A 288,358-nucleotide genomic window follows, 5' to 3' on the forward strand; every position below is an offset into this window, starting at 1 on the left:
TTGTGGGTAATCAGTTGCCTTCTTTTTACTTCTAGAAAAATGAATAAAATACTATAAAGTCAATTTTTATCATTAGAATGCTCATTTATGTACTAAAATGTTGATTCCATTGCTTTTCAAAGTTTCACAGAAATATGAAAAGTAAAAATGAATGGTTGTTGACTTTGCTGTTGTCCTCTACTGTTCAATTCAATTAGCCTTAGAATTTTTTGATGGAATCTATCTTTGCTGGCAAGATACCATAATTCTGAAGTCAGTGTACTTTCATAAAATTGAATATTTATCTTATGTAGTAAGTCTCAGGGAGGTAACAAGAGCCAAATTGTTCAACCTAGAAAGAGCCTGAATCACCTCTAGTAGAAGCTAAAATTCATAATTTTATTTCATGTTGTCTTATGCTTATTTTATGAACTTTAGTTCCACCTTAAGAAGAGTCAGTTACCTGATTCTGACCAGGAAATGAAACAAGACTTAAGAAGCCCGCTTGCCTTAAACAAGGTAAAGTTTCAAACTTCCGATAGTGATAAAACCATTAATATAATTTGTTACTTTTAATATTTAGCAACCAGATAATTTCTAGAAAAGGTTGACTAATGACTAACATTAGTCAGAGGAACTCTTAATAGTCAGTGAAAATCCCCCAAAAGTAAATACCACAAGAGTTGTCGTTGGTTTAATGTATGAAATCAGGTAATGAGCTTGAAATCGAAATTAGCCTTCATGGCAAAGATGAGTGGTTTATTGTGAACTCTGAATATTAACAGTCAATCCACAGCAACATTAGACAAGGAACAGTTAACACATATTAGCTCTGAGTGATTTAATTTATTCCTACCACTAAAATGATTGTTTTATACCCATATCCCTTCTAATGTTTTAATCTGTTAGAAAAAAAAACCTAAATTGACTATCTCAACAAATGCAAAGTGTTTATGATTTTTTTCCCAAAAATTGAGATTAGAAGTTATCAGAAAATTTTTAACAGTAAAGACAATAGGTGTAACTGTAAATCATTGTGTGTGTGTGTGTGTTGCATTTTTTTTTTTACTAGAAATGAACACCATCTATGAAAAGCAGAATAGCCTAATATTTAAGAATACAGGGAATATCTCATTGGAGTGTTCTAATGGTTATATAAAATGCAAAACTACAGTTTCTTATCCAAAACCCTAAGGCCTAATGTGTTTCAAAATTTAGAAAGCACGTTTACAAAGGAAATATGGTGAACATACTGAATATTATGCAACACCCCCACCAGAGTCCAAAATTGAATACGTTGTATTAGTTAGCTACTGCCTCCATCATTCCTTGTAACAAAATACTCCAAAACTCAATAGCTTACAAAAGCCATCTTTTTAATTTATATTTTGTCTTTTTTATTTAGAGATCAGTGGGTCAGTTGGAATGACCACTCTGGGCTTTGGGGTCATCTGGGCTCAGCTAGGATTGGCTGGGTTCACCCCAGATTGAAGCTTGGGGAGGCTGTTCTGCATTTCTTCTTGGAACAGGGTTTCTCAGGGTGAATCAGTTCCTGGGACAGGGTTTCTCAGGGTGAATCACAGAAAGGCCAGAGACAAACCAAACCCAAACCTCACAAGCAGGTTTAAAGTCCCCACTCTCATCACCTCCACTCCATTCCATTGGCCAAAGCAAGCCATATGGCCAAGTCCAGAGTTAGGGAAATATATTTCAGGAGGAAGTAAGTGAATTATTTCTGTAGAATACTCAAATCTATCATACATATTAGCATTTCTTCAGTAAAACATATGAATATACTCACATAAGTGGGATAAACACAGATTATAAATAGCCTTATGGAAGTTTGGTTTTCAGAACTGTTTAGAGTTCACATTTATAGTTAAGACATTGAATCACCAATGTTGGCAAAGCACTTAGCACAGTGCCTGATAATAGATAGTCTTCTGTGCTCAGGGATAATGTATAATCCCTTATGGTACCTGGAGACTAACTATTGGAAGCTTTTCCCCATGTTGTGCCAAGCACATTAAAATGCGTCTGTATCCCCTCTTGAGTATATGAGTAAAATCGAGCTGTAATTGGTTAGATGACATAATCCTAGATTGTAATGATGCCTAAACATTTATTAAATTTAATTAATTCACTTTAGTTTTCTTTCTGACTGTGGAAGCTGGTACTATATCTTTAAATCTGAAATATCTAAATGTAAATATAACAGAGCTTACTATGAGCCATGCACTACTAAATTTCACATGTATAGCTAACTGAATCCTCATAACCGCTCTGTGAGTTAGGCACTGTTGTCATCCTCAGTTTGCTATCCCCAGACAAAGAAACGAACATAGACACTCTAGAACTTTAAACAAATTCACATACATAGGAAGATGCAGAATTAGGATTCAAATGCAGGAGGCCCCACTCTCTTCTCCTTTCTCTCAACCTTGGGCTAAGCATTTTTGTAAACATGAGCTGAGTTTTTTAACAATGGACTAAGAATCCATTGCTGATTTAAAAAAATCCTTCTTTGCACATGAACTAGGATTTCTCCAGCTATCTTTTAAGATTTGGGAAATCTAGTCATTAATTTACTTTTCGTCAAAACTGTTTCTCTGTGAGCTCCTGAAAGTCAGGAAGGCCATGTGATGTACCATTGTATTTCCAGTGTCTGGCATACTGCCTGGCATGCAACCGGCACCAAATAAATATTTATTGAACAAGGTGAATGACCAAGTGAGTAAGCTATAGGTAATTAATGCATTTTAAACATGGACCTTTAAGGTAATAGTTTGTGTAATTTCTGTCAAGTCACATGGTATTTCCTCTTTCGTCCTTTCACTCTGCACTTCCTACCCCTGAGACTAAGAGCTGCAGCAAGGATGGCCTCCCCTCTGGTTGAGGCAGGCAAAAGCTACTGCTGGTATCTGATTCCTCATGTTCTCCACGGAGCCTTGGCTGTTTCAGATTTCATCTACTTCTTTTGTTGCCCTGACAGAACCTAACAAAATCTCCAGACCCATAGGAGGCCCATAAAATAATGCTTGTTCAATTGAATTATAACGTCAGTGAAGGCTGTAGCTGATGCAAACCAATTGTGAGAGGGTGTAGAGGAGTAAGACCCAGGGATGTTCCTGCCCGTCAGTTAGTGCATCTCATTCACTCAGAGAACGAATCTCTCTGCTTAAAGAACATCTGCACAGTCTTCAGGTGAGTTAAGTAAACTTCATGTTCTCCCTTTATTAACTTGTTCGTACTACCATGTTTTTAACCAGAGTGGGATAGTTACTTAGGCTTCAATAATATTCTCCTAAAATAAAGGGAACAAATGTTGTCGATAGAGTTACACTGACATTTAAGGCCAACTGATAATTGGTGACTATACTATTTTTGTATTCCTTTAGTTATCTGAGAATCATATTTCTAAGGAGATCTGAAGTAGAGCTGTGGACTTGTGTCTAGAGTGGAACATTGCCCAGTAACAGTGCTATCTACCATATATTTATCCCTAACCCTCTGGCCTAGACTGTAATTAAAAGAGAGGGTTATTACAACAGTATGGTTATTATTTGATTAATGTCTTCTTGAAAAATAAAGAACTCAACTTTAAGCCAAGGGATTTTTCTAAATACTTTAATGCAGTTCTTGAGTGCATAACGTTACGATTTCTTAAATTTTGAAAAAAGATGAAATAAACGCAAAGATTTATGAAAGAAAAACAATAGAAAACAATACTAATAAATGAGTAGCAATTGAACGAGACAAAGAATCAAAATGAATTACATCTATTTTTAAACTAGATCATGAAGAAACAGCAAATTAAAAATAAGTAAAATAAGAGAAACTTTGTATGCTCTCAAAAGAGATTTCTTTGCATTTTTTGGGACTTTAAAAATTGACACACACATACAATTGATACAGGTTCTCCATTGCTAAAGATGAACTATTTTATTACAGCAGTAATAAAGTTTCAATATTTTAAGTATTAACAGAATAGAGAGATAGAAGGTAAAACAAAATTTCCTTGCCTTATATCCTCCCTACTCTATAATCCCAACTTCAGGAGAAAACTACTGGTAACATTTTCTACCTTTTATAAGCTATTGAAAAAATTTCACTTTTATAGTTTGTATTAGTTTTTTAGGGTTACCATAGCACAATACCACAGACTAGGAGGCTTAAACTGCAGAAGTTCATTTTCTCACAGTTCTGAAGGCCAGAATCCTGAGATTAAGGCATTCTAAGTGTTGATTTCTTCTAAGGCCTCTCTCCTTGCTTTGTACATGGCAGTTTTCTCTCTATCTTCATGTGGTCTTTGCTCTGTGCACCTCTGTGTCCTAATCTCCTCTTATGGGGACACCAGTCGGATTGGATCAGGGCCCACCCTAACAGCCTCATCTTAACTTAGTCACCTCTTTAAAAGTCTTGTCTCCAAATACAGTCACATTCAGGGGTACTGGAGGTTAGGACTTCTACATACAAATTTTGGGGAGACCCAACTCAGCCCATAACACTATTAAAAGCAATACTACAGAAAAAATTGTGAAATTCCTGTACATATATCTTTGAAAAATTTTGCAAGTACTTCAGTAGGATAAATTTTAAGATGGAAGTCAAAGGATATTGTCATTAGTAATTCGGAAACATGTTGATAAATTTCCTATAAAAGGTTTATAGTGATTTATACTATCAACAATACATAGAAATACCATTTCCCTGTGGCCTTGGGCTTACATAATCTTTTAATTTTTCAATTGGAAAGAAAAAAATGACAATTTATTCTTGTTTTAATTTGTACAATTTGAAATATGGTTAATTGTCTACTAAGATTTTTACCATGAACTCCCTTGCACATTTTTTCTACTGGGTTATCTTTTATTCACTTATTTGTGAGAAATTTTTGGTATATTAAAGAATGCTTTGTCATACGTATTACAAATATTTTTTCCAATCTGTTCTTATCTTTCATTTGGCCCTTTTGTTTTTTTTACTGCTTTGAGTTTTGTTTGTTCGTTTGTTTGTTTGTTTTTGACCTTAACTATGTTTTTAATTGACGTATAGTTGATTTACAATGTTGTATTAGCTTCTGGTGTACAGCAAAGTGATCCCATTTTATACATAGAGTTTTAAAATTGATAATAATTTAAAATATTAAGATATAAATTTGGATATTAACTTTTCTTGAATAGCTTACAGGTTTGAAAAATGCTTAGAAAGGATTTTTCCTAGGCCAAAATTGTTAATGAATTAATATTATCCCATGTTCTCTTCTAAGTATTTTATGGTTTCTTTTTTCACATTTAAGTTTCTTTCTTTACATCTTAGTATAAAAGGAGAAGAGGGAAAATTCAGCTTCATGTTCTTTAAATGTTCAGCTAGTCTTACCAATATTATTTATTCAACAATTCATATTTTCCTCATTTATTAAAGTTGACTTTTATCACTTATTAAATTCTGAAAATTATTCAGGATTATTCATGGATTCTCTTATCTGTCTCACTGATCTCTTTGTCTAATCAATGGTCAGGGAAATACAGTTCTAAATACTTTTTCGTCATGTCCCTCATGATTCTTCTCTTTTAGAATTTTTTCTTACATATGTATTTTTCATATGGATTTTAGCATCATTTAGTTCAAGTATCAAAAAAGTCCCAAAAACTTGATTCATATTTTTCATTGATTCAAGGATAACTGATGCCTTTTAAATATTGGCCCTTTTACCCAAATTAAGGATATCTTTTCATTTATTTAACTCTTCTTTTATGTACCGCAGAAGAATTTTTAATTTTTGTGCTTTTTTGTTACATTAACTCCTAGAATTTCAGCATTTCATATTAATTGTGAATGAGACATTTCCTTTCGTTCTTTTTGACAGATAATCATTAAAGTAATTATCTTTTATGCTAAGTTTGTGATTAGCCAGATTAATGAATTTTTATTCCTCTACGTAGTTTTTTATTTGAATTATTTATATTTTTTAGGTTTATAATTACATCAATTACAAATGATTGTAAGTTTGTTTCCTTCTTTCATCTTCTTTATTCTCCTGTCCAGTTGCACTGGCTAGCATTTCCAAAATAAATATCATAGAGGTGTCTTTTCAGTTTTACATTGTACTGAAGGAATTGGCCATTACAACAAGGCAAGACAACAAAATAAAAGTAGTAATGTTTGGAAAGAAAGAAGTAAAATTGTCATTATTTATATATGATGTGACTGTTAATGTAAAAATTCAAAAGAATTTACAAATAAATTATAAAAATAAATTAATTTTTGCAAGGTCACTGGATAGAAGGCCCATATAGAAAACCAATTTTATATATATATCAGTACCAAACCAGAAAATAAAAGAATTTTAATTACCATTTATAATAACATGAAAATCCAACTATTTAGGAATAAACTAACAAATACAGTGAATGACCTCTTCCCTTAAAATATAAAATACAACTAAAAGAATCTAAAGAAGACCCAAATCAGTAGAAGAAATCCGACGTTTATTGACTGGGAAACTTAATATAATGTCAATTCATGCCAAATTGGTTCAACATGCAAACCTAGTCAAAAGCCAGGAAGTTCTTTTGTAGAAATTGACAAGATGATTCTAAAATTTATTTGAAATTCAGAAAACTTAGAAGAGCCAAGGCAATTTTGAAGAACAAATCTGTTAGTCTTAACATAAAGCTTCAATAATTAAAACAGTCTGGTGTTACCACAGTTGAGATAAACAGACAAATGGAACAGAATACATATCCCAGAAAAAGACGGGCACAAATAGCATCATCTGATTTGCTGCATAGCCACTACTGCAATTCTGGGGGAAGGAAATGGTGCTGGGTCAATTGGATAGATGTATAAAAAATTAATTTGAGATGAATCGTAATCTTTTATGTGAAAATAAAACAATCAAGCTTCTAGGTGAAAACACAGGAGAACATCTTCACCATCTTGGAGAAAGCCAAGGTTTCTAAAAATGAAGCATCAAGACAAACTGTAAAAGGAAAGATTGAAACATTGAATTTAATTAACATTAAAAATGTCTATTCATGAAAAGACACCATTTAAAAAGAGAAAAGACAAGTCACAGACTAAGAGATGATATTTGCAATACAAATCCTGAAAAAGGGTCTGTATCCAGAATATACAAAGAACTTCTGCAAATAAGTAAGAAAAAAAGTCAATCAGTTTAAAAAAATGGAAAAAAGACTTGAATAGACATTTCACAGAAGAGGATATCAAATCACCAAAAGTCAACAGCATTAGTCATCAGGGAAATACAAATTAAAACTCCAATAATATATACTCATACATCACACCAGGATGGCTAAAGTTAAAGAGACTGATAATGATAAATGTTGATGAAGATGTGGAACAACTGAAACTTACATTGCCAGTGAGTATATGTTGGCATACCTACTTTGGAAAATTATTCTACAGTATCTATTAGCATTAAGTATACCCATATATCTGTAGGCTAGCCTATTCTACTTTTGCTATATACCTAACAAAAAGGAATGATTATGTCCACCAAAAAGACATATACAAGAATGCTTACAGCAACTTTATCACCACAGCCAAAAACTGGAAGCAACTAAAATATTATGTAATTATAAAATAATAACACAATAAAATGAAATAAAATACTTTTACATGCAATAACGTGGATGAATCTCACAGACATTTTGTGGGGAGGAATAGTAGTCAAAAAGATAACAAATGCAGGTTATGCAGTTCAGAAAGAAGAAAAAACTTATCCATGGTGATAAAGATGAAAAAGGATTAGCACTGGAGGACTGACTGACTGGAAAAGAGCACAGAAAAGCCCTTTGACCTTATGGAAATGTCTGTATCTTGATCGAGGCAGTTCTGTATCTTATCTATGTATTTGCTATGGCTGAATTATGTCCACTTCCAAATTCATATGCTAAAGTTCCACCCCCCACCCCCCACCCCCGTACCTAAGAACGGAACTGTATTTGGAGATAAGGTGTTTAAAGAGGTGATAAGTTAAAAGAGTCCATTTGGGAAGAGCCCTATTCCAATATGACTGGTGGCCTGATAAGAAAAAGAGGAGACATTAAGGGTGCAAGCACATAGAGCAAAGGTTATGTGAAAGTCAGAAAGAGACTGGCCATCTACAAGCCAGGGGAGACGCCTCAGAGGACTCCAACATTGCCAGCACCTTGATGTTGTATTTACAGCCTCCAGAACTGTGAGAAAATTAATTTCTTAAGCCACCCAGTCTGTTGTGTTTTGTTATGGAATCTTTAGCAAACAAATATATTTATTTGTAGAAATTCATCAATATGTACACCTATGATTTATGTAGTTTACTATATGTAAGTCATATATACATCAATCTAAATTTTAACCCATGTTTCCTTCTGGCAAACAACCTAACTTATCTCCAATACATCAATCCCACTCATCGTCAGAAACCCATATTGTAGTTCATCCAACATTTTCTGCAGAGCCCATCACTATTTCTAATTGTCTTTAACTCCACCTTAGCCTTTTTAGTAACAACATTTTGCTCTGTTTTTCCTTGGCAAGGAGAGAAATGGAGGGAGAGTGTGGAATCAGTATGATCTGATTATTCTGGACCCTTCAGTGAGCTGTAAATGAGAGTCCCTTTGCTAGATCCACCGGTGACTTTTTGAGCAATCATGGGTTTATACCTTCCCTTTCTTGTACTTCTGCTTTCACGTATGGAAAATAGTGATAATTATAATTGGCCAGACCTCCAAGGTTGAGAAGATTACTAAGATATTATCTTAAAATTGTACACAATTGGTGCTATACAAACATGGGAGAAGGTGTTATTATTCCCAGTCCAATAATAAACATGGTTTCAAATGATAGCTTTCAAGATCTATAATCATAATGAGAACATCGCATCTCCACCCTTACTATGTTCCTATCTCCCATGGCTATGCTCTCCAAAGCAATATGGTGGAGACACAATGACAACTGTACCACCTCTTCAGTCAGATATAGGAGTTTTAGGAGTTACTGTTCCCCGATTTTAACCTTGCCAATCTATAGTTTTCCTTTTTGCCTACTTGGAGACCACCAACTCCTCTTTTAAAACTCATCTAGAGTAATTTTTTTCTCTAGAGATTTATGTGAACTCCTTTCCTTTCTCCAACATAAAATAAACACTCTTGTTTCCTGTTTCCCAATGCCAGTGTACCCTTGTACGGTGATACCATTACAAAGGCAACTACTGCTACTACTGCTGAGTACAGCTGCCCTTTACTTAGTGCTGCCGTTTCCAGGCAGTGATCAAAGTCTTACATATATTAAAACAAAGTCTTGACAGCAGTCATATGATGTAGGTACTATGAAAAAAAAAAAGAGGCATAAGTAGTTTACATGAATTTCTGAAGATCACACAGGAGGTAGGTGGCAAAGCCAGGCTTTGAACAAAGTCTATCCGGTTCTAGAGTCTGTTTTTGTAACCTCTCTATAATTCTGCTTGTCACACTTTATTGTACTTCTTGGCTTCAGTGTCCTTTTCATTTTCTAAATTTTTAATTTCTTGAGAGAAGAAACATTCTTTGAAGTATTTAGTGTTCTGCATACAGTAGGTGTTCAGTAAACATTTGCTGAATAGGTAGGTGGTTGAATGAATGAGACCCTCACTCTCAAAAACATCAAAGTTTGTGACTTCAGAAATTGAAAATTGCAAGGAATTCTGAAACAAGCTTTTAAAAGAGTAAAGGCATACTCTTTTGAACTGAGTAGTCACTTCCAGATTCTTCTGGCTTTCTAGTTTGAATTTTTTTTTGGCTTTCTTTAAGTTTATCTGTCTAGGTAATGAAGGAGGGGAATGACATCTACCTCACAGAGGGTCTTGTAAGGATTAGGTTTGTTTGTTTGTGTATTTATTTATTTAGTTAGTTAGTTACTTACTTAGTGGAGGTATTGGGGATTGAATCCAGGACCTTGTGCATGCTAGGCATGCACTCTACCACTTAGCTATACCCTCCTCCTTATAAAGAGTGAATGAAGTAATACATGTAATGTATTCAGAGCAGTGTCTAATCCATAGGAAGCCTTAAGGGATGCTATTGTTAGTGTTAATTGAATCAAAGGCAGAAGAGAGTAACTGTTAACTGCATGAACTTTGATGCAGCACTGACTGGGTTCACAGCCCAGATCCAGTGTTTATGAGCTGTGTGATCTTGGGCAAATGACTAATCCTCTCCAAACTAAAGTTTCCCCAGTGTCTAAAATAGAACAATAGTATGCATCTCAAATGGTTATGGTGAGGATAAAATGTTTTAAGTGATACATATGAGTATAGTTAGAACCCTTAATCCTCACACTATTTGAGGTATGTATTTCTATCATACTGTATTTGTTCTAAGTGTTATGTATTTATATGTTATATCTATCTCAATTCAAACGGTGTCTGTCACATAGTAAGTATGATATAAATGTTTGCTGTTATTATGATAATGCATAATGTATGATGTCTGGCAGGTAGTATTGTCAGTGTCTGTTGAGACATTTTTAAATGAAAAGTCTAGAGTAATTTCTAGGTTTCCATTTGGGTGTCTGAATAGCTAGCACTTTTAAACAGATAATACAACAGGAGAAATACCACGAGTTTGTAGCTTGGTGACACCACCTAGGGGTCAACTGGTCTATCCCAATGATTATGTTACAAGGAGAAAGACACAAGCTAGACTGAGAATTATTCATAGTGAGATACAAAGAAGTGCCTTGGTGAGTCTGGGACGAAAGGTGGTCCAAAGGAACTAGATCTTAGAGTTTTCAGTGAAATTTTACTAGACATGGGCTTAAAAAGTAGGCTTTATTTGTAGGCAATGGGAAGATACAGCAGAATTATATTCAGAAAGTAAGGAAAACAGAAGTGTGTTTTAAAATGATCACACTTGGAAACTGTGCAGACTGGATTATCTATAAAAAGAAACCAAAGATTAGAGAATTGGTAAGAAAAGTCTTCAATTGTCCCAAGTTGGACAGAAGATGAGGGTCTGGACTTGCAGAGGAGTAGGGAGGATAGAGAGGAGATGGTAGCTCATTATGAATAGGGGAGGCAGAATCTGGTCTGGATAACTGATTGGATGTGTGGGTAACGAATCAAGGATGACTTTGAGACATGTAACTTAGGTAACTGGTTGGGAAATTGGACCATTAAGTGAGATAGGAAGACAGCTGGTTGGTTTATGCATGTAAACTATATAGTGGTTCATGCGGTTTGTCTAGGCAGAGATGTCTAGAAAGCGATTAGTTCTGTGAGTCTATGGTTCAGTCAAGAGGTTAGGGTTGAAGATCCAGATTTGGTCACAGACCCTATGAGAAGAGATGAGCTAAAGGAAAGAATACTCAGGAATATTAACATTCAAGGAGTGGGTGGAGGAAATGGAGCTTGTGAAAGAGACAGAAGGGGGTGTTGGAGCAGTAGGATAACCGAGAAAGTAAAGTCACCCGGGGAGATAGGAGAGCTTGTTCCAAAAAGAAGAGTGTTAAATTTCAGTGACATCAATTAGGGAACACAAAGAGGTCACTGGTGATCTTTGTCAGAGTAGAGGCAGGGGAATATTGGGTCTGGAATCTAAATTGTCTGCAGTAGGTCAGGGAGGGAATGGGAAGTGAGGTTTTAAAGCCAGCAAATAAGAAGTATTCTTTCCAGAAGTTTGATTCATAACCAAAGGTAAGGAGCCAGTGAATATGATGGATTGAGGAGAATACAGGGTTCAGAAGGATGTTTTGTAGGATGCAGAGGATTTGAGAGTAAGATTGAGGAAAGGTATGAAAGAAGATCGTTAAAGGAGCAAGTTGTAGAAGGTGATGGAAGGTAATAGCTAACAATTACTAAGTTATACCATGTGCGCTATCTAGTAAGTGCTTTTCACATGCTAACTCATTTAATCTTTATTCTGACCCTGGAGGCCGGGACTAAACAGAACACATGCTCTTAACTCTTAGGCTATGCTGGCCAGCTCTCTAAAATAGGTCTAAGAGTGTTAAGTAAAGGTGAGTATGCGTAAGTAAAGCTGTACACTTTGCCCAAGACTAGTTCATTGCTTCTTTGGAGATCTGGCATCAGAAAAGATTGATGAGTTTGGAGGCTGAGACTGTTTATGTCTCATGACTCCTTCCCCCAACTTTGCCAGTGAAGTAGAACACCTGTTTTGAGAAGGAAGTGATGAGGCAAAGGTCAGGAAGTAGCTAAGATCTGAAATAATCACTAAAGAGCCTGGGATTCTACTAGAATTAAATAAAAGATCTTCTGAGTAAAACACAGTCCTTCTATCTTAAAAAAGAAAATTGTGACCTACTGGAGCAGATACAAGTGCCCAAATAATGGCAATATCAGGTAGCATGTGTGAAGGGATATAATAGATATAGCTGATATAATATAATATATATTATATATATATGTAATAATATAATATAATAGATATGAGGGTTCACACAAAGGAGACACTGTATCTGCTTATGTGGCAGGAGGATAAAAAGTATCTCAAAGAATGTGTGGTAGTGGAAAGATGGAGCTTCAACAAGCAGCCCTGGAAGCTTTGTAGCCCATTCTTTCCAACTGACAGCTCCTCAGCTCTGTAAGAGTAGGGTTGTTTGATGAAAGAGAGTTGTCAACAAAGATTACAGGAAACTGGCATTGAGGGGAACACAGCACAGGGGGAGGAAGAGTCCTTGAACAGGGAATGATGAGAAGGCAGGTTGAGGGCATTGAGCCTCGGTTCTCTAAATAATGGCAGCCACCTCTAAGATTATTCTCCTCCTCTTTCTCCCCCTCTTCCTCTAGTTTTACACTACTGAGTGCTTATCAAATGCCTGGCACTGCCTTTATACATCGCATGTGCTCAGTCCTCACCATAGCTTTTGCGAGGATGCCATCAACTCCAGGAGACTTAGCTGAGGCTCTGAGAGCTCCAGTTACTTGCCCAAGGAATTCCACCCAGATCCATGTGATCTTTATCCTTGCTTCTCATACTACTTCCAATAATTATGCAGATAGCACCAATAAATTAATAAGGATGAAAATGATACTACTACTAATAATAATTACTAACAGATATATATCCAACAACACATGGTGCTTTGGGGATTTATCAAAATGTTAACGTGAACAGAATCCAAGGTGCCCTTGTGGCAGTAGTAAAAGAGGAAAAAACTTGCTTTTTTTTTTTTTTTTAGCAAATACATTTTACTTGAAATGTTTCAGATAGTTTTAAATACTTACCCACATTATCCCATTTACTCTTCATAATGGTCATATTTGGGGAGGGTATTATAATTCCCATTTTACAGACGAGGGTACTGAGTGACTAAATGATTACCCTAACTGGCCCAGGCACACAACCGGTAAGTGGCAAAGCGAGGATTCGGACCCCAGGTAATCTAGCTCGAGAGCCCGTGCTCTTCAGTGCTGCACTGTGCTGGCTCTGAGGGTTAGGTGGAGCGAGAGTGTGGAGCACCTTGTACATCCAGCCAAGGAGCGTAGCCCCTGTCCTTTCCCTTTCTCAGATCTGAGGTGTCTTTCATGCCTCTTATACCGGTGGTTCTTTAGGACTTACTACCTTGGCAAATAGAGTCATTGCATCACCAAAATCCTTTTATATACCTGAGAGTATAAACTTTATGGAAAGCAAGAGCATATCTGTCCTTTGTGTATTTGTATCCTGGCACTTGCCAGATACTTGGCATATGATAAATGCATAATAAATCCTTATGAAACATGAAAAAATTATCATCAAATTCGCCTTCAGGTATCAGATTTCTTAGAAAAGTAAGACATATATCAGAGGTCAGGAATTTTTTCCCATAGAAATTATACAGTAAGATGAATAATATTGATAAAGAAGCTTAAAATTTTGGGTAAAGACAACAAAATATCAAAAAAAAATTTCAGACTCAGTTTGCAGCTTAGCTAAGCAAAAATTAATTTTGTGCATTGAATGTCTTTTGGTAATTTGTATTCTTCAAGAATGTCTTCAAAACACTCTGAAATTATGCTTAACAATTACTTTCATGAGTCATTTGACTTGAGAATGGATCTTCAACTTGGAAAAGTCTTAGTGGCAGATTTAAGCAAGGAAAGACTTGCAAAGATTTAAGGCTTTATTGGAGGGAGTTTGATAGGAGAGTAAGGTGCTGAGGAAAAAAAAAAAACCAGAGTTGAGCGCATGAACAAAGTAGTAGCTGAAAACAGTAAAACAGTGCCTGTCTGGGAACCGGTAGAAAAGGGGGTAACTGAATGAATGTCTCCTCAGGGAACATGGGAAAGCAGGAGTGAGGCCGCTTAGCCCAGTGATAACGTGATTTCTCCTCACTTCCACAGCCTTGTGGGGTTTTTTCTCTGGTGAGCTCAAAGGACATAAAGGAGGTAAGAATGGAGGCTTCAAAGTAGGCTTTCTGATGTAGGCTGCATGAGGGCAAGGCCTGCTCCGGGCCCACTGCTATCCCCCAGCGTCTAGAGCAGCTCCTGGCACGTGCAGGAGCTCAGTACGTATATGATGATTGAATGAATGGTGTGTTCCGTCTACTGTAGAATCTTAACTCCGCACTTTACTGGCTCTGTGGCCAAGGGAATATTCCTTAACTTCTCTGAACTGACTTTCCCCTTTTTAAAATGATAAAAAAATAGTGCCTTCCTGATAAGGCTGTTGTGTGTTTTAATGGTGATAACATATGTAAAACATTTAGCAGAGTGCTTGGTACATAGGAAGCAATCCATACAAGTTCATATTGTTGTTGCTGTTATAATTATTGGCATTATTATTAGGGGCTATTTGCTGCCATCGTAGCTGACATTTGTGAAATCACCTGAGCTCCCTCGCTCCCAGCCATCCTAGTTTCCTTTAATTAGTGGGAAAGAAATATGAAGATCCTTGACTTTCATGTGTTTTATCCTCATACAACCTCTACTTTCCCACATGACACATAGACACACCTGAAGCTGTTTTTATTGGAGATTGTCCTTCATGCTCGGCTACTTAGTGATGATTCTGAGCTAATTTACAATTAGCATCGTGTAAGGACTGGGCTTTGGTCCAAGTCAGGGCCTGTTCTCACCCGAGGTGGTCTGGGGCTGAGGTTAAGTCTGAGCCCCTCTTCCTGCCTTTGGCCACTTCCTGAACGCCTGGACTGCCAGGGACTGGAACGTGTTTGTGTGTCATTCATTTATTCAACAAAATGTGTGTGCCGACTGTGCTACGGTGGTGAGTGTGGTCTACGCATCACAGGATCACTGACCAGGCTCTCCTCCCACTGCCCCTCTGGGTGGGGAGCAGCAGATGGAGAGGAGCTTGTGAGCATGACAGAGTACAAGGTGAGATGCAGAGGAAGGGTGGTCATGAGGGCATGGCGGGCTGGGGAGAGCAGTCAGCTCAGACCCCACTAGGCTTGCACTGTGAAAACAGGTGAAGAGAAAAGGCCCTTTCCCCCACCTCTGCTCCAGGAACCCAGCACACGTGACTTCAGAGGTTTGAACACTGGGGTACATCTGCTCTCTGCCAAAGCCTCTTTCAAGCCTGAGCAACAGCAGGGGGTTGGCTGGCTACTGCAGGTTGTCGGCTGCTTTCCACCAGAGGCCTCTGGAAATCTATAAAGTTTCTTACCTGCCCTTCCAGGTTGCAATTTCAAAGAGGCAATTTCATAAGAGACAGTAATTAGGTATTTTATAGTTTTTTTTGTTTTTGTTTTTGTTTTTTTGCTATCTGGGAACAGAAACCTCTTCCTTGAAAACATACAAAATATTTTCTGTTGAATGCCCACTTTGTGTTGTCAGCTTTGCGCTAAGCACTTTGTAACATTATTTTTTTTAATGCTTACCACAACCTATGAGGTTGGTATTATCACTTTTTTTTTAAGAAATAAGAAAAATAAATCTCAAAAAGGTAAGTAATTTCCTCAAGTTTATCTATACAATTAGTAAGACTTAAAGATGACAATGAATAAACCTAATGTTGAAATGTACAAAGACGGTAAAAGAAAAGTTGAAATGGAGACCTGCCAGTCAGGTGCTGATGTGTAAAAAGGGAGGGAGTAGTGGGGTATTTATTAACTAAACAAATTCATCTAAAGATCAGGTAGAAGTATTGGTCTTCCAAGCCCTGGGCTCTAATTGGTTCCTACCCAAGGTGAGTGTGTGAAAGGAGGTGCTGGAAAAGGTGTTGTATGTACACACAATACAAGACAATGGGACTCAGAGAAAGAAGGGGAGGGTGGTTCTGTGTAGGAAAAAAAATAAGCTTTTTGAAAGAAACTGAAAAAATATATAAGTGTATATATATATAGAGAGAGAGAGAGAGAGAGAGGGAGAGAGAGAGAAGTGACACTGAATAATAGAGTGTGAACCCAAAATGCCTGCTCGCACTCGTAGGCACTAACTATAAGAAAATACCAACAACAGAGGAGCCACGGGGATGCCATTTACGGATAAAAGCTATTTATAAGAATGAGAAGCCTCAGAGTGGGATTATTACTTTTGTTAGGTCCCTCTGAGAAGTAAATTAGATGTTTGAGTAGGTAGATGCAATTCTTTCAGATTTCTGTGTTACAGTTACAACAATGACAATAATGATACGCTGCCCATGGCTTTCAAAGTGGGCTTTCTCACCTGGAGGAACTGAGCCTTCCTCTGTGCAAGCTGCTGTGCCAGGGCTGTGAGAGACACAGAAGCTCAGGTCATACTCTCCTTGTTTTTAAGGAGCTTGCAAGCCAAGGGTGACAACAAAGCACCTGTATAGATACGTGTGTAAACTTCAGTCCAGGAAAAATGTGCCAGGTAGGCATTTAGTCAGTACATGCTAGATAGGAATGAGCAGTTGAGGGAGAAGGAGGAGTTGCAGTGAATCCACCTTCAGCTAGATATTTATTTATTCATATGTTCATTCACTCATCCATTCAATAAGTATGCACTGAACATCTTTATGACCTTCCATATGCTAAACCCTTCAAGTAAGTCAATGGATACATCAGAATGCCCAACTTAAAGTCTAGTGACATGGAATTGGAATGATCAATTTTGGTTGGCAGAGATGGATCGCACCCTTGGATTATCCATCCTTTGGACACTCTATCTAGTGACCCTACCCCCCAGAAGTGTTTTATTAGTGGTTGGGAGCAGTTTTTAGAATAGAATGTTTCTGTGTTTAAAGTTCACTGAATGTTGTTGTTAAGTGCTCAATACTGGGAATAATATTATTATTATATTATTATACTATTATTATTATAACCAGTAACCAATACTAGTTGGCCTTATAACCAATGCTAGTTGGCCTTATTAGCACCTTTGTCAAATAGAGTTAATCACCCAGACTGCTCCTAAAATATGCTTCCAAAAATAATTATAATATGATAAAATTTTAGAGCTGAGGAAGAACCACTTAGTGATCAGTTTTACTATCTTTTAACACAAGGTTTTTGTTTTCCCTTAAGGGATCCTAAGTATAATCATCATGTCATCATTAACCTCACCAGAATGGTCATCCTCATCATATCTTGCAAGAATATCATGAGGTAGGTACTGTTATCATCTCCATTTTTCAGATGAGAAACCTGAGCCTCAGAGTGGGTGACTGTGTAACAGCCTGTGGTGATCACACACAGCACCATGGGGCAGAGCTGGGATCTAGACTCTCCCCCAGATCCAGCCCACTCAAACACTCCTTCATGCTCTTTTCTACTTGTCTGTGTTATTCCCTTGGGAAATATGGATCCAACAGTTACCTTTATTATTCAAACATTCAGACATTGTGAATTTTAAAGCAGTTCATGGTGATAAATACTGCAGGTGTCTGCCCTATACTTGTTTTGGCAATACTGGTAAAATAAGGCAAGTTAGAAGCACTGATTAGCAATTAAATATATCTCTTTCTAGAAGAATGGTTATATAAATGTCCTTTCAAAATAGGGGATCACCTTGGTAGAGAACCAGTATTTAATTCCAAGCCTCTAGTTTCCAGATGTGGACACTGGAACCTAAAGAGATAGGCCTGTTATTCTAAAGAGATGCATTTGGGATCTGAGGTGATGAGGAGTGCTCTAGCAGTTGAGGACTCACTAATCTTAAATGAATAAACCAATTCAACTAGCCAAGAATGTCTTATAGATTCAATACCCATTTGAAGTGCATAGGACACCACTTCTTTCTTCTTAAATAGTGAAATGTAGTATCAAATGGAGAGTAAATCTTGATATTGAGTCCTATTAGCCTTGCTTTAGAAATGTCCCTTGGTATTAAACAAGAAATTCTAACCCAGAGGCATAACTACTATTTAAATGTGTGGAAGTTGGCAGCTTGCTGAGATGAGAACGCAGAATGTGGAGTTAACTAACAGTAGAGGTGAGAAGGACATTCTTTTTATGATGCTTTGGAACCTACTCCTGTCAGGAAAAAAACAAAATGATGTCAGCTTCTGAAAATGTAAAGAAGGAGTGCAAATAACCCATGCTGGTCTATGTATATTTGGGTACCAGTCAAAATGATGACCGATACTACTAACAATAACTCTGTCTACTTCTTCCCATTTGATCTGATATTCTTTAAAGTCAAGGCTGTTAATCACTATTCAGTGAAAAACAACTGGACTGGGGCTCCTCCAGGACTGTGGCAAGCATCTTCATACCTTGGTGTCCTCAAGTGCTTAGAAAAGAAAGCTTAGGACAGGTTAAGGGTGGAATATGTACCTGTTGGTTAAAGGGTTGAAGGAAAAACAGTGAGTAAATAGCACCTATATCCCCAGAACTGTTAAAAACTGTTAGATGCCAAGGAGATGGAATTTTATGAAGTTTGGTACCTGTCCTTAAGGAGTGCCTAGTTGAGTTGGAGACTAGAAATGAACACCTCTATGAAGTGTAACCTGCATGGCATCTTCTATAAAGGCAATGGAAGTTCAGGAACAGAGTAGAGGAGGGAATAGGACTTGGATATTCTCCTGATGAGAAGAGGTGTAGAAGAGGGGGAGGGGAGGGACAGGAAACCAGGTGTGTAAGGAGTGGTGGGTGTCAGGAACCGTGTATGTGTGGGAGTGGGTTGTTAAAAAATCAAGGGTCTGTTGGGCAATGTGAGTTGTACTGGCCAAGTGGCCAGTTTATAAAACATGGAACAACCCAGTCCAGGAATTTAGGCTTGATAGAGCAGGAAATCTCTAGAGTCCCACCTGCCTTTCCCCCTGGAAGTTAAGTATAAATATAAATATACCCTCACAAAGAGACAACAAACATTGTAACTTAATATGTCTTCCGTCTAAATCAAATAAGTTCTGTTTTAGGCTTTTGAAATGCACACCATGGGCTTGCTTTCACATTCACTTATTTATTCATTCCACAAAAGTTTACGGAGGACCTACTAGAGCTAGAATTTTGTTAAGCACCCTAGGGGGTACGAAGATGAATAGAACTTGGTCCCTATCTCCTAGGAGTTTACAGCTCAATGGTGGAGACAAACGTGTACACACAAGTCCTTGCAATAGGAGGTAAGAAAGTAAATACAGGAATTGTAGGGGTTCAGTTCCCAGAGAAACTACATGGAGGTGGTTTGGAAAATAAGAGAGATTTTTTAGACTTGTTGGTTTTAAAATGAGGTTTGAACTCCGATGGAATAGAGTATATTTTCTTTCAAGGCAAGAGCCAGGGTCAAGGCTCTGGAAACCTATGGAGTGGGGGATAATGTGGTAATGAACAGTGGCCTGACTTGGCCGGACAACAGGTTTCCTCAAGGGGTGCAGTGAGGGGATTTAGGTGGTTATTTGCCCAATAACGAGGCTGGGATCAGACAGAAGGAAGCCGAGCTGAGACTTCATTCCGCATCTCCGTGCTGTGACTTAAGCATCTATTGGGTCCCTTTAAAAAATTCTCCTCCTCCTTCCTAAAGAGAGTTCTAGCAGTCGGGGGTGGGGACCATTTCCTAAAGTCAACGCGTAAGTTAAAGGTCTGCAAAGCTGCCCACGGGTGATTTAAATCTCGCACCAGAAGAGGAAACGTGTGGGAGGCGGAGTAGGGGGAACCCACTTAACAACATCCACCCCCAAGCGATACCAGCCCCGGGCAGGACAGGCTGCCTCCCAAACCCGGGAGCTGGACAACAGCACCCGCCAGAGCTCAGAGCCCCGCACAGGCGGGCAAGGGGGAGAGGAAGCGAGGGAGGTAGGGAGGGAGGGAGGAAGCGTGAGAGGGAGGGAGGAAGAAAGGGAGGGAGGCGGCGTCATGTGATCCGCTTCCCTGCTCCTTTAAGCGTCCACAGGCGGCGGAGCGGCCACAATCACAGCTCCGGGCATTGGGGGAGCCCGAACCGGCTGCGCCAGGGGAATCCGTGCGGGCGCCTTCCGTCCCGGTCCCATTCTCGCAGCGCTCCCGCACCCCTGAAGTTTTGCAGCGTCCAGATAGGAGGCAAGAGAGAAGGGAGCGTGAGGGGAGAGGGAGCAAAAAGCACACCCTAAAACATTTATTTCAAGGAGAAAAGAAAAAAGGGGGGCGCAAAAATGGCTGGGGCAATTATAGAAAACATGAGCACCAAGAAGCTGTGCATTGTTGGTGGGATTCTACTCGTGTTCCAAATCATCGCCTTTCTGGTAGGAGGCTTGATTGGTAAGTGAGAGAGCTGCAAACTTTTCCCCCTTTCTCTCTTTTCGGGCCCCTTCCCTCTTTGCCTCTCGGGCTACTTGTTACAGTATCACTGCCTTGCTTCTATGATCTAATTAGTCCGGCTATTGTGCTTAAGAAAGCAGAGCTCCATGGGGCTCCGTGGGGCACAATCCAGTCTAGTGGCTAAGAGAAAAGGAGGGGAAAAAGTTTTGGCCTAGTTTCAGTATCCACTTGAAAGGAAGGTGGGGGGTGGCGGGGGTGGGAATCTTTAAGCATGGCGACGGATCGCGCGAGGAAGCGCTGGGTTACAAAGTTGATTGCTGCTCTCCCCCGCTTTTTCCCGCGTTCCCCCGTTTTTCTCTCGGCTCCCTCTCAGTCAGCTCCCGGAGGGCAACGTAATGGACTTTATTAAGGACCAGCCGAAGAGTCGGAGAACTCCGCCGGGCGCAGACCCGGAGCCCTGTTACAGGGCTGTGATCGTTGCATATGTAAACGCATTTGGTTGTCTCAGCTGGAGGCAGAGAGTTTGCGTCCTGGGTCCCGACCTTCGCGCCTTCGGTTTCCTCGCCGCACCCCCGCCCCACCTCCCGCAGTGGCCGTCTGCAGGTCCGAGCCTTGGCGGGGAGCCTGGATGGGGTGAGGTGAGGTGGGAGAAAGTTCTCGGCTGGCGCTGCGGGAAGTTGGAGAGGTCAGAAGGGAAAAGCGTATCCGAAAGGTGTTGCTTTTGGCCTCCTGCCCTCTCGCGAATTCCCCTCCCCCACTTCTTAGAGCCCCGAGAGCCGGTGAGTCTGGAGTCCCTGGTCCTGCCCGGCGCCTAGGACAGCAGCCCCCGCCCCCGCCGTAGCCCCCCCGCAGGTGATAGCTCCCCGGCTTCCCGGCGACGGCGCCCGCCCTAGAAGACCTCCCTTGGCGTGCGTCGCCCGGACCTCTCCGAGCCAAACAGGCTTCCGGGTGAAGAAGATGGTTTCAGGGACCTTCCACTCGAAAAATTCCTTCCTCTCTCCGTGTCTCCATCTCCATCCATCCTTCCGCCTCTCCGCACACTCGCGTTCCCCTCCCCCTCGAGATTTAGGATGTCCCAGCACAAACTTCAGCGCCAACTTCACAACCGGCGTGAATGGGAGGCTTGGCTTCTTTATTTCGCGTTTTTATAAAACTTTTCCAGAGTGGAGAGTCCACAGAGGGGCTTTTGGCGCGCGTCCCTTTCCAGAACCCGCGCAGCGCGGGCGTCATCGTGGTTGTCGTGGTCGCGAGAGCTGCACAGGCTTGGGCATCTCGAGGCGTGTGCGTGGCATTTTGTCTCCAGACTTGAATTTGATGGGAACAAATGAAAGGGAGTTTGGTTCTGTAAATCACTGTAACATCCAAGCTGTTTAAACAAAGGAGAATGGATGAAGCTTCACCAAGGAGAGAATTTCTGGAAGAGATCGTGCCTTTCTCTGTGTCTGTATCCACAAAACAGAAAGAGGTTCAGAGTTTTCCAAGCTCATGCCCTCAATTTGGGTCAAATAGCTTAATCTTTTTATTCTTGGAATCCTCAAACTCTTCCCCCACCCCCAACACAAAACACACACACTCTCCCTCTGTTCCCCACCCTGGCTCTGCTGTTATAAGCTCCTGTTTAGCTACGTGCAATCTCCATGTTTCCCTGTATTGGATTTTTCGAGGCTCTTAATACATTCTCTGCTGGGAGCTGAAGGCAGCCTTCCCTGTGCCCTCACAGTGATTATGCAGCGGTTACAATTACACCTCTTGTCTCCCTTGATGAGCAGTTGCAGTTAGATGCCATTGGATCTTGTGTGATTTCAGTGGCAGACCATAATTAAAATTTCTTGCACCTTGTGCTTTCAGAATTAAATTGGCCTATTATCCCTGTCTGACCTTCATCCTCTTTGAGGTTTTTGCACAAGCAGCGAACCATTACACATAGTTCCCTGGTGTGTGTTGGTGTGTGCTTCTTTTTCTAAAGCTGATCTAGCCCATTATCTGCTGTTGTGGGATTCTTAGGGCACTTCTGGAACTAGTATAATTTCTGGAATCTTATACTATGGAGAAGGTCCAAGGGCATTAGTAAGTGGCTGCTGGACATTGGAGTTTCCATGGGATCAGAACAGTTGTATGTTCAAAGAGGGGCTCGTCGGGAATAAGTGGTGCCAAGAGTCCCCCCCCCCCTAGAAAACTTGGTTAGTGACCCCACTTGATAACTATCTCAAAAGGTTAGTGATACGTCTAGATCCCCTCAGTAAATGAACTGCTTTGGCTCCAGTTTTCTTTGAAAAAGAAAAAAAAAAGCAGCTCTGTATAACACTTCTTGGGAGAAACTGTAAGTTTACTTCTTAGTTAATACCCCCTTCCTCGGTTGCCAAGGCTGTGTCCCAGGTTCTGGTGGGAAAGCTGAAAAGATCAAATCCAGTTCACCTCAAGCACTTTGAATAGTGGCTTAGCCTTTATCTCAATCAGAAAGTTACTTTTTTTCTTTTGCTGTTAAACAAATCTAAGAACTTAGGTATGCTACAAGACCTAAACATGGATATAAATATAAACAAAAGTTCCGTGATAAATTTTCCTAACAAACTTCCCTAAACTGGAAAGCAGGTGAAACTGAGCAAAGGATGGACCTTCAACAAATTAGGCAAGTGGAATCAGCTTGGAAGTAGCAATGTGTGTAGGCTGGGAAGTCTAAGGAAAGTTCTGAAACCTCCTCCTCCACCCTCCCCAGTGAGAAGACAACTCTTCTCTGCTCAGCTCCTTCGATCTCTGTCAGAAGTCAGATGTCCCGGGTGTGCAGTGTCTTTCTAATTCACCTGCAGAGGCCAAGTGAGAAAGTGACATCTTCCCCTTGAATTGGCCTTGATATATAATGTTACTTGATCACTGTTGTCCTGGATGAAAGTAAACATGGCAACCTAGAAAGGGGAGGAGCTGAATGGCAAAGCTCCTGATAGTAAGAGTGTAAGTGCTCCAAACACGTACACGAAAAACAAAAACAAACAACCAGCAGCCCAAACAATCATGACAAACCATGCGCACAAAGTGTGCAGGGACTTTTTCATTTAACCAGAAAGCTTCAAACTCCTCACTGGTAGGTTGTTTAAGGTCCCTTTCAGTTATAAAATTGTATGAATTTTTGAGTGCTCAGACAATTTTATATGACATTTAGACTGGTGTTTGGTTGTAACTTTCTAGAATTGATGGGGAAAATTTAAATATTAGGTAAAAAAGCAAATAAGAGGGATTGGGTTTTTGATTAGTCAACTTAAATACCCCCCCACTCCAACAACTTTCTTAGAACCAAGTTTTTTTTCTTAGTTTGTTTTTGTGCTTGTTTTGTTTTGTACCAGTGTCTATATACTGCTAAACCTTTAATGGGATTTTGCAAGAAGGTTCTGGAAAGCAGTATCTTATGTAGTAGAATTTGAGGTCTTAAGAATTCAGTGAAGTATGCCATGCTTTTGTAAAAACTTTGAGCCATTATAAAATCATGCATCTGATTGTTTTCTTATGTATCGAGAAAGGTTTCTTAGATGGCTAACTTATTTTGCATTTGAAATTAATTTAAAAATTTAAGAACCCCTGAAGGAAAAGAAAATATTTTTAAAGATATGCTTAATCTTTATCCTCCTTAAAAATAAGCCTGCAGAAAATTTAAAAAATAATTTCCCTTTGATTTCACGTGTGGTGAATTTAGTTCATGGAGAAGCAGCTGCAGGGGTGGTGGAAGGGGGGAGGGGAAGGAGACCATGTGCCCTGAAACAAGAGTGCAGCCGACTCAAAATCATGAACTTGATTCCCTGGCCCATTATGTGCAATTTGCTCAGCTTCAAATTAGTCATGTCTGGGGATATAATGGTTGAAAAAGCAGGTCACTGTTCCCACCTGTTCTAAAACTGGTAAGCATATGAAGATCAGGACTGCATGAATAGAAAACTATTGCATTGTTTTAAGCACAGCCATAAATGAGAATATTCCAAACTTAAATCCAAGTGAGTATCAACAAATTGATCATTACTCTTTCTTTAGGGAAGATTGCTTTCTTTCAAAGGCTGACTATGTGAGCAGCCTTTGAAAAAATTTTTTTTAATGTTGAGAATATTATGTGTATATATATATATGTCATACATATACACATGTATATAATCAGTTTTCTCAATTTTTACATGGACTTGTCTACTTCTTTTCTGGATAGTTTTAATTGTGCATTTGTATGAGGTTTTGCTTCTGCTACTATCATTTATTTGAAAGTTGCAGGATTTTAAGAAATTAAATAAAATCACACTTATGCAGAGTATATAAGGGTTTGCTTTCCAATATATAATAAACCATGTCATTTTTTTCCTCTTTGTTAACTACCAGAGTATCTAACATGGTGTGTAGGTGTACTTTACAAAAGAACCTCAAAAATTCTTTTGTAAAGAGTGGGAAATTTTTTGTAATTGAAATTCTATTATTTGACTTCAAAAACACTAAACTATCTACTTGGTTATTGCAGCCAAATCATGCTAATGCTAGAAATCTCTAATCATGCTTTCATCTAATCATTCAGTACAGCCTGTCTAGCCTTCTGTTGGAACTTTCCCTTTTCCCTTTTACTTGTGATAATAATGTGGCTTTGTAAGGTTTTCAACTTCCCTGCCTGGAACCCAGATCTAGATTCAAAGCCTTTCCTGGCTAGTTGATATTTTGCAATAATGTGGCCTTTAAAATTTACTTTTAAATCCATATAGACTGAGTAAAGATTCTTACCTTATCTTCCTCATAAAGGTGTTTCTGTGGAGATTTACAATTTGATATTGTATGAAGGTCCTTAGCTTGGAGCTCATGTATATTACCTAACGTGCAAAGTATTGATTAGAGCTTACCATGTATCCAGGAGAGGGCTGCTGGAGCTTAGGAAGAGGAGATTTAAAGGCTGAGTAACCTAAGGGGAACCAGAGGTAGGAAAGAGTCCCTCTTAATCCAAGTTCACTAGCAAGATTTCCTACTATGTTTCTAACATCACGATAATTCTCACTCATTTGCAGGGAATTTGAGAACGTGTGAAATGGGAAGCCCTGTTAATTATATCGTCAAGTAATTATATGAATATTTCATCTTGAAGTAAATATATTAATAAAATCATGAATACTGTTTAACATGTGTTAAATGGACACTATGTGCAAGACTTTTTGGTACTGTTATGCTCATTATACATGTAAGTAAACTGAGGTGCAAGAAGGAAGGCCTTTTAAAATTGCTCAAGATTACCTAGCTCATCAGGGTCACAGTTGCGATTGCGTTCCAGTCAATCTGACATCAGAGCCAGAATTATCAGCCATTAGGTGCTCCTGCCTCCACCTCCCAAAGCCTTGACTTTTAGGGCTGAATAAAAATGATTTGAATGTAGAAAGACATGATGAGTAACACTACAAATGCAACTAATTTCTCATTTTTAACCGTTGGGTAACCTATTTAAGGAAAAAATATCAAATCTGATAAGTGAAATGGAGTGCAGCTGTGCTAAGGGAGGCCAGCTTTTGAGAAGTCTGCATAATGCCAGTGCAACCAGTTTCTTACAGGTTCTAACCAGTCCCCATAACTCTGTGAATCATCCAGTTGGCCAAGCAGCCAAGTTCATTAACCATAAAGTGTTTTGAGTTTTGCTACTTTAAGGAAGATTACTCGATTTTATTTTCTCTAGTTAGTGGTTTTAATATATTTATGCAGTTATATAAGTCTGGACTTTTCCAAAGGAAGAGGAGAGGAGAAATCGCCTGGGGTTGGAGAGGTTTCTAGAGGGTGTGGATTGGCAGTGATGACAGAACAGTTGAAAGAAGAGCCTCTTACTGAAAGTTGAAAACTGTTTCCCCAATGGATAATTTTTGCTTATATACACACCCATGCATGATAATGAGGGTATTTCAAACCAGAGGCTTCCATGCTGACACCGTGAATAGGTACATTTTGTTCTTTGGGAAAAATGCTGATGGTTTTTCTCTATTGAAAGATTTGCTGCCCTCAGTTTTGATGGAGGCTCTAAGAGATGACGGGTGACAGAGAGCATCAAGACGTGAAATGATCGTGTCTATTTCATTTAAGTCTTGTGTCTTCGCTAAGGTGTTGTAATGGTGGCCTAATAGAATAGACACATGTGCCAGGTGTGAATGGTTCCCAGAGAAAGTCCCCAGAGGAGGACAGTGATGGGAGTTGAGAGGACCAGCTGGAGGCATTGAAGTTCTCAAACTTAATGATAAAGTGGTTTGCATTTTCCTTTTTCATAATTGGGCTAATCTAAAAGGATTGATAAATAACAGAAAAGAGCAACTCATAGGTTTTAGGATACAAAAATCTTAAGGTTCTTTAGCCTTTTAGTGCAATTCGCCCCAACGCCCCATCAAACTGAGCTGACACCCCTCACTCCCACCCTTAGCTAAACTGTGTTTTTATCTACTATGCCTGTTTAAATCCCCAGCCTTTAAGTGCAGCTTTCTGTTCCCTCTTTTTTTCTTCCTACTCCCTTCTTTTAATATTCCCTGGTAAAGGGTATTCTTTCTTCACTGGCCCAAGGAATTATAGGGCCTTCTTAATCTTCTAGGTAATTCCTTGGGTTAACTTAGAGGCTTTATCCACAGATACATGTTTCTAAGAAAGCAGAGATAATTGAAAGAAGAGGCCAAGTTATTACATTTGTTTTGGCAAGGCATTATGAATTTTCTTTATGCAGGAGGTAATGGGCCTGTAAGTGATTGGCTCAGTTTTTTTTTTTCCCCCAAGCCCCAGATTAATAAGGTTAAGCTCATAAGAGCTGACTGGGGGCCAGTTAACTGCTGCTTTTAGTTTTGAGCTGAGCCCCTCCCAGAGAGAGTGCCTGGTCTCATCATGTAGTAGAGAGCTTGGCTCTAACTCTGCAGATGATCTGTGGTCTCCATGATCTCAAATAAGTCACAAAAGCTCCTTGGCTCCCGCCCTCAACTTTGATGTAAGACACAGGCCTCCAATTACATGGATGATTGTAGTGAGGAGTCCACTGTCAGGAGGAAAAGGCACCCTTTGGGTTTCTCATTGAACCAGACCAACCAGAGATGTGATTCCCAGATGACATTTTGCTGAAACCATCTGCCTAACCCTATATCAATCTCTCCTTCTTTTCTTTCCCTGTTCCTCTCTGTTCTTAGATCTGGAGATACTTAGCCATGACATTGCTTATTTTCTATTCTTTTTCTTCCTTGAGTCACCAGCACTTTGTCAGACACCTCCAGATTCATGGAGCTGCTTAGGCGGAGGGAAGTGGAATGACCCAAAGCATTACTCATTTTTGGTTTGAAAATGCAGAGAGAGGTCAGCCTGCTCTCTAACACGAATTCCTGTTATAACTGAATGTCTCAAAATGAGCCTTCCCCAAATGGTAGATATTTATATTGTTGCAGTCAATGATCATATAAGAATATGAGTCTAAATCATTGTCCTATGGCATGTACATTTTACTCCACGTCTGTTACTTCTGCTTTATATACAACTTTAGTAGAGCTTGGTTATGCCATTTTCTAAGTCTACAACAGTTGGGATGATTTACCACAGAAACTCAGGGGCAGCAGAGAGATGTAGGAGTGTGGTAGGACCCAGGGAGAGAGGGGGAGCATGCCCAGGGTTCTGGGGTCTCTGGATATAGGCAAGTCATTTCACACTTCGTAGCCCTCATTGAGTGATCTTATCACTTGTTATGAATGCAGCTTTTTGGGCCCACTCTCTGCTTTGGTGATGTTTGGCCTGAATGGAAGTGGTTGCTTGTTGTAACTAAATTGTAAAGATGAAAGAGCCTTGGAGACCATCCTGTCCTGCCTCTTCTGAGGAGGAGTCCGAGTCCCAAGAAAGGGAAGGGACTCAGTTTACACAATTAAAGGCAGAGCCTTTTTTTAGATTCAGGTTCTAATGCCAGTCAGTGCTCCAAACGTACGTCTCCTCATTTTCAGTAGGAAGATCATCTGATTTCTGTCTGAGGCCATAGAGCTAATGTGCAGAAAATTCCCAGCTTTGGTTCTTACAGTTCTATTGACTTTTCAGTTACTTGAAAATAGAATAGCAATGACTTTATTATCTTCTGCTTGCTTTTGGGTACTTAATATTTTTAGCCAATCTCTTATGGAGCAATAGGATTATATACAATGTTAAGCTGTTCTATGTGGATTTTAAAGAACACCACAGAATTTAAAACAAAAACAAAAACAAAACTAAATTTCTTCCTTGCTTGCTGAGGGTGTGGTACATTACCTTCCTCCTTCCTGCTTGAGGAAATGTAAATTTAAAACTTGAAAAAAAAAATTCATGCACTATGGTGCTTACTAATCCAACCAAAATGCCATCCTCATGATTGGTTTTAAGACTTCGTCATTCTGAAGCTTCCTTGTGTAAACTTCTGTGACTAACTTTTGCGCTTTCAGGAGATGTTTGTGGCAGGCATAATTCTGAAGTTGTAGTTTGGGGGAAGTGACATGCCCTATATTTTTAAAGTCTATTTTACATACAAAAGAAACAACAAAATTGCTCATCCTTTGTCTCTGCCCTTTCTTCACTCTGAAGGTAATTGCAAGTAGAAAATTCAAATTGTCAAAATAGGGCTTAAAATGTTGAGGGCCCCATGCTGTTGTGACTAACCAGCATATTTTTGTGATTTCAGACATGTAAGTATGACACCATAAATTCTTCCTCTTCTTTTCTTTTTGTTGAAACTAAGCAGAGTCACAAAGCACTGTGTTTTTCAGCATCCTCTGATTTGGCTATAATGAATGTTTTTTCTTTTTTTCTTTTCTTTTTTTTTTTTGGCTGTAATGAATCTTTTAAGTCTTTGTTTAACCTTGCTTGCCTTCAGGTGATGACAACCAAAAAGTTGGGATCCATATTTGTGAAATCCAGCCCTCTCTCAAGGCAGATCAGGTCTTTTTTTGTTCCTTTTACTCTGAGTTCTCGTATATTTCATCTGCCCTCATTTAGGTTGTATCTCGCCTGAGAACGGAATGCCTCAAATGTGGAAAAGACACGTACCCACATTCCTTTCTTTGCTCTGTGAGCTAGTTCTGGCTTGTGTGAAACGGGCTCTGACTTTAGCTCCTGCATGCCTGGGCTAAGGGAAGTTGTAGATAAGATTTTTACTGAGGCTTTGAAAAGACTGTACCAGGGGCCTTGCTGTCACTTAAAGAACACACCTGAATTTAGAAGGGATCAGCTTCTTCAGCATTGTGAGGTGGGGGATGGGTGAGGTGGGGAGGGACTTGTCTGTGATGGGCACTCCAGGACCTTAGACATCCTTTCAGTCACCCTTCCTCCTTGTTGTACAGCATCTACAGGTTCATGAGTTCATGAGCCAGCCGGTGTCAGATCCCGGGCCGGCACTATTCTTTGAACATGCCCGAACAGACCCCAGAGTTTTGCTCTATGAGAACATAGTATCTCTGGATAATAGTTAATGAAAGAGAAAGAAGCAGGATAATTTGTAGATGCCCAAGATTTTTAAACTAAAAGTATATTCAGGTCACCTTTCAATTAGCATTGTATACTTTTATAGATATCAGAAAAATTCTCCCATGCCCCTTGTCCACTACGCCACCCACCTGTTAAAAAAGACAAAGAGAGAAAATATAATTTGGGAGAGGCGTGAGCAATATGCTTGGGATTTGAACAAATTCAGCATTACTGTGTATTTGAGAGGATCCAATTTTGGGTCAGGATGTGGTTAGGCAGTGGTACCAGCTCTGTTCTGGGGAGTCATCAGCTCCCTCCGCATCCACTCTAGTTAGAGTCATTCTCCCAGCTAAGCAGCACTGCTATGGTGATTTTGAAAGTTGCCTTTAATGGCTTGGGCTTCTTATAAGATTCTTAGGAAGTTGTCACACTACAAAACAACATGGTGTTGGCTCAAGGTTTTCCGTATATATGATGCCTCTGTTCACTGATAAACTTACTGATCCTTCCATTCACAGTGATCAGATTCATAAGTAATGGCAAGGGTTTTAGAGTTGATCAGTGGGCGTGATCTGGTTTGTTATCAAATGTGGACAAACCATTTACATGCTGTGAGCCTCAGTTTCCTCATCTAAAAGTTCCTCCTTCACAGGAGGTTGTGGGGTTTGAATGAGAGGACATAAGTTACCTGAGCATATATGATACATCAGTTAGTTTATATTAGCCATTTCCCTGAATCAGAAGTCACCACTGATTAACTTTTTGAGGGTTTTTTTTTTTGTTTTTTTCTTTTGAGTCATCCCATGTTTAGTTAGGGCCATGGCAGCTTATTTCTGCCTCTTAGTGGATTACGTAAAGTTAGAAACCCAGCAACCCTGCTTGGTAGGCTTCTCATTAAGCATAATCCATGCAGGCCAGCAGTTCAAGACACATGTCATCCACACATTTGGGGAATTAGAGCAATTAACTTACTTTTTGATCTAGCTTGTGTAGTTTTCACCAAGGTTTAATTTGAATCTTAATTTTTTGCCTTTTAAAATGCTTGCCAGTACTCAGGGCTCTTTATAGCATAGATGAGCCCAGGTAGCATGACTTCTAAATGCATATCAGTCCATACGTGGAAGAGAGATTCCATCCATGCTTGCTGCATAGCAAATCCCAGTTGTTCTTCTGTTTTACATTATAAAATTGAAGTCATCATCCATTGGGAAATGTTTTTGCTTTTAGATTAACATAAATGACAAAGACTCTTGAAAGTCAAGCTTCAAGAAAAAAATGATCTTTTTCTTATAAAATATTAACTACTGAAACTTTACCTAGAATTATCATATTATAAGGAATTATAGAGAAATAATAAAGTTGAAATATAATCTATATAAGTCTATAAGCTACATGAGAGCAAGGATGGTCTAATTTGCTCTCCTTTCTCTCCAGTGTGTACCACGGGGTAGTGCAGTGTAGGTGCCCAGTAATACTATTTGAAGAAACAGATAAATGCCTTGCATTTTGGACCTGTTGCAGAGGTGGCTAAAATGCTTCAACTTTAAGGCCAGCCCTAAAATTTGTAACACTCTATTCTGGGCTATTCTTTTGTAATTTAAATGAGAGGAGACTTCTTGTAACTCACTTGAACTTAAAAGATTATGTCACCTTTGTGGTCTGTATGCTTAGATTTATAAAATTGTAAATTTGGAGAGTTTTGGGAAGGGACCTTTTCTTGTTATGTTGTGGAAACTAAGGCCCAGAGACGTCGCAGTGAAAGAGTAAGATTTGAACCAAGTTTCCTGACCACCAGTGAAGTGTTTCATGATCTGTGCCTACTGTTATACTGATTACTACTGTCTTATTTATGTATTTGGTCTTTATTTGGCCATATTTGATTGTGACTGGTTATCCATACTGACTGATAAAGTTTGCTGGGAAAAAGGAAACACACACTAGTACATGAATTTTGAATATTCACATGGGAATGTTGCGCCAAAGTGGAATTGTGACTATTATCTTTAAGATGTAAATGTGCTTCTTCTGCTCCGTGAGGGCTGCTTCTTAGGGGCCTCTTTAAGAAGACCACATAATTTGCTTAATTTTCTATAAACTTTTAAAGATAGAAGATTCATCTTTCTAAGTTTCCTTTCTAAGAATTTTGCAGATATATTTACGGTTCCTTCTTAGAGATCAGTAATGTATTTATGATGTCAGCTTTGTAACTGCCCTTGACAAGAAAGCATAAGGCATTCAAATAACCACCTCTGCATTCCGTTGTGTTCAGTTTGTAGAGCCGATGGGTGGGAATGAATTCATCCACACATTCTTCCAGGTTCCTGAACAGTACTGAGACATGCTGTGCTGAATGTGTGCCTGCAGGCAAAGAGGAACCTGGGCCTGTTGACTTTTGGAGCCAAGTGGAGATGTGGGAACAGAGACTTGAGAAGCAGATGTAAACTGAAAGGGGAGGAAGCAAAAACCAAGGAGAATGTCACACAAAAGCTAGACTTGGAGTTCTTAGCCAGACCTTCCAGCTAGAGGTGGGAGTACTGGGGAGGGGACACAGAGCTGGCATAGAATCAGGGGAGAGAGGGTGGTGGTGATGGAGAGAAAACAGGGGCTTGAAAGAGGCAACAGGAGTCCTTCCTCAGCTGGGTCATCACATCAGCATAATGAGACTTTTGTGTGTGTGTGCTATGAACCCATCTGTCGCTCTAAAGGCTAGGTAAAAGCACACTGGAAATGGGAGTTTGCTATTCTGAGTGTAAGCAAGAGTGTTGAGTTCAGAAGGACTGGATAGAGATCCTGGCTGTACCTCTTACTGGCTATGTGGCCTTGAACAACTTACTTAATCTCAGAGCTGGGTAAAATGGGAGTGGTGGTACTTGTCTGGTGACATTGCTCTGAGGATTAAATGAAATAATCTGTGAAATGATAACTATGTGTAATGTAACTTGCAAATAGTAAATACATAGAATATGCTAGGTATTATTTTATTATGAGTCTCATTCTTTTAACTCAGGAATGAGTTCCCAGAGTTAAATCACCCTGAGTCCTTTGAGAGGCTGACATAGAAGATTTTCTGCCTGCTTTGAACAGAGGCATGGTTCTAGAGTCAGATTTAGATTGCTTGTGTGAAATTAAAACCTAGTGGCTAGAAATATGCATTTTTGTTCCCTTACAATTTTTATTTGTTTTTGAACAAGAATATAATGGTGTTAAATGAATTAAACTTAAAGGGAAAACAACAGAAACAGACTTTCATACATAGAGAACAAACTTGTGGTTTACCAGGTGGGGAGAGGGGGTGGGAGGGGTTAAATTGGGAGTTAGAGATTTGCAGGTACTAACTGATATATAGAGAATAGAGAAACAACAAGTTCATGCTGTATAGTGCAGGACACTATATTTGGTATCTTGTAGTAACTTATGGTGAAAAAGAATATGAAAACGAATATATGTATGTTTATGCATGACTGAAGCATTATGCTGGACACCAGCAATTGACACAACATTGTAAACTGACTATACTTCAATAAAAATATATGTACATCAAGGAAAAAGAAAAAGGACCTGCCTAAAATCCACCATTTTAATATCATTCCAGGTTAATTTTTTATTCTTTCACCCTTCTGTGACTATTTCCAACTTTCTATAAAAGAAATGTGAAAGTCTAGTTAGCAGAGGCTCAGAAGTGTATTGTTTATGCCTCTACCAGTTGTATGTTTACTTTGGAAATTCAGCAGTCAGCTCCCCCTCTCCTCCTTCTAAAACTCTTCTCTAATACTTAACTGAAGATTGCTTGTTGAGCCACTGAACCATGGGAAATTCATTTTCAAAATCTGCTTAATTGCTGTGAGACTTTTAATTTGTTCTGGATGATGGTGCTAATGTCTGGGAACCGGGACTGCAGCCCTCCAAGGTTGTTAATTCAATCAGCCGCTGTGCCCTTGCCATGCCTGATGAGGGGGGCATCCAGACCCTCTGACAAAGGGGCTGGGTCCCTCCTTACCACCTCGTCAAAGATGAATACGAGGGGCCCCACAGTTAGGTCGAACACTAGGGGCAAATTATCAGGGTGTCAGTCCACATTATCCAAAGCCCTGGGTTGTGCTTCCCAAAAGAATTATTCGGTAGGTTTTATGCAGGACCCCAGAGTTTTAAGGCACGGTTTTGTGTGCATGTGTTCACACCTGCTAATCTGCAGAATTCTTTAATCACTGAGGTTCTGTTTGGCTCTGTCTATAATGTGTAAGATCATAAACATCACCCCCAGACTATTGATATTCCTGTTAACCACTGAAGTTTTCCATGGCGAGACTGGTGAAAGCTTGCTCTGTCCTCATGATAAATTAGCTTGTTTATTCCTCTTCTGCTTATTTCTATCCTGCTGTTGGTTAGTGTAATGAAGCAGAAGTCCATTGTGTGTGTTCATTGGGTAGCGATCCTCTGGCACCAAAGGGGGTAATTGAGTAGAAAGGCAGAATGCTGTTGGTGCATGGGAGAAGTTAACACCACATGAGGTCACCAGGCTTCAAGCTTTAATCAATGTGGACACAATGCAATTGAGATTTTGAAAAGAGTTTGTTTATAGTGTGAGAGTAAGGGTCAGTAGTTAATTTGAAATGCTGTAGGTGTGTTTTCCTTGAACCAAGAAGGTACGGAGCATGTGTCATAGAGGATTGTAAATATCCTCAAGGGAGGGATGTAATTGGGGGTGGAGGTTTAAAAAGAAGGGCATTGAAGAGAACTTCAGTGTACTTATTATTGACCCATCCATGTTTTATTTAAACTTTTCCCATTCTTCAAAATGGGAAAGAGACTGTAAGAAAAATGCTATATAAGTTCATAGTATAGAGGCATAGCCCTACCAAGAAACACTTTTTTTTTTAAAGCAGTACTTTATTTGGAGTGCTATAAAATATTACTAATAGCAGTACTGGGTGCTAATTCTCAAAGAATTCACACTCTCAAAAGTTTACATCTTTCAGGATTTTTAATTGCTGTGACTTGAATGAGATAATATGAAACCCTTAACCCCTCTGCTTGTTTATGCTGCTGTCTTTTTCCATTTCAGGCTCCAGTCCATACCAGGCATGTCTGTCTGTTGATTATCTTTGACATCTCTCCCCGTTATTTAAATAAATTACCTAAGTTTCAACAGGTAAAAACACCACCCTTTTATAATCAATTTTCCAGTGTGGAAGTAGAGAGGGCCGCGTCCTTGTGCTGCAGGGAAACTTTGCAGGCCAGCATCTGGTTCTCAGAAATGACTATGAGGCAAGCCCGTAAAGGTTACAGCCGAGCCAAAGACTAGACAGACTTGGAGATGCTTTGCTGAGTGTGTGTTAAACCTCGGTGATAGATGCGTACTCCTGAGAACTCATATTTCTGTAGTGCTTTTATCCTTCTTCACAGCGCTTTCATAGAAGTTATCTCAGTGGATCGTACCAACAGCACTCTAAGACGGCTCAGTTCACCAGGAATATTCACATTTTAAAGTCATAGAAACTGAAATGGAGAATAGCTGTGTTTATGGTTATTTTTATTTGAGAAGGGTTGGTTTCGTGAGATTTGTTTTTGGTGGAATTACTCTGAGGATTTGAAGATTAATTGCTACGTGATTATAGGAAGAAACAGGGGGGAAAAAACTTAGTTTTTTTAATATAGAGAATTATTTGTTATAGAAGTTGCTGTGTACTAACCAAACATTACTTTTTGAGCTATCTTGTAGGACAAGAACATGCCATCTTTGGTTCCCCATCGTTAATTTCCCCATGTAACACTCAGCTCCTCCCTCAGACAATTGTTAAGCAAACGTGTAAAAAATATCTCTTTGAAGGATCAACAAATTTTGGCCTGCTGAGGGTGTCCAGATGTTTTGATCTTTTCCTGGGCAGAATCTGAGTCTTTAGAATCCTATGGTAAATCTTAAAGAAGGAGCCTAGGAGCACCTGGGAGATGAGAGTGAAACTAATTTACTAGTTTCAGCTGGCAAAGGATGCTGTGGTGTGGTTACCCACCAGTAACTCTTTCATGGTGTGCCTTTCTCCCTGTAAATATGCACTGAAAGGCCATTTTGGGTGTTGATATCCATAGAATGAGTTACCATAATTAAGTTACTCAGTCTCCTGTTGCGAACACTGCTGTTATGTCCATTTTGGGGGCTGTATAATAGCAGTACTGGGAAAACCTTCCTTGTAGTCAAATTTTTATCCATATCCTTAATTATTTGCTTAGCGATTTCACTTCTGTGAATTTATCTTAGGTCAAAAGTCGTGCCCACTTTTAAATATTTTGATGATAATCGTCAGCGTGCCCTTCAAGATCGGTGATAACCACCGCACACCTCATAAGTCAAGCCTGGAAGTGCCCGTATTCCTGCATCTAGGCCAGTACTGAGTATTCCTTTTTTTTTTTTTGTAAAGATTTTTGCCAATGTGCCAACAATATATTTTTCTTTTAATTTACAATTCTCTGAGTGCTAGTGAGGGTGAACCTATTTTCATATGCTTCTTGGCTATTTAGCTTCTTTTGTGACTTGCCTGGTTGTTACCTTCCTTTAAAATGCTATTTTCAAAGTTGATCATCCTTGGAATCCAACTTCTTAAAAGTCAGGGGAAAAGGGAAGACTTACAGGGGAGGATAGTTCAGCCTAATTCTGTTGATAGTGGGACCCTGCGTTTCCTTTGTGGCATCTCTCCTTTCCAACTCTCAGCCCGTGAGGTTTAAGAGAAACTTCACTTCTGACTCTAGTGATGGGAATGTGACCAAGCCACAGGGGACACGTGGCTCAATTTAGTCTAATCAAAGTGAACTCTGAGACTTCTGTGGATACTACCAGGAAGAGATGTCCTCTTGTTTTATTGTTGAACCTGAACCCAGATAATATGAGCCTAGAACTGCAGGCATCCTTCCAATGAAACTTGAAAATGAAGCTAATAAAATATAAGAGAGAATTCAGTGAGTGTAAGGAAATGAGATCTGTTGATATAATTTGATTTCTCAAGCAACCACTATCTAAGGATCACACTGTCTCTGGACATTTTTCATCTTCACCTTACTAATTGATTAATTTAATTTTTGTTTAAGCAACTTTGAACAGGGTTTCCTTTCTCTTATAACCAAAAGACCCCAAACTGATGCACTTAGTATGCCTTTGGTTTAAAGATAGGTTAATGGAGACCACTACTGTATTGCAGAAGGTGTATTTGAGAGTTTGCTCATGTTTGGTGGAATAGGTCTTTGGGGTAACAATTAAAAAATAAAATCAGGTACGGAACCAACCTCTGTTAGGCACAGCCTTTCCAACTGAAGCAGTAGTTGAAATGGGGTGGGTGGGTGTGTGTGTGTTGTACCACTGTTGGAGCATCGATTGGGTGGTGAAGATCATTACTGACAATTTTTGGAACTTGGCCAGGATGTTGGCTTTGAAGCGAAGCTCATTGCAACATGTACTCCTGCTGAGCTGGATGTCTGTATGAAATGGATGGCAACAGGATGTCCCAGCAGCCAGAATGGGGTTCTTGAAGGCACAGGAGAAGCTTTAATGATTGCCCAAGCAGACTGATCTTGAGGGAGATGGTTAGGAAACTTGAATAGGTATTATGATGGCTCAAGGCTTCTTTGGGACATTCAGGAGTCTTTGAGACAGAACAAAGAATGAGCTGGCACATGTTACTATAATCCCTGAACTGGACTTGCCATGGGCTCCAGAAGGAATGCACACATGGATCTTGCCTTTGGGCAACTTAAATTTGATTGGAGAGACAAGACAGATAAAATCAGACAGTTTGTTGTTAAGGTCAAAGTTGGGTGAAATAAACTGAGTGTCCAAAGCATTTTTTAGATCAGATAAAAAGATTTTTTTGAAGACTTAGGGAGTTTGACCTGGGGCTTTGAGGTGTGGGTAAGTCATTGGAAGCACAATTTGACATACATAATTCAAGACAAGATGTGTGTCATTCAAGGCACTGAAATAAGAACAAGCTTAATAGAAAAAACTATGAGCAGAGTATTAAGAGATCTGGCTCTAGCCCCGTCTGCTCCGATCTGTCAGACAGACAGATCATTCAATCCCTCATGCTTCTTCTTTCCTTTGGTTATTTGCTAAGTGGACCTGGTAATGCTTTCCCTTGGCAAATAAAAAGAGACATGTCTTTTTCAAAGCCAAATGTGTTGGCCTTTTCCACCTATTTCTTTTCTTTTTATTAAAGGCACTAAAATAAATCCTCAGAGTCTTTAGGTTACTTGCAGATTGGAAATTTGTTTAGATGGTGATTAAGGTATAATTTAGCACTTTGCTAAGTTCTGGGGAACATAGAGGCACAAAGCATGATAATCTACTCATCTGTTGTGTTATGGAAAGAAAACACTGGATGTAAAGTTAATGAGTTGAGATCTTATGGGAACCTACCATTTGCCACCTATGAGACTAGGTTTGCTTTTAGTATTTTGTTTATATCCTAATTGATCTGTAAATCTGTAAATAAGAGGATGTATATGAAACCACTTATCTTTTGTAACGTACCAGTGACAAAAAGGTGACATTGTTTTAGCTGAGTAGACAGGCAGGACATGTATAAAAATATCTCTAATAAAACAGCAAAATGTGGTAAAATTATTACATAATACTAACTGAGCACTTACTATGTGCTAAGCAATGTGCTAAGTGCTTTATATGCATCTTGGCCCACTGATGTGTTTGAGCTGGAACTAGAATCTTTGTCTCACTTGCTGTTTTCATATTTAAAGTTCTAGAGAGACTAAAGGATCCTTAAAGCTCTGATTTGGACTTCTTTAGCTTGTTAATTGTATTTTCTTTAAAAACCGTATGTTCTAAAAGCAGTGGAGTTTGGGGAACGAAACCTGGAGCTGGCTGTAAATTGACCAAAGGTTGTCAAATACCCATAAGGAAGGGCATTGTGTTAGACATTGTGAGCAAATGCATTCAGCCTAGGGCCTTCCTTCTGTATTTCCCTTTGTGAACTCTTGCTGAATGTCCCATCATCCTTTGTGAGATGAGGTCCTGTTCATCCTGTCTGCTTTCATGACATAAATGTTTTAGGAACTCCTCACAGACTGGCTGGATTGTCTCTTTGGGCTACGAACAGATTGTGTGGGTGATGCGACAAGGAGGAGAAGGCTCAGCAATCAAAAAAAAGGGGGGGGGATGGGAAGCTCTTTCTCTGGCTCTCAGAATGGAGCCTGCACAAAGGGAACTTCGTTAATCATGCCTCCTTTGTAATCAGAATGGTGGAAGCATTTTTTTAAAACCACTATTATTTTGTCCTCTGTCTCGTCTGAGTGAAACCAATTGTTAATAGCTAATTGACAGGTTAAAAATTTCCTAGATGTGACCAGAGAGAATAAACTTCACTTGATAAAGTAGTCGGTCAATTCTTGTTGGCAAACCAAGTCAGATGTGGTGACAGGCTTCTTGCAGACATGGTGCTGGTCTGGTAGGACACCCTTGTCCAAGACCTACAGGGTGGTGGACTTGTGCTTAGTTAATGAAAACTTCATATGTATTTGAGAGATGGGGAAGAGATAAGCGAGACTTAGGGGGTTTGGTGAGTTGGGATTCAGTCACTTTGTAGTACTGAGTCCCTAAAACAAGCACTGAACGGGTGGCTCCAAGCATCTCCATTTCCTGAGCAACCATGGACAACTTACTTGTTTAATCTTTCTGTAGTTGCTTTCTTAGAAACCGAAGGAGAGTAATAATCTTTGGTACCCACTTAATGGTGTAAAATAATGAGAACCTAAATGTTTTGAGTGCCCCAGAGATGAAGAGATAGGGAAAATTGTCTTAAGGTATTACTCATATTTAATATGGTAAGATGAATCAGTGTAGTTTTTTTTTTTCCCCGAAAACCTGTTATTTTTTAGCACCTCCCTTTTACGAGGGACGTTTATGCCTTAGCAGAAGTTGACTTTGTTAACAACTTTATTTTCCAAGACGGGCCCAGCAAAGTTACAGTGTGGTTGGTTTTCCAAGAGGAAAGTCTGAGGTTAGCCCTGTCCCGTCCATTCCCTGAATCGAGTTGTTTTATAATGGAATTGTTGGTTGACGGCAAATCAAGAATAGTGAGATCAAAAAAAAGAACAGTGAGACCAAGACAATATTACTGTTTAGAAGAAAGCTAATCAACTATTATTCTAGCTCTCCCCTGCCTGGTTGTCTATTAAAAAAAAAATTGTATGGATTTTTGAAGCCAGATAGTGAGAGGTGGCTGCAAATCCCAAGAAAGTGGTGTCACAGTGGCTTAGAAGATGAAAGAGCTGCTTGGCTTGGGGGCTTTTTTTTTTTTTTAATCCCTATTGCCTTATCGCTTGGTCATCTATTCAGAACAGAAGGATGAAATCCCCATAGCCTGCAAAGTTTTCTCCTTTTTTTCTGCTTTCACCTAAGTGGTATTTTCTTCCCAGGCAGGATTAGCCTTTACCTCTCCTATTATGATGATAAACTACTGCTGGTGCTCTTTGTCCCGTGGAGACCCCACCTTCCCCACCCTCCATTTGTCTGTTTTCACCAGGAATCCACAATTCCCCAATTCTTTAGAGATTCTTGTGTTGTAAGGGTCCTAGGCATTTGTTTAGTCTAACCTTAGGCACACTGCGGGCTCCCCATCAGAGATGGCCTCCCTGCCAGCATTTTTTTTTTATTCCAGTGACGGTTGCTTGATAAACAATTAAAACTGTTTAATTTTTCAGTCTAGTTGAAACACTATGATGGTTGAATGTTCTTTCTTTATGATTCAGTGGAAAACTGGCTTCCATCACCACATTGTTATTTCCAGTCTTGAATCCTGGATTTTCCTTTTGGGGTAATCTAGAACATGCGCTGCCTTCCTTTCAGATGATTGAGGATGACTGTTACTTCTCTCCTCTGACTTTCTCTCCTCCAGGTGAGAACACCCGTGTGTGGCAGGATTCCTTACCACACTCGCTGTCCCTGTCTGGTGACTGTATTCTCAGTCAAGATGAAGTTTACCTTTGCTGCCATGGCAACCAGCTGCTGCTTGTTGTTTCCACTCAGAGGAAACTACCATTTTCCTGTTTCCAGAAAATCTATCATTCAAAAATCAACCTGTTAGTGTCCTTAGAACAGACATATCTCTATTACTGGTGATCAGCTTCATTCAGAGAACACTGAGTTCTACAGCAGGCTATGCACCGGCCTCCCCATTTTAAGTCCTGTAGCTCAGGCCAAATGTGGGTCCCATATGTGTTTGCACTGGTTTGTCTCATTAGAAATAGTGTGACCTAAGACAGAGAGGCTCCAGACTCAGATGGATTTAGGTGCAGACCCCAGCTCAACCACTTATTGGCTGTGACCCTGGCTGAGTTATTTACATTTTCAGAGCCTCATTTTACTCATCTCTACATGGAGATAAAGATATCTACCACTTAATGCTGTATAAGAGTGAGAATCAATCCAGTTAATCCCCTAGCCCACTGCCTGGCACATAAGAACTATCCAACAAGTGGTAGCTGTTTTAATTGTTTATAATTTGTAGATGACAACCCAGTGCAGGATGCAGCCAGGCCAGCACGTAGGCAACTATAATGGTTATGGATTGTTGAGAATTTGGAATCCCTGTAGTTGCAGACTCTCTGAAAAGGGAGTGTCATAGAACGGCTTAGTGCGATATGAATTTTCCTTCTAAGCTTGGGTGGTTGGGATAAATCAAGGGTTCTCAACTAGGAGTAATTTTGCCCCCCCAGGGGATATTTGGCAATGTCTAGAGACATTTTTATTTTCACAACTTTTGCGAGGAGGAGGGAAGATGCTACTGGCAACTAGTGGATGGAAGCCAGGGATGCTGCCAAACACCCTGTAGTGCACAGAACAGCCCCCACAACATTTTGCCAGCCCAAATCTCAGTGATGCCTTGAGAAACCCTGGGGCAGAGGGCTGGGGGCAGGGCAGCCAAGAATACTAATGGGAAGTGGCATCAGCAGCTCTCCGATTGTAAGCAGCCCAGACGCTGAACAGAATATTGAAATAAAATGATGATCTCCTGTAGCTGTAGCTCTAACTTTATATGTTCTATCCCATAATCCTAGTATGCCTTTCTAAAATGTTCATCCCTTTCATATTCCCAATGTCAGATGCTTATTAAATAAATCCTGCTAAAGGTTTATATGAAGGTTTTGCACCTGTTATCTTAATTTTTTCAGTATTGGTCCTATCAAAGACATGACTGACCTAATAGATCCATCTTGCATAAGTGATTCTGTCAAACAAATGGACAGTCCACCAAAAATGAATTTAAAATGACATGATAACTTCAGTTCTCTATTCATACGGTGAAACATGGTAAAGAAGACATATAATCTGTAGCAGTACTTCTAGAAATCTCCCTCGTCTTTCCCAACCACTTTGACGCTTCTAACCTCTCTTTTCCAAAATACCCCTCAAACCGCCACTGATAAAATTCCCTCCCCAACCCAAGCCCGTCTCTTCCGTTTGTCTCTTTTCTCTTAACTGTGTATCATGAAAACCCAAAGACTTCATTTAGCAATAGTCGAACCCCTTGTTGGAGGACAGGTGAGGGCACGCAGCAGAGCAAGCAAACCCAGCCATCTCTCTCTCTGCAGGGAGGAGGAGAGCAGGTGGGGAAGACACATCAGTACATTTGGCTAGAGTTATTTTCTAATAATGTGTGAAAACAATTGTGAAAAGAGATATTATGGTCCCATTTCACTGAGGAGAAAACTAAGGGTTAATTATGTGTTCGGACAACAGGCTGCTTAGGATATTGCTGGGGTATTTCTTGGGGAAAGACTTCTTAGATGTTCAGGTTAAAATTCTCATAGAATCATCTCTGCTTGTTGGGTCTCTTTACTGCAAGGGGAACCTTCACTTTTAAGACCCCAAATTCAGACCTTCTAGTTCCTTGAATGTTGATGAGCACATCCTGTAGGGGGTGGGGGAAGACAGGATAGAGAGGAAGGAGTAAGTTGCCATTTCCCACCAGATTCTTCTCTATCTGCTGACAGCACTGTTAGTGTCAATACTTAACGTTCACTAAGGCCTCACTCTGGGCAAGGTACTGTGATAGGCTCTCTTTATCAACCATTTTATCTTTACAACAAACTTAAGGTGGGTACTGTTAGTAAAATTTTACAAAGGAGAAACTGGCGTTTTGTAAGGTTATGTAAATTGCCCAACTAAATAGCTAGTAACTGAGCTGGGATGTGAACCCGAGTTTTTCTGACTCGCTTTTGAGTTTTCTTACTGTGCTTTTGTAGATGCCTATTTTTAAAAAAAAATTTTTTAGGGGAGAGATAATTAGGTTTATTTATGTATTTTTAAATTATTATTATTATTAGTAGTAGTAGTAGTTTTTTTTTTCAGTGGGGGTGCTGGGAGGACCTTGTGCATGCCACGCACGCACTCTATCACTAAGCTATATCCTCCCTCCCATTTTTGTAGGTGCCTGTAGCAACCTAAAGAACGCTTCTTGTGAAAGCGTTTCCCTTGCTGCACTGTAATTGTCACTTTCTGTTATGGAATGTTTTTTCCATAATCTGGGCAACTTTTGAAATATATTAAGAACCCAGCAGTTTAAATGAAAATACGAGTGAATGTTATGAATTGATACCTCATTAACAAATTTCATCAATGATCTTTTGGCTTACGGCAGTATTTGCCACGACTTCCATTTCTTCTGAATAATAGACTCAGCTCTGTTGAGCTTATTTCTAGCATCCTGAAAAATAGAGGTTGGAGATGCTCCAGATTATTTCATTGTATTGGAATGTCTTTGTGTTGAGTTATACTGTGAGTGTATGGGCCACTGGCTGGAAACTGGAATGCAGTTTTGATTTTTTTCCCTAAAAGGTTTCATTATGATTAGATTGGACCACCTTCATATAGTATATATTATATGGGTATATTTCATGGTGCTGAATATATCGGTATGAAATTTTACATATACAGTTGGCTGTAGCTTGCCCTTATTTTCTGAAACAGTTTGTTGATTACACCAGTTGTTGGAAGATAGAAAACACCCAGAGCCCATTCTGGCCTCTACAAAGAACAGAACAGGGTAGGAGATTAAGGTCTTTTCCTCTAACAGATGTGAAAACACACAGAAAATGAGAGGAGAAGGGGCCTAGATGGGCAAGTCTTGGCAGCCTGTACTATTGGCATATACAGTGATCCTAATTTAAGGTTTTTTTTTTTTAACCTTAAAAGAATGACTTTCACCATAACATAGAACATATAAATTTCCATTAGAGTGAAAGAATTTCTAGGTTAGGAATACCTAGCAGTTAAAATACTGCCTTTTACAGTTGAGCGAACTGGGGCCCAAGACTGGTCGAACAGTTTGCCTGGATAGTGACATATCCAGGACTAGAACTCCACAATCCTGATTCCTGGGATAATTCATTCCACTAAGATTCTTATCCTCACACTTGTGTAGTTCAGGACGAGCAGACCACCAGTGGCCCAGAACTGGCGCTGTGAGTGTATGAAGAGTGCCCACAGATTGTGGTGGTGGAGAAGGCCCCCAAGGCCGCCTTTCCACCCCATCCAGTGCTTGGGTGTCCTCTGCGCTCCTTGCACTTACTGGCGCCACCAGCAGGAGTACTTCTACTCACACAGGTGTGGGCAACTCATTGTCTTCAACCAGTCTGGTTAACTTTTTACTGTCTGATTTTATTGATCTCAGATTTTATGTCTTAGAACTTTCAACATTGGAACCACCAAGAATAAATCTAATTTCTCTTCCAAATCTTACTCATTCATGTTTTGACCTTTTATTTGTGACACCCCCCCAATACAAACTGAGCTCTTTGATTTAACAAGCTCTATACTTAGAGCTTCTGTATATTCTGCCTCTCATATGACGTATCATTCATTTTCCTTTGATTTCCTCTCCTAGCAAATCACATTGCCATCCATCTGCTGCCTGTGCGAGGAACTTGGGGACATCTTTGACTTCTCTCACACACATCCCACGTTAATCAACAAATTAACGTGCAAATTCCTCCTCCTAACTAGCTCTTCCCTCAGTCACAACTAAAACTGCTCGTCACCATTCAGAAGCTCCAGGTGTCATTTCAAGACTTCTGATACCCGTCCTGTGCTCCACAGGAAGACCAGAAGTCTTCCATTGTTTTTCTTTGCTACTTTTCCCCATAAGTTTCATATGTAATTCATTGGACCAGAGAGAAAAACTCAGAGTGCTGGGTAAACAGATCATACATGCAGTAGAAGAGTCTTTTGCTCGGGTTTCTGTCTTCTGAGCCTGTTCTGTAGATTTGATCTTCAAAGTAGGATTTGATGCCTTTAAAAGGGAGTGACTTATTTGGAGGATGGCCCAAAATGGCCCCAAATTTTCTTATGTAGGTTCTTAAGAATACAGATTTTGTTGTAAAAGCTTCAAATATACTGCCATTTATGATGTACATTTAAGGCTAAGATGTGAATATTTTATCTCACTTTGTCTCCTGTTTTTCTTTCTATTATGTAGGCCTGGATCCCTTCAGATATAGGGTAAATAACTTTAAGTCCTACCTTTGAGAACCTCAGTTTCCAGGAAACAGGCTAAAGAGTGGTGTCTAAGCATGCTCCCATAGTTTTAATATTGGTTACAAACCCTTTGAAAGAAATTTTTCAAAATTTCAAAAAGTTTTTGCTTGCCTGTTGTCTCTCACACACATTTTTTTGATGTGTAAATTTACCTTTTTCTTGGGGTGAGTGTTTCAGTTTAGGACAAGTTCATTTTGATCCTCAAAATTCAGTATTCATTTCATATATAGGTTAATAAAGATCTGCAAGAACTGTTATAAGTAGAAATGAGCCCGTGTGTATCATCAAGAGGTTGGCATCATGGAAGGCAGCCATGGCTTCTTCCCAAACTCTCTCTGAATGCTAGTCTTAATTGTACTTTGATATAGACAGGCCATGGATCTCATCCACTAGGGCATTTAAAAAATGATGTCTTAATAAGTTTTTGATAAAAGCTTATTTGGTAAATTGAGCATAACTTAATGTTAAGTTTATTATGACATAAAGACACTTTAATGTAAATAGTCCGTTTCAGGTTTGGAGTACTTATATGTTCAAACCTCTGTGCTTGGTTCCATAAGGAGGGATAAAACATGGTCCCTCCCCACTGGAGTTTATGATTTTGTAGATCCAGGAACTATGTTTGCAAATAAAGTAAAATGCTATAATAAAGACATAGAGCAGGTGATACTGGGATCAGAGGAAGTAAGGATCATTTGTTACTGCAGGAAAATTGGCGGAGACCTCAGATGCTGGCATTTAACAAACTGAATGAAGGAGGTGGCACCTGAGTTCCCACCTAGGACTGATGAAAATATTAAAATACTTTAACAAGTACATAGTGATTTTACTTTTGTTATTTCACTGCTTTAAAAAAATCCAGTTCCTGAGATGTGACTGTTAAAATTACAGTTTACCCTTAACATGTACCTCTACCTCCAGTTCTAGGGAATTCACAGAGTAAAAGGTCCCACTTTTCTTTGAATAATCCGGGAAGGGGATATGATTATTCTTGGCTTTTGTGAAATTCCAGATGAAGTCATTAACAGACCTTGCTTGACCTTAGTCTCGGCTTGTACTGTCCAACACTAAAATTTTGACTCTTCAGAATGTTCTGTACTTTCGTTCCTTTAATTGCTTTTATCTGTCTTTCAAAATGAGTCAGAATATGGAGAAACATAAAGAAACTACATGAAGTTCTTTACTGGGCCCTACAGGCTCCATTCTCTAGCATTCCACGTGTATGAATAGAAGACTTCACCATTTTGTTATCACTGAGAAAAACTTACTTAGTTCAGGCTCTTATCTATTCTGTTACTTCCTGAATGTTTCCATGGATGGGGAGCTCGCCCTTTCCTGAGTCAAATTGTGCCATTGTCTGCCTACGGGAATTGCCAGTGAATTCTTCCTTACGTTGCTCTAAAGTCAGCCTCATTTGTACCTTGGCCCTTGACCTGCCTGCACGGTCTGTCACAGACTCTTCCATGCAGCTCTGTCATATGCTCCTGGGTCGGGTCTTCTCTAGGCTGATACTCCAGACTGCTGGCCTGGAATTTGAAGTTACAACCAAAACTCCAGTAAGATATGGAAGAGTAGCCGTTATTTCAGGCGAGTTCAGTGCACTTTCAGAAGCCTGTTATTCCACTCTCCTTTTCTGGAACTCTGCCGAGGCCGTCTGTCGCTGACTGTCGTCTTCCCGAGAAGCTGTCCCACTGGTTCCCTTTGTGGGATGCCCTGCTCAGCCCAGTGCTGGGCGATGCCTTGTCTGTGGAGCTCCTTATGGCCCTATTCAGTCTTCCTTATCCATCTTTCTGCTCTGCATATTACCTCTCAGTCATTTGAGAGAGCTAATAAATAGTGAGGGCTAATAATAAACTGGCAATTGAGACAATGTGGCATATTGGAAGGAGCACCAGATATGAAGTCAGACTGGGTAGTTCTAGTCCCAGCTCTGCCACTGACTGGTGGGACAAAACCACCAATCTTATGCACATGCAACGATGGACCATTATAATAACAACTTGACCTGTTTACTGTGAAGATTAGATGATCCAAGTGTCTGACAGTGCTTTGTAAAATATAATGTGCAATCCACATATTAGTTAGTGTTTGTGTTCATTATTAACATTGGTAATATTGATAAAAGGATATCTAATTTATAAATCATACATGTCTATTAACACATTTTAGATAATACGTGTGTGAAATTATTATACAGTACAAAAGATACTTCGGAACAAAGCAGCCATTTCTCCTAGAAGACTGAATTTGGGGGTTTTCTAGCCCTAAAGTTTCTCTCCAAAGGTGTGCCGGTGGCAGACTGGCCCGCTTGTACAGCCAGCTGGCCACCTCTGTGTCACCTCCACCCCCAGAGCTCTGCCAGCAGCTCTAGGGGCCTCTATTGGGCCTCTGGGAGGTTTCCCACACAGAGCTGGTTCGCCCTCCATGCTGGGTTTATGAGATCATAGCCAAGGTAGTAAATTATAAGATGCTATAATTCACTTTCCATAGGTGGTCTTGGCTGTATTCCACAGCCTTTTGGCTGAATGGTGGGTGATTTTGACGCACTGGCATAAAGTCAAAAATTTAGCCCAGATGACTGGTTTGCCGAGCAATGAGCAATAGCATCAACAGATGAGCCATTTGGTTTTTCCGTGGAGGTCTTTTGTGTTCCCTTCATGTGTATTTAGTTTTTACTGTTTTGAGTATTTCTGGGGTGATGGAGAAACAGTCATTGTAGGTATTCAGAGCTAGAGGTTAGAATTAGTGATCTGGTGGACTTCTGCTGAGCTTCTTAATTTAGTCTCTCTTTGTTGCCAGACACCAAAGTTGAGGGTCAGTGTCTTAATCTGACTTTGGAATTCAGGATTGCTTCTCCAATTAGCACGTCTAATGGTTGGCAGATTTTATAAGCTAAGTCTCTGGAAGGGCCCTTTATGCATTTTATTATTTTTTTTCAAAAAGGGGAAAGAAACCTGGCACTACTCTTGAGCCTAAAGTAACTTCATGTTTACCATGGCATTTCAAATACTATGTAAGAATTTGGCTCAGTGTCCCAAAGCACTCTAATTTTTTTCCTCTCGGTTCCAACACTCCAATTCCACGGGATCCAAGCCAGGCAAGTAATGGAAGCCAAGTGGCGCTGCTTGTTTGCTGTGTAGATTCTGACAAATATAGAGCAATTCTTCTATTCTTCAAATCTGCTACATCTTTGGCTCCAGAACAATTGAGGTTGCAGGCTAAGCATTTAAAATCCTCATCAGCGGAAGATGTAAACATACACTATTATGCAGTATTTTTTAAGTCAGAGTGAGTTACACAAGTGTTTGCTACAATTTCTGAAAGTTTGCTGTCAAAATGTCTGTCATTTATTTATAAGTTTATATTGTATGGAACTGTTTTTAAATACGTGCTTGACTTGTGTGTGTACAGTACAAATTGCTTTGCATTCAGCTCTGCTATGTGATGTGTGTGTATTTGTGTGTTTTGGTGGTAGTAGGTTAGTGTAGAGGAATGTTCTGCTGTGTTTAAAAATTTAGCTTTCCTAGAACAGATGTTAGCATAATTAACTACTACTTACTGAAAATTGCTGGCAAGAATGAATTACAAGTCACTTAGTGTACCCCATTACACACACTAGGGCATGGTTAGGATAATTCCAAAAATTACTTCTCCAGAGCTTTGGCCCTGCACACCCATTTTTGGTTTTCCAGTAATTGAGATTGAATTGTGAATAATATTTCACTTAGTAATCTAGTAAGATTTAATTGGTATATTTGAAATATGGAAGAATTTCATCTTCAAAGTCAGTCACAGGCAGAGTGAGTGACCGACCATTTTAACTTCAGAGCAATTTCAGTGAAGGAATTAACAGACCGAGTCAGTTAATTCCGAAGCACTAAGTCAGTTTAACACAAGTATTTACACGTTCTTTAGCTGAAAAATCTGAAGTGGTCATTATTAGGAGACATTCTAAAACTTAGATACATGCTGTGGTAGACACTAAGGAATCTTTTTAGGAACTTACCTGAAGGGAACAGTAAGCAGAATTGTCTCAAGGAATCGCTAGCTGTCTAAAACCTCACAACTCCACCATATAGTACAATCTGGCTGCTTCAGTTGTCTAGTATATCCCACGTGTTTCCTTTTAACTAGAATTAAAGTGGGAGGTTTCTGAGTGTGAGAAAGACAGGCACAATCTCTGAGGGAACTCAGTTTTTACATTTAAAGGTAATTTCTACATTTAGCTGGAGATTCTTTTATGTTCAGTGAGTTCTGTGAGGGCCCTTTGAATGAAAATTGTAGCTACGTAAATACCTAACCTCCTTGGATTCTGCCACCTATGTTCCTCTTCCTTCTCCGCTTCTCCCTGCTCCCTTCTGTCGGAGGGAATCAAAAAATTCTTTGTGAACCCTAGAACTGTCCAAGGGCCTTAAATGCCCAATGCATTTCATATAAATTCTCATCTAGGTAAGGACAGATACTCAGATAGGCAAAGCTTAGAACCAACTTGAGTATATAATCTTTTATGAACTTCCTATAAATACCATTCACAGCCAGGCAATGGAAGTTTCCTTCATATTACAAAGTGAAATGACATTGAACCATTTAGCTGTAATTCAGGTGAGAGTTGTGAGGGCTAAAGTTACCCAGCTTTTGTCTTCTCCTTTTAGAGACATAGACATAGGCGGAGTAATTCTTAGTGCCCCAAACGTTAATTCTAACCTTTTAAATCAGCCTTGACTCTTTTTAAAAAATAGTCCTATATTCACTTCCTAGTAATCCAAAATGTTTAGGGAACAAGGTAGAAAATAAATAAATTTAAAAAAATAGATAAGTAAACCAATTATTCATGTTTTCACAGGTGCAGAGATTAAGACAGCAGATTTTGAATTAAGACTAGGTTTAAAGAGTTAAATAAACCTCCCTCTTGAGTCAGTAGAAAGTATCTGATAGCAATTGTTGAATTTCTTCCTCCAGTTTTATTGAAATACAGCTGACATACAGCACTGTATAAGTTGTAGGTGTATAGATAGAATAATTATTTGACTAATATACACTGTGAAATGATTACATGTTTTTAAAATGGTGTGTATAGTTTTTTTTTACTTTTGTTAGCTAAAATGCTATTGTAAAAATAAAATTATTTAAAATACTTCTGAAATGTTCGACCATTTTTACTTAAAATCGTATTTTTTTTTTCAAATTGAGGGATTCTGGTTTTATTAATGCTTATAAACAGGAATTACCCTTTTAACTGGTCTGTTCTCCACATCTCTTCCCCTTGGAGCCTAAAGCAGATTAATCTTGAAATACCATTTTTGTTGCAAGGCAGGCAGGCTTCCTCTAATTTAGGTGGAGGCTATTCCTGATTACAGACCGCAGAGGCTCTTTGGAGACCCCATTGCCACAACAGGAGAAGGAGCTTCTCCATTCCTTCCTGACCACCCTTTGTTCGTGTCTGGCCCTGTGGCTACCTACAAGATACCTACAGTGTCTTAGAAGGAAAGATTCTCCCAAATAAAATTGTGGGTCTCTCCTTTACATTGCTGTGTCAGTGAAGCAGAGACTGCTGGGAGCAGAAGCCAAGGTCCCCTAGAGAACTTGACCACTGGTCAGAGAAAGCAAAGGGCTGGAGCAAGGTTTGGATGGTGCAGCATTTTCACCTATTAATTGATCTCTTTTAAATTTAATACTCAAACGTGGACCATACAGTTGGCCTTCAGTATCTGCAGATGAACCAGCCACGACTGATCAGCTGATAAGTAGGGCTGAATGTGTGGCACCATTTTATAGAAGGGACTTGAGCATTCTCAGACTTCGGTCTCTGTGGGGGTCATGGAAGCAGTCCTCTGTGGATACAGAGGGACGACTGACTTGTGGTTTTCTGGATATCCACTGACCCTGCACATGGTCTTCTTCAGCGCCTTCCCCACTCCGGTCCCCTTTCCCGCCTGGCTAGTGAAACCTGCCTCTTTGAAGTCTAAGTCCCGGCCTCTGGCAAGCAGCCCTCCCAGCCCTCATCACAGATGATGCGTCCTGTGCAGGCATCTGTAGGGGCACGTTTCAATCAGGATGTACTTTTCAGCCAACTTCTCAGCCTCCCACACTGTACTGTGAGCAACTCGGGTTCTGGGACTACTGTCATTTGTCACTATCTTTAGGTAACACAGTGCCCACATAATAGTAATACTCCTGGATAATTGCTAAAGGAATCTTTACTTGTAATAAAGCAGAGAAATAAATAGTCTGTGTTGGCTTGAACGGAGACCATGTGTCCTGTCAGCGTGTTGTTTTAGTTTTATTTTAACTTTTCTAGGAGGCAACCAAGTCTTGTATCTCTATCCAGCTCTTTAATTGTAGGTTCTGGCAGGAGTAGGGGCTAATGATTTGATGTTGACTCAGCTTTGAGCATGATAGCGGTAGTGGTTGGCTGGATAGTAATTTGTAAACTGGACAGCCCTTGAGATGCCGTAACAGGAAGCTGACTGGGGTCAATGAATATTCTTCCAAAAGAAGTACAGGTTTAGTCATTGTTCAGTTACACTTTTATTCAAGGTCAATTGTAATGATGACTGGAATCGTTGCCTCATTTTAGTGCATTTGTTTCTCCTACCTTCTAAATATCTGACTATTGCTCTTTCTCAGGTAATGTCAGGGTAATAAATATAGTATCACTACAACTGTAATTACTTTTTCCTGTGATTATTTAGGTACTGTCTGTTTTCCCCATTATTTATGTATTCCAAGTGACTGATGTCTGTTAGGCTCACTTAAGCACCTAACAGGGCTTAGTGCATAGTAGGTACTCAAGACGTATTTGGTGAATGCAGTATGAGCCTTAGTAATGTATGTAATTGAAGGTCACAGTTTTCAAAGAGACTTCAGACTGTGTGCAGTTTTCCATAACCTTGAATTAGAAGTCTTATTGATTTCATATCAACTTTATTTTAAAATTAAATGTTGTGTGGTGTCAGATTTCACAGTTCTCTGCTGCAGTGGAGAGGTGGAGGCCAAAAATTCTGTCTTGAAATACAGATTTAAAAAAAAGAAAAACAAATGGCCTATGTTTGACATGGCAAATAGAACTGGCCTCAAACTGGGGTGGTGTTTTCAAAGAGTAACTTGTGGCTTTCTAACTTCTGTTCCTACTCTACATGCTGTTTTAACCTGCCATAAAGTAACCAATCCACAGTGCCAGGGTATATTCATTTTGGGCCGCGTTGCTCTGCCTACTAAATTGTACTGATGTAGAAGTAGCTTTGGGCCCCTTTGTTTTCAGCTAAATGCTATGGATATGGAGAGGAGACATTTGTAATGTGTGCCTAGGCAGCTGGGTGATATTACATTACTATCCTTGGAACACTGAGGAGTGATTATTTTTAGCTTTCACCTGAGCAAACATGACTCAGTTTGTTGACCTGAATCCATCCAGCCCCTTCTTAAGTACACAAACTATTAATCCCTAGAACCACGCTGGTGACTAACGAAGGCTTCCCTTGCATATAACTGTTGGTTAGTTGATTGTGGCTTGTTCAAAGTTTACAAATAATTTCAGCTTCTTCCATGTCATTCTTTTTTCTTATAATAAAATCCCTCACATTTTTTTTTTTAAGTTTAAAGAAAGAAATCAAACTTCTTTTTGGTTTTAGACCCTGTTTTGTGATCCATATAGTCACAGTTTTTGGCTACAGCTGATGAAAACACCTACAGTAGGCAACCAGCTAGAAGCTTTGTTTTTAGTTCACTTTGATATACTTACTACATAAGAGATACCTAGGAATTCACTTTTAGCTGGAGTAGGAATTGTCTAGAACTGTGAACATATTATTGGGAGAACATTAACTGTCCATATTTAAATATCAGAACGTCTGTTTACTTTCTCAAACAATGCAAATGTTTTGCCTTTTGAGCACAACTAGAAAAATTGAAAATGTTGAATTATCTTCTGGGTTTTTTTTTTTTTACATTAACTGCTTATATTTTTTTTTTTACATTTTTTATTGATTCATAATCATTTTACAGTGTTGTGTCAAATTCCAGTGTTCAGCACAATTTTTCAGTCATTCATGGACATATACACACTCATTGTCACATTTTTTTCTCTGTGAGTTATCATAACATTATCTTCTGGTTTTTAAAGTTATGCAAAACGTTTTTGAGACTAAAAGACTGATTTATTCAAGCAAAGAAAAATATTTGTGATTCTCAGAGATGCATTTGAGGTTTTTTCAAGTTCACTGCCATGATCTTTATGAAATACTAGTATTCCCGGGACTTTTTTCTTTATGCGAGAAACACTAGACTAATGAAAAAATGAAAATAATTCAGGCTGCTACAAAGGCAGGGGTTCACTATGTCCATTAAAAATGCAGCCTTTGTGCCCGTAAAGCGTTCAGCTTCTCTGTTATTAAGTTTGGAATGTGGTTTTGGAGCTTAACTGAGGAACTCGGCTAGTTATTTTTCATTTCAGTCAAAGGAGGGGAGAGACTTGTTTTTCAAAAGGAAAAAAAATGAAAAAAGGTTAGGTTCATTTTGGAAGAATAGAAGTTTTAAAATGCAGTAACTATTTTCTGCTGCAAATAGTCAGTTTGAGTGTGTTAGGCAAAAATAGAATTCATGACTTTTGTCTCCCTGTTTATATCTCCAACCACATTAAAAAGGGTTTAGTTAAATGTGCCATTTGGTCTTTCTAGTGTCAGTGGGCTATTTAGCTGAGTCAGGATAACCAAAGTTTGATTGATTCATATTTCTAATAATAAGCAAGATGTCTGATTTTAGATGCATTATGTGTAAAATGTCTTCATGATACAGTTTTAACTTTTAAATGGAAACTTCCCTGGTGTAGGTTAGTGGTGGCTCTGTGTTGCAGTGTGCAGGATATGAATGGAGAAACTTTCACCTAGACTTTAGCAGTGCTATGTTTTCTGGTAAGTTTTAGCAGGCATTTTCACAAGTTTCTGAGAACATAACATTTTACTATTCAAAATTTACTGTTAGGATTGATATTTACCAACAGATCAATAGAAAAGTGTCTATTTGAGCAGTAGAAGTAAGGCAGAATATTAATAATACACACTCTTGTGTCTTAAGTGACTTCTCGCTTTACATATTCCTCCAGGTACTCTTTGATCTCTGTTAAATAAGAGATGATTTCTGTTCATAAAAGGTCTGAAAGCACAGTGTGCCAAGTGTCATATGCATGAAATTTAACATACCTAAACCATGCGCATAAACTGTAATTTGTAATGTTTTCCTTTTACTACTAACTTTCAGAGGAAAGTTTTATAAATAGTTTTTTTTAAATATATTGTAGTAAAAGGATCTACATGAAAAAAAACTATGAAAATTTTCAAAGAGATATCAACATGGACTCTAGTTAATAGAGAAGTAATCACTGTTCTTGGATAGTAAAACTAAATGCTGAGAAAGGATGCTGACTCTGTCCATATTAATTTATAGATTTAATGTAATTTCCGTCAAATCCCAGCAAAGAGATATAAATATGAAATGGAGTGGGGAGAGGTTTTACTCTATCAGATATTGATACACATCATCAAATTACATGATTTAAAACCATGTTGTATTGGGCCATGAGTTTCCAGTCCAATGCATGGAATAGAGGAGATTGTCCAGAAACATCTATTGGGGTACATGAGATAAGGTGATGTCATAAATCAACAAGAAAGGAGAGTTTTTTCAGTAAAGAATAATTTAAATATTTAGGAAAATAAAAATAGATCCTCATCTCATCTCTTATATCAAAACAAATTCCAGGTGCATCAACTATTTATATATTTTAAAAAGTGAAATTGTTAAAAATCACTAGAAAGCAGTAAAGGTGGCTATTGAATTTGGGGATAAGAAGGTCTCAATACACGGAAGCATGGGGAAAACATAATGGAAAAGATTCTGTGTGAAATCCTTATATGAAATATATGTGAAATCTGGAAATCTGTGTTAAAATATGCCATAAGCAAATCGAGACAGCAGATGGAAAAGTTGAGATAAATTAATAACAAAACATATTAGGCAAAGAATTATTATTTATACAAAACCTTTACAAACCAAAGGGGGTGTAGGAAAATTGGTATATCATGTGATTATTTTGCAACCACTAGTTGAAAATGTTTCTACATGAAAATATTTATGATAGCTAAAATTAATTTTGTTTTTTATGTGCTTTCAAGCACTGTTCTGAATACTTTCAGTGTTAATTTGTTCAGTGTATACAATGACTCAGAGAGGTAGGTACTATTATTGTTGCCATTTAAGAGATATTAATTTTCATACACAGACAGGTTTAGTAATTCACCCAGAACTTCCTAGCTTGGATCAGTGGTGACACAACCAGAGATTAGAGAGTCAGGATCTGACACCAGACAGGTTGGCTCCACACCTGCTGTTTTTCACCACTGTGCTACTCTGCTTTGCTAAGTGAATTAAAAAAAAAAAAAAGCTACAATACTATGTATGGTATGGTCCTATTTTGTAAAACTATGTGTTAATATTAGTATGTATTTTAAAGTTATACACATTAATTCCTCTTCATATAATTTTTTATCTAATCACATACTCAGAGGAAAGACAGATAATGTTTTGATACTTTTCCAACAGTGGTTACTTCCCTCTAGTGGGATTTTGGGTAAATGGTGTTTTGAACTTTAACGTTTTTGTATTGTGCAAACTTTCTGTTCTAATTACATAACCATTTTATAATCACAAAATTGTGAATGTTATATATTTCAAGTTCGATGATCCGTTTTGAAATGCATTGATCACATTTTAGTGTACATTTGAAGGGTCAGTCAGTGTTTCGGTTCCCACTCTCTGTTGGGTAGAGTAAGGGGGGGCCCAGAGTCAAAATAATTCTTTTTCTCAATCAAAAGTATGTTGTAAAATTTCAGAGTTAAGAAGAATCTTAAAAACCAACAACCTTGGTGGAATTTTAGAAGCCAACCATCTTTTTTCTCAGATGAGGATCCTGAAGCTACTATAGATTTAACCAATTTACGCAAAATTACCTGAGAGTAAGTTGTTTGACCAGCCTTCAGACCCAGGGCTTCTGACTTCAGACAGTGTGTTTTGTGAAGCGTAGAGCCCTCCAAATCCTTAGGCAGGCAGAAATTGAAACACAGTTGATTTTTGTGACATTGGTTTGGAGCAAAGAGGTAACTGAGCAAAACTAGCTGTAAATGTATTCTTTCAGTAAATAACAATGCTTGAAAACAATGGGAAGGCTCTTGGGGATGCTCTCTGACACCTCTGGAGGTCACTGAAGGATCCTCGCCTGAATTTGGGAGAGCTTTCGAAATTACTGAATCCAAGTTATAGAAGGCAGTGTGAAAAATGGAGAGAAGACAATAGAGGAAAGAATGTTTGCCAAAAATAGGTGCTTCAGTGGATGGTTCTTCTAAAACAGAAAAACATTCTCTTTTCAGCTCCAGGGCCCACAACGGCAGTGTCTTACATGTCAGTGAAATGCGTGGATGCCCGTAAAAACCATCACAAGGCAAAATGGTTAATGCCTTGGGGACTCAACCAGTGCGACAAGATCCGAGACATCGAGGAAGCAATTCCAAGGGAAATCGAAGCCAATGACATTGTGTTTTCTGTGCACATTCCCCTCCCCTCCATGGAGATGAGTCCTTGGTTCCAGTTCATGCTGTTCATCCTGCAGCTGGACATTGCATTCAAGCTCAACAATCAAATCAGTAAGTTCGCCCTCCCCACCCCTCTCCTATCTTGGGGAATTTCTCTCTTCAGGCTTTTGAGAGCCAGTTATGATAACAGTAAAATCATAGTATTACTAGTGACAATTATTGACTGCTTACTACTTACTAGGTACTCTTCTGTGTACTCTACCTTAATTAACCCATTTTATCTTCCCACCAGCTCCCACCAAGAGGTAGGTCTTATTTCATTTTGCAGGTGGAAAACTTTGGCGTCAGTGAGGTTGCCCAAGATCAGCAGGCTAGAAAGTACAAGAGCTGGGATTCAAAGGCAGGCAGCCTGGCTCCAGAGCCCTGTCCTAACCACGCGTCACCACCTCTCTAGTGCCTGGAGGAGCTCATCCCACTGGAGGGACTGGAGGGTTTCTGAAAGGTCCCATATTTCCAAACGTCTTTTCCCGCTGGACTTTGACTGAAGTCATCGCCTTAGAAAAATCTACCTGCCAAGATGGGAATACCAACCCACGAGCATCCATTTTCTCAGAAAACCAGGTTATTTTTTTAGCTTACCCAATTGTGATTCAAGACTCTTTGAGGGCATGAGGTGGTTAAACATTTCATGAGGAAGAGATTATTGGGTGATTGGTGGAGGTGATTGTGGCATCTGGGGACAGTATGGGGAATCTGATGTTGAGAAGATGAGAACATTTTTCTAACTGAAGCAGGATCAGGGGTGAGAGTGAAAGAGAAATGTGTTAAAGACAGCTCTGCCTGGGGCCTGTCTATGAATTAAAGCGCTATTTCTAATTCTAATGTTTTTGTATCAGCAATTCCCCTGATATATAATCACGTTCATTTTACTGTTTAGGAGTTGGAGTAGTGTATGTGCCTGACTGGCAGTTCATCTGGAACTGGTGATGCTGAAATAATTTTTCAGAATGCAGAGTTTCTACCCCTCCCCTCAATTCATTCAGTTTCTTACCCATTATCTCAAACTGTTATTGAGTGCCCAGCACTGCCATGTACTGAACTGATGGCTGGACATGTGGATACATAGGAAGACACAATCGTTCAAGGGGCTTACAGTCAAGTGGAAATGACAAGCAGGTAGCCAGTCATTACAGTATAGTATGTACTGTAGCACTTGGTGTCGTACTAGGTGCTGTGACCGAGGTATACCCAGGACCTTTGGGAGCATAAAGAAGAGGCTTTAGAGCAGAGAAAGGAAAGGCTGCCTTGTGTGTGTGTGTGTGTGTGTATGTTTTTGTGTGTGTGTGTGTGTATGTGTATGTTTGTGTGTAGAGGTAAGCAAACAGATCTTTGAGGTGAGTGTTAAAGAGCGAGGACCCTGAGAAGGAGTTGAGTATGCGGGTGGGAGCAAGTGGGAGAGCGTCCTAGACACGAGGAGTGGCTGGTGGGAAGGTCCAGGTTTGCACAGCAGCCGGATGCAGTCCGGTGGCACTTCCCGTGTCCCGTGTTCCTAGCTCTAAGAGTGTATTCAAGAAAAGGAGAATGAGGACAGTCATGAGAGGAGCCATGAGAGGCTGACAGGGGTAGATTAACTGACTTATTTATGTTTTGGTGTGAGGGTCAAGGACACAGCGCTCTTGTTATCTGGGCTGATTGCCTATTATGTATTTGACGTATAATGTTCCTAGAAAGACTTCTATCTCCCAGCTCCAAGTATAAAGGAAGAGATTTACTCTTTAACAGAAATTAAATATCAGTGCTATATTAGTGTTGACTAACAAATTATCCTAAAATTTAGCTGCTTAACCAACAAACATGTTTCATCTCCCCATTTCTCTGGGCCGGGAATCCGGGCACAGCTTAACTTGGGAATCTGGCTGAGCCTCTTATGAGGTTGCAGTCAAGCTGTTGGTCTGGTCTGCAGTCTCAACAGAAGGCTTGAAGGCTCTACTGGGCGAGAGGGATCTGCTTCATGTGGTCACTCATGTGGCTTTTGGCAGGCCTTGGTCTCTCACCACGTGGGCCTCGCCGTGGGGCTGTCTTACAATATGGCCGCTTGTTCCCCCCTCCCTCCTCCAGGCCCCCGGCTAGTGATGAGAAGGGCAGAGGAAAAGCACAAGTGCCAAAGATAGAGCCACTCAGTCTTAGAAGTGGTATCCCGTCTCTCCCACTGTGTTGTTAATCAGAAGTGAACCAGTAAGTCCAGCCCATACTCGAGGGAGAATATTACACAGGGCATGAATATCGGGCAACGGGCTCACGGAGAACCATCATAGACGTTGCCTGTCTAATGGCATACTTTTCAAAGCAGCTGGGGTCATTTGAAATATGTTCATTGCTTTATTGGTTTCCAGACCAGGAGGCAGGGTAGCCGAATGCTTAAGATCATGGGCTTGGGAGTCTGGCAGAGATGGGGTTAAATCCCTGCACCACCTCTTATAAACTGTGCAAATTTGAGCAAGTTATAGAATCTCTGAGCCACAGCTTTCTCATCCGTAAAATGTGGATGACAATTCCTGATTAACCAAATACACTAAGGAATAAATTAGTTAATGTAAAGTTCTTAGAACATAGTAAGTACTACTAAAAAGTTTAAAAATAAAAAGTAACTATCATAATTATCCTTTCAGCCTTATTTCTGAAATTCAGCTCTTCTTTTCAATTCTTCTGTACCTTGGTTAGTGGGATGGATCGGTCTTTATTTTAAAAAGCACAGCTTTAATCTTATCCTTGTCCTACTCAAAGTACCTTCAATAACTAACAAATAAGGCCTGACGTTCAGAGTCCTCTCCGTTCTTACCTTTCACTGCTAGCCTGCACGTATTCTCTGCATCCTCAAACGGGAATAATCCTCCCTTTGCACCTTTGCTCATTTTAGTCCTACTACCTCTTTCTTTCCTCATGACCCCCTTCTCAGCTATTTTCCATATTATTTCCCACCCCTGTTCCCTACCAATTATGACTGATCCTTCTTTGAACAACTTCTGTCTATTCTTGCCTGGCGATGGCCAGCCCTGCAGTCTGCACAGGTGAACTGTTAGTGTGGCTTCATACTAAATTGTGAGCTACCGGTGGGCAGGCTGTGCATTGTGCTTACATGTATGTGATCTGCAGCCTTGCATACAGGAAGCTGTGGATGAAAATATTTTTTGGATTGTGTCATTCTCCTACCGAAAAAGGAACAGAAAACAACAGATTGAGGTGCTTCCCCTCAACTCCAAAGTAAGATTTTTGTTATTAAAACAACATTTCAGTAATCAATAAAACTGACATTCAAACTCATTCTGATCCCAGCTGCTGGTATACTGCTTACATTGATTCAGTGGCAGTCAGATATTCAGAATTGGTGAAGAGTAATAAGTCTGCACCTTCAGGCAGCCTCTTGCTGTGATGGACTGTTGTCTAGAGTGTAGTCTAATACTTGGACAATTATTTGAAGTGAGGTTCTGTTTTCAGGTCGTAAGGAAAGCGTTGAGTTGTCCCGCTGTTCTGCCTTTTGCATTGCTGAAAGTAGTTGGCCGTGTATTTTGGTTTTGGAACTTGGCGTCAAAATCATTTAGTAAAATAACTCAGAGCTTCAGCTGAGTTCACATGAAATTTTAGAGGCCAATGATAAATGTATAAAGTGAAGTTATACTACAAAATCTTAGAAAAAGATTCTTAAGTTTGTTTAGTGAATGTTGTATGGTTGAAAGTTTTAGAGAAACTTTCCTAGTAATGTGAAACAACTCAAATATATTTGCCACTTTGGTTTTTACCAGTTCCTAGTGAAGTTGTGTTTTTTAATCAGTGTATTGAATATTTTAGAAATCTCCAGACTCATCTGAAATATATTTGAAAGTTCAGTGTTCACTTTTTAGCTTCAGCACTGTAAATAAAATTGTCTTAAACTCAAATCGAGTATTTTTCCTAAACCAGAAATTAAGAAATAATTTTATTGGGTTTTTAAGAAATATATATTTGGTCATTCAAATGACCAGAATATATTTCTCGTACATATTTGGTTCTTGTCCACATTTCCTGGCTCACAGCTCCCCAAATCCTTGGACTCTCCCTAGAGCTAAGAGCAATGGGAGCGACTTTTGTTATAATATTTGATCTCTTGTTGTCAATTCCCAAAAACTTCAGAGCCATACTATGTTTAACAAGCCCTTTTCAGCCACAGCTGGGTTGATGTTAATAAGATGGCTTTTAGAAAGCACCTGAGGGTAGGGGTTGGTTGTCAGGGGAACAGCCATGATTGGAGGGGAGGGGAGGAGGGGCTGTAGGTTGAATCAATCACCAGTGGCCAAAGATTTGATCAATCAAGCCTCCATAAAAACCCAAAGGGAGAGCTTCCAGGCTGGGGAATCAGAACGCCTGCACAGGACACCATGCTGGACCCCATACTCCAGGAGGATAGAAACTCCCTTGTTAGGGACCTTGCTCGTGTATCTGGCTGTTGATTGTATCCTTTAATATCCTTTGTAATAAACCTATAATCTAGTGGTAAATGGGTTTCCAGAATTCTGTGAGCAGCTCTGGCAAGTTAATCAGACCCCAAGGAGGAAGTCGTGGGAATGTCTGATTTAATAGCTAGTAGGTTAGAAGTACAGGTAACAACTTGAACTTGGAAGCTGGCATCTGAAGCCAAGGGGAGGTCGTGGGGGGGCCTCCAGTCTGTGGCTGGCAGGTCAGAAGCACAGGGACCTGGGCTTGTGATTGGCATCTGAAGTGGAGGGCAGTTTTGTGGGACTGAGACTTTAACCCCTGGAATCAGTTGCTCTGGGTAGATCGTGTCAGAACTGAGTTGAATTATAGGACACCCTGCTGGCGTCCGAACTGTTGGGTTTGTGGGAAATTCCACACCCCCATCCTAGTTGGTGGTCAGAACCTATTACATATCTTAATAACCACAGGTGAATTACTACCCAGCAAATGTGAATTCCAAACATCGAAAATGCCTATATTGATGAGGCTTTCAACTAAAATATTTCTGTGTGTAAATGAAATGTGAATGTGTCTTATGTTTTTTTTTCCCCCCAAGTACACCTTCAGGTTCCAAAATATATTTTATCTCCATCAAAACTAAAGATTCTTATCTTAAAAAATATCCTTAAATTTCTTGTAACATGAGGGTCTGCACTTAGTGGAGGTACACTAAAAAATTATCAAGATAGACAACAGTTCCTTCGATAAATGTATGAAATAACTGAAACCCTAGAGGCATCAAGAAAACCAGATCAAAAAATACTTTTCTTGAGCAGTAGCACTGGGTGGGGGAGGTTGACTTTAATATGAAAAATGTTACAGAATGGATTTGTGAGAATATTTTTTCCCTTAAATTTATTCTCTTTACCTTTGTTTATGAACACTAAGGAAAGCATCAGTTAAAGAGGGATGGTGTGTCTCTGCTGATTGATATAGACATGCACATGTATACATATATTTTAATCATAATCATATTTATAAGACCCAGTAGGTCTAGGTTTTCCTCTGAACCTTGTGTTAAGAACATATGTGACTGCCTGTCCACTTTTTTATACTTTATCGTTGTTTGGATGCCTTTCTCACAGCAATAAACGGGGCAGAAGAAGAAGATTGGGAGTTTGGTGAACAAGATCCTATTATATGTGGATGACTTTCTGTTTATCCAAGATTCAGCTCTGGCTGTATTACCTCGAATGGAAGGAAAAATCAGGACCAATCCTGTTTTTTCTTTAAACTTTCCTAGGCAGTCTATGAAATGAGTTTCAGATTTCAAATAATAAGAGATTTCATATTTGGATTATGAAATTAAAGTTAGGATTTTCAATATATGTATGGTCAGAGTTTTCACCAATCTTTCAAGGGTCTTTGACCAGGTAAAATGATCAAAGGACTGTATGTTTTAAATGAAACAACTATTTGACACTAAATGTTTATTCCTCTTAAACTTTCAGTTTAAGATGACACAGCTTTTAGCTAGGGTTTGACATCTTGACAGTCCCTCAGAAACTAAATAAGCACTGACGTTCACTTTAAAAGCTGGTCACTGTTTCAAGTCCAAGATTTAATCAGAGTGATGTCTTTGGGGAGGAAAATGACAGTAGTGTACGGTAATTTATAGTAATAGAAGTGTTTAGAGAATGTGTATATTTGATTGTTGAGAAAGAAGATATTCCATGTATATTACGGAATGAAAAAGCAATTTTAAACAGAATCCCTACTTCTCATCTTTCAAGCAAAAACATTTTTAAAACCTGCAATTGTCATTCAGAGCTAAGTATGAAAAGTAGTAGCCAGTTCACCTTGTAAATGGTGATAGTTTTAAAACAATAGTCTGCGAGATCCAGAGAGGAAAAGCCAATCGAAGTGAGTCTAGAGACTTCTAGATGGACCTTTCAGTAAATGCTGATTATAAGTGCCCCTTCTTATGGCATCTGCGGATACCGAGAGCCCACTGTACTATGGCGTTTTGTATAAGCGCCTTGAGCATCCACAGATGTTGGTATCTGCTGGGGTTTTGGGTGGAGGGTGATCCTGGAACCAATCCCCTGTGGATCCTGGAACCAATCCCCTGTGGATAACAAGGGATGACTGTTAAATTCTTACCAGACCTGTCTGTTGAAATCTATGATTGGGTTAGTGCTTACTTTTATCTAAATATTTCAGAAGAATGGAATTAATGTGTTTGCCGGGGTACAAACATCATGCTTCTATAGAGTTGAAAGGGACAGAGGACTTCAGTTTTTGCTCTGAAGATTTAGGAAATGGAGGGAGTGTGAGTAGACTAAAAAGTATCAGAAAAAAGTGAGCCTAAACATCTGGTGTCTGAATGGTTAATCCTTGAGAAAAATGAATGCTTACCTATGTGATGGGCTTAGATTTTTGTGTAATAACAAATTTTGTTATTTGAAAATATCCTCTAGAGCCGGGTATACATCATTCTTTTTAAAGTGTTTTATTGGTCACTCAATTTATATATGTATTTGTAAAATACAGGTTTGGGTTGGCTAAAATGGTACCCACTTATACCAGGATGTCCTTCTATTGATTACAACTGCAAGTCACATACTTAGCATAACCTCAGACTCTCCATGGGCCTTCTTTTGAGAAACTTGGGTGTAGAGATCAAAGAAGGAGGATTTTTTTGTTTTTGACATGTCTCTACCCAGCTTTCAAATCTACAGGCTGTTGAAATAGAAACACTGAGATTCATTGGCAGAAAGCCTCAAGATGGGTTGATCTGTCTTGAGTAGCAAATCTAGGATTTTCAGGGGTCTAAAAATCTCTTAAGTTAAGAAATACTGAAAAATGGTGTAGGGTGGGGTAAGCCAGTTTTTTTTTTTTTCTGTTCTAAGGTAATAAAGTTGTTATGTCTTGCCTTCAGCCCTGTGCTGTACACTGCGATTGAGTATTAAGTCTTAACTTGCTTGTTTCATTTTTGCAAATGACTCCATGAAACAATGGAATTGTTTCTATAACTGATGAGTGATTTTTCTTCTTTCAAACTGAAAACATTTCTTGTAAAAAAGGATTAATGATATTATTACCTGGTTGGTTTTCCAGTTAGATGGCTGAGTGTCCTGGGAGAAAATTGCTTGACTTTTTATGAAATGATTGTGCTCTTCCATTTGTGTGCCTATTATGGAGTGTTAGGTAGACACCATATGAAGACGATTAGAATAAAGGAACAGTCTGTTAACTGTAAAAAATAAACTGTCACATTATCTAAAATGATTAGGGATGACTTTCTGAAAGGAAGAAAAAAAGAATTTGTGATCTTAGTGTTGACCATCAGCAAGAGGCGTGGTTCTTCATTCTATATTTGTTGATGGCTCCTGGGAAGAGTCCACAAAGAGAGCTTAATGGGACAGAGGAGTCTATACACCAAAAGACTAAAACCGCTGTGATGGAAATGTTCATTGGTAATAGGGTGTTCCCACAACTGAAATTCCATGCTTCATCAGATAATCCTCTTGAACAAAATATGTTGAAGCAAGTAATTGAGAAGAACTCTAATTTCTACCCTCCCACTCCTACTCCCCCACTTCCCCTAAAAGAGACCTTGTTTGATTCATGACCATGTGACAATCTCTATTTATAAGAAATGTTTCTTATTGGACAGTTTTTATGGCAGGTTGATGTCACCAAGACTTTTTTAATTACTTGCAAATTTCCTTACCTGCCTCAATGAGAATCAATGTGAGCAGAAATAAAACTTCAAAATTTCCCTCCATTCTCCCTCTCAAAAAAAAAAAAAAAAACAAAACTGAAAAAAATCTCAAAACATGCCAGAAAGATCCAGGAGACTTAACTGGAGTGGGGTTTGAGGTGGTGGGTAAAGGTAGGGAGGTTGTCAGTGTTTGAGTTAAATTAACGTGGCCATTCCTCTTAAGAGGTTGTACGTCCCCTTCAAACCAGGGGTCCAACTTAGAATTTACTAGTATAACTCAGTTTTACCTATTGACCGGAAATAGAAAGAAACTAAAATCTTGGGAGAAGACTCTGTTTTGTTGATTAATCCAGGAGGGTGAAGATTAGGGACATCGTGCTTGTTTACTCTCATTCATGGATTATCCTTCTCTTCGAGAGAATCTTCAGACACCACTTTGGAATGAATCATTGTGAATATGTTGCATTGGCAGGAGCACAGGAACCTCTGGCTCGGTTTTGTTTGAGTGTGATTGGCGTAAGCCCACGACTTGGACAGCATCAACATTCAGCTGTCTGGATCCTGTGAACGGCTCAGTGGTTTTGCATTACGTACTTGCAAACGATAAAGTCCAATCAGGAAACAGAGCTGGGTCCTTTCAGAACCTTCCCAAGATTTTTTATTAACGTTTACAGTTTGCTATATCCAGTCCCTTCCAGTCATCCATTGGCACACTGGTTCGTTTAGCATGGGGAAGTAGATCATGTTGGTTGGTCTCTAGTCTTAGCAAAACACTGATAAATGGTGTCAAATAATCTGCAGTTATTGTTTCTGAACATCAGCTGTGTGATTGCAGACTTTGAGCCCTGGAAGAAAGGTTAGAGCGCTGAGGGTTTAATAGTCTTCAACCCGGAGTCTGGGAGTAGACTTTAAGGGCCAAGTGAGCCTTGATAGTCTGTGTGAAATTTTAGTCATAGTTACTTATGTGCATTTTGACAGTAAGAGTTTGTGGCTTTTGTCAGGTTTTCAAATCGGTAATTAGCCCCAAAACGTTAAAGGACCAGTCCTTTAATTTACCAGATGAAAAAACCTTACAGTACATGCCCACTATAGCACAGCTGGCCGGAGACAGAGCAGGACCTCCTGGTTGTGTATCAACCATGTGGGGAGGTGGACGGAACACGGCAGCAAGTAGCTCCCACAGACAGGCCCGTGAGCCTGCTGCCAAACAGTGGCCGCTAAGGTTTTTGGACAAAAGTTGTGCTGGTCCTTTTAAAATGGTGTGTTTTCTATTTTTTTTTTTTTAATCTCCCAAGTTCAGGGAATGTAGTGCAGTCTAGAATCTAGACTAGGAGGTAGGCTGGTCCTGTTTATAGTGCCACAGCTGCAGATCACCCACGTGTCTCATTTCCTGCTCTGAGTTTAGAATATAAATGAGGAGATTCTCTTTGCATCCGTAACAAGTATATCCTGGTTACTAAAATAAAAGCCTGGTGACATCAATGAAAAATGTGGGCAGCAAAGCTACCAGCAGCAGCAGATTCCTCGATGGCACCCCCCTATATATAAAATGCTTTTACCTCCTCTTCTCACTTTGGGTATTCTTGTCAGTATCTGAATACCAGGCAGTCATGGCACATAGCTAATGTGAGGTTCTGTTCTTTTCTTTTCTTTTTTTAACATTTTTTATTGATTTATAATTATTTTACAATGTTGTGTCAAATTCCAGTGTAGAGCACAATTTTTCAGTTATACATGAACATATATATATATATTCATTGTGTGAGGTTATTTTATAGGAAATCATACCTTTATTCTTTTGGGTGACCTAAGAAAACATGAAGTGAGATGATTTTCTGAATGATGCTTTTCAGAGCAAAAGAAAGTTAGGTGGGGGAAGGAAAACCCTTTGTTCAGCAAAGCAGAATTCTACTTGCAAAAGTACCAGGGATCCTGCAGTGGAAAAAAAATTTTTTTTCATCAATATCTACCTGCTGTCTACACACTGACGCTAAGGATGGTTCCAGTTCCTTTTTTGCTTTAATAAGTTAGTAGGTGTTAGTAGGAGATGTAGCAGTAATTCTTCAAAGGAAGAGAGGTTCTGGTTTTTTAATTGTTCTCATCTAGGTTGTTTCGTAAAGTAATCGTCTAATGAATCTATCTTTTCCGCCTTACTGGTTATTCATATTATTACCACAAAGGAAAGCCCAGGCCTGACCTAACAAGCAAGATGATGCACATTCTTTAAAGGTGAGGGTTGGGGGAAGACTGAAAATATCTAAATTTAGTATCTGAAAGTTGCCATCACATAGAAAAAGAGTTCTAGTAGTTGGAGTTGTTCAACAGTGAAGAGGCTCTCTTTAAGTAGTGAGCAGCCTGTCACTGGTAGTAATCAAGTGGCAGCTGGTTAGGGGGACAGTCATAATGATGACCACAGTGATAGCTTGCATAAGTTGGGTTTCTTCACAAAATGCCCATGTACTAGAGATGCTGGTGGTTGTCTATGTTGCCAGCCGTTTGCTTTAGCTTCATATCATTTTCTTAAAGAACTTGCCTAGCTCTCCACCCTCAGAGTATGAGTTTCCACCACACCTGTTGGGTGGGCAGCTGGCCATGCAATTAGTCCCCCAGCTACAGCTGATGCCTCAAGGGGGAACAGTCCGATTTCCTTTTGTACGAAATTGGGATTCATTATTTCCAGGCCCACCTTCCTTGGCATTTCAACTGAAGATTCCTGAGGGCCACCTGGGCAGCCATCATTTGTCACATGCATGGAGAGGCAGAGAAGACTGGTTGACAGAGTGGGAAAACCAGATGCAAAGAGGAAAGTAGAGATGAAAGACCGTGGGTTGTAATTATGATCAACTGCAAGTGATGACTCTCTTCCTGGTTCCACTCCCTCAAGCTTGTCAGCACTTTGTGCCCTTGAGTTTCTTGAGAAACCCTAGTATCCTTTCAGCTGATTCTGGCTTAAGCTAGTGTGGGTAAATCCTGTTACTTGCAACCAAATCATCTCTGAGTAAGACAACTTTATTTTCACTTCATCTGATCATCTCAACAATTCTTGACAGAATGAGGAAACTGAGGACGAGAGGTTAAATGATTTTTCCAACTTCTCTCAGCGAGAAATAGAGGGCTTATAACGTGAAAGGGATCTTGGGATTCCAGTGTCTTGATCCCATTGAATCTATGGCATGAGTCCATAGTGCTCTGGAGTGGCTTCCTGGTCTGAGTGAGAAATTATGTAAGATGACCCCTAAGGTCCCATCCACTCTATGTCTCCTTTGCTGAGAGTCCATGACTCACTTAAGGTTCTTAGGCTCTATAAAAATCTCATGAGTTTTCCTTGGGCTTTGTGAATCAGTTACCTCAAAGACCCTCAAGTCTGAACCATTTTAGAAGGTGCTGTTCAGTGGGGTTGGATGCCCCTTTGTTAGTGGGTGAGCTTAGTGTTGAAATGAGTGAGTTTTCTTGTCTTTTATTTTGTTACGTGTTACCTTGTGTTCATTTCTAGTCCTTGGGTAGGCAGACAGGGTTGGTGTACTGGAAGTGTATTTTTAGTCTGACATTAAAAAATGTATCATAGACACCAACACAGGAAGCTGTTTTTAGGTGAGTCAGTATATAAATAACCTCAACGTTTTCATAAAGGAATGGTAGATCTTTTAATTTAACAGTCCAGCTTCTGAGGCCACCTTCCTAACATCCTACGTTCATTTAGTGGTCATTTATTGGGCTTCTACTATGTGCTGGCAGTTTTTTCTTAGGATTTAAGGTACAAAGACAAGTCCTTATCCTTCATAATACAATTTCAGAAAACCTCATGGCCCTTCTTTGTTTACTTCTCTCCCTCCTGTAAGATTGAATCTTGAGGGCAGGGACTGTAGCTTGGGTATCTTGTTCATCTTTGTGTCCTCATACTTAGCACAGCCCCAGGCACAGTGAATACTTGAGATGTACTCAAAAGAATTGGTTAAGAGCTCACAGTCTAATTTGGAGAGAAACAAAAATTTATACTGATGTGTTCAGTGCTAAGTGCTCAGCAGTCCATGAACACAGAAGGAGAAATGATTAGCTCACTGCGAAGATAGTTTTTCAATTGAGTCTTGAAGGGTGGAGTCTTAAAGGAGATGTTGGAATTTGTGACTGTCGACCATCTGACAGCAAAGAAACAATCCAAGGGCAGCCTTATTTGGTTCTGGGAAGCCAGAGTGTTTGGGCTGAGTCCCTGACTCGTTTTAAATTGACACCTTTGGTAAGTTTTTGAACTTCCTTACATTTTATTTTCTTCACTTATAAAATAGAAATAATAGTAGTATCACCCTGGTACTGGCACAAAAGCAGACACATAGATCAATGGAACAGGATAGAAAGTCCAGAAATAAACCCATGCGCTTATGGTCAGTTAATCTATGACAAAGGAAGCAAGAATATACAATGGAGAAAAGACAGTCTCTTCAACAAGTGGTGCTGGGAAAACTGGACAAAGTCTGTAAAAGACTGAAATCAGAACATTCTCTAACACCATATACAAAAATAAACTCAAAATGGATTAAAAACTTAAATGCAAGACCAGATACTATAAAACTCCTAGAGGAAAACATAGGCAGAACACTCTTTGACATAAATCACAGCAGTATTTTTTTTCAAACCAGCTCCTAGAGTAATGGAAATAAAGGCAAAAAAATAAGCAAATGGGGTCTAATTAAACTTGGAAGCTTTTGCGCAGCTAAGGATACCATCAACAAAATGAAAAGACAATCTAGAGAATGAGAGAAAATATTTGCAAATGATGTGACCGACAGGGGATTAATTTCTGAAATATACAAACAGCTTATATAGTTTAATATAAAAAAAACAAGCAACCCAGTCGAGAAATGGGCAGAAGACCTGGATAGATGTTTCTCCAGGGAAGACATCCAGATGGCCAGCAGGCACATGAAAAGATGCTCAACATTGCTAATTGTTGGAGAAATGCAAATCAAAACTACAATGAGATACCACCTCACACCAGAGTGGCCATCATTAAAGGATCCACAAATGATGAAAGCTGAAGAGGGTGTGGAGAAAAGGGAACCCTCCTACACTGTTGGTGGGAATGTAAATTGGTGCAGCCGCTGTGGGGGACAGTTTGAAGATTCCTTAAAAAACTAAAAATAGACTTGCTGTATGATCCAGCGATCCTACTCCTGGGCATACATCTGGAGGAAAATATTATTCGAAAAGACACATACACCTCAGTGTTCACAGCAGTGCTATTTACAATAGCCAAGGCACACACACATACACACACACATGCACACACACAATGGAATGCTACTCAGCCATAAAAAAGAATAAAATAATGCTATTTGCAGCAACATGGATAGACCTAGAGATTGTCCTTCTAGGTGAGCTAGAGAGAGGGAAAAATATCATGTGATGTCGCTTTTATGTGGAATCTTAAAAAAAAAAAAGGACACAGATGAACTTATCTACAAAACAGACAGACTCACAAACATAGAGAATAAACTTACGGTTACCAGAGGGTAAAGCAGGGGCTGGGAAGAGATAAATTGGAAATACAAAATTTGCACCTTTTGGGGAGTGATGGATATGTTAGCTGTCTTGATAGTGGTGATGGTTTCATTGGAGTTTATATCTATCAAAATTCATCAAATTGTACATCTGAATATGTGTAGTTTACAGGAATTATACCCTAATAAAGGTATGAATAAATAACTGAAAAGAAATTGTAGTACTACCCTTATAGGGTTGTTTTAAGGATGAAACTAGAATAACACACATGAGGCTTTTTACACAGTGCACATAGTGAATGCTCAGTAAAAGTGCATTATTAATTATTCTTGTACTTGAGCAGAGAGAAGAAAATGTTAAGTCCTGGAGACAATATAGAAACCTAGGAAGGGAGGCAGCAGGGCCAAATGTGCAAAACAAAGACCTGGGTGGATGCTGGCCATAGGCTTTTCTTTACCTCAGAGCAGTACTTAACTTTGGATCAAGCACCTTGACCTTGGGAGAAAAATGTGCAAAGGCCCCATTCAGATATTTTGTATTCATATTTCAACTGAAGCCCTGAAGGTCACCTGTGGGATTCAGAGGTCTTTGAATCTCAAGGTAAGAGCGCCAGCTTCATGGTATAGGTGGACCCCAAAAGTGCCAAATTGCACGTTGATCGCCTCTTAAGCAATTGGAGCACACCTTAAAGCAGAAAATGTGGGAAATTCTCAGTTCCCTTAACGAGAATATGCCCACAGGGCATGATTTAATCCTATTTGACTGTAAATATATTAACATGTAAATTAAAATGTTTGGAAACAGAGTAATAATATAAGATGGGGAGCAGAGGGATATATGAGAGACAACTTCTTTGAGGTCCAAGAACTTCTGGTTTGCAGCTGAGAAAGGCAGAACTAAGACCCATGTTTTCCACCGTGAGATGCTGTGAAGTAATACGTTGTATGCAAAGAATAGTGAACTCATTTCTTAGAAGAATTCCATATTGGAGAGAAAAGATAAGCCCTCGAAAGATAGAAGGACTGGTTGGTGAGTTGCCTTAATAACCTGGTTAAGAAATTTAGAGTTTGATCCTGAAGAAAAAGAACTGAAAATCACGTATCTAGTGCTGAAATGAAATGTGGAATTCAGGATTTGAGACTCATAGCTTGTCCTTTGAATTATACAGCAGCTGGAAATCGAATTTCTTTCTTTCTTTCTTTCTTTTTTTTTTTTTACCATGTGGACTGCTCGCGTGGTGGTCTTCCCGACGGGAGGGCATCTGTGAACTTTTTAATGGGAGAAGTCGTAAAGCTGGGTTAGGGCCGTGTTTGCACAAGGCTGGCTTCCGAGGCAGGTAAAATCCAACTCCCCATTTGCTTTTCAGCTACAGACACAGCCATTGCTGCCACCACCAGCTGAGTGACTCGGAATCGAGGGGTTGCCAGTAATTGTGGGTTTTAAGTCACAGAGGAAAAAGATAAGAGGCGAGCAAGGCTGGTTTTTTCACAATTAAATGTTGCCTCTCGGGCTTCTCTGTCTGCAGGAATCCGAGAGGTCAGGACCCACCAGCCATATTATTTTTCTCCCTGGCTGCCTGCTGTCATTCTCATCCCCTCCTCATTCACGGAACGAAGAGAAGGGGGTTGGAAATAAAAAGCTTGTTCTAGCCTACTTTTTCCTTTACGAAACTTGTCGGAAACAAAGCTTTCCCGTGAAACAGAGGGGATCCCTTCTGCTCGCTGGCTTTTCCTGCCGCAGCATGAAGATATTTTTTGGAGGAGAGAGAAACCATTGTTGCGTGCACTTTTGTCCTTTTATGGTTCTGGCATTGTTTTTCCACCGGGACTGCCCTGTACTCTGGTACTTTTGTATTTGTTTCTGTTTAACTCATATTAGTCAAGCTTGAGTTTTTATCCTTTGTTGCATCAACTCCATTATAAGTGCCCTGAGGGCAGGAATTTGTTGCACTGTCCTTTGTTTTTAACCACAGTGCCTCAAATACAGAAGGCAGTTAAGCAACTGGTGGTGTTTTAGTTTTCTACATTCATGAGATGTTAGGACGGGAAGGACCTTAGTCATCACATGTTTAACTTCGGTATTTAATGAAAGCATACAATGTGTAAAGTGACTTTCTCCAGTTGCACAGCTAATTATGGCTTTCCTAGAGCGAGAAACAGGTCTCCTCTCCTAACCAGTGACATAATGGGAAAGGACTGGAGTGGTGGATTCAGGCAAACCCAGTTCACAACCTGCCTCCCTCCCACACTGACCCTGAGACCACGTGCCTCCGTTTCCTCATTTTGAGATCGCAGATGATCGTTTCTGTCTGGCTGGCATTTCCATATGGCTGAAATGCTCGTCACAGGCCCTCAAAAACGTGTGCTTTTAGGAATCATTATTTTATTTCTTTTTGAAATGCAAGATCTCCTTTATAAGAAAACACATTTCTGTGATCTCTTTAATACCAGAAAATGTCTCCCAATTGCTGTAGGTGAGAAGGACTTAGGAGAGAGAGCAGGCTAGTAGGGTTCTTGGGTGGGTGCAGCCTAGGATGGGACTAGAATTGGAACTCGGTCCTTCCCAGAGAGTAAAGGTCACAAATGCAGTGCCTTTGTCCGCCTCCCGTCAGCCCTCAACGCAAGGGAGTTGGGTTGGTTTGTTCAGCAGTTAGGCACAGAGTACCTGCTATGCTGAGCAAGAGGCTAGAGACCTGGGAGGGGATGAGCAAGTCCAAGGGCCCGCCCTGCTTCCTGAGTGATGGGAACATCGATGATGGTGAGCAATGCAGCGAGAGAGGGGAGAGGGCCAGGGGCTGAGGGAGGAGCCCGCAGGAGGACGCCGTCCAGACTTAGTGATGGTCAGAGGCAAGTTTGTGGCGAGATGCACGGAGAGACTGACAGAGGCAAAGGAGGTGCCAGCATTACCTGGAAGGAACGATACGTTATTTCAGAGGAAAGACTGAGGATGATGGCTGGAGAGGAAGAGCAGTAAAAGAGAGGAAGAGCAGAAAAAGGAGCCTCTGGTTAGTGTGGAGTGGCTTTTATTGACAGAAAGATAGTGGAAGTCTGCTGGGGCCCAGCCAGGGGTCCTGGTGTTCGATCACGCTTCCTTCTCTCTCTCTCACAGACACACAGGCCTTCTCCACCCACTTTGTAGTGTTAGGAGTCCGTCCACCTCCTGGAAGCCTGAGCGGCAGCCCAACATTGTCCCGTTGCTACCTGAAGCTCAAGTTTAGGGAATGCCCTGGCTGAATGATCTAGGGAAGAACCTGATCTGCAAATAGAACCCCAGATCCTGGGTGCAGTCATTCCCCATGTAAGCTGTCCGAAACAAATACTCTGTGTGAATAACACTGGCCTGACTCCAGCAATAACACAGCTGTTGAAACAGCTTAGTCACCAGGGCGATGGAGGTGGCGTGGCGCGGGAATGCTGGGGACCGGTGATCTGACATTTAGCTGGCTGGCAGCCGCCCTGACATCCAGCACAGGTCTGTGGGGGAGCTGCAGAGAGAATCTGCTTTCCGTCCACAGGCACTCCCTTGTTTCTTTTGAAGCCCAACCTAATCCCCTCCCTGGGCAGGGCGGACAGCGGAGGACGGCTAAAACATTTTAGGACCAAGGAGAGAAAGAAATGGTTCATTCCTTCTAGACACCTGGTTTCTCCCCCTTAATGATCCATGTTTATTTCCTGGATAACTTTTTTTTTTCCTGCCCCAGGCTAGGCAGAGTATAATTTAGATACCATGAACAGGAGAAACACGCTCATTTATCTTATCTAGAAAATGGAGTGACTTTCTTAGCTTTTAGGTTTCCGGGTGATGTGGAAGAATTTAGGAGGGCACGTCCTGGCCCTTCTGCCTGCCTGCCTTGCTTAGATTTCTTCAGGAGCTTCATCTGCCAGAGCTCTTGTCTGAAGGACTCTGGGCAGATCTGGGCAGAATACTACACCAGTTTCATCAGGATTTGAGGAGGACTGATAAACTGCCAGACAGTGACCCCATTCCTCTTCCAGCCCTTTGAAGACGTGACCTTTGTGTTTTCTCTTTATCCTGGACTTCTTCTGCACTGTTTGTTTTGGACGTTGTTAAGTTAAATTAGCCATCCCTTTCCTCTCTTGGTTACTGTATGGGAATGCAGCTGTCAGTCTATGAACTCTGCCATCATCTATTTTTAGATTCAGTGTGAATGAAGCCCTCTTCTCTAATTGCATTCAGAGAGAGAGAGAGAGAGAGAGAGAAGGGGGCAGGTAGATTTCATAACCGTTGCATCAGCTATTCTAAATGCCCTGTGCACTGATGGTGTCCTAGGGAGAAAGAAAGAAGCCCACTGTGTGTTTCCCTCCCTTGGCTGTCACGTTTGTTTTCACTCCACATTTATATTGATTATGATCATATAGAAAAAAGCTGTTGCCACATTTGCTTTCCAGTGTTTTAACACTTGCCGGCTTGATTGGTTCTGATTTCTTAAGCTTTGTTAGAAAAAGATTGGTTCATTGTTGAGTTCAAATTTCTTGGAAAACAGGGAAGATCCTTCTTGTGATACTTACCATGGGAGTAAATAATCTTCAGCATGCTGAGAACTGTGTAAGGGCAGTGGACCTCAGTTTCTTCTAGATCTCTCTACCCACACCCTCCTGCCCCATCCCAGTCTGCCTTTCACACAGCGGCCAGATCTCTTGCTTAAACATCCTTCTGAACAGAATGCTGCAGCGTTTAGAGCACATTTCTTCTCTTTGTCATCTGACCCTCTTCTCCAGCCTTGCCTGTTTTCTCCACTCTTTCTCTCATTCCCCGCTGTATTGAAGTAGCTTGTTTCTCTGACTACCCTGTTCTTTTGTGCTGCCATGACTTTTTATGCATGCAGCTCCCTCTGCCTATAATTCCTTCTCCTCCTTCCTTACCCAGTGAACTCATACTCATCCTGCGATTCACAGTTACACGTCCTCTCTTCCAGATAAGATAATCGAGAAGGACACGTATTCTATGCTGCATCCCTTGTCCCCTCCCTGGCACTCTTGACATCTTTGTGCTGACTACAGTTGTCCCTTGATACCCCCGGGGGATTGGTTCCAGGACCTCCGGGAATATGAACATTCACAGATGCCCAAGTCCTTCACATAAAATGGTACAGTACAGTCAGGCCTCTGTGTCTGTAGATTCCGCAGCCGTGGTGGGCACAGAGGGCTGAGTGTATACATATACTTCTAATATAGTACCTCCCACATGGGATTATTCTTATTTATGTATATACCTTCCTCCTCCACCTTACTGTGAACAATTGAGGGCAATGACTTTGCCTTGTATATCTTTTTTATCCCCACTATTGTGCATAGAAACTAGTAGATGGTTAAAAACATCTGGTAGAGGAAAGAGTGAATTGGATCGGGCGGCCCATCTAGCATTAGAAGTTTCAGACGTGTATTATTCTGTCATGGTGGCAGCACCAGTTGTTATGATGTATCAGTTCTTGATGGGCTTCTTTTCTGTCCTGGAAAACTAGGCTTGAGTAGATCCCTAGGGACCTGATGTGTCACACCCAAATGAGTGCTGCACCATTTACTTCTCTGGAATCTCTTGCCTGTCATTCATCTCTTCTCTTACCCCTGTAGACTTGGACAGGCGTGATACACACGTCAAAGGCCCACCTTTTTATTGCTTTACTTAATCCTTAAACTCTAGAACAGGTCATAGAACTATCTGGTTTCTAGCGCCTGTGGTTACAGCCTGTCTCCTCCTTTAACCCCACAAGCCCTCTCAAACAGAACACGAGAACAACCCCATATTACAATTCAGATGGAGAGGGAGGAAGGAGACAGTGCCTCCCACAGGCTCACTCCCTTTCCACACAGTCCTGGGGACAGGCATATTGTTCCTTGATGGGACCCTTGGGCCAAATTTGAGGAACATCCCTTTTCCTGAGAGAGAGAGAGAGAGAGAGAGAGAGAGAGAGAGAGAGAGAGAGAGAGAGAGAGAGAGAGAGAGAGAGTGTGTGTGTGTGTGTGTGTGTGTGTGTGTGTATACATATACATATGTGTGGGGTTGGGAGAAGGGAATCAGGCAGGAGGGAAAAGAAAGTGAATGCCACCACAACAGAGCAAACTGTAGACTACACATATGCGGTATACAGGTAATGGAGTGGCAGAGGGAATTTTGGTTTGGAGGAGTAGTTGGAGAAAGAATGATGATGATATTCATTCATTCATTTGGCAAAAATTTAATGAATATCTATTCCATAAAGACATGGGTGATAGAGCTGTGAAGAAGACAGACAGTCCCTGGCTTTCAGGAACCTCTCAGTCTCAGTGGGAGGAGGGCAGGGAAAGAGATCTAGGTAAGTAGCCAGGTGGTTGGACTGCAGGATACATGTTACAGAGCTGGGCACGCAGGGGCCTGTGGGAGCCAGAGGAGGGGCAGGCACTTCAGCAGTCTCAGTGGGTGAGGGAAGGTGGGAGTGAATCTGTGGAACTCTAGAAGATGAGCAGGAGGTATTCTGGTATGAGTCGGGATGCCCAGGTATTATGAGCAGAATACTGTCTGCAGCCTGGAGGAAAAGAACCTCTTTTGTAATTTACCCTCTTGAAGGGGGCAGCTGGTAAAAACTAGGTGTGCTTACAGGGACCCCGAGTACAGTTAAGTGAAGGTAACCTTGAGTAACAACCTTTAAAAAGCAGCCAGCATTTACTGAGTGCTTGTTGTATGCCAGGGCTGTGCTGAGTAATCCACATGGTACCTCATTTAATCCTCGTAACCACAGGAGACAGGCATGCTGTTCTCCCCCTTTAAAGACAGAGAAGTTCAGCAGCTTACCTGCCACTGCACAGGCACCAGGTGGCCAAGGCAGACCATGATCACAGGCTGCTTCTCTCCGGAGCCTGAACTCTGTCTAACCCATCTCCAAGGCTGGGGAGGGATGGCGGGCTACATTCAAGGTAACCAGTCTCCAGGGCAGGAGTAGGGAAGGGTTCGTGAGATAAGACCCTAGGATGCTAACCAAGAGCCACATCTTGGTCTTCTATGCCATTTAAGGAGTTTTAGCATTAGACTGAGGACAATGTAAAGACATTTAAATTGTTTTAGAAATCATCTGTCTTGTTACAGTGTGAAAAACAGACTTGGGGCATGTGTTTGAGTCATCTAGACCTGAGATGACGGTGGCTTTTAACAAGAGGAGTGGTGCTGAGGAGAGAGAACATAAATCTGCAAGACTTGATGAGTTGAGAGAACTGACCAGATTTGGCGGTTTGACTTTCTTTTCTGCACCATGGAAATAGAGCCATCCAGTGGAAAGTGGGCTTGCAGATTTGAAACTCAGGAGGGAAATCTGAATTTAAGAAGGTGGCTGGTGTCCTAGGAGAGGAGGAGACCCCTCAGGGCAAGTGTACTGAGTTAGAAGGGGAGAGAGCTACTCTGCAATCCAGTGAACACCAGGATGTATTTTTTTTTCTGTATTTTGTGGTCCTGCAGATCCATTTGTTTACAAAACATTTGATGCCCCAGCTACTTTTCCAAATGTATAACCTTTAAGCAGTCCAACAGGGCGTAGCTGGGATAAGTGGGTGTTTTCTAACTGAAAAGGTGTCACTTTGCAAAAAGCCTAATCTGAGGGCTGTTCTCCCATATCTAATCATGTTTCATAGACAGCTTACTTCAATTAGGGGATATTGCTTCAGAATATAGCAATGACAATGCTTAGAAAAATGTCTTCTTACACGTGGAAACTCTTTCTCCACAATGCAAATGCTTGATGTGACGGGGAAAAATGAGAGAGGTGATGCAAACTGAACTGTTGGGCTGGTTTGTGAAATAATTATACTCATTCATTTTATAACTACTCACACCCCGGCCTGTGGGGCATCTTAAGAAAAAAGCCAGGACCAAATTTATAATTAGCCGAGTCCATTTTTGCCAGACCTAACCATGGATACTGGACAGGGTTGGTTTTGTTATTTCCTTAATTGAAAGCGTCAAGAAAATACAAGCCGGGTCAGGGAGTTTTTGATCGGGGAAGGAACGCTGGCATAAATAACCTCAGATTATATGTCTGCCGGAGGCTGGGAGGAGGCTGGTCTGCACGGCCTCTTTCTGAGGTTACCCAAACAAACCTGGTGACTGGCAGCTCCCCTGTGTAACGTGGGAATGCACAGAAGCATTTTGAAATCTCTTTAATTTTTTTTCCCCAGGGCCCGAGCCCAGGGAAATCAAGGTTTCTTAGGAAACCTAAAGGCTTTTGACAACCATAAAATAATTCTTTATTTCCCCTTAATGCAACTTGCCCTTCCCCTCTTCCCCTTTATTTCCAGTTAATTGAGCAACAGTATAACCTAACCATCCTGGGACTGGATGGAAAAGACTGAGTATTTTTAAGTGCCTGTGTGCCAAGTCGTCCTGTCGACAGCCTTGGGAAGTAGGTCCCACTGTTCCTATCTTGCAGAGGTGGAAATTGAAATTGGGACTTACTCAGAGTCACTTAGCTGGGAAGACATAAAGATAAAATTGAAAAGCAGATCTGTTTGGCCCCCACCCTCTTTATACTATCCTGGCTGGCAAATACCTGTTTCCAAAAGTGTAAGTGAGAAGCGTTCTGATGACTTCCTGAATGAAGCTTCATCTTCCATCACTTCACCCTCTTCGCCAGGGGCCATTCTTACATTCTGGGTAACCTCAGAAGCCCCTAGGTTTCTTGGGGTGCTCAGACTGTTTGCTAGCTATTTGTCTCCCCACCATTTTTGGCTTATGCAAAGGACCTGCTCACCTCTCTAGCTTTCCATGTGTCTTCAGAAAACTGATCAGCTAACACTTTTCTCATGAAGGGCAGAGTGCTTTAACTCATACAGAGATAAATGCTTCTTGAGGGTATGGTTGGTCGATGCTTCCCCATATGGAAGGGCACAGATCTTTCCGCCTGTAATGATGCTCTGCAGTCTGGGTGTGTCCTATAGAACCCTGGAGTGCAGTTCCTCAGGTCAGAGCACCGCCCCCATAACAGGATGGAAATGGTAAGTGTAATGAACCACAGTACCTATCCACATCTCCCTTCTCAGTATTCCAAATGAATTTTCCATGCAACCAAAATGTGTCTCCAAAGCCATTTGAGAAATGTGAAGCTCAGAAGCCCACAGGCTAGCAAAGCTGCTGGTCTGGTTTAGGTGTAGAAAACCATGCATTTCAAATCTATAAATTCCCTATGCTGATACCTTACAACTTTACCCGACAGAACTGGTATAACCAGCGTCTTTGTTTTTATAGGGAAGGTTCTCCAGGTGCCAGAGGTAGCTTTGGCCTTCCTGCCATTCTCCCAGGGAGCTCAGATTGGATGCTTCACTTTCATTATCCCCATGAATGGTGGCGAGGGGAGGGGAATATTGCCCACGCGGTATCCCAGGAGTCATGAGACCGGTGTTTTATTACCCACAACATAGTCATTAAAGCTGAACTTCGTTTCCGAGTCTATTGGAGGCAGAAGAGAAAGCGCTTCCGCCGCCTGACTTCACAGCTTTGCTGGGCTCCTCTGCCCAGTGCTTTCCTGTTTCTGAGTTCTGTGCTCCAGGTTTGAATAGGGGTTCATAGTGGGAAGTTCCATGTCTCTGAAACCTCGTGATTATTCTGAATTAAAAGTAGGCGTAAGACTTAACTTTTACTTCCCAAAAGCTAACTATGCATGCTTTCTTCGCTGTTCTAAATTGTTTTCATGTAGTAACTAATCTAATGATCACAGAATCCTGAGAGGCAAGTCCTACTTAGCAGGCTAAGGGGCCCGAGGGTACAGCCAGGGGTGGTGGGGGGTGAGCTCAGAGTCCAGTGAGGGACGGCCGGGGGGCCACTCGAACCGGCCGTTCTCCCTGTGGTTTCCGTCAGCCCACAGGCCGTGAAGCTCCAGAAGCTCGAGGCTGATGTTTCTAGGGAAGAAGCCTCCTGAGTCTTGACCTCTCCCCTCACGAGCGGGAATAACACGTGCCCCAGACAACACCAGAAGTCAGGAGGTGCTGTGTGGGCATCGGGCAGAGCATGTGATAAAGTTCATGAACGTAATAGGAGTTTTAGAAAGTACTTCACCTGATGGTGGGATGGAAGGAAAAGAATGCTGGTGTGAGGGCCTGTGAAAGGTGTCCCCCGAAGAGTGACTCAGCTTGCCTGACGTCTTACCAGCTGACCTGCACAGGGATGCTTTATTTTGGTTTGGGTGACTTGGTGATTGACATTTACAAATTGAGAGTTGTTTTATAATCACCTGAATTTCTGGCTTCTCTTGGAAAAGGCAGCAGGTCTGGTAAGACGACCTACTGCTCTCATGACGGCTGCGGGCTGGAGCGAAGGCGGCTGCCCAGACCCACAGGGCTTGCTCCCCGTCCCTGATCGCACACCTCGTTTGGGCCAGAACCACAGCTGAACCCAGGGGTCCCCGGGCTTCCAGCTTTGTATTTTGAGATCAGTAACATTTCTCTAGTCGGTTTTCTGAAATGGTTCTGTGTGGGTTTGGGGCGTTCTTCCCTGAAGGCTCGTGTTAGACCACTGCAGACATACCATGAGCCGTGCCTGTGGCCTCCCAGGGACACTGCGTGTGTGTCTCCTGTAGAAGGTTGTGTCTGGTCAGAGTTGAGTGGTGCCCCTGCACGCAGTGTGCGTGCTCCAAGTGTTAAGTTTGAATTCTGTTTCTACCAGCAAAGGTCGTAGAAGGTGGCAGTGGAGGGGGGTGTCGGGGGTGATCCAGACTGAAGTCGAAGTCCCAGCTCTACCATTTACTAGCCGAATATTTCTGGGTGATATATGTAAGTGACCTCTTCTTCGTGGGATGGGTGTGAGGACCAGAGGGGAGAATGTTCACAGGGAGCCTTTGGTTTTACTCAAGACGTACCTATTCCTACTTTGCGACTAGTTTGAGGGGCCCCTTTCCTCACGAGTTAACCAGTTTTCTTCGAGCAGTACAGACAAGATGGTTGTCTTTTAAGACGGTTTCAGAATAGTTGTCTTTCTCATGTTACCAGCAGCCATAAGACTTCAGGCGAGTCACGTCGTATCTGAGGACCTCGGTTTACTCACTGATCAGAAGGAAATATCTGTGCCCACTTAATGGAGCTGTTTAATGAGGTCATTTAAATGAAAGCACGGAAGTCATGAGCACCTGATACAGAGTGATTGTATGTGAAAACAGTGTTTAAAAATTTTGTTTGTTTTTAACAGCGTATTTTAAAACAGCCTGGGGATTCCCAATAGGTGGCTATAACTCTTAAAGCGGGAAGTAGGCCAGGAGGTGAGTCTCTCCGGCCCTGTCTCTCCCTGAGGCACCTGCTCTGAACCACACTGGTAGGGCCTAGGGCAAGAGTCCCAGTGAAGGCACGGCTGCTGTGTGTCTAAATATTTTAAAGTAATAAATCAGGACACCTCATTGTTAAGCCAAATAAGTTCTATCATCCAGTTATAACAAATTCACCTTCATAATGAACTGGAAATTTGAGTTTGAACTTAGGATTCTTGGACTGCTTGGAATTCTGTGCCAAAAAAATGTGACTGACCAGGGAGTGTGGGCTTCCAGATGCCTCTTCTCCCCGCTCCTTGGTTCCCTGCCATGCAAGGAGTGTGTTTATGTGTGGAAACCCCAACCCCCAAGTTCAGTCTCCATATCCTCCTGCAAGCAGCGGCCCTTTGACCACTCCTGAGCCCAGGGGTGCCCAGGTGGTTATGTAGTTCCCTTTGGAAGACAGAATCGGGGGGAAGCGGCACGCCAGGCTGTGGAAATAGGCTCAGAGCTGTCTGGGCACATATCCTGGGGTGCTGAGTTCCTGGACCAAATTCTAGAAACTCTTGGAAGGAATTAGGCTCTTGGTGGGCACGTCCCCTTCCCTTGAGGTTCTTCTTGTGCAAAGAGAAAAAGGACAGCTGGAAAAGGGCCAGACAGAGCAGGGCTCTGAACATAGGGGGCCAGATTCAGGGCCCCTCCTGCTGTGTCTAAGGCTAGTGCTGCCCTGAACCTGGCCCTCCAAGGAGCACAATATGTGAACTGGTAACTTTCAGGTTTGTCCTCTTGAGTTCTGTGGTTCTGGAGGTACCCTCCCAACAGAGTTGAAAGTCCCAATTCCTAATCCTAGTGTTACAGATGAAAGGAGGTACCTTGGTGCCTAATACTCAACTCACAGGTGGGAGCTTTTGCCAGTTCTTTCTTTTGACCACTGAGGCTGCCAAGCGAGGAGCAGTTATAGCCATCCTGGCTCCTAACCAAGAAGATATACAAACTCTGAGCGTCGCCTCTGCCAAGCCAGGTCCCACAGTTGCTTGTGCAGACTCTTAGTATCCCCGTTCTCAGCCCTCGGTCTCTGCGCAGCCTGGTGCCCGCAAGTCCAGAGTCTCCCCTTGGACTGAGTGGAGATGTGAAGATGGATGAGGACTGGGGATCCAGTGATTCTGTGTACAGACCTTGACCCTGTTACCCTGCTGTCAGCATCTTGTGTCTCCTGTCATATGGTGCTTTCCAATTCTGGTGCTTTCCAGTTCTGAGTGGCTCGGGGCCTTTTGGACATGTTGGCTCACTTTTTCAGAATATCCCTTCTGTGGGAGTTTTAGCTGTGCCCGTCTCTGTGGCTGTCAGGAAATCCTACTTCATCTATTTTTCATCTTCAAAAAAATTGTTTCAATCTGGTCTGCTTGTGCCACTACCATTTTTTCCCCATTGTGATTTAATTTCCTTTGTTTTCCTTTCCTGGTTTTTGCCTTTTTGTCTGTTTTTGTTTTGTGGAGTTGCAGGAGTGAGAGGAGGAAAGCACAAGTGGCCAATTCACCATGTTTGACTGAAGATTTATTATTTTTATTTATTTTTTTTTGAAGTATAGTTGATTTACGATATTATGTTAGTTTCAGATATACAGCATAAGGATTCAGGTTTTTTTTTTTTTAACAGATTATAGTCCATGAACAGTTACTATAAGATAATAGCTATAATTCCCTGAGCTATATAATATATCCTTGTTGTTTATTTTATACATAGTATTTGCCTCTCTTAATCTCATACCCCTCATGTGCCCCTCCCTGCTTCCCTCTCCCCATGGATAACCACGTTTGCTTTCTATATCTGTGAGGCTGTTTCTGTTGCTGTATACATTTGTTTGTGTTATTTTTTAATATTTCACATATAAGTGATATCATACAGTATTTGTCTTTCTCTGACATTTCACTAAGCATAATACTCTGTAGGTCTGTCCATGTTGTTGCAAGTGACAGCATTTCATTCTTTTTTATGGCTGAGTAGTATTCTGTTGTCTGTGTTAGGGTGTGTGTTTATACATATGTGAATATTTTTACATCTCTTTTATCCATTCATTTGTTGTGGACACTTGGGTTCCTTCCATGTCTTGGCTATTGAAAATAGTGCTGCTATGAACATTGGGGTGCATGTATCTTTTTGAATTACCATTTTTATTTTTCCTGGATATATACTTAGGAGTGGATCATATGGTAGTTCTATTTTTAGTTTTTTGAGGAATCTTCATACTGTTATCTGTAGTAGCTACACCAGTTTACATTCCTGCCAACAGTGACATCTGCATCCTTGCCAACATTTGTTATTTGTAGACTTTTTGATGATAGCCATTCTGACAGGTGTGAGGTAATTTCTCACTGTGATTTGATGTGCATTTTTCTAATAATTAGAGATGTTGAGCATCTTTTCATGTGCCCATTGGCCATCTGTATGTCTTCTTTGGGAAGATGTCTGTTCAGGTCATCTTCCCATTTTTTTGATTGTGTTGTTTGTTCTTTTGATGTTGACTTATATGAGCTGTTTGTATATTTTAGATATTAACCCCTTGTCAGTTGCATCATTTGCAAATATTTTCTCCCATTCCACAGGTTGTCTTTTTGTTTTGTTGATGGTCTCCTTTGTGCTGCGAAAGCTTTAAGTTTAATTGGATCTTATTTGTTTATTTTTGCTTTTATTTCTTTTACCTGAGGAGACAGATCCAAAAAAAATATTGCTAGGATTTATGTCAGAGTGTTCTTCCTATGTTCTCTTCTTTATGGTATCATGCCCTACATTTAGGTCTTTAATCCATTTTGAGTTTATTTTTGTATATGGTGTGAAGAAATGTAATCTCATTCTTTTACATGTAGCTGTCCAATTTTCCCAGCACGACTTACTGAGGAGACTGTCTTTTCCCCATCGTATACTTTTGCTGCCTTTGTCATAGGTTAATTGACCAAGATGTGTGGGTTTATTTCTGAGCTCACTATTTTGTTCCATCGATCTATGTGTCTGTTGTTGTGCCAATACTATGCTATTTTGATTCCTGTAGCTTTGTAGAATAATCTGAAGTCTGGGAGGTGATACCTCCAGCTTTATTCTTTTTTTCTTAAGATAGCTTTGGCAATTCAGAGTCTTTTGTGGTTCTATATAAATTTTAGGATTATTTGTTCCAGTTCTATGAAAAATGTCATGGATATTTTGACAGGGATTACATGAAATCTGTAGATAGCTTTGGGTAGCGTGGTTATTTGAACAATTTAATTCTTCCAGTCTAAGAGCATGGGATATCTTTCCATTGCTTTGTATTATCTTCAGTTTCCTTCATCAGCATTTTATAGTTTGCAGAGTATAAATCTTTCATTTCCTTGGTTAAGTTTATTCCTAGGTATTTATTCTTTCTGATGTGATTATAAGTGGGATTGTCTTTTTACTTCTCTTTCTGATCATTATTACTGAGGATTTAAATAGTACTAACAAAGGAGTGGGCACAGATGTTCATTGAGGGTTTCATCTATATCAGGATGGCCTCAAATCCCTTCTTTCCTGCATTTTTTCTTTCTCTTCCTAGATTTCCTTAGAGAGTCAGGGATCTACCACACAGTCAAACTGTCTTCAGGCCACACTGGGCCAGTGGGTAGAAAAGCCTTAATTTTCCAGACAGCAGTTATTCTTACCTGTTTCCCTTGTTATCTGGTATTCAGGTTCCAGAGTGTAGAACTGAGCCCAGTCTCATAACCCCAGCGGGGACTGGCTCACCACAGTCATGTTAGATACATAGCGGTGCTTTTTTTCCCCTTTAAGATTCCTCAGTTCTTGAACTTGCTCAACAGAGTATAAAACGCACAAAATAGATAGATGGAATTTTGATTAATCTAATCTCCTTAGTGAGTTCTGTGGTGAGTTAAACTCATTCATGGTCCTTACTTATAAGAACATATATGTGAACATTCATTTGCACAATTATGTACTTATTATTATATTCCTGTATTTGTATAAGTCTTTAATTTGGAAGAAACACTTTACCTCTTATATCAACTTTGTCCACACCATCAAGAAGGGGTTTTGAGTTCTAGAGAAGCAGCAGACCCTATATTTGAGAGCTTCTTGGTGGGCAATTTTAAGAAGGATGCTTTCAGACTGGAGTGTGTCCTAAAGAAATACCCAAGATACTTAACACATGTCTCTGAGTGGTGATCAAAAAACTTGGTCATTTTTATCAGAGAGGAGAGGAAACACCGGGAGATGAGGTGCAGGTTCCAAGTACCTAAGGCGCTTTAATGGAAGAAGGACCTCGTCTGCCGTGTGACTCCTATGGGCAGACCTGGGACCAGTGGGGCAAGTTACAGCAGGCTGAGTGCTGACCATGAGTCAGAATCTGACCATTGGAGCTGCCTCAGAGAGAGTGAGGAATCTTCTGAATCTGGAAGAGTTTCCTTGGGAGCTCTGTGACTTTTTGGCAGAGCCGTTGGTTATGTGAGGGGACCCAGTGTCCAGCTCCAATATTCATCCTATGACTTTTAAGTCTTCAGGTTTGGAGCGTTAGGTTTGGAATTTGATAGGAGCTGATACAGCTCTTTTGTTTGGTTGGTTTCCATGGTAGAGCCTATAAGAATTTTTGAACTATTTCCAAAGTATCTCCCCAAAGCCCATTTCTGAATTGTGCATCCTTTCTCTTGCAGGAGAAAATGCAGAAGTTTCCATGGACGTTTCCCTGGCTTACCGCGATGATATGTTCGCTGAGTGGACTGAAATGGCCCGTGAGAGAGTGCCCCGGAAACTCAAATGTACCTTCACCTCCCCCAAGGTAGGGTCCCTTGGTGTCTCAGTTGATGGGGTGATTATTGTGTTTCTAGGTACGTGGGAAGATTTGCTTGACAATTTGCAGGCACGTTCTTTGTTTCTTAGCATGCACAACGCATGGAGGTTAGTAGTCTTTGTCCTTTGTCTTAGAAGAAGGCAATGTAGGTATTTCATGCCCCTGCACAGGAGGAAAAAGCAGAGGAAGGAATGTGCATTTGAAGTGATTTAGTTGTTTCTATGAAATGCCTCCATAGAAATGAACTCTTGGTTCTTTGGTTATTAGCTAAAAGTGTTTGAAGAATGTTGCTAACTTAATTTTAGGTGTGTAGATCTGCTCATATTGGATCAATGCTTGTGTGTGCTTCTCTGTTTCTTAGGCGTCTCTGTTGCCAAAGTCAGCGTGCAGGTGCGAAGACTAACAATGCCAGGGAACAAAGAGCAGAGATAAGAGGAGGACCTGAGGGAGAAATCTCACTTCCTCTGAGACCTCCCAGTCCTCTTACACACGTTTAGGTCTCTCCCGTCCCTGGTTCTTCCAGGAGGACCTGTTCAACCACTGATGGAGGAAGGTCACTATCCTGCATGAAAGTTTTTCTGGGACAAAGGCCTTAGATTCTTGAGAGATTAAAATATAGGGATGGACTCAGTGACCCTCAGAGGACAATGGGATTTGCTGGTATAAGAACTAAATCAGAATCAGTGGAGGGACCTTTTCGGATGCCAAGTGCTGCCCTCACACAAGCCCGCCCCCCCCCAGGATTCTGTCCCCCTTCCCAGCTCCCTGCCCCCTCCCTGAAAGTCTCTGTGAAGGTGCAGCGGAGCCGCAGTCACCACTCCTCTTGCTTGTTCACATTTCTCAAGGAGCACCACCAGCCAGGTGATCGCTGATGTCCCTGCAGGGGCAGAAATAGTCTTGTTTTCTTTGTGTGAAGTGCGTGGGAGGCCAGACTGCAGGGAAGCACGTCCTTGATTATGTCACTTGTCACTCGGTGTCTTCACGTCAGTTGCTCTTGAAGGACTTGGTCTACTTTGTAGCACCCGTTCTGCTGATTGATTAGGTTGCTCTCTTCTCCTGACATCGGCCTTTCCTAACTTCACTTTTGCCTGTAACTGCCAAGTTAGGGTGCCCTGTGGTATGGTCTGAATGGCAGGTTGAAGCCTCTGAGTACCATGCCCCCACCCTGTCCATCCTGCCCTGAAGAGGAGTGAGATGTGCGGGGCAGGTTCATTACCAGTAGTTAAAGGCCTGGATGTGGAGCAAAACACACTCGGCTTCAGTTCCAGGGTGTATCGCTGACTGACTGCACGACCTCAGGCAAACTTGCTTAATCTGCCCGGTTCAGCTTCTCCATTGCAAAAGTGGGATCGTAGTTCCTTTATACATATGGGAATCTCTCTGAGGACTAGATGAGATAATGAACAGAAGCTGGGTGACCTTATCCCTTAAAATCTAGTCCTGGGACACGTTTGACCAGATGGGCCACCAGGACGAAAGGTATAAACCGAAACGCTCCTGGCAAACCGTACACCCTACACACGAGCACTTTTTGGGGCACCTGGTGGTTTTTAAGTCTCCCTCCCCAGGTTCCCTAGACCAGAGCCACAGAAAGTGTGGTCTAAGGACAGACAGCATCAGCATCTCCTGGTAGCTTGTAGGAGATAGAGATTCCCCGGTCACACCCCAAACCTCTAAATCAAAATCTCAGTGAAGGACGAAGGAGTCTGTGTTTTAACAGGATTTCAGTTCCTTCTCTTAAGCTTGATAAAGCTTGAGTGACTTCAGTAGACCTTCTGCTGAATGATCAGATATCCCCCCACACCTCCCCCCAAAAGCCATTTGAAACTGTTTTGGGTAGGCCCTTGGGGGAAATCTATATGTAAAAATGAATGGTAACGAGAAACTAAAGGTGGCAGGAGAGAGGAATAGCTAATATTTTCAGATCTTTGTATGCAATGGAGGGAGTTAATTATAATCTCTCTAGCTGTCGCTGCAAGTTGATTGCATCTTTCAGAGGTAAGACTTGGATACCTAAACTAAAGGATATAAAGCTTTGGATATGGTATTTCATCCTCAGAAGAGGGAAACGTCATTTCTCACCTAACTTCTACACTTAGAGGGCACTGAGAAGCAGAGTGGGGGGGAGGTCATTAAGAAGTCTGCAACTGCTTAATGACAGTTGCTTAATTAGCTTTAGGATGTGTTGATCTCTTTCAAGAAAGATATTAAACCTTGAAGAGTGTGAAGGAAATGAATCATCAAATCTATGCTTTTTGATTGCAGTGAAATTTAGACTTGAGGTCTGAAGATAAAATGAGAAATTGCTTTAAAGCTTTTTAGTCCCTGGTGGATTGTGAAGTTAAAAAAAAAAAAAAGTCAAGTTGCCACCTGCTGTAATTTGTCCTAATTAGCCAGTCTCATGTTGGAGTTGGAGGGCTGAGGAGGACGGGGGAAAGGAAAGGGAGGGAGGAAGAGAGAGAAGGAAATCTTTCTTCCTAAATGCCCTAAATACCGGCAGAGGCAGAACCTCAGTGCAGAAGGAAAAGGACCCAGCAGGATACAGTGAATCTGTCTCTGAGACAGGTAGGCCAGGCCAGAGTCCCAGGATCCTGCGTGTCTCTGTAGTTTGTTGGACTTAGGTAAATTTGTCTCTTGTGGTGGTGTTACCCTCTTGTAGGGACAGGGAAGTGGAGGACATGCAGAGGCCCTTGATGGGGCATTAGAAGGAAGCCTGGAGATCATCTTATTAAATCATCTTGTTTTCTGTCTTAGGAAGAAAGTGATGCCAAATGAAGTGGGTGACCTTCCAAGGTACCCAGCAAGGGGTGAGGTCAGGACTAGAATTGATGGCTCCTGGCTTGAAGTCCAGTGCCCTCCTTATCACAGCACGGTGCCTACCTTCAGATGTGTCAGAGGCAAGAGCTTTCCTGTCTTCATGCTGTACCCAGTCAGTGGCATTAGACTAAATAAGTTTTGTTTCCTCCAAACTTTCAATTTCTATAAGACCCTGACTGGAGACATATCAGAAAACCCTCCTCTTGTTACCACAGAGGGTAACCAGCCTCCTCAGTGCAGCCTCATCTGAGGCTGAATTAGAGCCCATAATGTGTTTTCAGTAGTTCTGCAGAGTCCTAATAATAGCATTGATTTGTAAGTATAAAAGAGAGGAGCAGAGGGGAGAGACAGATCTATACAAGAAGACTTACCTAGCCTGCAGCTGAGGTTTGGAAAAGAAGGATTCTTTCTATAGAAGGATTTTTAAAATCTCACATGCCATGTCTAGGCAACTCATAGTTCTGATAAGCACTCCTCAGACCTTAGAGGATGAAAAGTGATCATGATTAATTAGTGATGTCTGCCGTGAGTGGGAAAGGAAAGAGTAGAAGCGCGTAAGCCAGGTGATTGCCTGCTCTGCCTCTGCTTTTGTCGTGTGTGTCTCCTGCTCTGTACAAAGATCTGTTTGTTGCACTCTAGGCTCTGACTGTCCAGTAAAGAGGCCCCCAAGATCACAGAAGGGGCAGACTCCTTGTTATTGTCCTTCCAATTTCTCCACTGGACTTCTTACTCTGAAGATTTACAGAAAATGACGGAGGTTCCGAGGAGTCAGGCTTAGAAACACCAAATTCAGTCTCCCTTAGCACTTCCTCAGGAGGTACCAGCAAACATTGAAGCTGACATATGAATATGACAGTGAAGACAGACATTCCGCTGCTTTATCAGAGAAGGGTCCCTGGCTGATAAAGCTCATGCCTCTGCATGGCCACACTTACCCACCTACCCCTACCCCTTGACCAGGGCACGTGGCCATGTGTCCTGGGGTAGAAGAGCAGAAGTTAGTTTTCAAAAGCAAGCTGTGCCCCTACTCGCCAATCTCCCACTGCCGTGTGCTGGCTAGGACCTGTTAAATTTCTTGGCAGGAAGTCCAAGAGGCTTTCCTAGAAACTGAGCTATATTTATACTTTTTAATTAAAATTTCTGCTCCCTTCTGCCATCTTGTCTCTTGGGCAGTTGGAAAGCTTTTGAGGCAGAAAATGGCAAGAGGTCATCTTTAGCAAACTAATCTCATTATTCTCTTTCATCCTTTTGTGTCTTTCCAGATTCCAATGGCTCCTTGGGTTGCTTTTTTTTTGGGTGGTCAAATCAGTAAAAAGATATTTTCAGCTTCTTACACCCTTTCCTGCAGGCCGAAACTATGTAAATAATTAGCCATCATCCAAGAATGTGATGAACATTAGCAAGGGCTTCTTCCTGAATATTTAAGGAGTTGACCGTTTCACAGTGCCTTTTGGGTCTCTGATGATACCCTGCAAATAGCCCTGGTAGACAAGGGTAGTCTGATGCAAGGCTCTAACAAGGACTGAAGAGCTGAGAAAGGTGTTGAAGAAAGAAATTTCTGCTCATTACCTAAAATTTCTGGTTTTACTGTGGCTTTTTTTTTTTCTGGAGATGGGTAGTTGACAGACATACCATGCCTCTGGTGTACCCTGTTACCTGTACCTCAAAGGTATATGTTTAAGCATTAACTTTTTAGAATTGGTGCTATTGAGGCAAAAGCCAGATAATTCAGACATAGTCTATTGGAAATAGTGACCCTGCCTCAAACCCACCACTCTTCTTCCAGACCCCGGAACATGAGGGCCGATACTATGAATGTGATGTCCTTCCTTTCATGGAAATCGGGTCTGTGGCTCATAAGTATTACCTTCTAAACATCCGGCTGCCTGTGAATGAGAAGAAGAAAATCAACGTTGGGATAGGAGAGATAAAGGATATTCGACTGGTGGTAAGTGAATCTGATTGATCCAGGCAGCCTGTGACATCAGAGCACTGGCTAGGAACACTGGTTTGTGAGCATGTATTGGAAGGAACCTCCGTCTCACTCTCGGCATCTCCATGTCTCAATTATTTCACCGAGAAGTAAGAATAATAACAAACCCATGATGGCTGAAATCATAAATTTGTGTGAGAGACTATAGAAATGGACAGTAATGCAATTATTGTGTCCTTTCAAGGTTTTAATACAATGATCATGATTGCATAATGAATAACACCAAGATAAAAGTAAGTTTTCTTTTTAAGTGTTTCACCTTGCAGGCACTGATGTTAAAGGGAGCAGTAGTGGTTTACCTAAACCTTTCCATTTTATCTCTTCAGCAGAGAAAAAAGTAAAATGTGGAGCAAGACTTTAAAAATCTAATTTAGATTTTTTTTAATTTAAGAAACAAATACATATTTATTGTAGAAAGCTAGAAAGTGCAAGTAAACACACAGTAGAACATAAAAATCACCTATCTTAGCCTACCATCTAGAGAAATAACACCTTGATGTTTAGCTAGATCTCCTTATGGATTTTTTCCATATATATTTTATATATATATAAAATATATATATTATATATATAAAATCCTTTCCTTACAAAAAAGGGATCATACTCAATTGTTCCTTGCTTTTTAAAATTTTATGGTATATTATGAATACAATATAAATACACTTTGCAATATGTCCACAGTATGGATTTACCTTAACACATTTTACTAATGCAAACATTTTGGGCATCAAGATAGCTCCAATTTTTCAATGAAAATGTTACAGAAAAATCTTTGATCATGTTTTTAATCATTCCCCGGGGACAGAGTGAGTCTATTTTTATGCCTTCTGATTTACATGTCTGCAGTGCCTGAGGAGGGGTCAGGGGAGGCAGGTGGGGAGTATGAAGACACTACATGCTGTGGATGTTAAAGCTCTTGATCTTGAAAGTTCGGCAGAAAAGGTCTCTATTGACCTCTCCCCAAAACGCATCTGCCGGTAGAAGTAACACTAAGATATACTGGCTTTCAAAATCATGGTTGGTCTCTGTGCAGGGCATTCACCAAAACGGAGGCTTCACCAAGGTGTGGTTTGCCATGAAGACCTTCCTCACCCCCAGCATCTTCATCATTATGGTGTGGTACTGGAGGAGGATCACCATGATGTCTCGACCCCCAGTGCTGCTGGAAAAGTAAGAGCTGACCTGGGAGCACTCTTAAGGAACACTGGCATTCTGTGATTTGTCTGCCATGGTCCTGGTTTCGCTGGAGTCTAGTTCAAGTGGTCCGTGTGTTACTTGTGCTGGTGATGTGACCAGGAATCAATCTGGACTCCCTTGTCTCCTTCAGCTTTCACTTGCAAACTGTGATTAAGTCCTAGGGGTTCTACTGCTCTCAGTTCCCACTCTCTGTTCTGTCTTTGCTCTTTATTCCTGTGTTCTGAATCAGATATTTCTCTCTCTTACTGGGGATGAACTGCCTTGCTTCTGATCCCAACCCCTCTCACCTCCAGAAGGATGACGTTCCTGTAGATACATCCCCTTTTCTCTCCCACATTATTGACTCTTTCCTTTCTGCTCCCATTAATATACAAACACACTCTACCATCGCCCATTCTTAGTCAGAACTCTTTGTACTGCCTTCTGAAGCCACCGCCCCATTTTTCTGCTCCTCTTTACAACAGAACTCCTCAAAAATCTTGTCTATTCATTGTTTCCTCCTGTTCTTTGAGCCCATTCCACACCTTATTAAAATTGCTCTTGACAGGATCACCAGGGACCGCCTCATGCCAAATCCAATGCTCATTTCTCAGTCCTCCCTTTCGTTGATTCTTCATCAGCATTTGACATAATCGATCACTCCCTTTTCTTCATAGAGCCTCCTCGACCTGTCTCATGGTTCTTCTCCTCCTTTGCTGACCATCACTAAGTTACTGTGGCTGTTTCCAGGCATCTTTCCGAGCCCTGAAACTGTGGAGCCAGGTCTCAGTCTTTGGACCTCTTCTCTTCATTAGCTAAGCTTCTTTCCCAAGTGGTCTCATCTGGTCTTGTGGTCTTAAAAATCATATACACCCCTATGACTCTTCGTTACATGGTCAACCTCAGCTTCTCCAACTCTAGACCAAAGTATTTCACCTGTTTATTGAACATCTTAACTTACACAAAAATAGAACACATACAAAGAACCACACTTGTTTTCCCCCCACTTCACTTTCCTTCCCTTTCCTCTTTCCAGGCATCCTCATCTTAGGAAATGGCAGCTCCATCCTTCAGCTGCTCAGGCTAACACGTAGGAGGCATCCTTCACTTCTCCTTTTCTCACACCCCTCTTCCAGCACACCAGGGATCTTACCATTTCCGCTGTGACCTCCCTAAACTAACTCACCGAGATTTCTCATTTCTCACCTGGACTATTGGAAGCAGCCTTTTCACTGCTCTCCTTGCTTCCATCATTTTTCTTCCTGCATTCTATTCACACAGCAGCCAGACTGTTCCCTTTTAAGTAGAAATCAGATCACTCTTCTGCTCAAAGCTCTCTGTTGGCTTTTTATTTCCTTTGCACTGGCCTGTAAACCCTGATGATCCGGACCCTCACCACCTCTGATTTCATCTCCTGTTCTGTCCACCACCCACCATCCACCTTGGCGGTGCTCAGACATGCCGGTGTGCACTCACCTTGCAGCCTCTGCACTTGCCATTTTTGTCATCTGAAGTGCTCCTTCGCAGGTATCTCATTTCCTTCAGGCCCTGATATTATGTCTGTCTTAGAGGCTTCCTCCTGTCTACCTTATTTAAATTGCACCACATCATTCTCCATTCACTTACCTTGCTCTATGATACTTCTTCATAATACTCATTCTCTATTATCATTCCTCACCCCATCTGAATACAAGCATCCCTGGAGCAGGATCCTCACCCTACTTTGTTTACTACTGTATACTTGAATCATGGCTGGCACATAGTAGGAGCTCAATAAAAAAGACTTTGTTGAATGAATGCATGCATGAATGAATGAATGAATCATGTCACTCCATGGTTTAACCTTCTTATTGGATCCTCAGTCCTTATAAGATAAATTTCAAATTCTGTAATGAAGTATGCAAGTTTCTTCATGAGCTCAGCCTTTTCTTCTTCTTTCTTTTTTTTTTTTTTTTAGATTTCTCTGGTATCATGTCCTGGCATTTCCTGAAGTGTGCCACATGCAGTTCCCCAAATGATTCAGGCTGTTCCAGGTCTCTGTGCTTCCATCCAGGCTCTTCCCTCTGTTTGGGATGCCCTTCCACCTCCCTAACCTTGGCTCACAATGCAGCTCACTTTCTGTCTCGATCAAAGTTAGAAGACCTGGTCACAGCCTGTGCACACTTCAGTTGCTTATTACACGTTACCTGGCTCAGCTACTAAACATACCTCCTCAAATGAAAGAACTGGTCCTGCTCATTTAGGTGTCTGTGGCCCTAACAAAATGCCTGGTACATGATCTGTGCTTAATAAACACAGCATGAAAGTATGAATAAATCAGTAACAAAATAAATGATATTTTGGTAGAAAAGTGGCAATTAACAGGGGAAAAGCAAAATAAAAATGAAACAAGCAGCTAAAATAATTTATACTTCATATTGTTTGGAGTCATGTATTATTGAAACAAATATGCTTATATAGTTCATAGTTGCTGAGGATAGCATAATAATGAGTGTTCTTAATGATCAGGTTAATGATACCCTGAATAGATAAGAGAGGATAATTATATTCAGTGAAGTCTGTTAAGAAGGCAAGGAGGGTAAAAACATTGCAGGAAGCTCCCAATCTGAGGTGGCACCAAAATAAAGCTCAGAACATTCAAGAGGTTAGGTTCAGTTACTATATAGAAAGATTAACATAACCGTCCTTTATTCTGCAGTGGTGCCAGTGAAGGAAGACATTTTGTGTCTCTGTGTAAAATCTTACTATGAGAGTGAAGAAACTGGTCATATGGTTTCAGTCCCAATGTGTAACATCATCTCAGTTCCGAAAACTGGGTTTTGATTTTTGAATCAAAAAGGTTTTGCCTCCCAGAGGAATAAAGTAATTTCCCTAATATTTTCTCACCATCAGAGTCATCTTTGCCCTGGGGATTTCCATGACTTTTATCAACATCCCAGTGGAATGGTTTTCCATCGGGTTTGACTGGACCTGGATGCTGCTGTTTGGCGATATCCGTCAGGGCATCTTCTATGCAGTGCTCCTCTCCTTCTGGATCATCTTCTGTGGCGAGCACATGATGGTAAGCGCCCCGGGGGACAGGAGGAGACAGTGGGTGAGGCTGAATAAACTAGTGGATACAGGAGCCTGCTCAAGAGCCCTGGAGTCAGACTCTTGGTTCAAATCCCTGTGTCACCCCTTATAAACTAGCTGCTAAGTGACTTAATCTCTCTGAATCTCAGGTTCCTCATCTGTAAAATGGGGTGTAAAGGATAATGTATAGGGTTTTTGTGGGGTTTAGATGAGATAATGTGAATAAGTATTTAGCAGAACTTAAACACACAAACTTTAATGATTATCACTACTTCTTGTCCTTTGGCTTTAGCCCTGCTTGTCCCCAGGACCAAGGTAACCACTAGAGATTGTGGTTACCAGATCTGTCCAGCTGGCAGTATGTCCAGGTGGCCTAGTAACCCCTATTACCCTGAAATGCTGACCTCCCTGGTCTCAGCTTGTCCAGACACCAAATCGTATTTCAAGAGGGACTGAAGGTACCATGGATAAAAATAAAAATGGTGCAGTCATCACGCTGTGGCTGAGATAAGAAGCCAGCTGGAGCTTGGTCCTTGTGTCAGGCACATGGGCCTCATAGTAGATGGACTCTTAAATTCCTCTGTGGTTTGATCATTGCTTCTGAAGCCTTGCAGCCTTCCCAGGAGAGCCATGAGAGGAGAGGGAGGCTTCTCCTCACTGCTGGGGTGGGCCTAAGGGGTCCTCCAGCAGGTGCACTGACAGCCCCGGCAGCGGGGACTGGGTGTGGAGGGGCTCAGGGACAGCGGCAGGACAGCCAGCCAGGGTGATTGCCCGGCTTGGATGCTACGGCATGTCTTTTACCCTTCCTGGTTTCCCCACTTTACATCCTCCATTTTCTGTCTCTTACCACCTTTGTGTATCTATCAAGAGGAACCATTCTTGTTTTTAATGAAGATAGAGCATATCTATTTTCCTGATCATAAGAGACCTCTCACACTAGATAAATTTTTATTGCTTTTGAGTCTTTTGTCCTCTGGAACCACCCCACCTTAACAACCACAAGTGGTAAATCACATAGGAATTTAACTGTGAATGAGTTATTTTTGGACCACAGAACTTCCACTGCCTAAGGTATGCTGGGGACAAAACTTGCCACCCCAAACCAGAATATCTCTGTGGCATGTGAGTTATTTCGAGCTGAAAACAATCAAGACCCAAAAGACTCAGGAAGAAACTTTGACCTTCCCCCTGACTGCCTTAAAGAATTAAAGCTAGAGGGCCCAAGAATTAAAGATAGAGTTATCACGGGAGATATCTGCAAAGAAAGGGGGCTGGGGGTGGTGGGGGAGAGCTCTAGGCAGGGCCTAAAAGATGGGAGTTTCCTCCATCTCTGCAGGACCCAGCAAACATTTATTTACCAGACATTTGCTTTCCATTTCCACGTGAATTGCTTTCTTATCCTTTGAAGTCCCAAACCACTACCCACAACATCCTCTTTTGTCTTTAGCTGAGGGTGGTATTTAAGGTGAGAGTTTTGGCCATTTGGACAGGTTATTCAGTTTTCCTGGGACTCTCCCTTGGGGACATGTTATTAAACTTTTGTTTGATTTTTGCCTGTTAATCTGTCTCACGTCAGTCCAAGTCTTAGACCAGGTAGACAAACCTGGAGAGGTAGAGGAAAATATCTTCCTCCTAGACAGGGACAAGGCCTTTCTTTGTGTTCCTGTAGCATCCTGCTCCCTTGTGGAAGGGCGAACAACAATGAGCTCCTCAGGGACAGAGATTTTGGTCTCATTCATCCTGGTATGCTAGAGTCTAGCAGATGCTTGGTGCACAGCAGGTGGTCAGCAAGGATTGTTTGAATGACCAATGACCGGCTCACCTGCGGAGTCACTTAGCCCTCCCCCATCTTTGTCTCACTTCTCAACTGGTTTTTCTCAGGATCAGCACGAGCGGAACCACATAGCAGGGTATTGGAAGCAAGTCGGACCCATTGCTGTTGGTGCCTTCTGCCTCTTCATATTCGATATGTGTGAGAGGTGAGCAGGGGACTGTAGGACTCTGGGCTGAAAGGAGTGTCACCATGTCCACTCCCAGCTCTTTAGAAAAAGTATTTGAAAAGGAGAGGGGTGGTCGGGAACCTGTGGGATGAAAGCATTGGCCATGGTCACATCCTCAGATTAAAGACTGGGATGAGATCAAAGACAGAGCTCTTTACAGATGCAAAATATTTGAGCTGATCATACTCTTCAAAATCCATCTCTCTTTAAGTCCTCTGTGACTTAGTCTAAATACAGCCCCCACCCCTCCAGGCTGAAAAGCTGGGAGTATGTAAAAAGGAAAGTTCCCCTTTTCCTCTGTATTAATAATGTCTTGCTTTTCCATCTTGTTTCTCTTTGTAGAGGGGTGCAACTCACAAATCCCTTCTACAGTATCTGGACGACAGATGTTGGAACAGAGCTGGCTGTATCCTTCCTTGATGGGCTCAGGGTTTTATTTCTTCCTGTAGCTGCCTGGTCCCCATGATCATTTTCTAAGTCACGCTGATGATCTCCATATGTGCTCGGCCAGGGCTTTGATCTTCAGACCAATGATAACGGCACAATTAAGGCAGATAATGAGAAGAATTAATGCTTGCTTTCAACCCCAGGTAAGAGCAGGCAAAACAGAGGTTGCAGCTCATCCCCATGGCAGAGGGATCAGAGTTGCTGGTCTTACTGCTGCCTGTCTGAATTATCTATTATATACTTGTTTACCGCAGACTGAAGCATGACTAGCTTTTCCCTGGAGCCACGGAGATTCGTCTCTGGGCCCCTGTGGGAGAGCTTGTTTCTGAAGTCATCTGTGTGCAAGACTTCTTACACTGACCTTGGTGTGCTGGCATCCCATGCCGCTGCTGTTCACTTCCAAGACCCAGTGGGGATAAGGCTAAGGTGATTAGTTCCGGAGGAGTGTTGGAGGCTCCTGGTTGGTTGGCATAAAACCCCATCTGAGTCATCTTCATGAAGCAGAAGCGACAGTCTTAGCTTATCCCTTTTAGGATGCTGGATTTAAATAATTTATCTCCCACAATAATATGTTAAGTGCTTCAAGATTAAAAGACTGTCCTCTTGGAGAGGCGAAAAAGGCTTGAGTTGTATTCTTTCGTGATGGGTAATATCTTGTCATATGCTGGTAAATATGCTTTGTCTGGCCATGATGTTTATATTGGCTTCTCAGTATCACGAAAATTTTGTAAGCCAACCGATCAATAGTATCAGTGCTTTAAAGATGAGGGAGTTGAGCTCCTCCTTTCCCCCATCCCCCCACCAAAAAATGTTAGCTGCACAACACCAGGAACATTTATCATGTTAAAGTCACCTCAACCCTTGCATTCTGTAGATACGATGGAGGTCCAGGGAGGCAAACAGTTGTGAAGGCCTGCCGCATAACTCTATTCTCTCATCCAAGGGCACCATTGATTTTAGGGAAGAAGAAACTGCATTCAATGTATTATTTAATGAAATACAAATGCCGAGTTCAAGCTTGTTAACATTTTAAAAATATGCAACTTGGGGTGTGGTTGTAGCAGAAGGGAGTTGGAGTCTGGTCACCTGCCTCCCAAAGCCAGCTTACTCCACCCTGAGCCTTGATGGTTCTCAGATTAAGTTTTAAAGATCAGCCTCAGACTGTATGGCCCCCCACCCTCAATTCCCACCTTGGCCACGTGTCCTGCTTCTGGTTCCACTTGACAAGATTTTTCTTGTGGTGGCAGAAGATGGCAGATAGAACTCCATCCCTGCTTTTACTTCAAGAACTTCAATCCCATGTCAGCATCCCTTGCAGCTGCTGCTGCTGCACCCAACCCTCACGCCATCCTCTCCAGACGCCGGGGCATCTCAGTCGCCTCATACAAATCCAGGGATGAGCCCAGTGGTTCCCAGACTTGGTTATACTTGGGTTTCCTAGCCCCTGGACAGTCTCATTCTGCATATCAGTGGGACCTAGGCACCTGTGTTTTTAACTCTTGTGGTGACTTTAAGGCCGCTTTCTGCCTGGCCAGTATTGTACAACCAATATCCAATATTTTAGTGCTTTTCAAATTTTCTGTGCATATGGCTGTGCTGGGGACCTCGTTAAAGGCAGGTTCTGATTCGGCAGCAGGTCCAGGGTGAGCCCTAGAGCCTACATTTCTAACGAGCAAGGCTTTGTTCCTCTTCTTACAGAGCTTGGATAGCAACTTGGGACATTCCTCACTGGTACTTTTGTGTCAGAAAACCTCTCTGTTGTGGCTATTAGAGTGCCAGGCTTTAGTATTTTATCCCCCTGAAAATCACCTAAATATCTAGAGACAAAGAGTATTGACACAGATCTGGGGAGAAGTGCTGGGGTCCTTGGCCAGCCTGCCATTTCCTTGACTGGACACCTCCAGATGGCCTTCATCATTGTGGCTGGGATCTGCCTCTGCCTCTACTTCCTGTTTCTGTGCTTCATGGTCTTTCAGGTGTTTCGGAACATCAGCGGGAAGCAGTCCACCCTGCCAGCCATGAGCAAAGTCCGGCGGCTGCACTATGAGGTGAGCATGTCTCTTGACCCATTCAGGAACTCACTGCCGCCTGCTTGATGTGAAAACACACGCACACACGCACACGCACGCGCACGCACACGCACACACACCCCTACACCTGGAGACTGGAAGCTTTTATTTCAAATACACATTGAGAGATTCTCATGTAATGTCGGGTCTCTGGGCAAAATAAGAGGCTAAGTCCCATGCTGAGAAACATCTACTCTTCTGGCCCGTCTCGATCTTGGAGTTTTCTGTACTATAAATGCCTTTCTATCCCCAGTGAGGAGTGAACTTGTTCAGCAGGTTCCTCAGCTTCGGAGTGGAATGTAGGCGCATGCTAGATGGGAGATCTGATGACGGTAGAATTGGGTTTTGGCTTGGGGTGAGCCTTTATTTAAGGTTCCCTTGCTGAGAATCAGCTTTAAGATTGGGGTTCAGCCCAGGTGATCTGATTTCCAGACTTCGAGAGACCACATTCCCCCTAAAACATCCAACAGGGGCTCACAATAGGGTTCAGTAATCTCTATTTATAGATCGTGGCCCTATTCAGATGAAGCATTCGATATCCTCAAATCTCAAATGCAGGTGACACATTCTTAATATTTCAAGGATCGCTTGGGTTCTTGCCTAAGTGGCTGCCCTTGGAGGCATGGGCCTAATTCCTCTGTGTGAAGAGAAACAGGAACTGCAGAACCACAGGGTTTTTATATGCAGTGGAAATAAGAGCCCCTGAACAGGAGGCATCCTCTGAAACACAGGTACCCTCAAATCCTGCTTGCAGGAAACCATGGGCCCTTTGGAGAGCTTTGCCTGTCTCTAGGGCTGGAGGGACACATGAGAAAATTCAACCAAATCCACTTCATGTTGATTAATATGCACATTTCTTTTTGTTCACTGGAGCAGAATTTTATTACAACCGCAGAAAACTTGGATTTGGTAACTTTGAACCCTTGCAGAGAAGCATAACCAGCTTAGCAGGGAAATTAGCAGCCTCGTGATGTGCTGTGCATATAATTTCCCAGACTCTGGTATCACTGTTTCATGAGAGATAAGAACCTAGGAAATATTTGGCCGAATAAATTCTTCAGCCACATTCACATCTGCAGGAGAAATGTTAACTTTGTGAAATTATTTTACCATCACTCTTAGGGATTTGGTTTTACAGATTTCTTTAAAATTAGCTTTTTATAGATTTACATATTAAGAAAAGGATGGATGGTAGCTGGTAGAATGTTAAACTGCTCTTTCTGTCCTAACAGGGGCTAATTTTCAGGTTCAAGTTCCTCATGCTGATCACCTTGGCTTGTGCTGCCATGACTGTCATCTTCTTCATTGTTAGTCAGGTAAGTGGAGCCTGAGAGGTCAGGATGAGACTATCCCTGGGAAAGTGCCTCTACTTTGCACAGAAAATTCTATAGAACTTCTAAGAAAGGAACAGAGGCTATGATTCTGGGTGGCTGACCAAGCTATTTTTTTTTTAATTGAAGTATAGTGATTTACAATATTGGGTTAGTTTCTGGTGTACAGCATAGTGATTCAGTTATATTCTTTTCACTATAGGTTATTATAAGGTATGGACTGTAGTTTCCTGGGCTATACAGTAGGACTTGGCTGTTTATCTATTTTATGTATGGTAGCTTGTATCTGCTAATCCCAAACTCCTAATTTATCCCCTCCCTTTCCCCTTTGGTAACCATTAGTTTGTTTTCTACATCTGTGAGTCTGTTTCTGTTTTGAAAGTAAGTTCATTTGTGTCATTTTTTAAGATTCCACATGTAAATGATACCATATGATATTTATCTTTCTCTGTGTGACTGACTTTGCTTAGTATGATAATCTCTAAGTCCACTCATGTTGCTGCAAATGGCATTATTTCATCCTTCTTTATGGCTGAGTAGTATTCCACCATATATTGTTGATGGACATTTAGGTTAGACTGAATTTTCCTTTCAGTGCAGCCTTGTAGGAGGAAAAAAGTTGCTAAATAAAGTAGAAGCCTACAGCTAGATTGAAGGGCACTTGTTTCCTTTACTTAAGAGAATAAACTTTTCAAGCCCTGTAGCAGAACAAGGAAGTATTAATGTGATTTGATCTTTATCTAACATTAACATAGATCCTTTTACAATCCATCAGCCATTCTTCATAACAATTATATTGCCACTTAAACAGGAAATGTAATTCAAAAGTCCCCTTGGTAGAGCTTTATCTTTCTGCCAGTTATTTCCCAAACTCATAATTTTACCATACTTGAAAAATTCTCAGTAATGATTTTCAATATGGGTAGCTCATTTTAGAAAGTGGGAAGTATCGTTTAAGTCATACATATTATGTATCTATCATCCATTTGAGCTTCACAAAAATCTTATGTCTAAATAGTATAAGAATTGTTATTCCATTTGCTAGAATATGAAATCTAATGGCTTTAGAGACATTTCCCATTTATGCTGTTTTCCTGCTGGGTGGGACTATGGATGGATTACTTAACAGTTCTAAGGTTTAATTTTCTTATCTGTAAAGTGGTAAAACAGTAGCACCACCTGAAGAAGGTGTCGGTAGGGACCATGCGCAGCAATGCTTGCACAGTGACCTGCACAGGGCCCGGCACACCGTGAGCGAGAAGAGCTGTGCTCTTGTGAGTGGCAGAAAGGGTGAAAGTCGTGCTGAAGGCTATCTGGTAACTTAGGGACCAGAATCCGGTCCTTTTGATTTTCTTTGCCAATTGCTCTGTCATCTCTATATTTGATGAAAATTGAGAATGTTAGTAGTGCAGACAAAGCCTTAGGATAAGACTTGCCCTGTTCTGCTAGCAGGCTTCCTTTTGGGAGATGGACTCCTAAACTTTTTTGCGTCCTGGACCCCCTAGGCCGCCTTAGGTGAAGGACATGGGACTCTTCTTTGAATGTTTTTAAGTGAGCAAAATAAAATACTTTGGATTTCAAAGAGAATTAGGTAGGTAGGTAGATAGATAGATAGACAGACAGATGGATGGATGGATGATATATATTTGCAGTTATACCTATTACAGAGACTTCAGGTTTATAACTAATTGGTATGAAAATGTGATTTCTATTGGTGACAAAATTACAGGTGGTGTTAATACTACAGGGATTTGATTTCTACATTCATACTTGACAGAAATGGTAACTTCCAGCTAGAGACTAGTGAAAATAAAGGTAGAATTTTTTCCTGCTCCAGTTCACCAACCCCTTGAATTCTATCCAAGGATACTTGGGGGTGCCTCTAATCCTGGAACCCTGTTGGCTACACCTTCTGGGCAGTGCTCATGTTGCTGCTGAAGGCTGAAGTGAGTAGAGAAAAATAAAACAAATACACATACATATCTTCAGAAGTTCTGTTCACCACCTCTGCTTTGACCTGTAACAGTGCTGTGTTTGTAGCAGACTGTTTATAAAACCTTGGAAACTTCACCCTCCCCTCCAAATGCAGTAAAAATATTTCAAATTCTGAATGGTTTTTTTATTCAACCAGTAGAGGCTCAACCAAGGGTGTCTGAGGCCAGACTTATCCCCTGACTGATTCCCGCATGTGACCAAATGCTTTCCAGTCCTCCGATCCCTCAGTAATGCAGTGTGACACCTTATACCGTCCGTTCTGCGAGGCTGAGAGAGCAGGACGCACTCCTTGGAGAAGCGGAATCTTAAGGAAGATGAGCTGAATAATAAAAGGAAGGAAGGGTACCTTTGCCCCTAACATGTTTCTGCAACTTTAGAAAGCTGAAGGCGTTCTCCCCCAGCCCTTCCCGCTGACCCTCCTGTTTCTGCAGGATCCCTCCCACCTGGAGTCAAGAGGGACATTTGGCTGATTTAAGGCAGCTACATGTTGCCTGAACTTAATCTTAGACATGTTTAATTAGTGCACCTTTTTGAAGCAAAGGAGGCCAGCCTTCCAAATCGCAGAGTTTGGGGCTTTTCTTTGGAGAAGAAGCTTAACATTCTACTGCCCCAGTATTTTCTAACAGGGCTCCAGTTGGTGACTGGCTTTTTATATCTGCTGCGACAGTCGGCCCAGAGTGGATTTCAACTCTAAGGGGGTAGCAATGAGGGCTTTTGGATTCCATTAGCTCCTTACATTCCCCCTGCTGGGTTATTTTTTTAAAGGTTTATTTATAGATATCTAAGACGTTTTCAGGCATAACTCTCAGTGTCCCAGGTACTGTATTAATACAGTCATCAGAGGATTTATTTTTTAATGTCATTTTGGAATGTCTCAGCAATGAGCTCACCTGAAAGAAAACCTATAGGGTAACTTTTTGAAATGGATCCCAGCCTTAGGTAAAAGGAATGTATTAAAACTCCCATTATGCTCTCAGGCTTGCTGGGAGAGCCTGCATTTAAGCCCCATGAAATATAATGCGAGGGGATCTCGCCAGGATATTGAAGCTCTGAGGCCAGGAATGAAATGCCGCTGGAAGCTGTGGAATGCAGTGACCTTGAGGCTTTGTAGCTGGGGACTGAGGTGCTGTCTTTTAATGCCTGCCATTTTAACGGCCTCGGTCATAGCAACCGAGCTGGCACATCACAGTCGGGTGTTTTAGCCCCTTCCCTCTGGAAAAGAAAGAGGCGTTCCATTTAGAGGTGGCAGGCAGTTGGGAACAGAAGTGCAATGCAGGCGAGAAGGTCACCGGCCTTCACTGAGGGGACTCCAGGTGCCTGACATGCAGGTCAAGCCACATGCAGGAGGCTCCCAGAGAGCCTGTCCCCAGCTCTTTCTGTGTGTGTGATCACTTCATTCTGCTACTTACAGAGGAAATGTTTCCAGTAAGAGAGCCTGTGTCTGGGATTTGGAAATCTTGTTGTGAAGTGGAATGTTGGTTGTCAAGACTACTGGGTGTAAAGGGCTTTGACCTTCACTTGGCTACAGGGCTGTAATTGGGTGGTTTCACACAAAAGTAAATTGTTCAAATGTGGAATCAGGGAAAACAGGGACTCTGAGAAATAAGATTTTAGGCAGAGGAGAGACTTTTTTTTCCTGGTTGGGGCTACCTGATTTTTCTATCTGAAAGTGAAAAGGGCTGACTGTCACCTCTTTGCCTTGTCATTAATCAGATTTTGGATTTACAAGGCCTGCTCTGCTGAGGCTGCTGGTTGTGGTACGTATTGGTGGGAATGTACTGAGAGCTCCGGGCGTGAATAATTGAGAGAAGAGAGGGGAAGGCAGGTCTCCCAACAGTAGAGTGACAGTATGTAGACAGTCCATTTCTGCAAATTCAGCTCTTTGCCCTCAGCAGGAAATAATGCATTTAGAGACGACAAATTAAGTAGTATAGGTAATTCTGCCACTGCATTCGAAACGGGTGCACGTGTCCCAAAGCAAACATGAAATGGGGGCATGAATCTACTCTTTCCTCAGTCAGCCCTGGCTCCAATGTGTCCGTCATGGTACAAGAATCTCATTTCAGTGGTTCTGCTGTAAAATTGTGTCTTGCATATATATCCAGTTTATTATATACCACACATTACTATGTCTGGGATCCGTAGTGCATATATATATATTACTATACAGATTTGAATACAGAAACCTGTGTATGTGTGTGTGTGAATATATTATATCTATGTAATAATTTGCATTATGGTCAATTAAGTGAATTTCAAGGGAAGTTTGACCTGACATAAAAGTTGCCTTATATGCTAACTTAAGAGACTCACCCTTTTTATATACTGGGTCGGAATGCCCTTTTTGGAGTCAGAACCACAACTTCCTGGCTGAGTAGTCCTGGGCAAGATACTCTCTGTGTCATAGTTTACCCATGAGTTTTGAGTGCAAATATTACCCATCCACCTCACAGAGTTGTTATTCAGACTGAATAATACCTTCCATGAAAAATTCTTAGTAAAGTGCCTGACGTATCATTAGCGTTGAATAAATATTAACTATTATCCTTGTTATTATATTTAAAAATCTTCACTTTATTACCTGTGTTAACAACTTGTTTTGAGTGATGATGAAAGAACATAGTAGAGAGCACTGTGTAAATGAAATTGTACTCACTAGCCATTGACCGCTCGTCTTACTTTTAAGTGTAATTATTATGGTTTTACTACGGAATGCGGTGTCTTCTCTTTACTTCTCAGTCAGATATTTCCTAAAGGCGACTCTTCCCAGCCCCTCTTTCTACCTCCATGGACCCGTGCTGGCATTCCTGCGCATCCCTGCATCCCCGTCTATGTTGATTCACCAGGCGTCTGTCTGGAGAGCACCATTGTGTACCAGGCGTGCAGGTGTTTCCTTCCATGGGTCAGTTATGCTGATCCCAGCAAGATTCCATTTCAGCAGAGTTGTCACTGCTGAGTGTCCCCAGCTTGGATCACAGGAGGGAGGCTCTCCTACAGGCCCTTCCCTAGCTGACAGGGTCACTGCCATGACAGAGCAAAGTGGGAGCAGTCTTACCCCTCCTTCCCTTCAGTTCACCCAGCCTGGCCTCCCCTCCATGACCACACAGAAGAGTTCCCTTTGTTATGACGACAGGTACATGTATTTCCAAAAGCTGTCTTAAGGCTCCTTCTCCTTTTTCTGTTATATGCATTAAAAACCATCTTAAGTATGCTCTAAGTATTGTAAGTTTTACAGAGTTAGGATATTCTGTACTTAAACGTAAGAAGAGTGACATTTGCAGAGGTTGCTAAGCGGTCCTAAATAGCTTGAATGCTGGTACACTGTTCTAAAATCATTAATGGTTATGAAATCCTTCTTTGCCAGAAAACATTCCTAAGCATGTCATATAAAGTGAGTTATTTTCCAAAGTAAATAAGAGTTAATGGTGGTGGTTTGTCTATAAACCACAAAAATGGAAAATTATGTATCACCAAGGCCAAACTGAAACTGGTAAGTTTATAATCCATTAACCTGGTTAACTGACACTCCAGGTCCTTCCGAAGGAAATACCTGTACTTAGAGCTTTGTTCTGCCTGGGGCCCCCATGGGTCATGGGTTAGGCTAGGGGTCCCAAATGAATTGAGACCCTCTGCCTGGTAAACAGGAGGTGAAGTCAGCCGGCTTGTTAAAGCCATTAACATTTAGGTGCAGCCTGCCACCTCACACTTTAGATCCCAGAAGGAGGGGCTCCTGGAGATGGCTTATGTAACACAGTCTCGTTAAGCTATCACAGGAGCGTCTGTCCAGTCTAATCCTTTCTTTTACTCTCATTTATGGTTTCCTGTAGCAGGCAGAAGTGGTCAAAATCAATACACTGATCTTAGAGTTGGCATAAATGATTAGTCTCTTGGCTCAACAGTTCTCATGACAGTTCTTCGTGCAAACTGGATGTCATCAGACAGCCCTTAAAACCATTACCAAGTCATTAACATAGACAAAGGCAACCTCAAAACATTCTTGCCAAATTGTAAAACATATGAAAGCTTCCTAGTTCTCTTCGTGAGTAACTTAACGTAGGTGACATTGTAAAATAGGATTTATTGAGTGTCTGCTGTGTGCCAGGAAATTTCTAGAAATATTTTTACTTAATTCTCCTCAGTAATCCTTCAAGTTTTTGTTTTGCACTTAAGAAAAATGATGTTTAGAGTCTTAATCTTACTTCTCTTACATTAAAGGGAAAGTGAGTGGTGGAGCTTGGAACTGAACCCGGGGTCTGTGACTTGAAGCCTGTGTCTCTTGCCTTCTCCACATTGCCCCACCCAGGGAAACTAGTCACTCTGAGGATCCATCTGTTTGTTTAACCTGCCCTGTGGTGCATCAGGCACTTGAGCTAGGGCCGTCGCAGAGCTGGTCTCTGCCTGCAGGGAGCTTACATCTAGCTGGGAAGATGGGGGAGGAGGAGTTATTGTTGATGAGTGTTAGACTCAAGTGCAGTTTCATTAAGTCAGGGATCTCGACGTACTGCTGTTTCAGGAGGAGACACTCCCCAGGTGATGCTGACGTGCAGCCAGGATGAGAACCACTGACTTTCTGCCTCACATGTCGTAAGCCTTCGGTTAGCCTCAGTTCATGCTAGTATGATTCAGATTAAGAAATGGAGTCTCACATGGCCCTTCCCTTTCCCATACATAGAGGAGACGTGGTGTTTGTGTTAGTTCGTTCCTGTTGGAGTTGTGTTTCTTCTCAGTTCCAACTGAATGTCACTCCTTTTTCCATAGGTGACTGAAGGCCACTGGAAGTGGGGCGGCGTCACGGTCCAAGTGAACAGCGCCTTTTTCACCGGCATCTACGGGATGTGGAACCTGTATGTCTTCGCTTTGATGTTCTTGTACGCGCCGTCCCATAAGAACTATGGGGAAGATCAGTCCAATGGTGAGTTCCAGTCTCTTTGGCATAGCTTTATTCAGGATAAGCAGGCTTCTGTCTCTACAAGACTTAGAAAGCAAAGGCTCTGGGTTCCCCAGTTAAACTCTCCTCCAGGTGTGAACGTGCACCTCCAGGGAGACAAAAAGCCAGCATTGGGCAGAGATTTCTATAAGTCTGCATTTTTAAAAATCTTTAATACATGTTGGGAATATTGCATTCTAGTCTACAACATGTCCCAGTTTTAGTATGAAAAATTAAGTTTGTTTTCCTCAATTTTTGGAGCAAAATTGACTGTTGGAAAGCATGCCACATTTATTCTTCTAGTTTGAGAAGCACAGCCTGAGATAATGGGTGGAGGGGGACTGGCCCTGAGAGTTGAATGGAGCTGGCTTCCTCTTCCCCCTGGTCATTTTCCTGCAAGGCTGTTGCCACATCCAAACCAGTAGCTGTTCATCTGTCTCTGTAACCGTCCTCCCTGTAGGTGCTAGATGTGCTGTTTTTGATGTTGATGCTGCAGGAAGCCTTGGAGAACTTAGCCAGTTCAGTCATTTTATAGATGAGGAAACTGAGACCCAGGGAAGGATGGGGCTTGCCTGGGGTTTCTCCCCGAGCCACGGTGGAGGGAAGTGAATTCTGCTGCCTAGGCCAGTGCTGTTAACATGGAAGAGGCTCCTGTTTCTTTGCATCCTTAGCCCTGCACTGTTTGCCTCCACCCTTACTCTTTCTCACACCTGCTTTACCCAAGCCACATACCTGCTGTTCCCCAAACCGGAGATGCCCTTTATAAGATCAAAGCCAGTGCCCATCACTCTGTCTCAGAGCAGAGACCAGGACTTTAAGATCTGCATGTCTGCATGGCACTGAGGGTTGGCCTTACTCACAGGATGTGCTCAGCAAGTATGTGCAGAATGAATGGATTCATATCCTGCCTCCCTCCATCTGGGTCTGATAAAACCCTACCCGTCTCATAGGCCCATTTAAAATATTTCCTCCTACAAACCCATTTCTGATCACCCCAGTTGGAGTCCAGCAAATTATATTCAATGGAATATTGTTGCCGTGGGATGTTGGTAGGTTTTAATAGTCAAATAAGTTTGAGAATCATTGGGTCTTTAATCAGCATTAATGCGATTTTTACTGCAAAATACCTTAATGCCTTTAGCACATTAATTTGTATTGTGAGTCTTTTAAGACGGGTGGAGGTAATAGCACTTCCAAATGATGAAATCATTTGCCCCTAAAACCCTTTTGCCAGGCATCTTTGGGAACTAGTGTTCTAAGGAACTGTCCTGGAGGAACGTGGTCACATTTTTCAGGTGACACTCACTGTGTGGGTGTAGGAGATGAGTGCGCCTGTGTCTTCCCTCTCCTGCTGGAACCCTGGAACACTAACTTCTGGTGGGCAAGGACTGGTTCTTAAGGGTGCTTTGAAAATGTTGAGTGCGTTCATGCTTTAGAAATAGGAGTTCTAGATTAGCTTTCACATTTTACAGACAGGCCAGTGATCTTGAGATGGGGGTAAAAAGAGGGGCGTGATGACATGAGAGATGGGGCAGAGAGAGGAGGGCAAATGTGCGGAGGATCAGGGGTATGGGATGGTCTCAGCCACCATATGGCCCCAGTGCTGTACCTGCTTCTTTTGTGCAAAGGCATCCTGGACATCAGGCCTCTCTTTTCTTCCTGCTCCACAGCTTCTTGTCACATTCAGTACCAGGTCCATCTCTGGCCAGGTGTCTCTGGCAAGAATAAAGACCTTTGGCTTACCTACCTACCTGCCCAACTCTAAAGTTTGATTGACTTCCTTTCCAGAAAGTTGGGAGCTAGGCAGCCTTCAGCTTCCTTCCCACTGCTCGCACTCAGTGTTTTACTATATGCATGGAAATGGGAGCATGTGGTCTCTCACACAGTGGACCTCCATGATGGCAGCCAGAAGGGATCCTGAGCTTGCCAACAAGAACCTTGACTTCACCTCGTGGCCATCCTGTTGGACTTTGACAGAAACCGTATGGACCGGTCCTTGGCTTGACAGTATTAAGCTGGAACCTAATAGGTGAGGTTCCTGCCTTCCAGGGAAAAACCGCCTAAAGTGATCGCTGGACCTCCTGGGATGCTGGAAAGCTAATCCTGGTGGGCAAGTTACTGAATCCTGGCTGTGTGCTGTAGCACTTCACGTATGTAAAATCTTCTGGTTGATTTTGCTCTGTGACTATTGGCAAACTGCTTCACTTCTCCGGGCACCACTTCTCCCACCTGTGAGTGATCTCTTAAAGTCTTTTGAGAACATAGGGTTCTGTGGTTCTCTGTATTCCTGTTAGCAAGGAAGGGGCAGAAGAGCGCCCCCTGTCACAAAGCCCAGTGGGCGATTCTGTCCAGCGTAAGGGGTTTCCAGACACTGGTGAGAGTTCGCCCGATGCCAGCACTTTCAGGCACACGGGAAGCCAGAGCTGGGGCCAAGCCCACAGGGGCCGGGTGACTGCCTGCCGCTCTGTGGGGCCAGATGCTTGAGCTGCAAGCCATGTTAGGCGCTCCTGTTGAGGCTTCTCACCTGGTTCAACAGCCCCCCACTCCTAGGCTTCAGTCCTTGCAGTTGAGAAGAGCACTTGATCTCTTTCCTTTCAGATTTTTGTTGTTGTGGAAGGTAGTTTGATCTGTAATTTCACAGAAATCTCAGAAGCTGTTCTCAACAGGAGGTCACATCCCCTGAATCCCTTGCCAAGAGGTGTTCAGAAAAGTTCATGGCGGTTTTGCATCGTCATTTATGACGGGACGTGCCACTGGCCTTGAGTGCCAGATTCTAGGGATGCTAGATGGCCTGCTCTAGGCACAGCAATCCCTTGTAGTGCAGAATTGTCCTGCCCAGAATGCCAGTAGAGCCCCTGCTGAAAGCCATTCTGCAGGCAGTTGAGCAGGCGGACTCTCTGGGACCCTGTTCTGATCGTAAACACAAGAGTCACACGATTTAGCAGCCCTCCTCGGCGACATGACCCGCTGTGGGCCCCTGGCAGCTTGTGCACGCCCCTCTGTGGTGCTGTGTCGGTGCGTTTGCAAGGGGCTTTCCCGTGCTGGGTTCTCCCATCACTTTCCTTCTCTCCTGACTTCCTCCGTCATCCGCGCCAGACCACACAACGGATCCTAGGAACCTCGGAGCGTGTGCCAGGATTCTGAAGCTCCTTGGAAAGAGCTGGTTTGGACTATTACATGGAAACCTAGAAACCTACTATATTTTTAAATTGAGTCTCTGGATGACATTTCTCCTCCTCCCCCAGCCTTCCCAGGCTCCTTTTCCTTTCTTGTGGAAAGCTTTTATTTTTAAATGGCTTGGACTCCCTTCCTACTCTAGCTTTTAAGGTCCAGAGCCAAGAATTTGGATCTCTTGCTATGGAGAATGAATCCCAGGTGTGCAGCCCTTCTTGCCTTTGTGAGATGGGTCCTGGGTGGACCTCTGAGGAAAGCTCATTTCCGGGAACTTGAAGCAGTTTCCAAATGCATCTGAGGCCAAAGAGGCTAAGGAAAGAGACAGTTTTGTTTGGTGTGGAGAGAAATGCTGAGTAGTGTCGGGGACAGAGGGTAGGAAGGAAGTGAAAGCAGAGAGCCTGAAAGTTTGCTTCTCCGTTTTGGTCAAGGGATGGACAGAGAGAAGCACAGCGGGCAGGAGGTTCGAGAGAAGGTCTGTTTCTGGAGAGCGTTTTCTCTTACATGTTTCTGTTTCTCTTATTGTGTGGCTTGGAAGGTGACCCTCAGACATGAACTGGGGGATGTCTTAGGGTTGAGCCTGGTGCTGGGTTCCAGAGGATGGAGTGACAGAGACACAGCTAGTAGCCTGGTCTGCGAGATAAGGCTTCTTCCTCTGCCTCCTGAAATGCGGGACGTGGCGGGACGTGGCGGGACAGCGTCATAGTGTCCAAGCCAGAAGGTTTTCATGTTGTCAGCGGCTGATTGGTGACGCAGGGCTGTGGCGTTCTGGGTTCCTACCTGTATTTTACATATATCTTATATATATATATATATATATATATACACACATATAAAATATATATATTTATATATACATATAAAACTATGTGTATGTTACATGCAATTGTGTGTATATACGTGTGTGTGTACATATACACAAACACACATATACTTTTTTTTTTTTTAATTTAGCAAAGGTTCTTTAGACTCCCTTTTGGGGACCATTCACATTCCTGCTCCTGCTGCCTTTTCATGAAAGCTGCTCTTTTTGCCCATGTCTGTGACCAACCTGTGGATCATTCTGGACGTCTCCCAGGCAGAAGCGAGCTGCAGCCCCAAGCAAAGGTGTCATCTCCCAGGGGTACATGGTCAAACCCTGAACACATGACACCTGCCCAGACCCCCTCAGTCACCAGGTCATGTGGGGAAAAACCAGGCAGAGCGGCTTATGACGTCAGACAGTTCTTGGTCCTAGCTTTCACTTCTCTGTTCTTTCATCTATAAAATCTCTGTCAGAAGGTTTTAGGAAGAAAGTGAAAAATGGAATTCCTGACTGGATGCCTATGACAGAGGGAACAGGAGACGCTCTGACTGCCGGCAGGTCCCTCTCCCTTCCTGCCCGCGCTGGCTGTCTTCTGCCCTGCCCGCTCGTTCTGCAGGAAGCCCCGGCAGCAGCCCTGGGCCCTTGTCTGGGGAGCTGCCGCGCGGGCCACCTTTGCACCCCGAGGCTCCTGAGGTGCCCTGCTGCTTGCTCCACAGGAAAGGTAGCTTTGGCTTTTGTTGCCTCCGTAGACATTTGCTGTGAGTCATGAGGCTTTGACAGGGGCTGCCTTTTGTTGCGCTCTTTGCCCGGCTCGTGTGTTGGGTGACCCGCACGCACCCTCGGCCAGCCTGGCTTCCTCTTGCCGTGTGCGCAGTGATGGAGTTGGTCTTACCCCCAGGGCTCGACTCAGATTCTGAAGTGGGTCTCAACAGCCTTTGTCCTCACCCGGTCTTCCTTCGGTGTTTGCCTGCATCCTAATCTCTTTTTCTCAGAAGGACACTGGTCCTGTTGGATTAGGGCTCATCCCAATGACTTCATTTTAACCAGATCACCTCTTTAAAGACCCTGTGTCCACATACCATTCATTGCCTTCTGAGGCACTAGGAATTAGGACTTCAACAAATGGGCTATAATCGGGCCATAAACACTAAGGTTTCACACGAAATGGCTTTTTTGTGTTCTCCTCTTCAGAGGTACCTGACACTGAGCTGCTGGAGGCACTTTGGAGGTAAATGGGAAATGGCTCACTTCACGCCTGGTATAAACCACCTTGATGGTTGAAAGGGACTGAGAGATGGCTGGACCCAGGACTGCTGAACCCAGTCCCACCAAGACCACTCTGCCTTATTCCCCAGAGGGGACTCTCAAAGGCTGAGTCACCCCGAAGCACGCCTGTTTTCTCACTGAGGGTTTTTCCCTAAACCCCAGTGGGGAACCCCAGTGCTGGTGTGCTGGGCTAGACGGAGCCGTGCGGAGCAGAGCAGGGGGGAGCTGGACTGGTCCACATGAGGAAGTCTTGGTGGGTGTTTTAATGAGCACTTACTACATGCCAGATACTGTGCTGGTGATTTACATTATTTAGAAAGCTTTTTTAAAAAAGATTTTAAAAACCTACCATCCACTATTTTATTAACACCCCAAGTACAGAAAAGAACATAATCTTAGAGTGAACAACAGCCCTTAGCATGGAAATAATTTAGCTTTACAAATACCGCACTCTCCTTGATTTTCTCATTTTGCCATGAACCAGGGATGCCATTACAGAGAGTTACCATTTGAGCTTAGCTTTGAAGGTGAATAGGAGAAAGTTTGTTGTGGGACTAGGAAAAATTCCACAGAAAAGAAGTTGAGAGTATTATACAAAGAACATAAGCTTTGGAGGTAGACATAGATGGTGTGGAATCCTGGCTCCAGTATATACTCTGTGTGACCTCAAGAAATAAATATGAACTCGTGGTGTGAGAGCTTTCTGGCTTCCACATCTGGGTAATGAGGTGTTAATTGCCTTAGTGGTTGTGAGGACAGAATTAGGTAGCTCTTATTAATATTAAAAGACTGTGGGTCTCTCCCAAATTCTGTGAAGCAACGTTGGAATTAAATTAGCAGTTTCTCCTTTTTTTTTTTTAAACTAAACTAGCCACAGATTCACAAATGTTGTCATTAAAATTCCATGATCATGGGATTTTTGTCCTTCTCTTATTGATGTGGTGTGTCATGTTGATTGATTTATGTATGCTGAACCATCCTTGTGTCCCTGGGATGAACCCAACTCGATCATGGTGTATAATCTTTTTTATGTGTTGTTAGATTCTGTTTGCTAATATTTTGTTGAGGATTTTTGCATCTATGTTCATCAATGATATTGGCTTAAAGTTTTCTTTTTTGGTGGTATCTTTGTCTGGCTTTGGTATCAGGGTGATGGTAGCTTCATAGAATGAGTTTAGAATGGGAATATTCACTCCTCCTCAGTCTTTTGAAAGAGTTTGGGAAAGATCGGTATGATCTTTTAATTCAAAAAGATACACGCATCCCAATGTTCATAGCAGCACTATTTACAATAGCCAAGACATGGAAACAACCTAAATGTCCGTCGACAGATGACTGGATAAAGAAGTTGTGGTGTCGGCTGAGGCAGGCTCCCTCCCCCGATCGAGCTGCGCGGTTTTATTGGAAGGTTTTGCCATCATATCTTCATTCTGGTGATGCTGAGGCCAATCAGCTTTTTCCTTTTGTGGGCTTTTTTTCCCTTTTGCTGAGCTTAGCCCTGGCAAAGAAACTTTGGTGGGAAAGAGAATAGAGAAAGAAATGTTGGGCTATGTCCTTGGGATCAAGGTGCCAGCTGCAAGGAAAAATAGATAAATAAACAAACAAACAAACAAACAAAATCATTAGGGAAGATCAATTAGGCTGTCTACTTTCAAATCATTTCCTAGTAGAGTGGTTTCCAAAGCATGGTTCTTAGGCCAGCAGTCTGAGTATAGGCCTAGAACTCCTTAAAAGACCCCACTCCAAAATACTGAATTAGAATCTCTAAAGGTGGGGCTCAAGGATCTATGTTCTAAGAAGCTTTTCAGGTGATTTTTACGCACAATGGAGTTTGAGAAGCACTGCTCTAAATTTAAGACTCTTGTGAAAGTTACAATGGATGCCCTAACGCTTTCTGCCTATTACAGCAGAAAGTGTTTTCAAGATGAGAGTATAAGCTTTGGGTGGCCTTCAGCCTAATTAAATTGTTTAAAGAGATTTAATTACTAAATGTCAGGCCACACAAATGTAAAGATCTATCCTACAGAGACTCTGTGATAAATTGAATGCATTTTTTAATCAACTGCTTGGCAAGCAGTATGGCTTTTCTTGTTTGTAAACAGTTATACTAATGTTAAACATATTTATTCACAACTTGACAAGAAATATTGCCCTGTAATTAATCATGTCCCAGTCCTAATTCAGACAAAATAAAAATACATATACAGAAAAAAAAAAAAAGAAGTTGTGGTGTATTTATACAATGGAATACTACTCTGCCATGAAAAACATTTGCCGCAACATGGATGGACCTGGAGATTGTCATTTTAAGACAGAGAAAGAAAAATACCATTCGATATCACTTACATGTGGAATCTTAAAAAAAAGACAAATGAACTTATTTACAAAACAGAAACAGACTCACAGACATAGAAAACAAACTTATGGTTACCAGGGTGGGGAAAGGGGTGGGAAGGGACAAACTGGGAGTTCGAGATTTGCAGATACTTACTACTGTATATAAAATAGATAAGCAACAAGTTTCTACTGTATAGCACAGGGAACTATATTCAGTGTCTTATAGTAACCTATAATGAAAAAGAATATGAAAATGAATATATGTATGCATATGTATGACTGAACTATTATGCTGTCCCTCAGAAATTGGCACATTATAAAATGACTACACTTCAATTAAAGTAAGTAAATAAATAAATGTAACAAAAACTTAAAAAAAAAAACCCAAACAAATTTCAGTTTCTGTTTGAGAGTGGAACAAACGAATCAGTAAATGTCTCAGGAATGTCTTATTCAAACAGTAGAACAAAACGAAATGCAGAAATAAAGTCTCAATTGGATAAAATTTTTAATAATAAAATTTTATTTGGAACACCCCAAAAAAGGCCACCAGTCTTAAGAAGCTGTGCTTGTCATTATATCACTGTAGCACAGGTATGTAGCCTTCTGGGTCCCCAGTATGCCTTCCAGGCCATTAAAATCAGGCAGCAGCTACAGATCTGTGGATGTGACACCATAGATACGGATCCACTGATAGTCCTCTGAAATTAAATCCAGTGCCAGGGATTGGTCTCATTTCACACTGGTTAGAAACGAGCCTTCATCTTACTGTTAATTAGCTGAGATGAATTGACATCCTAACCAGGAAAAGAGACTTACTGCAAGCTAAAGAATTCTCTTCTTTTAAACGTTTCATAATTTATCCTTTTTCTTTTTATTCTTCCTCTCGCTACTGATAAGAAACATCACATTTTTGGAAGGGTTTTTTTTTTTGTTTTTTGGGTTTTTTCGATCTTAGGTGGAAAGAGACTTTGAGCATGTCTGTGCAGTGAGCAGCAGGAGCTGAGAGGGAGAGGAGCAGATGGAGTGAGACTTTGGCAGAAGTAGGAGTCGGTGGAGTTTGGACACGAATGGCGGGATCCCCGCTCCTGCTGTGTCACTGCTGTGTTCCCATCAGATCCCTAAGGGGAAGTGTTGGCCTTCGAGGTATAGTGAAAGCACACATGAATCATAGATTTTGCTAGCCAGAGTCCCATTGATCTGGGTCCTCATTCCAACTCTGCAGGGAGAAAGCTGGGTCACGTTTGAGAAATTCATTGCCTATTTGAGCCTCAGTGTCTTCACATCTTACTAGGAAATACAGGGCATGCTAAGCCCCTACTGGTGCATGCAGTAAATACTCATTAATAATAGTTCTCCTTATTATCAGTGCACTGATGCTGTGTGCTATAAATTCTCCTTTATCAGATACAAGAGCAAAATTAATATGCTGAACGATTCATCCAAATTATTGTATGTATATATTTGTGAGGGTAATACCTTCTATGTGGACTCATCCTTCACCGGCAGTCTCAACGGCTGTTGGAAACTTGAATATTTACGAAGAGTCAGCATAGCCTGGGGTTGAAAGCCTGGATTCTGGAGCCTCACTGCTCCAGTTTGAATCCCATATCACTTTTTATCAACTTGGGCCTTGGGAAAGTTATTTGACCTCTCTGTGCCTCAGTTCCTTCATCAAAAGAATGAGAATACTACCTCCATCAAAGGGGTGGAATTGAGGTTTAAATGCATTAATATTTGTAAAGTGTTTAGGATGGAGTCAGACATATGGCAAGCACTATAATATAGGTACGTATTAAAATAAAAAAGCCCAAGTAATTTTGGCTCTTTCTTCGGGTGATGGCACCTGTGGGGTCACACACATTTTCTAGGACCTGCAATTGGAATCACATGTTAAGCTTAAATACTTGGCACCTTTGGTTCAAAACCTGAGTAGAATTATAATCCAGTGTCTATTTCTAAGAAGTCTGCAGTGAAAGGGATTCCTTAGGTAAACGCTTGGAGGTGCTAATGGGTCTGCTGGGGTGGTCAGGGTGCTCTTTTGAAATTTTGATGATTCTCAGACATGTAGATTGTGAAACTGGCTTTGAAGTTTTGGTAGCTCACCCAGATACACAAATCCAGAGCTAGCTTTGACCAAGGCTTTTGAGGCTTAGGCCTGTTCTTAACTGAGAAACGAACTAGAAGTTGCAGCAGCGAGAATGCAAATTAGTAACCCAGGGAAAATTGCTGATTATGCAAGTAGGGGTTCAGCATGGCCCCCGGCAGGCAGCTCTGCCTGAAGCCTTTACGCAGCCTTCGCGCCGTGTTGCTGGGTGCTCTGGCCCAAGGGCTGGAAGGAAGTATGGGAGGCTGGGCTGATACCCCTTTGGCACCTGCTCTGCCCCTGTCCTGTGAATTGGACACTTGCCAGCACCCAAGTGCCGTTTGCAGTCTCTGCAACAGCTAATGACCCTGCTTCTGGGACTAGGGATGCTCCTGGGTAGACAGCCCACAATTCCAGCATTTCATAAGACTGATTCAGTTGTAGAGCCACTGGGAAATAGGTCTACAATAAAAATCTAATACAACATGGCACACATAAGGGCACCAGCCAAGCAGCCTGCAGGGCCAGTGGGCGGGCTCACCCCTGGGGTCCTAAGGTCATCAAATTCATTGATGCCCAGCAATTCCTAAACTGGCGACAAAATACTAGCCCTACGGGTAGGGCCAGAGCTTTCCTCTAAGGCATGGCATGGAATCCCGACTGAAAGCCGTGCTTGTGTATTTTCGTCCGTGCTTTGAACTAGGAACAATTTCAGTTTCTGAAATTATGAAGTCATGTGTACAGTGTAAGTATCAAAATCACAGACATAACCATAACCTTTTGTTCTCCAGCACCCCTCTCTGCAAATATGTGGGTACACGTGCTCCTGCACACGGTCCGACTGAGCACCGTTGCATCTGGGCGTTTTCTGTTTTCCTTTTGCCAGTTATATATTCACTCAACTATCTTATGGCAGGTAGCAGACATTATTAAAGGTTTAACACAGAAACTCATCTTTTTTCCTCCTGGTTGAGAAGAGGCCACATTATTCTATTTTAGCAGAGGAATCCCTTTGTCCACTGGTGATGACTCCAAAACACTGGTATTGGATAGAATCCTGGGGTAGCAGAAAATTCAGGGCACATTTCTGGTACTTCTTTCCTGATGGAGAAAGACCCTAATTGTTCCTAAAGGCATTAGATACAGCACCCTGGCCAATCTGGTAGATACAGGCAGGTCTTGTTTGCCTTCACATGCCAGAGCTGCTTTGTAAGTTGTCTGCAGCGAATGTGTGCGTGGCCTTGGAGTCGGCCCTTCCTTCCTTGGCCTGGTTCCAGGCTCTCCTGTGTCTGCTCCTCCTCCTGACCTGCCTGCCAGCTTCCTCACCTGAAAAGCGGGCGTGACCAGAGTGCCTGCCTCGGAGGGTGTTTGTGAGGATTAAATACAGCAAAAGCCACAGGTTCATCTCAATAGACCCAGAAGAAGCACTTGACAAATTTCAGCGATCACGTGTAAAGAGCCAAGAATAGCGTCAGGCGCAAAGCAAGCTCTCATTTAACTGTTAACCGTTACCACGAATAACAGCAGCAGCAAGCTGGCTCCTCTATCGCTAATATCTCCTCTCTGCGAGACAAAATGATTAAAAAAAATTACTGCCAAGCCCAAGTGCAAAGGGTGGGAGTCAGCCCTGGTTTTAGGGTGCCTGCGCCCCGGTTTTCTCCCTAAGCTCAGAATGTGAAAGAGGGCTGGCATCAGGCGATTGTTATGGGGACGAATCCCAGCTATCTCCTTCCTCCTTGACCACATCTAACACCAAAAACCCTGTTTCAGGCGATCTGGGTGTGCACAGTGGGGAGGAACTGCAGCTCACCACCACTATCACCCACGTGGACGGACCCACCGAGATCTACAAGTTGACTCGCAAGGAGGCCCAGGAGTAAAGGCTGCGACACCCGGCTGGGACTGCCCCCTGTGCCCCAGCCCCTCCGATAACTGGAGTGGGGAGCGTGCCAGAGAGCTCCACGTGCAAGCGGACGCTCTGTCTCTTAGCTGCGGTTTCTTGGACCAGCGCTTTGGACATTGTCAGCTAGACTTCCGACAGGAGCTCTCGGAGGAAGATTCCTACAGCCGCTGATGTGTTGTGTATGATAACAGAACCTCTGATATGACACATTTTTTTGTGATCATTGTTAATTAGTGACATAGTAACATCTGTAGCAGGTGGTTAGTAAACCTCATGTGTTTGGGGTGTACTCCTTGGGGGATGGCTTGGGCCAGAGGGGTTCTATATGGAGTGGAATATTTGACTTTTTTTTTTCCTGTTTTAGATTCTAGGATAGCGTTTAACACCCTCTGCAACCCAGGATGGACTGGTGTCATAGTCTTCTCACTCCTAGTCCATGACCACTTTTTTTTCCCTATTTATATCACCAAGTAGCCTATTGAGTTAATATTTAAGTTGTCAGTAGATACATGTCCCTATTTTTTATGGCATAATATAAAGCAACTGATTTTCATGAGAAGGTCTTTTACACCAGGGGCATTTCAGCTTTGAAACCAAATCTGTATATCCAATACTAACCAGTCTGTTGGATGTGGGTTTTAAAAAATGTTTGCTAAACTATCCAAGTAGGACTTACTGTATTAAATGGCCTTTGGGTCTGAAAAGCTTTTTAACCTCTTGCTTAAAATGTGTTTTCTTTTGATAAGATGCTTCAAACAGCCTCCGAAAGTGTAGATCCAATCATTTAAATAAACCTGTATGTATATGCACACATCGTCCTGCTCAGACAGCACCCGTGCCTGCAGAGTCTTTTCCACATTGCATCTGTGAGGTGGGGGGGGGGGGCGGGGAGGGGAATAGCTTTATGAAAAATTAAAATATTTTGCCGTCAACTCAGAGTGTTTGGGGGTGATACTGTTTCCGGAAATTAAGGTAACATTTTCTGCACTAGGTGGTTAACCTCCCTAGGCTGGCATATATGACGGGAAGGGTGGGGGAGAAATGTTATATGATTTAGAAGCATATTACCACCCCCCTGCCTATTCCCACTTCCCCCAATAGCCTGTTTCGCTGTATTTGAACTCTGCGATTGGAGAGGCAACATGGTATAACAGAGAGAGAGAATACTGGATCTGAGGTTGGAAGGCGCAGTTTCCTAGCAGAGGTCTGTGATTTATTCTGTAGTGTGACCTTGCTGAAACTACCTGACCTGGCTGTTCCCTTACCTACAAACTGGCATTCTATAAACTAACTGCTTCACTGGGCGGCCGTGCAAATTACATCAATTAATGTATATGGAAGTGCATTTTAAATTCTAAAGCCACATAAATGTGTTCTTTCTGGAGTTCAAAAACAACTTTGTGAGTGTCCTGGTTTTCAGATGTTGATGCCTGGAGGTTTGGGGCACAGTTCATTTAATCCACCTCCTCAGCACCTGTTCTCCATCCTTTCTTTTCCCTGATTTTGGCTAAAACCATGGTAAGCAGTGATGGGAGGAAATACTTTGGCTTGGCTGCTCTCTCAGACCTTTTCCTGTCCTGGTAAACGTGATGGTGTGTAATCCAGTGCACTCGGCATCCCCTGCTGATCGACCAGGAATTAAATGTAACCCATGCCTCGCAGTCTTAAAACCTGCTGAGTGATCTCCTGTCCCAGAGGACGGAGGGAGAGTTTCTCCTAAGGAGCTGGAGAAGAGGCCAGAGATAGGCCTTAAAGAAGAAGTAAGATTTTACCGAGGCCAAAGGACAAAGGGAACAGCAGTGCGGAAGTGACAGAGGAAGCAAGGAGTGGGGAATGCTGGGAGGGGCTGGGCAGCAGGCCCGGCCGGCACACGGAAGGAGCAGAAGGAGCGGAAGGTGAGCCCCAGGCATCTGTCAGCCAGAAGATGGGTGCTTGCTGCCACGGCAAGAGCTGTCAGACTTGGCCTGGGGTTTTAGGCAGAGAAGCGAGAGGAGCAGAATGACTACTGGAGCACAGAAAGGCTGGACAAGCCAGCGAAAGGGTCGCCAAGGCTGGGACCCGGGCAGTAGTCGAGGACATGGGGAAGAGGGGATGTATTTTGAAGATGCAACTGGACAGGTTTGAGCATTCTGAATGTGGCGCTCCTGAGAAGCAAGGGCAGAGTCAGATTTCAAGCCCTCCTGGGTGAGGGGAGGGAGGGCCTTGACACAATTAGGGGCTTCTGGAGGGGAAGTGAGTCTATTACCCAAAAAGTCTGTTAAGTACCAGAAGTCAAGTCTAGCAAGTTGAGTCAAAAGAGGGACTTCACTAGAACTTTCCTAGAGCACCCAGATTCAAGGGGAAACAAAGTTCAATACCCTGAGAGAATGAACAGCATTTAAAGATTTAATAAAGCCTGTTGGATTCGGTGGTTTGTACCTGTGGGATCTTACAGCCAAGGCAGAAATTAGAGGTAGAATGCAGTCGATAAGTGGTCTCATTAAGAAGGAAAGACATAGGATGGTGCTCCAGGAGGAGCCAGAGTAGAGGCAAGGCTGTTTTTCAGTCTGGAGAGAACTAGACTGAGTTTATAAATTTGAGGGGTGAGAGCCATGAAGTCAGGACGATGACTTGGTAGCATAAGCCCCAAGGAAGGTCAGAGACTTGGAATAAAGGACACAAGCTGATCAGTTAGTTTCGAAAGAGTAAAAGGTTTCATCCAGAGATAGGAGAGAAATAATAGATGGATGTCGGAGAAATTTGAGGTCAAAAGGAGAGAAGATGTAGCCTGTCCCTCTGTGTGTTCTGTCTTTTCCACGATCATGAAACAAGCATTAGAGCTCTGCTGAAGACGTTCTCAGTTTCAACAATGCAGGTTGAAGACAACTATTTTCAATCAATCAGTTGGAAATTTCAAGAAACCCTTCAAGAGGTGAGAAAAAGCCTTTAAGGGCCATCAACCAAGAGAAAAGAATTAATTATTGGCCATGTATACCAGTTTCATAAGTTGTCTTAAAATTTTTTCAAGTAGCTTTGAAGAATATTATAGAAAAGAAGTATAAAATTCCACATCTTTCTGCTTTTTTAAAAAAATAAAATTTAGCATTATATTCAACAAATAAGTAAAATACAATTACTATTTCTGACAGAAAATGATCCGTTTTCTATGGGTGAACCCATGTTATTCCTGCATTTTCCCCTTAGAGGAAGAAAATGTCTGTAACAAGGAAATAAGTGGTTTCTCTCATAGTGTCTGGTAGTTTTAATCATTTCTCAGAACTGGGACGATGCCTCAGCTCTGATGTCTGAGTCCGTTAACCGCCCTTCTCTCAGAGCTGGAGAAGCCTTTGGTAGCCGTACCTCAGGTCCCCAGCAGCTACTTTGAGAAGGTCTACAGAAATGTCAGAGAGGAGGTTGGTCTTGGGGTCTCATTCTCATCTTGGCAGTTCTAGAAACTTGATTTTGTCGGCTCTTTCAAACTGACCAAGCTGCAAGGGGCTGACCGGTGTACAGTGGGCAGTGTCAGTGAACTACAGCTCCCATGCAGCCTTTTACAGCAAAGCGTCTGGATGGCTTGTGTCTCCATCATCCCAGACACCTTCTTCCTTCCCATTATCTGGTAACCATGGAGGTCAAAAGAGGCAGGCAAGGCACAGAAGCACAGAGGGGTGGGTGCCCTTGAAAGAGATAACATCTCAACCATGATACAGCCTGAGGGATCATCCCTGTGCCTCCAAAGAAAATCTACAGAGCTCCCTAAAAAGTGCCGAGCGCTGTGTGGGAGTCCAGCTGGGGAGGGCTGGTGAGTGAGCCAGAGAACGCCCCTCAGCTCATCCCGATCTCTCTGACCGCTGTGGAAACCTACGTCCTTTGGGAGTCCTTCTTGCCTGGGTTCAATCAGACGCCGCTCCTCTCACTGCCCTTCAGCCTCGGGAGGTGTTAGTGCAGTTGCTGAGGCCTAATGTGCGGGGCAGCCTGACCTTCAGGAGCCTGTGCCTCCGTCCCTGTGTTTCAAGGCCCTCTCATCGTTTTGTGCCGCGGGAACCATCCTGCCTTTGGTGCACTTGCTCTCTTGCCATCACACTTTGCCGCCTGGCTGATTTCAGTGTGCAGGGATGACTTGGTTTCTGAGATTGCTCCGGCAAGTGCCTTTCTCTTGTCCTGATATCGGAGGGGTCTTCCGGGAACTCCTCGAATTGTCCAGCGTCCAGAGCTTCTTGTCTCCATGACCATGCACTTGGCCTCGATTATTGAGAAGACCCTTCAGTGTTGAGACCAGACCCCATTTGCGACTTCGACCCTTTTGTTCTGACTGAACTCCCCTCTCACAGGTTCTGCCCCACCCAGGACTGTTCTCCTCCAGGCCCCCCGTCTTGGCTCCTCGGCCCCTCCTCCAGACGTGGTTTCCACACCCTTCCCTCCTGGCCTGTTAGCTGCATTCTAGTTCCTCATTCTTCCAGACTATGGTACTCAGACTGCAGCGTCGCTCCAGCCGGCACAGATTAGTGAGAAAATAATACTCCTGGGCTCGACATCCTAAGAAAGTGAGACTAGATTTGAAAAATTACCCACCTGTTACTTTTATGCTTCTCATGACCATGTAACCACTAAAGCACTTAGAGTATTAAGTGTTAATACAGGCACACCTTGTTTTATTGCACTTGGCAGATGTTTCATTTTTTACAAATTGAAGGTCTGTGGCAACCTTCTGTTAGATGATGGTGAGCATTTTTTAGCAATAACGTATTTTAATTAAGGTATATACTTTTTTAAGACACAATGCTACTGCACATTAAATAGACTACAGTATAGTGTAAACATAGGTTTTACAGGCACTGGGAAGCCAAAAAACTCACATGACTCCCTTTATTGTGACACTCATTTCACCACTGTGGTCTGGAACCAAACCCACAGCATCTCCAAGGTATGCCTGTATCACCAACACCTTCCTTTGTATTCAGCAGTATTTTTCAACCAAAGTGTAGAACTTCACATGTATCCCTGTGAAATTTCACTTTTCCCTCACACAGATTCCATAGGTACAGCACATCTTTAACTTTTAAAATAAGCACAGTTTGGAATGTAAATAAAAGTGGTTAAGACCTTTCCCAGTGCAAAATGGATTGGTTTCAACTGCTGGAGAATTCCTCCCTCCGCATAGACCTCTCCTTTGTCCAGCTCTCTCTGCACAGACATATCCATACAAACACACTCATACACAAGCATGCACACGCACGCACAAAACACACATACAAAAACACACGCTTGTGGTTAAACTTCTTTCTTTGTGTGTATGTGTCTTGTAATATGGAACTTAATGATTTTCGTATTTTTCCTTTAATTATCACCTCTTCACATTCACATAGTGACTACACAGTAAAGACATGAGGTTCAGAGAGGTGAAATGACAAAGTTGGAACTAAGAAAAGCTCTTCAGTCTCCGAACCTCCTTGTCTTTTCAGTAGCATATTTGCAGCACAATTGTCAAGAGTTTTGTTTTGAGCTGCAACTCTCATTAGAGCAGAATGACCTTATTGGGAGATGTTATTCCAGCCTAAAAAATATCTGCCTGCTCTCCACTTCCATCGATGGCAAGTGTCTGCCCTCTTCTGGTCAAAGGGAGGATGACAGCTATCACTGAGCAAATTCTTAGGACAAAAGTCAGACCTTGGAACTGCTCCATGATAATCACTGATTTTTAATGGGTTCTTGTCATAGCTCTGCGTATAGCGTTGCCCTCAGGGCAACTGCCTACACCCCATCCCCCTTGAAATATGTGATCTCGGAAGTCCACACCAGCCCTGATTCTAAGAACTGTAAAGGAGGCTATGTGTTTATGACATCCTAGATCAACATAGGGCACTTGTCCTTGCTCCTCTGTGGGCACATGTGCTGGCATCACAGCCTGGGGGATGCTAGTGAAATACATTCTGTACATTTATTGATTCTGTGGCCCCTCTGGTCGTCACTGTTCTCCTGAGCTCCTCTGAGGCTCCGAGCTCCCTCAGGTGGCTGCTATGTCCAGCAACTCTTTCCGTCGGGAGGACTCGAGGTCAGGATGGTCTTCACTCCCATGATGAGCTCGCGCCAGTTCAGGGACACAGAGACTGAAAGCGAGCCACAGACAAGAGCGCCCAACACATGGATCTTTCCGCCGCACGTGCCTGTTTCTCAAACACCGTCCGGATGGAAACGGCACAGGCAGCACGAAAGGCCAGAAGCTGGTCAAGACTCACGTGAACTGAGTATTTGTTTTAAAGACTTTTCCTTTGCTCGTGAAATGCTTCACAAAGGGAGTTGTTCCCAAGAATGGGCAGGAATTTCAAATCGCATTTATGGATCTTAGCCAGGTCCGCCTAAAGGCATCTTGTGAGACAAGGATTCGTGTGCAGGTTTGGAAGGCGGTCTGAGGAGAAGGGGAGGGAGCCCCAGTGAGCACGGCGGTCATCCCGGGGCTGTTAGCTTCCCGGAACCAGGATCAGCTTGAGGAATGTGGGTGCTACGTTGTGTTCTTATCTGATCCCAATAGCAAAACTGGCTTATTGTAAAACCTTGGAAAGATACATAAAAGAGTAAAGAAAAAAAAATAAACTTTTCATTGATCACACCAAGTATTAGAGATAAACACTTAAAATGTCAGTGTGTTCTTATACAAGTTTTTACGTGCATGTATGCATGTGTGTGTATATATATATATATATGCATATATCATATTTCCTATGCATGCATGTGCATGCCTGTATCAGATATATGTGTGTATATGTCAAAGCTATATGTGTATATACAATATGTATTTTATATATATTAGGATGGTATTATATACAGAAGATTCCTGGACAAATTCTCTAGAAAACAGTGTTCTGTAACCTGCTTTTTTCACAATACACTCTATCCAGAAACTCTTTCCATGTCATTATATCATCTACAACATGATTTTAATGACTTTATTGTAGTCTCTAATAAGGATGTATCATCGTTTGTCTGTTAATCCCCTACTTTGGACTTTTAAATGGTTTGTGAAGTCTGACTATGATACGATATGCTGTAATTACCATTCTTGTATATAAATCTTGTCGTAGATCTCTGATGTTTGCCTTAGATCAGTTTCTAAGGGTCGGATTACTGGGGCAAAAGTTCTGACACTCGCTCAGTAAGTGTCTGTTGAGTACCCTGTTATGGGCCAGGTGTGTACTAAGTACTTGGGATGGACCAGTAAGCAATGTCCCTTTCACCAAGGTGTATGTTGACCTGGTAGGGGTGGTGGTGAGGGGGCAATAGATTACAAACACGGCACGGTGCTAAAGGCTATGGAAGAAAGCGTTTCTCTTGCACACATGTAAGCTTATGGTGGTCTCCAGAAACGTGCCCCCAGCAGAATGGGGACCTGTGGCTTCGCAGCATCACTGATACTCTGCAGGTTTGACCTTTGCCACTTTAAGATGCCAAAAAAAAAAGTTGCATTTTACATTTATTTTATGACCAGGGAGATTGAACATATTCTATATTCCTGTGAGTTTACATTTTAAGTTGTCAGTTCAGATGATTCATCCATTTTCCTCTGACATTCTGGTTTAGGATATTCATCATTTGTCTCTCATACTCGTAGCCACGCTTTCCCCAATTGATTGCTTGCGATTAATTTTGTTATTGATGTTTCTAGGGGGCATGGAGCTCTTTAATTTTTATTTAATCAGATCTAAATCTTTTCCTTTCTAGTTTGTACCTTTGCTATAAGGCTTAAGGAAATGTCCCTAATCTAATAGAATAGGTCCACCATTTTTTTTCCAATTTCTAAATTTTCTTTATAAGTTTCCTTTTTTAATTCATCAATTCATGTGAAATTTGTTTTTCAGTAGGAATCTCAAGTAAATGCTTTTTTCCAGATTAGCTTTTTTGGGATAATGGTTGGGAAAGACAGAATCTTAAGCAAACTGGGGAGGCTGTGGCAGTGGGCCACCCATGAGCTGAGACTGGGGCAGCCCTGAGCTGACTGTGGGATGTGGTCCAGTGCCAGCCACACCAGAAGTAAGACGCCGAGCCTCTGTGCTCCGCTCCCCAGGGGCTACCCAGGTCCTCTCCTTTGACTTTGCTGATGTGATCTGTCATCTGGGGAAGACAGACTCTCACTGGGTCATGGAGGAAATGTGAGAGCTGTCAGCAGGGGCCAAGTTTGCTGAGCAGCAAGTAGGTTTCTGACTATCCCCTGCACTTGGACGTCCCAGGGGGATGCTGTGGGGAGCAGTCATCTCTGTCCATAGCCCAGGGGAGCAGCAACTGGGGCCAGGAGCTGATGACCACATTGATTGGATCAACAAATGGGGACCACTTGACCTCTGTGGGTACAAGGGAAAGTGAGTGATGACCTGATGGAGTGGACAGAGCAGAATGCCCTGGCTAGTGCTCTTTCTAACTTTTCAACTAATTACTGTACGTCCTTGGCCAAGTTACAGTACCTCTCTGGGCCTAGTTTTATCAAATCGGATGTCCTTTTATACCACATTTAGCAGCATTTATTGGTCGGGAAGAATACTGTTTAAGGATATGCACTCTAGACTTCATGGTTTGGAGTACAAGGTGCAGCTGTACAGATACAGTTTGGGAACATGTACAGTATATTAGTTTGATGCAGAGGAGTGAGTGTGTGTGTGAGAGAGAGAGAATTAGAGAAGGGGGAGGAAGGAGAGAAAGAAGAGAGGGAGAGAGGAAAGGAGGAAGGAAATTGAAAGTAAGTTGAGAAAAAAAATCAGACCAAGGTTTATTGTGAGTTGGAATTTCTGCCAGTCATCCTATCCTGTGCAAAGGTAAGTGGAAGGGGTGAGAGCCACTCCTACAGGTGCAGTAGCAACCTCTCAACACACCAGCTGGCTCAGGAGGGGACAGCACGTTAGCTGTCAAAATTAACATTTAAAACCACCCTTGCCCAGAATTACTGTCAGTCATAGCTATCTGCTGCCCTCTGCTGGTCAAAATAAATAATGCCTGTATGACAAAAGACAAGTTTTAACTGATTGTAATATTAATATTCATTTACCCAGAGAATATTTATGGAGTACCTATTAAGTACCAGGAACTGTTCTTAAGCAGACCAGTAACCAAAACATACAAATGTTCCTATCTTCATGCGACTTAATTCAATAACAACAGCTTACTACTATTAATGGAGTCCCTACTATGTTTATGTGCCAGGTAGCATTTTTAATTGCTTAATATTTATCAATTCATCTTTATGATGTCACAAGTCAGTCCAAAGAGCTAGGTATAATTATTACCCTCATTTTAAAAAATGAAGAAACTGGTGCACAGAGAGGTTAAACGATTTCCTTGAGGTCACACAGCTGGGAAGTAACTGAGCATGGTTTAACTCAGTTTGGCTCCAGAGCCCACTCTTAACCACTCCGTACATGCCTTCACTGGCATTTCTAGCAGTTACACATCTCTTCCTGCCCCGAGTTTTCTAGACATTGGCATTATTTGTTGGAAAGGCAAACACCAACTCTGCTGGTTTGGCTCACCTCTCAGGGATCGCAGCCTCTGTGTCCTTTACCCCATGCAGTCATGGGAAGGCTAGTACATGGCAAGTGCGTGCTCACAGTAGGGCCTTGCCAAGTGTGGTCCCTGTCCTGCTGCCTCCCCGACACTGACCCGCAGATGGGAGGGTCAAGGAAGCCACCGGAGGGGTGGACTCTCTGACCCGCTGCTTCAGGCTTCTGTCCTGAGGCCCTTGTGAGTCCTGCTTTTCCAGTTCAGCACTAAGGGCAGGAGGCAACCTGGAAGTTAGTGATGAAACTGAAAGTTCTTCCCAGCTTGGCCTCCAGCTTTGGGTGTACAGGAACGGCGTACAGCGAGAGGGCTTCAGGTCAGCTCCCAGGGAGAGCTGGCATCCACTGACCTGGGAGGTGGGGAGCCTGCCAGTCTCCAGGGGGCACTGCACTAAAATGCCAGCGGCTGCTGCCAGGAGGGAAAGGGCAGAGGCCAGTGAGGCCCAGCATGAGTGAGGGAGTCCTGGGATTGAAAAGCCCTGGATTTCTGCTTGTTAATTTTTTCTATTGTGTGTGCCCAACCTCATGTAAAATGTCAGCTTTATAAAAACACATTTTTTAAATTTTACTTCTTAAAAATGCCTTCAGAAATCTGTTGTTTTCAAAAGGCAAATTTTCAAAGTATTCTGTGTTTGTATACCCCAGAATCCCCTCTTGTAACCAGTGTCTAAGTAACAATATTAATTATAGCCACCCTTTAGGAAGCGCTGATTGGTGCCAGCACCTCACAGCAGCCCCGTGGCAGAGGTCCTCTATCCACGCCACTTACAGATGAGCAACCTGAAGCTCAGAGAGGTTAAGTCATTTGTCCTGAGTTACACAGCCAGCTCCCAAGCTGTGCCCGGGTGACTCCATCACCACCACACAATGCCATGCCCCAAAGTGAGGAGAACGTCACAAACTGCGTGACCGACCTCTGGGCCCCGGGACTACTTCTAAGTGTTGTCCCAAGAAGCAAAGACAGTTTGTCCCTGGTTTTGTCTAAACACACAGCAGGGGTTTTATCCTCACCCCTGGGGGTCTGACATGTGATTTGGAAGCAGCAGATCTGCGTGTCCCTGAGAAAGGGGTGATTGGCCAGGTCTCTCATGATGCGAGCTGCCAGTCTGGAGCAGACAGAAGCCCAAGGGAGCCCCGGGAAGGACCTCGTGAGAAACGGTCAGTGAGTTGAAGCGGGAAGTGCCAGGGACTGCCACCCACACCAGGTGAGACGCTCAGCAGCTTTGTGTGGGGGCGGGAGGGGCATCGTGACTCTGAACACTAAGCAGAAGGGACGAGGGCCCGGGGAAGAGGTTTGCCAGAGGACACGCAGCAGCTGGGGGCTGGGGCGGGGGAGCTCAGGCCTTACCAAAGCAAGCTTCGTCCCAGCTGCCGCCCCGCCCGGGCCCCGCTTCCCGGACGGCCCCAGGAGCGCCGGCTCCGCCCGGGGCCTGGCAGAAATGCAGGGTCAGGAAAACCAGGCCCGCTCCCAGCGCCAGGCCACCACGACACCTGCCCACGGAGGGCTGCCTCACACCTGAAGTGGCACCCCTAAAGTGGGGACGGGAGAGACATTCTCCCCAAGGAGATTCAACTTTCTTGGTTTCCACTCTGCCAGTCGGAATGAGACCATAGCGTGATAACTGGAAGTTCAGCTGAGGCGCGAATTGGAATCGTGGCCACTGCCCGGCTGGGGCTCTGGACAAGGCTCTCAGCTCTTGGGGGCTGGCTGGAGGGGATGGTGGGGGCCCGGGGACCACGTCATCATCTGGCAGGTTTGGTCTCCACCAACCACCTGTCACCTAGATCTCAGAAGTTGCATTCAGCATAAAAGGGATTGAAGCGAGAAGCTAGTCTGTGCCTTGGTTTCCTCATGTGTCAAATGGTTCACACTACTTATCTCACTGCATTGTTTTAAGGGAACGTGGGTCGGGGTAGGCTCGGCGTGTCAGAAACTCCTGAACGTTAGCTGTTACCATCATCTTCGTAGATTCTTGACCCCTGTGGGGTACACTTAGCCCAAGACCTTCCCCAGTTCCCTAAGTGACAAATAGAGGATGCTCATGTGGCTTCTGGGTTTCCCCGAATGACCCGTTCCATCTAGAATGCAGTGTTACCTGTGTGCGTCCTCACGCTGCATGTTAACAGCAACTTAAATTATCTCAAAGCCTCATCTCTCATGCGGTGGCCAGTATTCACAGAGACTCAGTGTTTTTATTACCCCATGAGCTTTGTGGAGACCAGCCCAGCCACGTGACCAGCAGTCCCTGGGTCCCTGCACCCCGACCCAGCAGGTCCTCCGAGCTGAGACCTTTGCGCAGAGTCCCAGCCGAGCAGTGGGCATCATTCAAGTTTGTGCCTCAGCAAAGCTGCCAGTTATCATGCTCTGGGCTCTTTCCATCCAGGACTACTGAAACCAAGTGAGCTGAATCTGTGACTGCCAGGGGGCCAATATGGTTTTTCCCAAGATGTGTTTCAAAGGACACTAGTTCCAATGAATGTTTACAGGTGCTAAGTTGGGCTGTCAAGGAAGTTTGAGGAGCGCTGGCATTTTAAACAAGTTTCTTTTCTGAGGACACCTGTCTTTCATGTGCCGGCTCCTGAGTCTGCAAGAGAGAAACGGGCAGGCTCCTTCTTAAGCTTATTTGACCATCAGCTCTCTCTTGTTTGCGAGACAGCTTGTGGGATGTGGCATTTTAGAGCAGTGCTTTCCAAATCTTCACTGACACAGGGTTCTCTCCGGAGCTTAGTAAGGTGCAGTTTCTGGTTCAGAAGGTCTTGGGAGAAGCCTGAGATTCTGCATTTCTGTCATGCTCCCAGCTCGTGCTGATGCTGCTGGTCCATGGACCGCACTTGGAACAGAGGGGTTTGAAAGATACGTGCTGGCCCCCTACCCCAGGGGCTCCTGTGACCTCCCTGTCACAGTAGCCTGAACACCTGCTCAAGTGCTGAGGTTGTGTGAAAAGTGGACTGAAGCTCATGGGAGCAGGGAGGTCTGTCTGGTTTTTTCCCAGCTGTGTGTCCAGAGCCTAGGACTGTGCCCAGATCGGGGCCGAGGGGCCCAGTCAGACCTGTGGAATGATGGTGTTACTAGAGAAATTCAGCAAAAATGCCCTTTTCAAGGCATGCTCTGAAACATTGGCTCTGCTGAGTTGTGGTGGACTTGAGTTTATAAGTGGCCTGAGATTGATGCAAACTCACTAGAGATTCTGAAGACCATCTAAAGCATCTCTTTCTTAAACTCATAGAACTTAAACTCACAGATCTGATAGCATGTAGGTGAGGCTTCCTCCACCCCCGGAAGGCACAGCTGCTTCTCCTGCTACAGAAGCTCCAGCCCCTGTGGTCTCCCAGCTCTCACGGAGGGAGAGTGCTTCCTGCCCCAGCACTCAGGGCTCAGGTGGACCAGGATCTCCAGAATGAAGCACTTTCTGTGAGATGGGACCATCGTATCCCAGGCCAAGTTCATGGGCAACTGATTAAACCAGGTTCACAGATTTGGCCTCAATCTTGTCCTGATGTTTTCATTACCAACCCAGGCAGGGAGCTAGATTCCTTGTTCTTCAGTGGTTTGTTTGTTTGTTTTGATCCAAGAGAATAGGAAAAGCTATTTGTTACCATGGTAACTGCTCAGTGAGATTCTTATTTATTTATTTTTATTGAAGTATAGTCTGACTTACAATATTATATTAGTTTCAGGTGTACAACAGAGTGATTCAATATTTTTATGGATTATACTCCATTTTCCATTATTATAAAATATTGGCTATGTTCCCCGTGCTGTACAATACATCTTTGTATCTTATTTTATACATAATAGTTTGTGCCTCTTAATCCTCTACCCCTACGTTGCCCCTCCTTCCATCCCTCTTCCCGCTGGTAACCACTAGTTTTTTCTCTATATTTGTGAGTCTGTTGCTGTTTAATCATAATTTGTTCATGTGTTTTATTTTTTAGATTCCACATATAAGTGAAATCATACAGTATTTGTCTTTCTCGGTTTGACTTAGTTCACTAAGCAAGGTTCTTAAGCCGGAGAGTGTGGGGACCAGGTCCCTTCAATAGGTTCCTGCCTCCAAGAAACTTATGATCTTCTTGGGGATCTTCTAGGCTCTCAGTACATGAGCTGTGTAGACAGTGACCAGTGGGAAGTAGAGTGGGCACTTTTCAGTGATTTCTGAGCTGGAACAATCCAAGAGGACTTCCCAGAGAAGCGAAAATGAGCTGAGTCTTCAAGTAGTTGGATAACAGGGCAGGATAAAGGAAGAGTGTGAGAGTGTGAAGATGAAATTTCATAAGCATTATTTGGGAGGCAGTAACTAGGCTAGCCTGCCTATAAGAAAGTCTGATGTGTAGTGGATAGGAAAGCAAATTGGGGGGCGAGGGAGGGCATGGCTCAGTGGTAGAGTGTGCATACACAAAGTCCTGAGTTCAATCCCCAGTACCTAGTCCCTCCATTAAAAAAACAGATAAATAAACAAATAAACCTAGTTATCCACCCCCCCCCAAATTTAAGGAAATAAAAAGAAAAGCAAGTTGGAAGCAGAGTATAGAAAGCCTTGAATTTCAGGCCATGGGGCTGGACACCTGGACCCATCTATTTTGAACTAGAGTCCAGTTCAGGCAGCCACAAGGCAGTCACTGAAAGGCAAGTTCCTCCTGAGTGAAGCCAAAGGTGGGTTACCAGATTGATAGGGAACAAGAGGTTTGGGCTACTAGGTACAGTTGTACAGCTTGTGCACTGCACAAGAGCACCTGTCCAAGGGAGCAGGTGAGCAGTAAAACCTGGTTCTCACTCATCAAGCTGTGTGCACCCTGGTATGGGGCCACCTTCTCCTAGAGGGTCCCTCCATCCACTACTCACAGAGTCACCCACATGGGCTGGCGGTGGTCTGATCCTCTCAAGCCACAGCCACGGGGTGTTCACCTGGCGAGGCATTTTCTCAAAGCAGTCAGTCGTGTCCATTCCCGAGGTGTCCCAGGGAGGGCGCTGCTCAGCTTTGCACAGGCCAACAGAGCCCTGAATGCAGAGCTGTTCTGAGAATGCGGCTAGAACTGGAGCAAGTGGTCCACTTCAACCAAATTCACCCAGACCTCACTGTGAGGGTGACTCGGCCCCCAAGCAGGAAAGGAGTGAGGACAGAGCATCTGCAGCCCTCAAGATGCTGAAGTTAGGACAGCAGCACTCTTCTGTCCTGAAGGGACTGGGAGGAGACTTGCTTGCTTCACAAAGTCCCGCAGTCTCCAGGCCGGCAGGAGAGAACATCACACGTGCATACAATACGAAGAAACGCAGAGGGCTCCCAGGATGGGAGAGCCAGTGTCTCACCAGGGGCACCACTGGCATTTTGGTTCCCCAGTCACTGTGACAACCAGAAACTTTCTCCTGCAAGTTTCAAAGGCCCCAGTAGGAGGGTTGAAACACCCTGAGTGAGAACTGAGTCCCTCTCTTAATAGAAGAGAAAACCAGGTGCCATAACATGTCCAGGGTCACAGGCTAGGCAGAGGCACAGCAGGAACCAGCTCCCAGCTTCTCCACTCACATGAGTGGTCCTTTCCTTCCAGCCTTAATCACCCTTTAGCACTCCACATTGAGACCACAAAATGTCGTGGAGCCAAGAGATGGGAATTCATGCCTGGTCCCCCCATGCTCATGACCGCTGAACAAAAAGATAAAGAGAAGGACAGTGAGTTCCTGGCTTTGGTCTCTAACCCCTCTGTCTGGTCTCTCAGGGCTGGGGCACCTGCGCACAGCGGGAGTGGGCTGTCGGCCAGCACTGACTTCCAGGGTCCCCCAGGACCCCCTCCTGTGCCTGCCCCCTGCACTGGGCTGGACCCTCATCCCACACACGACCTGCTCAGGCTGAACTGTGACTCGCCTCTGGGTTCACCTCCCTGACAATTACTGGGTGAACCTTGGCCTCTCCTTGCCGGTGGCTGTGTCTCAGCGAGTAAAGTTAAATCACTCTTAGAGGAGGATTGAGGGGAGCTGGTGGGAGGCAGTGTCGTTGCCCCCTCAGCAGCCTTTGGCTGAAGCTGGAAGTCGTGACTTCAGCCCTTACCTTAGATTAAATGATTTCATGTTTGTCATTTGTGTTTCCTTGTCTATAAAATGCTTATTTGTATCCCATCCCCATTTTTTATTGAGTTGTCCTAATTGATTTGCAGAATTTAAAAAAATACAGTCTGGAGATCATGTCCTTGTCAGTGATATCTCTTACAATTGTCTTGGTATTTTCACTTTCTTTACAGGATCTTTTGATAATATGGTTGTTTTGTCAGTGTTTCCTTTTTTTGGTTGGTATTTTTGTGTGTCCCTTTTAAGAAATCCTTTTGATAAATCCCAGGGTTATCAAGATATTTGAAATTTCTTCTCAAAATTTTAAAGCTTTGCTTTCCATATTTAAAATTTTGATCCATAGGAAATTAATTTTTGTATCTGAGAATTAAGCTCATCTTTCAAGTTTTCCTGTACGCATGACCAGTGACCTCAGCCCCATTTTTTTGAATGACCCACCCGTGATCTACAGCGTTACTGTCTTCATCTATAATATATATAGACCTATTTCCCTAATCTGTTCCATTGACCAATTTGATTATCCTGACCTCAAAACCATACTGTTTTAATTACTTTAGGTTTTTAGTTAAGTCTTACAATCCAGAAAAGCAAGTTCTTTCATCTTTTTGCCTTCAGAATGTCTTGGCGCTTCTTAAATACTTGCTCTTCCATATAATCAGATAATCATATGCTGATAAAATCATCTGAGTCTTTGCAGAAAGATTTTGGTCTTCTCTTTCACTTTATTTAATAATCATAAAATCATAAGCCTATTTAGGTGGGAGGAATAGCTCAGTGGTAGACCATGTGCTTAGCATGCATGAGGTTGTGGGTTCAATCCCCAGTACCTCCACTAAAAAAAAAAAGGGATTGAGGCTGGTATAAGGCTATTTTGAGTTTCCATTTCTTCTTCAGTTACTTTCATAATTAATATATTTTTAGGAATTTTTTCATTTCTTCTAATGTAAAGGCATGAAGTAGTTTAGAGTATTCTATTACCACTTTTTAAAAAGTTTGCCCATCTATAGGTATGTCCCTTTGTTTATATACATTTATACCTTCTCTCTTTTCTTCTCAGTCTCACCAGAGATTAATCCATTTTTAATTGTCTTTTCAAAGCCCTTTGGGTTTGGCAGTTTCTCTCTTTTGGATCTTTGTTCCCTATTATACGAATGTATGCTCTTTGCTGTATTATCTCCTTCCTTCTGCTTTCCTTGTATTTGTTTTACCATTCCAACTGGGTTGATTTCAGTTTTTCTCATCACCAATTCAGGGTTTGACTTTCTAAATTCTTATGAGTCTGGTATCACTTGTTCATCTGCCTTTCCTTTTCCAAATTTGTTGTTATAGTTTTTTTCTCATATTCTTCCCATCCTTGTGGGCATGTATCATTTTTTTTTAAATAATGAGTTTTGGCTAATTATTAGAGAAATGCAAATCAAAACTACAATAAGGTATCACGTTGCACCAGTCAGAATGATCATGATTAAAAAGTCTACAAATAATAAATGCTCAGGAGGGTGTGGAGAAAAAGGAACCCTCCTACACTGTTGGTAGGAATATAAATTGGAGCAGCCACTATGGAGAACAGTATGGAGGTACTTAAAAAACTAAAAATAGACTTAACATATGATCCAGCAATTCCACTCCTGGGCATGTTTCCAGGGAAAGCTATAATTTGAAAAGACACATGCATCCCAATGTTCATTAGCATTATTTACAATAGTCAAGACATGGAAGCAACCTCAGTGTCCACTGATAGATGACTGGATAAAGAAGATGTGGCATACACACACACACACACACACACACACACACACACACACACACACACACAGAGGAATATTACTCAGCCATAAAAAATGAAATAATGCCATTTGCAGCAACATGGATGGAACTAGAGATTATCTTGTCATACTAAGTGGAGTAAGTCAGACAGAAAAACATATATGATATCATTTATATGTGGAATCTAAAAAAGAAGATACAAATCTTAAAATAATGGGTTTTGGGAAGGGAGTAAAAATTAGATGTATGTGCTCAATTTGCTATCTTTACCTGGAAGCTCTAATCATTATTTATTCATCTTTCTCATTTATCATCTTCTGATTCTCCCTAGGATGTATTCTGTTTAATTTCTCCAACTCTATCTTCCACTTCAGTAATTCTCTCATCCCCTGTTTATTTGATAATTGATAATATTTGATATTTCTCTCATCCCCCAGATTTTATTTGATAATAATATTTTTCATTTATGAAAATTATATTTAACTTTTTCAAACCTACCATTTCACTTTTGATGGTCTCGCCAGTGCATTCTATGTCTGTGACTTCATATTTCACTTCTTTAAGGATTTCATACATAGTTATTTCACATTTATATATGACTATCTAATATTTAAAGTCCTTGAAGATCTAAATCTGGTGTGCTTTGTTTCTTCTGCCTCTGGCTCAGAGTGATTTGCTTTCTTATGTTTTTGGTTAAACTTGATTAAGAGCTTATATTTTGTTCATCTTAATCTGTGAAAATCCTAGAAACCCAAATTGAGGAAGCTTCTTGCCAGAGCAGAATTGCATTTGTGTTTGCTGAGAGCCAGAAGGCGTTATCTACTTATGAAAACTTTAGCCCCTCTACTAGAATTTCAGATTTAATCTCTTCATCTTGTTACTTAGCTTTGATCGTGTTTTAATAGCAGCATTTGCCAGCAGGGCAGCTCTGCTTTTCTCTTGTACTTGTCACTGTGTGTTCAGATCTTTGGGAGAGGGTGAGTGTGGATGTGGGAGAGTCACACATCACTTCTTGCAAGCCTGGGAATAAAATAAAAGGTGTGTCTTATCAGGTTGTATTCCCTTTATAGCAGTGGGGCTCCGTGGTACCCAGTTCTCCTTGGTGCCGGAAGTGCTTGCTAACACCTCACTGTTGAATTCTACTAGCAGGGAATTTTGGTCTAGATGGTCAGAACTGAAATTATCTGGCCTTCACAGTCATCTCTACTTCCCAGCCAGTATTTGAATAACTGTAGGCAATATAATTTCTTTCCTTTATATTTCTTTAGCCTTTCTCTGAATCCACAGCATCTTTGGTGTGTGGATTTTTCCTACAATAAAAAAATCTTTTCAATTTTTGTCTAGCTCTTTGCTTTCTGGTTGACCTCTCCAGAGAATAAATCTATAAGCCTACACTGTTCAATATAGTAGCCACTAGCTCCATGTGGCTATTTAAATTTAATCAAATTAAATGAAATTAAAACTTCAGTTCTCAGTGAAAAATCTCAAAAGAGGAAGGTGTTCCAAGGGACTCAGTTCAGCATATTGTATTTCTTTGAGGCCAGCTAGCTACTCTTTGGTGTACTGCTCACCTCATTCTGATCAACTGCAGTAGAAGAGCGAGTTGAGGGTGGATTTTGTGTAGACTGTAGAACACCAAGGGCAGGGTGGGAGGGGTGGGGACACTGCCTTAGAGGGAGGAGGGAGACAGTGGTGGAGTAATACTCTAATATTCTCCATGACCTCATTTGGTCGTCAAGATAATCCTGGGACGTAGAAGCATTATTATCCCTGTTTAAGACCCCTTTAAAAGATGAAGAAACTGAGAATCTGAGAAGTGAAGTGAGTTAACCAGAGACGCACAGCTATGAAGTGGAAAAGCACACATACACACAATTACATAAGGATCCTTTTCCCTCTTCCCTGCTGCCTGTCTTTGGGCATTCCTCTGCCTTCCAGTGTCCAGTACTGATGGGGTTCCCATAGGTGCCGCCTTGGAGCCAAGGCCTGTCTTCCCATCGCTGCTTCCTAACTCAGACCTATTCCAGCTCCTTACCCTAAGGCTGAGGTTACCCACACCCTCCGCGTTCTAGTAAGTATGTCCTTTCTGTACTTCCCAGTTTTACATGGTAGGTAGTTTCCTAGTTATTCTAAAGCAGAATTCAGAGAGAAAACTAGGATCCTTTTTTTTTTTCTGTCTGGGATGTGGGCTTCCTGGAGAGCCCAGGGCCCCTTTGACAGTGATGTCTGCCATCCTTTCATAGTTTGAAATTTGCAAAGTTGTCACTCATGACCATGTATTTCTTCCTGGATTCTTTCTCTCCAATGAGGCAAACCTTTGGTATGGCTTTGTGGCACATAAAACTAGACTTTCCATAAGAGTGACTGAACTGAATGAGAATAGAATGAATGTGTCCATCTTTATAGACCTGGGAACCCTTTGTTAAAACAAGTAGGCAGCACAAAAACAAGCAATACTAAACAATGTGAAAGCGCCATGCAAAATATAAATGCTCAGGCTGGACGTCTCTTTCCAAAACCCTAAACCATTACCTCTCACACGGGTAAAAATGATCAGATAAACTAATTATGATGCTTAAATAGATCAAAGAAAGAGCAGGACTCTTCAGCTCTTGCCTTCCCTTCAACTTTTCTGTCAAGGAATTGGAAGAGAGAATAGATATTGATAAAAGGCAGATTAGACATTTAATTTCATTAAACATACTGGTCTGGATGAATTAGAGCTGAGGAGAATGGGACTGTGCAGATGAGATCAATTATCCATGGACAGTGACCTCCGGGGACCTTAAAGACCAGGAGAGGTGCCAAAGAGTCAGGAGACAGGAGGCTGCAATCCCTGGGATCCTGAATTTTAACATCCTGAAGGTGACCTCATAGACTTGACAACAAAAGCAGACAAGGAGCTAGAAGGAGCCCAGGACATCTACGGTCCCAGTGGAGCTGGGATGGGGGCCACGTGATGTTGCACCAACAAAGGAGAAGCAGCCTGGGGTTCTCACTGATTGCAGACTCCAGCATGAGTCACCAGGGGGCTGCAGCTGCCACGAGCTAATGTGACGTTCAGCCGCATTCACGGAACGATGTAGTTTCCAAAAGAGTGCACAATGACCCCACTGGACTGAGCGACATCTGAAGCACTGAGTCATCCTTTATCGATTCTGATATTGTAGAGGGAAGAATTTCATCTGACACATGCTGGGCAACAGGGTCTGTGCTTTGATTTTGGTTTTTTTTTTCTCACGAGGTAAACATCGCCCGGCCCTGAGAGACAGAGGCTGTTCTCTTTGTTCTTAATCGAGCGCTGCAGCCAGGAACATTCTGTTTGTTCCCCACTGCTGCTCCCCTCCATCTGAAGGCAGGAGTCCCCAGCCGTATGGACAGTCCTGGGCCCCAGAGCCAGGTCGGCTTGTTGGTATGAGCATCCATGACCAAGGGAGGATGCGTCTCAGTTTACAAACAAGCCTCTGGGAACTTAGCCAGTCGACTGCATCAAGCAGGGAAAGGCCACCCACACTGCACCCCATTTTTTGACTCAATGTAAGGCAGATTTCCTAACCATCAGGACTCTTTAAAAACAAAATTGGCTGCCATGGGATGGAGTGAGCGCCTTGTCATTGGAAATGTGCAAGACCAGAGTGTGGGTGACCCTCTGAATACAGATGCAGATCAAGAACGGGCTTGGCAGAGACAATCCCGGGCCCGCTTCCAAATCGAACACTACGATCCTACATTTAAACCACCCTGTTTTTTTCTGATGATAAAACTTTTCAACTAGCTTGATTCTGCTCATTTTTAGTTAGCAGCCCCCTACAAACGACAATGCTGGGATTCTGACTCCATTTTAGAATAAAAAGTCTTTACAGGAGTTCTTTCATCTCTCTCCATCACTGCTGGTGCTGCCCCCGCCTCCTCTGCTGCGACCACTTGAATTAGTGAGAAGAGAGGGCCTGCCCTCTTTGGCTTTCCAGCTCTCTGGGTCACTAGAAGGACACCATAATGTTCCCTCAGGCCTTCTCTCTAATCCCTGTAGCTTTTTTGACAAAGCGGTGGTAAAAAACACTTTACAAGGAGTGCGAACAGATCACCATGGGAGCCAACCTGTCATCATTGTCTCCTCCTCACCTGCTTCCCAGCCAGCTCAGTCCAAATGCGCTTGAAGCAAGAGCGTGAATTACTCTAATTTAGGGCAATTACGGGATTTACAAATTAAACATATTCCCAGTGGTTTCCCTAGCAACCATCTCTGAATCACACGATGAGCTAAAACTATTGTTCTTTAATAGAGTCTGCTATTAAGACAAGTCCAGCTATATAATTCACAGCCAGTACCCACCCTGGTGTGGCAGAGAGAGCACTGGTCAAGGGGGCAGGAGTCCCAGATGCAGGTTCCAGTGCATGGGGTCAGAACCAGGGCGGGAACACATCTGAGCCCCTGGTGATCGTGCCCCAGTGAAGCAATGAGGTCTGAGCAGGGCCAGGAGAAGGAAGACTCAGGTGCTTCCTGAAAATAACAGGCACAGAAAAATTTGAGGCAAGGGGTCTACTTGGATGATGCCAAGACACAATGAGGTTTAAATTCTTGCCAAAACCTTTACCCTCTACCACTCCATCCCACCTCCTACCCAAAGTTAGAGATTTATTTAAAGGAAATCCACCTTGAATTTGCATATTCCTTGAGTGTCTGAGTTTATGGACCACTCACACCTGACTTGTTTCATTCTTTGCTCTCTGTACTTAGGGAGAAACAGGAGTTTGGAGAGTAAGAGTCAGAGGGGACTTTGGAACCTGCAGGCACACTAGGTGCAGAGATCGTGGGCCCATTCCCAGGCCAGCTCCAGCCACGGAGTCCCAGAAAGAGCAGCAGACAGGAGCCAGGAACCTGGGTCCTCCACAAACTTAGCTGTGTGAGTCTGGCCACTAGATTCCCCGTCTGGCTGCAGTTCCCAGCACGGTAGCACGAGCAGGTTGGAACTGACGAATGTGGAGTTTCCCCTGAGCATCCAAGCTGGGCAGTTCAATCCCTTGTCATTCAGTAAGAGGAACTGCTAGAAAAAGCTGTGTTTTCTCTGAGCGAGAGTTTTTGCTTGTTTGTTTGGCAAATGCTCACATAACATGAACACCTAGCTACCGTGTGCTGCTTTAAGCGCGTGATGAACATCAGCTTGTCAAATCCCCCCAGCAGACCGCGTGCTAGGTGTTCTAGGTATTGTTACGATTATTATCTTGCTTATAGGCAAGGGGACCAAAGTGCATGGCACTTTACTCAAGGGCCCAAAGCTACAAACGGTGGAGCCACGTTAAAGCTAAGCAGAGTCTATGTTCTCCAGAGTCTTATGTTCTTACCTTGTTTTTACTTCCTAGGCAATGGAATTGTGTAGTCGATCGAGGGTCCCTCTTTAAATGGACAAGCCAGGTTACCGCTCACATTTAGCAGATGCACAAGCCCTGGGACTGTGAGTTTTAGGCGCTAGGTTCACCCCAGCTTCATTCTGCCTGCCTGTTTTCCTCTCACACTTCACCCCACAGATCCCTCCCCCCGCCTTGTTTATAAGGATATCTGTTTTCCACTTACCAAAACATCCTCTGGGGAAGATAGTAAGAAATTTAAAAAATAATAAAAGATAAATATGAAGACGATAGAGTGATGCAGGTTCAGGATCCCTCTAAGGGGCTTGCTGTATCCTCCAGTGTCTGCAGGGTGCTTTCACAGACTGGGGGAGAGAGCCAGGAAGACGACGAGCCAGGCACAGATTCTCAGCAAGGATGGCAGTGCTTCCTGGCGGGGGGAATGGTAAGGGGGGTTGCGGAAAATCTGTTGGGTGTAGGGTGATTGATTATTGCCGTGTTTAGGGGTGTGACTGGGATTTACTCTGCAAGAAACAAATCCACTAAAGCGCTACACTGAGGGAGACAGCCCCACACAAACTGCAAACACCCCGTTGGAAGTATATGTGGGTAAAAATCTCTATGGTTACCAGAGCCTAGCACCTAACTCCATTTTACATACATTTAAGAGGATATTTTACATGATTTTGACATATACTGAATTTTCCAGGAATGCAACTCCTGCGTAAATCGAGAGAAGACTACATTTGGTTTGTTTCAGAACTTTACCAAGAATTGTTCACCACTTCGAAATGTTCCATCGTCAACATCAGCGCTTCTGGCATTTGAGTCAACAATACAACACACCTGTATCCGTCTGCGTTTGTAGCTGTCAGTCAAACCGACTCTACCTATATATACACACACACAAATGTGCTCATTTAGCCTTTATCTCAAAAAGTTCAATATAAAGAAGACGTGTTGACAATAAACATCATCTGAGTGTTGTCTTACTTCTCTTACATCCACCCGGACTCGTTACAGCGAGGAGCAGGCACCTGCCAGCTTCATCATGTCTCTGGTCTAGTCATGCCAGAACATCTCCAGGTTGAAATACACAGTCTTTTATCATAAATTACTTTTCATTTATTGATTTTCTATTCGACAGAATATTCTATTATTTTCTAAAAATTTAGACTATCTGTGAATTTCTTTTCAAGATAGCAAAGCGGGAATTACACATATGTATTTTAAATGATGGTGCGGTGTCTGACGGGTTTGAGAACCATTGGCCAAGGCCTCAAAGATACAGGCTTCCAGCACGGACAAGGGTCCTCTTCAACTGTGTGCCTCCCAGCTTAACATGATGGTAAGTAGCATTTGGTTAATGTGCCTTCATGTGTTTCTGCTTCACTCAAATTTATTTATGCATTCATTTCTCAAGTAATTTATTGAATGCTACCAGCTGATAGACTCTGTGCTAGGTGCTGGAAGGGCAGTTTGCTTAAACTCAACAGATGCTACAAAATTAACAAGAGGATAACAAACATTTTTGCCAGTCAACCTGAAATTTTACATGCCATGTATAAATTCCTTAAAAATCATTACTTACTGATACAAGAAGATATAAAAGATAAGAATTAGTCCTATAAATTTTTTTTTAGATTTAGTTCCAAATCTCTTCCCCACAAAGTTGGGTTTCACCGGTGAATTATACCAAACATTTAAGAAAGAATAATTCTAATTCCACAAAGACTATTCCAGAGAATAAAGAGGACAACTTCCCAATTTGTTTTATGAGGTCCTATAAACTTGATACCAAAAGTCATAGGCCAATATTACTCATGAACATAGGTGTCGATATTCTAAAGAAAATATTAGCAAACTCAGTCCAGCAATATATAAAAAGTGCACTTCACCAAAATCAAGTTGGATATTTTCTAGGAATGCAAGACTAGTTTAACATTGGAAAAAACAAAGCAGTGTAATTTGCCATATTAACACTAAGAAAGTTATACATGTTCTGGACATCTCAATAAGTGAAGAAATATTTAAATAAATTCAATGTCTATTCATGAGGAGGAAAAAACTGCTTAAAAACTAGAAATAGAAAAGAATTTCCTTAGTTTCATAAGGGCTAGTGAAAAAAAACCAAACATTGTACTAAACAGCGAGATGCTGAAAGCTTTCTGAGACTAGGGATAAGGCAAACACGCCCAGTATCACCACTTCTGTGTAACATTTTACAGGAAGTCCTAGCAGGTACAACAAGAACAGAAAGTCAACAAAAGATATAATGAACATAAGAAATAAAATTATTATTGCTTACAAATAATGCAGGAAAAATTAATAATTTACAATTATCAGAAATAGTGAGTTTAGCGAGGCTTCTGGATACAAAGTCAAGATACAAAATCAATTATAGCAATAAAAGATAGAAAATAAAAATTTTAAGCAGACACCATTTACAGTAGCAACAAAAACACCAGATACCTATGAATAAATCTTACAAAGTATGTACAAGAACTCTGCACAGAAAATAATGTAATACTGAGAGAAATTAACTAAGACCTATAGAAGTGGAGAAATACACCATGTTTATGGATTGAAAAACTTTGTAAGACGTAGACTCCATCATTTACAATCCCAATAAAAATCACAGTAGTATTTTTTAATAAAAACTTACCAGCTGCTTCTAAAATAAGTACGGAAATAAAAAGGGCTACCATGAAAGTGTAACACAAACTTTCACACTAGGTAGCAAAACTTATTATAATGCTACAGTAATTAAAACAGTGTGATGTTGGTGTAAACATAGACAAACAGACTAAGAAAAGAGTCCTCAAGCAAGTCCACAGCTATTTGGACATTTGATCTTTTTTTGTTTTGTTTTGTTTTTATTATTTTTTAATTGATGAATAGTCAGTTTACAGTGTTGTGTCAATTTCTGGTGTACAGCATAATGTTTCAGTCATACATGTACATACATTTATTCATTTTCATATTCTTTTTCATTACAAGTTACTACAAGATATTGAATGCAGTTCCCTGTGTGCTACAGTAAGACCTTGTTTTGTTTTTTTTAATTGAATTTCCATCAGTTACAATGTGTCAGTTTCTGGGGTACAGCACAATGTCCCATGGACATTTGATCTTATAACTTGACATAAAACCAGTGAGGAATGGATAATCCAATGAATGGTGTTGCCTACTGGATAACTATGGGGAAAGGAAAAGAAAGTTGATTATCATGTCACAAGATACATAAAAATCAATTCTCAACTGACGGTAGCTCTAAATGTAAAGTTTCTATAAGCTAAAATAAGAAAATATCTTCATAATGTGAGGATAGAGAGAAATGTTTATTAAATGACACAATGATCATCAACAATAAAGGAAAATACTGATAAATTGGCTTATATTGAAATAAGAACTTCTGTTTATCTGGTGATGTCATTAAAAGAGCAAAAAAGTAAGCCACAGAATAGAAGAAACTTTTAAAGTGCGTAATTGACAAAGGACTTGTGTCTTAAATACATGAAAAACTTTTTTACAAATCAGTAAGTAATACAAACAATTCAATATACCTTCTTTACAAAAGAGGATATCCAAATAGCTGATATACTTAGAAAAGTTGCTCAATCTATTAATAATCAAGGACATACAAACTGAAATTGACACCTACCCTGTGACCAGCAACCCCACTCCTAGGTGTGTACCCAACAGAAGTACAAGCATGTGTGTACAGAGATATTTACAAGAATGTTCCTTGCAGCATTATTTGTAATAGCCCCAAACTGGAAGCAACCCAAAGGTCCATTCATAATAAAAATCGTGGTATCCTCATTCAGTGAAATACTCTTCAGCAATTATGATTTTAAAAAAAACATGGAAACATACAACATGAACAAATCTCACAAACGTTATTTTGAACACAAAAACCCAAGGCAAGAGAATATACACTGTATGATTCCACTTATATAAGGGAAAAAACCAAGAAAACTTCACTATAGCTTTGAAAGTCTGTGTAGTAATTAAACAGGAAGAAAGTATTTTTGGGAAGGGGACCTGAACTTGGCTTTTGGGGTGCCAAAAGTGTCCTATTGGTTATGGTGATGGATTATATTGAGTTGTATGCTTATGATTTTTACACTTTTTTTTAATGTGAGGTGCATTTCAATAATTTAAAAAAAATCAGGAATGCCCTGTTCAGACTGATCTTACAGAGTTGCTTGTTTACACTATCAATTATAATGGCTTAATAGTTGATGTGACAATTTATGTGACATCGATGAAATAAAAGTGAAAAATGATCTATGGTTAATAACTGCTAATAAAAGAACAAAGTTGAACACACGGAAGAAGAGCTGCACACAGAATGTAACCTGAAGATTTTGAAGAAGGACATTCAACAAAGATCAAGCACCTTGGGAGAAGGTCCCTTGCCTGACTCAAGACTTTGGGCCCTGCTGGCATTCAAGTGCGCTCTGTCCTCGCCTGTGAGGCTCTTGCTGGTTCATACCCAACCTACACCTCCTCTGGCCCTGGTGAGTCTTTTATCTTAATCTTGGATCAGATGAGGGCAGAACTCTTTGAGCACTGACTGACTAATAGCAGAACTGAAATGTCTCCAACAACACAAAGCTGCAAATTGCTGTGACTCATCCTGAGTGCACGCAGCCCTCGGAGAGCTTTGTTGTAAGAGGAACCACACACTTGCCAGGACCCTTCTGTGTGACCACAGCCTCCATCATCTGCAAGTGGTATGCTGAGATTTGGGTTTTAAATTTTAATCTGAGAGCACAGATTAGTACCTTGGCTGCTCTCCTCTGTGAGGTTTTTGTCGTTGCTGTTGCCATTGTTAGGATTGTTGTAAGAAAAAGGGAAGGAGGGAGGGAGAAACCTCTTATTACCTTGCCTGGATTCCAAGACCCTTATAATCCTTCCCCAAGCTACCTTTTCAAACATGCCTCCCACTGATCCCCTGGTGGTGCCCATATTCCTAAACAAAAGTCACCACCATAAAATACTATTTGCTTCTTGCTTTTAAGCATCTGTCCATACTTGCTCACTCATTTCTACTTGGATGAGTCAATTCCACTTTGAGGCTGAATTCATAGCTGCTTGCTCTGGAAGGTTTACTGACCACTCCCGGCCCCTGTGAGTGCTCTGTCCTGCACGCTCCGATGGCTATTTATCGCTATCTTCCATACCCTAAATCAGAATGCGTAGCCTGGAGAGGTGTTGCCACCATTTATAGGTATGACTGGTCATCTTCAAGGTGTTTGAAGCTGGAAATACTGAGATTTCACATATCAATACTTTCCCCTGCTGTTAAAAAGGGCATATTATGTGTGGGGCACTGTTTAAACACTTCTACAATGTTGCATTAAACCCTCATGATAACCCTAGTAGGTAGATATTATTATATTCTTGCCCAAGGGTATTCTAGCGACAATAAATTGCAGAGCCAGAATTCAAACCCAGCTCTGACTCTTAAGGACCTGCTCCCTACTCTGCCACAGAGCTGCTCACAGATGCGGAAAGGGCAGGGGTGGCAGGGTTGAGGTGTGCTGAGGCACCCAGTATGGAGAGAAGTTGGGAGAGGGAAAGCTGGGCCTGCCTGATCACGGAGTTTTGTCTACATCAAACCAGTGCAGACTGCTCTGGAGCTCTGCCCAGCAGGCAGCGGGAAGCCTGCACACGTGAGGAAGGAGGTTCAGCGCCGCCTGCCTGGATGCTCGCTAGTTTCCGAGCTGGCGTAGCACGGTGGCTGCGAGCAAGGGCTCTGGAGCGAGACTGCAGGGATCTGAATCCTGGCTCTGCCACTTATTAGATGTGTGACTCTAGGGTAGTTACCCCCTCTGAAGTCACTTGTCCACTCTGTGCCTGTTTCTTCCATCTGCAAAATGTAGGTGATACTTACCTCGTAGAGCTGCTGTGAGGACGAAATGGATTACTACATGGAAAGCTTTCTTTTTTCTTTTTTTGGGGGGGTAATTAGGTTGATTGATTGATTGATTTTTAGAGGAGGTACTGGGGATGGAACCCAGGACCTTGTGCATGCTAAGCATGTGCTCCACCACTTGAGGTATACCCTCCCCCCAATACATGGAAAGCTTTCTGAAGGCTGCAGGCGCATGGTAAGTTCTGTGGAAGAGTGGGCGCTTCCTCTTCTTCTCTGTTTGGGCCTCAAAGTTTCCATGTGTAAATGAGAGTGGGGGCAGCCTGTCCATAGAGTAGAGTCCACAGTGCCTGTTTCAGTTCTCTTCTTAGATTTAATGAGTTCTAGTTAAGTCTAGACTTTATTTATGATCTGCTACACCATGCTGGCAAACCATTTAAGGTGAAGAAGTAGCTACGTGACCTTGAATAAGTTACTTTGTGTCTCCAGGCCTCAGCGTCCCCACCCATCCCTCCAGCTTACCTCTCCCAGGACCCCAAACAGAACAGTGCACACCTCTAAGATGAAAAGCATTTCTGAGTCCCCCAAACCTATGGAGTGTTAGAAGCAGGACCCTTTCCCTCCTCCAGCACCTGGGCCCTGGGCCCCAGACCCAGACCTGCCACCTCCCAACTCAAAGGCAAGTTGCCCTTGAAGGTCAGGTTCTCCGTGGCGTTTTTGAGATTAGCTCTGTCTGGGGAGAACTGAGAAGGCTACCTCTACAAGCTTGTGGGCCACAGTGAGGGCTTTCTCAGGGGAACGTTAGGCCCTGTCTGATGGGGAAGGGAGGAGAGAAAAAGAGAGAGTGAGATGGGCCTGGAAGGGTCACACATGACTTTCACCTTCACGTTCTATTTGTCTGGAACTCGGTCACATGGTGACAGCTAGCACAAGGGAGGCCGGGGGACGGAGTCCAGCTGTGTGCCCGGGAAGAAGAGGAGATGGGGTTGGTGTGCGTCCTGCCGGTCTCTGCTATTGTTAGCTACGGCACAGGTCCAAATCCTGTCTATTCTGCCCCACCCCCACCACCCAAATTTCTCTACTCTTCTCTATTTCCAGTATCACCTCCTCTAATTACTGTTCTTCCATATGTCTTATAACTCCTTCCCCCGCCAAACTCTTGTCCTTCCAGTTTTCTTTATAGACAGTAGCCTATTATTTTTCTAAAACTCAGACCTGATCATATTTCTCCTTACCCCAAAATGTCAGTGTTCTCCACACCTATGCTCACAGGATAAAGTGCAAAACCTTTAGCCTCACACAGAAGTTCTACCCACCCTGTGCTCACAAGCAAGAACTCTCCCTTCCCTATGCTCTGTCCTTTCCTTTTCATGGTAGTGCCTGCGATGTTCCTTCAGCCTCCTCTGTCTCTTACAACCATACTCCCTGAAACTGTCTTCAAGTTGCCTGGTTGAAATTGTTTCCTCCAATATTATCATTGTCTTTTGTTGTTGTTTTTTTATTGAAGTATTTTTATTCAGTTACAATGCCTCAGTTTCTGGTGTACAGCATAATGTCTCAGTCATACATATACATACATATATTTGTTTTCATATTCTTTTTCATTAAAGGTTATTACAAGATAATTGAATATAGTTCCATATGCTATACAGAAAAAAATTTTTTTAATTTATTTTTATATAGTGGCTAACATTTGCAAACCTCAAGCTCCCAAATTTATCCCTTCCCACCCCTTTTCCCCTCATAACCATAAGATTATTTACTACATCTGCAAGTCTGTTTCTACTTTGTTAGTGTCCTCTTTTTTTTCTCTTTTTTAGATTCCACATATGAGTGATACTATGTGGTATTTTTCTTTCTCTTTCTGGCTTACTTCACTTAGAATGACATTTTTCAGGTCCATCCATGTTGCTGCAAATGGCATTATTTTATTCCTTTTTATGGCTGAATAGTATTCCATTGTATAAATATACCACAACTTCTTTATCAAGTCATCTGTCAATGGACAGTTAGGTTGCTTCCATGTCTTGGCTATTGCATTTAGTGTTGCTATGAACATTGGGGTGCATGTATCTTTTCAAATTAGAGTTCCTTCTGGATATATGCCCAGGAGTGGAATTGCTGCATCATACAGTAAGTCTATTTTTAGTTTTTTCAGGAATCTCCATACTGGTTCCATAATGACTGCACCAAACTACATTCCCACCAACTGTGTAGGAGGGTTCCCTTTTCTCCACACCCTCTCCAGCATTTATTGTTTGTGGACTTTTTAATGATGGCCATTCTGCTCATTGTCTTTTCTTAATCTCTGCATTTGATTTGTATGTTATTACTATGATATGTTACAGTATTCTCACATTATGTATCCAGGAAAAACTCTGTATTAGCAAAGAGCAGAACCAGTTGGAAAAATCACAAATATTCACGTCTCCGTATTATACAGAAAAACAAAATTGACTCTCTTGTGTTTTGTCAGTTTAAAACTTTATCAACTCAGATTCTTTGTGCAATCTTCACGAGTCAGGAGGAAACATCTCTCCCACTGTTGGTGCAGGGGAAGGGAAAGCTCACTCTTTTCTAGGAATCCTTTTGTTAATTGTAGAGGCTTCATTTTTTAAGGCCAGTCTCTGAAATGTTGTTAATTAGCCTTACAATTTAAAAGCAGGCTTGTAAGTATAGGATGGAAAGGGAGAAAAAGAAGAATAACTGTACAGTGAAGAAACCTGACAAATGCCTCCTCAACCAGGTGATCAAGGTCAACTTCAGCAGCGATGAGTCATGTTGCTGGCATGTCCCTTGTGTGGTGTGATGGAAATGACACCGTGCCTCTGTGGTCTTCCCCCCAAAAACAGTACCCCAGTCTAATTATGCGGGAAACATCAGACAAGCCTCACTTGAGAGACATTCTACAAAATATTATACTGGTAAATCCTCAAAACTGTCAGGGTCATCAAAAATAGGGAGAGTCTGAGAAACTGTCACAACCAAGGGGAAATTAAGGAGACATGATGACTAAATATAATGTGGTAAACTGGATGGGATCTTGAGACACAGAAAGGACAGTAGGAAAGAAAATGGGGACGTCTGAATGAAAAAATGAACTTGCGTTAATAATCGTGTATCAATTTCATTCACTTATTGTGATAAATGTCCCATAGTAATGTACAGTGTTGCTAATAGGGGAAACTGGCTATGGGACATATGGGAACTCTCTGTACTGTCTGTGATGATTAATTTTTATAGGTCAGCTTAGCCAGGCCATGGTACCCAGCTGTTTGGTCAAACACAAGTCTAGATGCTTCTATGAAGATAATTTTTAGATGTAATTAACATTAAATCAGTAGACTTTGAGTAAAGAAGATTACTCTCCATAATGTGAGTGGGCCTTTCCAATCAGATGAAGGCCTTAAGAAAAAGTACTGAGGTCCTCTTAGCAGAAATCTGAATAAAGTACGAACTTGAGTTCATAATCACGTTTCAACATTGGGTCATTAATTGTGACAAATGTACCATACTAACGTAGGGTGTTAATAATAGGAGAAACTGACTGTGGGGTATATGGGAACTCTCTTTACTATCTTTGCAATAATTCTGTGGATCTGAAGCTGTTATAAAATGTTTACATCATTTTAAAAAAATCAGACTTACCAAATTCAATACGATTTTGTTTTAAAACAGTGAAATGAAGAACATATACTATTATGTTCCACAATGGCATTCAGAGTCCTGCTGAAGTAACACAAAGGGGTGAAAACTTATTTCTCTTTACTGACTTGTACAGAGAAATGCTTTGTTTAACCAATGAGTATTTTACAGTGGAAACACTGTGCACATGGCAAAAATCAAAAGGGAATATGCGGCAAAACTAAACTCTTTTACTTAAAAGGGGTGTAAAATGTGCTTTTAAAAAAATGAGGATAATTATTTTCATTCTTTAATAATTATTCCTCTCTTTCTAGGCAGCTCTTTCCTGCCACTTTAACAGAACACAGTGGCAAAGAGAGAACTGGGAGCAGGAGCAAGGGAGCTGCGGGAAGAAAGGGCTTTGCTCTGCCTGGCAGGTAATGCTCAGGACACTGGGCAAGTTGAATATGAAGCCATTCATTCAAAAATATTTATTGTTTGCCTACGATATACCAGGAAGGGTGAGGCCTTCTAAAATGAATCATTTACAGACGCTGCCCTCAAGCATCTTAACAGTGTTCAGGGTTGTTACATACACACACACACATGATCTATATAAGGATATACAATATATTAAATTATATATTTCCTTATATAGATCATGTGTGTATGATAAAGGTAAATACGTAAATTATGTTATATATTTAAATATTACATATAGATGTATATCTCCATCCTGTATAGCTCACTGTCTTCCCTTGCATCCCATAGGCAACTCTTCTAATGTGTTTAATATGTATCTTGAATGTATGTGTTCCTGAAAACAATGTACAATATTGTTTTGTGGGCATATATCTAATTTATGTAAATTATGAGGTGCCATATATCTTATCCCATTTTCTTACTTTTTTATAGTAAGCACTATGGATTTTTTTTTAGCGCTATGTTTTTAACACCCATTCTTCTTGTTATGTGGATACACAATCTTTTACTGGTAATTGCTACATAATACTCCAAGAAAGAAAGCAGGCCCTCCTCTGCCAGTCCCACTGTGGTGTCTGGCACTCTCCGCCCACCACCCCCTCCTCAGGGTAGCTTCACTTGGTTGGTGCGTTCCCTTGGGTCTAGGGTGTAAATACTCACTTACACAGACCTGATTGTCTAGGAAAGTTTCCAAAGAAGGATTCTGGCTCATTTCATTAAGACGACTATGCTGGCAGCCTATTCAAAGCTGTAATTAGTGAAACTCTACAGATCCTCTCTGCCTCCTGAGAATATACAATTTCTGATTCCTTGTTTTACCCTTGACCCCAGAAGACTACATTAACTCCATCTCTAAAATCCTCATAAGATTTCTGAGCGTTAATCATGTTTCAGGATGTGTACCTGTGGGAGAATGGAAGGTGAGGGCCTGGGAGACAGGGACCAGAGACCTTGTCCGGGCTGTGTCTGATTGGCTGAGCCACCTCGAGCAGGTCCTAACACCCTTTTGTGGTTAGAATAGATGCTGAAGTCACTCTTCCTGGGTTTGAATCCCAGTTCTGCAAATTTCTAGCTGTGTAACCTTGGGCAAATTACTCATCTAGGAAACGAGGTAATTAAACCGCAGATGATTTCTAGGATGGATTCCAATTCAACTGCTGTTTCATCCATAGATGCCTTCTTGGCTCTGTGCCCTTTGGGCATCATTCTTCTGTCTATAATGTCTTTTCCCCAAGATCCTCCTCTCCCTTCAAGGTTCTCTCCAGACAGCATGTTCTCTAAAGCTTTTCTTCAGATTTCAGGTTTAAAATAAAGAATAGAAGAGCATTAGAGATGGAATAAATAAAGGTAAAATAAATTTTTTTATTTTTCTTCTTAACTGATCTAATAGATAACTGTTCAAAGTAATAATAGTAGCAATGCATTAGGTGATTGTAGCATATGGATGAGTGAGATGAATGGCATTAATTTATAAGGGATGAGAATGATTAACTGGGAATACTATGTTATAAGATGCCTTCATTGCATGCAAAGTGGTATATTGTTATTTGAAAGTAGACTTGAATTTGTTATAAATGTATATTGTAAGTTGATATTGCTAACGGAGAGAAAATGGAATTATATAAAATGCTCAGTTAAAACCAAAGAAGGCAGAAAAAAAGAGGGAAACAAAGAACGAGTACAATGAACAGAAAAGAACTACAAACATGGTAGATGTGAAACCAAATATATCAATAATCACATTAAGTATGAATGGTCTACATACACCAATTAAAAGACTGGGATTGTTTGTGTAGATAAAGAAGATGATGCAATTATATATATATTTTTTTACAAGAAATCCATTTTAAATATTAAGACACAGATAGGTTAAAAATAAAGGGATGGAGAAAGATGTACAATAGTAATGCTAATCAAGAGAAAACTGAAGAAGCTATATAAATTTTAGGCAAATTAGACTTCAGAATAAGGGAAATTATCAGGGATAAAGAGGGTCATTACATAATGATGAAGGAGTCAATTCTCTAAGAAGACATAGCAATCCTTAATGTGTGACCATCCTGGTCACCTCTGTACCTAATGAAAGAACATCAAAAGACATGAGGCAAAATCTAATAGAACTGCAAGGAGGAATAGGCAAATCCATTATTATGAATTTAGCACCTTGAATACCCCTTCCGTAATTATTAGATCTGATAGGCAGAAAACGAGTAATAATGCAATTGAACTGACATAGCACCATTAATCAACTCGACCTAATTGACATTTATAAAATACTCTATCCAGCAATAGCAGAATACACCAGTATCATGCTGTGTTGATCACTGAAGCTTTACAGTAAGTCTTGAAGTTGGGTAATCTCAGTCCTCCAGCCTTGTTCTTCATGTCTTGTGTTGGCTATTTGGGTGTTTGTTGTTGTTGTTGTTGTTGTGTTGTTGTTGTTGTTTTGTCTTTCCATATAAAATTTAGAATCAGTTTTAGAATCCACAAAATGACTGCTCAGATTTTGGTTGGGATCTTATTGAATCTATAAATCAAGTTGGGAAGAATTGACAACTTAACAATACTGAATCTTCTAATCCATGAACACAGAATCTCTCTCCATTTATTTAGATCTTTTTTTGACTTTTTTCATTAGAGTTTCTTTTATTTCTATGCATATAGATCTTGTATATATTTAGACAGATTTATACCTAAGTATCTCAAGTTTTTTGATGCTAATGTAAGTGGTACTGTGTTATTATTATCAAATTCCAATGTTCATTGTTGGTATAAGGGAAAACAATTGATTTTGTACATTTATCTTGTAACTTGTGACCTTGCTGTAGTCACTTATTCATTTTGGGTGGGTTTTTTACTTTGTCAATTCTTTGGGATTTTGTACATAGACAATCACGTAATCATCAAACAAAGACAGTTTTATTTCTTCCTTTCTAATCTTTATACCTGTTTTTAAAATAAGAAAATTGGGGGGAGGGCGGGTAATTAAGTTTATTTGTTTGATTATTTACTTATGTTTTTAATGGAGGTGCTGGGGATTGAACCGAGGACCTTGTGCATGCTAAGCACTACACTCTACCACTGAGCTATATCTTCCCTTCATATCTTTTTTTTTTTAAATGTTTAGTCCTATTGTCCCCATAAGTAGGAATAGCTGACATTTACTGTATTTTTACTATGTCCCAAGCATTTAATATTTATTTACTCATTAAATATCCATTATTTACCCAGAAGAACTTATAGAGTAGGTAGCACTATTATCCCAATTTCACAGATGAGAAGACTGAGGATAAAGAAGTTAAGCAAATTGCCTAAAACACTGAAATAACCCAAGATTGTCAACACTTTGGTATTAAAATTTTCTTTCTTGAATCTGGGAGAAGCACAAAAATCCATTACAAACCATAGTTCCCAGTTCTTGTTTCGGAAAATATAGTCATCAAATCTATCTACCCAGCTCCAGTGTTTCCCTGGAGTTCTATTCCCACAGTTCCAGCTGAGTACTAGAAATAGTCTCCACAGGCGTCTTCAACTCAGTATGCCCGAAACCATACTCATAACTTTCTCATCCAGTCTTGCTTTTCCTCTTATATTTCTTCTCTTTTTTCTTTTTACCTTTTGACCCCCTTCGCGCATTCTGTTAGGTTAGAGATGGGATGATGGATCAAGGGAGCTTCTAAAGGAGTTAGTGTCAAGCTTTCTTCCATATCAGAATCACCTGAGGGGCTTGTTAAACTACAACCACCCAGGTGTCACCTATAGAGTCTGATTCTGTACTTGTGGGTTGCATTTTTGTAATTGAAAAAAATTGACAGTAGCATTGTGTAAGTTGGGTTAATATGTTTAACAAGCATCAAGGGTGATGTCAATACAGATGATCCTAGAACCACAGGTGAAAAAGCAGATGAAGACAGCAACTTTGGATGGAGAAAAGGGAAAATGCTGCCGGATATGTGTGGGCTAGGGGCTGCTGGAGTTTCACCAGGTGTGCTCCTTTCTTTATGAGGTAAGATCTGATACCGCTATGAACAAGGAGCTATTTATAGCAGCAGGGTGCCAGGAGAAAGCAGTCAGGCTGAGAACAGAAGTTGTAGGAATGGGAGGAGATCCCTGAATGGGATAAGGAAAGAGAGTCTGAAGCAACCCTGATCCTGGAAATCAAAACTGTAAAGAAGATACTATTCCTTTGTGAAGGATGGGGAACACAACTGCCACTACTTGTCTACAGAGGTTAAGATGAGGGAAGAGTCCAGAAAGAAACTGGAAGAAAACAGACTCCCAAAATTATACTAGAGAGGCAGCGTGGTGTGAAACACGCAAGTCCGGGAACTAGCCAGACTTCCTAGCCTTTGCCACATAGTTGACCTCTCTGTGCCTAGTCTCCTCAAATGTATTCGTTTAGTATTAGTTTTCACTTCATAAACTCATAGTGTAAGTTCCAAATGAATAAACACGTGTACTATATTAGGCTCATAGCAAAGATGCAAATGAATGTTAACTCATTCACATTCTGCAAGCGATACCCTGCCTGAATGTTACAAAAATAAGTCAATTCATCTTACTTCAAACTTATGTACTGTTGACCCTTTTCTTACAGATGAAGAAACTGAGTGTAAGAGGAAAACAAGTCACTTGTGTAAGTCCATACAAGTAGTACGTCAGGGCACAGTTACTGGAGACCAGGTCTCCAGACTCCAGCAGCGTTTTGAGTGTCTGCTCACTGCCAGGTATTGAGGAAAATGCTTTTTAACATGTCAGCACTTGCCATGTATTTCCCTGTTGTCAGCTGAGGATACTGAGGATAGAGTTAAGGGCCAAACTACAAGCAGGTGGTGAAACCAGGACTGGAGATAAGCCAGCTGGCTCCAGATCTGGGAACTCCTTCACTGACCTATACCCTTCTTGATGGAATCTCCGTTACCTCACACCATCCTGGTCACCCCTGAGTGCTACATGCCAGTGCTTACTAGCATCTGTGAGGGAATCAGAGATAAATGAATCTAAGTTCCATCAGAGGAAAGCTCATAGCTTTGTGGAGAATATAAAACAAGTATATACAAAGCTGCAATACAAGGTGGAAATGTACGTGGGAACTCAGTGGAAGGATTCCTTCCCGCTGGACGTGCCATTTGGGGGTGAACCTTGAAGGAGGGCAGGGTTGTGGTGTGTGAGTGAGGGGATGGGTGTGAAGGATGAGCTGAGTGGAGAAGCAGACATCGGAACTCACAAGAATATTCAATTCTTAAGCTTCTGTGTGCGGACTTGTGGAAGGTAGGATTTGAAAGGGAATTTGGGATCTGTTTGCAGGCAGTTAGGAATTTGAAGCTAAATAGTTCGCACTTTAATTCTGTAGGCAACAGGGAGCCACAAGAGTTGTGTTGTTTTGTTTTTTTGGCAAGTGCTTCTTAAAATTAATGTTTTTATTAACTTTGAAATAATTGAAGAGTCACATGCAATTGTAAGAAATAATACAGAGATCCTGAGTAACTTTTACTCAGTCTCCCTTGATGGTAACATCTTGGAAAACTGTATTCAATATCACAAGCAGCATATTAATATGGATACAATCCACTGCTCTTTTTCAGATTTCCCCTTTCAACTTGTGCTCATTTGTGTATGTATTGAGCACCATGGAATTTTATCATATGTGTAGGTTTGTATATCTATAACCACAGCTGAGATACAGGACAGTTCCATCACCCTGAGCATCTCTCACACTGCCCTTTTACAAGCATACCCACCTTCCTTCCATGCACAGTCCCTCATCTCTAACCCCTACTACTAACACCATTTCTATAATGTTATTTCAAGAATGTTCCATAAGTGGAATCAAGTAATTGGCTTTTTTTCACTCACATAATTCTTTTGAGAGTCATCCAAAATGGCTGTATCAATACTTTTTTTTTTTTTTGAGTAGCATTCCATGATATAGATGTAGCATAGTTTAACCATTCACTTGCTAAAGGATGGCAGGGTTGTGTTCAGTATTTGACTACTGTGAATTAAGCTGCTATAAATATTTATGTACAAAATTGACACATCAAGTTATGTGCATTTTGTGTGAATGTAAGTTTTCATTTCTCTGGGATAAATACCCAAGAGTACAATTGCTGGGTTGTATGTTTAGCTGCATGTTTAGTTTTATGACAAACTGCAAACTCTTTTCCAGAGTGACTGTACCATTTTACATTCCACCAGCAGAATATGCCAATTGCTCTGCAACTTCATCAACTTTTAGTATTACCACTACTTTTTAATTTAGCTTTTTTAACAGAAATGTGGCAATATCTCATTGGCCTCTTAATTTGCATTTCTCTAGTGGCTAATGATGTTAAAGCTTTTCATGTGGTTATTTGCTATTTGTGTGTTTTCTTCAGTAAAATGCCCATTTGTGTCTTTTGCCCATTTTGTAATTGAACTTTTTAATTGTTGAGTTTTGAGCGTTCTCTATGTATTCTATATATACTAGTCCTACGCCAGATACGTGGCTTGTAAATATATTCTCCCAGTGCATACCTTTTCTTTCCATTAACTTTACAAGAGCTTTCACAGAACAAAAGTTTTTAATTTTTGTGAGGTCTAATTTATTAAATTTTTCTTTCATGGACTGTTCTGCTGGCATCAAGAACTCTTTCCTTAGACTTAAATCCTGAAGATGCTGTTTTAAAAAAAAAAACAGCTTTGTAATTTTACATGATACATTTAAGTCCACTATCATTTTAAGTTAATTTTTATACAAGGTGTGAGATTTAGGATGACTTTTTTTGTTTGCTTGTTTGTTTTTGTCTGTGGATATCCAGCTTGCTCTAGCACCATTTATTAAAAGGACTATCCTTCCTACATTGAATTGCTTTTGCACCTTTGTCAAAAATCAGTTGGGCGTATTTGTGTAGGCCTATTCCTGGACTCTCTGTCTGTTCCACTGATCTGCATGCCTACTTCTCCACCAGTATGACGTTGCCATGATTATTGCTGCTATATTGTAAGCCTTACTATCAAGAAGAGTGATTCTTTTCACTTTTTCCCTCTTTTTCAAGAGTATTTGAGCTAAGGTACTATGCCTTTCTATACAAATTTTGGAATAAACTTGTCTATACCTACAAAACCTTTGCTGGGATTTTGACAAGAATTGTATTAAACCCACAGATCAGTTTGGAGAGAACTGACATCCTTACTAAGTTGAGTCTCCTAATCCATGAACAGATGATGTCTCTCCATCTACTTAGGTCTTCCTTGATTTCTCTTAATATCATTCTGTAATTTTCAGCATTCAGATTATTTATGTGTTTTGTAAATTATATACAAAGTATTACTTTTCTGTAGAGTGATTGTAAATAATACTGTTTTCAATTTTGTTTCCATATGTTCCATGTTACTATATAAAAACATCCTTATTGTCAACCAACCTATGTCACTGAATGTGAAGTGAATTTCTTCTCCCTTCAGACATCATAGAGTTGGCTTTGTTTTTCTGTTTGTTTGTTTGTTTTATACTCTCTGCCAATCTGCCTTTTTTTGATTGATGTATTTACACCGTTTACATTTAAGATAATTCTTGCTGTATTTAAGCTTAAGTATGCAATTTTATTATTTGTTTTCTGATTTTCCTCTCTTTCTCTTTTATCCCCTTCCCAGGGGTTATTGGAACATTTTATAGGATTCCATCTTGATTTATGTTTAGTGTGTTTGAGTGTATCTCTTTGTATAAAAAGTTGTTACTTTGGGTATTACAACATACGCATATGACATCATAATCTATTGGTGTCAACATTTTATCATTTGAGTGAAGTATGGAAACCTTACTTCTATTTAGGCCCCCTTGCCTTCCCCAATTTTAAATATCATTTCTTTGAGTATCATATGTTCTGATTTTTGTTTCAATCATCATGACTGTAAAAACTTATAAGAAGAAGGATGGTTTATGATATTTACCCCTATTTTTACCCTATTCTGATATTCTACTTTCCTTTCTGAAATTCTAAAGTATCATTTCCTTTCTTTTTATAAAACTCCCTTTAGCCACTCTTTAAGGGTAGGTTTGTTAGCAACAAATTCTCTTAGCTTTTCTTTATCTGAACATGTCTTTGTTCTTCAAGGACCATTTTATTGATATAGAATTTGCAGTTTTCAGCACTTGAAAAATGTCCTGCCATTTCCTCTGGCACCTATGGTTTCAAATGGGATAATCTGCCATCATCTGAATTAATGTTCCTCTGATAGGTAATATGTTGTTTCTTTATAGCTACTTTCAAGAGTTTTTCTGTGTGTTCGGTTTTCAGAACTCAGTTATGTATGTTGGCATGGATTTCCTTGGAATTATCCTGGTGGGGTTTGCTCTGTGTCTTGGAACTGTAAGTTTGTATCTTTTACCAAATTTCGGAAATTTTCAAATTCTTCCAATACTCATTTAGACCCATTCTCCTCCTCTCCTTCTGGGACTCTGATAATACGAATGTTGGGATTTGGGTTACTGTACTATAGGTCTTTGAGACTCTGTTCATTTTTCCCCCTGGTCTATTTTCTCTCTATTGTTTATGCTGAGTAAATTTTATTGCTTTATTCTCAAGTTCACTGATTCTATCCAGTGCCATCTCCATTCTACTATTGAGCCCATTCAGGCAGTTTTAAAAATTCCTATTATTGTATTTCTTGGTGCTATAATTTCCACTTAGATCCTCTTTATACATTTTACTTCTTTGCTGAAAGTTTTTGTTTTTAATTTGCTTCAAGAAAATTTGTAAGTGCCTGTTGAAGTATTTTAATGATGGCTGCTTTAAAATCCTTGTCAGTTAATTCCAAACATCTGAGTGTTGGTTTCAATTAACTGTCTTTTCTCTCTGATATGCCTCCAAACTATGGACCCTAACTAGCCAATATTTGCTCCAGAACTTTTGTCTGGCCTATTTTTTTGAATCCTCTGGCCCAGGACAGTGCTTGTTCCTTGGGCTAGGGCTCTTCTTAAGGTAAAATATGTTATACTGGCTTTTGAGGTACAAGACCTGGTTTGGATGTAGGAGCTATAGTTTCGTATTTTCATCATTCTTTGTGTATTCTATTTAATAATCTCTTAATTTGATCTGTCTGGGATTTAAAGGCTTTAGCTTTGGGATATATATTTCCATACCCCCCTCCCTAGCTTTTTCTTCTCTTCTTCTTCTTTGTTTGTTTTAAGTGTCTTGTCTCCAAAGGCACCTTCGTTCATCTTCCACATCAGTATTTTCAGGAGCCTCTTTTCTAGTCTTTCTTATTCCTAAAGGCTTTTTATTTGCTCTAATTTCAATAGGCAGAGTGATTCTTGTGGCTTAGGAGGGCTGGGCAGTGATTTTGTTATTGTTTGGAATTCTCACCCTACTTCCTCCCTGCCCCAAGTTCTTCTGCCCTCAATTTATTTATCCCTGAACCTGCAATGTTTTCTGGACTGAAATCTGCTCTTCTTGGATTAAAGAAGTCATTGCCACTTCTGAAAAGCCGTTGTCAAAATGCTCAGAGGCTCCAGGATTATATGTATACAGTCTTCTCTATTATTATGTGAAGGTCAATAGTTGTCATTTACGAACTGCCTATTGCATTCTGTATGCCTTCTACTTAGTGCTCCAGGCAGTAGCTCTTTGCATCTTCCTCTCAATTCTTTCTCATAGGTATCATTTCTCCTTCTACAGAAAAGTAATTTCTCCAGGATCCCACAGCTCACAGGCATATTAAGATGTATTCAAAAGAAGGAAAAATTTTTTTTTAAAAAAAACCCACAAACATTCTAAACCTAGTTTTCTGCCTCTAAAGCATGTGCTCTTGATCTCTACCTTTGGGTAAGAAAAAAGAAAAAGCTATAAAAATGTCACTAATGAGTAAAATATAATGTATCAGCTTAATGACACAGAATGATAATAGGAGAAAAAGAACAAGATTTGGAGATAGGAGAACTAGGTTTCAGCCTAGGTCCATCATTTATGATCCCTGTAACCTTGAATAAGTAATTTTACCTGCTGCATTAGTTTTCTTTTGCTGTGTAACAAATTACCACAGATTTTGTAGCTTAAAACAATAACCAACTACAGAACCCACAGGTCTGTAAGTCAGAAGTCAGGATGGGTTCAACTGGATAGCTTAATTAAGGCTAAAATCAAGGTGTTAGCAGGCCTCATGCGCAGTTTCTAGATTACAATCTGCTTTCAAGTTCATTCAGGTTGTTGGCAAAATCCAGTTGCTAGCGCTGCGGTCCATGTTTTCTTATTGGCTGTCAGCCAGGGGTCGCTCTCTGCTCCTAGAAGGCTGCCTGCATTCCTGTCCTGATTCTCTTGTGAGGTTTTTGTGATGACGACTAAATGAGACATACTGTTCAAATAGTGGTGATGGATGTGATGGCTGCTTTATGTTGCTGGGTTTAGAGGGTACCCCTCAACCCTGAAACAAAGAACATGCCTCTATCACAGGAAAGCCTACCAGAAGGCAGGTTCTAAAGTCTCTTAGAACAGAAGTGTTCGTTGGTCTTTCCCTGGAAAGGCAGAACTGGATTTTGTGCTGGACAAATGTTTACTGAGAGAAGTGGATGAGATGCGGTGAAGTGCCTAGCACTGGTAGTGGGGAGAATGCTAACTGGCCATTCTGCAGTGAAGAGACGGTGGTGAGGTTGGGAAAGGCTAACCCTACAGGGGGCAAAATGCATAGAAGTGGTGAGGATTGCAGTAGGTGAGAAATGCCTGCATCGCAAGTGCTGTAAGCAGACCCCCCTCAATGGGCGGGCACCTGTGAACCCAGGACCGCCTCCCACCCCCACCCCTGTGCGGGCTTTGGGTACTCGTGCGGGGGACGCCGGGCGGACTGCGGGGGGGCATGTCTGGGCTCGGCCAGCCCCGCACAGCCCATTCCCCCCTCTGCGAACTGTGCAAGTGGAGTCTCCCAGCCTGCGCCCCCTGGCTCTGGCAAACCAGCCTCAGTCCCACTGTTTGAGCATTTCGCCCCGAGCCTCCGAGCGCGCTGGTTGCCGGCTGCCGCTCGGAGCTTGGTTACGCAATTGCCGCTGCGGCTGCCGCGGCCAAAACCACCTCGGCGAGGAGCGAATTTGCCGCGAGGGTCCAGCCTTGGAAAGAGGTAAAAACTGTCTCCTGCCTTTTTTCAGGCACTTGAATGCGAGGCTTAGCGGGTGAACCAGCCTAGGCTATCGCGGGGTGGGAACCTGTAGGCACGTTGCCGGGGAAGCGGGTATCCAGGGACAGTTGCTGCAGGTAAGGGGTCTCTGTTAGCGTCAGGAATCCTGGGCTCTGTGGGTTCCCTGGGCGCCCTTCGCTGCCCGTGTGACCACACCCTGGATCGCAGGGTCTGCGGCATCCTACCTTCGCCCGCAGTGATCGATCCATGTCAGAGACGTGCACGATTTTTAATTCCGAAGGAGAGAAGACAAGGGCTTATTCGAGAAGGAAATGTTTGGTGACATCGCTCACATGTGTGTGTTTCAAGGGCTGGCAAGCTGACCATTATTGCAGCATTCTGTAGAGAGTGGAGTAGTGTGGCGTAAAAAATAAAAATGGGTGCGTAGTCACTGCGAAAGTAACAGTAAGGTGTCGGCAGAGGTGCGAGGCGAGCCTGCCCTCCTCCCCGCCCGCATTGCCTTACGTGGGTGCCTGGGGTGGGCGGTGAGCCTGGCTCCGCCGCAGAGGAGGGAGGGGGAAAGGGGGCGGGGTTAGGGAGCGAGCTGAGACAAGCACCGCCTCCCTCCCCCGCCCCGCCCACCCCCCTCCCCGCGAGTCTGCCAGGAGCGGCGGCCAGGCAGGCGCTGCGACATTCGGGGTTAGACGCCCGTCTCTCACGCTTCCTCTCTTCCTCCCTAGGCTTCCCTCACTGCTGGCCAAGAGCCAGAGAAGGTGTGCACGCATCTCCTCGCCAGTACCCAACAATGGGCAACTCCTGCTTCGGCCTCAAGGAACGACTGATGAAGCGGCTGCGGCCTCTGCCTACCGTGATCGTCATTCGCACCTGCCTGCCCCAGAGAAGGAGCAGGGATTTCCGCGTGGTGGTGCTCGGCTCCGCCGGCGTGGGCAAGAGCGCGCTGGTGCAGAGGTGGGTGCGCGGCAATTTCCGTGAGGCGTACCTGCCGACTATCGAAGATACCTATCGCCAGGTGCTGGGCTGCAGCCACAAGGTGGGCGCGCTGCACATCACCGACACCACTGGCGGCCGCCGCTACCGGGGCCTGCAGCGCCTTGCCATTGCCAGGGGTCACGCCTTCATCCTCGTCTACTCCGTCACTAAGAAGCAAACCCTCGACGAGCTGAAGCCCTTCTATGAGCTGATCCGCCAGCTCAAGGGTGACAACCCGCAAAAGTACCCGATCGTGCTGGTGGGCAACAAGTGCGATGAGAGCCGCCGGGAGGTGACCGAGAAAGAAGGCGCCGCCCGCGCGTCAGAGTGGAATTGCGCCTTCCTGGAGACCTCCGCCAAGATGAATATCAACGTGCACGAGCTGTTCCACCTGCTGCTGAACCACGAGAAGAAGCCCGCCCCCCAGGCTCCCCAGAAGAAATCCCAGATCCCGAAGACCGCCGAGAAGCTGCTGGGCAAGTGCATCATCATGTGAGCCGCGAATCCGAGAAGCCCGACGACCTTCTTCTCCCTCAGTGTGCCGACAACACGGACCAATCCCATCGTGATGTGTCACCTGTACCTGACTGACTTTGTGCTGTGGTTTGGGTTGTAACAATTAGGCGTCAATAAATGTCCCTTGTGAATTAATAGCTTTTCTTTTTCCCAGGCAAGAGAACTCAAATTGTTAAAATACTGACATTGGAAGAGAAGAGGGAAAAGGAGCGCCATGCATTTAAAGGAAAAGACTTGGACAGACTTGAGAGATTAATGTTTGAAAAAAGAATGCAATAGCAAAAAGAATTGAAAGATGCCACTGCCCTTCTTGTAATCCTATTATTGTGTATTATTCCTAAATATTTCAAGTCCTGTAAATGTCTAATCACATCTTCCCATCGTGTATTTAATTGTGAAGAAACATGTTTTTGCAACAAAAGCTTTGACAAATGACTGTGAGACAGAGATACTAAACATGATAAATAAAGGAATATTCTATAGCTGAACATTGAGGGTGGGAGCAGAGAAAATTGTGAAAGTGAAACTTGCTTACTAAATATATGCCAGTTGTTTCCTAAGTCATTTAAAAATGTTTGAGTATTCTAAAAAAAATTATAACAGTTCTGTGATTTAATAAAGCTTTTCCTGCATGCAATCAGCTGTAATCATTTCTTTTTCACTGGACAACAACAAAAAAATTACCCATTGCATTACCCATTACCCACTGCCAGTAACATCTGGCGAAGATTTCCCATAAGAATTTTACACATGGACACCTTTGCCCTCTTGAAATGAGCCAGTTGTGGTGGGAGTGGGGGGATAGCGGGATGGGGGGTGGGGGTGGTTAAGGGGTTCCTGCAATGCAGAGCTGGTTCGTATCCATAACGTTTCCTGGACTGACATCCCGAAGAACTCCAGGCATCTATGAAGAGGTTGCTTACTCATTTCTGCTGCTGCCTTGGAGGTACAGGTGAAAAGAAAATCACCTCTGGCTGCCTCAAAAGTCTTTCCTCAAGAAGTGTTGGGGCAAGGGTGGCAGAGGGCATAGCTCAGTGGTAGAGCTCATGCTCAGCATGCATGAGGTCCCAAGTTCAATCCCCAGTACCACCGTTAAAATAAATAAAGACCTAATTAAAAAAAGAAGTACTGGATATCGGGAGGATGGAAGGAAAGGGGAGTGGGGAGGGAGATGGAAGGAAAGGGGAGTGGGGAGGGAGATGGAAGGAAAGGGAAGTGGGGAGGGGGTGGAAGGAAAGGGAAGTGGGGAGGGGGTGGAAGGAAAGGGTGAAACAGGTGGGATTTGAAATCTGAGAAACTTCTCCTTAAGGGAGTTTTTTAAAAAGTTTCATTTTATATTTGAACATAATTTTTTGAGGGAGGGAATACATATTTATACATGTCCTTGCTTTTGAATGTTTTTTTCAGTTGAGGGGAGAGGAGAGGCTCTTAGTCTGGTGATTTTTTTCCCCATAAATATGTATTCTTAGATAAATACTTATTGAACAACTTAAATGTGTTTTTAAAGAATGGTTTCTTATAACTTGATTTTTAGAAACACATCTCTGAAGAGGAAACATAAACATCTATCTCATAGTAGTAAGCCAGAGTTTTGAGCCTAGAAAATTCATTCAGTGCCTCCTCTTCAATAGTTATTTTAATTTTTCAAAGCTATTATTCTCAGCCACTAGAAAACACTTAAGTGGTTCTGCTATGTTCCTTTTTATGTATTATGTTTTTTAAAAAATATTTATTAGCTAAAGTCCCTAATGGAGTAATTCCATTTCTAAAAGGAAACACTCTATCTTGGCTATTTTCCAGGCGAATTTTCCTTGAAAAATACATTGCATTCATCGTTGCTCTTTCCAGATGAGCAAAGGGATTACTAAGTGGCAAATACAACTGTTTAGAAAGGGGAAGGAGGAGATTTAATGCTGCAAGTGATGCTTAGTAAAAAATATTTTAAGATTATAGCAAATATTTATACAGTCTGTCTACAAGCCAATGTTTCTATATCACATTAGAGGAAAACATTTTGTGTAATCTTTCTGTATGTCAGCGTTCTACATTATATTATTTAATCCTCACGGCAATATAGTGACGTGGATACTGTTATACCCTTTTTGCAGATTGATAAAGTTTCCAAAACCAGTAAGTGACAGGGTCAATATTTGAAGCCTTTTCTGTTCTCTATTTGTGTTATAGAGATACGGAAAAGGAAGTTTTCTTAGAGCCTCCCTAGAATCCAGAAGGGAGGTAAAGAAGCAAATCAACAATTGCAAAATGCACAGGGTGATTTAGATACAGGGACGAGAAGCACAATGTGGGGTGTTGGAAAACTTTTCCCTGAGGAGATCACATAGCTGGAATCTTTTATGCCTAAAGACTTAATAGTTCTTTCCCCAAAATAATCATAAGTGAGAAAGAAGCTTTATATTATTACTGCTTAGATGGGAGCAGGGAAGTTATAAACCATTCTAACCATTCTTCAAGCTAATAGTGTTATTCCTAATAGTGCTGGAACCTATGGCTTCTGTTTTCACACAATCCAATATAGGAGCCTCTAGCCTATGTAACTTCTGCCCTTGAACTATGGCTGGTCCAGAGCGAGATGTCCTGCAAGTATAGCATACACTCTGGACTGCTTATGAAAAGAATGAAGGTAAAATATCTCATAATTTTTAATATTTATTACAGGTTGAGATAATGTTTTAGAAATAATGGGTTAAATGAAACATACTATTTAAATTAGTTTGGTGCTTTTACTTTTAAAATGCGGCTACTGGAAAATTTTAAGTTGTATTTACAGCTCGCGTTACAGTTGTATTGGGCAGTGCTGGTACACAGTAAGAGTGGCTAGCAGAACTAATGTCTGATTTGAATTTTATTACATACATTAGCTAGAATCAACAATCAAGTGTCAAAAACGTTAGCATGTATTTAAAGTAATATATGTTAGATGTCTATGTAACTTCATGAAATTCAAGATGAACAGAAGTGTAACAAAATCCACTGAGAGGTATGTTTGCATATAAATGAATTTCAATAGTACATCTATAAGCTACATCTATAAACCTGGACCCACAGGCCCAGAGCTTAGAAAAATAAATATGTCAGACAGTGAATTCAGGGAGTTGGTGAGGATTAAAATAAATGAAAACTGAAAATATGCCCACTGTACTGATATGATGTTTCTTCAGGCTACTGATATTGACAAATCTGCCATCCGTTTGACATTGGGAAGTGAAAACGTGGAGGGAAAGAACGTGGTGTGGAGATAAATGCAATTTTGTAAACTGAGATTCAAAAAATTTAACTGTATGACACCGGTATTGTGGCTCTATGTGGGTGCATTCATAGATGCTCATCTGTTTTATCCTTCAGGTTAATGGACGTGACCTAGAAAAGATCTCACAAAGAGCATCCCCCGCGTCTGCCTCCAAATTTCCTATGCAGTCTCCTCCGTGGGCCTGTCACACCATGCACCCTTTTCCCAACCAGCCTGGACAGCTCTCAAATGTCCTATGTAGTCATCCCTTTGTTGTTTCTTATCACAAGGTATGTAATTTTTCTTCCATTATCTGCCTATCAAAATTTTATACACCCTTTGAAACCCAGTCCAAATACCAAATACCACTCCCATTGAAGGCTTCTCTATTTTTCAATAATTATTGACAAGCATTATTAAATGTCAGCAATATCCTGGTCCTGTGCCAAGCCCTGGGGTACAGAGTTCCCACCTTCAAGAAGATTGTAATTTAACAAGGGAGACAGGAAATAAAATAAAAATGCACAGTGGAGTGTGACAGGTGCTATAGATGGGTCCTTTCTGCACCCTGCTATCATATTGATTTCTCAAAAATGCAATTTGATTCCACTGCTGCTTTTCTTAAGAGCCATTATTTGCCAGGTATTCTGACAAACAGGCACACGACTATGAGGACGAAGATGTGCATTACAGCATTGTTCTGTCTACTTCTGCCGCTGATGGTGTGTCTGTGGGGCAAGTCCTCTGGGCATCATTTTCCTCAGATGTGAAATGGAGATGATAATAACTATAGCTTCTACCCAGGATGGTTGAATTAAATGAGTTAATACACATAATGTACTTAGAATTGTGCCTGGCACATTCCAATCAATGCATAAATATTAGCTATTGCTATTATTAACAGAAGACTGGAAATTACCTAAATGACTATTAATATGGGCTCAGCTATATTGAAATAATGAGGTGATATGGGCCAACACACAATATCTCCGAGACTTATTTTAAATACGTTCTCATTTGAGTGTATGTGTGTGCATGTGTGGTTGTCTATTCATAACAGAAAACTCTTTTAGAAGGATATTCAAGTAAATGTTAATAGACATTGGCTGTGAGGAAGGAAATGGCAGTTTAATGGGGAGAGAAGACCCACTTCTCATTTTATAACCTTTAATGCAATTTGAATTGTATTACCATGTGCAATATTGTTTTTCTAATTATTGAAAAAAATAGATAATTCCCTTCTGAGTCGCAGCAGGGAAGGACAGAGTGGGGACTAGAATCCAAATTTTCTAACACCAACCCTAGTGCTTTTTAAATTTTATTCAATATTAGTAGCCCCGCATAGTCTAATTGAAAGAAAAGAACCATAAGTGTATCATGCACCTAGCATATGTCACTTAACAGACAAGAAACAGACAAAGCTCAGAACCGTTAAATAATTAACCTAAAGTCACACACCAGGTTCACTGGAGCTGTGATTCTACCCCAGACCTGCCTGACATCACCAAGATGAACCCAGAATTTTAAAATGTGGGTTTAATCCTTGCTTTTTTTCCTGTGTCTTTCCTTCCTCACTTTTTTTTTTCCTGCTTACAACCTTGTGAGTTGTGCGAAGGAAATAAACTAATATCTGTGACGGCATTGTGCTCAAATGCCTGGCACACAGTAAGTCCTCTACTGCTTAGTTGAATTGGGTTGATGCTTCCTTCCCTCTTTACTTCTGCTGGATATTTCCTCCATGGCTAAGGCGAATGTCGCTCTCCCCAACACCCACTGCCTTGGAGATTATGTTCACCTGACATTTGTAGGAGCAGCACATCCGAAAAGTTCCATTTCTAAAAGCTCTGTCCTCAGGCGTGGGAGGTAACCAGCCTGCCACGTTAATGCATGTCCTCCTGTTTACTCCTTTGGCTCTGAAAGCTCATGTGGACTCTTTGTGAAGGCAATCATTAATCCAGAGTGGGAGAGAAAGAGAGGGAATCGGAGAAAAATTGCTCGTAATTGCAGAGCTCTATTAGTATGTTTTTCTCTGCAACCTGGAGCTGAACATTGTGAAATGTATTTGTTCCCAGTGTAATTTAAATGTGAATTAAGCAGTGCTATGAGGCCAGGCTGTTTGAGGACAAGGCAGTTCATCACATGTTTGGAATTATTGCTTGAAAATGCCCACCTGAGTGAAAATGCCTGCTATCCTGCCTTTAGAAGCACTCTTTCAGATATTAACTATGATATCAGCTCTGCAGTTCTTAACTAGCTGGCAGCCTCTGGAAACTTCTGTGGACTGCAGTTCCTTTCATCTTTAAAACAAGATGATCTCAAACTCAAGGTCCACAGCAGGCAAGTACGGAGTCTAGAGGACAGGTTGTGGGAAGACTGTGCCCATCTACAGGGAGCTGCCTCCACTCAGTCCTCTTGGGAGATGTGGACCCAGGGTTACAAAATTTTTCTGAATTTTGTGGGAAATCTCACAATTTGTAAATATGGACAATTAATTAGAAATGGTTGGCACAACGAAGGACACATAAATCAATGGAACCGAATAGAAAGCCCAGAGATAAACCCACACACTTATAGTCAATTAATCTATGACAAAGGAGGCAAGAATATACAATGCAGAAAAGACAGTCTCTTCAATAAGTGGTGCTAGAAAACTGGACAGCTATATGTAAAAGAATGAAATTAGGACATTTTTCTCACACCATATACAAAAATAAACTCTAAATTGATTACAGACCTAAATATAAGCCCAGAAACCATAAAACCCCTGGAAGAAAAGATAGGCAGAACACTCTTTGACATAAATTGCAGCAATATTTTTTTGGCTCTGTCTCCTCAGGCAAAGGAAGCAAAAGGAAAAATAAACAAATGGGACCTAATTAAACTTAAAGTTTTTGCACAGTAAAGGAAACCATCAACAAAACAATAAGAAGACCTACTGAATGGAAGAAATATTTGCAAATGATATGTCCAATAACAGGTTAATATCCAAAATATGTAAGCTTATATAACTCATTAAAAAATGCAAGTAAAAATGGACAGAAGACATGAATAGACATTTTTTTCAAAGGAGACATACAGATGGCCAACAGGCACATGAAAAGATATTCACCATCACTAATCATCAGAGAAACACAAATCAAAACCACAAAGAGATACTGCCTCACATCTGTCAGAATGGCTGTCATCAAAAAGTCTACAAATAACAAATGTTGGTGAGAATGTGGAGAAAAGGGGACCCTAATACACTGCTGGTGGGAATGTAAATTGGTGCAACCACTGTGAAAAACAGTATGGAGGTTCCTCAAAAAGCTAAAAATAGAACTACCACATGATCCAGCAATTCCACTCCTAGGTATATACTGAAGAAAATGAAAACACTAATTTGAAAAGGTGCATGCACCCCAATATTCATAGCATCATTATTTACAATAGCCAAGGTATGGAAGCAATCTAAGTGTCTATCAACAGGTGAATAGATAAAGAAGATGTGGAATGTGGAATGGAATACTACTTAGCCAGAAAAAGGATGAAAATTTGCCATTTGCAGCAACATGGATGGACTAGAAGGGCATTATGTTAAGCGAAATAAGTTAGACAGAGAAAGACAAATACAATCTTGATTTGATAGCTTTATATGTGGAATCTAACAAATAAAACAAATTAGTGAAAATAACAATCAAAAAGAAGCAGACTCATATATAGAGAACAAACTAGTGGTTACCAGTTGGGAAAGGGAAGAGGGGAGGAGCAATATAACAGCAGGGGATTAAGAGGTGCAAACTATTAGATATAAAATAAGCTGCAAGGATATATTGTACAACACCAGGAATATAGCCAATGTTTTATAATAACTATAAATGGAGTATAACCTTTGAAAACTGTGAATCAAGTTACATCTGTAACTTATGTAATATTGTACATCAATTCTACTGAAAAAATTTTAAAAAGTGTTAACATATTCATATTCTGGATGATCAGTTTACTGTCAAATACTAGGGGAGCTGTTAGACTTTTTGCTTCTGTTTATGACTGTACTAGTGATGTGTGTTATCCCTTTAACTATCTCAAACTCATGAGAAAACACCTTATATAAAAGATTATATTATCATCCTCACTTGGTTAGCACTCACCACCTCCACTCCCAACAAGAAGCGTTGAGAGCACTTTGGGTTACAACTATGTACAAACTGTTCAACCAACTCTAGTCCCACTTGGCATCTACCATGTTCTTCCAGAGCTGCCCAGTCTCCCAATAGCAAGGTCCAAAGTCAAGTTCAGACAGTGCTCTTCCCAATGCTGGAACACGTCAGAATTTCATGCAGAAGCTGGGATCATTGCCTTGTCTCAAACTCTGTGCATTTGATTACCTGGTCCCCAAAGCGGTGTGGTTTATTCCAAAAATCTCACCAAACTTCTTATGAAAACAGAATCTTCATCGCTAGTCCTAAACCATAGCTCATTAAAGGGCAAACTTTTTCCTCTTTCCTTGCAGCCCACTGACCCACATCTTTTCTTTGCATAACTTAGTCTAACCCTTACTGCCTCAGTTACACCTCTGACTGTCCAGATTGGGTTACATCCCCATTATAAGTTCCTATTACACCTTGTCCTTCTCCTTTGCAATGTTGTTTATTTAGTGGTTTTGCAATCACATCAAGTATAAGATTGTGAGCATGAGGCCATGTGTGGCTTTTGCTCACTGGTGTACCCCTGAAGTCTAGCACAATGCCTACAACTTAATAGGTGCTGAATAAATACATATTAATGGAGGAAGTCACATTTTATAGATGAAATTTAGGCTCAGAAAGATTAAATATCTTCCCAAGGCATAGAGCTAATAAAGGGCAGAACTAGGATTTATGCCTGGATTTGCCTGATTCCAAAAGCCCTGAGCTCCTAATCACCATAACCAAGAACATAGCCCCGTGCTCTGTTCCCAGGTTCACTCTCCCAAGGGAGAGCACAAGTCAAACAAATCTGAAGGTAGGATTTTGTTCTTAAGTCAGAACAATCAACCACCTTTTCTGTGCAGATGGAAAACAAGAGCTAAATATATGCTTTGAAGTGCAATTACCCCATTGTTGCCGGGAAACTTGTCAGTTTGAGGTTGGTTTCATCAGGTCTGAAGCAGAGAAGCTTCTGGTGTGTCAGATCCTAGAAACAGACTGAACAATTTCCTGGCAGAATAAGAAAGAAAATTCTCAAGGAGATTTCTCACCTCCCCAGAACACAGTGGGGAAGATGGTGCCACCCAAAGGACTTGAAACTACTACATGAGGACAGGCCAGGAGCTTGAGGAGGCCATGGCGGGTGCCACGTGTGGAAAAAGAAGCAGTTTCAAGATTCTGGAGTACAAGTGAGCCAACCAATGGGTCCTCTAATCCAAAGGAGTGTATTTGAAAAGCATGAAGTTATTAATAATAACCAATATTTATTGAGCTCTCCTTCCATCTATTCAACTATCAAACTTTATCCATCTGTCCATCCATCTCCATCCATTTCCATCCATCAATCCATCCAACCATCCATCTCCATCCATCCATCCATCCATCCATTCCTATTTATCCACCTATCCATCCATCCATTGTCATCTATCCATCTATTCATCAACTCATCCATTTATTCAACTATCCATCAATTCCTATTCATTCACATATCCATCCACCCATCCCCATCCTTCCATCTCTCAAGTATTTACTGGGGGCCTTCTAGGTATTGGGGACTGTTTTAGGTGCCAAGGATATACAGATGAATGCAGCAGATTGAGCCCTTGCCCTCACAGAATATACATTTCTGTGGGATAGAGAGTAGAGGGAAGAGACAATAAACAAATCTGTAAATATTATATAATATAACCTCAGTGGTAAGTGTTATGAAGAAAAATAACAAGGATGTGGGGACCAGGAGTGTCAGGGGAGCTTTTAGATAACATGGCCAGGACACTTTGCTAAGCACAAGACAAAAAATCATGATTGCAGGTGATTATCCTCTGAAGTGCATCCTAGTACTCCTACAGAGGAGGAAACTGGGCAGTAGTGAATGAACTTGTGTCCAAGAAGTAGATTCAAACCAAGCCTATCTGATGCCAAAACCTGCATCCCTGGCGTTCATGCTTTCCAGCCCCAGGGGTTTGGGCTGGTTGAAGCTGAGCCAGATAAATGCTAGATTGTTGCTATTTTTACTCTAGTACAAACATTCATGAAGTTTGCATGATGCATGAGACTCTGCAACAAACTCTGGGAAATAGACTCTGTCCCGGCTCTAAAGGAGCATACAGTCTGGTAGGAATGTGGACCAGTAGGCAGACCAGGGTTGGCTGGAAGGACCAGTGGAGGTGCTGGGTTGGGAGCTCTGGTGAAGGGTGCAGCCTCTTAGCCGGACCCCATGGCCCCAAGGCCCTCCCCGCCCAGCCATACCTCCCTCTGGATCTCACATCCTTTCACTCACCTCTGTGCTCCACCCACCCTGCCCCCCTTGCTGCTCCTCACACCCACCCCGCTCACTCTTGCCTCAGATCTTTCACCACTCACTGCACCTGCGTTGCTTTCTATTCCTTACCGTTTCATTTTCTTCAAAGAGTTACTGCTAATTGCATGTAGAGCAGATAATTTCTGCTTCTGTGTTTATGCACGGTCTCCTTCACTTGAACATCATCTCCTCAAAGGCAGAGATTGTTTTTCTTTTATTCAGTATTATCATCCTGGCACCTGGAAACAGCATCTGAAGGACTCAGGCCCTTAATAAATGTGGGTTGAATACGTGAGTGAAGGAAAGAATTTACAGATGACTCTGGGCTTGATAAAGGCTGAGGGGCTTGGTAAAGATGCAAAAGCCTGTGCCCCGCCCTGGAGAGGTCAACTCAGTAGTTTGGGAGGAGAGCCTGAGCATCTGAAATTTTCAAGTGTTGAACAGTTAATTCTAAGGTACAAGAGCCAATTGTTAAATATTCTGGAATTTTGTGAGCTGATTGCTAAACACAGCCATTGTGAAAAATTAGGTTGTCCAAAGCCACAATTAAATAAATTATGTGTAATTATATTTAAAACAAATATACTCAAACTCAAAATATCCAAAATTCATCACTGTGATTCCTAATTATGTTACTACATGTTACTGTTACCTGTGCTTTTGAGTTTTTCACGTTGATTATGTTTGTACGTTGGGAATGCTCTGTGCTACGTGCTACCGCAGCACTGTGCTCAGTGATGTCACATTCGTAGCTTGAAACTGGCCAGCGTAGGAGTATTTACACCTGGGAAATTGCCAAATGCTACCAGTCAGGGCTCAGTCCTCTGCAGAACCAGTTACGGAAGATTTAACAGCGCACCACTGGGCACCCTGAAGTGGAAACAGAATGGATTCAAACCCACTGTGCCATTTACTAGCTGTGTGACCTGAGTGATTTCTAAACCCCTCTCAGCCAAACTCTCCTTTGCTCTAGACTGAAACTGATGGTATCTCTCCCTCTTCCTGGCCCTTCTTGTCCCTGCCTCAGCTTAACTCAGGGGAAGAGAAAATTCAGGTAAAGTAATTATTGTCATGCTTGAGATATAAGAAGCTTTCAGTAAAAGTTGGCCCTGGAGCTGCTCTGGGGAGCTGAGGGGAGTCCTTTCCGAGGGGCGGCTCTCACAGTTAGTACTGAAGCGTGCAGAAGTGCTGGGTAGGCCAAGGGAGGAGTAGGGAAAAGGTTATATGCCTGGGGAAGTTATCCTTGTCAAAGAGAGTCACTGAAAAGAAGCCTGAAGGAGAAAGAGAGCGAGAACGTGATACTCTGGAATACTCTGGGTGGTTCCATTGGGCTAGCTCGGTAGTTCTCAAACTTTCTGGTGTTGGGACCCCTTGAGAGCATTAAAACTATTGAGAGCGCCCCAAAAGATTTTGTTTCTGTGGGAAATATCTATTGATATTTACTGTCAAACACTGAGTTAAAACTAAACATTTTAAATATGTTTATTAATCTAAAATAATAATAATAAGGCCATTAGGTACTAACATAAACAACACATTTTTTATGACTAATAGATGCATTTTCCAAAACAAAAAAGAAATTGAGAAGCTGACACAGAGTTACATTTTTGTAAATCTCTTTAATGTCTGGCTTAATAGAAGACAGCTGGAGCCTCATACCTGCTTTTGCATTCGATCCATTGCAATATGGCTTGCCGTGTAGCCTTGGGAAAATACGTCACTAAATACTCATGAGAGAATGAAAGTGAATAAAGCAAATAACGTCTTAGCATTATTATGAAAATAGTTTTGACCTCAGACCCCTTGAAAGGGCCTTGGGGATCCCATAGGCACTTGAATCACCCTTCAAGAACCTCTCATGCAGTGTACGAAGTCCCAAGTGCGCAGTGGAGGCAATGATGGATTGGGGACAGAGCTTGAGAGAGAAACAGGGGCCAGATGGCATCTGATGGAGTTCATGGAGAGCCATTTGAAGGCTTAAAAGCCAGAGAATGACAAGGTCACTCTTTTATTGGGAAAAGATCATGGGCTATAAGAGGAAACTAGATTAGAAAGGCCGAGAGGGGGTTGGGGTGGGGGCCCAGTTAGGAGGTTGTGGTAACAGTAGATGAGACATGAAAGTGGCCTGAAGTCGTGGTAGCTAATCTGGAGAACAAGGGCCGCATGGTAGAGCTGAAATGGTTTTGTGATGAATTTTATGTGAGGGGAAAGGAAGGTAGGGAGGGTGTCCCCCAGGGATTCTGCCCCGGGCAGCTGAGTGGATGGTGGGGACCCAGGAGTGGGTTTGGGGTAGCAGATAATCAACTCCACTTTGCACATGCAACTACTGTTTTCTAGTAGACAGATGACAGGTGGGTCAGAGGCTAGGAGAGGTATCTGGGCAGAGAAGAGGTGGCCTGAGGAAAGTAGCCAAGACTTAGGGGGACAAATTGATTTGACCGTGGTCACACAGCTTCTTGGTGCGTTTTAACATTTTTCAGCAGGATAACACATGAAAATGTTATTGCAGTCCCTAGTGCACGATGGTTATGCAGATAAATTGGTGATATTTTGCCTTCACTTGTTTGTTTTCCTCTAACTTGCAAATGAATTGCGTAGGCGGTCCCCCTGCCGTCCACTCACAGTTCCTGACGTTCATTTGCGATAGTACAATGTGTGGGCTTCAAATGAAAGGCTTAATGCGATTTTCTTCAGGCTGTGGCCAGAAAAATTAGTGAGATTGGAAAATATTAGGTAGCTGTTCTGCAACTTGCATGGAAAAACACGAACAGCGCAGAAACCTGGGAGCAGGGTACCAAAGCATTGTCTACCCCCACAGTGCTTTAGGGGCGGAAGAAACCCGGGGCCAGGTTAAACAGCCTCTGCGCAGGCTGTGCCTGTGGTTAGCATTGGCACTGACCGCGTGAGTGATGTGGGTACAGTTTATGGTCACAGGGTGCCTGGAAGCGTGAGAGGTGTGGTCGGTAAAGGCTCTCATAACTGTCATTCAGCCCCATACACTTTCTCAACAAATATTCTTTGAGTACCCAGCTGAAGACAAAGCAAGATGTGAGGTCCTGTGGGAGTTTATAAAGTGGAATGAAGTTAGTGTCCTACCTGAAGGATTTACAGTCTCTAACACAAATAAGAAACATTTCTTGAACTCTTCCATTATGCTAGGCACTGTTCTAAGCATTTAACATGTGTTAAGTCTTTTGATCTTTACAGCGGATGTGGAGGTCACACATTATCACTAGAACTTTCATTATTCAAACAGAAAAACTTAAGTAAGAAGGGATTAAGACACCTACCCTAAATCCCTAGAACATGTGCTCTGGTTGGGGAGATAAATTGAAATCTCTGGGAGTGAACCCAAGGGTAATCATCAGTTTGATCCACTAAATCTGAAACTGGCCTCCACCGATCAAACTCACGTTAATTGTTGCTACAAAAAAAGTGCATGTCCTGCAAGAGCCACATAGTCTAAACCACAAGAAGTTTGCGCCAGTTGTTTTTCAGGAACTTGGAGTCAGCTGTGTCTAGTCCAAGCTTGAGCCAGTTGAGACTGGTTAGGACCACCAACTCTCCAACTGCGCTTACAGGAGTGTCCCTTCGGTGACCTTTTGACGTCACAAGGCCAAAAACTCCACCCTCAGAACACGCAGACGCTTCCATTGTAAGAACACGCGCGCGTGAAGAAGCCTGCAGCTTAGCTGCACCTGCGCAGAACGATGATTACTCACCTTTTTCTTATTTCCTATCACCTTTCCCCAAGCTCCCCACGCATCAGCCTCATCCCACAAATACTCCAAGCCCCTTGCCTTCGAGAGGCTGATTTGATGTTTGTTCTCCCGTCTTCTTGCTTGGCTGCCTTGTGAAAAAAACCTCTGCTGCCAACCTCGGTGTCTCAGCACTTGACTTGCTGCACGTCTGGCAAATGAACCTGGTTGGGTAAGAAGAGGCCTGGGTCTTCTGCAGCGGAGCGGGCGAGGAGCAGACACTGGAAGGTAGGAGCAACTGAGACTGTTCTGGGGCAGGGCTAATATGCGGGGAGTGGTGGGAGGTGAGGGGGAAGCAAGGAGCCAACTGGCACAGAGCTGGCACTCCATAAGCATCTGAGGATTTGAGGAAGAAAATACGAATAAAAATGCACAGATGATATGCACCTACCAGACTGCCAAAGACCTGGAAGGCCAAGGAGTTACACCATTATATAATTATATAGGCAGCGAAGGGATAACAAGGGATTATGTAACATAAGGAATGGTTTTTAAAAATTGACGTGGCGGAGGGTGTAGCAGAATTGTTGAAGGCAGGGGGAGCATATCGTTAGGATTTACAGTTGAAAGAAGACCTAAGGGTGGGCTTGTTTCTGCAGTGGACATTCCTTATAATTCCCTTTCACATTTAAAGCAGCACGTGCACACTATAGGAAATTCAGAAAATACAGAAAAGTGTAAAGATGAAAAACATCCACGAGATCAATACTCCAAGGTAATTATTGTTACCATGTTCATTTCCAGGCATTGTTCTAGGCATATATCCTCTAGGTAGATTGAGAGATAGAGGATGGATGGATGGATGGATAGGTAAGTAGAACTTATTGACAAAATTGGAATCCTATTGCTTGTTGTTTTGAATCCTGGGCCCCCCTACCCCTACCCCCCGTGATCATATTGGAAATGTTTCTCCCTTGCTATTAAACATTTCTTTAAACAGCCACGTATTTGGTTGATTGAAATATCATGTAATTTAAGTAATTTGCTATTGTTGGATATTTTCTTTGGTTCCTGTTTTGTTTTTGTACTTGCAAATTGTGCTGTAGGGAACAACCTTGTACTTTAACCTTAGACCTTGTCTCTGAATATTTCTTCAGGTTTAATTTCTAAGAGTGAAATTACTGGATTAGGGGATATGAGCATTCTTAAGGTTCTTGATCTGTATTTCTAAATTGCTTTCTGGAAAGACTGCAAGAATTTGCATATCCACTTGCCCTGGGCAAATGTTCTGCCAGTGGGCTATACATTCTGCATCAGCTTTTAAGTATCCAGCCCTGAATTGTGTCGATTATGCCAGACCACAGTTTCAAATTGGATTTCAAATATTTTAACTTGGATCATGTGTCAGATCAGGACAGTTTTTTCTTGAAGCCAGGTTTATGCAGTGGCCTGGGCATTTGATAAGTAACTATTTATGTTGTGGGAGTAGAAATGGAGGTTGACGTCATCGAGCGCATTGCCCGACAGAAAGGAATGCAACTTGGAGAAGGCTCTTTAAAGAAATGGAAGAACTGCCTTTTCAGACACCTTACTTTTAAGTCAGCTTCAGTATGGGCAAGCCTGATGACTTGAGGCCTGATTACCATGAATTTTTAGCCCTCTTCTGTCTCCTCCTGATGAGCTGGGATTTGGCCAATTCACTTTTCATTAACACCTCCACCAGAAGACTGAAAGACAGAATAAAAGGAAAAGAAAATCAAAGATGCTCAAGCTTTTTTTTTTTTTGATTGATGGGAGGACAAAATTAGAAAGTAAGTGAACACTGTAATCATCCCTGCTCTTTGACCCTCAAATCACAGAAAATTGAGAGATTGTCTCAGAAATGATTGGGAAGATTTTTTTTCAATCATAAAGATGCCTGATTTTTCTAGCTCTGGATGTTATATGTAACATCTTTTTTAAAGCTCTAACATACAGAAGGCTTCATGTTTCTCTAAGAGGCTCCCAGGATTTTGTCCTCTCTCATCCACTCATCCTCAGAGCATGCCCCAGTTTGCTTATCTATATGATCAAGAGGGGATGAATTAGATTAGTCAGCTCTAACCCCACTGGTTTTTAGATTCTAACATCTTAATTCAGAATTTGAATGCCCTATGGGGAAAACAGACAGCAAAGAACTCTCATTCCTTGGGATTTCCTATAGGCAACCTACAGTTCATTCCCGTAACAGCTACTATACTTTAAGGGTTCTACAAATATTGTCACATCCAGTCCAAAGGAGGGCAAGTACTGTTAGTAGTGCCCAGATTTACCGATGAGGGGATTGAGGCATGAGAGACTGTAAGTAATTCGGCTAAAGTCTCACACAGTAATTTGCAGAGATGTGTTTCAAACCAAGCCAGCCTGGCCCCGAAGTGAGTGCTCTCAACCCCTGTGCTATGCTGTCTCCATAATAGAGCCTTCTTTTCTCAATTAGCCTCGGGATGGTTCAAAGCCTGCTGACTTTGCTTCCAGATAATGACCCCATAACCAGGTCTAAGTCTGGCTGGCCTCAAACTGCTGAGGGAAACACAAGCGTATCTCACTGTGGTAGTGCGAAGCTTCAGTAATCTGTTGTTTGTAAAATAACTTTATTCATTTATTGGTATTTGCTAGCTGTGTGACCTTAGACAAGTTTACTTAACTCTCCCTGTGCCTAAATTTACCTATCTGTCAAATGGATGTGATAATAGTATCCCTTTCAGGGGATTGTTGTGAAAATCAAATGAGTTAATACATGTAAAGTACTCAGAATATCATCTGGCACAGCAAAATTGCTCCTTAAAGTGTTAATATCATTACACTACATAACATTATAAATTACAATTATATGCCGGGCTCTGTGCAAAGCATTGGGGAAACAAGACGTGTGGGTTCCTTCCCTCAGGTCTGGTGGGGGAATCTTTTGAACAAATACTGAGCAACGATAAATGTTAGGAATCTTAACAAAGGAGAACTACAGGTTGCTCTAGGAGCAACCAATAAAAAGCTCTCACCAGGACTGGAGATCAGGGAAGTCTTCTACAAGAAGACTTAATTTCCCCCCAGGGGTGTTTGTCCCTTACTTTCTGTATTGCCACCTCTGTTTCCTTCACCCCTGTTATCCAATCCATGAACAAAATCTACAGGCTCTAATTCTAAAATACACCCCAATTTTATTCAGTTCTACCAATACCACCCTTGTCTGTGCCACCAGCATGGCCACCTTACCTCCTGTAGGCATCTCCAAAGGTCCGCATCCCATGCTGTCTCGCTGTTGTCTCTACTACCCATTCTTCACATAGCATCCAGGGTAGTCTTTTTAAAATATAAGTTAAAATGTCCCAAGGGTTTCTTTTTATACTTAAAATCTAATGCCCTAGATGATCTGCCCACCTACATCTCTGCCCTGTGGTGTCCTCCTCTCTCTCCATCATAGGGCTCTATGAACAAGGCTTCCTTTTCCTCCACTTGACTTTACAAAGCTTGTCCCTGCTGCAGGGCCTTTGCACTTGCTGCTGCCTCTCTCTGGAGTATCCTTTTTATCAATGTCACAGCTCAGGTCACTAAGGGGGTGATCTAATCAAGTTATATGGCCCTCTACCACCCGACCCCCCACCCCGGGAGCCAGGAGTTCCCTATCCCATTATCCTTTTATTGCCTTTCCAACAGCCACCAAAAGAAATTATCTTGTTCATTCATTGCTTGCTTGTTTTCTCTGTCCCCCTACTGCTAGAATATGAGATTTGTGGGATCTCCCTTTCTAGTCACTGTCCCCATGATCTACACAGTAGTTACTTAATAAACACTTGTGGTTTGAATGACTGAAGTTAATTTAATCTGAATTCTAAAAGAAGGATGAGAGTTAACCAAGTGAAAATGAAAAGCAAGGGTCTTCCAGGCAGGGGAACAATATGTTCAAAGGCCTAGAACTCTGGGGAGAGTATGGCATCTTAAGGGAGCTAAGAATAAGGCCAGTGCAGCCGGAGTACAGGGAGCAAAGGGAGGCAAAACACAAGTTGAAGCTGACAAATGAGGGTCAGAGCATGCCGGGGCCTGTGAGTCCTGCTAAAGATTGCGGACTTCTGTAACGGCAGGAGGAAGATGTTTTAAGGTTTAAGCCACCAACTCAGGTGAGTGTTTCTAAAAGAACTCTCTGTAGCCAATGGGTGGGTTTAGGGTAGATACGTAACACCAGGTCGTAGCTCCTATTCCCTGGCCTCAATCCTGACAAAACCCTGTGGGGTAGGAAAGGAAAGGCTGATTATTCCCAAACTGTAGATTTAGAAAAGCGAAGATTCGGAGAGCACACACAAGTTGCTGATGGTCAGCATGACTTTACTCTGGCCTTTCCTGGCTTGAAGCAGCCATGAACAAAGGACACAGGGAGGTGCTTAAAGCGAGCACTCAGCTGAACGCCCTTGGCGTCTCTCCTCCTCCCTGTCCTAAGGAGGGAGGGCACTGGGCACGACACATGTTAGAACCTGTGCTTATAATAAATCTTCTGCTTCCTTGTGAAAAGACCGCCATGAATCTTGTCTCTTAAAGAGCTTCTCTGCTCTGTGCATTTTAACAACCTTCTCTAGCGTAGAAACTTGGACTCTTGTTGTCCATGGTTAAAATTCAAATCTTGGATGAGTAGATATATTATACCACTGAGCTGCAAGTGAGAAGGCCATCCATCCATCTGCCTCCATTTAGGTCATTCTTTTTCACCTGGAACTGATGAGTTCTCTGCCCTGGTTGGCTTCCACATCACTCTTCGCCCTCCCCCACCCCCGCCCCAAGAATGATGAGAGCCCAGAACTGTGGCTGCTGCAGTGGGACAGAGGGAGGCAACGCACAGCTCCTGAGCCCCCACCAAGTGCCAGGCTTCGGGCAAGGTGCTGTTCATGCCTGATCTCATTTAATCCATCCACAGCAATCCCCTCCCTGTTTTGCTGATGGAGAGATCTAAATCACATGTTTCAGGTAAAACGTACCAACACATTGGAATTAAAGTCAATATTCTCTATTCTGACTACCCCCGCACTGGATCCACCCCCATCATCCCTCACATTGTCAGAACCACCTCCCGGGTGACTCAGCCTTGGATTTTTCTCCCCACTATCTCATGCTCCATTACCATCAGTCATCTGATTGACGCACAAATCTGGTTAGGTTTCTGCCCAGCTCAGAAACATTCCCTGGCTCCCCACTGCCCACAGCTTACTATCTAATAAGGAACAAAACCAATCATGCTAGAAGTACAATAATAGAAGAGGGCTGTTAGGGCAGCGGAAGTGGAATGATTCATGATGCTTTTGCTGCGAGAACAGTGGTGGGGGGCAGGGAGACGTCACAGAAGGTAGCTGAGCTGGGTTTGGTGATGGATAGAGGGGTCTCTCTGAAAAGGAGGCAGCAACATGAGCAAAGGCACTGAAAGGCGAAAGCCATGGCTCTGGCTGCCCCTGGGACACATAACGGGTTGTTATTGCGCCATGGAATCTTTCTCTCAGAGCTCTAAGGAGCAGCCTAGCAACAAGCAATGATTTGTTACAGCCAGGCTGTCAGGCAGTTTATCTGATGTTAGCGCCCACGTGAGCTGCATGATGATTTATGAAACTCAATTTCTCCACCAATACAGGCAAACAGATTTAGCAGTTAGGACGAGCTTTGGGAAAGGCAGCCTCTAGGGAGAGACCAAGGCTACCCTCCCCCTCAGCCCAGCTCCACCTCCGTGGAACACTGAAGCACTGATTTGGATCAAGTCCCTGGAAAAGAGAGCCACAGGGTTGGGTGCTAAGGAAAATGATGAAAAAACCCAAAACAGTGCTGGAATCTGAATGCCATGGTGTGTCTTTGGCTTGTCCCTTTTTGCCTTCTGTGTTTGGCTTTGGAACTCTCTCTCCTGTGGGGCTAAGGAAGGGTTATCTGTGCCCTGGGAAAGTCAGGCAGACACCACGAGGGTATCAATAGGGGGTCTCAGGGAAAGGGAGCCTTCTGCGGTCTCCGAGGCAGTGAGTAGCCTAGACTTACAGCTAAAGGGGAAAAGAGTCCTGAACATTTTCCCGCTCTGCTTATTGGGACCAAGGGCTGCACAGAGGGACTAGGTCTAAATCATAGCTAATAATAGAGAGGGTCCATTTCCCAAGGCATGTTCTCTTTATGCTGCATTTGAGTAGTTTGGTGGCCCAAGGTCAATGGGAGTTGGAGATTGTCCTTGAGGATAGACCAGTCCCAAAGTTGAGAGTTGCCCTGCTCCAGGGCTACACAGAAAAGTAACAAAGAGGACTCAAATTCAAGGCTGATAATTGGTTGTTCTGGGACTTCCGTGGGCTGACAAGTACCCACAGGAGGATCCAGAAGCAAGGGCATAGATGATCAGCTCCCATCGCATCAGCCAGGAGCAGGACTGCCATTGATAAACGCAATCCTGGTCCTCCTGCCCCTCTGGCCGCGCTTCTGCACACCCTTAACATTTCCCTCTAGGCTTGTGTATGTGTGTAGCCAGCCCATAAGAGTCAATTGACCTACAGATTTAATGCAGTTCCTACAGAAACCAAAGCATGGTTTGGTAGATGAAGACAAGCTTATCCTAAAATTTATATGAAAAAAGAAATGTACTAAAATGGCCAAAATAATTTTTAAAAATAGAAATAAAGTATGAATAAAGAATAAAGACTTCTCAATGTTAAGTCTTAATACATAGTTACAGTAATCAAGGCAGTATGGGACTGGCAGAGAGAGAAGCACATGGATCAAGGGGACAGAACAGAGAGCCCAGAAAATGACCTACAACATATGCCCAACTGGTTTTTGACAAAGGTGCACAAGCAATTCAAGAATGGAACGACTGGACATTGTTATGACTGAACTGGGTCCGTCCTACCCACACTCCCTACAAATTTATAGGTGGAAGTGCTAACCCCGGTGTGACTGCATTTGGAGGACAGGGCTTTTAGGCAGATTTGTGGTTGAATGAGACCATAAAGATAGGGTCCTAATCCTTATAAGAAGAAGGAGGAAGAGAGATCCTATATTTCTCATCTCTCTGCCTCCCTCTCCACTCCCTCCCTTGTGTGAGAATAGAGCAAGAAGGGAGCTCTGGGCAAACCAGAGACAGGGCCTTCACCAAGAACCCAGCTCTGATCTCAGGCTTCTAGCCTCCAGGACTGTGGGAAAAGATATTTCTATTATTTAAGCCACCAGGCTATGATATTTTGTTATAACAGCCTAAGCTGATTAATGCAGACATCTATAGGCAAACAAGGCAAAATAAAACAAAAGAAAACAAAAACCTATACAAAAATTAATTCAAAAGGAATCATAGACCTGGATGGAAAATGCAAAACTTTGAAACTTTTAGGAAGAAACATAGGAAAAGTCTTTGGGACCTGGGACCAGATGAAGAGCTCTTGGACTTAACACTAAGTGTATGATCTATAAAAGGAACAATTAATACATTTTCATCAACATGAAAATGAAAACTAAAAACTTTTGCTTTGTGAACAACTTTATTAAAATAAAGATGGAGACAAAAATACAAACTGGAAGAAAATATTTGTAAATCACCTATTGGACAAAGTATTCCTGTCAAGAGTATATAAGGAACTCTCAACTCAATATTTAAAAATTTCCAGGTAAAAAATGGGCAAAAGACACAAACAGACATTTGTCAATGAAAATATACAAATGTCAAATAATCACATGAAAACAACGTTCAGCATCATTAGCCACTGGGGAAATATAAATTAAACTAATGATATCACTATACCCCTACCAAAATTGCTAAAAAAAAAAAATGATAACACCAAATGCTGGGGAAGATGTAGACTAATTAGCATACGTTGCTGGTAGGAATTTAAAATGGTACAGCTACTCTGGAAAACAATTAGGCAGTTTTTTAAAATGTTAAGTATAAATTTACATATTACCTAGCAATTCCACTTCCAAGTATATATCCAAGAAAAACAAAGTATACTTACACAAAGACTTGTACATGAATGTTCATAGCTGCCAAACAAGGAAATAGTCCTGATGCCCATCAAATGTGAGCAAATTAGCAAGGTGCCTGTTGGTGAATGGATAATTAAACTGGTACATCCATACAGTGAAACTGAGTGAAGTACTGCTACATGCTACAATAAGGATGAACCTTATGCTGTTTGTCCCTGCGCTTTGCCTCTCAGAACACCCTTGATGTGTCTGACTGAGAGTCCCATGGACCCAGAGTGTTTGTTGTGTAAATACAACAAAGCATTCAAAGCCATTTCAAACCCCCTGGGGGCCCAGCCATGAATGAGGAAATAGGACCACAGTTCTGTTTTGTTAGTCTTCAGAAACCTTGGGAAAATCTGCATCGCGCTGCTAGAGGTGAAATTCCTGTACAGACAGAAGAAACTGATGTATTCATCAAGAATGTTTACTTTAATCAAGGGTGAAAATCAGATATAAAGCAGTGTAGATTAGGCTGTGTGACAAGGTAATTGCTACCACCCTTAGGGCAGATTCTAGGAAATCAAAGTCTTTAAGTTCTAGGAGCAGTATGGTTGCAAAGTTTAAACTTAAGGAAAACAAAGACAGGCATTCCCAGAAGCAGTGCCTTTGGCTTAATTTGACTCAACAGGGGGATTCTGGCCCAGTCCAGACAGATAAGAATGACAGCTTCTCACTAGCAGTTCTAAGTTGGTGGAACAATCCGTTTGGTTAGTTCTGATGATGAGGAAGATTCTAGCATGCTAACTAGTTATGTGACCCTGAGCAGCCAGTGTTCCCCAGCTTCTTACAGGGACAAGTTGTGTTCAGCCACCTCAAATTGAGCATTAATAAGTCGGTGATGCCTTCAGATGGTCAAGGCTGCCGCAGCCATACTGACCAGCTCTGGGTGCACCTAACGTATGCCAGCTGGTATGGGTAACCCATTGACCTCTATTCCCCATTCACAACTGCAATTACTCCTGAAGGAGGAGTTCCCAGTAAGTGTAGGTCTGTAAACTTACACCAAGTTCCTGCCCTTCATACATTCAGTCAGTCCCTCATGCTGACTGTGTGGTGTTCATAGGAATGTAGTTTGGTGTAGCCATTATGGAAAACAGTATGGAGATACCTTAAAAAACTGAAACCAGACATACCCTATGATACAGCAATCCCACTCCTGGGCATATATCCAAAGAAACTAATTTGAAAAGACACATGCACCCCAATGTTCAAAGCAGCACTATTTACAAGAGCCAAGACATGGAAGCAACCTAAATGCCCATCAATAGGTGATTGGATAAAGAAGTTATGGTATATTTATACAATAGAATAACTCAGCAATAATAAAGAATACAATAATGCCATTTGCAGCAACGTGGATGGACCTGGAGATTATCATACTAAGTGAAGTAAGCCAGAAAGAGAAAGAAAAATACCATATGATATCACTCATATATGGAACCAAAAAAAAAAAAAAACACGAATGAACTTATTTACAAAACAGACAGACAGATATAGAAAACACACTTACGGTTACCGGGAAGGAAAGGGGAGGTGGAGGGGTAAATTAGTAGTTCAGGATTTGCAGACACTAACTACTATTTATAAAATACATAAACAGCAAGGTCCTACTGTATAGCACAGGGAACTCAGTACCTTGCAGTAGCCTATAATGAAAAGAATATGGAAAGGAATACATATATATAACTGAATAACTATGCTGTACATCAGAAATTAACACATTATAAACTGAGTATACTTCAATAAAAAAATAAAAATTGATCTTTAGCTTGGAAGTGTATTTGCAGACAAACTACTATGAATAGCATGTTTAGTATGCAGATTTAGCTGTAAGGTAATTTTCAGGTAATTGCAGTTGAGGAGACCCTTTGTTCTATGCCCCCAAGTTCCGTTCTAGCACTGAGATTCTTCGATGCTAAGATGCTGAGTTGAAATCAAGGTTTGTCATGGAGAATCACAAATAGAGTGAGACTGCCATTATCTCCCGATACACTGTAGATTCAGATTTTCAGACCTCCCTTTCCTAGAGCTGTCATTATTAAATTACGGCTTTTTGGAGAAATCGTTCCATATTAGAACTTCTATGTTAAATTAAAAAATGAGCTCAGTGACAGAAATCAGAACAGTCCCTCTTGTACCCGTGTTTTGATCTCACCGGAAACATTTCATCCAATGCAAAAATCGTAATTGTAGTTTTACAATTTTACCCAGTTCTCTGGCATTCTTAAATTCACTCTCAGACATAAAAAGTGGGGGAAGTTGTCGTTCACTGCAAAGAAGTTCAGCTATACTTAGAGAACAAATAAGCCAAACTAGAGAGTTCTAGTGAGAGAGCAACATGTGGGTTGCCATTATTTGTTTGCTAAAAATATGTTTACTATAGTAGAACATATTTTCAGACTGCCAAGATGTGGAATCCTCAACTCATTCTTTTAACTCTCCATCTGTTCAGTGCTCTGTCACTTTTATTTTTATAGCATGAAGATAACTTAGTTTCAATAAAACTAGAGACCAAGATTAGAACAAAATATATGTGTATATGTATGTATACACATATATAAAACAAGATATATATATTCTAAGAAAAAATATATATCTTATGATGTGCAATAGCTTCAGAGGGTTTTTTTTTAAATAGTTAATTTTTAAAAAATTCTAAAGAGGAGACTCTACCTCCAGTGGCCATGGGTGATATTATATAAAAATGTTTGAAAACCATTTTTTGAGTAAAAGGCAAGATGAAAACAAACTTATAGTTACCAGGGGGAAAGGGTGTGAGGAGGGATAAATTGGGAGTTTGGGATTTGTAGATACTGCTATTTATAAAGTAGGTAAACAACAAGATCCTACTGTATAGCACAGGGAACATTACAATAGCTTATTGTAATGGCCTGTAATGAAAAAGGATATGAAGGGAAATATATATACACACATTTATGTATAACTGAATCACTATGCTGTACACCAGAAATTAACACAACATTGTAAATCAACTCTACTTCAATAAAAAAAAAAGCACTTCCTGGGGGGTAAAAAAGCAAGCTGACACATAGGAGTGTTTGCATGAAGACAAGGAGGTGGCTGTGTCTCCTCACATGGGCCACTTACTTTAGGCCTCCCTTTTCTCATCTTTGAAGTACTATAAGAGATTTAGGAAAAATAATTTCTAAAGTGCCTCTAGACCTAAAATCTATGATTCAGAGTTTTTTTCCTAAATGGATTTGTTCAACAGACAATTGAACACCAGTTCAAAAGTAAAAAGTTTTTACTTTTTTGTTGAAGTATGGTAGAATTTACAATGTTTCAGGTGTATGACAACGTGATTCAGTTACACATATCTATATGTATATTCCTTTTCATATTCTTTGTCATTATAGGCTACTACAGTACTGAGTAGGGCTCCCTGTGCTATACAGTAGGACCTTGTTCTTTATGTATTTTATATGTAATAGTATCTGCAAATCCCGAACTCCCAATGTATTCCTCCTCCTCCCCCTTACTCCCTATAACCATAAGTTTGTTCTCTAAGTCTGTGAATCTGTCTCTGTTTTGTAAGTTCTTGTGTCCTTTTTTTTAGGCTCCGTATATAAGTGATATTATATGGTATTTTTCTTTCTCTTTCTGGCTTACTTCACTTAGTATGACGATCTCTAGGTCCACTATGTTGCTGCAAATGACATTATTTTTATTCTTTTTTTTTTAACTGAGGTATAGTCAGTTACAATGTGTCAATTTCTGATGTGTAGCACGATGTCCCATTCATGCATATACATACATATATTTGTTTTCATATTCTTTTTCATTAAAGGTTATTACAAGATATTGAATATAATTCCCTGAGCTATACAGAAGAAACTTGTTTTTTAAAATCTATTTTTATATATAGTAGCTAACATTTGCAAATCTGAAACTCCCAAATTTATCCCTTCTCACTGACCCTTTCCCCAGATAACCATAAGATTGTTTACTATGTGAGACTGTTTGTTTTGTAGATGAGTTTATAGTGTCCTTTTTTTGTGTATTTTTATTTTTTAATTAAAACTTTTTTTATTGAGTTACAGTCATTTTACAATGTTGTCTCTTTTAAGATTTCACATATGAGTGATAACATATGGTATTTTTCTTTCTCTTCTTGGATTACTTTCACTTAGAATGATGATCTCTAGGTCCATCCATGTTACTGCAAATGGCATTGTTTTATTCTTTTTTATGGCTGAGTAGTATTCCATTATATATACATATAAAATATGAGATATATATAAAATTATATATATACATATATATATCTCACAACTTCTTTATCCAATCATCTGTCAATGGACATTTAGGTTGCTTCCATGTCTTGCCTATTGTAAATAGTGCTGCTGTGAACTTTAGGGGTGCATGTATCTTTTCAAATTAACAATTTTTCCAGATATATGCCCAGGAGTGAGATTGCTGGATCCTATGGTAACTCTGTTTTTAAAGTTTAAAGTCCAGGACCAAATGGCTTCACAGGTGAATTCTATCAAACATTTAGAGATTTAACATCTATCCCTCTGAAACTATTCCAAAACATTTCAGAGGAAGGAATACTTTTAAACTCATTTTTTGAGGCCACCATCACCCTGATACCAAAACCAGACAAAGATACCACAAAAATAATTTAAAAAATTACAAGAAAATATCACCAATGAACATAGATGTAAAAATCCTCAACAAAATACTAGCAAATTGACTTTCAAATTTTATTGAAAAGATCATACAGCCTGATCAAGTGGGATTTATCCCAGTGTTGCAAGGGTTTTTTCAATGTCCACGAGTCAATCAGTGTGATACACCACGTTAACAAATTGAAGAATCAAAACCATATGATCATCTCAGTAGATACAGAAGAAGCTTTTGATAAAACTCAACATCTGGTTATGATGAAAACTCCCCATAAAGAGGACAAAGAGGTAATATACATCAACATAATAAAGGCCACATATGACAAACCTACAGCTAACATCATACTCAATGGTGAAAAGCTGAAAGCATTCCTTCTAAAATCAGGAACAAGACAAGGATGCCCACTCTTGCCATTTTAATTCTGCATAATTTTGGAAATCCAGCCACAGCAATTAGAGAAGAAAAGGATCCTTTTATAAGATCCCAATGGGAAAGGAAGAAGTAAAACTGTCACTATTTGTAGATGACATGGTATTACACATAGTTAATACTAAAGGCACCCCAGAAAACTACTGGAGCTCATCTATGAATTCAGCAAAGTTGCAGGATACAAAATTAATATACAGGAATTTGTTGCATTTCTATATGATAACAATGAAATATCAGAGAAATTAAGGAAGCAATCCCATTTACCATCGCTACAAAAAGAACAAAATACATAGGAATAAACGTAACTAAGGAGGCAAAATACCTGTACTCTGAAAACTATATGATGCTGATGAAAGAAATTAAAGATGGCAGATATAAGATATACCGTGTTCTTGGACTGGAAGAATCAATATTTTAAAATGACCGTACTACCCAAGGCAATCTATAGATTCAATGCAACCTCCGTCAAATTACCAATGGCATTTTTCACAGAACTGGAAGAAAAAAAATTTAAATTTGTATGGAAACACAAAAGACCCTAACTAGCCAAAGCAGTCTTAAGAAAGAAGAACAGAGCTGGAGGAATCACATTCCCTGACTTCAGACAACACTACAAAGCTACAGTAATCAAAAGAATACGATAACGGCAAAAAAACAGACACATAGATCAATGGAACAGGATAGAAAGCCAGGAATAAACCCATACACTTACGGTCAATTAATCTATGACAAAAGAGGCAAGAATATGCAATGGAGAAAAGACTCTCTCTTCTATAAGTAGTGCTGGGAAAGGTGGACAGCTACCTGTAAAAGAATAAAATTAGAACATTCTCTAACAGCATATACAAAAGTAAACTCAAATGGATTAAATACCTAAATGTTAAGATTGGATACTATAAAACTCTTAGAGGAAAACAGAGGCAGAACACTCTTTGACATAAATCACAGCCATATTTTTTTTGGATCCATCTCCTACAGTAATGGAAACAAAAGCAAAAATAAACAAGTGGGACCTAATCAAACTTAGAAGCTTTTGCACAGCAAAGGAAATCATCAACAAAATGAAAAGACTACCTACAGAATGGGAGAAAATACTTACAAACCATCTGACCAACAAGGGATTAATTTCCAAAATATACAAACAGCTCATACAGCTCAATACCAAACAACCCAATCAAAAAATGGGCACGAGACCTAGATAGATATTTATCCAAAGACGACATACAGATGGCCAACAGGCTCATCAAAAGATGCTCAACATCTCTAATTATCAGAGAAATACAAATCAAAACTACAATGAAGTATCACCTCACATGGGTCAGAATGGCCATTGCCAAAAAGTTTACAAATAATAAATGCTAGAGAGGACGTGGAGAAAAGGCAACCCTCCCTCCTACACTGCTGGTGGGCATGTAGATTTGTGCATCTGCTTTGGAAAACAGCATGGAGCCTCCTTAAAGGAACACAGTTTTATATAAGATATTATGTAGCAATGTGGAAGCACAGTGGTCTTTGAAGTCAAAATTCTGCCTTTTCCTCTTTCAAATTTGTTACTTTGGTCAAGTTATTTCATTATTCTGAGCCATAATTTCATTACCATTAAACATGAGGTTAATAATGTATACTTCATAGGGGTGTAGTATAGTGAAAGGAACACTGGCTGATATAAAAGATAAATCTACAAGTTTCAGTAAATTACGTAATAGAAGTTTATTTCTTCCTCTTAAAAGATTGCAATGGTGAAAAGGGACCAAGGCTGCTTCTACTTTATGGTCCCCCTATTTTTAACATATAGTTTCCCTGATCTCTGTAGCAGAGAAAGGAAGAGTGGAGGAGGCGTACATCCTTCCTAACCACATTCCCCTTGCTCAGATTTCAGTGCCGAAAACTAGTATAGCCATACCTAGAGGTATGAAATACTATAGAAAATGTAGTCTCTGTTGAGTAACCAATTTCTAGAAACAACTCTGCACTATTGTAGGGAAATGCACATTTTGTATGGAAAGCTATCACTACCACAGGTTGCTAGGGAAATTAAATGAGTGTTTACTTGTAAAGTGCCTAGAACAGTGCCTAGTATAACATAGGCACTGAAAAAAAAAGGTTAAGATTTGTTAGATATAGAGGGATAAAAAAAAAAAGAGTAAAAATTTTGGTTGAGCATTACACACACACACACACACACACACACACACACACACACACACATTTATATACTACAAGATAAACAGTGATACCAGGGGGTAAGGTTACAGTACAGTGGGACTTGGTAACAGTTTCCTATTGCTGCTGTAGTAAATTACCAGAAACATAAGAGTGTAAAACTCTTACAGTTCTGGAAGTCAGAAGTTTGAAATGGGTCTACAGGGCTAAGATCAATGTGTTGGCAGGGCTGTGTTTCTTCTGGAGGCTCTAGGGGAAAATCCATTCCTTGATGTTTCCAGCCTCTGAAGGCTGCCTTCATTCTTTGGCTTATGGCCTTATCTCTCCAAACTCTGCTTCCACAGTCACGTCTCCTCAGACTCTGAGCCTCTTGCCTCTCTCTTACAAGGACCCTTGTGATTATGTTAGGCAGATCCAGATAATCCTAAAAATAGTCTCCCCAACCCAAGATTCTTTCCTTGACCACATCTGCAAAATCCCTTTTGCCTTGTAGGGTGACATATTCACAGGCTCTGGAGATCAGGATGTGGACACATTTTGCTGGGAGCGGGGCGGGGGAGGGGGCACCATTTTGCCCATCACAGGCATCTTAAGAAGGAAAGACAGTGTTTATGATTTCAGATATGGAGAGTAACATGGACTAGAAAACTTCTCCGTCTTTTGCTGGCTAAATGACCTTGAAATTTGTCCCCTTTTCTCTTCTGTAAAATGAGGGCAGCAGTAGTAATTACCTCACAGACTTGTAAGGATTAAGAGATGATGTGTGTGAATTACCTGGCACATAGTAGACACTCAAGACAGGAGATCTGTTGTTATTTTACTATTTCATGGTATACACTGGAGCCCACACACACCTTATTTATCATCTTAAGCTCCTCTAAGATCACAGTAGAAAAAAGTGCCATGATCTCTTTCTACAAAGAGACTTATCAATTGTGTTCAGCATACCGACCTTCTCCTGGAAGAAAAGTGGGATGAATGTGCTTTAGGGAATTTTGTATCAGCAAAGACGTCGCAGTATGGTTCTTCTGCTGTGTCTGGTAACCCTCATATTCCAGGGTGTCGTCATGATCTGAGTTTTCTTAATCTGTGGTTTTACTGTGTCCTTGATCACCCAAAAACCATTGTCATGGATGAAGAAAGCTGAAGCATTTTTTCCCATGAGATAGATGGTCACACAAACTGATCACAAGAACTTGGCCACACAGTGAGCAGGAGTAGGAACGATTTCCTTGGGAGACCATCTCCTAGCATGAGAACACCAGCACTTCAGGACCAAACAGTAAGCCCCAGCCCCACCCGCCCCGCACTTTCAGGTGGTTTAAAAGCTTCCCTCTTAATTCTCACCACAACTATAAGACGTCATTTCCAGTTAGAGATATCTTCTGGCTGGCATCCTACCACACACCAAAAGATTTGTAGGCTCGAATTTATTGTAAACGATGTGGCTTCAAAGACCTATGATCATATTAGTGTTAACTTTGGGGTAGGGTCTAATAATCACCTAGGATGATATCAGAGTTCCTCAATTTGCTCATCAGTAAACTAATTGTAATAATATGTCAGAGCAACTCTGTTATAAAATGGGGAAGCCTCCTTCCAAGTTTAGCTTCAGATGTCAAAACCCTTAAGAGTAGTCCTTTGGTATGATCAAAGAAAGGGTTAAGACTCACGCAGACAGGGGAGTCCCAAGGTGAGGAGCGAAGGAGATGGGTCTGGTGGAGGAGGTCCAGAAGTGATAGTGTAGACGGCACACCAGCATTTTGTAGAGAGGAAAATACTGCCAGTGGGAGGAGAGCCCACCCACCGCCATGAAGTTTGAAGGAAGCAGCAAGAGCACACACGAGCTTTAGGACAGGAGTGGAACGGTGTGGACCTTACTGTACCAGGGCTGACAGACACAGCAGGAGATGAGACTAAGAGTTTAGCAGCACTAAATCAAATGTCAGTTGAGGGATGGAGTTTCTCCCCTACGTTCATTGTAATTCCAGATATCTGGGTTAATACAGCAACCTCCCAGTTTTCCTGTAAAAACATGTACTTGGAAAAGACTAAATTTGCCAAGCCAACCCAAAATAATTAGGCCAGCAATTGTTATGACAGCTCCCTGGAAGATAGTGGGGAGTCAGCAAAAGAGATAGCCGGGAGAAGAAATCAATGGAGTCCGGAGAATCTCAAAGTATTTTCGTAATAACATTGACAATTTTGGTTCATTGTTTTATCTGTTGAACGTTCTGTAGATCTTTCCAGTACCGCTGACCCACATGGAATAGGAGTGTCCCTTCAAGGCACACACTCCTCCTTGAGATGCCAGTAGATCAGCTACCATAGCAACCAGAGTTTTCTCTCACTAATTGCATCTAAGGCTTGGGCTGTATGTGATCTTCTAGGAGTTGTGGCATTTGTGTGTCCTCTCTGAGTCCGTGTTGCAAAACTGAAAACACCTAAATTTATGCCTGTTATACCAAAGATTGTGATGAGGTCCAATATGATAGGTAAAAGCTGGCCCTTTTGAGGGAAGGCTCCATGAGAGAAGTGAATTCTCTGTTTCGGTGTAGAGTGACCTGGGTGCTGTATGTATGTAGGGCACAGGCCAAGTCCCATGGGGCAGAAGAGGTGGAGTAGTTTAGGACGCCGGGAGCAGGAATAGTGCCACAGGAGAACCAGTAGCCCAGCGTGGAATTTCTGGGGGGCAGATCTGTATGAAAGCAGGCATGTGAGGGCCAAATATTCCCAGCAGGGGGTGGGGAAGACAGCTGAATGTAATGTTGATTACTGGCGGAGGCGGGGAAAGGTAAGGAATCTGTGGAGGGAAGGTTAATTCAGAAGCACCTAGTGAGGCTGAGGGAGTGCTGGGCTGGAGGGTGACTGGAGGGGATGACAAGTAGTTGAGACGAATAATGCAGATCTGCAAAGGGGCAGAAATTAGTGGTACAGCGGTTGTCTAGGCTGGGGAGCCTGGGAGCAGGTCCTGCATTGATGGCAGTTTAACTCCAGGTGACATGCTCTGTTACTCTTACATGGATATTGTCCATCAGGTCTGGGAAAGTGGGGAATGGAAATGAAAACAGGGGAATAGTGAAAAATGAAATGTGGGTTGTCAGATGAGAGGAAATCAGAGCTGAAGTGGTGGCAGGGGGCATTGTGAGGAGTGAGGTGCGGGTGGTCATAGGAGTAGTTATTATAGCCAGACCTCAACTATTAAGCATCGGAGGGGAGTAGAGTTTTAGGCTTTTGTGTAGCATTAGTGGAGATGGAGAACCCAATTCAGGTATTAAATACCTAAGGGGAGGGGCGCATTGTAGGGCACCAGTGGGGATAGGTCAGGTAATTTGCAGGGTGCTAGCTTAGACCAAGAAGCGATCCTATAAAGAGGGAAAAGAGTGGGTCAAACACAAATCTAAATAATCTGAGAGTTCCTTGATGCAGTGGGTTAGATAATGAGCAAGGGTGAGCCCCTGTGCAGTGCCATTCATCAGGGCTTGGGTACGGCAGGCAGGGAAGGGCCTGTCGGTAATGAGTAGCTTCTTGCAGGCTGTCCGTACATCGCGCAGGAGAGGACATGGAGCTGTAGAGACTTACATAAGCAGGGCGGCTGGGGTCTTTCATTAAGCAGACCATAATAGCCATGGTGAGGTGGCATCAGTTGGTTGGGAACAGGATTAAGCTAAGCAAGAACTGAGGAGTAAGTCAGAAAGTAAGAAAGAATAAAAAGAGGTTGGGAAGTTATAGGGGATACAGGTGTGCGGAAGAGCCGTGGTTAGGTTTGGGAGAAGAGAAGATCAGGGAGCAGAATCTTTATTTGGCAGGTTTCAACATGGGGCTGTGTTGGCAGGACCCCTTGGCACCAGTGTTAGGGCTGGGACTGTTGCTTGTGCTGAGGTCACCGTCTGGGCTGCTGGGCTGAGGTGGTCGTTCCTGAGGTGATTATGCTGTTGACCGTGACTTGTGAACAGCACCTGTAAGAACCCTGGTGTGGTGGAGGGTGGGGGCTCCTGATATGAGTCTTGGACTAGACCCAAAACTTAAGGCAAAGTTTTATGCTTGAGAAATTATAAATAAGACCGAAGAGCGGTATTCCTCTGCCTCTAGAAGTTATGGTGTAACTTCTTATTGGGAAGCTGTGGACTAATTGACTGCTCCAAGCAAGTGGGGATGACAGCAGGGGCAGAAAGGAGCCTAAGACATATGTTTGGCACTGAGCTGGGGTAGTAGAATCTCAGTCCCAGGACCCTGAATGTAAAGTCTATTTTGAGCCTTACTGACTAAATCAAACAAAGCCATTAACTGCTGCACAGGAATCCTTGAAAACATGAACAATGGATTTATCCTTACTGAGGGCATCTTCCAGTACCGAAGTTACTATGATTGAATCCCTTATTTGGGCCAAAAATTGGACCCCATCCTTTAACAGGAATGTCCTACCAATGGGATGGGAAATAGCAGCTCTCAGGTGGGCTCCATTACACGTGATGGCTGTGCTGCCATCCATAAAATTAACGGACTCCCTTTGTGCTGGACTCAGTTTATCCCAGAGGGCCCCCCAAGTTGCCAACAGGGCTGGGAGAGGGGTAACCTCTCCTGGATCTATGGACTGTGGCAAGGGAAGCCACATCCACCCATAGTCTGGGTATTCCTGAGGGCCTAGTCTGTGCTGTATTCACAAATACCATTTCCACTCTAAAAAGGGGGCTATGATGGCAGTGCTAAGCCATCATAAGTACTATGTACTTGTGGGATGTTAGTTCCATGACCCAAGGTTGAATGAGCAGTTGATTCCAAAGGGCCCCACACTTCATGTAGTTCTGGATCAAGAAGGGCCCAATAGGCCTCTAAGAGTTGTCTTTCAAGAGGAGTACCTCTTGGCTATTGAGGGTGGCTGTTTGCTCCAGAAATCCATATGGAGTCATGTGACATCCCATGTGGTTCAGAGGCTCCAGAAGGTATAAGAGAATTTCTGGTTTGGTTTATTTCCTCCTTCCTATATCTTCAAATCCAGAACATAGCACTGTTTTTGTCATCTCTTTTTCTGACCCTAACTGCTGGCTCCCTCTTCAACTTTTAAGGACCTCTGTGATTATATTGGGTCCATTGGAATAATTCAGGCTAATCTCCCTATTTTAAAGTCAGCTGAATTATTACCTTGATTATATCTGCAACCAATGATTCCCCTTTGTCGTATAATCTAACGTTCACAGGTTCTGTGGATCAGGATATCCGTGAGGGGCCATGATTCTGCATATCACAGATGACTTTTTGGGTAGCCCCAAGGGCCTGTTGTTGGGGTGGACCCTTTTGAATTGAACTAATTTTCTAGTGACTATGTAAATAGATTTTAATAAAATGTGTAGATGGGAAATGCATTGTTACCAGAAGCCAGTTAGGTCAAATAGGTTTTGGACTTGAGAGAAATGGAGTGGAGAATACCAAAAATTGTTTGCAAATGTGCAATTTTGCATTATCAATTGACCTTACACAGATCAGTTCGTACCTCAAAATCTGAGGTGGTGCACCTGTGGACCATTTGAGGTGCAAGGATTCAGTTGTAGTTAGTCAAAGTCTGGACAACAGTTCAAATGTCTTGTGTGAATAGCCCCATGAGTGTCTTCTCTCAGGACTTGTCAGTGTAATGCCATAGCAGAGTGAGAGCAAAGTGAGCCTTAAAGATGCCATCTGCAAAGATTATGAGCAATGGTGGTCTATTGACATACCCCATAGGTAAACTAGTGAATGTACATTGGGACTCCTCAAAAGTAAGTACAAATTGTGGCTGTGGTGTTGAAGAAATGGGGATAAAGTAAAACATTATCTAGATCAATAACTATAAAGAACTTTCCTGTGTCTGGCTGAACAGAATCAGTAAATTCAATAGTATTTACCAAACTGTCCTTAATTAGGTACCTTCGATAGTTGATCACAAGGCACCATTATTTTTTTAAATTGAAGTATAGTTGATTTACAGTATGTGTTAGTTTCAGATATACCACACAGTGACTCAGTTTTATATATATATATATATATATATATATATATATATATATATATATGTATTTTTTCAGATTATTTTTCATTCTAGGTTATTATAAGATATTAAATATAGTTCCTTGTGCTATATAGTTGCTTATCTATTTATGTATAGTAGTTTGTATCTGTTAATTGCCCATACTCCTAATTTATTCCTGCCCCCACTTTCCCCTTTGGCAAGCCTCAGGTTGTTTTCTATGTCTGTTGAGTCTGTTTCTGTTTTGTATATAGATTTATTTGTATTATTTTTAGATTCCATATATAAGTGATAGCATATAATATTTGCCTTTCTCTGTCTGAATGGTTTCACTAACTATAACATTCTCTAGGTCCATCCACGTTGCTGCAAAGGGCAATATTTTATTCTTTTTTATGGCTGAGTATTATTCCACTGCGTGTGTGTGTGTGTGTGTGTGTGTGTGTGTGTGTGTGTGTGTGTGTGTCTGTGTGTATACCACATCTTCTTAAGCCAGTGTTGATGATAGACTTTCCTTGTTTTGTCTGTCATAAATAGTGTTGCTATGAACATTTGGGTGCATGTATCTTGTCGAATTAAGTTTTCATCTTTTCCAGATACATACACAGGAGTGGTATTGCTTAATCATATAGTAGTTCTATTTTTTAGTTTTTAAAAAATCTTTATACTCTTTCCCTTAGTGGCTGCACAAATTTACATTCCCACCAACAGCATAGGAGGGTTCTCTTCTCTACACCCTCTCCAGCATTCATTATTCATAGACTTTTTTGATGATGGTAATTCTGACCAGTGTGAGGTTTTAATTTGCATTTCTCTAATAGTGATATTGAGCACCTTTTCATGTGCCTATTGGCCATCTGTATGTCTTCTTAGGAGAAATGTCTGTTTAGGTCTTCTGCCCATTCTTTGATTAGGTTTTTTTGATATTGAGTTGTACGAGCTGGGTTTTTTTTGTTTTTAACTTCTTTAAAATTGGAGTATAGTCGGTTTACAATATTGTGTTGAGCTGTTTTTTTTATTTTGGATATCAACCCCTTGTCAATCACATCATTTGCAAATATTTTCTCCTATTTTGTAGGTTGTTTTTTCATTTCATTGATGATTTCCTTTGCTGTGCAAAAACTTTTAAGTTTGATTAGGTCTCATTTGTTTATTTTTGCTTTTATTTCTCTTGCTTTGGGAGATTGATCCAAGAAAATACTGTGATGATTTATGTCTGAATGTTTTGTCTATGTTCTCTTCTAGGAGTTTTTATAATGTCATATCTTATATTTAAGTATTAAAAGCATTTGAGTTTATTTTTGTATATAGTATAAGGGAGTGTTCTAAGTTCATTGATTTACATGTAGCTGTCAGCTTCCCCAACATCTCTTGTTGAAGACACTGTCTTTTCTCCATTGTATATTCTTGCCTCCTTTGTCATAGATTAAATGACCGGGGGTTTATTTCTGGATTCTATTCTGTTCCATTGATCTATATGTCTTTTTTGTGTCAATATCACACTGTTTTGATTACCATAGCTTTGTTGTATGGTCTGAAGTCTAGAAGGGTTATGTCTCTATCTTTGTTCCTTTTCCTTAGGATTGCTTTGGCAATTCTGGGACTTGATGGTTCGATACAAATTTTAGGATTATTTCTTCTGGTTCTGTGAAAACTGTCATGGGTATTTTCACAGAGATGGCATTAAACCTAATGATTGCTTTGGGCAACACGGCCATTTTAACAGTATTAATTCTTCCAATCCAAGAACATGGAATATCTTTCCATTTCTTTGACTCATCTTTAAAACATTGATAAAGGAAACTATCGTTTTCAGCATATAGATCTTTCAGCTGCTTGGTTAAGTTTATTAAGATATTTTTTGATGTAATTTTAAATGAGATTTTTTTTTACTTTCTCTTTTCTGGCATTTTATTGTTAGTGTAAAGAAATGCAACAGATTTCTGTACATTAATTTTGTATCCTGCTACTGCAAAGAGCTTTCCCCAAGTTGCATTTCTTTCTGTCAGGCAATGAGCTCAATGATGTCAGTCTCCATTTCTACTCCCACAACATAAATAGTTTCTTATCAAATGCCCAGGCCACTGCACAAACTTGGCTTCGAGAAAGAGCTGTCCTGATCTTACACATGATCCAAGTCAAAATATTTGAAATCCAGTTTGAAACTGCATAATCAACACAACTCAGGGCTGGATACTTAAAAGCTGATGCAGAATGAATAACCCACTGGCAGAACATTTGCCCAAGTCTGGTGGATATGCAAACTCTTGCAGCCTTTTCAGAAAGCAATTCAGAAATACAGATCAAGAATCTTAAGAATGCTAATACCCCTTAAACTATTAATTTCACTGTTAGAAATTAAACCCAAGGAAATATTCAGAGACAAAGGCTAAGGTTAAAGTACAAGATTGTTCCCTGCAGCACTATTTGCAAGTACAAAAACAAAATAGGAACCAGAGAAAATACCCAACCATTAGCAAATTACTTAAATTACATCATATTTCAATCAACAAGAAATGTGGCAGTTTAAAGAAATGTTTAGCAGCAGGGGAGAAACATTCTCAATATGATCATGGGGACAAGGATAGGGGGTGCCCAGGATTCAAAACAACAAGTGATGTGATTCCAATTTTATCAGTTAATTCTGTTAATTCTTTCTATTTATCTATACATCTGTCTATTCTTTATCTCTCAATCTACCTAGAGCATGTATGCCTAGAAAAATACCTGGAAATAAATATGTTAATAATAATTACCTTGGAGTATTGGTGTCATGGATGTTTTTCATCTTATACTTTTCTGTATTTTCTGAATTTGCTATAGTGAGCATGTGCGACTTTAAATATGAAAGGGAGTTATAAGGAATGTCCACTGCAGAAACAAGCCCACCCTTATGTCTTCTTTCAACTGTATATTCCCCCTACCTTCAGTTCTTCTGCTACGCCCTCTGCCATGTCAAGTTTTCTAAGCCATCCTTTTCATTACATAGTTTCTGGCTTTAAAAGATTCTCTGGCTCTTTACTACCTTAATAATTTTTGTGTGGAGACTTTAGAATTCTCTATGTAATATCATGTCACCTGCAAATAGTGATAGTTTTACCTCTTTCCCTTCAATTTGGATAGCATTTATTTTTTTCTTGTCTGATTGCTGTGGCTAGGACTTCCAATATTGTGTTGAATAGAAATGGTGAGAGTGGGCATCCTTGTCTTGTTCCTGAATTTAGTGGGAAGGCTTTTAGCTTTTCACTGTTGAGTATTATGTTGGTTGTGTGTTTGTTATCAATGACTTTTATTATGTTGAAATATGTTCTTTCTATATCCACTTTGGTGAGTTTTTTTTATCATGAATAAATGTTGAATTTTGTCAAATACTTTTTCTGCATCTATTGAGATGATCATGTGTTTTTTTTCCCCTTTGCTTTTGTTAATTAATGTGGTGTATCACATTGATTTGCATATGTTGAACCATTATTGCAACCCTGGAATGAATCCAATTTGATCATGATGTATGATCCTTTTGATGTATTGTTGGATTCAGTTTGCTAATATTTTGATGAGGATTCTTGCATTTATTTTTATCAAAGTTATTGGCCTGTAATTTTCTTTTTTTGTAATGTCTTTGGTTTTGGTGTCAGGGTGATGGTGGCTTTATAGAACAAATTTGGGAGTGTTTCCTCCTCTTCAGTTTTTTGAAATAGTTTGAGAAGGATAGGTTCTTTGTATGTTTGGTAGAATTTCCCAGTGAAGTCATCTGGTCCTAGACTTTTGTTTGTGGGTATTTTTTTTTTTTAATTACAGATTCTATTTCATTTCTAGAGATCAGTCTGTTCAAATTATCTGTTTTTTCTTGACTCAGTTTTGGCAGGCTGTATGTTTCTAGAAACTTGTCCATTTCTTCTAGGTTGTCCAATTGTTGGATATAACTGTTCCTAGTATTCTTATGATTTTTTGTATTTTTGTGGTATCAGTTATTTCTCCTCTTTCATTTCTTATTTTGTTTACTTCGGTCCTCTCTTCTTGGTCAGCCTGGCTAGAGTTTTGTTGATTTCATCGTTTCAAAAAATCAGCTCTTGGTTTCATTGGTCTTTTTTATTTTTTTGATCTCTGATTTATTTCCTGTCTCATCTTTATTATTATTTTCTTCTGCTGACTTTGGGTTTTATTTTTTCTTATTTTCTAATTATTTTAGATGATACATTAGGTTGCTTGAGATTTTTCTTTTCCTGAGGAAGACCTGGATTGCTATGGGCTTTTACAATTGCTTTTGCTACATCCCTTGGACTTTGTAAGATAGTGTTTTTCATTTTTGTTGGTCTTGAGGTATTTTCTGACTTCTTTGATTTCATTGTTTACCCATTTTTTTAGTAGCATGTTGTTTAGTCTCCATATGTTCATTCTTTTCCTGTTTTTCTTTCTGTGGTCATGTCTAGTTGTGGTCAGAAGAGATGCTTGAAATAATTTCTGTACTCTTAAATTTGTTAAGGCTTGTTTTGTGACCTAGTATGTGGCCTATCCTAGAGAATTTTCCATGCATTTTGAAAAGAAATTTGTGTGTGTGTGTGTGTGATTTTTTTTTCCATTGTAGTGTCATGTAGATATCAATTCAATCTAACTGGTCTATTGTGTCATTTCAGACCTCTGTTGCTTTATTGATATTCTGTCTGATAACCTGTCCATTGATGTCACCAAGGTGTTAAAGTCTCCTACTATTATATTGTATTCTCATCAATTTCTCCCTTTAGTCTGTGTATTTGTTTTATATATTTAGGTGCTCCTCTTTTGGATACATATTTGTTAATGAGTATAATATCTCCTTGTATTGATCCCTTTATCATTATATAATGTCATTCTTTGTCTTTCTTTTATTTTTTTCCCTTTTTTTTCTTTGTATGTATGGGGGTAGGTGATCCGATTTATTTATTTATTTATTTATTTATTTATTTATTTATTTATTTATTTATTTAATTTATTGAGGAGCTACTAGGGATTGAACCCAGCACCTAGTGCATGCTGAGCACACACTGTACCACTTGAGCTATATCCTCTCCCACCCCAGCCTTTGTTTTAAAATCTACTTTATCTGATATGAGTAATGCTACTCCTGCTTTCTTACCATTTCCATCTGCATAAAATATCTTTTTCTGTCCCCTCGTTTTCAATATGTGTGTGTCTTTTGCCCTGAAGTGAGTCTTGTAAGCAGCATATTGTAGGTGCTTTTTTTTTTTCTTTCCAATCTCTCATTTTGTCTTTTGATTGGAGCATTTAGTCCATTGATATTTAAAATAATTATAATTAGACAGGTACTAATTGCCATTTTAAACCTTGTTTTCCAGTTGCTTTTATAGTTATTCTCTATTCATGTCTTCTTTATTCATTTCTTCTCTTTGTTTTTCCTTTTGTGGTTTGATGGTTTCCTTTATGTTATGTTTGTGTTCCTTCCTTTTTGGTTTTTGTGAATCTATTGTATGTTTTTGATTTGTGGTTACCCTAGTTTTTAAGTATATTGATTTGTAACTATATCTACTTGCTTTAAACTGATAGTCATACAAGTTCAAACACATTCTGAAAGATCTACATTTTTATAATCCCCTCCCCCACATTTTGTGATTTTGATGTGCTTTTTTACATCTTCATGCTTATCCTTTTTCTGTTAATTGCAGTTATAATTGCTTTTACACAAATTTTTGATTGATTTTAATCTATGTACTGACTTATTTAGGTGAGTTTTAATCCTTTTATGTATTTTCCTTTCCTATTGTGATTTTCCCTTTCCTATAGATTCTTGCTTCTTTTATATTTAGGGAAGACCTTTCAATTTTTTTAGGGTAGATTTAGTATTGTTGAATTGTTTTAGTTTTTGCTTGTCTGAGAAATTCTTTATCTGTCCTTCTATTCTAAGTGATAGCCTTGTTGAGTAAAGTATCCTAGGTTGTGGGGTTTTCTTACACGACTTTGAATATATCATGCCAACAATTCTTTTTTATTTTTGTCTTACAGACAGTCTAGATAGAGTTAATAAAGAGAGAAATGATGAGAATGAGGACTTCTTTTGCGAGCAAATCATGAACAATGAGTCTTAATTCATTAATGTGTTATTTAATATAATATTTTAAGGTGTTTACCATTTTATTAGAGTATGGCAGATCCACCAAGATCCACTTAGTGTGACCAGTTGTTAGGGCAATGGATTTGGGCCTAAACCAGTGTGAACCTCTTTCAGTTAGAGCATTTATACCAAAGAGAGGATTGGGCAATTTCACTGGGGTTACTGCTTTACAGAGTTTTTAAGTTTAATGGTGCCTGTGTAAGGGTGAGAGAGATTTAAGTTCCATAGACTCAATGCCCAGTGACACTGCTGATACTTAAGCAATTCCCCTGTTTAAAATTTGAAGTCTTACTAAACAGCAAGGTGATCTGGGATCCAGTATCAATGAGGGCTGTAAAAATTAAAAATTCTGTGGCAACCAGTGTACCTCCAATGAAGTATATAGGCTTGTGTTCACAGGGGATGGTTATGGCATCCAAGGACTGTTGGGTCCCTAATAGGAGCAAGGGTTTCCATTGAGGGAAGTCAGGAAGGGAGTTTAATATGAATGTGGGGATGTGGGAGGAAGGCCTGAGTGTAACAATGTTTGGCACGGTAGCTGAAAGAGCAGTAGCAGTATTAGAAATGGCATTAAGAACAAATCATGATTGAATGACTTGTTGGAGTAAGGCTTGCCACTAGTGGACTTTTCCAAAATCGAGAGACTAGAGAATCTTAAATCCCTGAATCTTCCATGCCAAATGTTTGGAATAAGGTCCTAATGGGGCACTTATTTGAAAGAACCCTGTTTTATTTTGATTATTATTGTAATAATTATAAATTTTACTACAGCTACTATTTGCTTGAGTTGGGTACACTGTCATTTGGGACAGATTGATGTGCAATTAATAGTTCTGATATGTCTACAGCCTGGTGACCTAGCCTATTAAATATAGTAAGGAGGCACAATAAATCCAAGGAGATCCTTGTAAGAACAGTTGGACGATGTCTAAGTCTAAAGGGACATGTTCAGGGATGATTAGGGCATATCTTCCTTCAGGGTGTTTGGCATAGTTATAGATCTGTAATAGGACCAAATAGGACAATGCCCATTTTCCATAAAATTTGGCAACTCTCCTCTGAAAGAGTCTAGTTACTGAGGATGTGAGTATCAAGAACAGCAACAGTTGGATGGGCTGTCCTTGGTGCCATCAAAATCCAGTGGAGGAGAGAGGAGGTCAGGGTTATGCCTGTCCCTGCCAGGCATGGGAAGGTTTGAGCTAGCTCTTCGAGGAGCTAGATCAGGGCTTTCAGTAGAATTAACTTAAGGATCCTAAGAAACACTGGGCATCTGTCTGATTTTAAGGTGGTTGAGTTGAGTTCTAAGTCTGTATTAAAGAAATATAATAATCAATAGACCTTCAGTATAAATACTAAGGATGTAATGTACAACATGATGACTATAGTTAACACTGCTGTATGGTATATATGAAAGTTGTTAAAAGAGTAAATCTTAAGAGTTCTCATCATAAGGAAAAAAACTCAATTTTTTTCTTTTTTTTAAATCTATATAAGATGATGTATGTTAATTACACTTACTGCGCTAATCATTTCACAATATAAGTCAGATCACATGCTGTACACTTCAAACTCACACAGTACTGTATGTCAATTACATCTCAAAACTAAAAAAAAAAGAGAGAGACACACACACACACACACACAAACTATTTAAAAAACCAGGAAGTAATATTCCAATGCAAGGTAGTAGTATTATTGTATAACTTACTTATTCAATCCAATACTCATTTATTGATCACTAGTTACCAAATTACAATCGGAAAGACCAGTTTGTCCTGGCTGACATGAGTGGTGAATGAATGATACAAAGGTACAAAGGAGAAAGTTTCAAAAAAATAAATTAGGAAAGGTGGTTGCTGAAGGATACTAGGATAAATAAGACATGGGAGACAGACATGCCTGTAAGGTTAGGAGGAAAGGGAGGGGGAAGAGAGGGAGAAGGAGAGAGATTAATTCCATAAGATTGCCGTGAGCAATCTTGTAATCTAATGATTACAAAAGGGAGCCAGTGAGTCATGCTGCTTCTCCCAGGAGCAGAGAAGGAGCTAAAGATGGGAGGGAGTGGGCGCTCTTAACCTTTCCCGTTGTACTTAACAGCTTCCTCTAATGCCTCTCGTTGAGTTTGTCATTTTTTCACATTAACATTTAGTCCTTTTTAAAATTCTTGAGATAATCACAGTAATTATTCTGAGGCTACAATCCACATAATTAATATATCAGGACCGGCTGTATGAATTTTAGAGCAGAATCAAGGTTAAGAATCGAAGTTTTACTTTCTTTTCCTTTCAAGCTGGAGGTAAATATCTCCCACCTCTGAACTTACACAACATTTATCTGTTACGCTTTGTATTCTGGCATTTGTGCAAAGCTGAATCACTTCTAATAGACTGTGAATTCCTTGAGCAGAAGGACCATGTTTCTCTCATCTTTCATCCCCACTGCCTGACAAAATGCCTAGCACACTGCAGGTGTCATCAAATGCTGTGTTGCTGAATAATGATGAGAGAATAATTACCGTTAGATAAATCAGTCTAGTCCTTGGCTATTTGTTCTGGACATTTCTTTAGTGGGTGGGAATGTCTACCCGGAAGAAACCGCTAACCTAGAGATAATAAGGAGCAATATTGGACCACATTTTGAAAGCAGGCAATTCCTGGAATTCTATGAAAAACAAAACCAATTTTAGTCACAAGTACTGGCAACTCACCCTGCAAGAACTCACAGGAGTTTGCAGATTGCTCAGACCTGAGTGGCTTTTTGAGACCATTACACAGGATTTTTGGAAATTTCTTCACTGTGACTTGGGTATGTACGAAGAAGGGAAGAAGAAAAAGTTACATAAGGCAGATTCCTGTTTTAAGAGAACTTAAGTATTGTTGGAAAAATAAGGCTTACATATTTTGAATAGTAAGAGTAAACTTGAATTCAGGAGCCATATTGAGAGGCCGAGAAGAGGGAGAGGTATCCGTGCATTGAGGGTCAAAGTGGAAGGCCTAAGATCGGGCTTGGTGTGCATTAGCGGAAAAAGAATGAAAATCACTGTCACAAGACCCTGAAGTCCCAGTTATGTGAATGAATGATCTGTGTAACTGGGATCCAAGCCTCAATTTTCTCATCTGTATGAAGGTGTTGATAGTTAACATGAATAAACCTTGAAGGGTGGATTTTTCCATTAAGATTGGCAAAAAGAAAGGGTAGGGTGTTTCCACAGAGATGAACAGCATGAACTATGAAGTATGTAGGTAAAAAGTTACATGGGAAAGTGGAAATTCTGTCCCAGTTGCAGCAGGCTATCCAATGAAGACATATTTACACTAAAAAAATGTTGCTCTCTATCTGAAATTCAAATTTAATTGTGCATCCACTGTTGTTATTGGATAAGTCTGGCAACCCTACTCAGGCTTCCTGACTTCTGCTGCCGAAGTCCAGCTCATGTCTCAAGGGTCAAATGCCATTTACCCCCCACTGGGTTTTCTGTTTCCCCCAGTTAGGAGGTATTTCTCTTCAGCAAGATGGGGGGGGGGGGGGTTGGGGGAAGAGTTGTATCAGTTAGTGTGTAAGAACTTAGATTCTGAGGTCAGATGTCCAGGATTTATAGTTCATCTCTCCTGTTGACCATTTGTGTGATCCAGGATTTTAAGAAATCTCTCTGGGCTCCAATTCCCTCTTCTGTATAAGAAAAGTGCTTACTCTGTGGGATTGTTTTGAGGATTCAATAAGCTCTATAGTGCTTGGCATAATTTCCCTGCATAGTCATCCATCCATCCACCCTTCCACCCACCCACCCATCCATCCATCCACCCACCCATTACATTTTTGTGTACATGCTCTATGGAAGGCACCCAATCACAGAAATGGAAAACATGGACTCGGCCCTTAGGGAATTTATAATCTAGGAGTGCAAAGAGGTTGACACAATTAAAATAAAACCAAGTTCATCCATTTTCATGTCTTTCCTAGCATCTTCTATCAATGACTAAAAATCTTGTATTTCCTTCCAACTACTCTCCTGTAACTGATACAGCCTCCTGGACCCCCTGCATAGCCCTCAGACATGTCAACCTTGCCAAGTTCAAAGTGGAACCCCAGGCCTTTTTGTCCTTTTGTACTCCCCACCTTAGTGAACCACACCACCCAGTCACACAGACCACCTGGTCTTTTTCTCTTCCTGGTTCCCCCATGCAATTAGGAACCAATCTGTATCTAGTCTCGTTTTCGTTCTGGTGGTTGTTTTGTACCAGGTGTGGTAGGCAGAACTCTAAGATGGCCCCAAGGTTTCCCGCCATATAAGAATCATGCATAATCAATCCCTAAGACTGTGAATATGATACATTTTACTCTTGTCATTAGGTTAGTAATATGGCACAGTTGATTTTAAGAAAATAAGGTTATCTGCGTGGACCCAATCCAAATACATAAATCATTTGAAAACAATTGATCCAGATGACTTAAGGAAAGCAAACATCCACGCTGTGAGCTGCAGATGGTGAAGGATGTCTTTGGGGAGCTAACGGTAGCTACCATCTGACAGCCAGCAGGAAAACTAGAACTTCAGTCCTCCAAATGCAAGGCAGTGAATTCTGTCAACAATTGAAATGAGGGTGGAGGGGGACCCTGAGCCCCAGCTGAGAACTGCAGCCCTGGCTGGCATTCCATTTCAGCTTCGTATGACTCTGTGCAGAGAACACACCCACGCCAGGCCCGGACTTCTGACCTGCAGAATTGTGAGCTAACAGATCGGTGCTGTGTTCAGCTGCTAAGGTTGTGCTCTTGTGTTCCACAGCAATAGAAAACAGATCCACCGTCTCACAGAAGCGCCGCGTTTCCCACCTTCCTATGGCTGCTTTGACTTAGTTCTCCCCTGGCCCGCGGCAGCCATCCCCTCGCCAGTCTCCTTGCCACCACTCTCCAAGCTTCTCACATCATCCAGGTTTCACGCAGATAATGGAATGAGCTTTCTAAAAGGTAAATCTGCCCACACCACTCCACTGCTTTAAACCCTCCCACAGCCCTCACTACAGGGTAAATTCCAGCATAATTTTTTTAAACATGGTTTAAATTGCCTTTAATATTTGTCATGTGCCTGCCACCTCTGTGTCCTATATTGTGCCTCACCCCAGCAGCATTTTAGACCTGCAGCCCCTCCAGGCGGAGTCAAGCCCCTGCACCTCTGCTCTTGCTCTTCCTTTATGATCATCTTCTCACCTTCTGCTTTTCAATATGGAACCAGCCTCAGCTATTCTGTACCTCTCTTGGGTATCCTTGCAAAATTGAATGCTTTCTCCCATATCCCCACAAGACCTAATTAAGATTGCTATCACAGTACCTAAAATAATCCATTGCATGAGTGTTTGTTTATCTGTCACCCACCTAGAGAGGAAAGTCTATGCCTGGACCACACACAGGTCCAAACCCAGTGTCTGGAACACTGAGTGCTGAATAAATATGTGATCGATAAATATTTATTCAGTGAATAAGTAACAGTTATTGTGCTGCTACCATATTCCTTATTCCTTCTTTCGGATTCTTTTCCTACAGTGCAGTAGTTAGATTTAGGTGCCCAGTCAGGACAAAATCAAATGGAACATTATCTGGGGTAAAAAGATCTGCCAATGAAAGGCTGACATTAAATTAGATTGTTCCTGTTGCCTGAGTATGGTAGTCTGCTCTGTTATTTTGTCCAGTTTTATTACATGACATTCATGTCCTCAAGGGTTAAATACCGAGTTTAAAGATTACATGCAACTTATTTCTCTGGCTTCCTCAACTGGGCCCTGCCTTTTAATGTTTCTTTTTACTGACTAAAGATAGGCAAGGCCAAAAAGGAGATAAACTCTATCAGTTAATTTTATTACTCACCAGTAGTCCCTCCCAAAATGTTGGCACAAAAAGAAAACTCAGAATAATTTTGTCCAAAGTCATCATTTTATAGATGAGAAAATGCAGCTCTAAAAAGATGGTGTCTCTTGCAGGCCCTCCCCTGAGATCTGAGCTAGGCCCAGATGAATAGATTCTATACATAGTAATACTAACTTCTATGTATTTTTAAAAAACACCATAATTAAAATTGTAATTGGAATGATAAACAGGAAAAATTATCTATAATAAATCACCAACAAATTCAATAAGTAGAAGAAGACTAACAGAAAAAGATGAGAACATTAATATGTATCACATTTTATTGATTCCAGTTTGCACACTTTCTATATTTTAACACCTCTAAAGTCAGAGGAACTATTTTAAATAATAAGTATTTGTGATATAGTTTAGTAGCAGAGGGCATATTTGAAAATTCTCTTGGTGGTACATAATGGTATATTTTAAAATCAGTAGTGTCTCAGAATTAATGAAATGCCATACTTTACAGAAGAATAAGTGCACATTACAGTAAACATAAAAATATAATGCACTAATACTATGCAATACAACTTGCAGAGAAATGCAAATTGAAATTATACACTTAATTTTTGCCTATCAAGATTGTGAAATGTAATTATGATAACACCTGTGTTAGTTATAGTGCCAGAAAGTGGTTTATCTTTTATGTTGTTGGTGAGGAAGCAGATTAGTATAAACTTTTTGAAGAAATAAAATTGGTAAAATGTGTCAAAAGTCTTAAAAATGTCTGTTCTCGTTCATAGGGAAATACTCATCTAAGAAATCAGTTAAAAAGCATCCTTTTTCTTGGCCGCCCAGCATCCTTTCCCCTTTGTTTGTTGTCTTTAATATTTTGAATTCCTTCAAAAGCAGTTCCTTTTACCCAGTATACCCTAGCCAACTATCAAGAAAAAAGTTACATGGCATAGGAAAAGTCAGAAAACAGTTTAAAGGGACAAAACAAGCATGAGAACCAGACTCAGATATGGGAGGGGTGTTGGATTACCAGACTGGGAATTGAAAACAATGAGGCTTTACATACTAAGGGGTCTAAAAGATAAAGGAGACAGCATGCAAGAATAGATGGGTGTGGTAAACAGACGTGAAAATTCTGAGAATCAAAAAGTGCATGTATAGACATATATGTATATGTGCATTTTCTTTCTTCTTCAGAAAATGTGTTTTTTATGTAATAGTATGTAAGTAGCCATAAGAAATTATTCCTCTTTACTTTTTTTGAAAACTAGGTTGTTGAAGCTGTCATTATCTTAAATGGAATAGGTCAAAAAAGTCAAATATCAGCCCTTGCAAGCGGTCCGGTGTGGTAGCTAACCTTCTCTGGCCACGGGAGACGGGACGTGGACATTCAGCTTCTTTCATTAGGAGACCGCATGCCCACTCCTCAGCCTTCATTGTCTTTCTACTCTCTTGCTTTAATCTCCTGCTTCCAAGGATAATTTAAAACAACTGCACATTCACAAAACTCATTTAAAAGTGTCGTATTGATTGCTTGTGTGCTTTATATTCCCATCTCAACTTGCCCAGCTGTTAAGATTTAGGCTGCACATTTCCCACTGTGTTGTGCCTCATAAATCCAGAGGTAAAACACTAGGCTAAATGCCTTCTGTTGCAGGAATTAACACACACACACACACACACACACACACACACAGAGCTAACACTATGTTACTGATCCGAGAATTATAGCACAAAGATGGTTTTTCAATGCAGCAAAATAGAGTAATAAAACTTTAATGTAGCCTTAAACATTTAATACATGTGCCCTCCACCCCCACGATATGAGAGAAGATGGAATTCCATACAAGAGTCCCACAAATTCATCAGCCAAGAGAGCTCCCAATGAAATGAGGCAGTGCCCATGAATGCCGTTTTCTGCCCAATTTCTAGTCCTTAGTGTAGAGCCTGAAGGAGTTTAAGAAAAGATTTGCTTCCTCTTTGCTCACTCAGCAGGTATCCTTCCCCAAAAGGAGGGTCTGACTGACTGAGCACAGAGAACCCTGTTGGGCAGACAGCCTGCCAGGACCCTCAGAGGCAGAGGTTTCTTGCTACATGTCGCATACTGAGCTGGCCAGGTCAGTCAAGGCTGAGATAACAAGGTTCACCACAAGGACACTGCCTGGGCTGTAGGAGCTCATACAGGGGAGGGCCGAGCCCACTGGGCTTCTTTCCTTAAGAGGTAGCTGCGTACGTGTGCTCCTGACATCTGAGTTTTCAGAGGTTCCTCCTGTGAATACTGTTTCATGGAAGGAGGCACATTAGTAGGAAAAGCATTCAGGAGAAAGAAAGGAGGGATGACCTACAGGGAGCTACTAATAGTTAACACTTACTAAAGCAGACATGAAATCTTCTGTTCTTCCGTTCATTCAACAGATATTTGTTTGAACACTCACCATGGGCCAGGCACTGTTCTAGGTGCATGGGATGTAGCACAGATTTAGCAGATTAAATCCTCTTCCTCTGTGTACTAAATACACACACACACACACACACACACACACACACAATGCTTTCTCTGTCCTTCTCTGCCCTGCTCCATGGTCCAGAAAACTGCCCCCTGGTAGACTTCACAACCCAGGCTGCCTGGCTTTCTCGCTTTGGGTAAGGATTTGGCCAATGGAAGGTGTAGTAGGAGATTAGATGTTGAGAGGTGAGAGAAGTCAGGGTATTTCTTCCCCCCACTCCCAGGACCTTGGCCCATGGATTCTGGTAATGACAACATCCCTCTGGACCATGAGCTCCTACTTGTCAATTCTCCACGGCCCCAGTTCTCACTGGAATCTATAACACTTCTCTCTCTTCTTGTTCTTACAGCTCTCAGTGTGGCAACATCTTTCCTACCACTGCTAATCTATGGCGCCTTCAGCGTTCCTTCTCATTCCGTAAGTGTTCCCTTAATTAAAGTCCCTTGAACCATTGTAATTGCATTCTGCTTTTTGCTAGGATCCTGCCTCAAAGCTGCCTACCTAATTTGTGAGGCTAAGTGCAAAGTAAGAATGGCTTTATTCAAAAGGCAGAAAAAAAGTGTTGTTAAAAGTACTAAAACAAAACTTTTTCCTTTAAAAATATTTTATTGCTTTTAAAACGTAACGGGTAATAATGATACATGAGTAATATCATATACTTATATATTGGAGAAATAATGTTTCTGATGTTATAAATTTATATAATGTAATAAATAACATTAATAACTCGATTGTAAGATTTTCTGGATTGCTATCCTACAAATTAATATCTTAGGTCATCAAAATTTATACTTTTAACAAATTCATTTCAATAAATACAATCGAAGGAGCATCAATCACTGTTGGCAAATGTGGGATTTTAAATGATGTTTGAAAAAGCTTAATTATGGGGAAGATCTTTCTACTGGTGCACCTGTTAATAAGCTGTTCAGAGTATTTTATAGTCTGTGACAAATTGGGATAAATTTCAGGCAAATTGTTTTAAAATATAAATTTTATTACATGTAGAGCTGATGATTCTTGTGGAATAATTTTTCTAAAAAGATTTAGCTCTTCACACAAATGAGTTTCAGGTAAGTCTACACTTAATTTTAAATGTATATTTACACTGTTGTATTTTTATGTTTCCTTTGACTTTCTTTATGGATATTGTTTAAGATAGTAAAAGTGACTTAATTTTAAATATCTGTTCAATGCGTTCAATCACTGTATCTTCAATTAGAAGGAAACATTCATTTAAAATTATCTTCCTTGTTAATAATTAGTTCATCGGAAGCTTCGTATGAAAACGGTGTCCTTTTCTATTGCATGCAACACCTTTACATTTAATTTTGATTTCTAAGCTTGTGAGTATTTGTGTTCTAATATTGCGGCAGCTATCAAAATCAGGGATTCCAAATCTGAAGAATTATAATAACTCACTGATATGCTTTATTGCAATTTCAATGTACCTGCTTTTTATTTTGTAATTATTTGCTGACAAAGCTTACTGTCTGAGCATGAGCAATTTCTGTCCTGCACTTGGAATGGAAAATTAATATTTGTGCAAAGCTTTAAGAACAAAGTCCACAGATGGATGGGCAAGCTAGCCTCCTACCACGGGTTCCAGAATTGCTCCCCTAAGTGGAGTCTCCTCTCCTACATCCCTGACCACTGCTGCTTCTGCTGCTCATGTTGCTGTCTCTGTCAACAACCTGAGCCTCACTCTGGCCCTAGACACGACCTCAAGGCCCCAAAGCACCCTGACCTGTCTCCTGGTGTGTGCATGCACATCAGATGTCCAGGCCAACTGTGCATGTGGGCTTTGCTGCTGGACCACAACTGTGCGTGTGCTATTGTCCAGAGTATCTCCCCTGCTCATCCTCTCCTCTGTGCATGCCCCACTGTAACACTGAGCCTCACATACGGCACACAAATTCAGAGATAAAATTACTAAGAATTTCAAGGCAGCAGCAGCAGCAGCAGGGTCTTAAACCGAGCACAGGGGCCCTCTAAGCATGGAGCCCTGTTGAGCTGCGCAGGTCACATGCTCAGGAAGCCAGCCCTGGTCTAACATGCACAGTTCATGAAGTCTGTCTTCCAGCAGAAGATATTGGGAATGAACAGATAAATAAGGAAATAGATGCTGAGATACCTGGCAGTGGTAATGAAGCATCACAGAAGACAAATCAGAGCAAGGTGACAGTAGCAGGGGACAGGGTGTGTCTACTCTAGGGTGGTCTGGTCAGGCGTCTCTGATGAGATGACATTTGAGGAAAGACATGAATGATTTGAGAGTGTGAATCTTGGGAATGGCTGGGGTAGAGCATTCCAGCAGAAGGCGGAGTAGACACTTAATCCCCGATCTGGGAACACGCTTAGAGAATTCAGGCAAAAGCAAGAGAGACAGTGTGCCCAGAGGGCCACAAGTAAGGGGCAGAGTAGTAGAAAGTGGGGTCAGAGAGGTCAGTAGGGCCTGGTTGGACCCTGAATTTTACTGTAGGTGTGGGAACCATTGGAGAGTTGAGAGCTGGGAGCAGATGAGGCCAGGAGGTGGGTGGACGCCTTCCTACCTTTCTGATGTCCACTTAAACCTCATCTGCTCTAGGAGCTGACCCTGTCCGTGTCTCTCCCCAACAATTCTGTCTCTGTTTCCTTCATGACATTGATTTATAGCCACATTCTCTGTTTGTTTACTAACTTGACTACAATTTGCATTGTAAAGAATGTGTTTACTTATTTTCGGTCTATCTCCCCAACCAAAATGTAAAATCTCTCAGGGCCAAGACTGTCTTCTTGTTCCTCAGGACTGAGAGGCAGCCTTCTCACAGGTGCTGGTAGACAGCAGCAATAAATAACAATTTGCTAAATGAATGAACCTCTCCTCTAGACATGCCACCACAATGTCTATCTTGGGGCTTGGCCATTCTGCACCTTCCCCTGAAATGGCAGAATTTCATTTCCACACTTGTCAGCTAATGAGTGGGTACTTATCCTGCCAGTCTTAGATGCATCCTTACTGTCACTGCAGGAAGGCCTGCATGCTACACACACACGTATAGACACATACACACTTCAGTAAACCCATCTCTTGTTTCTTCCACGTGTTTCCAGTGCCAGTCCAAGGACCCACCACATTGTATCACATGGTATTATAATGATCTCTATATGTCCGTCTCCTCTTGGTGGTGTAAGCCCAGAGGGGAAATCCAGCAATCCCTGCTTCTAGCACCACCCTGGCACATGGAGGTGATCCATATATGTCTGGGAAATGAGTGACTGCTCCTGAAAAGCTTCATTATGCATGGGCTGTGATCAGCTTATACATTTCTCAGACCCTGCAGTTAAATTAGCATACTGTTATTTGCATAGTTTTTAAATGACATTTTTAAATGTGGTAATACACACTTTCATGCTTTTAGAGTCACCTTCCAATTTTATATCCCATCCACCTTATCCCCAGCTGTGAAAGAGCACAGTATATGGACAAAGCCTCGGGCCTAAGGAGAGATTGCTGCTCTGCAAAGGCACCATGTTGACTCTGAGATGCTGTTATTAACCAGCATTTACCACTGGACAGAACAGACCTGGAGTGGGAACAGGAGAAGCCACAGGTGGAATGAGGCTCCACTCTGTGTCAGCTCGGAAACTAGACAGCCTAGTGCTTTTCCCATTACAGGTGCACACAGTGAGCTTGTCTCTCATTGGCTGGGTGATAATCATCCTTAGGCTGGCAGCCAAAACCTAGCGCTGACTGCCCTAGTCTGGCAGATGCACCTGCCATCACAGGGTGGGCTTATTAAATCCATTAGAGATTAGGGCTGCTGCTCAGGGTGCTCAATTCAGAGCAGAGCTTGCAGTTCACTTTAACCCCTCACACTCTGATCCTCCTGTCACAGCACAGTACTTGGTTATCCTCTGATAAAACCCTCTCCCTGGTCGCCTCTTAAATCTGCTAAATGTGTATGTAAGTATGTATGTATATGCGTATGTGTGTGTGTGTGTATATATATATATATATATATATATATATATATATATATTTGCACATATATATGCAAATCACTTTCTAGACATCATCTCTCTTAAACGTCAGGACAGCTCAGGGAGGTAGGCATTGAATCCCCATTTCACAGAGCAGGATACTGGGTCTTCACTAGGTTAAATAGCTTGCATAAGGAAAGGGCTTAGCTGGGATTCAAGCTCTTATCTGTTAATAAGATGCGTGCTGATATATGTATCAGATCACTCAGGAGTGACTGAGAGTGAAAATTTGTGTCTTGATGTGTATTATCTGAGTATATATATCCTGCCTTGGCTTTATAACTGAAATATTGTAAGTGTGAAATTAAAAACAGAATTACAGACACAAGGAATTGTGGATTTGGAAGGAAACTTAATGATTATCTGGTCCATCACTCTCGCCCTTGTTGGATAGAAGAGGACACAGTGGTCACACACCCACCAGTGGTCCCTCTAGGTAGCCCAGCGTTCCGTCCTTCAGCCTGTACAGCCCTGGTCGGGGATGCCCCCAGAGTGGTACCGCACTGCTGGAAACCTTTTCCAGTTCTCAGCTATGACTATAGCCTGAGTCCTCCCTGGTCATAGTTTTCCTGTTTGTTCCTTCTCACTAAACAGCTCAGACCTGCTAGGAAGGCAGTATCCTCTCTCTTAGCCCCACCACCTCCACCCCAGCACAGATACGCTAAAAGCATCCTGCCGCTCCAGATTATGAGCCAAACCTTCACATCCGCTGGCTCCTTCCAGGTGGAAAACTGATGTGCCCCTGGCGATGCTGGCAGTGGAAGCACGTTCCATGCCCCAGAGAGGCAAAGGCCAGTGTTCAGGGAGTCCCGTAGGAAGCAAGCCTCTTATAAGCCCTGAAAAGCCAAGACAAACCCTTTTCATTGTTTCAAGACATATAAAAGGAGTTTGATGAACAATCACGCAGGACAAAAATAAGCCTCTTGCTCAAATAAAATATATTTTATGAGATCCCCAGGATCACCTCTTTGGCAGGTGGCCTGGATGCTACGCTTCAAATTCTGTGCCGCCAGCCCGACACGTGGGCCCCGAACCCAGAGGGTCATTCTGAACCCCCGAGGGAGCTGGCTTTGCATAACCACGAGCCCCAGCTCACCCCCTTTCATGGAGCACAAAGGGGATGAATCCTGGGGGAAAGCTTACACAAAAACAGGTGCCAGAACCCAGTCCAGGAGTCTGCTTTCCATCAAGCAAAGACTGAACTTGCTTACCAGCTTACGAGCAAAGAGATAGCCTACTCCTTAAGAATCAGCTCAAATTCCACCTCCTGTATGATATTGTCCCTAAACCTCTGAAGCCATACGCCTGTCTGCCTCCTCTGTGTGCCCCTCCAGGACATTTTCTAAACATATGAGCCCATATGTCTTTATGGCTTTTTTTCATATATCTTTTATGATCTAGCATCAGTTAGTTACCAACTAGATTCAGACACACATTTTCACGCTCAGTCGCTCCTGAGTGGCAGTCTGATACATAGACCAGTACACATGTATCAGCAGACGGGAGCTTGAGTTCTGCTAAGCCTCTTCCTAATGCAAGATATTTAACCTAGTGGAGGCCCGGTATCCTGCTCTGGAAAATGGGGATTGCAGTGCCTACCTCTCTGAGCTGTCCGAGGTTTAATTAAATAAGATGGTGTCTGTAAAGTGCTTGCTTGGTATTTGATACTCAGTGAATATTAATGAATATTTTGTTTCCATACCAGCCTCTCTCTTTATACGGGCATGTAATTCATACATAGAAACTCTTGCAGCCAGAAGCGTTTTGAAATTGAGAATTCTCATGCTCATAATGCCCTCATCAAGTCTGAGGCAGCACGTTATAAATTTAACATATTGATATTCTCCACTGCTAGGTCTGAATGCATGGCATATGTTTAAATGATTGGAATAAAGTCTATGAATGGCTTCCGATCAGTCTCATCAGGTTGACTGTCAAACAAGTGTTGCAAACTTCTGAAAAATCTTTCTCTTTTCAAAGTTCTTCGGACTTTGAAAGTATGACTCAGGGATTACAGATCTGCGTTATGATTATTGTTGAAGACTTTACATCCCTACCAGGTATTAAAAACCGGCTTAGCATTTGTTTTCTCTAGTGCCTGACTCATAGCAGAAATCCAATAACCTTTGTCGAGTGACTAAGCAAATGGAGCAAAGGATGTGGGCTCCTTAAAAAACATGAGAGAGGCCCTTTCCCTCCATCGCTCACAGATGGAATTCGTCTTTATGCTTGCTCTGTCTTTCCCTCCTGTACGTGTACATGTGACCCAACACCGAGGGGTCAGTGGGGAGAAACAGCATGCGAGCAGCCTGAAGCTCAAAGGCAGCTGTGCCTCTGGCTTTTTCCTCCTTGTGGTTATGAAATTCTTTCTGAGAAAGAAGTAGGATGGGATGTTTGCTGAAAGATTTGACTTGAACAGTCGGACACTGGAAGAGACATCAGCAACTTTTCATTACGGCAAGAATGATTGGAAAGGTACAGTTTAAAATGAAGAATTGCCTTGTACCCGAAAGAACTAAAATGCTTGAGATCTGAGTTTACCCTAGTACACTGGGTATTACCCTCCTGTGTATGCTATCTGAGCAAGAGCCATGATAAGAACGACACTGTGTGCACATGGAACACAAGACTGAGTACCTTTAAATGCTGGGGAGGTGCAGGACAAGTTGGAGCAGTTGACAGGTGGAGAGAGTGTTAGAATGATCTCTGAAGGAGGCCCCTGAGGAGGATGAATGCTGAGCACGAGAGGAGGGATGGATCGTCCTTAATTGGGAAGAGGGACGTATTTTTCAGGAATTTGGGAATGAAAGAGGCTAGGATGGGTGGGAATACGGATCAGCTTATAGGAAGCGGGTGTCTGGAGAATGAGGACGTGTCGGCCTGATACTTGTATTTTATTGATGGAATAGGGTCCAGGGTTATCTACTGAGTGTCCAGGGTAAGAGACGGAGCAAGGGGACTTGAGCAGGAGAGGGCCATTTGGGGAGTGGGACAGAGAGCTCCCTTCAGAAACACAGAGGGATGACGCGCCATTGAGGGTTCTGTGGACCATGATGCCATGACTGTAAGTACAGTAGTTCCCCAGGCTCTGTGGACTTCCCTAGCTGTGTCCAGCACCTTGGGCCCAAGGGCAGAAAAAGCACATGGTTGATTGACTCAAGGTGGGGGGTGATTTGCCCTGTGAATACAGTGGAAGCATCCTAGGAAAGGGGGGTTGAGTGCATCTTCAGGGGGTATTAAAGTCATCAAGCACGTGCACTGATGTTAGGAGTGAAGGACATGAAACTATGGGAAGACATTTGATCTTTCTTCCCGAATCTGCTCTTCCAAAATGTGGTATTGTGCAGTGGTTAAGAGCACAGGCTCTGGAATTGAACATTATGCATTCAAAATCCACTTGCTGGTTGGGTGACCTTGGATAAGTTACTTGACCTCTTTTTTACCTCTCCATTTTCATTTACCAAAATATTTACCTCACTGGGTTGTTGTGAGGATTGAATGAGTTAATATCCTTATGGTGAAATTGATATAAAATAAAACCTATTTAAGTTTTTACCTATTGCTATTCCTCTAGAAGCCTTCATTTCAGTAACTGCCCCTTCATTGATCCAGAAGGTCATTATAGCGACTTGTCAGTCATCCTTGATGTCATGCTCACTTCCCACATACAGCTCATCTCAAAGCCTTATCACTTTTCCCTCCAGAATAGACCTTAAATCCCACCACTTCTGTGCATCCATTGCTACTGTGTGAGTCTAAAGCACCGTCATCTCGACCTAGACCAGCCTAACTTGCTCCCCATCTTCCTCTCCTGCAGCTCTGCTGTCCATTTTCCACAGGTTGGGTTTTTCAGCCTCGGCACTGTTGGCATTTGGGGCCAGCTAATTCTTGGTGGTGGGGCTTCTCCGGTGCATCATTGTGTTTAGCAGCATCCCTGGCTACTACCCGCTAGACACCAGTAGCACTTCCTCCTCCCAGCTGGTGACAACCAAAAATGTGTCCAGACCCTGCCAAATCAAGGAGGTAGAACAGCACCCCCAAATGTGCAGAGCTTACTGATACAATTTATCGTGGCACAGGTGAACTTCACCACAGATCAGTATAGTCAGAAATAGAGCACATATACTCTGACTCTGATTTCAGTCCTCTTTCCTTCAGGCCAAACTCCCTCCCAGTGTTTAAAGTAAAATATATTTTAGCACCGGCATAGGATGGTTACCTGACATGGCAAAGGGAAAGTAAGACAGCTAATCAGCTGACCTTAAGGTAGGGGGTTATCTTGCATCACCTGGGTAGGCCCAATAGGATGGCAAAGGCCCTTCAGCTTTGAAGAGGAAGACAGAAAAAGTTTAAAGTGATGCAAGGTGAGAAGAATGTTGCCTGCCGGTTGTAGACGGAGGCCTTCTTTGAGTAATGCGCTCACTCCACAAGAAAAGACATGTAGATCCTGATACTGCTGATTCCCTCCCACCAACCATGAATCCCACCCATTCACCAGCCCTGCTCATGCCCCTTCAAGCCTCCAGGTGGCTTTGTTAGTGCCCTGCTCTTAAATATGTGCTGAGGGCTCAGAGTTGACTGGAGACACTTGGAGAAAACCCCTAACCTGAATAGTGTAGACCCAAACTAAAAACCACCAAAAAGGGGGAATTTATAGAAAAGAGAAACAATGTAGGGACAAGTAACTTAAAAGAGAAAAATAACTATCATGAATCTCCTTGTAGAGAAGGGAGACTTTATTGGGAAACTCTACTGCAGTCACAAAATAAGATCAGATTTTTATTACGAGAAGGAAGATTCATAAAACAGAGCTTTTGGAAATCTAAAAAATACGGTAGCGAAAGTACAAAGCTCAGAAGGGTTGGCAGATACCAAACCAAAAAAAAAAAAGTTTATAATAAAGTACATACCTTATGGCTCAATGATGAATAAAATTCTTGCCTGGTCATCTTGATGTCACCAGATATTATGATTCGAATATTTTAAGAGTATGGGGGAAGCAGAGTTTGTGGTGTGTGGGTGTGTGTTTTCTAGGAGGGATAAGAGAACTGAATCATCATCTTCCATAGCAAGAAGTAAGGACAAAATACGTAAAATGGAGAGGTAGTTGTGGAAACTCGTTATCGAGAAATGCAGAGATAAATAAGCAAGGAAACTGCTTAAAGGGTTCACAGCAGTAGTCTCTGAGCAGTAGGAACAATTTGTTAGAGTGAGGTGAGTGTCGCAGTCCAACTAATTTACCTTTAATAAGCTTTGTAGAATTAATTAACTTTTGAAACCATGTACATATTTTATAATTTGAAATTAAATTTTAAAAAGACTAAATAGACGTAGCAGCTGGCACTGTGTCTGGCACATCGCAGATATTCTATGTAACATCATCCGTTTTCTAATTTTATGATTCATTCTTGTTATTTTAATTCTGCAAATGTTGTTTATAATATTCCAGGGAGCATTCTGTTTTTTGAAACGTTTTTCTGTATACCAACAAAGACACGTATCAGGAGATTTTTTAAGGCTTGTTTTCCAGTAAGAATGAAGCAGGCATCCTGCCCTCCTTGCAACCAGCCCACCCATCCCACTGCTGATGAAATCAAGTCCAGGCCATGTTCAACTCCCTTTGCTCAGCCAGGATCTGGAGTAAGATGGGTCTGGGAAGGGATGGAGGAAAGCCACTGCTCTCTCTTTTATTTTATTTTTTTTTATTGAATTGTAGTCAGTTACAATATGTCAATTTCTGGTGCAGCATAATGTCCCAGTCATGTATGTATGTATGCATGTGTGTGTGTGTGTTTATGTTTTCATATTCTTTTTCATTAAAGGTTATTATAAGATATTGAATATAGTTCCCTGTGCTATACAGAACAAATCTGGTTTTTATCTATTTTTACATATAGTGGCTAACCTTTGCAAATCTCAAACTCCCAAACTTATCCCTTCCCACCCTCTTTCCCCTGGTTATCATATTCACATGGACCCAGTGCACCAGCTGGAGCTTCTAAATTGATGGATGAGAAACAGAGGATAAGGATCTGAACAGCTCCATTTTTGGTCAGGTAGAGATTTGGCAATTCTGATGCTTTATGCACATATACCTAATTTGCTTCCCTGGCCCTTCTAAATGGCAGCTCATTAACACCTCAAGACCGATGGCTTGCATTTTACATTCTAATCGAATGTACATTCGCATAATGGAAAGTGTGCTTGCACGGAAAAGCGGCCCTATTTATTCAGCTGCCCTGGAGAAAAGGAGATTTTTCTTGCAGAGGCGAGAAATAGCCACACGCTGCTATTAAACACCTTGGCGTTCTAACTTTTCAAATGTTGTTCATTTATGCTACCTCCTAACATTCTATGGCACATTGATATGTAACATTATGCAACGCTGAAGGACAGGTATTATTGTTGTTCTCACTTGGCAAATGAGAAAACTGAAGTACAGAGATGATTTGCCTGCAGCCGCACAGCTCAGAAAGGATGACTCACCGAATCCCATCTTGATTTCAAATCTTGAGTTCTCCCGACCACACCAGATAATTCTGTTACACTTGCTTATTTCCACGTGGATCTAACCCAGAGATTTGAACCAACACTGACAAATGTAAAGATGGTGTGACATGTTAAAAACCCCATAAAAGAGGGCATTAAGGGTAAGGAAGAGGTTTGGCCAATGACCTGAGACAATTAAGAAAACAGCCTGGAGAGTGGGCCCTTGGGCAGGCCCCCTGCAAGAGCTGAGAGGAGGCTTCCACTCAGGGAGATGCCCTGGTCCGAGGAGTGGAGTTGCAGAGGTGAGGGCTGCTAGTCACAGGCATCATCACAGAGTACAAATCAGGGAAGGCGGGGCAGAGGGGAAAATATAGGTTTCATCTCTTACGATAGCATTCATCAAGTGGTGGGAGCTGATAAGGATTGTGAGCCGGAGGCCAGCCTCAGCAGGAAGAGTGTGGTGATCAATTTGTGGTGTCTGCCGAGGGCTCGGGAGGGTTTTGAAAGCTATCGCTAAGTGTTCGTCATCCTTGGGCAAGAATCTCTGTCAGATACTCCCTCTAGAATGATAGTGTTGTCCTTCAAGCCGTGTCACCAGGAAGGGCATGAAGGTCCTGTCAGTCAGGCAACAGGTGTCTGTTACACAACCACTGCAGTGGCACTTGGTCATGGACAGACACCTGAATCCATAATGGCACTTTACAAAAATACACACACTTGAGCCTCAACCCTATTCTTCCCATTTGGTGGACCTGGCATGGGGCTCAGAGTCAATTTTTTAAAAAAAACTCCGAAGTATTTTGATGCCTAGTCAAGATTGAGAAAAAAGTGTTGCTGTTTGTGTGGGGCATGATCATATCTGCTTGGGGTGTGTGCGTGTGTGTGTGTGTACCTGACACTGGGCACTGAGCTCACAGTAGTTTAGTAGACACATAAACTCACAGCCCAGGGAAGAAGGACACCGAGCACCATGCAGCATCACACAGGGGAAGCAGGATGCCCTTGGGGGAATGGAGTAAGCCAGCTGGGACCATGATGGGGCAGGTTTTGTAGTTAAAAAAAAAGAATGAGTTGACTCCTGGTTCCTGTGGGAGGATGTGATTGGAGGACTCTTGAAATAACTCCAGGGGCTGTCAGGAAACCCATTCAGTTGAGGACTGGGTGAGGTGCAGCTGATTCTGCCGATAAGAGATCTTTCCTGCTGGGCGGGAGCATATCTGACAAAAGCAATGGAACTCAACAGTTAGGCCTTTGGGGCACCGTGAGGCTCAAAGATTTCAAGGCAGCACATGAAATTTGCAGTTTCCCAATACAGTCACAGGGGTGGAGGGTGATGAGACAATAAAAGTGAACAGGACAGAAATGGTCCCCAGGAGTCAAGTGGAAAATGAAGGGCAAGCAGACCATTGCCTGCAGTGATGAATGTGAGGACACGGGACTCAGGTGCTGGGGGGGGGCACCTAATAGGGCAGCTAAGACAGTGGTTTGGTTTTTGTTTTTGAGGGGAGGGGGAAGAAAGATTTAACCAGAAATGTGAGGGTTGAGAGCTGTTAGTATCCAGGTCTTTCTGACTTCAGAGCTTAAGCCCTTCCTCTCTCGCCACTGTACCAGAATGCCTTCTTCTTCAGGATGCATCATACTTATTAGCAGGATGCTATGCACATGGTAGAGACTCAGCAGATATTCTTGGCACTGCCTTGTTCCTGAGAGCAAGTTTAAAGGTATATGGTAAGGCTCAAAGATAAGTGATACTCATGTTTGTTAGGCTGAGGAAAGGAAGGCTTCTAAATTTTAAACCGGGCACCTCCTGTGTATCTGCAGCCATTCTGCTGGGCATCGGGGATACAAGGAACTGACGTGGTCCCTGGGTTATTGAGGTTATATTCCACTAGAGACACACACAGACACAGAAAGCAATGCCAAGTGGAGAGAAGTACTCCTCTAAAGGTGGTGAACAAGGCGCGGAAGGAGGGAAAGTAGGGGCAAAGAGACCACGGACAGCTGGTGGGAACTGGGCTAGGGCTTACTAGGTACTGTTTAAGCTCAGACTGGAAGTGTAAGAAACAGCCCTGCATGGGGCGCGGACAGAGCTCTGCTGCTGGTAGAGTGACTAGTACAGGTGAGCATTCTGAGGTGGCAGAAGCTCCGACTGGGAAAAGGAAAGGCAGCTCACACATCAGGGTCGCAGAGAGCAAAGGGAGAAAGGACAAGAAGTAGCAGCAAAGGTCAGCAGAGATACACAGACCGTGGCAAGGAGCTTGGGTTGTTTTCTGAATGCAGTGGAAAAGTTGAAGGATTTTTAAGCAGAAGAGTACCATTCTAATTTGCAGTCTAAGATCACTTTGGCTGACGTTGTGACAGACTATAGGGACAGGGAACAAAACAATTAGCAAGCAACCACTGAGGTGGTTATTAGGTATGGTAAGAGATGATGGTTGGTGGTCCCACCCAGGTGACAGTGGAGGTGGGAGAACTGGATAACTTGAGATGTAATGCGTTACAGTGATAGAATCAGTAGGCGTTGCTAGTGGTTTGGATGGAAATGTAAGAAGTCCAAAATGCTGGGTTTCTGGCTTGAGCACAAATGTTGATAGTGATACCATTTGGGTACATGCAGAGGAACGTGGAAGAATGGAGTTTGACGGGAAGAGAGCAAGGGCTCTTAGACCGTCTGACAACTTCTGTCTTGCTTGAGGCCGCAGAACTAGAGAGTGACAGAGCTTGAATTAGAATCGATCCTGTGATTCCATTACCCTCGTAAATAAATCATTACAAATTGCCATGGTTTAATCTTGGCAAAGGGGGAAATAAATTCATTATGATTTATAGGCAATTACATTAAGCTCCAATTAGGCCTTTGCTCTTTTGGAAATAAACCTAAGAAAAATAAGGAGACAAACATAGGGCGAGGATTGCTAGAACAGTTTATCGACGTGCACTTATTGACCAGTGTTTACGTACACAACACTGCTTGGCAATGCCAATATTTACAAGACGTGGCCCCTGCCTTCAAAACACTCACAGTGTAATTCAGCGGTTCCCAAATAATTATGTACCGAGAGATATCTGTGGGTGTTACATGAGAATATGGTTCCATGGGCAAGCAGCTAGAGAGAGGCAGATTTTTGTATTGCAGTGCTTCTCAGGGCCTTTAATCAGTTAATTTGTGAGAACTGAGAGGAAAGTAATATGGGTATAGCACTTTCTAAGCTTCTTTGACCAAATAATCTTTATTTGGCAGATCTTTGTCTTGTAACATTATAATATCCTCTTGCTTCGTAGAACAGAGTTTGGGAAAAGTTTATCTAGTTGGAGATAGGGGAACATGAGGCCTCTGTATGTGAAGCTATCTCTGTAACAGATCACAAGCTTGTAAGCATAGATTTATACCACAGTAAAGGACTCTTTATATCAGTAACAATGGCAACAAACACAGTAGCTAACATTCACTCAGTTGTCATTCTACAAATTTCAGTTGAGTCTCACTTGTATGCCAGGCGCTTTGCTAAGAACTAGGGACACAAGTGGGAAGAAGCCAGACAAGGCTAGTGTCCTTCCAGGGAAATGAGAGTCCAGTGAAAAGGTGATGTTAAAACTCAGGCTGGATGAGTGCAGCTGGTAGAGGCTGTGAGCCGGCATGCGCCAGCCCTCCCCAGCCCTCTCCCCATTCTTCTCTATATTCACGCCAGCTGCAGAGCCACCCGCTCTTCTGAGGAGCTGGTCATGGTTGACTTGGGGTGAAGGCAGAGGCCATTCCCACAGCTGCCACAGGGGAGCAGGCTGCTGTCATTTAGCTTGGGGTCCTTTGACACTTTTCTTCCTTTGCTTAGTCAAGACTTAAATGGAATTAACACGATCTGGAGCAAGAGAGCGGAGTAGGATGATCCTGATCCTGAGCTCACCTCCTCCTTGGGCACACCAAAAGCACAATTACAGAGTAGAGGTCCCTGAGAGTGACTTCAAGATGAGCAGAGAAGACTTTCCGCAACTAAAGATAGAAAGAAGGAGCCACAGCAAAATGGGTGAAGGCAAGATGGATGGCCAATGATAAATTCCTAGAAATAGACAATCTTCCAAGACTAAATCAGGAAGAAACAGAAAATCTGAACAGACCTATTACTGATAAGCAACTTTCTAGGTTTGCATCTGTGATAAATCTAAAGCTGGAAACACCTATTCTTCTGAACCTTGAATTTTTCATTTTTTTAAAGCTCTACTCTCTTAGCAACATTCAAATATACAATATAGTGATATTAACTTTAGTCACCACTCTGTATGTTACATCCCCTGGACTTTTTAATTTTACATCTGAAACTTTGTACCTTTTAACATTTTCATCCATTTTGCCCACCCCAGACTCCCTGACACTGGCAGCCACCAGTCTGTCCTCTATATCCATGAGTTTGTTTTGGTTTTGGTTTTGTTTTTTTTTAGATGCCACATAAAAATGAGATCATACAGTATTTGTTTTTCTCTGTCTGACTTATTTCACTTAGCATAATGCCTTCAGGGTCCACCCATGTTGTCACAAATGGCAGGATTTCCTTCTTCTTTTTTTTTGGCTGAATAATATTATATATACATACCTCACATTTTCTTTATCTGTTCATCCATCACTGGACACTTAGGTCATTTCCATGTCTTGGCTATTGTAAAGAATGCTGCAGTTGAACATGGGGCAAATATATATTTTCATGTTGCTGTTTTTGTTTCCTTCAGCTACAGACCCAGAAGCGAAATTGCTGGATAATGTGCTCGTCCTATTTTTAATTGTTTGAGGGCCCTTCATACTATTTTCTATAGTGGCTGCACCAACTTACATTCTTACCAACAGTGCACAAGGGTTTCCTTTCCTCCACATTCTTGCATCACTTACTTGTTTTTTGTAACAGCCTTTCTGATAGGTGTGTGGTGATATCTCATTGTGGCTTTGATTTCTGTATCCCTTATAATTAGTGATGCTGAACACTGAGCCTTAAATTTGACCAGAATGTTTAGAACTCAAAGAAGTCAAAGAGACCAGAGGCGAGGAACCATTCAAAGAAGTTCAACCCTTGCAGGTACTAAGGAGCTGTTCTTTTAAGGCAAATCCGTTAGGAAGGCAGTGACTCCAGGGCTGGGGCTTCCCTGCCTCAGGTCCTTCTCCCTCTTGTTTCCCTGCATTCAGCTAGTTTCTGATTTACAGATGAAGAAACTGAGTCATGGTGGAGTTTTTTAATTTGTCTAAAGTCATGCGACTAGTAAAAGGTGGAGCCAGAATGCAAATCCAAGTCTGTGGAATTCAGCTCGTTCTCATCATTAATTTTGCCAAAATGAAGCACATATGAGGGGAAAGACCAGCAAGGGGAGCAGGAAAGGGCAGGTCCCTACATCCCAGCCTCTTTATCCCCTCTCGAAGGCTCGTGGGGTCCTGGCCAGGATTGGAGAAGGTGCGTCTGAGGATGCTCCAGGTTCTCTCTGATGTAAAGACTTTGGGCAGCTTTCCAGGGAGGTCACCAAGGCACAGGGGCCACCCTGATGCCGTGCTTAATTATAATAACAGATGTGCATAAAGCGAGTACTGTGTCCTGGGCATTGACCTCAGTGTTTTATACCTGTGAACCCATACGATCTTTAAGAACCCTGTGAGGTGGGTACTATCATTATTCCTAAGTTTACAGATGGGGAAACAGAGAGAGATCAATGAACTTTCCCAAGTCTTTGAGGCTGAGTGGTGGATCCAGGTATCAAACTGTGGCGCGCTGCCTCTGTACCCCTGGCTCTGCCGTTCTGCCTCTCTGCACCGAGGAGCATGCACTTTAAAGCTACATGAATGTATCAGGTTCAAATCCTGGCTCTGCTGTGAAACCTTAAGTATGTCCCTTACATTCTCTGGACTTGTTTCCTCAGTCACAATAACAGAGATGAAAAGAAGTGCTTCCTAGTGTTGTTGGGACATTAAATGCCTAAAGCTTGTGAGTCACCTGGCGAAATGCCTGACACACAGTAAATATGCGATAGATGCTGGTGGATTTTGCCATTGGATGGATTTAAGCACCCAGTAGGCCCCTTAACAAATGGCTCCCTTCTATGGTGTGTCGATCCACCTGAGGAGCCCATCTGTGACCTGGAGTGTGACTAGGTGGGGAGAAGGGGGGACGTCCGGGGTGGGAGGGAGGAGGAAGCTTCTGCTTGGATCTCTGAGGCTTGGAGCTGCTGAGCTGCCAGAGGATGAGTCCAACAGACCCCACCTCCCAGCTTCTGCATAAACTGAAAAGGGGGTGCCTGGCTTGGAAGGGAAGGAAAGAGAGAGAAACCAGACTGAGCTTGCAGAGGGGCAAAGTCAGTGATCTCCACACCTCCCATCACTGTTGGCTCTCTGGGCACTCCTAGACTGTCCGCTCACTGGCGAATTGCTTCCAGAGCCGGGCACTGCATGTCAGCGAAACCACCTTCCACAGCCTTGAATGCTGGTGCCTGTAGCTTCCTGAGTCCGGACTATGCTGTTTGAAACTGGTTCCCCTCTGCCTGCCCTTGGAAAACTCTCCAGGCCCACTCTTGCCCTCTCCCCAGACATCTCTGCCTCTGGATGCCTCAGACACCCTGTGATCATCGAAGGGAACCTACGACAACTTGGGAGGAGGTATAGGTCTGTGGTCCGTCCACATCTGCCCCCGGACATGACCTGAGTGAGACATTACATTTCCCGGAACATTAGAGATCAGGAAAAAAGAGCCTGAACTTATGGAGTTGAGGACAAAGCCCCAGTGAAAACCTGTAACCGTATTACAGTAACAGCTGTTAGCTGAGTGCAAGGTGCAGGGTGCTACCCGCGCCATCTCCGCTAAGCCTCAGAAGAACCCCGTGAAGCAGGTATGATTAGGACCCTCACTTTGAGGAACACGAAAAAGGCCAGAGGAGTGAAGTCTCTGACCCCAAGTTACACAAGGAATTGGCTGCAGACCCAGGATGCAAACCCAGGTTCAACCAAGTCTACAACCTGTGCTCTCAAGCCGTGTCTCTGCCCTAAATTCCTGATGCCAGCCCCTGTTTTTTGCTTATGTGTCTCAGTCCTGCTGCAGCTGTAAACCAAGTATTAGACAGATCCTGCCACTTGAATGAACTCCCCATGATATTAATTGTCAGTGCTTTTTAAAATCAGAAGCAAACAGGAAAACAGAGTTTCTCCAAAGGTTAATTAATTCATCTCAACTCGACAAATACTTTTTGAGTATCAACTCAGTGACACACAGGTTCAAAGGCGACGGGGAATGTGGAGGGTGTGGCAGGGAAGGGGAGAGGCCAGAAAGAAAATAAAACAGGAAAACACGCAGTCCTTGTTCTCAAAGAGCTTTTTATTTGTAGTGGGAAACACTCAGCGATCAGAACTGGACCTACAAAAGTTTTTAAAATGACTTAGCTGGGGGAAAGAAAAGGTAGATAAAAATATTGTCCAAAATGAACACGAGCCAGGCTGACATTTCCCTGGCTCAAGTGTCAGACAGCGACACACACGCCCCAGTCTCCCAGCTCGGCTCCGCCTCACCATGGTAACCGCCGGGGCCCTCATCTGCCAGATGGTTTTTTTTTCTTTCTTTCTTTCTTTCTTTTTTTTTATGCTCTGAATGTAGCTGGAGAGGGGAAGATGGATGAATGGATGGCTAAAGTACCCTCGCTATATCTGCAGCCCAGCGACCCCAAATGTATTTCTCAAAATGAGTCCTTATACGCAGCACATCTTGAGAAATCTACCGCGCATCGAAAGAGGGGTGTCTGAAACAGGTGCAGAACAAACTCCAAGCGGCCCGGCCTGGGGGGCAGAGCAGGGGTGGCGGATTAGTTGGCTTGCGCTGCCATGAGGAAGTACCACAGACTGATGGCGCAAACCGCCATTTGTCTTCTCACAATTCTGGAGGCTGGAAGTCTAAGATCAAGGTATTTGGCAGGCTTGGACCCTCCTGCCCTCTCTCCTTGGCTTTCAGGTGGCCACCTCCTTGTGGCCTCACATTGCCTTGCCCCTAAGCATACATCCCTGGTGTTTGCCCAAATTCTCTCTTGTTGTAAGTGTACCTGCCAAATTGGATCAGGGCCCATCCTATTGGCCTGACTTTAACTTAATCGCCTCGTTAAAAGCCTTCTCTCCAAATACAGTTACATGCTGAGGTAGAGAGTTATGGCTTCAGCATATGAGTTTGGAAGGAGGGGGGCACAATTCTGTCTATAACACCAGACATGGCTCTAGTGACTTGATTTCTGTTTCTTCACTTTCCTCACAATAAGTAAAGGGTTCAGTACTATGCTTATTATGTGTTGAAGAAACTTGTTAAGAGAATGTAAGTAACGAGGGCCCTGTCACTGGGAAGCGGTTGTATGAAATTCCTGTTGCCGCTATCACAAATTACCACACGCATGGCAGCGTAAAGCCACACAGGCTTAGCGTCTTAGGGTTGTGTCATTCAGAAGTTCGCAGTGGCCTCATTGGGCTGAAATCAAGGTGTAGGTGGGCTGCATTCCTTTCTGGAGGCTCTAGGAAAGAGTGTTTCCTTGTCTTTCCCAGCTTCTAGAAGCTGCCCGCATTCCTTAGCTGTCAGAACTTCCCCCGTCTGCAAAGCCACAACCAGCAGGTCAAGTTCTTCTCACCTTGCATCTCTTGGACCTGTTCTGTCTTTTCCACTAGACCGTGAGGCCACTGATATTTTTCACCCCTGTATGATCCCAGTGCCTCGCTGCACGGGGCTTGCATATTATAGGAGCTCAGTAAGTTAAGTAAGTAAACATTAGAAGATGAATGGAGAAAGCAAGCGGAGACTAAAGAACTTGGGTTCTTCCTGGTCCTCCCATTCTTCCACTGTGGGAGCTGGAGAAGTTTATTTCACTTCTCTGGGGTTCATCTTTTTCATCTGCATCATGACAGTATTTGTCTCATCTTGAATATCTATGCCAATTCTAACATCTCATGATTCTCAGCCAAGGTACCAGCAGCTCCTGCTTTGTTTTTATTTTTGTTTTCCTGTCTCACAAAGGCTCAAGTTTCCTGCAGCTCCAGGGGGCCTAATCCTTGTCACTTGTCAGTCATGTCAGTTGCCACATTGCCTCCGACTCATTCCATACTCTCTCATCTTTCCCAGATTGCTTCCTGGCCTGTGCTCAAGCCATTAGCTCTGCCTTCCTCAACAAGCCCTTTTCATCACCGGAGCCTCAAAGCAATTTTCTTCCTCTGTGAAATGCTCCCAGACACTCCAGCCCCCAGAGCTCTCCTCTGTCTTGGCATCAATCACAGCAGTGCTCAGAGAATAAAAGCTTCAGTATCACTGCATCAGGAGTCCAGGGACAAAGGGGGTGCTCATTCATTTAACAAATATTTCTTGAGCATCTCCTGTTTTCCTGTATTCCACTGGTTTCTAGGAATACAGTAATGTGAAAAGCATACATAGTCCCTGCCCCGAGGGAACTTATGTATCTACATTTAGGGGATAACAAGGTTGCCAAACAGAGGGACATCTCAAACATCACAGAGGGACGGGGTGGGAGAGGATGGGAGAGATGATTACAGAGGAGCAACAGGAGACTTTTAGGGGTGATGGTGCATGATCGTGATGAAGATTTCATGAGTGTACACACACGTCAAAACATCACCTTGTGTGCTTAAAACAGGTGGTTTATCACATAGTGAGTGTATCTCAATACAGCTATTAAAATTAAGTTTTTCTGATAAATAAGATGAGAAATTCAGTGTGCGTGTGTGTGTGTGTGTGTGTGTGTGTGTGTGTGTGTGTGTGTCAGGGGTATGGAGAAGGAAAGTGGTAAGGGGCTTTTTAAAAAGAAGAAAGAGAAGTAGACCTGTGAGATATTTTCCTGTCTTAAATATCCAAGCTTAGAAATCATACAGACTCACACTTCCAGTTTCCCTCCTGGAGTCCAAGGCCCAGAGAGTTGTGACGGTTTTCCTAAGGTCCTGTAACTCTTTTCTGGTTATTAATACTGTGAATAGCAACTACCATCATTTAGGCAACCACTAAGAACCATGTCCTGTAAGAGATGCTTGAAGTCCATTATCTCGCCCGTCCTCACAATTTCCCTTCTAAGTAGGTGTCATTACTCCCTTTTATGAGGAATGAGGCAACAGGCTCAGTTAAATACCTTTCTGAAACCCACATAGCTAGAAAACTGAAGGGCTGTGATTTAAATCCAGGTCACTCTGAGTCCAAAGACAGAGAATTTTTCATTTTAATAAAACCTAGCGTTACCTACGTATAATTATCTACAAAGCATCTCGATTCCAAGTATAAGGTGAAATTACCATATAAATTTTATTTTATCAAACACAGGGCCTTTGGGAGTGATGAAAATGTTTTGGAGCTGGATAGAGGTGATGGTTGTATAACATTGTGAATGTACTAAACACTACTGAATTGTACACTTTAAAATGGTTAATTTTATGTTATGTGAATTTCACCTCAATAAAAGTCAAACAAATAAACAGATATTTAACTTCCATTAAGGTACAGCACATACCTTTCTTCATCATTAAATTCAGTAAAAGGGAGTTATCATTTCTAGCCTGATATTTTATTAATAGACCTATTATTTTGAAAGCCCTCTAGAAATTTTTTTAAGCTGCAGAATAATAATATATGACAAATAAGAGTGCATTGACAGTGCAGCAGGTATGGCAGAAGAAGGTCTCAGCTGGAGTTGGGGGGCTGCGTGGATCTGGGTGGGCTGGGAGCTTACCCACCATCGACCTGGGGTAAGGCTTTTTGCTTTTTGAAAGCTTGGTTTTGTTAAAAGCAGGAGAGTACAACCTGCTCTGCTTGCCTCAAAGTCCTATTATGAGGCTCAAATAAGAGATCCAGTTGGAAGCTCTTTGTAAATCTAAAAAGCTAAACAAAATTGAGGCATTATCATTATCGTCCAAAACAGGGTAATTTAAGGGAAAGAGCTTCTCTGTGGCACGGCGGCTGGTAAGGAGCAGAGATGATGTTCATGGAGCATCTAATGAGCTCGCAGTGAAACTGGACAGGCTCTGTGACTCATGTGGCAGATCTAATACGGCAAAAGTCACACTGTGCCAGTTTCTGGGCTTAATACTTATAAAACTTACAGCTTCTAATTCCTGTCTCTTCCTGTCGGTCTTAAAGAAGCCAGGCACCATATTAAAAACTCTGACTATGCAGAGACCACCATGCTTTGTGGAAGCCCAAGCTAGCCACGTGGAGAGGCTGGGTAGAGAGAGGAAGAGATGCAGCTCCAGCCATCCAAATCCAAGCACCAGAGGTGGGAGAGAAGAAACTGTTTTGGACATCAGTAGATGCGATGTGGAGGAAAAAAACAAGAAACCCAGTGGAGAGGCAGAGTTGAGACCCCAGACCTACAGCCCCAGTAGAGCTACCTCAACTACCTCCCAATCTTAGCTGAGATTCCAGTCACTGTGGAGCAGAGATGAGCCATTCCTAGAGTGCCCAGCCTAACTCCTTACCCATAGAATCATGACCATGGTAAAACAGTTGTTGATTTACTTGGTTGACTTTTGGGGTGGCTTTGTTATGCATCAGTAGATGACCAGAACACCAGGAGAAGAGAACCATCATGGACCGTGGAGTCAGGCTGAATTTGATTCCTGGCTCTTTCACTTCCTTCCATATTGTGTGATCTTGGGCACCTTAATTAGCATCTCTGAGCCTCAGTTTCCTCATCTATCCAGAGGGAACAATCACACCTACATTGCAGGGTTATTGTAAGAAACATACCAGATGTGTGCAGACTTGCAAGCATGTAGTAGCACTTACAAAACAGTACCCATAATGGTTATTTTAATTCTCGCTGAGCTTCTAGTCCTCCTACATGGAAAAAAAAAAAAGGAAAACATTTTTGGAGATGCTTCTGCAATTAATTTTTTAATTTAATTCAGCTGAATTCAAGTAGGCGTTCAGGTTGTTTTCTGAATCAGAACCCCTTTCCCAGGACTGTGCCCTGTTGGGAACTGCTCTTTGCTGGGGAGCCACCTCCCATACTGCTGCTGGCGTCCTTTCCACTTCTCCTTTTCCCATTTTCCTTTGAACCTGGAGCTCTGTGTTGGGTATCTGGGGGCTCAGTGCTGCAAAAGGCTTCCAGAGTTAGGAACTATAGGTCAGGACCACAGGCTGAGGGTTCAGTCCTTCTGCCCTTTCTCACTAATTAAACTCCTGGCTGAGAATCTGGCAGAAGGCATGAGGTTTTGATTTGCAGCCAGCTGTAGGCTAGGCACTCTGGGCAATCAATTCCTGTGCCGCAGCTGTCAGTCCTGGCCAGGGTCTCTCTGGATCCCGGGCGGTGATGTGAATGCCAAACATCGCCCTCACCCTCCCTGCTCTGCGCCTTCATTTGCTTTCTTCTGCCACAGCCGCTGTCTGGCATGGGGGCAGTGCGTGGGAGCACAGGCTGACAGCCCCCTCCCAAGGCTCTTTAATTTCCTGTCCTTCCAAATCCAAGCAGCCTCTTAGGACCTGTTTAGAAAGACTGATTTATCAGTTCCAAATACCAACAGCGGGATTGCGGGGGATCATGAGCAGCCGGGCTAGAGATTGAAAACGTGGCTTCTTTATAAATGTTTCAATTAACTAGACAGAATTTTCCTCGCTTCTTTTTTCCCGCTCCTGTAACAGAGACCCAGCAGGGAAAAGATGAGGGGCTGAGAGAGCGAGAGACACCCCTTTGGGCACCAGGCCTTGCTTGTTGTGGCCACGTGAGGAGCCTGGGTGGCCTGGGACCGCCGTCCTCTAGTTGAAAGGTGTTAGAGTTGGCCTCAACCCTGTGAAACAGCAGCTGGAGCACTGCCGTCTTGACATTTATTTCCCCATCTTCCTGTAAACACAGTAACCCCTTAATTAGTGCCCGGCCGTCTCTGACGTCAGACGGCAGTGCTCCTGTGGGCAGCAATCCATTTATCACCAGCTCAGACCGATCTGGCTTCCAGGAGCAGTTGATGCCCCCAGAGGATGTTCTCCGTCTGGAAGGAAAGAGCCAGAAGGGAGCCCAGGGGGTGAAAAGAGGAGAGTGCTCACGCCGGCAGACCAGAGCTCGTTTTCTCAGGAGCTGCTGGCCGTTCCAGAGCCCTGGGACGTGGGGGCAGGTAGCTGTGGGCACCTCTCCCCTCTGAATCTTCTACAAGTGAACTCACATTGATTGAATGAGGGGCTTGAGAAAACCCTACTGCATGTGTCTCCTCTCATCCCCATTTCACAGAGGAAGAAATTGAGGCTCAGGGAAGTTTTAGTCACGGAGCTGTGTTCATTTCAGTACAAAAAATTACTATAAAACAATTCAAGATTGGAAGACACAAACCACTCTATATGAAAACAGATAAACAAGGTCCTACTGTATAGCACAGGAAACTACATTCAATATCTTACAGTGATCTATAACAAAAATAAAAAAGAATATGAAGAGGAATGTAAGTATGTATATGTATGACTGAAACATCATACCATGCACCAGAAATTGACACAACATTGTAAACTGACTATACTTTAACTAAAAATGTAAATAACTCTGAAATTAAAAAAAAAAACAATGCAAACCAGGTGTCTAAAAACAAAAGGAATTTATTCTCTCACATTGTAGGATGTTAGAAGTGCAAAGCCAAGGTGTTGGCAGGGCTGTGCTCTCTCTGAAGGCACTGGGGAAGAATCCTTCCTCGTCCCTTCTAGCCTCTGATGGTCACAGGCGTTCCTTGGCCCTCCTTGGGTGATGGCAGCAGAATTCCCATCTCCGCCTCTGTTTTCACATCATCAGCTTCCCCCTCTGTGTCTCTGCCTCCTTCTAAGGACACCAGTCATTGAATCAGTCAGGGCTCATCCTAACCCAGTCTGACGTCATCTTACTTTGAGTACACCTGCAAAGACCCTATTTCCAAATACGCTAATGTTCACAGGTTCAAGGTAATCATGAATCTGGGGGACACCCTGTTTCACCTAGTCCACCTGTAAGTGGACAAGCTCAGATTGAAGCCCCGGTCTTTCTAAGACTGGTGCTCTTTATGCCCAACAAAGTGCTGCCAGGAATGGACTCATGGCGCAAAGTGTGTGTCCTGGGAAACCTAGGTTTTGGTCCCTGGATGCTGGAGACATTTCTCCTCCAGGACCTCAGTGGTCCAGGCAGACACCGTGTTCCAGCACGTGCCCCAGGTGCCCTCTGACACTGAGCCCTTCAGCACCAGGGCTGCGTCTTCACACCTGTCTAGTTAACACCCAGACTGTTCTCCTCATCCTTCTTGGACGCCACAGGCACATTCTCAGAGAGAAGCCCCTCAGGCATCAAAGAGCCCTAAACAGAAACAGACTCAGATACAGAGAGCTAAGGGGTAGTTGATGGAGGGGAGATGAGTGGGGAGATGGGTGAAGGGCTGAGCAAAATAGGTGAAGAGGATTAAGAGGTACAAACTTCCAGTTATAAAATAAACGTCATGGGGTACAATGTGCAGCATAAGGAATATAGTCAATAACACTGTCAGCATTCTGCATGGTGATAGTTGGTAACTAGACTGATCGTGGTGATCATTTCATAATATATTTGATGTCGAATCATTATGTTGTACACCTTTAACATAATATCATACATCAATTCTACTTCAATTAAAAGAGAGAGCCCTAAAGCTGATGTACATACTTACAATCAGCTCACAAACACTGTCATCTTCTCCACAAACACTGCTATTCCTCTTTGGCACTTTGGTGGAGGACAGAGTCTGCCCCCATCACCTCCACGTCTGCCCTCACAAAGGCTTCGGGCTGTTCTTCTGTAGCTGTTTAGTTGCAGGTGGTGTGAATCCATAGCCCCTACCCGCACACCCCTATAAAATTCCTGCAGGTCTATCATGCACTCTCAGCTGGGGCCGGCTGCCTGGGAGAGGCTGCGAAGGTGATGTTACAGAATAGTCGAGTGACTTAGATTGAGACAGGCTGGAGTGTGACCTCGAATCTTGCTTCATTCTAGCTGTACCAGAAGTGACCTATCTTCTCGGAGCTTCTGTTTCTTCGTCTATAAGATGAACAAAATAGTATTTACTTGATTGGGTGTCAGTGAGGAACAAATAGGATCATAGGTGCAAAGTACTTGGCACATTGTAAAGTGCTCAATTAATGCACAGCAGGGGCCGCAGGTGCTCCATCCAGATACCTTTGCCCCCACCTTTTCAGTGCACTTCAACCTGACTTCCCACCACCAGCACCCCGTCTTCTCCTGCTGCCGAGGTACCAGGGGAGTAGTGGTACACGAATGGCTCTCAGGAGTCAGAGTTTAAATACCCTGCTCCCTTGTCCCCTAGTAGAATGGCTTTGAGCTTCTCTCCGAAGTTCTCCAGCAGGATTAAGCACCAGTTATCCACCGTGGTGGCTGGCTTGATAAAGCACTCTTTCTTGGCCACATCACCTCTCTGCCATGCTTCCCTACCCCTCTCCCTGTGATCCCTCTTCACCTCCCAAATAAACCACTGGCTCCCAAATCCTTGTCTTCTGGGGGACTAGTTGGCTTCTGGGGGACTTGAAACTAACACAAAATAATGCTGTTATTAAAACCACACCCATCTCGTTGTTAAGACTCTTTAATAGTTAAAAGACTTCATTATGTTGAGCTGGAATCTGCCTCCAAGTTAGTTTCAACCCTTGGTCTCCGTCTTGCCCCTAAGCAATAAGAATTGCTTCCCTTCCCTTTTCTACTCCAGAGATTTCTCATTGGCCATCCATCTTGCCTTCACCCCACCATGAAGTCTTTTACTCTCCAATGTAGAATTTCCTGCATTGTACCCTCATTCTTTATATTACAAGATTCCCAGTCTATCCCCCCCTAGTTCTGTGGGAACCAGATCTATATCCTCTTGGGGCAACATTCTCCATTCTGCTCTCAGGAATTTCATTAGCTTTTTTTTTTTTAATGGTTAAACCAGTATCCAGATCTACTTTTATCATCATGGGAGAGAGAGAGTGCAAGAGAGAGGGAGAAGGGAGAAGAAGGAAGAGAAGGAACAGGAGGGGAAGGAGGAGGGGAAGGAAGGAAGAAGCCATCAGGACAAGTGGTTCACCATCCTCTTGGAGACTGCTTCCTAGTTCCTGAGACTCATCCAGCTCCAGCACTGGGTGGCGGAAAGCATGATTCAGGGATCACACATATCTGAGTTCAATCATTCAACCTATACTTACTACCTACTATGTGCCAGATTCAAGGAACTGAGGAAAGAAAGCTGTAGTTTCTGCCACGCAAGAGCTTCCTGCTAATAGAACTTGCCTGACATCTATCTACTCCCTCTTATGATACTGGTACCCTAATATTTCCTTTGAGAAATATTCTCTTCCTTTTTTTCTTTTTTTGATCATGCCCTTTGGATGTAGGTGACTACTAAGATTCACCCATCGAAACATACCATGCTCTTGGCCATATAACTGAGCCGGGGATAGACACAGAACCCAAGCTGTGCCAGTGAGAATCCTACCTGAGGTTTCTGCCGGCCAAATCATTTTGAGGCTTTCTCTTCCCACTGGGGTTGGTGAGGTGGTGAAAGCAAGCTGCTTGTGATTCTCCAGGAGACCTGTCTAATCATGAAGCTCATACAGAGGGAGACAGAGTAGAAACTTTGAGGGAGAAAGACAGGAGATCTAATGATTTCATAAACAATGTTGTTGAGCACCAATTGTAGTTGTGACTTAGATCAGCTACCCTTGGTCTTTTCAGTTATAAAAACCAATACGTTCCCCTTTTATGCTTAGGCAAGTTTTAATTGTGTTTCTATCACTTGCAAATAAAAGAGTCTTGACAAACACACAGTTGAGTCAACACTTTCATTATGTAATATGTGCTATTAATTCAACAAATATTTATTGAGCAGCAACTGGGAATTCACTTTAATTCTCCATATTTCCTTTGACCTAAATATTACACACAATTAATAATTTGCCACATGGACTGAGAGACCAGGGAATGCTTCTATGGGGAGGTAACACCTGGGTTCAGTCCTGAAGGACAAGGAGGAGTTTGCAGTGGGAAAGCAAATTCCAGGCAGAGGAATCACATGTGCTAATACAGAGATGACGTATAGGCAGTACAGACGACGGGAGAAGAGCTGTATCACCTTTTAGAGTTTTCGTTTCCTCATCTGCTAGATTGCTAATTTAGAGAAGCACTTTTATTTTTAATTTTTTTATTGAAGCATATTCAATTTACAATGTTGTGTTAGTTTCATATGTACAGCATAGTGATTCAGTTGTGTGCGTCTGTATATATATCCGTATGTGTATATGCATATATATTCCTTTCCATTTTCTTTTCATTACAGGCTATTTCAAGGTATTGAATATAGTTCCCTGTGCTGTACAGTAGGACCTTGTTGTCTATCTATTTTATATATTCTCGTTAGTATCTGCAAATCCCAAATTCCCAATTTATCCCTCCCCATTCCCTTTTCCCCCGGTCACCATAAGTTTGTTTGGAAAAGTACTTTGAGAATTAAATGCTAAACACATATAAGGCACCTAGTACAATGTACAGCACAGCTTGTGTTCCTTAAATGTTAGTTCCTTTTCTAAGTGCTCACATATGATACATTTCGTTATTTGTTCTAGAACGTGCCTGGAAATTCATGTTAAGCTCATTGAACTAAGGAAGTAATTTTAGATGGGAACTTGAATCCACAAGGACAGATGAAGTGAACCAGCAATGATATGCAAGAAAGTTCATATATCAGAAGATATAAATGTACAGTTGACTGTTGGACAACACGGGTTAGGGGCACAACCCCCATGAGGTTGAAAATCTGCATGTAACTTTGCAGCTGGCTCTCTGTACCAGCAGGTTCAGCCACAGGATCAGGTAGTACTGTAGTACATATTTATTAGAAAAAAATTCACATGTAAGTGGACCCATGCAGTTCAAACCCATGTTGTTCAAGGGTCAACTTGTTCTCTTGTACACTTGTTCTCCTTTCCCCTGACTTTTAAAAAAAGACATAAAGTTATATAAATAATTATAACAATATATTATTAGGTTTATAGCATTAATAGATGTAATACATATATATATATATATATATATATAAATAATTCCACAAAAATGGGGACGAGAGAATAGAACTGTATAGGAATAACATTTCTATATTTCACTAGAATTAATTTAGTATAAACCTAAAGCTGATTCTGGTAAGTTAAGATGTGTATAGTAAGCACTAGAGCAACCACTAAGGGAATAACTAAAACAAATACAGTAAAAAAAAAAAAAACAAGCAAAACTAAAGATATATTAGAAATTTAAATATTGTATTAGAAAATATTCACTCAATTCTTTCAAAAGAAAGAAGCAAAGGAAGAACAGAAATACAAAAATATGTGAAATAGATACAAAACAAAGTAAATGGCGTGCATAAATCTAACCATGTCAATAAGGACATTAAATGTGAATGGGTAAACAATCCAGTCAAAAGGCAGAGGTGGTCAGACTGGATTTAAAAAAAAATACTCCAAGCACATGTTGCCACAGGGAACACACCTTACATTCAAAGACATACTCAGCATTCTAAGTATAGATGGTAATTTCTGCAACCTGATAAGGAGCAGCTACAAAAAAACTCACAGCTAATAACACAGTTAATAGTGAAGGACTGGGTGCTTTCTCCCTGAGACTAGGAATAAGGCAAAGAGGCCTGCTCTCACCACTTCTATTCAGCATTGTACTGGATATTCTAACCACAGCACAGGCAAGAAAAAGAAATAAAAAGTATGCTTATTGAAAAGAAGTGGGACAGTCTCTCTTAGCAGATGATGTGATTTTGTATGTAGAAAACTTTAAGGAATCTACTAAAACTGTTAGAACTAACTAGCATGTTCAGCAAGGTTGCAGGTGTGTATATATATGAGATAATATACAAAAATCAATTGTATTTCTATACATTTGTGATGTACAATCTGAAAATGATGCACTGTAACAACTGGTTTTTCCTTTTCAGTGAGAATTAAGATAGCATAGGAGAGGAATTTCTCCCATTGTTCTTTCTGCTTATTGAGATTTGAAATTTTACGGAAATTTCTCCATTCATTGATTCAAAAATACTTTTTGAATGTCTGCTATGTTGCTAGTCTGTATCTGTATGTGCCAACACTTGAGGGCATATGAGTTTATTCTCTTGGGAATTTGAGGTCATCTTCAGCTCTATAGATCTTCTTTTGTGTCCTGCCTGCAGTCAAATCCTCGTAGGGAACATACCAGGAAACAAGCCTCATTTTCACTTTGTAAGATAAACTGTTTTCCAACATTTTCTAAGTTACCTCTTTGCAACTCCGAATACATTTTTGTGTTGTCTGTAGAGTAGCCAACAAATATTATTTAACTCTGAATCTAGGTAAAATGCTGCCTTACTAAAAATGTTAAATGTCACTTTGGGATGCCTTGTCTCAAGTAAGCAATATCAAGTGCTCCCATTATAAAGCTATCAACTCTCATAGGAGACACTGTATTTAATTAGTTATTTGCTTTTCTTTGTATTTTTCTTAAAAGAATGTTAGCTCAGCAAGAGAAGGCATTGTGCCAGCCTTGCCTACCTCCACCTTGCCAACACTTAACTGTGTCTGGCACATAGTAGGAATTCAGTAAATATTAACCAAATGAATGGATGGGCCCTATTGGCCACGCGTATTAGTAAATTAGACAAAAAAAATAAGCATCGGGATATAAGAAGACAACATGAGGTACTAGAGTGAACGTCAGAGGCGAGGAAAAGACCTAGTTCAAATCTCTTATCATGGGTGTGGAGGAGAGAAAATAATTTCCCCTCTACCCATCTGAGTTCTTGGCTGAGATCTCTGTAATAAAAGATCGATTAACAAGAGAAGAACCCTCATCTGTATCTCTCATGTCTACATGGGAGATACCCAGGGGGAAAGGAATAACTCTCTGAGGTAGTTAGAACCCCAGCTTAAATACCATCTTCCGCTGAAGACGTACGAAGGAAATGTGGAGGGGATGCCAGTTACAGGAAGACTACAGGAAACGCATGGTAAAAAAGAGTAAGAAAAAGAGTTTGTTATGTTGATGCCTTCTCCATTGTTCAGGGTCTGAGGCTGTCTCTGGGAATTAACCTTTGTCCTTCCTGGCTAAGAGGGGAGGATGGATACCTTTGTAAATTTATGTCCTGCTTCTGGGCCAGTAGGGGGAAGGCAGAGAACTTTTCTCAGGTCTGCTTCTTGTCAGTTGCCTTCAGCTCAAAAGCATCCTTATGCCAAAGTGGCATCTCTTGGGGCCACATATTCCTGTTACCCCTCGTCTGCAAGCCACGTGCTCTTCAGCAAGGCATTTTGCTTCTCCGAGTCTTCGTTTCCTCAGTATAAAGTGCCTCTAAAGTTCTTCCCGGAGATCGGTCGGTATCGCGGATACTTGAATTTACTTATCTCGCACAAGGCTACTTGAAGTGGGACAGGCGTGATTAGACAAAGACAGAGAGGTAGACAGAAACTTTCTGGGAGAGTCTGAAGGAGACTTCTGAGGACTTTGAAGGACTTTGCAAGTGATGGCACCGTTACTATAATGTCTTCATTTTCCGCGAACACTTAGGCTCTCTTTTTCCTGGCTCTAAGTGTGTCATTAGAGTATCCTTATGCCCATCATTTGTAATTAGGGCCATTTTTGCACTCATGACAAGTCTGGAGAGGGAACATTTCATGATATAATTAGGTAAGAGACAGAAAAGGGTCTGAGGAAAGGAGACAGACGTGTTTCTGTGAGAAGGAAATGACTGGTGATGAGGCAAACTGGTTCGCAAGCAGCGGATGGCAGGAAAAAAACAGAAATCATGTTCTTCGTGAAGAGGAAGAAAGGAAGTGGTGGGGAAGAAGAGCTGGACAAACCGGGGCTACACGCTGTATATCCACAGGTGATCGCACGCCCAAGGGGTCGGGGCAGGCAGGGAAAGGCTCAGCTCCACGTGAGAGAGGGGAGGCCAGTTACTCTTTTCTGCTGGTTTTTCTTTTTAAATTTTTTTAACAGAGGACAGTCTCTTTTTACTCAATACGACAATTCTTTTTGTAGCTGGGGTGCAGTTTTGATGTCTTATCTGTCATAGATGATTCTGTCTGTTTCCTGACATTGAAGCAGGTAGCCAACCCTGTGCTGGTTGCCTCTAAGCAGGGGTGGAGGGGGAGCAAGGAATCCTACAGGACAGAAGGGGAGACAAGCCTCAAAATCTCTCCCTAGGAGAGTCAGTGTGTCATGGAGAGTCGTGGAGGGAGAAGTCTATTCTCTGGGCCAAAAAGAGACACCTCAGGCTGAACGGAAGAGGAGGATAAAGGCAGAGAAGTCTACGGAGCTTAGAATAAAGGGAAGTCCAGACTCTGTGTCAGAGCCACATAGGAGAGAGCAACTGCCTGTGCTTCCTGGAGTGCTATGGAGGGAAAGGAGACACCTGCAAAGTGACTGGTGCCTTCTGTGCCCTAGAGTCCCAGGAGAAATCCCTGTGGCCCAAGCATGGCATGGAAGAGTGTCACTGAATTTGAAGGGGGTAATGAAGGGGGTAATTGGAGGAGGACAAGACACCATTCCACACTCCCCAGCCCTCATAAAGTATACATATCTTGGCCCTGTTATGAGTTGAACTGTGTCCCCTAAAGAGACACGCTGAAGTCCTAACCTCTAGGACCCGTGAATATGATGTTATTAGGAAATAGTATCTTTGCGGAAATAATCAAGTTAGAGTGACGTCATACTGGATTACGGTGGGCCCTAATCCAATATGTTTGGTGTCCTGGTAAGAGAGAGAGATACAGGCACAGGGGGAAGATGGTCACACCGAGACAGAAATGGAGCTTGGAGTTACGCTGCCATGACCCAGAGAATGCCCAGGGCTACCCAGGGCTAGAAGAGGCAAGGGAGGATCCTTCCCTAGGAACTTCAGAGGGCACATGGCCCTGCCAGCATCTTGATTTTGGACTTCTGGCCTCCAAAGTTACTGTGTGCAAATAGATTTCTACTGTTACAAGCTGCCCAGTTTATGGCACTTTGCTGAGGCAGCCTTAAGAAACTAACGCAGCACCCAAAAAAGATCTTGGAACAGTGATGCCATGCAAGAGAAGAAACGCTGTAAGAGTAAATAAAAATTTTTATTAGCTATTTAAATTAAAAAAATTTCCTCTAGTCAACAGAAAAATAGAACTGTCCCTCTTCCTCCCAACTGAACATTTTCTTTAGAAAACTTGCTATTGTAAGGGCTTTCTCTGTTTCTTTGAGATGTATGCAAGTGTGTTTAAAAGTTAATAAGCCACTTGCCAGTTTTGCATCCCAAGAACGCCTTCCTTGGAGGCCTGGGAACTATCTCTGAACGTCAAGGAGGGTGGGATCTGCATCTGTGGGAGTTTAAGTCTACCACTTGGCTCCATAATGTACCTTTTTGCTTCTTATAATGACAGAAGTTTTATTTTTCCTTTTGGTAAAGGAAGTTAAACATGTATATAATGGATTGTATCTGCCTGGCTATATAAAAGAGTGAGATTTCTTCCTCTTGGCAATTTCCCTAGCAGATTGCCTGTGACAGGCATCACAGTCTGGTTTAATGCTTAGGATTCACTGGGTTGGCACGAGATTTTATATTGAATTATTTCCCTTAACAACTCCAATACTGGAGCGTCATGCCAGATGCTCTAGGTTTGAATCTGGTAAATCTACTCCACTTACCATTGCCTTATGTTACTGTAGCCACCAGCTTTCTTGTGGTTAGTATTTGGATTATATACCTTTTCCCACTCTTAAACTTAAAAAAAAAACCCCAAACAATGTCATTTCCCTGCTTTGAAATTTCATTAGTTTCCCACTGTCACTGCACTGTGTAAATCCCTCAGCATTGAATAAGGGGCTTTTTATTATCCAGCTGCAATCTTTCTAGCATCATCTACCGTCAGTGCTTTTTAGTAGGAGTTTTTGACATCCTCATATGATGAGGTGATGTCATATCGACTAGAAAGCTGAGAAAAAAAGTGGAGCTAGGAAACGTTTTCTAGTCTCAGTGAGACCATGAACTGTTAGACAAGGGTCAGAAAAACCCACTTCATTTATTTGGTCTCAACTTCTTCATCATAAAGAGAAGGCTGTAATAAAAAAAAAAGAGAGAGATCAGGCTGTAATAAATGGTCTCTAAAGTACACATCATACATCACTGGTACACATCAGATGTGATATTCTGTGATTCTAGCAGAATCACGTTCAGTTTCTCAAGTCACTGACCAGCATGATTCCTCAGTACCTTGGTTAGATGTTCAAGGATAAAAATCAATTGTGTTTCTCTTTCTCCTCTTCTGAACCTTGCAGGAACAGTTGCTCTGAAGAGAGATCTGTGTACAAATGGCCAGATGGCTCCTCTCAGGGTCTCTCCAGCCTTTGCTCTCCCCTCCTCCCTCCACCCCACCCCCATCCCCTTAAGCTCATAGCTAGAGTTAGTTGAAATATCACCCACACACCAGTCATGAGTTTTCTTCCATGCAGCCAGCTCTGAGTGTGTCTTTCTTGACTGAACCTCTTCATCTGAAAATTTAAGGTTAACTTTAAGATTAGCCCAGAGAGGTTGCATTTGGCCAGTATGTTTCTGCTGGGAGCCTGATTCCTGCCTCGGTCCTACAGCGCAAGTGATGACTACAGTATGCTAAATCCTGTGATTGCTGGTTGTCAGCTATAGCCAGTCTTCACCTAGTTTTGCCTCTTGTTTTCCCCAAAGAACAACTGTTAAGTGAGCATAGTACCTGAAGTTAGGCCATTTGTTCACCTATTCATTCATTTATCAAGTGCCTACTGTATACCGGATACTGTCGTACACACCAGGGATGCAAAGGTGAATAAGTTAGCTTCCCTGCACTCACAGCCACAGTCTTCCCAGGTGCGGGAGCTCTTCAGGTTGTCCGTGTTGCACAAACCCAAGGCGCACGTTCATGTTATGACTATGGGTTGAGTGACCACGACTACTGCACCGCCTCCCACCCAAGGAAGGCACAACCTGGTGGCCCTGCTTGGCACGTTTCTCAGCTCTCACTAACATTCAGTTCCGTGTGAGGGAGCCCTTCAGGTAAGCCGAGCATAAGATCACCTTTAACTTGAAAAAACCTAATTAACAAGAAGCCTGCTAAAAAGGTCTTGTAAGAGTTTCAGTCTCTTCGATTTTAGCCTTAAATGCATCAAAAGTCAAAGCTGCCAAAGTAGTTCCCATTGGGCACATCCTTATTCTGTTTGATTCAGACCAGTGTCAACAATTCTAACGGTCTAAGGTGCTCTGGATTGACATTTCCCAAAGTATGTTCCATGAAACACAAATAAAAGTGTTATTTGATGAAAAGGTTCTGAGGTTAAATAAGTCTGGGAAACGCTAGGTCAAGTAGGTTTCTTTATTGCAAAGTCCGGGAGGATGAATGGCCGCATGTGGATCTCTAGGAGAAGGAATAGTGTGTATTAGATCAACACAACAGTTTTCAGGAAGCAGAGCATAGACCTGGTCTTCTGTTACAGCTGTTTTGGGAAATCTTCCAGATGGTTCTTTGACCTTGGCCAGGATCATCTGTTAATACACACATTAGTGGGGGATATAATATCTGGATAGGAGGCATGGCACAGTGTGTCCCTCAGGGAAAAGTAAACTTGAATTTTATGATCTTCTTTGACACTGACCCTAGAGGCATAAACAGAGACCAGATATTTAGCTCCCTGAGGGCAAGGGTCTGCTCTGCCTCCTCAGTGTTTGGGGCAATACCCTGAACAAGTTGGTATTCAAGACATGTTTGATGAAATATATTTAATACACGGGTTTGCACACAAATCACTGGCTTCAGGCAGGGGTATATGGGTTCATGTGCACGAGCAACTGTGTTCACCTAATTCATCATAAACATTTTGTCCTAGGGTAGCACGTCTAGCACTGCATGGATGAAAACCTTCTTATCAGCCACACAGAGGATGGGGAACTGCTTTGTTCTAATTGTTTTCTGAAAGCCAGTAACACTGTGATCAGAAGAAAATCAGCCCTGCTTCTGAGGCTGAGAGCCACTCACAGGTGACCTTTACAGCATGTAAATTGTTACCCTCTTAGCTGCGTCTGCCCTGAAATTTCCCAGCACTGGTCCCACAAAACAGAGCGGCAGCAAATGTTATCCTGCTCCCTGGCTGGAGGTGAAGTAGCACAGAGCAGCCCAGAAACAAACACGCATCCTTCTGGGGAGAAAAACTCTGCCGTCGTGACTTGCTGTGGGCCCAGTTTTCTCCAGATGATATGATTTCTCTTCTGGATTTTAGCTAATTTCCATGTTCTAAGGAGAAAGGGAGGGAGCACCTCCCGGAGAGAGGCCCAGGCTGCACCAGCGTGTTCCTGCTTCTCCCTTAGTGTGCGCCAGCGACAGCTCCAGCATACTAAGTACTTTGTGGGGCTGTTTTTCTCTTCTAAAACGTCAGTGCTGTTGTAGCCTGAAAGAAGAACCTGAGTCCCCAGGGGAGCATTTGGAGAGAGGCTTAGTCATAAGGACACATGTATTGATTTTACCTGCCATCCCCCGAGCTCTGCAAGGACCTGGAACTTTCAGAGAAATGGCACCTTTATTTATTTCCTCCATCTTTGGACTGAAACATCTCCATTGATGGGGCTGAGCTAGTTGCAGTGCGGGGGGTTGTTTTTTGTTCCTGTTTTCATTTTCTTACCGTGAAAAAATTGTAATAAACCCCAAAGTAAGATAACTCAATAATCATCAAGGCTTTATAATGTGGTTTCATCTTTCCCGCTTTTCTTCTCTTGCTTTAAAGCAAATCCCAGACATCGTGTCATTTCATGCCTACATACCTGAGCATACATCTCTGACAAAACATAGCCAAAATACCGTTTTATTACCCAAAGCATGACATCATGACTCACATTTCAAATTCCCCAATTTTTTTATGGTTGTTTTATTCAAATGAAGATCTGAAAAGGGGGGCTACACATTTCATTTGGCTGTATGTCTCTGAAGTTTCTTTTATTCTAGAGAAGTACCCTTTCCCCTGTTCTTTTATGCCATTGACATGTTGAAAACGAGTTATGCTACTTGAAGGAAAAAATGTATCTCTACTGTCATTCCCTTTCTTTTCCATCATCTCCCACTCAGGAAAAGGGGGCTGTACTGTCCCTGGAAGAGAGCACTGGTTACCAACACTTTTTTCTCTCCTTCTTTGAAGGACTGGAATTTTAAGCTGGGCCCATGACTGCCCGCTATAAAGACCCTATATCCCAGTCACCTTCACAGTGAGATGTGGCCATGTGTGCAAAAGTGACGGTGAGCTGTGCAAGTGCCAGATGGCATCCTTCAAGGAGAGAGGCTCTCCCCATCCCTGCTCAGCCTCCCACGGCCTGAACTCCAGGCACAGTGGGAGCCGTCGTGGGCCATGCAGTCGGGACGACATCCCAGGGACGGCTGAGCCCTGAGCCCCAAATGGAAGGCAGCAGGCTCCCTGCTGATTTTGTGAAGCAGAGCTGCCACTCCAGCTCAGACTTAGATCACAGACAAACGTCTACATTGTTTCAGCCACTGTTACTCTGGGACTTGGTCTAATGCAACTCCGCATATTTGCTTACAAATTTAATATCCATATTTCATATGTCTTCAACCTAATTTTCTGTTTCTGTGCCTTGGGGAAGGTATTTCATCTCAGTAATTCTGAGTTTCCTCAAATATTAAAAGGAATGATATTAGTACCTATCTCATAGCATTGTTGCGAGAATTAATTCATACATGCATTATTCAACAGATATATATTGAGTACCATGTGTCAGTTAATACGCTGTGCGCTGGCTGGGCGTGTAGTGTTGAAGGAGTTCTTCCTGCCCTACAGGAGGTGATGATCTATCGAGGGAGTCAGAGTAAGCGGACGGAGGACTCAGGCACTGTGTGCTCTGGAAACACAGGGGCGGAACCCCTGCTCTGTCAAGGCGGGGCATTGAGGAGGAGTTTCAGGTGGGGGTTATCTGAGGCCTGAGGGAAGGACAGAATTGGATCAAAAGAGCTTGTACACCATTGGAAACTTCTGGACTGTTTGTTGTCTTTCTCACTTACTCCCTTGAAAACATATGTTGGTGTCCTAATTTTGTACCCGGCACTGTGCTAAGTACCACACACACAGATGCCTGAAACACGATGGGTCTGTGCTTTGCTTGGAGGACGCACACAGTCTAGTGAAGGAGACAGATGTTAAGAGATAAATTATGCAACACAGTGAGAAGTACTTCAACAGGACCCTGAATGCAGCAGCAGAAAGAGCACAGATAAAAATAATAGCAATTAACATTTACGGACCTCTCCCCATGAGCTCAGCTCCGGGCTCAGCCCTTCATATGCATATCTGATTTTGAACGATCAGAACAATAACACTTACAGGGTTTGAGCAGGCACTCTTCAGAATGCTTTGCATGCATGTTTATTGCTTATTGTTTATTCTTACATAAGAGCCCTAAAAAGTAAGGAATATTATTATCTGTATCTCTCGGATGGGAAAACCCAGGCACAGAGAGGTTAAACCTCTGGCCCGAGGTCATGTGGCTGGGGAGTGGCACAGTCAGGGCATAAACCTGAGCTCCAACTCTATGCTCTCAGCTGCTGTGCTGAGGCTGCCCCCATAGAGCACTAACCACACATGGGGACAGGGGAAGGCTTTCGAGGAGATGAAATGACACGAACCTCAGCTAAAGCAGAACAATAGACAGAAAGTTGTCTGAGGGAGACCTGACAGGACTGGTTGCTTGTTAGATATTGGTGAGAGGTAGAGGAGAGGCAGAGAGAGCTAGGGAGCTGAGGAGGGCCCTGGGGAGGGTCTAGCATAGAAGGATGGGAGGATGGCAATGCCATCAATCAAACATATGAGAAAACAGATGTGGTAAGGGAAAGGCAAAGAACCTCAATTGATTGTGTACCTGTTGAAAGTCCTGATGGCTATCCAATTGCAGATTAGGAGCTAGAGCTCAGGAAAGAGGATAAGGCCAGGAATAGAGATTGTTCAGTCATCAGCATGTGGTGGCTGGTCGTAGAAGCTACGAGATGAGATCACACGTGGAGTGGACGTGCGTGGCAAGAATACAAGAGAACCAAGAGTGGGGCCAGGAGAAACCTTAATAATTATGGATAGAATAAATTGGTGAGACAATGAAAGAGACAGTGTCAGTGAAAGATTTCCCCTTCTTACTGCCATCCACATGGAAATAAATGCTGGAGCATCAGCAGCTGTCTTATAACCATGAGGTAACAAGAGGACGGAAAGAGCAAGAAAATCAGAGATATATTTATCCTAACATAACTAAGACATCAAATCATACTAGTATCTGGCTTTCTACAGACTTTTATTTTTCTTTTTCAGTTGAAGTTTTATTGACATACAGTATCATATTAGTTTCAGGTATGTAACATAGTAATTTGGCATTTATATTCATTACAAATTGACCACCACAATAAATCTAATAACCATCTGTCACCATACGAAGTTATTACAATATTATTGAGTATATTCCCTATGTTGTGCATGACATTCCTATGATTTATTTATTATATAACTGATGGTTTATACTTCTTAATCCCTTAGCTTATTCCCCACCACCTCCCCACTCTCACATCCTCCCTTCTGGCAACCACCTGTTTGTTCCCTGTATCTGTGAGTCTGTTTCTATTTTGTTTTGTTTGTTTTTGTTTGTTAGATTTCACATATAAGTGAAGTCATACAGTATTGTCTTTTATCTGACTTATTTCACATAATTTCCCCTAGGTCCATCAATGTTGTCACAAATGGAAAGATTTCATTCATTTTAATGGCTGAGTCATATTCCTGTGTGTGTGTGTGTGTGTGTGTGTGTGTGTGTGTGTGTAAAGCACATCTTCTTTATCCTTTCATCCAAGGACAGTTAGTCAACCATACTTCAATTTTTTTTTTAAAGTGAAGGAAAGAGCATTCTAACAGTAACAAAAAAGGACAGTTAAGTTGCTTCCGTAATTTATATTGTAAATAATGTGCAGTGGACATAGGATTGCATATATCTTTTCAAATTAGTGTTTTTGTTTTCTTTAGGCAAATACTCAGAGGTGGAATTGCTGGATCGTATGGTAGTTCTATTTTTAATTTTTTGAGGAAACTCTATACCATTTTCCACAGTGGATGCACCAACTTACATTCCCACCAACAGTGCACAAATGTTCCCTTTTTCCCACATCCTCCTTAACACTTATTTGTTGTCTTTTTGATAACAGCCATTCTGACAGGTGTGAGATGGTAACCCATTATGATTTTGATTTTGATTTGCTTGATGATTAGATTCCTTGAGCATCTTTTCATGTGTCTATTGCCCATCTGGAAGTCTTCTTTGGAAAAATATCTATTTAGGTCCTCTGCACATTTTTAAACCAGATTGTATTTTTGATGTTGACTTGTGTGAGTTCTTTATATATTCTGGATATTAACCCCTTATCGGATATATCATTTGCAAATGTCTTCTCACATTCAGTATGTTGCCTTTCTGTTGTGTTGATGATTTCCTTCTGTGCAGAAGCTTTTTAGTTTGATGCTCTCCCATATTTTTTTTTGCTTTTGTTTCCCTTGCCTGAAGAGACATAGTCAAAAAATATTGCTAAGCCTGATGTCAAAGAGCTTACTGCCTATGTTATATTCTGGAAATTATGTTGTTTCAGGTATTACATTTAAGTCTTTAATCTATTTTGAGTTTATTTTTGTATATAGTATAAGAAAGTGGCCTAGTTTCATTCTTTAGCATGTAGCTGTCCAGTTTTCCCAACGCTACTTATTAAAGAGACTGTCTTTGTCCCACTGTATATTCTTGGCTCCTTTGTTGTAAATTAATTGACCATGTAAGTATGGCTTTTTTCTGGACTCACTACTCTATTCCATTTATCTATGTGTCAGTTCTTGTGCCAGTATTGTACTGTTTTGATTACTGTAGCTTTATAGAATAGTTTGAAATTAGGGAGCATGTTACCTCCAGCTTTGTTCTTTTTTCTTAAGGTTTCTTTGGCTATTCAGGGTCTTTTGTGAGTCCGTACAAATTTTAGGATTTATTCATTCCAGTTCTGTGGACTTCTCTGTCATTAAACAGTAGAGATAGTTCTTAACTATAAAGTGAGAATACGTGTCACAGAGGACGGTTGTCTTCTCACAACCGTCCTCTGTGACAGCTAAGACTAGAACAACAGTGTTGTATATTCAACATTCTTTAAACAGACGTGGCATCAAGATACACATGGTAGTAAATTTTTCTTAAGTATTTTCTGACAATATGAGATCAAGCAAATAGTTGGATATCTTCTAAGTTGGGGACCAATTGCAAGGGGTAAAGAGAATGGGTTACATAGAATAAATGGTGCAATTTTTGGAAATGGAAAACATACAAGCTTTCCTTGATCACTGGGTTCAAATTGCATAGGGAAGAATTTGAATCCAGGTGGGTGTTGACATCTTGGACCTTTCCATTTTGTGGAGAGGTTGAGTCCATCTCAGTGAGGACAAACTACAAGACTAGCAGTTAAAAAGGGAAAGAGGGCTAAATCTTGTGATTAGAGAAAGGGATTCCCATAATTGAAGATTTCAGAGTTAAAGCGGTTTCAAACAGTGACAAGAACAGAAGTGAATGGTTGCAATGCAGTGGAAGTGAAGTCTACTGTCAAAATAATTAAAATTAATAGTCAACATTCTATTTTAGTCCTCGTCTACCAGATTCCAGGTATACTAAGAAATATTGTTGAGACTGCCATAACAAAGTACCACAGGCTGGATGGCTTAAGGAACAGAAATTTATTTTATAATTCTGGATGGTAGACGTCCAAGATCACGACGTCGGCACATTCAGTCTCTTCTGAAGCATCTCTCCTTGGCTTATAATTAGCTGGCTTCTCCCTGCGTATTTACGCAGCCTTCTTTCTGTACCTCTGTGTCCTAATGTCCTCTTTTAATAAGACCCCAGTTGTATTGGATTAGATCTCACCCTCCTGATCTCACTTTACCTTAATTACTTCTTTAAGACCCTGTCTCCAAACACAGTCACATTTAAGGTCCTGGGGGTGAGCACTTCAGTGTGTGAATGAGTATGGTGTGAAGCAGAGGATGGGTCACAATATAGCCCACATCTATATATGAGTGCTCAGTTACTCTATATAGCATTTAATTCTCACATAGCCTTTTGAGAACAAAAGTACTATTTTCAATTTTACATATTAAAAAACTAATAGGTAGTCTGATTAAGTAACTTGCCCAATGTCTTAATCAGTTCGAGCTGCTGTGACAAAATACCATGGACCGGTTGGCTTCAATGACAATTTATTTCTCACAGTTTTGGAGGTCTGGAAAGTCCAAGATCAATTGCCTGCCAATTCAACGCCAGTGAGAACCCTCTTCCTGGCTTGCAGATGGCCATCTTCGTGCTTTACCCTCCTGTGGCAGAGAGAGAGAGATCTCATGTCTCTTCCTCTTTTTACAAGACATTTATACTCTTATGACCCTCATCTAATCCAAATTACCTTCCAATGGCGATACCTTCAAATACCGTCCCAAAGGGGATTAGAGCTTCAGTACATGAATTTGGGAGGAACACATTCAGTCCACGGTACCCAAGTGCGCACTGCTGTTGCCTGGCCGTGCTTGTATTCAAGCTCAGATCTGATTTCCAAGCCTGTGTGACTTCTTTTCCACCTTGCTTCTTCCTCTAATTTAAATTTTATACCTTCTCTTCTTCCAAACTGGATTAGAGGAGCCATCCTTCTGTCATTTCTAACATGAGTCAAAAGTACTTTTTATCCCCGAGTTCTGTGTTTTATTTTTAGAGGTATAAAAAGGATTCATTGATCATGAAAGGAAATCAATAAGGAAGTCTTAAAGGAGACCAGTGTAGGGAGAAGAAATAAATGATCTCCTAAGGGAGGCTACGAATATCTCTGTAATTCCAGGATGCTGCATTTCAATTTGCCTACAGTATTAGTTTCCTATTGCTGCTGTATCAAATGAACACAAATTTAGTGGCGAAAAACACTACAAATTTCTGACTGTTCTGGAGGTTTGAAATCTGAAAGAGTCTTATAAAACTAGATCAAGTTGGTGGCAGGGCTGTATTCCTTCTGGAAACTCCAGGGAAGAATCAATTTCCTTGACCATTCTATCTTTGAAAGGTTGTCTGCATTCCTTGGCTCATAGCCTCTTCCTCCATCTCCAAATTGCATCAGCCCAATCTCTATTTCTATCATTACATCTCCTTTCTCTCACCGTGGCCCTCCTGTCTCTCTCTCTCTCATAAGGACCATTGTGATTACAATGGACTTGCTCAGATAATCAAGAATAATCTCCCCAAGTCAGGACCCTTAAGCACATCTGTAAAATCCCCTTTTCCACATAAGTAACATATTTATAGGTCCCAGGGTATTAAGGCATGGACATTTTTGGAGGGGCCAGTATTCAGCCTACCACACCTACTAATGCTTGTCCATTAGTGAATAGTTGAACTAGGAAAGACAGAACCATGGATTTTATTAAAGCAGATTGCAAATCTCAGCATTTAAACCCTTTTAAAAGAAAACATTTGGAGTGTAGCAACAGGAAACCTGTTGAATAATGCTCCTCTACATATTGATGTATGTAATATGTATGGTGTAGCCAATTGTAGCTGACAATGATTGCTCTGAATAATGAGTATTTCCAGGCATAAGATGCGTGACTCTTATTGTGTTAATGTTTGGAAGCTTAAAAGCAGAGCATGAGTTATGTTTATGATTCACTCCGCTATGTGTGATGTAAAAGGGACAATAAAACATTGCTATCGTCAAGTGCAGGACTAGATTTCTTTCTTTACCCCTTATAGCAAAAGTCATCTTAGGCAAGCAAGATGTACTTTCTTATCTAGAGAAATGAAATAATAACTTCTTTGTAGGATTGCTTGGAGCTTAAACAGAGGGTGGGGAAGGTGATGCATAAGAACATTATATAGTGTTTACTTTCATTAAACTACCTATGGCCCTGCCACCATTAACAGGTATTTGGTACCCACTCCTTTCCAACTGACAGTAAAATTGCCCTTCTCCCATCCACTTGAAGTTAGAAGGAGTCGTATAACTTGCTTTAGCCAACAAAACATGATTGAAGACTCTCAAGCTACACTTTCTCTGCCATGGTGATTGTAAGAGCAAGTCGTGACACCAAGTATCACACAAAATACCTGAAATTCTGAGCCTACACATGGAAGAAAATTGCACTGAAAAGCAGCCCAGACTCAAAGCGGAATGGATGTGAACAAGAAATAGACTCTTGCTTAAAGCCGCCAAAATTCTGGGAGGTTTGATTTTGTAGAATTAAACAAGCTTAATCTGGCTAACAAACTGTTACAGAGATTTTAATGCTAAATTGCTTCAGAGCTTTAAGGCTTTCAGACTAAATATGTAATGGTAATATTAATAGTAACATAGCTGTTATTGTTGCTTCTGACTCTGAAGGCACCATATCAAGCCCTCTGGATTCATTGTACCCATCTATACTGTTTTCACACTGTATCCGAAGTGCCAAGAATGGTGTAAAAGCACACAGTGGGCACTTAGTAAGTATTCACTGAATTAGTAAATTTCTATTTTCTATTAGGAAGGGATTTTATCATTAAGTTAAAGAAAATTAGAATTTAAGTGGTAATTAACAGATGTTAATGAGTAAGGTAGCTCGCCATACAGAGGCTTTCACTGGCTTTTCAGGCTTTCCCTTTAGTACTAACTGTCATCATTAACCAATGTGTTGAATGCTTGCTATGAACACACCTGCTTCAATCTTTAATGGCTTTCCTAGTTGTTTTAAGATTGCTATGACAGAGGTAAGGTGAGCAAGCAGAAGACAACAGGTGTCATCAGAGGGAAGAGTAGAATCTTTTATGATGATGATGATGATTATGATGATGATGATGATGATGATGAAATATTTCCTACATTCAAAAGAGTATGTATGCATATTTGTCTAGTTTAATAAGAAAACACACATGCCATGTACCACCCCCCCCTGACTTTCACAGAAATCCTGGTACCTCTGAAGTCCTCTGTGCCCTTGCCTGATGAACTTCACCTTCTTCATGCAGACGTGGTCACCCTCCTGAACTTTGTGTTTATCATTCCCCTTTTCTCTTAAAGTTGTACTTCCTATGTGTATGCAGCACCCCTAAAGAATATATTTTTGCATATTTTTAAACTTTATATTATACTTTGTATCATACTGTATGCATTCTTCTGAGTCATTTTATTTTGCTTAATAATATGTTTTGGAAATTTATCAATATTGATGTGCATAGCTGTCATTTAATCACTTTCATTACTGTAAAGTATAGTTCTTGACTCTACAGAAAAAGATATATCCATTCGATTTTTGTTGGATTTGGTCAGTTACTTCTTTATTTCTACAATGAACAATTGTGCTAAGGGTATTCTTGTACACGTGCAAAATTTTGTCTAGGTTCTGTTTCAGTTAGGCTTGGTTTCAGCCCTAAGTGATAGTAACCCAAAATAGCAATGGGTTAAACCAGACAGAAATGTATTTATTACTTAAGTAAAGTTCAGGTAGATGCACCTGGCTAGTACAGCAGTTCTGCTCTCCTAAGTTTGCAGAAACCCAGTTTCCTTCCAGCTTAAGATGCTGCCATTTCTAGAGTGTGGCTCTCACCCTCACAATCCAAGATGATGGCATTTTATTCTGTATTTTAGCCAGTGAGATGAAGGAAGAATGAAAAGCCAGGTACAAAGCATATACATCACCTATCTATTAAGAAAGTTTCCTGGAAAATGCTACACATATTTCTACTTATATCCCACTGGCCAGAAGTTAAGTGCCAAGGCCTAGGTGCAATGAAGGGTGAGAAATGAAATCTTTATTCTGGATGACCAGCTAGAAATTCTACTTCCATGGTGGAAGAAGAGAATGGATATTGAGAAAGAATTAGAAAGCCTTCCCATAGGTGCATACCTGGGAGTGAAACTGCTGGGTGACTGGCTATGCATACACTCATTTGTGAAAGGCAACGCCAAATCATCCTCCCTCGTGTTTGCACCAGAGGATAAAATCTGCATATATTCATCCATTAAACAAGTATTTATGGAACACATTATTCAAAGAGCTAGACTGTCACAGTCAGCTCACATTCCAGTGGAGAACATCAGTAAACAGGTAAATTTAAAAATGTTATAATTTGGTGAGTGAAGTGAGCATCAGGGAAGAAGACCGCTGTTACAGAAGGGGAAAAGGAAACTGGGAAGGTGACAGTAAACAAAGAGTCCTCGGCTGAGTTGTTGCCAGGAAAGAAGAAGGGTCTTTGATCTTCTTGTTGGGCTCTGCTATCATTCCAAGGCCTGAGACCACCCCCTTCTGATCTCCTAATTCTATTTAGTTGAGGTTTCCGTTTATTACTATTATTATTTTATGTCTCCCCTGTTGATCAAGATTATTCTCTGAAAGCATCAGTGATCAAGAGTTGGATTTTCTAGTTTCAGCAGCTTTTCGTCCCCCAGTGCCAGGAACGACTTTTCCTGGGAATAGTGCCTCACATCGGGAGGAAAGTTCACAGACTGGAAAACTATTGAGGTCACATTTGAGTAAAGAGGAAGGGTAGAAGGAAGATCTCCCAGGCATTTTTATCTGAAGTCCACTTGTGCTCGATATCATAGACACTGAAGTTCATCTGAAGAGTTATGTCATCATTAAAGGTCTGGAAACAAATTTCCAACAGACCTGGTACAGATATCTTGGGAAAGCCATACAGCACAAATGCCTGGCCAGTAAAATGAGTTCCTTGATTATTATGAAGTTTGAGAGGAATTCCTCAGGTAGGGATAACCTCTCCCAAAAGAACTTTAGCCACAGAAGAGGCAGCGTCCTGCTTATAAGAAAAGACTTCTGTCGAGTGTGAAAACATACAGACTATGACTAAAGTATTTATATCCATGAGACAACGGAAGTTGTATGAAATCTATCTGCCAGAACTTGAATGGTCCATTAGGCAGTTTAAAATGTCCAGGAGCAGGACAAACAGGCTTCTCTGGGTTGTACTTCCAACAAGCGGGACAACTGAGTCAGGCACCTTCTGAGCCTTGATCATGATTCCAAACCAATATTGATCATGAACATTGTCTTTTTGCCAGTAGACCAATGGCTGAGCACATATTCAGTGGTAAAGAGTAGGACTTTTAGCGTCCCAGGTAGGACTGGGTTATTTGGTCCAAACTAGAGCTTTATCTTTTTATCAAACCAACAATTGTTGAATTTCCAATTTTTTTTTCTTTTCTGGGGCCAATTGTTGGGCTTCTCTAGTTAACACCTGGGGAAATATCCCTTTAGATCCTGACAAAGTTTCTGCTGCTGTTGGTCCCTTTAAGGGCAGCATTCCTTGCAGAATATCAACAAGGTGATTTCGCTCAGCTTCCAGAGAGTGAAGTTTAGAGTGCCCCTTGAATCTTAATAACAGCTAAAGCAGAAAGTAAGAGTATTAATCCAATAACTCCTGAATATGGGGCCATTTTTAATTTTATTTCTGCTGGAAGTAAGAACCCACATTGTTTCCATAACATTCCAAAATCATGAGCTACTCTGAAAGCATATCTACCGTCACTATAAATATTGGCAGTTTTGTTCTTTGGCTAAATTATTAGATGATGTAAGAGTGTATAATTCAGCCTTTTGGGCTGAAGTAGCCTTAGATAGAGGTGTTGTCTGAACAACGTCAGAAGAAGTTACAACAGAAACCCAGCACAACATTTGCCATTGGTCCCTTTTAGATAAGAACCGTCAGTGAACCATGAGAAGTCAATGTTACCTGGAGGAATTTCTTACAGATCTTTACAAAGAGTCGAGAGGTGATCCATCAGCATTAAGCAGTTGTAAAGGGCTTTGTCAGTGACTGGGGGGAAGAGCAGTAGCAGGGTCAAGGTTATTATAATATAAAAGAGTTATGTGAGGACCAGTTAACAAAAGGACTTCATAGGAGGTGAGGCAGCTGGCTGAGAAACGCTGAGTGTGATGAGAATTCCAGAAAGCGTCTACTGTATGAGTTACAAAAATTGTTAAAGGGATCGCACAACAGCCTCCTTAGTGGACTTAACCAAAAGGACAATGGCTCTAAGGCAAGGTGGGGCATCTCTGTGCCCCAGCGTCCAGTTGCTGGCTGTAGCACCCTGTGGGTTGCTGGTGGTCCTGTGCTTTGGGGTGAGTACTCCAAGAGGGTTTCTTTCCTTTTTCTATACAAAAAGGAAAAAGGGAATCTGACAAGTGGAATGGCCAAGAGCAAGTGAGCTCATCAAACTGTCCTTTTAGGCCTGCTGAGGCATCTAGTTCTTCCCACACAACTGAGTTGGAATTGTTATTGCTTAGTAAATTATACAGGGGTTTGGCCATCAAAGAGAAATTTTGGATCCAATTTCAGCAGTAACCAACTAGCCTGAGAAAACCTTACAGTGGGCACTTAGTTTGGGGTTTTGGGAAATTTAGGAAACCATGAAGACTCCGTGGATCTAGGTGTAGCCCTTGTCCTAAGGGCAGATGCCCTAAGTATCAAACCTGTGTGTGAGCAAATACAATCTTTCTTTGGCAATCTTATGTCCCTTTAAGGATGAAAGCTTTAGTAATCAGAGGCTGCCTTCCTGTGAGGAAGCCTGAGCAGGGTAAAGAAGCAAATCATCTACGTGTTGCAACAAAGTAGACCCTTTAGGGAACTTTATGTTATCCAGATCAGCCTTCAGGATTTGCGAGAAATAAGAAGGACTCTCAATAAAGCCCTCAGGCATTACTGTCCACCTGAATTGTTTTTCTTCCCAAGAGAAGGTAAAAAGGTTACTTCACCAACTGGAACTAAAGAATGCCCAGCGTAAATCAATTACAGTAAAGAATTTGCTGCCAGCGGGAATGGATGTTAGTAATGTTTGAGAGTTAGGAACAACAGGGTGGTGTGTTTATAGCTCAGGGGTCCTGGGCAAACCTCCACCCTCAGCCCTTAGGTTTTCTCACCAGTAAATCGCAAGTGTTACAGGGGCTCGTGCAAGGGATAATGAGGCCTTGAGACGTAATTTTCTGTTGTGAGCTTTGTGCCTTGAAGGGCTTCTTTACTTACAGGGTTTTGACTAATTTGGGGAAGAGGTTTTGAGGGATCTATTTGAAGCCAGATGCGAAGGGCACTGTGAGTTTTGTCAGTGCCAGTTGGAGATTTTGTCTATAAGGAAGATGGTAGCTGATTCAACAGGGACAAATGATCAGTAGCTTCTAGTAGCTTCAGACAGAGAACAAATAAAAAATGTCAAAGGGCCACTTAATTCACCTCATTGGTTACCTCTGATGACTACTGTCAAATTTTAGAATTATTTCCTCCTTTTTGGAGAAAGAAGTTTCAACACGATACTTCTCTAGGAAGTCTCAGCCCAATAACTGGGTAGGAGCAGAGGAACTAAGGAGAAAAGGCTGTGTGTCTTTCAAAAGGCCTGAACAGAAGGGAATATGTTCAGAGACAGAAAGGTCTTGAAGTTCATTAGAGAGTCCCCACTATGTAAATTGTCTTAGTACTCCAGGACAAGGGCTCTCTGCTTCACAGTAGCGGGACTGAGCACCAAGAGTGGCTCCAGTATCAGTCAGGACTGAAAGAGATTTTACCCAATCTGGATAAATGTTTCTCCAAGCTGATGAAGAGAGAGGACCGGGAGGAGCCCCTGCAATTTCTTGGACAATTGGGTGGACACTGGCAAGTCTGTCTAAAGGCTGAAGATACTTAAAGTGCTTAAATTTGTAACAATCTGTTTTCCAACGTCCTGGCTTTTTGCAATAATAGCAGAAACTAGGAGGGTTTTGGTTTCCTTTAGGAGCCTTCATTTGCTGGAGCTGAAGATTAAGAATTTTGGCTGTCTTCCTTTTAGGTGGCTCATCTAGAGTGTGAGAGAGCTAACTTGCCAGATTAACTAAATCTGAAGTGGACATGGTTTCCGATTCCATCTTGGTCCTTTTTAGGACCAAGGTCCTTGGTCCTTTTTTTTCCTAGAAGGAAAAGGTCCCAATATAGTCCATTAATAAACAGACTTAAAAGTTGTGCAGGTGGAATCAACATCTGAAGGAAGACAAGAATTTTCCTTAAAAATAATCTGAAATCATGAATAGGTTCATCAGATTTTTTTCCTGCAAGCCTGAATTTTGTTCCAATCAACAGGCTTCGGAAAAGCACTAGGAATTGCTCAGTGAAGTCACCTAGTGATTACTTGAGCCTGATTCTATGGGTTAGCAGGCTGGTCTCCCAGTTGTAATTCTAGAAACCTTTCAGAATTTTCCCAATTAGAGGTTTTCATCCAGTGCTGCATATACCTTCACCAATGAGCATATGAACTCACTGATAAAAGTCAGAGAAACCAGATTGACTATAATAAATTCCTCAGCAAATCTGTGAGTATCCTTGGTTACTTTGGGGAAATCTTTGACTGTGGCTTGCAGTTCAGCTTTAGTCTGGAGAATATAAGAAATCAAGGGTTTAGGCTCTGGATCCTCAGAAGGCTTAAACTGAAAGGGACAGAGTTCACGAGTTCAGAGGAAAAAGGAGTGGAGAGAATTTCAGAGAAAAGGGGACGTCTGGTAGGATGATTAGTATAAAGGATGAGGATACAGAGGAGGTATTGGTGGTATAGAAGAAAGGAAGGAAGATGATGCTGAAGGCAGAGTCTGGCCATGAGGAGCCAAGGGAGAGAGACAAGACGGTGTGGAGGTGAAACCTGTGACGGAGCAGCCAAGGAAGACGAGCCTGAGGCTTTGGGAGCTATTTTATCTTTCCAAAATTATTTGTTTGCCTTAATTAATCTTAAAATCTTATTATGCAGGGAGGCAGTTTTAGGCTCCTGATAATGTTTGGAAGCCTCAGAATACCAATCAAAAGAGGCATCCACTCAGTTCTGGACTTTTGAGCTATTATAATCCAATTTAGTTTTTTTTTTTAATTTTTAATTTTTAAATTGAAGTATAGTCAGTTACAATGTGTCAACTTGTACAACACAATGTTCCACTCATGCATATACATATATATATTTGTTTTCATATTCTTTTTCATTAAAGGTTATTATAAAATATTGAATATAGTTCCCTGTGCTATACAGAAGAAATTTGTTTTTGTAATCTATTTTTATATATAGTGGCCAACATTTGCAAATCTCAAGCTCCCAAATTTATCCCTTCCCACCTCCTTTCCCCTGGTAACCATAAGACTGTTTACTATGTCTGTGAGTCTATTTCTGATTTGTAGATGAGTTCATTAGTGTCCTCTTTTCTCTTTTTTAGATTCCACGTGTTAGTAATATCATATGATATTTTTCTTTCTCTTTCTGGCTTACTTCACTTAGAATTTAGTTTTAAGAAACTTGAGTTTGGGGATTTCAAGAGATCCTTATAATGGCCATTGATATTCTACATTGTCTCTGGTCGGGTTGCTCCATTTACTTAGAAATGCACATGAAAGGACTGTGGTTTTTAAACACAAAATCAGCTGAAGTCCCTATTGCAGGGGTGGGGATGGGTGCCCTCAAAATATTTAGATAACTGGGATTCCATTTTTCAGAGGTTTTTCTTTACAGTAATAGAATAATTTTCAAGCCACTCAAACAGCTTGCAAGCTAATACCAGCCAGTTCCAAGGAAACAGCTTGACCTCGGAGAAGCTAGGCCAAAGGCTTTCCAGCCAGTTTCCAGAGAATACCCCTCTTCCAAAGGAACAAGCTGCCAACTGAACTGGCACAGTTTCAATGAAGCAGCTCCTGTTCCCAAAGGAATGGGCCAATGACTTCTCATCCAGCTTCAGTTGAAACAATTTGATCTCAAAATCAGACCAGTGTGTCAAGCAAGTACTCACATACAGAAAAAGGCCCTAATCAGAAAGACAAAACCCTAAAATAGATTCTGAATAAACCATGGAGAGCTTCAGATGCAAAGAGGGCACGAGATTGGAGCCAGGAGAAAAATCTCACTTCAAACTCCAGGGTTAGAGAGAAAAGCAGTGAGTGACCATGGGCTCAACTGTGGGTCCTGCACCTGTTTGCTCACCAGCCCTAGAGCCATCAGAGGTCTTCTCTGGTCCCTGTACAGGCCACCAAAATTGACCCAAAACAAATAGACTGCTAGATATTTATCCAGCAAAGATGGGTTTATTCAGGTTCAGCAGAGAACTACAGTTCGAAGTCTGCAACCTTGGTGAGACATGTGCAAGTCCCCACAGGCAAAAAAAAAGAGGAATGCTATTATAGAGGGAAAAAGGAAATTGGGGGTGGGGGGCTATAGTAAACAAAGAGTCCATGGATTTTCACTGGCTGAGTCCTTGTCAGGAGAGAAGAGGGGTCTTTAGTCTTCTTGTTGGGCTCTGCTGTTGTCACAGAGCCTGAGAGCTCCCCCTTCTGGTCTCCCGACTGTTTAATAAAGGTTTCTTTTCTTTTCTTTTCTTTTCTTTTTTTTTTTTTTACATTTTTTATTGATTTATAATCATTTTACAATGTTGTGTCAAATTCCAGTGTACAGCACAATTTTTCAGTTATACATGAACATATATATATTCATTGTCACATTTTTTTCTGTGAGCTACCATAAGATCTTGTGTATATTTCCCTGTGCTATACAGTATAATCTTATTTATCTATTCAACAATTTTGAAATCCTGTCTATCCCTTCCCACCCTCCACCCCCTTGGCAACCACAAGTTTGTATTCTATGTCTGTGAGTCTATTTCTGTTTTGTATTTATGCTTTGTTTGTTTTTTGTTTGGTTGGGTTTTTTTAGATTCCACATATGAGTGATCTCATATGATATTTTTCTTTCTCTTTCTGGCTTACTTCACTTAGAATGACATTCTCCAGGAGCATCCATGTTGCTGCAAATGGCGTTATGTTGTAGGTTTTTATGGCTGAATAGTATTCCATTGTATAAATATACCACTGCTTCTTTATCCAGTCATCTGTTGATGGACATTTAGGCTGTTTGCATGTCTTGGCTATTATAAATAATGCTGCTATGAACATTGGGGTGCAGGTGTCATCTTGCAGTAGGGTTCCTTCTGGATATATGCCCAGGAGCAGGATTCCTGGGTCATACGGTAAGTCTATTCCTAGTCTTTTGAGGAATCTCCATACTGTTTTCCACAGTGGCTGCACCAAACTGCATTCCCACCAGCAGTGAAGGAGGGTTCCCTTTTCTCCACAGCCTCTCCAGCATTTGTCATTTGTGGATTTTTGAATGCTGGCCATTCTGACTGGTGTGAGGTGATAACCTCATTGTTATTTTTGATTTGCATTTCTCTGATAATTAGTGATATTGAGCATTTTTTCATGTGTCTATTGATCATTTGTATGTCTTCCTTGGAGAATTGCTTGTTTAGGTCTTCTGCCTATTTTTGGATTGGGTTGTTTATTTTTTTTCTTATTGACTCATATGAGCTGCTTATATATTCTGGAGATCAAGCCTTTGTCGGTTTCCTTTGCAAAAATTTTTTCCCATTCCGTAGGTTGTCTTTTTGTTTACTTATGGTTTCCTTTGCTGTGCAGAAGCTTGTAAGTTTCATTAGGTCCCATTTGTTTATTCTTGCTTTTATTTCTTCTAGGAGAAAATGTTTGAGATGTATGTCAGATAATGTTTTGCCTATATTTTACTCTAGGAGGTTTATTGTATCTTGTCTTATGTTTAAGTCTTTGACCCATTTTGAGTTTCTTTTTGTGTATGGTGTAAGGGAGTGTTCTAGCTTCATTGTTTTACATGCTGCTGTAATTAAGGTTTCTGTTCATCAATTTTTTATGACACCACAGTGGCTCCCACAGGATGCCTGTCTTTGAAGTGCAAACAGTCAAACAGGGCATCAAATCTGCACATGACTAATATTATAAAGTACAACATGGGATGAAGTAAGTGCTGTGCAACCTGGCGGTGATTTGCACTTGCTTCTTCTGGAGCCACATAGAGATGCAAGTGCAAGCCTCGTGTTTCTAGTCTCGTGACGTGGCTGGGACCATCTATGGCACTGATCCAGACAGGGCTCCTTACCATTCCCCACTCCACTGTATATCTAGGAAGCAATCTTGGCACACAGTTATATTACAAAATGATATCACCCTCACATAATCTAAAGACATTGTCAGGAACCAGATTAAGACGTTTGGCAAGCCCCTTCCCCAGGCTGCCAAACTTCTGATCTTCAGAGTGATCCTCACTTCACCTATGAGATACAGGCCTGGATTTGAATTTCCCAGTTTTTAGCTAACAAACCTTCAGTTGTCAGGGACACATTCTCAACTGAGTGCTGTTATTGGAGCCCAGGGGTCCAGACTATATGTGGACTTCAACAGAAAGGAAATGGAGACTTTCTTAGCCAGTTATCATCTTCTGTCTCTGGCATTTGTCCTCATCTGTCTATACTCAGAATATCCTTTACCACCTCACAAAAAGGGAGGATCACTTTCTATCTCTTCTGGAGGTCTTCACCACTCACCCATCCACAGATCTTCATTTCCAACCCATTCCCCAATCAAATCCCTGCACTGCAATATCCAATAGCTGATGCATCCGATAAAATTCAGCTTTTAACAATTAGGCATTTCATCGAAGTGACATGCATTGGACTTGTTTAAGGTTCTACCGCAGCTACAGGAATGAGGAATAATTTAGTAATTCCTACTGGGGAACTGGGAAAGCCTTCTGAGAGAAGGGGGCATATGAACCATATCCTGGAGGTTAGAGTCCGTCTTGATAGGCTAAAAAGGGAGTCACGGCATCCAGGTTGATGGAACAACATGAGTAAAGGCACGCTCAGGAAATACTGAGAAGTTTGGTGACAGCAGATTGTATGAAGTTGATGGGAGATAAAGCTGGAAGACTGGGCTAGCGGTACATTGTGGAGCATCTTGAATGCCAGGTGAAGAATTTGGATTTGATTCAGTAAACGTTGGGGGGCAATTGAAAACTTTGGTGGAAAGAACTTCACCTGTCCTTCAGGAAGTCAGAGAGACAAACTTGGAGGCCAGCTAGAGGTTACTGCAGCACTCCAGGTGAAAAAGAGTGGGGATTTATCCTAGAAAGTAACAGGACTAAATAGAGGGGAACAGATTAGCAGGCCACTGGGGAAGCTAGGACTTGGCTGCTGATTTCCTAATTTCTGAATTGAGAGGGATTATTTAACCTAAGGGCATCTAGAAAAGTCACAAGTCTGCCCACATTTTTGTCCAGAGGCAAAGGAAGGAACTAGACGTAATGAATAAATGTATGGAGACATTGGGAGACATAAATAAAATTAATTTGTAGTTAAATCCCATAAGTCATGTACTATCAGTACACTGGTTACTTTAAGGTCTTTCTTATATATTCACCAGGAAAGGTAGTGTTATCCCTAGAGACAGCTGAGTGTCCTCAGTAAGTGGAAACAGTGTCATTCATTCACCCATCAAATATTTATTGATCACTTATTATGTGCTCAGTGCTCCGTATATAACAAACAAGACACATCCCTTGCCCTTGAGTTGTTTATCATCTAAGGTGATGCTGGGAGTCACACAAATGAGGCAATTCCAATGGAGGGGGTAGCAGTTAAAACAGAGGCAAGCCTGGGGTCCCCACAGAACACCAAGGAGGCAGCTAACCGGCTTCTGAAGGAATAAAGAAGCATCGGCCAGAAGAGCAGGAAGGCGGTGAAGGGAAGGACACTCAAGTCAAGGAGAAAAATTTGAATAAAAGCCGAGCTTGAGAGAGAGCTTGGTGGGTATGAAGAAAACAAGTCACCTGCATGGTGTGAGGAGAGAAGGAGTCAAGAACTGTGGGTGGAGTGCTGTGTCCAGACTGGGCAGCCTCCCAACCATCCCATGGGCTTGGGACTATATCCCAGGAGCCACTGAAAACTTGAACGCCACAAAATGACAGCCTTGTGTTTTAGAAAGCTCACTCCGGCTGCCAGAAGGAGGAGGGATCAGAGGGGGATGAGGCTACAGCCTGGGTGCCTACCATTCATCATGTGGCTGTCCCTGCCCAGTGCCCCCTTCTGCCTGTAGAAATCCACCTCATCCATCAAGATTCGGCTCCTGGGACACCCTCTCTGTGCCGGCCAGTCAGTCACTGTTCATTGCTCCTGCCTCAGCATTTCCATCATTCGGTTGCATCTACCTCTGTTTCCCTTAATAAGCCCAGCTCTACAGGACCTCCCGGGACTTTGAAATCCTGAGAATGCCCTTTGTAAATTATAAAGTGTTGTACAAATGTTTGCAATGCGATGACAGTAGCAATGAGGTTGTTTGTCTTCCCAGCTAGACTGGGAGACCTCTGAGAATGGTGATTGTGTACTAAATCTCTCAAGTCTGTATGTCTCAGCTGGAGCAAGTCCTCATTTCAGAGTCTTTCATGCTGAAGAGGCACTGAGATATATATCAGAAAGCCCTTTGGAGCCAGGCAGACCTGGGTTTGAATCCCAGCTCCTGACCAGACGCGCAGGGTTGAGCTCATTGTACCTCCCTGAGCTTGGATGTATGTGTCTGTAAATGGAAATAGAACTACTTAGCCCACGAGATTGTTGTGAGGACCGGGAGTACATATAGAAAGTGCCTGGCAAGCTAGCTGGTACAAAATAGGCTATTCTTCTATTGTCTCCTTCTGTATAGCCATCCGGGGGAAACCAAATCCCAATTTAGGAAATGATATTTTGAAGAAAGTAATAGATGAGCAAGAAAAGCTACAACGGAAAATCATTTTGCTCAGATAAAATTCAACAAGCAAGTGCCAGAAAGACCAGCTCCTCATAGTGACAGTGTATTCAAACAGAATTTTCTGTGATGATGGAAATGTTCTAAATCTGCCCTGACTTACATGTAGCCACTAGCCACATGTGACTCCTGAGTGCCTGAAATGTGATTAGTATGAATTTTTACCTTTATTTAATTTTAATTAAGTCTAAATGATGACCCATGGCTTGAGGGTACCATATTGGACAGGATAGGTAGATGCTACACCCTCTAAGTATGTGTGTAGAGGGGAGCTTGGAGAGGATGTGCAGAGACGGGCGGAATGGATGGGGAGACTGCCTTCAAAGTTGTCCAGAAGGGTTGAATCTGCACACAGTAGTTATAAGAATTTATAAGAAGTTATAAGAAGAAAAGGCCAAGGGCCAGGCAAAAAGCTAATAGGGGCTTAGTAAGGAGGGCAGATGCCACACCCCAGCATGAGGAAGGATTGGTGATTACTATGTGCAGGGAAGGGAAAGCCATCCCCAGAAGCCTGTGCTAAGTTCAGGCCCTCTCTGGGTTATCTAGGTTGTGTAGGTATGACATCCTTATTGAGTCCTTGCAAATGAATTATGGCAGCAGGATGGACGATTTGAAGTGTAGGAGTTTTACAATCTTACTTCACGACTTTTTGGCTGAACCCTAGATTTTACCCCAAAGGCAGTGCGTTCTGCGGAGCGGTGAGCAGCTGTCAGAGACTGCAGGGGAAAGATGAAGTGCTAGAGAAGCATCCTGAGCTTCCTCTCCCTCGATTCCCCCTCTCACAAGGTCCCCTGTGAATTTCACTACAGAGCAAGAGAGGAAAGGGTCTGGAACACCTGCCTCCCTCTCCCATTCCTTCCTTCACCTGCCTGGAGCTGGATGACGGTCCCAGAGAGTCACCTTCCTCCTTCTTTGTGGGACCATCGAACAAACCAGAGTGGGGAGGAGGCTGATCCCACACCCACTTGGTCATGTAGACAAGGCAGTGGCAAGCCAGAGCCTGAGAGAGAAGAGGAGGGAGGGAGGGACAGCACCAAGGCTGTGAAGCAGGGGTTTCAGCTCGGTGAGATCTGAAATACCTAAAAATTCTAGGGAATCAAGAGAACATATTTCTATGGAATACATACCCACTCCCGCTCCTAATTTTTCTTCCTTGGTGATATAACTAAATATTCAGGTTGCGTATAAAAGTTTAACTCAATTCAACAAATGTTTATTGAACATCCGTTGAACAAGGCCCTGAGGGGATACATTCAAATTAGGCAAAATCCCAGCCTTTCAGGAAGGAGCCAGGAGTGTAACAGCTGTCAGAGGGAAGTAAACAAAGCACGGCTGGAGCGAAGAGGGAGGGGTCCCAACAGGTTTTCAGGGAAGTCTGCGGAGGAGAAAGATGCTGGAGTTGTTCCTGGAAGAGTAAGAAGAACTCCAATCAGCTTAAAAAATAAATCAAAAACATTCTTAGAGGAAAGATTAAGTGAACATAGGCTCAGAGACACGGAGGTGCCAATGGGTGACAAGGGACAGAATAATAATGCAAGGTGGCTGTATTGTAGGTGAGGACAGGATATGAGAGGAAACGGAACGGAATGGAGCAGGAAGCAGTGATAATGCAAGATTTGGAAGGCACTGTGGATGCCATGCCAAGGCTTTCAGACATCAGGCCAAAGGAGCCAATGAAGGTTTTTATGCAAATAAGTGACATCTTCATGAATGTTTTCTTTCAACAAACTTTGCTGAGGACAAATAAAGATGAAAAAGACTTAAGCCTTTTTGTTGGCTTCTCAGAGCATAAATGGCAAGATCAGGCTTTTGGAAGAATACCAGGACAGCAATGAATGCAGGGTCTAAGTGGAATATTAAGGGACTGCAGCCAGGAGGTGAGTTAGGAGGCAGCTGATGACGAAGGCCCACTCCAGGGAGTGGTGATGGAAACAGAAGAAAGACATGGTTGGGTGGGAGATACCCAGCTGGCCAAGTCACCGGGACTCAGTGGTCCATAGAATGGGGGCTGGAGGAAGTGAAGGACTGAAAGGAGAGGCTGTATGAGAATTTAGGAGGTACACAGAATTTCTCAGTCTGGAGAAAAGCAAAAGGATCAACTCTATCCTCCCTCCCGTATACCCAGGGAAGTGAATTGAAAACAATAATAAATTGAACCACAAGGCAATCGTTCATATATACCCAATATTGATCACCATCCCAGAGAAGACCACCAGTCATTGTACCAACCTGTCCCAATAGCTCTGCCTCTAAATGTGTGTGCATGCACACACACACGTGCAATGTGCATGTGTACTACACAAGTATGCCCAAACTGCTACTTGTTTTCTCTTACTCAGCACTCTGAAGTTGCTCTCAGTAAGGGGCAGTCATTCTGTGTTCCCTGTGTGTCTATCTAAGGCAATGTGCTGAGGAAGAACGGACCAACTCAGGGAAACCAACACTGGTATGCCACTGTGCATCCAAGGTAAGCTTTGGTTTCAGTTTGCCGAGTTTACTCACTGAAAGCTGAAGAAAAGAAGGCACAAGCAAATCAGGACAACACTAAAACAGTTAAAAAAATTTTTTTTAACTTGCTATCCCATGATTCAAAAATAAATATCTGGATACTACCAAGGAAGTGAAAAGACAGCCCAAAGAATGGGAGAAAACATTTGCAAGTCATGTATCTAATAAGAACCTAGTATCAAGAATGTGTAAAGAACTCTCATAACTCAACCATATAAAGGTAAATGAGCAAAGACTTTGGTAGACATTTCTCCAAAGGACATACATAAATGGACAACAAGCATATGAAAACATCCTCAGTGTCGTTAGTCACTAGGGAGGTACTAACCAAAATCACAATGGAATGCCATTTCACATTCATTACACTAGCTATAATTAAAGACACAGGCAATAGCAAGTGTTGACGAGGATACGGAAAAATTGGAAACTTCATATGATGCTGAGGGAATGGAAAATGGTGTAGCCACCTCTGGAGAACAATTTGGCAATGCATTAAAAGGCTAGACATAGTTGCCATATGACCCAGCAATTGTAATTCTGGGTACAGACCAACAGAATTGAAAACACATGTTCACACGAAGACTTGTACATGAGTGTTCATAGCAGTATTATTCATAACAACCAAAAATGGAAACAACCCCAATGTGCATCAACTGATGAGTGGATCAACAGAATATGGTGCATCCATTCAATGGAATATTATTCAGCCACAAAAAAGCCACAGTAGTGATTCATGCCACAATATGGATGGGCCTTGAAACCTTTATGCTGAGTAAAGGAAGCTAGACACAAAATGCCACATATGGTTTGATTCCATTTATACAAAATGTCAAAAACAAGTAAATCCATAGAGACAGAAATGCGATTGTTGGCTGCCGGGGGCTGGAGGAAGGGAGTGGAATGAATAGTCACTGGTCATGGGTTTATGATTTCTTTCAGGGGTGATGGAAATGCTCTGGAACTAGGCAGTGCTGATGGCTGTACCCCTTTGTGAAGATACTTAAAACCACTGAATTGTACACTTTAAAAGAGTGGATTTTATGGCATGTGAATTATGTCTCAATTTTTAAAGATCATTTGACTTCTTGATCTAGTAGTTTAGGTATTCTTTTAAGGGTAATACATCTTTCTCACTTGTTGCTTTTAATACACACTATGCTGTACCTTGGGGTGTATGTCTTTTAACTTAACCTGCTTGGAATTCATTGGCCTTTTGAAATTGGAGGATTAGAGTTTTTCATCAGTTCTGGAGCCACTATTCTTCAAAAATTGCCTCTCATTCATTATCTCTCTTTTCTCCCTTTGGGATTCCAATTAGACTCATCATAAATCATTTCAGTCTCCTTTCCATACCTATTAACTTCTCTTTCATATTTTTCATCTCTTTGTCTCTCCTTGCTGTGTACTGGTTGATTTCTTTAGATTTATTTTCCAGTTCTGTCTTGAGCTATACCTAATCAGCTGCTAAGTCATCAATTAAGTGTCTAATTTAATTTATTATTACCATCCAGGTAATGGGAATTCAGTCTAAATGGGGCCATATTGTGCTTGTGAATGTTCAAGTAGGTACCCCCCTCCAATAAGCATCTAAGCTCAAAATGGGCAGTTTTCCCATCTGTCCCCTGTTGGGAAACAGGTGACTATCTTCGTGTTTGTGTATAAGCAAAAGTGTCCGGCAAAGAATGAGTGAATGGCAAATGCTAGTTAAAGACGGTGTACAACCCCGGAGAGATGTGCGAGTTTATCTCCCCTGGAGCTATCTGTCTACATCTCAAAGGGTTGTAAACACCTAGGGACTTTCCCCCTTTCTTCCCAGAGAGGATCTGTTTACATTAGAGAGCAAACATTTCTCTCCCTCTCTCCAGAGGGAGAGTGGCCGCCCTGCAGAAGTTCCCATATCAGCTCTGAGAGTCCTAATTTCAGGCTCCCCCCCTGTAGGACAGACCCTTCTGTACATGCAGGGTGAACACCCACTCGTATCGCATCACCCCAAGGGGGAAAATGGAGCCTGGGAAACCAGCCCTGTTTCTGCTGTAAGTAAATATTGGTCTGATCCCTGATCCAGAAACTTGGTGTTTGCTATAAAGATAAAATAACTATAGTGAGAGATAAAACAAATGAAAAACCAAAAAACCAAACCATCACCCCCTGAGCGGGCAGAGGGTGAGAAGCTGGTTTACTCTCTGGTCACTCTTACGTTAAAGGCGTAGAACTTTGCGGTTCAGCTTTGTACAGGGGCTCTCCCACTCTTTTCATCCGTTTGGGCTTTCTCTCCATTTCCCATTGCCCTGTGACGGTCCGAACAGGAAACTCAAGATCACCAGAGTTTGGTGCATGCCCTCAGAGTAAAGCACTTCACAGCTGAAGTTTAAGTTTGAGTTCCTGGTATCACTTTGTATTTTGTTATTTTTTTTTTAAACAATCTTTTTGCTGTATAGTTGCAGTACCATGAACTACACATACTTGATCAACTTTAGGAGAATACACTCTTGAAGTCATCCTTATAATCAAGACATTTCCATCCCCCTAGAAGTTTCCTCCTGCCCTTGGTCACACATCCCTCCATCCACCCTCACCCCCGGGGAACCCCTCTCTGTCTCTGCACTATCTCTGTCACTATCAGCTTACTTTCTGCCACTGAAGGTTCATTTGAAGTTCCTGGACTTTACAGAAGTAAAATCATGCAGTATGTACTGTTTTCCTGCCTAGCTTCTTTCACTCAGCATCATGCTGTTGGGATGAACCTAGCTGCATGCATCAGTATTTTGCCCCTTTTTATTCACTTTGGTTTTGATCTCCAAGTATTCTCTACTTTCTTCCCAGCTCGTACTTCCATTTAATTTTTTAAAAATATTTTTATTCAGACTTTTCAATTGTTTCCCATAGAAGGGTCAGCCAGAGCATCTTGTTTGCTAAACTTTCAGAAACAGAAATGTCATCTTAATGTCCTGCCAAAAGAAGTGTCTTCTAAGCCCTCATGGTCGCCATTGTGGGGGAAGTGAATGAGTCATGCATAACAGATCCACCCCAGATTCCTGTCTCCCTGAGAACTTCATTTCTTTTGCTCCCTTGCTACCAACGCACTTCTGGTATTTCGTGTAGGTTGTGGAAGGCATAGGGCTTTATTTAGAGACCCACAGGGAGTTTGAGGCAGTCTTTAGCTTCCTCCTGAATCTCCATCAGCCCTTTATACTTTGATGGGGACAGTTGGTATTTTTTCAGCCTTATGTAAAGTTTCAGGCAAATGCAGTTTGCCATGTGTCCTCTCCCTTCCAGTTTGATCACACCTCATAATTTCTTCATGCATTGACACTCTGAATTATAGCAGTACGTAAGGGAAACTTATGGGGCCATTTTTTTTCCATCAGTGTGTATTGTGTCAACAGGCAGGATCCAGGGCACTAAACAAGCTCAAGATGTTACAGGGTGGGTCTCAGACGTGCCAGAAGGCAGTGAGTAGACCCAAGGCAACAGAATGGCTATAATCAGGGGCATTCCTAGGGGATGGCAGTCCTGGAATTTATCCCATTTACTGTACCTCCACCAATATCCAACATGTTTCGACAGATAAAAATGAGGTTAAAATGAGCATTATGGCAGCCTAGAAGTGGGAAGAAAAGTCAAAAGTCATCCTACATCACTAATATTTAAAATATATATAGAACACTTGTGATTTTATAATAATAAAACAAATAACCTGCTAAAAACTTTAAAAGAGAATTTGAACATGATCTTCACAAAAGTAAATATACATATTACCAGTAAGCATTTGAAAAGATTTTTAACCTCATTAGTCATCACAGAAATGAATATTGAAAACAGAATGAGACACCACCAGACACACGCTAGAATGGTTAAATTGTAAAACATTAACAATATTGAATGTTCTTAAGGAGCTGGAGCAACTGGAGGTTTTACACATTGCTACTGGGAATGCAGAATGGTATGTCCATTTTGGAAAGGAGTTGAAAAGTTTCCTATATGGTTAAATATATACATAGCACATAACCCAGCAATTTCACTTCTAGGTATTTATCTGAGAAAAATGAAAATACATGTCCCCATAAAACTTGTATGCAAATATTCGGAGCATCTTCATTTCCTTTAGCCCTAAAGTGAAAACCACCCAGAGGCTCATCACCAGGTGAACTGATACACAAACGTTGGCATTTTCTTCCAATAAAATACCACACAGCGCGACACTTTTGAGATCCATCCGCATTGTTGTGTGCTCATTGCTTTTTATTGTGAAGTGAAAACAGCTCGACACAGAACACTTGATACTGTAGGGTACATTCTAGAAAAGGCAAAACTAGTATGACAGGAAGCAGATCGGATGTGCTGCTATTGGGAAAGAGGACCCAACAGCCAGTTTAGAGATGATGGAATTGTTTCATGTCATGATTTTGCTGGAAGTTACATGATTGCATACACTTGTGAAAATTCATAGAGTTGTGGATTTAAAATAGGTACACTTTGTTGGATGTAAAATAGGCTTCAATAAAATTGAATGGAAAACATCTGAAAAAAAAAATCATCCTGTGTCAACTTCTACTATCTGTGTAGAGTAGAAGAGCCAAACCCATTACAGCAAATGCTTAAGAAAAAAATCAAATCGGGTGACTTATTTAGGGATAAATACTTGAAGCACTAAAGAGACCCTCCTTCCCTATGGTTGCGGTATAAACTTGTTTGCAAATGTTTACTAAATGTTTGCCAAATTCAACCCAAACCAAAATAAACAATTGCATTGTTTAGCATAGGCCAGAGAAGAGGAGACCTTCAACATGGGCGTTGTGGGAAGAATGGACACGGTGTCAGAAAACCTGGATTCCAGTCCAAGCTCTGTCACTTATTAGCTGTGTAAAGAAGTCCCTTTGGAGGCAGGGAAGAAGTGACTCACTTTCTTCATCTTTAAATGGGAAAAAGAAAAAAAAACCCAATCTGCCTTGATTACCTTATTACTTTACCAATGGTTACAATCAGCAAGGGTGAGAATAGAGATGGAATCTCTTTGAAAAGTGTATGGTGGTAAATCAGTGTAAAGAATAATAATTATTGTTTTGCTGCTGATAATAATAGTCTTCCATTTGAATGGGTACTTTAGCACAGGAAATCCAGGCAGGAAAAACCTATCTGTTTTTGCAAGAACCTAAGGGGCTCATTTATGAGATACGTCTAGGTCATGACCTTGCTTCCTCCTTGCCAACTTCATGACAAATTGGAAAAGACCTCAAATTAGATAAGACAAAAAAATCATGAAATGGCAACTTTGTGGGCCAGATACTTTGAAGGAGAGTTTGGGTTTTTTCTCTCTCTCTCTCTCTCTCTCTTTTTTTTTCAATTTGTGTGTGTGTCTGTGTGTGTGTGTTTGTGTGTGTGTGTGAAGGAGAGTTTGCATGGATTGGAGGGTGAAGGACATGGTTCCCTCAGTGACAAGAGTTATTTTAACCCCTTTTAAGATGGAGGGCCATGGGCTATTTAGAGCCAGGAAGCTCCAAACATAGGCAACCACCTCATCCTGACTCACAAAGATAATTTTCCTCTCCATAGTTATTCTCCCATTCTCCTGACAAACAGAAGTTGTGTTTTATTCCGGGGTTTAATCCCTTCTTTGCATGACTCAGAAGGAAAATCCTAAAAATTTGAGTCAATCCTGATCCCATTTCCCTCTCAATATACATTTAACGAGCATCTAGTATGTGTCAGACACTGCCTGAGGTTCTGGGTTCCCAGCAGTGGACAGCACAGTCCCTTCCCTCAGACTGCAGGGTAGAGAGATAACAACAAACAAAAACATACCGTATTACATCGTATGCAAAGAAGTGCTCTAAGCAAAGATGAAGGAGAACAAAGGCTCAAAGAGAGTCACAGAAGGTACTATTTTAAAGTAGTCAGCGTAGGATTCTCTGAGAAGGTAACACTTCAGCAGAGACTTAAATGAGGACAGGTTGAAAGAGAATCACAAACACACCTTGTTGTAGCAGTACCTACAGTACTTTTTGAAATAAGGGCACTTTCTATTTAAGCTTTTCATCAATACTGGTCTTCCAGTATTCAGAGTGATGTGGCCCATGGTGGGTGGGAACAGCTCAGTGGTAGAGTGTATGCTTAGCATGCACGAGGTCCTGGGTTCGATCCCCAGTACCTCCATTAAAATAAGTAAGTTCAGTAAGTAAGTAAATAAGTAAATAAACAAACAAACATATTGGTTAAGTAAAAATCAGAATGATGTGGCCCAGGAGTAGACAAGCACCGCAGGCCACCGTTACAGCACGCCACAGGACCAGCACGCAGAACCACAGGCAGCCCTTAGCCAGTCGCCGGTTTCCCGTTGCCTCGTGGGCCACCTGAGTGCCGCATTTATGCACATCTGCTCACCTCCTGTAAGAAAACCAGCTGCGCGGTCCTGCACAGGTATCTGCAGAGACACGGCAGTGCATGCTGATTAAAGAGTTAATTCTTCCAGGTTTTTTTAAGTACAGGAAGAACATACTGAGGGCAGCCTTCACAGGTATTACTTCCGAGGCATGAGGGCAGGTTGCTCAGCGTCGCCAAAACTGTGATTATGTGATTCAGATGAGTTGGTTTACGGGCAGCCATGTGACTCGGATCTGCCCCATGATGTGATATATGAACAGAGGTCTGTGGCAGGAGACATCTGGTCATGTTCTTCTTGCTCTTAAAGAGAGACACATCTGAGAAGGCTACATACAGTATGATTCTACTCATATGGCATTCTGGAAGAACTATGGAAACAGTAAAAAGATCAGTAGTTGCCAGAGGCGAGAGGGGAGTCAGGAGTGAACAGGTGGAGCACAGAGGGTTTCCGGGCCAGTGGAGCGGCTCTGCACGATAGAGCAGTGGTGGATGCATGTCGTTACTCATCTGCCCAAACCTGCAGAACATACGACACCAAGAGTGATCCCTGATGTAAACGATGGGCTTTGGGTGGTTGTGATGTGTCAGCGTAGGGTCGTCAGTTGTAACAAATGTACCACTCTGTCGGGATGTTGACAGGGAGGAAGGCTGTGCCTGGGTGGGAGAAGAAGTATATGGGAACTTTATACTTGCCACTCAACTTCGCCGTGAACCTAAAATTGCCCTAAAAAAGTCTGTTGAAAATAAAAAGGGAGACAGAAAGAGAGAGAGAGATCCATGAGCAGAAACAGTGCCTCTTCCTCCATTGAGCTTTGTCGTGGTAGCAGGCTATCTTGTAAAACCCAAGGACAGCCAGGTGAGGATGGGTGAATAGGAAGTTAGGAAGCTTGGACTGTCGGACTTCTGGACCAACCAACCCTAGGGCCACCCTAAATTTCTCCACTATTTAAGTCTGTTAGGATTTTCTGTAACTTGCAACCAAAAGCACGCTAATTAATACAAACAATGCTGACTAATATGAATATAAATGGCCCAGAGTGGGAGGAAATGAAGCGCCAGTGGCTGGGGAGAGACAGAGCACAAGCCAGCCTCTTGTGCGGCCCTGATCCTGGTCACTGGCACTCAAGACACTCTAGACAATGTCCACTGAGACCAGGCTCTCTTCCCAAGATCCCTTCCACTTCTGAGGAAGCCAAGATGAGTCCCTGTTCCTCTGTTCTCAAGAAGACTCTCAAACTCTGATCTTTTCTGAAAAGTCCCCAGAGGGCAGAATCATTGAGATCTTAAGAGGAGACATCCTTAGGCAACACTGTGCCTGCCCTGATTGCCAGCACCTACCCCAGCAACCTCCACAGGGCATCTCTTTTACACATACTCTGGCCATTCTCACGTGTCAGGTGTGCATAATACACGCCTGATACGCCCATACTTACCCGTGGTCCCACAGAACCACGTGTGCAACCGCACAGGTATATTCATTGGACACATATGTATTTGTGCCACTTGCTGTTGTAGCCTCATGATTTTAGTAGTGAGATGATCGATCAGGCAGAATGCTTATCCTTTCTCCTGTCCCTTACGTGTTGCTTTATCCAGGACTCTCTCCTTGGCCGTCAGCCCTCTCACTTCCTTCTATGAGCATCCTTCTGCTGACTTCTGCCTCACCTGGGGGCTTCTGCTCCTTCCTGGGCTCTGAAAATCTCTAAGTCACAATTCTCCAGCCTACATCTTCTTTTTTCCAGTTTAACTGAGATGTGGTAGACATACAGTGCTGTATATGTTTAACATGTGTAGCATAATGGTTTGACTCACATGTTGTGAAATGATTTCCACAATAAGTTTAATTAACATCTGTCATTTCATATGGATACAAAAAAGGAAAAAAAAAGAAAAAATTTTTTTCTTGTGATGAGAACTCTTAGGGTCTACCCTCTCAACAACTTTCATATACACCGTGCAGCAGTCACCATGCTGTACGTTATCCCTGGCATTATTTATCTTTTTAGGGGAAGTTAGTACCTTTTGATTCTCTTCAGTTTCCCCTCCGTCACCACCTCCCCGATAACCATAAATCTGCACAAATCAGATTTTTTTTAAAGAGTTTGGATTTTTTTTTAATTTTTAGACTTCACATATAAGTGAGATCATATAGTGCTTGTCTTTCTCTGTCTGACTTATTTCACATCTCCAGCCTAGCTCTCTTTCCACCTTTTCACAAGCAGTTAAAAGAACCAACTCTACTTCCTATGACTACTACTGCACCCACAGTCACTCCGCAGCCCTGGGGTTTGATTTTTTTTGCCGCACCTGTGGTGGCTAACGTCGCATCCTGGTTTGCCTAGAACCCTCTCAGTTTTGGCGCTGCACACGCTACATCCCAGGAGCCCCCTCAGTCCCAAGAACGGGAGCAGCTGGCCGCCTCAGTCACCACTTCACAGAATCTTTTTTGACAAAAGTCATCACAACTTCTCTGTTGTTAAATCCAGTGGACACTTCTTAAACATTATCTTACTTAAGCTCTCTGATTTTTGACACTGTTTGCCACATCCTCCAGCTCCTGTGACTCCACTCTCTCCAGAGTCTACTCCTGCAGCCCGGTTATTCCTTCCCAGAGGCTCCCCTTTTTCTTTTCTCTCTTTTTGATGTTGTTTGCCCAAGGTTTGGTCCTCAGCCTACTTCACTTGGGTCTAGCCCTCACCGTCTCCCTGTGAGGGAGGGATCTCATCTGCTCAGCTGACGTCACCTCTTGTCTCTGTGACCGCAATTCAGCAACCTTTATCATAGGACCTCTCAGGAGCCCCAAACCCCTCCACGCAACTCTTCTGGGTGCTCAGATCGAGATGGGCTGTGCAGACTGGCAGGCCTGATAAATAGTTCCTCTTTGTAGACTATTAACAAGGCTTGCTTACATCAGAGTGTAAGACAGGGAACACTGGGAGATACACGAAGATAAATAACACATGTTCTCTGGCCTTAAGGTACTGTTTTCACAGTTTAGTAGGAAAGACTGATTGTTCTGCAATGCCCACTAATTCAAGACAGAAAGTACCGCAGGGAAGTCCAACTGCGGTGACAGGGAGTTCAAAGAGGAAAAGTTTGCATCTAGCTGAAAAAATCAAGAGTGCTCCAAAGAGTTCGGTATTTCAGCTGGGACATGAGATTCAGACACGCAGTGATGGCATGAAAATCACTGTAGGTGACAGGATTTACGTGCACAGAGGCAGGGCGGCATGGAGACTTGCAGAGGGCTGCCTGAACACACGCGCACACATACACACACACACACACACAAATAAAAGTGGCACGTGAGAAATTGCCACAACTGCCATTTATCCCCATTAACAATGATCACCAACAGCTTGTAGTCTTTTTTCAGGTCGCCTTATGATCTTCAGTGCCAGCATGGGCCATTCAGCAAGCCAACTCCAGTCTCGGGGAAGCAAATGCCCCACGGGTCTGAAGCCTCAGAACTGGTTCTCTCTCATTTGCCCCTTTTAGCTACTGTTCAGCAATCTGTACATTAGTTCTTTATATATATATGTCAGTGAAATTTTTCCTTATCTTTAAGATTTAGCTCTCTAAGCTGCAAAGGGGTCCCAGGAGTTAATAAGGTATTGAAGACAAATGTAAGCATAGGGCTGCATTACCTTGCCTCCTTGTAACTGAGATATAATTAATTATGTAAGATAAAAATCTGCATTTAGCTTTAGCTAAGAAAAGTCTTCAAATATATAAAGGGTTGCCACTTTTAACGGCCCTTGTGATTTCACACTAAAAAGGGCAATATTTACAGTGTACAATTGATGAGTTTTGACATATGTTCCAACCTGTGAAAATGTCACAACAATCATGATAAAAAACAATCCATCAACCTCAGCAGTTTCTTTGTGCCCCTTTATAACCCCTACCTCCTCCTTCTCCGTCTCCCCCTCCATCCTCATGTGGCTACCAATCCGATTTCCTTCAGTAAATACTAGCTTGTGTTTTCTAGAATTTTATATGAATGGAATTACAGAGAAATGGATAATGTATGGTAATACCTCTAAATCTAATGATGTATTGATCATTAATAGCAATAATAAAAATAGTTTTTGCAAGTTTAGAAACAAACTAAAACAGATACCAATATCAGGTTACGTATATGAACAGAGTTTGCGAGAAAGTTGAAATGTACTAAAACCAAAAAAATCTGCACTTAGAAAACAACCCCCATGAGCTTAACCCTGTCCTAGGCCCACAGCATAGAATGCAGAAAGAAGTAGATGACGGTGCTTCATATCCTTCAGTCTTGTTAAGAATATAACTCGTGCAAAAATAAATCATGTGGAGAACAGTAAGTAAAGGGTAGCCTGGCCCAGGTCGTACTGAGTTCCTGGGAAACGTTAAGGTCAGTGCCAGGTAAGGTCAGTTAAGACGGGCTCTTAATTATCAGAGCTTCGAGTGGGACTGTTTTACAAATAGTCTAGGTCTTGGTCATTAAAGACATTGACCCCACCCCCTGCCCCTGCAAGCCACCACAGAATAGTCACTGCACTCCTCCTGCTGAGCTCAGATACAAGAGAAAAATCCCTGTCAACACAGAGCTCTTGGCAGCCACAACAGACGGAATGGAATTGCCAAGTGCGATGAAATCTGCTCGGCATCCTGTTTACAGACCAGCAGTCTAAGATGCAGAGAGAGTCAATCATTCAGACCAGGTTAAGACTGCGCCAGGCAACAGCTCAAGTTTCATGACTCCTAGAATCGCAGGATAGGAGCTCGTGGGGCTGTTTAGCATGGATGTTGGAATGAAAATTGTCCTGGATTCTGTCATTTTCTATATCACATTAGACAAGTTACTTGACCTCAATGGCATATCAAAAGCAGAAAATAATACATACTTTATGTAACTGTTGTGAGGATTAATTAAGAAAAAGCATGTAAAAAGCCTAGCTGTCAATGAATATTGTTATCACTGTAGACTATAGACTTAGCAAGTGTCTTAGAAGAAATCTAGCTTAATCTCAAGATCACTCTCAGAAAAGATATGAGGAAAGGCACCTTGGTATATGTATGCTGGGCAGAGCACTGGACTGGGAGTCAGAGCACACGGATTCAGCCTCAGCTCTGCTGTTTATAATACTTGTAAATAAAATATTATAAGCTGCAGCTGTGTGATTTGGGGACGTTACTTAACTTCTCTGAGACTATTTCTTCCTCTCTTGTATGGAGAGAACTCAATGTTTTACAGGTTTGGTCTGAAGATTCAATGAGAAAACAAATGTAAAAGGCTTCTTCAAACCAAAAACTGTTATATGATATCTATTGCTACTATTTGTTTTTCCTTTTTAATGACAAACTTGTTTATACAGACTGTGGCCATTTGAAAGGCACTCAATCCCAAGGAAAGAAAAAGTAGGATCATATATAACTAATCATAGATTTAGCCAAGCCCCAAACTGTAGTAGCACCTGTTTGTAATTCTAGCACTGGCAGCAGACTCCCTCCCTGGGAGGAAAATTCAGATGCATCACACCTATCCGTGGCTGGTATGATCTGGCCCCTGCCAGTATCCCACCCACATCTGCTCATCTGCCACGTTCCTCCTCATTCCACCCTGGTCTTCTTCCACTCCCCTGAACATGCCAAGTTTGTTCCCCTTCTCCCCCATGTCCTTCACACATTCTATTTCAAAATGCTCAAAATGCCCCTCTCTCACTTACTGAACAGGACTCTACTCCTGACCATTCTCAAAAGAGCAGGTGCCACCCCACCAAACCCCGTCCATTCATCTCTTTCCAGCCCTTCGTTCAGAGTGCTGCAAAATTAGATTCTTTTTCCATTGACTTACTTTTTGTCCATCTCCTCTATGCAACTGCATTCTCCACAAGTACAAGGATGGGGTCTGTATGTTCACCATTGTGTCTCAGCGCCTACCATGTGAAATATTTTGAATGAATGATGAATGGCACAGACTGTCTGCAGCTACGAGTCAGGGTCTCCAGCTGAAGGCAACATCTGTGGTGATGTATATGCCTCCATCACAAGCCTCCATCTCTAGGTTCTCTCTGTGGCTAAGTAGTGAGCAGGTCTCCCAGGCACATGGCTTCCTGCAGACTAGTTTGCCAGATTCCTGCAGAACCCTGAATGCTTCCAAAGCCTCTGCAGGAAAACATGACAGTTTCATGATGCTCTAGGCAAGCCACAGAGCAACTGCTTTGTAGTAGCAAGATTGAGGCCTCTCTTTCCAGCACTTGGATGCCTCCTCCTTTGCCTACAACTTCTCTTTAGCTCCCTCCATTTGTCCAGTCTCTCTGGACCCTGACAGTTGTCCCCTATATTAGGGCACAGCCATGGGAAAAAGACCCCCCCAGCATGACCACTGCGGGATATACTACTTTATTAAGTCAGAGACTGTTGAACACAGCATGCAAAATTATACAAATGTTCATGCATATGCATCAGAATGTTAATTATGTGAAATTTATGTTCTGACCGCCTGGGGCTGGAAATATGGTAACTTTAATCAAGGGTTCCCTGAGGGAGGTAATGTTGACAACTTGCCAGGAACTTGAGGGAATCCAGGTGTGTTTGTGGAGGAACTGTTCTGTAAGAGCAGCTGGTTTTTATTCCCAGCATCAATCACTGGTAACCAACAGCTCCCGCACCCCTCTTATGAACTGGGCACTGTGTCAGGCACTGTTACCTGCCTTTACCTGCCTCCTCTCCTCCCTCTTATTTGGACGATGTGCATTTTTCAAAACACTTTGTAACAAGGTAACACGCGTTAACTCAATTCTCAGACCAACTCTGAGGTGAAAGAGAAGGGGTATTATTATGCCCCTTTTATAGATAAGGAAACTGAGGACCTTCAGAAGCAACAGCACGAGAAGGAAGCACACGATATACACCAAAGCTGATACCTGCAGTGGGCGCTCCAGGTCGGACCCTACACACCTAACGATGTGTTGGTAGCACAGTGCAGAGGGAAAGGCCAGGCCAAGGGTTCCAAACATCTATGTCTGGTCCCACCTGTCCCCCTAACTAGCTTGTGAGACTTCACCACCCTTCACGTGTTTCCCTGATGACTACATGAAGGCATTGGACGAGTCAGTGTTTCTCTGCCTGAGCTGCACATTAGAATCACCAAGGGAGCTTTTAAAAATCCCCATGCCTGAACTATACCCTACACCAGTACATCGCAGTCTCTGAGGCTGGAAGATTCAGATTCACCCAGGTTTGTTTAATGCTCCCTTGTATATTTGAAAATGTAGCCAAGGTTGAGAACATTGGCTCTGAACTAAATGATCCCTTAGATTTTTCACATGCTCTAAACTTCCATCTGAAGACAACTTGCAGCCTCTGATCGATATAAATGTTCACTAATTGAACTGTCCCCAAAGAAACCCATTTAACATCGTTTAACCAAGCCTCTCCCAATCGCATGTGAACACAAAAGCTTTTCTTTGTGTGATAATTATGAATGTCCTATTAATATCCCCGAGTACGAAAGTGTTCTGGAAAACACTCCGTTCAGGGTCCATCTTGAAAAACAATTTTGAAGAATCTGATTCTCTGTGCCATTTGGGAATGTAGATTTATGCCTTAGGGAATACTCTCTTGCAGACTACCAGCACCTCCCAGCACATCCCCAGATGAATGATGGCCACTGCTACTTCCCGCTCTTGGGTTTGGGTGCAGCTCTACAAACGAGAATTCTCTTCAGCATGTTTTGTGTTTAGAGTAAGAAGATAATAACTTCTGCATATGTTTAATATGTTCTAGATGCTTTAAAGAACCAACCATGAAAGCAAAACCATAAACGTATAAAATACAGCAGAATACATAAAGACACAAAATGCAAAAACAAGGAAGATAAGTCCATTTGAATACATCAAATTTTTAAATGGCAGAAGACTCTACAGACTAAACACAAAAGAAAGTGTAGATTGGGAGGAAATAGCTATCACAAACATTAGAAAGAGAAATGTGGACTATGTAAAGAAGTCTAATAAATCAACAAAACAAAGACAAATAGCCCCTAATAAAAACAAATGAAGACGTGAGGAGGTAATTTGTAGAAGAAAGACAAATAGCTGATATGGAAAGATGCACAGACTCACTAGTAATCAAGGGAAAACAAATTAAATAATAACAAGGCATCATTTTTCACACATGAGATTGGCAAAAAATGTAAAAAGATTGGTAACAGCAGGTTTTCCTGAGGAATAGCAAAAGGTGTACTCTTACACACGGTTGGTGAGGAAATAAATTGAAAAAAGCCTTTTTGGAGGATAATTTGGAGTAGCTAATACATTTCTTTTTAATTCACATTCCCTCTCACCAGCAATTCTACTTTGTGGTCTCTACCCTGAAGAATGACTTGCAATGCCAAGCTGGTAACAATGGAAAAAAACTGGGTAAATTCTAAATAGCCATAAAATACCTATATGTAAATGCAAAGAGAAACGTCTGAAGCTCCAGGGACGCTGGTATGTGATGGTCCAAGTGGACAGCTTTATCTGCATCATTACTTTTTTTATTCTCTTTTTTGGATAAAGTTGTCTTAATGACAGTGCCCAACTCATACAGTAAGTTTTAGATGAGTGCATATGTTGCCAGTGATTAGGCTCTTGTCTCATTGTAGGAAGAATTCAGAGACGAGACACGGAAGT

The 288,358-nt window shown here is 41.8% G+C and overlaps 2 protein-coding genes and 1 long non-coding RNA gene across 6 annotated transcripts; all 3 read left to right on the forward strand.

The window, feature by feature from the left end:
• Window positions 1–417: 417 nt before the first annotated feature.
• Window positions 418–17,490, forward strand: LOC140700883 (uncharacterized). Its single transcript, XR_012079618.1, has 3 exons — window positions 418–498; window positions 14,309–14,353; window positions 17,410–17,490. It is a non-coding gene; the product is annotated as an uncharacterized lncRNA (long non-coding RNA).
• Window positions 17,491–19,741: 2,251 nt separating this feature from the next.
• WLS (Wnt ligand secretion mediator) lies at window positions 19,742–143,876 on the forward strand. 2 transcript variants are annotated; one of them, XM_015240172.3, is made up of 12 exons: window positions 19,742–20,559; window positions 56,944–57,216; window positions 86,669–86,793; window positions 91,409–91,570; window positions 92,649–92,785; window positions 95,684–95,852; window positions 97,745–97,842; window positions 98,206–98,269; window positions 100,215–100,358; window positions 101,612–101,695; window positions 108,464–108,617; window positions 143,599–143,876. In XM_015240172.3, exons 1-12 carry the CDS (start codon window positions 20,454–20,456, stop codon window positions 143,715–143,717), a joined length of 1,635 nt encoding a protein of 544 aa, XP_015095658.1. In that variant the 5' UTR covers window positions 19,742–20,453; the 3' UTR covers window positions 143,718–143,876. The 2 variants fall into 2 exon arrangements, with proteins under 2 accessions (XP_015095658.1, XP_006205411.1); XM_006205349.4 differs by lacking the exon at window positions 143,599–143,876 and adding an exon at window positions 120,068–121,011.
• A 248-nt stretch (window positions 143,877–144,124) lies between these two features.
• DIRAS3 (DIRAS family GTPase 3) lies at window positions 144,125–166,108 on the forward strand. 3 transcript variants are annotated; one of them, XM_031683473.2, is made up of 3 exons: window positions 144,125–144,237; window positions 152,733–152,834; window positions 164,706–166,108. In XM_031683473.2, the coding sequence occupies exon 3, from the start codon at window positions 164,771–164,773 to the stop codon at window positions 165,449–165,451; it is 681 nt and encodes a 226-aa protein (XP_031539333.1). In that variant the 5' UTR covers window positions 144,125–144,237; window positions 152,733–152,834; window positions 164,706–164,770; the 3' UTR covers window positions 165,452–166,108. The 3 variants fall into 3 exon arrangements, with proteins under 3 accessions (XP_031539333.1, XP_072830324.1, XP_006205413.1); XM_072974223.1 differs by lacking the exons at window positions 144,125–144,237; window positions 152,733–152,834 and adding an exon at window positions 156,630–157,516; XM_006205351.4 differs by lacking the exons at window positions 144,125–144,237; window positions 152,733–152,834 and adding an exon at window positions 160,286–163,968.
• Window positions 166,109–288,358: the final 122,250 nt, after the last annotated feature.

This window comes from Vicugna pacos, chromosome 13, assembly GCF_048564905.1.
Source record: "Vicugna pacos chromosome 13, VicPac4, whole genome shotgun sequence".
NCBI lineage: Eukaryota > Metazoa > Chordata > Mammalia > Artiodactyla > Camelidae > Vicugna > Vicugna pacos.

Coding starts and splice junctions, on each gene's coding strand:
- WLS (XM_015240172.3), top strand. CDS start 20,454: ATGGCTGGGGCAATTATAGAAAACATGAGCACCAAGAAGCTGTGCATT. Junction 86,794..91,408: donor GTACCTTCACCTCCCCCAAG/GTAGGGTCCCTT, acceptor CTCTTCTTCCAG/ACCCCGGAACATGAGGGCCG. Junction 95,853..97,744: donor TCTGTGGCGAGCACATGATG/GTAAGCGCCCCG, acceptor GGTTTTTCTCAG/GATCAGCACGAGCGGAACCA.
- DIRAS3 (XM_072974223.1), top strand. CDS start 157,372: ATGTTAACTCATTCACATTCTGCAAGCGATACCCTGCCTGAATGTTAC. Junction 157,517..164,705: donor GAGGAAAACAAGTCACTTGT/GTAAGTCCATAC, acceptor CTTCCTCCCTAG/GCTTCCCTCACTGCTGGCCA.